This window comes from Balaenoptera acutorostrata, chromosome 14 (assembly GCF_949987535.1).
Source record: "Balaenoptera acutorostrata chromosome 14, mBalAcu1.1, whole genome shotgun sequence".
Taxonomy (NCBI): Eukaryota; Metazoa; Chordata; class Mammalia; order Artiodactyla; family Balaenopteridae; genus Balaenoptera; species Balaenoptera acutorostrata.
In genome coordinates, this window is record NC_080077.1 from 16,268,451 (window position 1) to 16,472,491 (window position 204,041).

Below are 204,041 nucleotides of genomic sequence, written 5' to 3' on the forward strand. Positions count from 1 at the left end.
AATATAAATGTTTCAGACATTACAGGAAACTTCTAAAAATCTTATATGTTCTGGTATAAGGTTATAAGTAATAATCCTAGTTATTACTTTAAAATGTATATCTCAGAAATAACTAATTTTCTTGTCAACTGCATTATTATGAACTTTCATCAAATCTTTAACCATGGTCATTTTTAAGTCTTCTGTCATTTACAGACAGTTCTGGGTGTACTCTGATGATTTTGCAAGTATGTTCCTATAAAAGGGTTTCATCTTCAAGAAATTCATGGAAAAGACTCTGACAAGTACAGGTTTCTGGTAACTGACTGTACTGCTGAACTGAATGAATAAGCATTTTCAGAACTCTAATGAAAAACTGATGAACTCATAAAAGTGCTAACAAAAGATCAAGATGAAAAAAAAAAAATTAATTACATGGGACTGAGTGAACTGATGAGGATGAGTATAATTTTTGTGACTTTCTGTCTGAATTAAAAAAAAAAAATCCCACAAGGACTCAGAGGCAAAGAATATACAAATCAATTTTCACTGCAAAGTAAAGGAGCTGTTACAGTGGAGGATTACTGGACTGAATGTCAATATTATGACATAGTATGAGTGTGTTTCATGTTTGGTAATTGCAATCATTGTTGCTTTTGTTGTGGTCATCCATGTACAATGCTTGGTGTCAGTCTATTTATCTCTTGTAAAAATAAAATACAGTGTGTGTGTGTGGAAAAAAAAAAAAAACAAAAAAAAAAAAGGAAAAAAACAGAAATCAATGAAATTGAAAAAAATAAAAAAAAAAAAAAAAAAAAAAAGACACGTGCACCCGAATGTTCATTGCAGCACTATTTACAATAGCCAGGTCATGGAAGCAACCTAAATGCCCATCAACAGACGAATGGATAAAGAAGTTGTGGTACATATATACAATGGAATATTACTCAGCCATAAAAAGGAACAAAATTGAGTCATTTGTTGAGAAGTGGATGGATCTAGAGACTGTCATACAGAGTGAAGTAAGTCAGAAAGAGAAAAACAAATATCGTATATTAATGCATGTATGTGGAACCTAGAAAAATGGTACAGATGAGCCAGTTTGCAGGGCAGAAGTTGAGACACAGATGTAGAGAATGGACATATGGACACCAAGGGGGGAAAACTGCGATGAGGTGGGGATGGTGGTGTGCTGAATTGGGCGATTGGGATTGACATGTATACACTGATGTGTATAAAACTGATGCCTAATAAGAACCTGCAGTATAAAAAAACAAACAAAACAACTAATACTAAACTTTCATTGGGTTATTTGTATGGAAATATATTAATATAAATGTTTCAGACATTACATGAAATTTCTAAAAATCTTATATTTGTATTTGTATGGAAATATGTATGGAAATATGTTAATATAAATGTTTCAGACATTACATGAAATTTCTAAAAATCTTATATTTGTATTTGTATGGAAATATGTATGGAAATATGTTAATATAAATGTTTCAGACATTACATGAAATTTCTAAAAATCTTATATTTGTATTTGTATGGAAATATGTATGGAAATATGTTAATATAAATGTTTCAGACATTACATGAAATTTCTAAAAATCTTATATTTGTATTTGTATGGAATTATGTATGGAAATATGTTAATATAAATGTTTCAGACATTACAGGAAACGTCTAAAAATCTTATATGTTCTGGTATAATGTTATAAGTAATAATCCTAGTTATTACTTTAAAATGTATATCTCAGAAATAACTAATTTTCTTGTCAACTGCATTATTATGAACTTTCATCAAATCTTTAACCATGGTCATTTTAAAGTCTTTTGTCATTTACAGACAGTTCTGGGTGTACTCTGATGATTTTGCAAATATGTTCCTATAAAAGGGTTTCATCTTCAAGAAATTCATGGAAAAGACTCTGACAAGTACAGGTTTCTGGTAACTGACTGTACTGCTGAACTGAATGAATAAGCATTTTCAGAACTCTAATGAAAAACTGATGAACTCATAAAAGTGCTAACAAAAGATCAAGATGAAAAAAAAGAAATTAATTACATGGGACTGAGTGAACTGATGAGGATGAGTATAATTTTTGTGACTTTCTGTCTGAATTAAAAAAAAAAAAAATCCCACAAGGACTCAGAGGCAAAGAATATACAAATCAATTTTCACTGCAAAGTAAAGGAGCTGTTACAGTGGAGGATTACTGGACTGAATGTCAATATTATGACATAGTATAAGTGTGTTTCATGTTTGGTAATTGCAATCATTGTTGTTTTTGTTGTGGTCATCCATGTACAATGCTTGGTGTCAGTCTATTTATCTCTTGTAAAAATAAAATACAGTGTGTGTGTGTGGAAAAAAAAAAAAAAAAGAATCCACCTGCCAATGCAGGGGACACGGGATAGAGCCCTGGTCCGGGAAGATCCCACATGCCGCAGAGCAACTAAGCCCATGCGCCACAACTGCTGAGCCTGCGCTCTAGAGCCCACATGCCACAACTACTGAGCCCGCGTGCCACAGCTACTGAATCCCGCATGCCTAGAGCCCGTGCTCTGCAACAAGAGAAGCCACTGCAATGAGAAGCCTGCGCACCGCTACAAAGAGTAGCCCCCGCTCGCTGCAACTAGAGAAAGCCTGTGAGCAGCAACGAACACCCAACACAGCCAAAAATAAAATAAATAAAATAAATACATTTAAAAAAAAACACAGCAGCCCAGTAATTTAAAAACAAAACAAAACAAAACTTAGCTTTATACATGGAATCACTTTCAGAGCATGAAGAAGCCTTGCTCCATCCCCTCATTTCATATCCAGATGAGCAAACTTGACTTGTAGAGGTCAAGTGACTTGTCCAAGGTCCGCCAGCAATAGTGATCAAGAGAGAAAAGGAAACAACCCACCTCTTCTGACACTGTTGTGCTTTCACTGCCCCACCTGTATATAGCAGGAATTAATTTGTTACCACCCAACTTGCTACATGGAAGGTGGAATACATAAGAGGCACTATATCAGGGCAAACAAAGCCTACCTAATAAAAAGAACATCAGGAATTTGGCAGGAAGAGAGTCATTTCAGGTGGTGACAGGTTTTAATCTAATTTGTTTTGGAGCTAGAAATGTGTATCGATTCATCCTTTCTCTCAACCCAGTCAGGCCACTAGCTTTTCATCGTCAGACATACCCATTTATTAAATGTTCTTGCCAACCATACATTTTGTTTATAAATATTTCATCAAGGGACTTCCCTGGTGGGACAGTGGCTAAGACTCTGCACTCCCAATGTAGGGGGCCCGGGTTCAATCCCTGGTTGGGGAACTAGATCCCACATGCATGCCACAACTAAGAGTTCACATGCCACAACTAAGGAGCCCATGAGCTTCAACAAAGGAGCACGCTTGCTGCAAATAAGATCTGGTGCAACCAAATAAATAAATAAATAAATGGGTTGTTTACTTTAAAAAAAATATTTCATCAAGATTTAAAATTTTGATTTGAATCCAAAATCATTATCATTATTATTACAACCTCAGCTTACAGACAGGTTGCATTCAAAAGTCCATTTGCATGTCATTTTAGAGCCTGGAACTTGCTTTCGATGAGAAACAATTCCACCAATGGGAATTTGGTCCCCAGCTGGTTCTTCCCAGGGTTGTAATTCATAACACCCGTAAAGCAGCTCAACAAACATGCAGGATTCTGGGATAGGAGGCCCTTTCTTCCTTATTCCTCCATCACTCCTACAGAAAGCAAACTATTCCATTCCTTTCCCTCTCCCAACCCCCACTAAAAAAAAAAAAAAAATTGAAATTTAAACACTCTACAAGTAAAAAACAGAGCCAGCTCTGCAATTTTTTTTCATTTAGATTTCTCATGCTGCTGCGCGAGAAAAACCACAGACCCTCCTTCTGCGCAGACCAATGGGTTGTAGGCCTTTTGCATTAGAAATTTAGGAAAATTTTGCTTTATAAATCTAGCTGACATTGAAAGTTCCTGAAAGTTCTACCACTTTTCTCCTAATTCAAAAATACTTAGTGAAACAGACTAATGCATGCCTCAGTGTACACAGGTATATATACATGTACACATGCTTTGGAGTCAGACCAAACACGAGTTGAAATCCCTGCCCTACCACTGCCTAGAGGGCCGCCTATGGAAGATATTTCACCTTTGGAAACTTTTAGATGTGGTATTCCGTGCTCCCCAAGTATGGCCTTGATCTCCTTTTCCAAGTTCACCTTCCATCACTTTCCTGCAGCAGCTGTTACAAGCCCTTCCCCAGACACCCCGTGCCGGCTGGTATCGTGTCTTCACTCTGGCAGGAACCCCTGTCCCATCACATCTCTTATCCTCCAATTCCCACTTCACCTCTCCCTCCCCCGTGCAGCATTTCTGTCCCTCAGATGTGATTTCAACAAGATTCTCACTGCACTCTAGTTGTTGATGTTACCTGTGTTATTTACTTACTAAAAACAAGCTCCTTGAAGGCAGAGCCTGTGGCTCACGCATCTTGTACTTTCTGCTGTGGCTTCCACACGGCATCTTTAATGCCAAGGATGTTCACTAAATATTTGTTGAATGAATCGTGATTCCTAACTTAGACCAGCTGGTAAGCGCCCTGTCACCCATAAATTCACTCCAATCAGAAAGTAGAGGAAGGTAAAGTAAGAAATACCAACGAAACGAAGAGCAGTCTTTCAAAGGTTTCTTCTAAGTCTCAACTGTTCACAGTACCGTGGGGCAGAGAGAAGCGGGTGGTGACTCTTTCCTAGGAACACGGAGCAGGAATGCAGCAAACATTAAGCACCTAAGGTGTGCTAGCCACTGTGCTGAGTGCTGGAAATACAGTGCTGAGCAGGACAGACATGGTCCCTACCCCCACGGAGTCCACGTCTAGTACAAGGTAATGGTGTAGAGGCTTGTAACTGGGAGATTCAACCGTGTGCCGGGAATCAGAGCGGGCGTCCCTAAGGAAGCCATGTTTTACAGTGTTTCCTCCCCATCTATTGCCCTTGCCTGTCATATCTGTAATCACAGAGGTTTGGAACTAGGGGCCCCATCTACCTGTATGCGTTAAAGATAGGGATGCATGTCAATAACATCCTGACCTCAAAGCCTGGCACACGGCAGGATCCAGACAGTGAAATGAGTGAACCAGTCCTGTGTCCCAGTCCTGATTCGGGGAGTGGACAATGGTCGCTTGGCAAGGACAAACATCAGCACATCGTATATCCCAAACAACTCAAAGAGATGCCGGGGGGCAAGCTCTTTGGGGGACACTTAGAAATGGCTCTGTGTGACCTTCTAACAGACCTAGGTGAACTTGTATTCCATTTATTTAGCTGTCAGGTCATCAGCCTCTTGTCCTGACAGAGGTGCAGCCATGACATGGGTGATAAAATAACACTTTCACGTAGAATGGTCCAAGTTTGAGATCAGAAGGAGCCCATAACTGAAAAGCATTAAAGTGGGACTTCCCTGGTGGCTCAGTGGTTAAGAATTCACTTGCCAATGCAGGGGACGCGGGTTCGAGCCCTGGTCCGGGAAGATCCCACATACCGCGGAGCAGCTAAGCCCGTGTGTGCACCGCAACTACTGAGCCTGCACTCTAGAGCCCGTGAGCCACAACTACTGAGCCTGTGTGCCACAACTACTGAAGCCCGTGCACCTAGAACCCTTGCTCCGCAACAAGAGAAGCCACCACAGTGAGAAGCCCGCGCACCGCAACGAAGAGCAGCCCCCTGCTCGCAGCAACTAGAGAAAACCCGCGCGCAGCAACAGAGACCCAACGCAGCCAAAAATAAATAAATAAAATAAATAAATTTATATATATATTAAAAAAAGCATGTCCCTGTCTCTTCCGCAGCATGTCCCCTCCTGGTCACTGCTAACAGGTAAGGTCTCAGGGGCATAGCTGTGGTCATCTCTCCCTGGCCTGACTGCAGCCAGTGAGGGGTCACTTTACTGCCCTAACGGACCTTGCAAACCAAGTCCTGTGTGTAAGGATGTTTATCAGCCTTTCTAGAAGAGGTTCCGTTCCAGCCACAGTTATTTTATCCAGCACAAGGAGAGAACTCTTGGGGGCCATCAAAATCTTCTCTGAGACCAGCATGACCTGCAGAGCATTCACTGTCTCTCTAAAAAGCACAGAGAGTTAATTAGTATGAAATTAATTATGGTAAAAGGAAAGACAATTGCCAACAGATAAGCTGCTTTAAACTGGCCTATTCCTACACAAACCGTGTGTTTCTTCACAAGACCCTGCTCCATCAAGGAGCTACAAGGTTGAGCAACAACTTCAAAAGGGTTGATTGGGTTGGAGCCAGCAGGGTCAAAACAAGTTTCTAAATATTATCTCGGTGATAGTTGAACCCCTGCCAGCTGGGACGGGGCCAAGGCTGTTAATAGCTGTGAAGAGGGAAACTGGATAAGAAATTCCAGGGACACATAAGCCAGAATGAAGTTCTCATCTGGGGACTTAGTATCTTAAAATACTATTTATTCATTCATACACTGATTCACTCATTTATTCACAGATTTCACGAGTCACATATGCACAGCTCCTAATCTCTCAATCCGTCTCAGGAGTCAGAGGCACAAATACTGGGGAGGAAAGAGAGAAAACCACATGTGCCACATCATAGGAGAACCAGGAGGGGTACCTAAACTTCAGGGCTCCTGGAGAAGGTGACACAGAGCTGGGCGGTAAGGGAGGGGCGGGAGTTCACTAGCCAGAAGTGGGGGGAGGCATTGCAGATTGAAGGACACACAAATAAGACACTTAACTTCTGTACTCCTCAATGTCTTTATAAAATGAGAGAAGGCACAGCCGAACCTAATGAAATTTCTGAGAGGATTAAGAGCAAGGCAGAGCACGGGGCCTGACAGCATCCCACACTCCCAGGGCTTACACGCCAGCAGATCTGGGTTCCCAGCAGTGGGGGGAAGGATTGACGGAGATTCCGTCTTGCTCTTACTCTTCCTAGGGGCCTGGGTGTGAATTTCTAGCTTCTATGGACCAGAATTAGGAGAAAGTCCGTAACCAAGGAACAAAACAAAACTTGGCAGTGGAGGCAAATTGATGAGTCACGAACCACAGACCTTGCAGACAAAACAGCATTCAAGTACACTCGCCTGAAATTAGAATGGCTCATGGTAAGCCCACTTTCAACCCTTTTTTTTTTTTTGAATTTTATTTTATTTATTTTTTTATACAGCAGGTTCTTATGAGTCATCAATTTTATACACATCAGTGCATACATGTCAATCCCAATCTCCCAATTCATCACACCACCCCCCCACCCCCCCACCGCTTTCCCCCCTTGGTGTCCATATGTTTGTTCTCTACATCTGTGTCTCAACTTCTGCCCTGCAAACCGGTTCATCTGTACCATTTTTCTAGGTTCCACATATATGCTTTAATATACAATATTTGTTTTTCTCTTTCTGACTTACTTCACTCTGTATGACAGTCTCTAGATCCATCCACGTCTCAACAAATGACTCAATTTCATTTCTTTTTATGGCTGAGTAATATTCCGTTGTATATATGTACCACATCTTCTTTATCCATTCGTCTGTCGATGGGCATTTAGGTTGCTTCCATGACCTGGCTATTGTAAATAGTGCTGCAATGAACATTGGGGTGCATGTGTCTTTTTGAATTATGGTTTTCTCTGGATATATGCCCAGTAGTGGGATTGCTGGGTTGTATGGTAGTCCTATTTTTAGTTTTTTAAGGAACTTCCATACTGTTCTCCATAGTGGCTTATCAATTTACATTCCCACCAACAGTGCAAGAGGGTCCCCTTTTCTCCACACCCTCTCCAGCATTTGTTGTTTGTAGATTTTCTGATGATGCCCCTTCTAACTGGTGTGAGGTGATACCTCATTGTAGTTTTGATTTGCATTTCTCTAATAATTAGTGATGTTGAGCAGCTTTTCCTGTGCTTCTTGGCCATCTGTATGTCTTCTTTGGAGAAATGTCTATTTAGGTCTTCTGCCCATTTTTGGATTGGGGTGTTTGTTTCTTTAACATTGAGCTGCATGAACTGTTTGTATATTTTGGAGATTAATCCTTTGTCCGTTGATTCGTTTGCAAATATTTTCTCCCATTCTGAGGGTTGTCTTTTCGTCTTGTTTGTGGTTTCCTTTGCTGTGCAAAAGCTTTTAAGTTTCATTAGGTCCCATTTGTTTATTTTTGTTTTTATTTCCATTACTCTAGGAGGTGGGCCAAAAAAGATCTTGCTGTGATTTATGTCAAAGAGTGTTCTTCCTATGTTTTCCTCTAAGAGTTTTATAGTGTCTGGTCTTACATTTAGGTCTCGAATCCATTTTGAGTTTATTTTTGTGTATGGTGTTACGGAGTATTCTAATTCTTTTTACATGTTACTGTCAATTTCCTCTTTTACAGCTGTTAGCATTTGCCTTATGTATTGAGGTGCACCTATTTGGGTGCATATATATTTATAATTGTTATATCTTACTCTTGGATTGATCCCTTGATCATTATGTAGTGTCCTTGCTTGTCTCTTGTAACATTCTTTATTTTAAAGTCTATTTTATCTGATATAAGTATTGTTACTCCAGCCTTCTTTTAATTTCCATTTGCATGGAATATCTTTTTCCATCCCCACTTTCAGTCTGTATGTGTCCCTAGGTCTGAAGTGGGTCTCCTGTAGACAGCATATATATGGGTCTTGTTTTTGTATCCATTCAGCGAGCCTGTGTCTTTTGGTTGGAACATTTAATCCATTCACATTTAAGGTAATTATCAATATGTATGTTCCCTATTACCATTTTCTTAATTGTTTTGGGTTTGTTTTTGTAGGTCCTTTTCTTCTCTTGTGTTTCCCACTTAGAGAAGTTCCTTTAGTGTTTGTTGTAGAGCTGGTTTGGTGGTGCTGAATTCTCTTAGCTTTTGCTTGTCTGTAAAGCTTTTGATTTCTCCATTGAATCTGAATGAGATCCTTGCTGGGTAGAGTAATCTTGGTTGTAGGTTTTTCCCTTTCATCACTTTAAATATATCATGCCGCTCCCTTCTGGCTTGTAGAGTTTCTGCTGAGAAATCAGCTGTTGACCCTAGGGGAGTTCTCTTGTATGTTTTTTGTCATTTTTCCCTTGTTGCTTTTAATAATTTGTCTTTAATTTTTATCAGTTTGATTACTATGTGTCTCAGCGTGTTTCTCCTTGGGTTTATCCTGCCTGGGACTCTCTGCGCTTCCTGGACTTGGGTGGCTATTTCCTTTCCCATGTTAGGGAAGTTTTTGACTATAATCTCTTCAAATATTTTCTTGGGTCCTTTTTCTCTCTCTTCTCCTTCTGGGACCCCTATAATGCAAATGTTGTTGCGTTTAATGGTGTCCCAGAGGTCTCTTAGGCTGTCTTCATTTCGTTTCATTCTTTTTTCTTTATTCTGTTCCATGGCAGTGAATTCCACCATTCTTTCAGGTCGCTTATCTGTTCTTCTGCCTCAGTTATTCTGCTATTGATTCCTTCTAGTGTATTTTTCATTTCAGTTATTGTATTGTTCCTCTCTGTTTGTTCTTTCATTCTTCTAGGTCTTTGTTAAACATTTCTTGCATCTTCTTGATCTTTGCCTCCATTCTTTTTCCAAGGTCTTGGATCATCTTCACTATCGTTATTCTGAATTCTTTTTCTGGAAGGTTGCCTATCTCCACTTCATTTAGTTGCTTTTCTGGGGTTTTATCTTGTTCCTTCATCTGATACATAGTCCTCTGACTTTTCATTTTGTCTATCTTTCTGTGAATATGGTTTTCATTCCACAGGCTGCAGGATTGTAGTTCTTCTTGCTTCTGCTGTCTGCCCTCTGGTGTGAGTCTATCTACGAAGTGTTTCGTCTTTGTTACTTGTTTTTGTTTTATTACTGTGACCCTTTAAGCTTTATATCAACAATCCAGTTGAGGGTAAAAAAACTACACAACCACTCTCCCACGTCATGCACATCCAGAGCCGAAGATGAAATTAAATAACATTTTTCACTTGGTTTTCATGGAAGACTAACATCCTACTACTTTCACCACAGGCATCTTGCTCTCACTTTTTTCTCACCCCCTAAAAAGACTGTCAGTATTTAGCTTTGCTTTCTTCCACCTCACTCTTTAACTCAAGTGCCCTCTGGTGTTATTCTTGATTTTAGCAACTAAAGTCATTGGCCTCCAAGTCCTGTTTAAATGTGCTTCATGGTGGTAGTTTTATCATCATGTTTCTCTTAAGTAGCATCTAGCACTAAACTGTAATTGTAAGACTTTGTGGGGAAAAAAAAGAAAGTAAAAATTAGAATGTCTAGGTGCCAAATTCTGCAACCTACTTGATTAGTATGCCAAGTAATAACTTTTTTCAGTGCCTCACTTTCTCCAGTCATGGACTTGGAGATTGTTAGCTCAGAAACTCACCTTACAGAGCATGTAAGACAACGTCATCATCTGAAAGACAAAGAAATCAAGACTCAGAGAAATTAAGAGACTTGCCAAGGTGACATAATGAGGGTTAGCCCCTAGATCTTTCACCACCATATGATGAAAAGTGTTAAAATTTTCTAAGTACTTATCATGAGGTCTATTACAGGCTTTATCTTATGAGCCCCACAGCATTGTTTGGAAGTAGATACTATCGGTATACCTATTTTACAGACAGAGAAATAGAAGTTTGAGAGAGAGAGTGTGGAAATGGGTGTACCCCATGTCACACAAATACAGGTTTTTAAACCAGGCAGCACGATTCCAGAAACCATGCTTGAAGTCACAACTGATCTTACTGCCTTTATAGAAATTGTATACATAGTTGCAGATACAGAGGTATATAGATGGATATGTGTGTACTTATGTACATATGATATATCAATAAGCAAAATACAGAATTATTTTGAATATCTTAAAATTTTAAATAAATAGCATCATATTTTAGAATGAAAAAAAGAGAGAGAGAAACAAGTGAAGGGGAAACCTATGAATTGAAATGGATTTGGAAGACATAGTTTGTTTTTTTTTAACGAGTGACTCTAAACTATAGTGTCTAAGAACATTTGCACTTGGGTGCCAACAAGGTGGTGGTTACTTTGTGGGGAAGGAGATGGTTACTTTGGGATGGGACACTGATGGAGCTGTTGGGGTGGCCACAAAATTCTGCTTCTTAAGCTGGACGGTGGATACATGGGTCTTTGCCTTATAACAGCTCATTGAACTCATTAAGCAATACCAAAAAAAAAAAACCATCATAAATTTATCTACCTGGGGTGTATAGAGGAAAGAGGCACCTAACATTCATTCCATCCTCTTTCAAGTGTACCTTTCTGTACTAAGGAGACATAGAAACTAAAAACTGCATTTCTCAGACTCCTTCCCAGCCAGAGTCCTGGATGTGATTTAGCTTCTGTCAATCCAATGCGGCAGGATTGGAGTACAATGCCTGGCTTCTGCTGCTCCCACTGGCAAGCCCAGTTGCGAAGACATTCGGTTTTTCTACAGCAGCATTAGCAGAGGTTCTGGGCTCTGTTCACTGGCCTTGAAGCGTTGAGAGCAGGGCCTGTGGCATGTGGCATCCATTTGCGTGGACCACAGCCTGCGCAGTGTGGTTCTAAGAGCCCACAGTAGCAGCTGTAGCTTCTGATTGCGGTGACTTCCTGAGTATGGTCGTTTCCTGTTCTTGGTGGCTTTCAAATTGTGGCTGTAGTGATATGATAATAGAATCAGCAGCTTTTTGATGCTAGAAGCAACCTTTCTGTCTTGGTGCCTTATGCAGGCTTTGGACAACTTCATGGGGCGAAGCAAACACATACTGAAGTCCAGGGCCTGCGAAGGGTGGGGTCCTGGTAAGCTCCCTGCTCTTTGGGTAGAGGTCCTGAGGGGCTGCACCCTAGGGGCAAAGGTCAGTGGCAGGTAACCAGTCCTCAAACAGACTGCAGGCCCCCTTCAAAGCTTCTGCACGGCCAAAAGTATCTAACTCCTGCAGTGTAACGAAAGTGATTCTTGATTGTTACCAAGTGCCTGATACAAGCAAATGAAAGTTATTTCTGGAGGAAAGAATTATCATCTTAGACTTCTAATTCTTTCAACAGCAATTTTAAAAATGCAATACCCAGCACACAGACAAACAAAGCAAGCATATGAGATTAGACAGCAAGAATGAGAAATAATACAGTAGAAGCAGAAAAGCACAGAGAAGGTCTAGACCAGTGCTCTAGAAGAACTATAATAGAACCCACAAATGTGAGTCACATTTTTTTTAATTTATTTATTTATGTATTTTATTTTTGGCTGCATTGGATCTTCGTTGCCGCATGCAGGCTTTCTCTAGTTGCGGTGAGCGGGGACTACTCTTCGTTGAGGTGCACGGGCTTCTCATTGCGGTGGCTTCTCTTATTGCGGAGCACAGGCTCTAGGCGCGTGGGCTTCAGTAGTTGTGGAATGCGGGCTCAGTTGTGTCTCCCGGGCTCCAGAGCACAGGCTCAGTAGTTGTGGCACACGGGCTTAGTTGTTCCGTGGCATGTGGGATCTTCCCGGACCAGGGCTCGAATCCGTGTCCCCTGTATTGGGAGGCGGATTCTTAACCACTGCACCAGCAGGGAAGTCCCGTGAGTCACATTTTAATTTTTAAATTTTCTAGTAACCACAGTGAAAAAGTAAAAAGAAACATGTGAAACTAATTTTTTTAATATTTTAACTCAGAATATTTTAATTCAAGTTTTTATTTAACCTAAATTATTATTTCAATATGTAATCAATATAAAATTCATAATGGGATATTTGACATTTTTTATGCTAAATCTTCTAATCTGGTGTGCATATTACACCTGCAGTGCATCTCAGTTCAGACTAGGCATATTTCAAGTGCTCAAGGAGACAAATGTGGCTAGTAACTCCCAAATGAGATCTTACAGCTTTAGATTTTAGAATTATCAGGCAGGAATTTTAAATTAACTATACTTAGTATGTTTAAGGAGCTAAAAAAAAGATGGAAAATTTCAATAGAGAACTAGAAATTATACTTGCTATGTGGAATAATACTTGGATACTTGATGTGTGGAATAATCTATAAATGTAAAATTGAATAACTAAAATTAAGAATTCAATAGATGTGTCTAATAGCAGGTCACACATGTCTGAAGAGAGAATTGGTCAACTAGAAGGTAAATCAGAAGAAATTATCTGGAATCAGGTACAGAAAGTCCAAAAGGTGGAAAAATACAGAAGAAAGAGTAGGAGACAAAGCAGACACAGTGAGGTTTACCCCACATTTCACTTGAATCCTAAAGGGAGAGGTAAAAGAAAACAGAGAGGTCATATTTGAAGACATAATGGCTGATCATTTTTCAAAACTGACTCGAAGTCTGTTGTCAATTTGATTGTCTTTTCATTAAAGATAATCTATATTTTATCAATAGTTGCTTTTAAATTTTTTCTCCTGTAAGTTTTTCTCTTTTAAGATCTTGAAGATATTTTGCAATTTCACTACAATGTGCCTAATAATGAATTTATTTTTATATATCCTACTTGGGATTTGTTGTTTCCAGAAACTGAGAACTAAGGTCTTTCATAAAATCTGGAAAATTCTTAACCATTAGCTCCTTGAAAATTCCCTCTCATTTTCTTTCTCCTCGGCTTTTGGAAGCCCTATTAGATGTGGGTTGAACCTTCCCATTGTTTATGCATATCGTTATACCTTTCTCTCCGTTTCAGAATGAAACTCTCTGCTGAATTTTGATTGATTTCTTCAGCTCAATCATTCAGTTCAGTGAATCTCTATCCTGCTTTGTCTAATATGCTGGTTCATCAGTGTGTTGAGTTTTTAATTTTAGCAAAAATATTTTTCATTGCTAGATGTTCTGTTTGGTTCTATCGAAAGATAACTGGTTATTTTGATAGTGTCTCATTATTTGCAATGATTTTTATTCTTTCCTGTATGCCTTTATGATTTAAATATATATATTCCAGTTTTATTGATAGTTCTAATATCTGTAGCTCCTACTGTGTTGGATTGGTTTGTTTCACTTATTGTGGTTTGACTCTTGATGTGTTCTGTAAGTTTAAACCATGAGATTTTCTCTGGCCAGGCTTTATCTATGGGAAATGTCAACAGCCTACCTGAGACTGTGCTCTTCTGGAGGAGTACTACGTTTGATTCTGCTAGACACAGATGGATCTCTACTAGCAGGAATTATTTTTATGTTAACTTTGTGGCTTGGAGATCCCTGAATGGGTCAGGCAGAGTAACTTCTAACCTTAAAGCCAGTCAAGGACAGCCTACAGTTATTAATTATCAGGGGAGAGTTTCTTATCTTTGTTTTTACGCAGAGCACCCAGGCCAAGACAGAGAAGTGTGCCTGCTGTCTCTTTTTATTGTTGTCTGTCTGTGCCCCTGAATTTTTGTTTTTTCTAATTCACCTTTTCACTCTATCTCAGCTTTATATGGTGTCTCAGTTCCAACTCCTCACCTTGATAGGGCCCATAGGCTGGTCTCTGGTCCCTGAATAGGAGTAGAATCTAAAGCCCTAGCATCCTGAGGCCAGCAACCTCCACCTGCCTTCCCTGCCTTTCCACAGTGTTCCCCCTTGGCTTACCACTCTGCCTTTCAATTCTCTTTTCAGGTTTGGCCCTCATAAGTTTCCCTCTCGTGTAAACTCAGCTGTGCTTTAAGAAAGGAGTTACATGTCCCTCTTGCTTTGGAGACTCAGAGCCCAAACTCAAAACCTAAAATATCCCATCTCTCAGTTAAAGATGGATAATTCATCATGAATCTTACCCAGTTAGAACACATAGGAAGGCAGCAGTGAATGGTTCTCATGTGTTCTTATCCAGCTTAAACTTCAAGAGAATAAAATCTAATCTGACCTGTGTCCGCTGAGTGGACTTTAATGAGGCAACATAAACATTAGATGTTTCTCTATATGTTTCCATCTTCCCTTCTCCCCATCTGGGCAGGTAGCTTTCTGGGTTCTTTCCCTCCTGGGAAATTCACAGCAAAGTAGAAAATAGAAAAGACTCCTTTCCACCCCCACTCCCCCACCAAATCCTAAGCTCTGAGAGAAAGTCTTAGACAATGTCTTCAAGAAATATCAAGGGAAGATTCCCCCCACACTGGAGAGAGCCCATGGAGATGGCATTAAACCACTCAAAGAACTCCTGGGCAAGTGTTCTTCACATGAGTAACAGCAGTGCACCACCTAAAACCTGTTTATGACTTATAGGATTCTATTTCAGGCTTCCTCCTCTTCTTTCATCTTTCTTCTCCTTCTCCTCTTCTGTTCCAGGGCATGTCTTGATTGTTCACGCTGCAACCCAATCCATTCTCTTTCCCACCAATGGCTACGGAACAAATGAGTAAACCTGGTTTTGTGAGAAAATGAGCATTACTTGCAGTAAACTCAGCCATGAAGGGCCAGTGACCAGCTTAATGTTTTCCAGGAGGGGATGCAGAGAAGCTAAGCATTATAATCGCAAAGATGAATCTTATGGCTCAGAATGAAGACCAGGACCCAGCCCTCACCAAAAGAGAGAGAGGTAAGGGAGAATTCAAGTTACCTTTGGTAAAAGGAATCTTTCGAAGGAGTCTTTGAGAAATCAAGCACATTCCTTTGAGATAAGGTTTATTTTTATGAAGAGTTAAGAAATATTTTGATAGTAATTTAAATGGATGGCATTCTCTGACAGGAGCAAATTTTTTAAGCACTCAATATTGTGGGAAAAAATAAGAGAAAATGTCTTGTAATATACACGAAAAAAACTCAGAAAAAAATGGAAAACAAAATTATTATCTGATTAGTTAAATACAAGGGTAATTAAATGCTTAGCACATGGGGCTTCCCTGGTGGCACAGTGGTTAAGAATTCACCTGCCAGTGCAGGAGACACGGGTTCAAGCCCTAGTCTGGGAAGATCCCACATGCCGTGGAGCAACTAAGCCCGTGTGCCACAACTACTGAGCCTGCGCTCTAGATCCCAAGAGCCACAACTACTGAGACTGTGCACCACAACTACTGAGCCCGTGAGCCACAACTACTGGAGCCCGTGCTCTGCAACAAAGAGAAGCCCCCACTCGCCGCAACTAGAGGAAGCCCGCGTGTAGCAACAAAGACCCAATGCTGTCAAAAATAAATTAATTAATTAAAAAAAATGTTTAGCACATGCCTGCTAATAAAACAAAACATTTTCATGAAAAGTGTGTATTACTAGCTTTCCATTTTACGGCCATACACCTTTTTCTTCCCAGATAAATATTACTTCTTTCTGTTGACAATTTTCATCCATTATTGCAGAAATCAGAGGTTTAAATGTTGTTCGTCTTTGGTGCTATTCCTTGTTTGTTCCTTGTTCCTTGTTTGTTAGTTCATTGGCGGGAGGAGGGGCTTTAACCAAAATGTTTCACCAAAGAAGATTTGAAATCATTTGATTTCTAGCAGAAAAAAATTGTGATTTTCTTGCTCTGCTGTTACTGTGTCATGTGGTATCTGCCCACTAGAGCTGACAGTCAATTATGCAGCTTCTAGGCAGAAGAATGCTCATATTGCAAGGAAATGTCTAAGCATCCCATGAGGTAACTCTGGTAATACGTATTTGCATTGCTTATTTGTACTCTTAAAGGTACACTTCTCCTGACTTAACATGTTTTCCTATGGTGCAACTCTGTATGTTAAATCCAAAATTAATGATTTCTCCTCAAAGGCAAAGTGTTACTATAATTCACTGTTCAGATATACTCGAAAAATGTATTTTGAACTATTTTAAATTATTCATTAAGCTTCTGTGAGAGTCCTACAACTATCTAGTAATATCTGATTAATTCAGCTGAGTTCAGTTTTTAGAGGATGCTGTTTTCTACAATGTGGCTATTTTTTATTTAATTATCAATATTTTTTTAATGAGTTAACCTCTTTATTTTTTCTTCCAGTTTTATTGAGATATAACTGACATACAGCAATGTGTAAGTTTAAGGTGTACAGCATAATGCTTTGACTTACAATACCATAAAATGATGACCACAATAAGTTTAGTGAAAACTCATCATCTCATTTAGATACAAAAGAAAAAAAGGAAAATATATTTTTTACTTGTGATGGGAATTCTCAGGATTTACTCTCTTAACAACTTTCTGTTTTAAATAAATTTATTGGCTGCGTTGGGTCTTTGTTGCTGTGCAGGGGCTTTCTCTAGTTGCAGTGAGCAGGGGCTACTCTTCATTGCAGTGCGTGGGCTTCTCATTGCAGTGGTTTCTCTTGTTGCAGAGCACAGGCTCTAGGCACGTGGGCTTCAGTAGTTATGGCTCTTGGGCTCTAGAGTGCAGGCTCAGTAGGTGTGGCGCACTGGCTTAGTTGCTCTGCAGCATGTGGGATCTTCCTGGACCAGGGCTCAAACCCGTGTCCCCTGCATTGGCAGGCGGATTCTTAACCACTGAGCCACCAGGGAAGTCCAACAACTTTAACATATAACATATGGTGGTGTTAATTATATTTATCATGTTGTACATTACATCCCTGGTACTTACTTATAACTGGAAGTTTGTACCTTTTGGCTAACTTCATCCAATTCCCCCTCTCCTTTCCCCTCCCCATTTTCCCATCCCCTTCCTCTTGTAACCGCAAATCTGATCTCTTTTTTTATGAGTTTGTTATTTTGTTTGTTTTTCAAATATAACTGACCTACAACACTATGTTTGTTCCTGGTGCACAACATAGTAATTGAACATTTCTATATATTTCAAAATGATCATCACCATAAGTCGTTAAGTCGTTACCATCTGTCGCCATACAAAGATGTTACAATACTACTGACTATATTCCCCACACTGTACTTTTCATACCCTTGACTCATTTGTTTTGTAACTGCAGGTTTGTACCTCTTAATCTCCCTCCCCTACTTCTTTCATGCTTCCACCCCCTGTGGCAACCATATGTTTGTTCTTTGTATCTATGACTCTGTTTCTGTTATGTTTGTTTTGTTTTTTCAATTCCACATGTAAATGAAATCATACAATATTTGTCTTTGTCTGACTTATTTCACTTAGCATAATACCATCTAGGTCCATCCATGTTGTCACCAGTGGCTGTGGCTATTTATTTTTTAAAGTATAGAATTAATATGTGTTTCCAATAACTAAAAGGGATTGGGTATTTCATTTAAAATATCTATCATACTTGTAATAAATCTAGTATTATGTGGGCTAACTTTATGAAATTCATAAACTATAAAAATGATAGTAAGTAGAGGTGACTTCACCTAGTTTTGGCATTCACTTTGTTTAAAAGCTCAAGCATATTCACTGAGAAAAATCACTAGCTTTTTCACTTCTGCAAACCTGAAAATAGTACTGCTTGGAAATATGATTCTCTATAGAATTTATAGGTGGGTAAGATGATTCATGGCTGAAGTAGTATCATTCATCTGCTTTTACTTCCATAGTCTGGGAACACGCCTTACAATTTTGCCAAATGCCTACATGTTTCTAATATACTCCCAAAGATAAAGGACTTTAAGCTACCTGTATTCAAAAAGAAGGGGAGTACTGTCTGTAAATTATATCTCAATAATTGATTTACATAAAAGATGGAAAGAGAGAAGACTAACAATAGCTGAACAAAAGAAGAACAATGAACTTGTCACACCTATGAGTGCATCTATTGATCTATTGGTTGAAAAAGGTTTTAAAACCTTCCCCCACCCCCACAAGACTAGATGGCAGCCTAGTACAGCACAAAATCACTGGTCAGAGCTGGCAGTGAGCACAGCCTTCCAGCTCCCTCCCCCAAATGAACCCCGAGAAACCGCAGAAGTAAGAAGGAAACAGATAGGCAGCAGTCTCAACAGCAATCCTGGAGGACCAAGGAGCTTTATCTCCAAAGTATTGAAGGAAAAGAGCTTTGGGCCTAGCGTTTTCTATCCAGACAAATTTTCATTTAAGTGGGAAGGTGTGTGTATTAGTTCTCTATTTCCGCCATAACACATCATCACAAACTCAACTGCTTAAATCAACACACACTTACTTTCACACACTTCTTATCTGTAGGACAGAAGCCTGAGCTGGCTCCTTCGTTTCTCTGCTCTGGTCCTCACAAGACTGAAATCAAGTGTGGAAGAGCTGGGCTCGTGCCAGAGGCCTTGGGAGGAATCAGCTTCCCACCTCATGTAGATCACTGAGAGAATCCAGTTCCTTAGAGTGTCAGGACTGGGAATGCATTACGACCCAGGACTGGGATGGTGGTGCACCCCGCCTGCGTGGGTTTGGGAACCCTTCTTGCAGAGTGGTTTCCCCACCCCCTACTCATTCCCCTCCTTAGGGTCTTCCTCCTCGGAAAATTCTCAGGGGCTGGTTGTCACCCTCTGGTCAAGGCCAAGGCCAGATAAGAGAAATCTGGCAAAAAATGATGTGTGGAGGAGGGGATGTGGAGCGGGGAGAAGAGGGGAAGAGGGTGTGGCAGGAAATACTGCTGCAGCCCCCCAGGCCCCAGCCTGCCCCTCGGGAAGTGGGAGCCCCTGAACCGTGCAGGGAACGACAAGGCAGTCCCACCCCACGGTTCCCAGAAACACCCTGAAAAGCATACACACACCCCCACCTGATCTGCTCACACAAGACCTTCTCCACACCATTGCTTCTGCCCTTGAACTTTACCAGTGGGAAACCACAGGTGCAGCCCCGGAGCTCACTTCCCCAAACGCTGGCATCTTATCCCCTTGCCTGAAGACACATTCAGTTCCTAAACTGAAAAGTAAAGCCCACAGTTCCTAAAGTAGGTGTGATGGGGAAGCAGAGTTTCCCGAAGTATGACACAGGGAATGAGGGTGAGGAAGGGCACCCCGCCGCTTCTACCTTTTGGTCCCAGACCCATATATTCCCCTGCTGGGGACACAAACATCATAACGGTTATTGATTTAGAAAAGACTCTGCAAACTTTTCCTGTAAACAGAAGATAATGAATATGTTCACCTTTGCAGACCCTTTGGTATCTGTCTCTGTACCCACCTCCATCTTCGTAATGCAAAAGCAGCCAAAGACAACACGCAAACAAATGGGGGGCCAGATGTACCACTGTCCTAGTTTGCCAACCCCAGATTTAGGGTATATAGTTTCCCAGATGTGGGTGCCACGCCGCCAGTGAACCCGCTGAGGAGGTCCTCAGCCTGGGTTTGAAGAGCCTTATCCTGGCTGTAGTGAATGTGCTAAGGGCGTGGGAGTGCTGTAGAGTGCCTTCCTGGTCCAAGGTGCCAGGAGAGACAATTCATGACCAAAGGTGTGACCAGAGGGTGAGTGGTAGTGCAGCATTTCTGGTATGGGGTCTGGACCACCTGCTGGTGCAGCTTATTTTTTCCCTGGAGCCCCGCTCATAGCAATTGGGATGAATCATTTCTATCTTATGACCACTCAGCCCATCTGACCTAATGAGTAGTGGGCTGAGGAGCCCAGATCACAATGGGCACCTCTGGGTTGCAAGGTCACTTGACATCCTATGACCAGAGGCCTCATCTCTACCAGGCCCCAGAACCATACCAGGAGCCACTTTTAAATGTTGTGGTTTTCCCCACTGCAAGTGGCATGGCCGTGCTTCAGGGCACAAGGGGTCTGTGTTGTGGGCATCCAAATGGAAATGCCATATACTGCATGTGGCACTTTTCCTACCACAGACACCTCTAATGTCATAGGTTCCGCTGGGTTATCTGCCCAAGAAGCAGGTCCAGCCACACCCATCATTCACCAATTGTCTGTGACTGCTTTTGCGCTAGCACAGCAGTTGCAACAGAGACCTATGGTCTGCAAAGCCTGAAATATTTCATATGTACCATTCCAGAAAATCTATGGGTCACACTGGCAATTAAATGGAGATAGAATGGGGACCACATCCCTACAGCCTCAGAGAGGTTGTAGGTTGGTTCTCATCTCTGTCATTTCCTCCAGGATATGATATTGTTTTACACATACTGTTTGGGGAATGAGGAGGCAGTGTCAGAAGTTTGAACTTGGAAATCACTACTATGGTAGCCCTCACCCCACGGTAATTTACTGACTACAAAGATTTTCCATTCTTGTTGCAAATCCAATGCATATGAAATGAGCACTGTGTTGGATCTGTAGACCCAGTGACACCCCTGTAAGCAGGACCTGGGAGAGATGTCTATTCTTTACCTGGCCCTCATGCATCACTTCAACAACAGGGGGGGCCATGATGATGCTTCAGATCCGGGGCACGATGTTGGTCACAAACTAGGCCCATATGAACGTGGCGGGAGCCTCTGCTTCCCAGGGTCCACTTACCTGAGTCAATGGCCATGTGGCTTCCAAAGACGGGGAAGGCCAGAAGGACTTCTGCACTTGCTGTGGTGATGAAAGGGCCCTCCTTCTGGAACTTGGCAAGTCTCTCTCTCTCTCTCTCTCTCTCTAGTAATGGATTCTGGGTCTGACAACCAGCTCAGTTCTGGAAACTGGGCAAGGATCGGATGTTTCGTTGGGATGGCTGCTTTCAGCCTTCTGATCATCCAGCCTTGTGTTTGTCTCTCTCTGTTTCATTTCTTTCAGTCAAGCAGTTGGTATCCGGGTTGGCCGCCCATCTGTTTGCCTCTAGGATTGCTCTGTGCTATTAGCCAGCATCACACTCTCTGCAGTCAGGCCCTGGCTGGCATTGGAACCCTTTAATCTCTTTGACCATTGCACCTGCTTTGCTCTTGACTCAGAACACCCTCACCTGGCATCTGCTATTTCCACATTTTCCATCTCTAGTACAACTGGAAGCTGATTGGGAACACCATCTTCTGCCCCCATTCCTGACCTTCAGCAAGAGCCATCCTTGAGCTGTTGGAGATGCTTCTCATCCATGCTTTCCTCACAGGCTCGACAGAGTCCTTCAGGCTTTCCCACCGAGCGGGGTGGACTGGACACTTTTCTGCCCTTTCCTACCACGTCCGCCCTGGCAGCTTCACCTCCCTGAGCCTTTTGATCCCCTCCTCTACTACACTCCTTGGAAGTTCTAGATTTTCTCTTTCATGCAATGTGGGCCAGGTAGCAGATCAGCAGCATCTCTCCAGGCCTTGCTGACTCCTGTGCCCCGTAATTGTAAACTCCCTTCTCCAGCTTTGGGTTCTGTGCTTATCCACCCCCGCTGCGATCCTGCTTCCTCGGGAGCAGCCCCACACATTCCCCATCTCCCCGCAGGACACTGAGCGAGATTCTGACAATCCTCTGCCTCTAGGCTTTTCCCGCATAGCAGCCTGGCACGTCTCTGGAAAGGTTACGTGTTGACTGATGCCGGGTACTGACCTGGTGGACAAGGGGACATATCCAGGACGTGTGATTTCTGCCAGGCGGGGGCCTCCTCCTTCTCCTCAAGGAAGGGAGGGGCACTGCCTATATGGTGAGGGGGAGGAACCAGCGGGGCAGTCCTTGCTCTGCCAGCCCAGGCCCACAGATTTACTTTGCTGTCCCATAACTGCGGTAAAGGGGGTATATGGGTCCTTCTCTCCCACCCCCAACCTCACCTGTGTTTTGCCTTCACAGACGTTCACTCTCTTTGCTACAACTTCACCGTCCATCCTAAGCCCAGACCTGGACAACCATGGTGTGTGGTTCAAGGCCAGGTGGATGGAAAGGTTTTTCTCTCCTATGATTGTGGTGGCGCTAAGATCCAATCCATGAGTCCCCTGGGTGAAGAGGTGAAAGCCACAAAGGCCTGAACAAGGGCAGATGGAAACACTCAAAGATGTCGGAGACTGGCTCAAGGAGCAGCTGCCTGATGTTACCCCGGAGAAACACATGGCCAGGGGTGAGTTAGAAAGTCCAAGTGCAGGAGGAGCAGACTGGGGACTTCGCTGCATTCATTGTTTGGGGGTAAAAAATAAAATAAAGTTGGATATTGGTCCTTCCCTAGTAGACCAGTGGAAAGGGCAGGCGTTGGAGGAGAGAACAGGGCCAGCTTAGCTGGGCCCAGGGGAGGCAGACACAGGTGGGGGCAAAGAATTTGTCAGGCCCAGGGACTGAGCTCCTTCCCACATTGGGGGCAGACCCTGTCACCCCGCAGGGCAGGATGACATGTGGTGTGAAGACGATGGACGCACCAGTGGATCCTGGCAGTCTGGCTTCAACGGACGGATGTCGCTCCTCTTTGATTCAGAGAATGGACAGTGGACAGTGGTTCCTTCTGGAAGCAGACGGATGAAAGAGAAGCGGGAGAGTGACAGAGCTGTGACCGAGTTCTTCAAGAAGACCTCCATGGGAGACTGTAGGGCCTAGCTTCAGGATTTCTTGATGCACTGGGAGAAAATGTTGAAGACAAGGGGTAAGTGAGAAGAGGAGGAGGAAGTGGCAGTCCTCTCAAGGGGACATGGACCCACCCCTGTGTGTGTGTGTGTGTTTGTGTTTGGGAAAGTGATCCATCCGAGGTGGGTTCTTCCTGGGAGAACAATGGCCCCAGGCATGTTCTACCATCCTCCCTTCCTCTTCCCACCTCCTGACACCTGCCTCAGTGCACAGGTCTTGGGACCACTTAACATGGATTCTTGCTGACCCCAAACATGAGGGCATCATTCTGATTTCAGAGATTTATTTCGTACTGTTCCCTCTTTCCAGAATCTTTTTTTAAATCTCACCTATTCCATTTCTGGAAATCTGTCAATAGCACCTCAAACGTCAGCTCGTGAGAGGACTTCTCTGTTCCCATCCTCATGTGTCACCTCCTCTTCTGTCACAGCAGGAGTGAGTGGCTATATTGGAACCCTTGCTCCCCCATTAGCTGTCTGAGTCCCGTGGGGACATGGCTCATCCCCTCCCCCCATGTCCCCTCAGGACCTGTCACGGGGGCCGCCACGTGGTGAAAGAGAACTGTGTGCATAGTAGGGGAACCTGGGCCGGGGGGCTAAGGAGGGATCTCCTCAGTTTGGGGTCTGGACAAGGGCTTTCACTCTTCCTGTCCTTGCAGCATCACCCACCACGGTCCCCCCCCCGCTAAAGCCCAGACCAGGGCCACAGCCATCAAGCCCATCACTTGGATCCTCCCCGTGGTCCTCTCCTGGTCCATCACAACTAGCATCCTGGGTGGAGTCCGCTACAAGAACAGGTACTGAGGGAGGAATTCAGAGGGAAGGAAGGGGCGCCTGGCCTGGTGTGAGGATGGGGGAAGGTGAATCCCAGCCCAACCCCTGCCCCTCACTGAACCTCCTCACGCTGGAAATGAAGCCAGGTGAATAAGACCTCATATCACTCGAGAGCAATCACTCGGACGAGCTCAGCCCTGAGTTCCGATAGCTCCTCACTGTCAGATGACAGTGGGAAGGGGGAGAGGCCCCCACGAAGGCTGAGGGCCTGTTGATGATAAAAGAGTTTAGCAAAGTCTGCCTGACTCAACACAGACACCGGTTTGGCAGGGCCCAGTGGTAGGTGGTGAGGGGACAGCAGGCACACACAGTGTGGGCAGGACTCACATTGGGTTAGAGCAGCATGGCGGCTCCACGTGATGCGTCAAAGCAAAGGGGATGCATCCAGGGGGCTAAGAGGAGAGGGGCCGGGGTCTCAGCCCAGGAGGAAGGGGCGGGAAGGCCTTTGCAGACCCAACTCCGAAGGCCTGTTCTCACAGGAAGTCGCTTGGGTCACAGCAGGCAAGACACAAGGCCAACAGTAGAGACCGTGCAGGACAGAACTAGGAGGGGCCGGTGCCCCGCGGAGTGGCGGGAGTTCTGGCTCAGCCCATTGCACACACGTGGCCCCAGCCTCCTGCGGACCCCAGAGCCCCAGTCACTGAGCGGCCCCTGCCTAGAGTAGAGGTGACTCGGGAGATGGGTGGGACTGAGCTGGGGTGGACGCTCCCAGGAAGAGATGGAGTGCAGCCGGGACCCTGATACTGAGAGCTGGGTGTGCTGCTGGCTAAGAGGCCTGGAGAGGAGGGAAAAGAAGGAGGTTTGCCTGCAGCCCTCCCCAAGGCCATGAGGATGCAAGGCCCCTCTTCCACAGGAACTGCCACTGGGTCCTTTAGGCCCTCCTTCAGGGAGGATCAGGACCTGAGTAAAGGGAGCAGATTGAGTCCTTACTGGCTTCAGTCTTGAGCCTAAGTGGGTGGTAGCAGGGCCTGGGGCTGACTCTGTGATGCAGGAAAGGAAAGAGGAGGTGAGAACAAGCTGCCCGACCCAGGGTGGAGGTGGGGGACGGAGGACATACATGCCCCTCAGTGAGGGCGGGGCTGGAGGTGGGGAGGGACTGGGGAAGGGCAGCCCCAGGAAGGTGACGGTATTGCCTCCGCCCTGTGGACCAACACCTCTTTCTTTTCTGAAGGCTGACGGTGCTCCCATGAAGCCTTCAGACAGGTGCTCTGTCTCCCTCAGGGACTTGGCCTTTGCTTGGCCGCCTCTGATGTCCTGCTGTTCCTGCCTTAGACCCCAGGAGATCAGACCCTATGAATCCCGAGTCTGCCGTCCCATCCCGATGACACAGTAGAAGCACCATCTCGTGGCCTTTATCACATCTGGTGAACATCTTACTCAGCATCTTTTTTTTTTCAAACATATTTTGCCACTTTCTCTTGGTGCTAAGTGATGGAATCCCTGCACTGAAACGTTCAACTGCTTGAACAAGATATCTCCACAAACAGGACACTTTCCATCTTCTTCTAGTTTGTGCAAAATCAGACTCTTCTCTGCATCGTGACCTCGTTCTTGCAAATGATGATATTGCAAGAAAAATATCATCTGCTATTACAGGACTTCAGGGATTCTTTCTATGTCCAGAGAAACAACCTCAGTGTATTATCAGCAGAGTGAAGTAAGTCAGAAAGAGAAAAATAAATGTCGTATATTAACGCATATATGTGGAATCTAGAAAAATGGTACAGATGAACCTATTTGCAGGGCAGGAATAGAAATGCAGAGGTAGAGAACAGACGTGCGGACACAGGGGGGAAGGGGAGGGTGGGATGAATCGGGAGATTGGGATTGGCATCCACGACCATGTGTAAAATAGATAGCTAGTGGGAACCTGCTTTATAGTACAGGGAGATCAGCTTGGTGCTCTGTGATGACCTAGAGGGGTGGGATGGCGGGGAGGCGGCGGGGAGGGGAGGTCCAGGAGGGAAGGGACATATGTATACATATAGCTTATTCACTTCATTGTACAGCACAAACTAACACAGCATTGTAAAGCAATTATACTCGAATTAAAAAAAAAGAACAAAATTTTATTTATGACTGTTTCCCTTAGTAATTTATTACACTATACTGATATTTAAATCAATATCTCTATATTGCAAAAAACTTAATTACTTCAGATTTCTGTTTTATAATCCAGGAGAGAATTCATGGCATTTCACCATTCTCCGTGTTATAGGATTAAATATAACCGGTGATTCTGCTACATTTCTTGTGGAAACAGAGAATGCAAGGATTGCTCTTAAAGTAACATGCAGTCCAGCTGTCTGTCTCAGACATTATCCACATACCCTGGATGCAAATATATATTCTGGAATTTAAACAATGAGATTTCTTTCGATTGTGCCCAGATCCCCGTCCCCCTCACCGGTGACTCTCCTGTGATTCCTCCGCCTTGACCTCCCTTTCTCCAGGGAGAAGTCAGTCTTCACAGCACAAACACGTCTACTTCGAAAAGTTGTTTTATTTCCCCATGGGTAGAGGATCATATTCAGAATAAATAATGAACTCCTACAAATAAATAAGAATAAGTTAAACTCTCCTAAGTTTTGGGCAAATGCTTGAGTAGTTCACAGATGGTGAGTAAGCTTGTGAAGAGACTGAACATATCCCAAATAACCAACATGTCAAAAAAAAAACACTGGGATACCCTTACACATTCATATAATTGACAGCATTTTATTTATTTATTTATTTATTTTAACATCTTTATCGGAGTATAATTGCTTTACAATGGTGTGTTAGTTTCTGCTGTATCACAAAGTGAATCAGCTATACGTACACATATATCCCCATATCCCCTCCCTCTTGCGTCTCCCTCCCACCCTCCCTATCCCACCCCTCTAGGGGGCCACAAAGCACCGAGCTGACCTCCCTGTGCTATGCGGCTGCTTCCCACTAGCTACTATTTTACATTTGGTAGTGTACATATGTCCATGCCACTCTCTCACTTCGTCCAAGCTTACCCTTCCCCCTCCTCGTGTCCTCAAGTCCATTCTCTACGTCTGCAAATTGACATCAGTCCTTGCTGCTTCACTTTGCACTTTTATGTGATGGAGAGGGCTTCGTTCCTTCAACCTCATGAACCAACCTCTGCCAGCTTCACACTTTTCTTCTGCAGCTTCTTCACCTCCCTCAGCCTTCATAGAATTGAGGAGAGTCAGGGCTTTGTTCTGGATTAGACTTTGGCTTAAGGCAATGTTGTGGCTCGTTTGATCTTCTATTCAGACCAGTAAAACTTTTTTCGCACCAGCAGTAAGGCTGTTTTGCTTTCTTATCATTTGTGTGTTCACTGGAGTAGCACTTTTGATTTGCTTTAAGAACTTTTCCTTTGCAGTCACAACTTGGCTGACTGGCACAAGAGGCCTTGCTGCTGGCCTGCCTTGGCTTTTGACATGCCTTCTTCAAAAGCTTAACCATTTCTACCTTTGGATTTAAAGTGAGAGATGCATGATTCTCCCTTTCACTTGGACACTGAGAGCCTACTGTAAGGTTATTAATTGGCCTAATTTCAATATTGTTGTGTCTCAGGGACTCAGGAGGTCCGAGGTGAGGGAAGGGAAGGTCAGTGGAGCAGTCAGAACACACCCAACATATATCGCTTAAGTTTGCCATCTGATATGGGCACAGTTCCTGGCTCCCCAAAACAACTACAGTGGTAACATCAAAGATCATCAATCACACAAAAGCAAGATCAAGATGGCCGAATAGGAAGCCCTGAGCTCCCTTTTCCCATGAACACACCTCAAGTACAACGACATACAGAACAACTCTCTCTCTCTGTGAAGATTCTAATGCTAATGTCTTCCAGAAACACCCTCACAGACAAACCCAGAAATCATGTTTTACCAGCTCTAAGGGTATCCCTTAGCTTAGTCAAGTTGACATATAAAATTAACCAGGACAAAGGTTTCATACTGCTTGAACACAGTTACTTTGGCAAGCTCAGCTTTGAGTTCTGATAACTCCTCAAAACCGTCAAAAGCCTGTGGGAAAGGACAGAAGCCCACACCAAGGTTTATGGCCTGTTGATGCTTAAAGGGATTTTGCAAAATCAGGCCTGAGGCAAGCCAGCTTCTCCCTTTGGGAGGGGCCCTTGTTGGGGTGGTGTGGAGACAGCGGAACACAAGGCATGAGCAACAGGCAAATTTGGGTGAGAGCCGCACTACTTACAGCAGCCTAGTGTCCACTGATGGATGAATGGTGAACGAAAGTGATATATATATTCACATAACAGAATAGTATTCCTCCATAACAGAGAAGGAAATCTTGTCATTTGTGACAACATGGAAGGATCTTGAGGGCATTAGGCCAAGTGAAAGAAACCAGAAAGAGAAAGACAAATATCGTATTATCGTGATTGTGGAACCAAAAAAGAATTTTTTAAAAAAACTCATAGATAGAACATAGTGGTGGTGATTGTCAGTGGTGGGGATTGGGGAGGATGGGAGAAAGGGGTGAAGACAGTAAAAAGTACAAACTTCCAGCTATAAAATAAATAAGTCCTGTGGATGTAATGTACAGCATGGTGAGTATAGTTAATCAGACTGTACAGTTGACCCCTGAACAACACAGGTTTGAACTTTGTGAGACCACTTTAACTCGGATTGTTTTCAATAAATACAGTACTACTCGATCTGCCGTTGGTTTAGTCCGGGGTTGGTTGAATCCTCCAATGAGGAATCGTGGATACGGAGGGCTGTCTATGGGACCTGAGCACCAGAGGATTTTGGTATCCCAGGTGGGTCCTGGAACCAATCCCCAGTGGATACCGAGGGACAACTGGATTGTATCAATATATTTGAAAAGTGCTAAGAGAGTAGATCTCAGCAGTTTTCACCAAAAGGAAAAAATTTTAACTACGTGTGGTGATGGTTGTTACCTAAACGGTTATGGTTTTCATTTCACAATATATACAAATATCAAAACATTACATAACATGGAGGAAGAGTGAAAGCAGAACCACTGATTCTGCTAGATTTCTCATGGAAACAGACAATTTAAGGAAAAGCTAGATTAGCAAAGGGTAGCTTTTGCCCGGGCTGGAACTCTGGGATACTCCTCGCGAATTCTCGGTATTTACAGTCGAACTGTCCCTTTGCCATGGTGGCTTCTCCACATGTTCTCATGACAAGTCACCAGCGGAGCCCCACGGCAGATGAGCTAAAAAGTGCTGATGAACCACAGCCGGTGAGACGACACTCTGACGTATCTTACATCATTCTTGCATCAAACCAATACACAGCGGCAGTGTGAAGTGAGGGGTGCATGTGTGCTGGGGAAGACCCGTGTGCCTGGGACCCTGGAGGTTCAAGATGAATGTGGGGACCACTGTGGATGACGAGCAGGGAGGGAATGTTGCTAGAGAGAGTGGGTGGTGCCCTGCCCCCTCTGACTTGTCCTGGCCTTGACCACAGACGACCTAGAAGGGCGGTGAGATTCATGGAACCGAAAGCGGGGAGGGGCAGTCGGAAGAATAAATTAGATGTCCGGTGCCATGCACTTTTATTTATTTATTGTATCTATTTATTTAGTTGGACTTACAATGAACGCCACCCAAGAACGACTGCCCTGTGGCCGCTGCCAGGTGGGTGGGGAGGAACGTCCGATTAGGAAGCGTGGGGGGCGGGGCCGGAGTTCTAGGAAATAGGGCGGAGCCGACCCGGAAGTCAGCTGGCCTCCGTGGGAAACGCGCAGTGAGGTTGTAACCTTTTCTCCCTGAGCTGCTTGTGGAGAGTAATTGGCGAGAAGTAGCTCTCGGTCTCCAGTCCCGGGTCCCCAAATCCCGCCCAGGTTGGCAAGAGGAAGGAAGCTCGTGGTCGCCCTGCGTCCCCGTCCCTTCTCGGCGCAGACACCTCGCTCACCCGGCTCCGCGGCCCGGCTCCTCCCACGTCGCCCAGAGGCTGTTTGTTCCCGGCCCCGCGAGCCTCCCCGGAGCGCGGGACCTCGGCCCGGGCTCCTCTTTGTAGCCGCGGCGGGTCCCGCTCCCCCTCGACGCCGCTCGGGACGCAGCCGGCCGAGCTCCGGCCGAGCCGGGGCGGCGGGACGTCGGGGAGACAGACATTCGAGAGAAGATTGAGGGATTCAAACTGAAAACCCCGAGGAGAGAGTTTTCGGAACTTCTCTTGTGCTTGCAAACAGCGACAGCCTCAAGCTGGGAAAGCAGCGTTGGGTGGACCGGGCAGGCGAGGACCGCGCCCCACCGATCGCAGGCGCTCGGCCCCGGAGACGGGTGAGAAGGGAAGGAGTGCGCGGCGAGTGGACCCCACGGCGGGTCCCCCAAGGGTTCAGTCCTATCCCGCCATCCCCAAGCCACCACCCCTGAGACCGCTGTGTTTAGCCAACCGCGCGGGGGATGGCCGGAGCGAAGAGGGTGGGGTGAGGGGAGAGATGCGGAGGACGAGGGGAACTGCCAGGCGGGAGAGGTTGGGGGCTGCTGGTTGATAAGAAAGGAATGAAATTCCTACACCCTTGCTCTGAGCTTGCTCCTCCAGTGGCCTTGGAGGAGTTTGCAACGTGCAAAGAACAGAAGCTAGTGATAACGTCCCAGCTTTTCTCGAGTCTGGGCTCCAACAGGACGGTTGGACTCTATTGCGCACCCGCCTTCGGTGATAGACCAGGTGCGCTCTGCCTGCAGCTAGCTTGATTAACACTGGGGTGCACTTGGTGAGAGTGAATCTTAATCGTTAAAGAGAAAGTTGGAGAGGTTAGGATGGAGACTGGAGGTGGGAGAAAATGTGGGACGAGGAAGGGAGAGATGGGAAAGGGAGGCAAAAGAGGCAGCGGGGAGAAGGGGAGAGGAAGTTCGTTGGAAGGTTAGAGGAGGAAGTGGTTGGTGGAATGAGGGAAGAGGAGATCATAACCCCCAGCAGTTTTGCTCACGCCACAAAACGGGGTTTTTCTGGGGGGGTGAAGGGGGGTAGGTCATTTAAAGTGAATTTTTTAAAAATTTATTTATTTATTTAGTTTTGGCTGCGTTGGGTCTTCGTTGCTGCGCACGGGCTTTCTCTAGTTGTGGCGAGCGGGGGCTACTCTTCGTTGAGGTTCGCGGGCTTCTCATTGTGGTGGCTTCTCTTGTTGCGGAGCACGGGCTCTAGGCGCACGGGCTTCAGTAGTTGTGGCGCATGGGCTTCAGCAGTTGTGGCACACAGGCTTCAGCAGTTGTGGCACACAGGCTTAGTTGCTCCGTGGCATGTGGGATCTTCCCAGACCAGAGCTCGAACCCGTGTCCCCTGCATTGGCAGGTGGATTCTTAACCACTGCGCCACCAGGGAAGTCCTAAAGTGAGTTGTTTTTTTTTTAAATATCATCACTTTAAAAAAAAAAAAAGGAAGAATTAGATTTCGAATACTTGCAAAATGCTCTCTTGATGTAGTTGTTCTTTGCATTGTTTTTCAATAGGGCTTCCTCAGTCTTGGACTGAAGACTTTGGGTGGTGCTCAGAGATGGAGGTACAGATACACGCCAGGCTACCTTTTGCGGGTTACTCTCCTAAAACTGCCGGGAGGAATGCCTCTGGCTCACACTACAGGTCTTCTTTTGCTGATACTGCTGCTGATAGAACCCAGGTAGACTCTGGGCAGTGAGTGTCCTGGGATCTGGAGACCTGGCTGGGGAGGGGCAGGATGGGAGGCGGGCAGGAATGGAAAGGGCTCCACAGTGGTAGGCACCTGTTCACAGTGCTCTTAGGATGGTGAGGGTGTGGTTTAGCTGGACTGGCTGCCCCGGAGGTGTGGGGACCCCAGCCTAAGGCAGGGTGCCTGACCTGTGCTCATGTGGCAGCTCTCCCTCTCCTGCCAAGTCCCACCTCCTACTCCGGGAAGCCTTTCCTGATGACCCGGGACCCATCATCAATGTGGCATGTGTCGTCCTATGGTGTCTTTTTTCCCTTTTTTTGAAAGTCCTGTCTGTTCAGGTAGATTTTAAGTCCCTGGAGTACAGACACTGTCTTGTATTTTTGGTATCTCAACAGTTGGTACATGACGCTAAAAAGATTTGTCAGATAAATCCTCCTATGTGCACCCAAGGGGTCCATGGTGGCATCAAAGTGTTTAAACCTCAGACAGTTAAAGGTGAGGCAGGACTAAGGATGCAGCAGATGGAGGGGGTCTGGGATGGAGGCCCCTCCCTCTGCAGCCAGGCCCCTCGTGGGGAGTCTCCGGGGACACACCTGTGTTTTTCTCTCGTGGATGCTCCCTCGCTCTGCCTCGACCTCACTGTCAGATCTCAGTCCAGACCTGGGCAGCCCTGGTGTGAAGTCCAGAGCTCAGTGGACACAAAGCCTTTCCTCCAGTATGACAGTGACAGAAGCAAGGTCAAACCTTTGGGTCTCCTGGGGGAGGAGGTAAATGCCACCAAAGCATAGACAGAATTGAGCCAAATGCTGGGAGAAGTGGGGCGAGAGCTCAGGATGGTCCTGCCTGTCATCACACTGGACAAAAGGGAGACCAGGGGTAAGTACGGGAAGGGGGTGGGTAGCTGGAGACAGTCAGCAAGAGAGGGGAAGGAGCAGAGCACGTGCAGGGAAGGAGCTTCGTGTGAAAGAACGGAACACGGTCCAACCTGAGAGACCTGGTGGACCTGATGGGCAGGAGAGGGCAAGTCACGGACAGAAGCGCACAGGCCTCTAGATGTGCAGAGACACACTTGAGCTACGGGGGGAGGACGGGCTGTGGACAGTCCAGGATGCTTCTTTGTGAGGGGACACAGATCCGCCCACCCTGCAGGTCAAGCTGTGTTGTCAGCGCGAAGCAGAGCGATGCACTGGTGCATCCTTGGACTTCAGCATCAACAGACACACAGCCCTCCTTGACGCGATGAACGTGAACTGGACAGTCATCAATCCTGAGCCACAGTGGTCAAGGAGGAGTGGGAGAACCAGGAAGTGGCAGAGTGTTTTAGGAAGATCTCAACAGGAGACTGCAGTCACTGGTTTAGACAATTCCTAGTACACTGGGAGAGCATGCTGGAACCAGAACCCACGGGTAACTGAGCTGGGTGTGGAGGAGATGGTAGCTCTCTTCAAAGGTCTAGTGCCTTCCCTGTGTGGATGTGAGCACATATGTGTGTGCGATTGAAAATATGATGGATGGATGGAGTGATTGATCTCTTGGTGGACTTCCTGTCTGGAGAATCAGTGACAGGCATAGCATAGGATTTCCCAGCATCCTCCTCTCCTAGCCCACCTCCCTCAGCACAGGAAGGAGCCCCCTTCCCCGTTAACCAATGACCCAGTCCCCCGGCACTGCTAGATGGTCCCCAGATCTGTATACATATTGTGCTTCCAGGCCTTCTCTCCTTCCTGTTGTAGTGATCCTTTAACCAGCTCAGATGTCACTTAATGAAGCCCTCACACCTCCCCAGACAGAATTCAGCACCCCCAGATGTGTCCTCCTCAAAAAGAACTCCCCACAGTAAACAGGGCCACCTGCATGATAATCAGATGGACACGTGCTGTCTCCCTCAGCAGTAATATGAGCTCCGTGAGGACAGGGCACAACCCCTGTTCATCTTCCTACCCCAGTAGTTTCACATAATGGGTCAGTAACTTTGTGGGGGGGGACATGTGCTGTCTGGGGACAGTAGCTGCTGAGGAAGGTGTATTCTTAGGTTTCACACGGCTTTTGCTTTATTGTTTGTTTTAGAACCACCATTAAATGCCCCAGATAATGACCAGTCTGAATCCATCCAATTAATTGAATGGATCATCCCATTGATTTTCACCTGCTTCGTCCTAATTGGCTTCGTCATCATGAAACTTACGAAGAAATCAGGGACCACAGCAGGTGAGAATCAGGCTGGCCTCTGGCTCCTGGGCCTGTCATGTTCTGCTAAGGACTTGGGAGAGGTGAGCCACGGGTCTCACCCAAGCGCCTGCCCACTGACCCATCTCTACCTAGAAATGCTGCACTTTCTCAGTCTTGGGCCCCCGCACTTCCCAGTAGGGCTGGGGATTACTCGGCTGTTGGGGTAGAAGAGGCTGGTATGGGCAGCAGGACAGTGCAGTGAGGGGAGGGGAAACCAGGCATCCACTCCTGTGGGGGGGAGGGGGCGGGCAGGGTCTAAGATCTCAAAATGTTGGGGGGGGTGTTGTCTTGCTGAGGTGGTACCCAGGGTTCCCCCGTCTTCTGATGAAAACATTTTTTATTCTCTGATGATAGAGTGATTTAGTTCAACAATTTACCTGATGTTCTAACAGCCATTCCATCATCTGATGTTTCTTCCCTGGACCAGGAGAAGGTGGAAATGTTAGACCAACCCTTGGTGGAAAAAACTGACCCTTGATGACAGTCTGGCTGCTGATCTAGTATATTATCTTCTACTCAGAGGTGGGTTTACCAAGAAGGTAAAGAACCCCTTGCTTTCCACGGCTGTTGATGAGCTCTTACTGCAGCAGTTAAGTGGAAAGGAAACGTGTCCAACCACCTTCCTGTACCTTTGGGAGGAGCCTCTCCACTGTGTCTCATAGGCCTTCCCATCAAAGGGAGGATCAGCACCTGAAATAAAAGAGAGCTCTGTGTGCCCAGTTGTATTAGACCGTTACCTAACACAGTACACAAAAATTCATTCAGAATGCACAAAAGACTTAAATATAAGACCTAATAAAACTATAAAATCTTAGAAGAAAACATAGGACAAAAGCTTCACGACATTCGATTTGGCTATGATTTCTTGGACATGACACCAAAGACGCAGGCAACAAAAGAAGAAAATAGACAAATTGAACTTCATGAAATTTAAAAATTTTGCACATGGAAAGACAGTATCGAAAGAGTAAAAAGGCAACCCACTGAAAGGGAGGAAATGTTTGTGAATCATATATCTGATAAGGGATTAATATCCAGAATATATAGAAAACTCCTAAAACTCAACAACAAAAACACAAACAAGCTGATTGAAAAATGGGCAAAAGACTTGAACAGACATTTCTCCAAAGAAGATATACCATAGGCACATGAAAATTGCTCAACATCACTAATCATTAGGGAAATAGAAATCAAAACTGCAGTGAGATTCCCCCTCACACCCATTAGGATGGCTTCCATTAAAAAAAGAGAAAATAGCAAAGAACATAACGAGGTTGTGGAGAAATTGGAAACTTTGTGCATTTTTTGATGGGGATGTAAAATGATATAGCTGCTATGGAAAACAATATGGCAGTTCTTCAAAAAATTAAAACTAGAATTGCCATATGATCCAGCGATTCCACTTCTGGGTATGTACCCAAAAGAATTGAAAGCAGGGTCTCAAAGAGATATCTGTACACCTATGTTCATAGCAGCATTATTCACAATAGGTAAAATGTGGCAGCAACCCAAGTGTCCACTGATGGATGAATGAATAAGAATAATGTGTTATGTAGATACAATGGAATATTTTTCAGCCCTAAAAAGAAAAAGATTCTAAAAAAAAAGAAAAGAAGAAGAAAATTCTGACATGCTACAACAGGGATGAACCTTGAGGACATTCTGCTAAGTGAAATAAGCCAGTCATAAAAAGACAAATACCGTATGATTCCACTTATATGAGATACTTAGAGTAGACAAAATCATAAAATAGATTTTATGAAAATAGAAAGGTTGTTGCCAGGGGTTAAGGGGAGGGGGAAATGGGAGTTAATGTTTAATGGGTACAGAGTTACAGTTTTACAGTGATAAGATCTATGGAGAAGGATGGGGGTAATGATTGCACAGTAATGTGAATGTATTTAATATCACTGAACTGTATACTTAAAAATAGCTAAGATGGTAAATTCTGTTATGCATATTTTATCACACACACAAAAATGTTAAGGGTGTCCACAGTTCCTGGCTCATCCCTGGTGCTGCATTCCTGGCAGCAAGCCTCTTTCCTGACCCCTCCTACAGGGCTCTGAGTGAACCAGTTACAGCAGGACTGGCTCCAGAGAGAGGTGACGCTAAGATGATGATGAAGTGGTGTCCACGGCTGAGCTGGGTTGGTAGGGTAGGGAAGGGTGGGGACAGCTCAAGAGTGCCTACAACAGGGAACTGAAAATGTGAGCCTGGGACCTTACCTAAAGCTGGAAGATCCCTGTTCCTGGTGTGGGTTCCCCAACAGGTCTCCCTGGTCTTCAGAGCCTGAGAAAGGGGAGGAGATTGTGTGACTGCTACTTTGCCTGAACTCCCAAAACTTTTGGCAGCGGGGACTTCCATGGTGGTCCAGTGGTTAAGACTCTGCTCTGCCAATTAAGGGGGCCCAGGTTCGATCCCTGGTCAGGGAACTAGGTCCCGCATGCTGCAACTAAGAGCCCGCACGCAGCAAAAAAGATCCCATGGGCCGCAACTAAGACCCAGCGCAGCCAAATAAATAAATAAATAAATAGTATATATATATTTTTTAAATTTTATTTTATTTATTTATTTATTTTTGGCTGTGTTGGGTCTTCGTTTCTGTGCGAGGGCTTTCTCCAGCTGCGGCAAGTGGGGGCCACTCTTCATTGCGGTGCGCGGGCCTCTCACTATCACGGCCTCTCTTGCTGCGGAGCACAGGCTCCAGACGCGCAGGCTCAGCAGTTGTGGCTCACGGGCCCAGTCGCTCCGCGGCGTGTGGGATCTTCCCAGACCAGGGCTCGAACCCGTGTCCCCTGCATTGGCAGGCAGACTCTCAACCACTGCGCCACCAGGGAAGCCCCAGTAAATAATATTTAAAAAAAAAAAAAAAACTTTTGGCAGGGACTGGAATTAACTCCTGGTGGAATGGAAGAGAAAGATGGTACAAGTCAGTGAACAGAGAGGTGATGGGAAAACAAAAGAAGTGACTCTCTCCCTGAAGAGGTGAAGAGCCCGGCTCTGGGCTGAAAACCTCTGTGGTCTCTCTGGCCGGCCTCACAGCCTCACGTGGAGAGCTGCCCTCCCCACCCCAGACTGGTGACAGCCGGGCACTGCAGTCTCTCTCAGGGCCCATGCCAGTCATGCTCTTCGAATATTCACACTCCCAGCCCCAGAGCCCTCCTTCCTAGGTCTTATTTTCTCAGGCCCTGGGCCAAGGTTCTCTTCTGGTGCTTCTGCTGAGGCCTCCTTAAATGAAGAGGACGGAGAAACCTTGAAGACCCTTGTCCCCCCTCTGACTCAGACCCAGGTCTCTCTCCTCCAAGTCCTTCCCCTGCCTCCACCTCAGGGTCCATAAAGCTGCTGGAGCCTTTTACTCTGGTCTCTGAACAGTGAGGCGACCCTACACAGGCCATTCCATTGGGGAAAATGGAATAGGGGAGTTGGCACTGCCTCTGGGTTCAGACTCTGGCTGTGCTCTCACAGTAAATAATCAAAGGCTTAACTCTTTCATTTTAGGCTTGTCGCTTTAATCAGCTGGAACGTCTCCCAGCTCAGCTGAGCTCCTTACAAGGAGCTGTGGGGTGTGGTCTGAGATGTGGAGAGACTTGGAACGGGCCAACCATGTCATGATCTGACCCAGGTTGCCTCAGCTTTGAGACACCAACAGGAAGCAACACACAACTGGTGTGAGTCACTTGTGCCCCTAATAGCTGAGAGCCTTGGCTTCTAGCCACTGCTGTCTCCCCTAAGACCAAGAGGAGCTGCGTACCCCAAGCCAGTGTCAGAGGGCGCCATTGGCCAGGCGAGCTGGGCGCAGTCAGGCTGCGGCTTGACCTGTCACAGCTGCTCCACTGGGCCCATCCGGAGCTTCCAGGGTGTCCAGAGAGATTTCTCCCTGAATCATCCCCAACTTCACTCTCTCTGCTGGTGCTCATCCGCAACAGTGACTTCACTTCCTACCCACATTACATGTCATACTGTCTTCCAGAGCTGCAAAGTAAAAAACCATTTTACTGAAATAAAAACCGAGCCACAGTCAGAGGTGCCCATCCCTCCCCTCACCACTCCTTTCTGATTGTGACCTGGGTAAGTTGGCAGCCTCCCTTAACCTCAGTTTCCTCGTCAGTCGCTCAGGGAGAGAAGCAAGACACTCTCACTAAGCAGTGAGGAAAAAGTGAGATCACATTTGCAAAGCGCTTGGTACCCAGAAGATGCTCAACAAATATCAGTTCTCTTCATTGATTGGGGAAGGCTTCAGTTACTTTTAAAATCTCCATGAACCCCCAGAGAGAAGCCCTCTACTCCCTCTTCTGACTAGAGAACCCCAAATCTCTCCCTTTACAGAAATTCTGATTTCCTTTCCTTCACTATTTTTTTTTCTTTATTCACCTTGGTGCTTTTTCTTCTTGGTGGACTTGAAATACATTATTATAAATATCATATTTTAAAATACTAAATATGCACATGGTAACACAATGCACTGTTTCTTTGTGCTAATAGTAGCTTATATTTTATTTTATTTTTTTAATTAAAAATTTTATTGAAGTATAGTTGATTTACAATGTTTTGTTAGTTTTAGGTGAATCACTGAATAAGTGATTCAGTTATGTATTATATATATATGTATATATACCATATACCAATCTATATACCATATAGATTATATATATATATACCATATACCAATCTATATACCATATAGATTATTACAAAATATTGAGTAGAGTTCCCTGTGCTGTACAGTAGGTCCTTGTTGTTTATCTATTTTATATATAGTAGCATGTATATGTAATAACTTACATTTTAAATGGAAACTCTGAGCTCAACATAAAAGAGACATAGGAATTTTTTTTTTTTATTGGTTGTGCCACGTGGCTTGTGGGATCTCAGTTACTGACCAGGGTTTGTACACGGGCCACGGCAGTGAAAGCACGGGTTACTAACCACTAGGCCACCAGGGAACTCTGGAAATTTTTTTTAATTAATTAATTTATTTATTTATGGCTGTGTTGGGTCTTCCTTTCTGTGCGAGGGCTTTCTCTAGTTGTGGCGAGCGGGGGCCACTCTTCATCGCGGCGTGCGGGCCTCTCACTATCGCGGCCTCTCTTGTTGCGGAGCACAGGCTCCAGACACGCAGGCTCAGTAATTGTGGCTCACGGGCCTAGTTGCTCCGTGGCATGTGGGATCTTCCCAGACCAGGGCTCGAACCCGTGTCCCCTGCATTGGCAGGCAGATTCTCAACCACTGCACCACGAGGGAAGCCCTGGAAATATTTTTTTTAATTGAAGTAGAGTTGATTTACAATATTGTATTAGTTTCAGATGTACAGCAAAGTGATTCAGTTAAGTATATATATATTTATATAACATACAATAACCTATAATGGAAAATAATCTGAAAAGCTATATATACATTATATATATATAATGTATATATAGTTATATATAATGTATATATATTTATATTTAGTTTTTTATATATATGGTTTTTCAGATTACTTTCCATTATAGGTTATTACAAGATATTGAATATAGTTCCCTGTGCTATAGAGTAAATTCCTGTTGCTTATTTATTTTATATATATATATAGTAGTTTGTATCTGTTAATCCCATACTTCTAATTTACCCCTCCCCTGGAAATGTTTTTCTGGTCACCTTTTCTCTCATCCCTAAGCTAGATTGGATAAAAATTTTAATATCTTTTAAAAATTAGCAATTAAATAACACTTAAAATTTCTTTAGTTGTTAAACACAATCGGTTGTATTTTACATTCTCCATTACCTTACTATACTGTCCATCTTTGCCAGAACTCTTTTCACTGTTTCCTTTGCAATCCCTGTTTGCATATGTATAATAGTTTCTAAAATAGGGGTACCTGCAAATCAGTCTTTCCTTCCATTGTGGTTTTCAAACATATGTATTTCCCACCATAAATAGAAAAACAAACTTAATATAGGTTATAGAAATGCAATTTTCCCTTAAAAAAAGGAAGGAGAGTATATATTTTTAACAAATGGGATTCCACTGTGCATACATTGCTGCCTCTTCCGTGTGTCACTTAATGATGTATCTGGGAGATACACAATGCAAAGTATTCCACAGCATGATTATACCAAAATTTATTTAACCAGCTCTCACTTGTGTAGATTCAGGGTGTTTCCAGCTATTGCTTTTGCAAAAAAAGCAATACCCACCCAGAAATTTTAAAGTTTCACCCACAGAAACTTTAAAATTTCTCCTTTTCGTGGAATGGCAAGAAATACTAGATTATTTTTTTTTTCTATTTTTACTTTCTAATTTCACCTCCTACTCTGTTCTGGACCTGAAAACAATGGGTTCCTAAACGTCATCTGTGAAAATAAAAGGTACAGGAGAGACTGCCATTTTCCAATCCAGTTATTTATTCTTACCCTCCTACAAATTACAGACATTTTTAAATGTAAAATTCACAATGTTCAAGTTTCTAAAAAAAAAAAAAAAATTCTGGATGTGCTAAAAATAAGGAAATGTGATTCATAATCGTGAGAAAAACGAATCAATAGAAGCAGACCCAGAAATAAACAAGATGCAGAAGCTGCTCACGGGTAGCTAGAACTCTCAGGTGCAGCCTTCCCTGGATTGGACGTTTTCGTATACCTTATTAAGTCACGTAAAACACGATTCCTCTAGATCTTACAAGACCTCAGCTGAAGGCCTCTGCTCACGCTGTAGAGTGAACTCATCAGGTCCCCATAAGCGACTGTGTTCAGATTTCTAGTTAAGTTTGTGGAAAACTGAGTGAATGGGACTACTAGTTGTGTATTTTCCCACAGCACTGCCCGCCTTCTGTTACCCAAGTGCATTTTGGGGACCTAAGATGGAAACAATCAGGGGCGCCGGAGGTGAAGGATGAACATGGTGCCTGGTGGTTCCTCACTTGAGCATGTCCCTTCGCTAGAGCCGGCCCTGAGGTCACACGGATTTGTGGAGACCCCTCCTCCCCTTCTCCCCAGGTGTCCGTATCCCTTGGAGCTGACAACTGAGCAGGTCCGGCTGGTTAATAAAGCCTGGCGCGCTTAGACACGAGCCCCGCGCAGATGCGGAGGGCCCCGGGCGCACAGCCCAGCTCAGGGACCGCTACCCCACTACCAGGATACTTTCCGGGTCTGCAAAACAGGCGGGTGTGGGCGGGGTCCCTGCGAGCGAAGGGGGGGCCGGGCGGGGCGGGCCTGGGCGGGGCTTGACGCGCCCCGCCCCCGCGGCCGCTTTTCATCCCCGGCTGGTGATCCTCGTCCAGGCCGCCTCATCCTCGCGGAGCTCGCGGCGGCTCGGGGCAGAGAGTAGCCGGGGCGCCCAGAAGCCCCGGGAGAGGACGAGGAGCGGGGCCGGGCCGGCAATGCCTCCAGCTGCTGCGGCGCCTGTCGGCGACCGAGCGCCCGCGGCCTCGGGGGCGCAGCTGGGCCCCGGGGAGGCCAGGCTTTGAGGCGCTGGGGCCTAGCTCCCCCGCCTCCCTCGCTCTCTGCGGCCCCGCTTTGGCTCGCTTCCTCCGCCGCCGACCACCATGGCCTCCGCCGCCCGGGAGAGCGCGGGCTCCGGGCTCAGGCCGCCGCCACGGCTCCCGGCGCTGCGCGGGCTGCTGCTGCTGTGCTTGTGGCTGCCCAGCGGCCGCGCGGTGGGGTCGCCCTCCGCGCCGCTGTCCGAGCTGCACGCGCAGCTCTCGGGAGTGGAGCAGCTGCTGGAGGAGTTCCGCCGGCAGCTGCAGCAGGAACGGCCGCAGGAGGCGCTGGAGCTGGAACTGCGCGCGGGCGGCGGCCCCCAGGAAGGCTGCCCAGGTGGCGGCGGCGGCTACAGCGCCATGCCGGACGCCATCATCCGCACCAAGGACTCCATCGCGGCCGGCGCCAGCTTCCTGAGCGCGCCGGCTGCCGTGCGGGACTGGCGGCAGTGCCTGGAGGCCTGCTGCCTCGAGCCGCGCTGCTCCGTGGCCGTGGTGGAGCTGCCCCGCCGGCCCGCGCCCCGGGCCGCCGCGCTCGGCTGCTACCTCTTCAACTGCACCGCGCGCGGCCGCAGCGTCTGCAAGTTCGCACTGCACCGCGGCTACAGCAGCTACAGCCTCAGCCGCGCCCGAGAGGGCGAGCAGGAAGGCCTGGAAGCTGGCGCCCCGGCCATCGCCCGGGCCTCGCCGCGGCCGGGTAAGCACGCCCCTGGAGGCCGGGGCCGGGCCGCTTGGGTCCTGCTGTCGCTGCCCTTGCACCTGTTGGTGGCTGCATCTGGGAGACCCGCCTAGGCAGGGCCGCTGGGCCCTTCTCAGTCAAGTCAGAAATGAAACACCCTCGATCCAAATTAATGTAACTTAGTTGCGGGCATCCAGAAGAGTGGCTTTGATTTCCCAGTCCTAAGGATGGTTTCTGAGAAACCCCAGTAGATTGATCAGAAGCGGGCACGATGGGCTGCTTGTGGAATTTTTCTAAGCTTAGGGAGGAATGCTTATCTGAAAAGATTCACAGAAATTCGATTTAATGGAGGAGAAAAGTTCAGGGGGAAAAAAGTCTATTTTAATCTCAGAGGTTCTTATAAGGAAGGCATGGTTTGTGTCAGGTAATTACAAGAGCAAAATCTAATTAGCTGCCGGATTGCTCATAGCGCACCCTTATTTCCTAGCTTGGCTCTCAGGATTCATGATTCCACCTAAAGTTGCTTTCATCAGATAAAAATAGGAAGGGAAATGTGTCAGGTTATTTTGAAGTGGGTCCAACTGATTCCCATGAACTATGGTTCTCTTTTTTAAAGAGGGAAAAGAAGGGACTTGATTTGTTGAAAACAAAGTTTAAGGCACCTCTCTTTTGAAAAGGAGCTAAAAGTGATGCTTTTCATTTGATGGTTTTACTTTCTGGGGATGCTCAGAATGAGAAGACCCAAACGGGGTGGGGGGGGGAATTGTAGCAGTTGGAGATTAAGGTCCCTGAGGGAATAAAACCTTGATTGGGCCTGCCTGTGGTCGGCTCAGTGTGTTTGATTGCACTCTGTTGCTGTTTGCTTTATGATAACACAAGAGTGAAACCATAGCAAGATTAGAGGGGCATAGCCTCTGGAGTCTTCATGACCTTCAGGTCCAAAGAGAAGGGTCAGGAAATCTGTGTCCACAATGGCCCACCTCCCTTACCACCTCCAGGGGAATAAACATCAAAGTTCACCCTGCAACTGCTCAGCCTTGAGGCAGACACTGGGAAGGACCCCAAAGTTTTCTCCCTGAAGTGGAGGCAGGAGGCACTTTCACCTGGACCCTCACCAGCATCTCAGAGCCCGCCCGTGGGTGTTACACACACATCCGTCCTCTGCCCAAGCAGGGACTCAAAGATCCCAGCACCAAAGAAACAAAATCCCTTTCCCTTTTTCTCACTGCACATCTGGAAGAAACCAACATTGCCAAGGAGAGCTTTCTTATAAGCCAGGGGAAACCAAAAGGACATTAAAAAAGGAAAGAATATGCCCATGGGGGAAAGAAACTTTAGTTTACTGTAGAAGTTTCTGAATCATTTTTTCTTCTACTTCGTTTTTTTGGCCTTCCCTTCCCTGGGGCAAGTTCGTCTAGGAATTCAGTTTTGTAGATGTTCAGAGGTACACACAGATGACCACTGGGCTTGGTCCTTATTCTGGAAAAGAACTGCCTTGCTCACAGTTCTTTGGATCTCCAGTAGTATGGACACATGGAAGGGTGCTTCTTAGCCCAGTGCACCAAGAAGCTGTCTGCAGGTAGGGCAAACGTTACCCTACCCAAATGTCCTGTGTTTTCCCTGCCCAGATTCTTAACCTCCTGAAGTTCTCTGTGCTTCTGAGACTAAGTTTTTCCTTCTTGAGTGTTTTTTGTGTTTCTGAATCTTGTGAGCATGTGTAGTTTAAGGCTAAAGGAGCATGAAAATGGTTTAGAGAAGCTCTCGCAGAGAATTTGTTAGGGGTGCGTTTGAGGTGAATAAGAAGAGCATGAAGAAATGGTGGAGGGCCGGGTGGGATGGGACAGCACACATTTATAGCGGACCCCATCAGCCCTGTTTGTTGCTGATGTTTATTGTTTGATGGGAAGCACTATTAACAAGCTCCTTAGACAAGTGAACTCACTCTGTCCTCACAGCACCCCAAATCTAGGTTCTTTCATAATCCCCAGCGTACTGGAAGGCTTGGTGAGAGAAAGTAACCTGCCGGAGGGTCTCATAGCACCTAAGTTGTGGAGCTGTGCGTTATGAGCTGTGTTCTGGGTCAGCTGGCATGTTTTTCTCCAGCAGCATCGGGCCACCTGGAAGCAGAGATGCCCTTGGTTGGGTTTCCAGGGTGGGACTGACGAGGTGGCTGCAGGGGATCATGGAAGAATGCGAAGGAGTGGAGGACGCTTAGAGAGGTGTGTTGAAATGACAGAATCTGCCTGCAGTTGCATGCAAAGGTCAGGGCTGGGGACTTGAGGTCCTGAAACCTGGGTTTGAGAGCCAGCTCTTCTACCTGAGGGTCCCTGCTCATCCTCTTAGGACTTGAGTGCTTGCCTTGCCTTCCAGCCGGGCTGTCATGACGATCAAGGATGGACATGCTTTGTGAATTATAAAGGTGGCAGTTTTTTAGGAAAATGATCCATGCTAAAGAAAAAGTATGAGCAAAAAAGTTTATTATAGCATTATTTATGATGGTGAAAAAAATTGGTAACAAAATAAAATGTCCAGTAGTAGAGGTTAGGGAATCAAAATGACAATTGTGAAGTTTATGTAGTGACACAGACAATGGTAGGATATATGAATAAATGTCAAAAATAGAAAATAAATTAGTAGGTTAAATTCAGGATGTAACTTTATATTTACTGTAACCAGAATACACATCCAGTGCCCCCAAAGTATAGTGGGAAGGATAGAGCCTTTCAGTTTGACAGATCTGGGCTGACATCTGAACTGACAAATTTATCACTTGTGTGGTCTTAGGCAACTAAGTTAGCCAATCTGACCCTGGTTTCCTCTTGAGTATGACGCAGATGACAACACTACCTCAGAGACTTGTGAAAGTTGAGTGACTTTACGGCTCGAAACACTAAGCATGGTGCCTGGTACAAAGAAATCACCCAAGAAATGGTAACTATTAGTTATTATTATCAGCAGCTCAGATGGAGAAAGACAAAGAGTACACACCAGAAATGATGATAATCATATTGGGGTTGTGAATCATTTTTTCCTAACGTGTTGCAATTAAGAAAAACACACAATGGAAGAGAAAAAGACCACAAAAGCCAACAGAAAACTCAAGATGGATTTTGACCTGTAGTATCTAAGCCTCTTCCCTTAGTCTGGCCCTATTTCCATATCCTCAGCCTCGGCTGTATCATTTGCACCCACGCAGCAAGACCCAGATGCCAGACCTCTTCCTTGTTAAGGCGTTGGTCAGAGCAGCGTGTTGTAAATCAGCGTAGCTAACGGTATACTTCTCTGTATAAAATGCTGCCTTGATATGCTCCATTAAAATTGGTATGAGTTTTATTTCGCCTCTGTGGATCTTACCAAGGGTGCTTAGTCTTCAAAAGAAATCAGTGTTTCCATAGTACTTAACATTGGCTTGTTACATTTTTATAACAAAAATTCCAAGTTACATTTAATCTTGTTCTTCATCAGCAAGTCAAATTTTTTGAATGATAGCGTACTCCTTTCCTCTTCTCGTCATTTGTTTATTTTTAAGACCTCTTTCTGGCTTAAGCCAGCTTTGCCTGGACTTGAACTGAGGAGGAAATATAGCTCTATTATTTCAAATACAATGACCAATTTAGAGGATATGAGGATTTCACTGTGTTCATAAATCATATCTTTTAAGCTTACCTAAAGAAAAGTATCAATAAATGACTAACGCGATTATTTTTTTCTTCCAGGAGGGCCAGGATTAATTAGTTTTATAGTATATGGGATATTTCAGAGCTTACCTGATTTTTCCATCTTAAATCTTTCTTGGTTAAATCTTTGAGGGCCTAGGACTTCACTGGCGGTCCAGTGGTCAGGATTCCGCACTCCCACTGCAGGGGCACAGGTTCAATCCCTGATCGGGGAACTAAGATCCTGCATGCTGCACGGCGCAGCCAAAAAAATTTTTTTTAATTAAAAAATTTAAAAAAGAGAAGAGAGTGTGAAACCTTAGTGGAAGGTCAAAAAAAAAAAAATTAAAAGCAACGTTTAAAAAAAATCTTTGAGGGCCTAAAAATATATTATTAGTATCACTGCTGTTTATATCAGATAGGTGTATTTTAGTTTGTTTACTTAAAATGGTATTTTAACATAAATTTTAAAGCAAATAGCTGCTAATTATAATGTATTACTGCTGAATTATAGGATTCCAGAATTATGGGACTTCTCTGGTTGTCCAGTGGTTAAGACTCTGCTTTTGCTGCAGAGGGCATGGGTTCAATCCCTGGTCAGGGAACTAAGATCCACCAGCTGCACAGCGCAGCCAGAAAAAAAAAAAAAGGTTCCAGAATTATAAAGTGGTAAAACATTGTGTGGAAAGTGATGAACCTTCCAGAAGCAAAGGAAATACTCAATAAAAAAGGGCCTATTATTAATGCAGTTGTCATCGCTCTCCTTACCTGGGAGGAGCAGAATAAAGTCAACAGGCACTGGATCTTTGCTCAGGTGGAAAAAAGCAGATCAAATGTCTTCTAAGACAGGCGTTGCTTATGTGGCTTATTTAATTCAGTTACTAGTCCTCATTGTTTTAAATGACTAAAAGTGGGACTCATCTTCTCAGTGGACACATGTACCCTTTGGCAATAGTAAGTGTGCTTATTCCTTGTAAACTAGCTCATGAAAAAAAAAGTCATCTCTCTTGGAGGCTCCCAGAAGCATTCTCATTCAGAAAAGCCACAGCTCTGGGCTTCCCTGGTGGCGCAGTGGTTGAGACTCTGCCTGCCAATGCAGGGGACACGGGTTTGAGCCCTGGTCTGGGAGGATCCCATATGCCGCTGAGCAACTGGGCCCGTGCGCCACAGCTACTGAGCCTGCGCGTCTGGAGCCTGTGCTCCGCAATAGGAGAGGCCGCCATAGTGAGAGGCCCACGCACTGCGATGAAGAGTGGCCCCTGCTTGCGGCAACTGGAGGAAGCCCTCGCACAGAAACGAAGACCCAACACAGCTGTAAATAAATAAATAAATAAATAAATATTAAAAAAAAAAAAAAAGCCACAGCTCTAAGACCTGCAAGCCCCTCATGTCCTCTGTTGCTGGGCGTTGAGAGGAACGATAGATGAGAAGATAGAGCTACACAGGTAGGTCAGGTAGGTCTCCGAACATCCTCTGAAGCAAGGAAATGACCAAATCAGGTTAGCATTCCGGAAGAGTCCTTCCAGCTGCAGTAACCACACTTTGTTGCCTAATGAGAAGCTAATAGGATTGCTGCTAGCCCCAAACCTCAGGCACTGGACGTCTGGATTGGCCCTTAGAAGTTTACTTGGGAGGCAACTTCGGCTGCGCAGAAAAGAGAGCAATGTCTTAGCAACGTCATTCAGAATAAGCTAAGGAAGTCCAGGCCAGAATTCGGACCAAGTTTTGGAGCTGGAGGAGGGAGGAAATAGTGGATGCCAAACAAGATGTATTACAAAAACCTACAGGGTTTTTTTCCCAGCTAAATTACTAAGTTTCTTTAAAATATATGTGCATTTGTGTAAGTTTACTAATAAGATGCTTAAATCCATTAAAATATTCACAGTTCTGCTCTTAGAAATATTTTCTATATCTAATGGCTTCTATCAGTCACCACTGGAGCAGCTGTCAGTCATGTATTAATATTTAGTGAACACAGTGAGCCTTAAATTTAGTACCATGAAGAACAAAAGGTAAATACGTACTCGTTCGCTATTTTAGGATATCTCAAACTCTGTGCTAGCCTCTCTTGTAAAAACTAGTTAGAAGCTGTGAACCTCTTGTGTTTTGCTAGATGAAAAATTGGATTCCAGAAAATTTCTATGTGAGTTTTATGTGAATCCAAGAACTTGCCTTAACGTTCCAAATTTAATTTATTACATTACAATGAAAATAAGAAAATAACTTCTTGCTATACATCCTCTTGGCAGTTCTTTGCTGGACTATATCTATTCTAGCAAACAAGTTACCTCTCTTAATAAGTTAGAAACAAAAATAGGGAACATACGTCTTGTGAATTATTTATTTTCTTTCACAGAAAAGGACGAGCCTCCACTTAGCAAGGCCGGGCGAGATGTTGTTTTGCACCTGCCCACAGATGGAGTGATTCTGGATGGCCGTGAGAGCACAGATGACCACGCCATCGTCCAGTATGCGTGGACACTGCTGCAGGGTGACCCATCAGTGGACATGAAGGTAATCCATGTCGTAATTGTAATGAAAACTAATGTTTCAGTGCAGTGGTCTTTCTACTTATGTTACCCAACTGTCTGTGAGTTGGCAGAAGTGTAAAATGGAGAAAGCATAAGAATGATAGTTGAAAAAAATGTTACTATATGAATTTACTTTTCTACTGAGTAAACAGTGATCCTGACCATGTGTTTTATTTTTATTTATTTATTTATTTTTTGGCTGAGCCTCGTGGCTTGTGGGATCTTAGTTCCCCAACCAGGGATCGAACCTGGGCCCTCGGCAGTGAGTGCATGGAGTCCTAACCACTGGACCGCCAAGGAATTCCCTGACCATATGGTTTGAAGCTTACCCTCGTTCTTGCTGCTTTTTTGTTGACTTCTCCAGAACACAAAAATGCTTCAAGGAAAAAGACTCATGCTTTGTTTTGTTGACTCAGATTACTTTAAAAAATTTTTTTCTGTCTTCTTTTTTGAGTTAAAATCCAAGTAGAAAATTTGAAAAATACAAAGGAACATAAAGAGGAAAATAACAATAGAATGAACTTACTCTTCACATGATCCAGAAAGCAACCATCTTACCTCGCGTTAGGCCTGCCTGAGATAGTTGAGTTAATTAAGTGAGGTGGGGTTTGGAGTCAAGGGCTCCTATTCAAGCGCTCCTCACTGATTTTCATCAGGCTTATCTGGGCTGGAATTGCTGCCGATGGGAATGTGCCACTTACCCAGTGGCTGCCTGTACACAATTAAGATACAATTGACATGTAACATTATGTGAGTTTCAGGTGTACAGCACAGTGACTTGATATATGTACATATGGTGACGTGATCACCAGAGTAAGTCTAGTCCACATCTGTCACCACACAGAGTTAGTTTTTTTTCTTGTGATGAGAACTGTTAAGATCTACTCTCTTAGCAACTTTCAGATATACAAAACAGTGTTATTAACTGTACTCACCATGCTGTACATCATATCCCATGACTTATTTATTTTATAACTGGAAATTTGTAACTTTTGACCTCTTTCACCTGTCCCTTACCCCATGCCTCTGACAACCACCAATCTGTCCTCTGTATCTATGAGCTCGGTTTTTTGGGTATTTTTGTTTTCTTAGATTCCATAATAAGCATAAGATCATACAGTATTTGTCTTTCTCCGTCTGGCTTATTTCACTTAGCATAATGCCCTCATGGTCCGTCCATGCTGTTGCAAATAGCAAGATTTCCTTCTCTTTACACACCATATTTTCTTTATCCATTTATCCGTTGATAGACATTTAGGTTGTTGCCATATCTTGGCTATTGTAAATAAGGCTGCATTGAATATGGGAGTGCATATATCTTTTCGAATTAGTGTTTTTGTTTCCTTTAGATAAATACCTGGAAGTGGAATTGCTGTATCAACACAGGGAGTCTTGAGTCGTGAGGAAAGTGGCTTTTTATTAACCCTTCCAGGACCCTTTGTAGTATTTCCTGGCTTAGGCAGATAAACTTCATCCAAATCACTTCAGTCAGAGGAGGTGGGGAAAATCTGTGTTGGTTTGCCAGGGCTGCCATAACAAAGTACCACAGACTGGGTGGCTTAAACAACAGAAATTTCTCACAGTTCTGGAGGCTAGAAGTCCAAGATCAAGGTGGCAGCAGGGTTGGTTTCTTCTAAGGCCTCCCTCCTTGGCTTGTAGTTGGCTGTCTTCTCCTGCCTGTGTCTTCACAGGCTCTTCCCTCTGTGGGGAAGCACTGACTTCTGTTTTCTTGGGACAAAGACAAGAACGATAATCAGCTAGTCCCTCAAGACTAATTTAAACACACTGACTTACCCAATGATTAGACAGTCTTAGAACTGGACCAGACCCTCAATCAGCATCTTACCCAGCCTCCTATCCATACAAGAGCTCCTGCTTTCACATCCCTTCCAGTGGTCATCCAGTCTCTGCCTGGTATTTCCAGAGATGAAAGCTCGTTATTTCACATCACGTCGCATGACATCTTTAATCAGCTCTAACTGTTGGGCCAGTGGGGTGTTACTTCTATGCATTGGTGTTGAATCTTCTTTTTGGAAAAGCACTGAACACATCTTTTTTTCTGTGTATCAGCCGTTAAAGGTTTTTGTTTTTTTTTTTTAAATGAATGTCACCACTTGGGATGGTCTTCTCAGAACTAAACACTCTCATTTCTTTCAGATGTTCCTCATATGAATTGATTTTTAGACTGTCCACCATCCAGCCTTTTTTGGATTTTCTCAGATTCATCCATGCCCTTCTTAAAATCTGACACCCCTAATTGAAACCCACGCATAAACCGTGGTTCTTCCTGACACAGAGTGTTATATCCTGTGATCCAGACATTGTCTCACTTCTATTAATGAAGATTCATTTACATAAACTATTTTAGTAGCTGCTTCACACCATAGGTTCATGCTGAGTTTTCCATTAGCAGGATCACCTAAAACCTGCTTCATCTTTCTACATGAACTGCTGTCCTGATGGCCTCCCCCATCCTGTGTTTGTATAATTGATTTACTGAACCTGAGTGCAAGACTTTGTTTACCCTTTTTATATCTCAGTGTTTGGGTTTTCAGCTACAACAGAAATAATTTTGAACTTTGAGTGTCATCCATCATATTTATTATTCTTCTGTGCATTGTGTCAGCTGCAGAATTAGTGTATCTTTACTGAAGTCTCTGAGAACCAAGATTGATCAGGAAAGGTGCATGGGCAAGCCATTGATCAGCCTGCTATGAGAGTTCCCTTGAGATGACACTGACAATTAATTGGCACTCGTGGGATATATTTGTTCAGGCAGCTGCAAATCTGTCTCTATTATCATCTAGCTTTTCATAGTTGCTACTAAAGGCTTTACTCTGTAAACAATGAATTATGTATATAAACACTGAATAAAAATAATGCTGATGATTCAGTATTTATTTTATTGAAGATATTTATAAAGAAGTAACAAGATTAGGCATTTCTTATAGACTTTTAGGGCTGACTATGATGCCATCAAGAGGAAAATGTGTGGGACTTCCCTGGTGGTCCAGTGGTTAAGACTCCACACTTCCACTTCAGGGGGCACGAGTTCGATCCTTGGTCGGAGGAACTAAGATCCTGCATGCCGACCGGCGGGGCCGAGGGGAAAAAAAAAAAAAAGGAGGAAAGTGTGGACTAATTCCCCAGCAAAGTGTATAACGGCGATGGCAGATAGACCTAAAGCTATAAAGCCAACATCTAAGTGACAAAGTCTGCAATAGAGGAGTCATTTGCTATCAAACTGCAACTGTCTTATAATGGTGTACATTCATGAATGCCCCCAAAGTTAACTCAACTCTCATTGGTCAGGCTTTCCGCTGATTGCCTATCCCAACCCCTTCTTGAGCCCTCCCCTCTCCTCTCCCCTTTTCTCCACTGTCTGCAGGGTCCTCACCCCCTCCTCTCATCTTTGGTGGTAGAATAGTCAGCCCTCCCTTTGTTTTGGGATACTTTAAGACCAGGTTGTAGGACTATCCTTTCACATCCAAATGACCCATCAGGTATTCAAAAAACAAAAATCAATGAGGTTCTCACCCTAAGAGGAATTACGCTGCCAGCTTAATTATGATAAAAAATTGCTAACCTTCTTTAGCATCTAGTGTGTGTCCAGTACTGTACTAAGCACTTTTTTTTTTTAATTTTTTGGCCGCGTGGCATGTGGGATCTTAGTTCCCAGACCAGGGATCTAACCTGCACCCCCTGCATTGGCAGCGCAGAGCCTTAACCACTAGACCGCCAGGGAAGTCCCAGTACCAAGCACTTTAAATCGACTAAACATATGGGAAAGCTCATGTTCTGACTTGGTTTCCTCATTTATGAAGAAAATGAATAAGAGAGATGATTGGTCAGAAGCAAGAGGTTCTGATTTTTTTTTTTTTTTTTTGGCCACACCCAGCAGCTTGCTCTGTCTTAGCTCGCCAACCAGAGATTGAACCCGGGCCTCTGAGTGAAAGCGCCGAGTCCTAACTACTAGACCACCAGGGAATTCCCAAGAGGTTCTGATTTTAAAGTCATATATTTTCTGCCCTCTAACAGGATATTCTACATCTATTTAACTGGGTATTAATCTATAATACATTCTTAAATGTAAGAAGACACATTTTTCAGGTAGTCCATTAGATGTCACTGAGTTTCATAACATAATACATTTAAATCTGAAGTCAGAATGTAAAATATGACATTTAGGAACGTGATAACAGAGTATGAGGACATTCAGGGAGATTTGAAATTCATAAATCTGTCGATTGATTTCCATTCATCAGATGTGGAAAATTTAACTAAACTGTTTTAGAATACCATGTGTAATGGAAGCTTACTAAAGGATGGATATTGTTTACACCAATAACTTCATTATTAACTTAAAACCAGTTGCACATTGGTGTGCCTGCTGTACACACTTAATTTTTAAAAACAGATAGGTGTATTATCATCCACACTGAAACATGTTTGGGAGTGAGAGGAGGTGGTATTAATAATTACACCAGAACCACAGAGATAAACTGAGACTGTCTTGAGCAAACAGAAACATGAGTCCTTGATAAAACCCAAGTTCCACGAGACTGGATGGTCTATATTTCGTCTCCCCATTAGTCTCATTTTTAGACCACCCTCAACGCATTAACATAGTATATTAAAACTGAGCCTTAGAGAAAAGGTTTTCTGGGCAAGGAACATAAATAGAAAGAAGAATATTGGCTTTTTGTCATAGGGAAAGAGAACGCAAAACCAATGTTGAATTTCAAACTGCCTTCTGTCTTACGTAGGAGATATTTTGTCATTTACTCCTCCTCAGTCAGTTTCCCTGGATATAATTTGGGTCAATACTGAAAATGCCTACAAAATGAAAGAATCATATACGTTAAGGAGATGATTAAAAAACGCATTGAAAGACTTTATAAAAATTTAGTAAGCAGGATTTTCAAGGCAGCCAGGTTATTTAACCAATACACAAAGTACCTACAGTGATCTTTGAAGATTAAAGGCTAACTGCATCTGTCTCCTGTTTTTCACCTGTGTTTGTTGATAACAGGTCAAAGATACATGTAAAATTTATAATATCACAAAAGAATTTATAAGGATTATGAAGGATTTCTTTAGAATTATTTTCAGCGGGGGACTGAGTGATGGGTGGAAAAGGGATTTCAGTTGTCTGGGATGATGTCAGGATTTCTCCCCCCGATCCCCGCCGCCTCTTTCCCTCCTCTCGCGCCTCACTTCCTTCTCCCATTCCTCTCTTCCTTCTTTCCTTCCTCCTCCCTCTCTTCTTTCTTTCTTCCTCTCTTGATATTTTTTCCCTTTCTCTCCTAAAGCCTAGAACTGTACTTTGTACTCACTAGGATTCTAATAATACTTGTTAAATTGATTGGTTCCTTTTTTAAAAAAGTGATTGACTATTTTGCTAACCTTTCAAAAAGTGCCCTTCTAAGCCTCAAATTTTTATCATCCTTCCTAGCAACGTGGGCAGGACAACATTTTTCCGCACTCTGGCCTTATACTGATGTTAGGAAGAGCTGCAAAGTGTTGTCTAACAATGACTTTGCATCTCATCAAGGGAGATCCTAGACACATATCACCTATTATTTTTTCTTGGCTATTGGACAATATCTAGTCTTCATGAAAACAAAATGTAAATTCCTTCAATAAAATTTATCCTAGATATTTGAGGCCATGGGGTGGGGTGGAGGAGGGAGGGTGTAGACTGTTTGTAAATTTTAAAAAGGAAGAAAAATGATAAATAAGTGAGAAAGCTTCATATCACATTTCAACTATTTCCTTCCTCCCTCAGTGAGTCAGTTTAACAGTGAATGAGAGATCAAATAGGTAATTCTTCCAGCACAGCTTCTACTTTGCTTTGGTTTTTGAATCCTCGCTTCACCACCTCCTCTGTGCAAGATGGGAATAACCAAAGCCCTCCTCTCAGGGTGTTATTACTGGGATAAAAGGAGGTAATGCAAATAAGACCCCTGGAACAGTGAGCAGCACATAGTAAACAGTAAAAAAGTACGTTATCATTCAATTTATTCTGAGATCATCTTTCCTTTGATGGTGTCCATGCGGTCCCTGGTAGCCTTGTCTTGCACCCAGGCAGGCTATGTTGGTGCCTGGGTAATGTTCTCTTAAAGATTCTCCCAAGGAACCCCAAACCCCAAATACTTATCCATGTGCTCCCCAGTGCCCAGAAGGCCTTTAATAGGGAAAAAACCCTCACTCCTCCAGTGCCTACAGAGGAAACCCTTCAGAGTCTGGTCTGAGTCAAAAAAAGGACTTTTTAAAAAAATGTATTTTTTTGACACTGAAAAACCAGAGGGTCTAGTTGTTTCCCGGAGGTGAGAGCAGAAGGAGATCAGGAGAAGCAAAAAAACACCATACCCCAGGGCACCAAAACAAATCTGAACCTCTGCAAAATTTCACCTGCATCACTGCCTGTCGGTTATTTTATTCACCTGAAGCTTTGAATAAAGGACAAGAAAGTTATGGCAGCCCACAGAACATTTTTGAGACACAGATTATCAAGGCTGCAAATTTCCTGAGTAATATCTGGGGATAAGTTGGTGCATATGGGGCTTCCTTGGTGGCGCAGTGGTTAAGAATCTGCCTGCCAATGCAGGGGACGTGGGTTCGAGCCCTGGTCCGGGAAGATGCCACATGCCACGGAGCAACTAAGCCCGTGCGCCACAACTACTGAAGCCAGCGCACCTAGAGACCGTGCTCCGAAACAAGAGAAGCCACCGCAATGAGAAGCCCACACGCCGCAACGAAGACCGTGACTAGAGAAAGCCCGCACGCAGCAACGAAGACCCAATGCAGCCAAAAATAAATAAAATTTATTTTGGAAAAAAAAAAAAAAGTTGGTGCATACGAATGAATATTCCATTGTGGCCTTAAGTATTTCTTTGTATCTTGCTTCAAGAGTGAAGGGTGTGGACTTCCCTGGTGGTGCCGTGGTTAAGAATCCGCCTACCAGTGCAGGGGATGCGGGTTCGAGCCCTGGTCCGGGAAGATCCCACATGCTGCGGAGCAACTAAGGCCGTGTGCCGCAACTACTGAGCCTGCACTCTAGAGCCCGCAAGCCACAACTACTGAGCCCACGCGCCTAGAGCCCATGCTCCTCAACAAGAGAAGCCACCACAATGAGAAGCCCGCGCACCGCAATGAAGACCCAACACAGCCAAATAAATAAATAAAAATAATTTTTTTAAAAAAAGTATAAAAAAAAAAGAATGAAGGGTGTTATTAGTCAGGAAAAAAAAAAAAACAACAGCAAATCCTAGGACTTACTGCTCCAATTAAGCAGGAAGACACATGAGAGCATAATAGATGAATAATTCATACCAGTTGTGTTTCAGAATTAACCGTGAGCCTTGATGTAGACTGCCCTTTAAGCATGAATTCCTTTTACGCAATAGCTCAGGGCCTTGAATGTTTAACTGCATTTTTTTCTTTAAGAAAACTACTTATAAGGAAATAATGAAAGATAATCTCCCTGGGAAAATAAAGTACGTACCTCATGAAAAATAAATCTGGGTAAATTGAGTTGTGAAAGCTCTATTCCAATAGCAACAGAAGCTTTGAAGTCTTTTTCCTGTTCAGAAACACTCAGCTTCCCAGACAATAAATTTATAGCACAATAGGCTTCCAGCATCACAGGAATCCGCAGTCAATCTGGGCTTCCAGGTCCCCTTGGGTTTAAACCTGACTTCCTGTCACTGTCCCTTCAAAGGTCCTGGCACTTGTATTTGGGGGTGGGTAATGGGGTGGGGATGTGGGTGGGAGAAGCGCTTTTAGAGGTTTTGAAGGACTTTGTGTGTGTATGAGGAAGTATCTTGCTTTTTCAGACCACAACAGCTAGCTGGTTTGTGTATAAGCTGTGACTCAGTGCTTTCTAGGAAATGATTCTTGGAATAAGGACCTGGAAGGCCTAGAGCTCTGCTAACTCGGAGGTAGAATTCTACAGTGGCTATGAGCATGGAATTTGGAATCATATGGCCTGGGTTCAAACCCAGTTTTGCCAATTCCCTCATGGGGTGAACTTGGGAAAATTACTTCATTCTTTAAGCCTCAGCTTCCTCAATTGTAAAGAAAATAATACTACCTGAGAGTGTTCCACTGGGGGTTAAAATGGGAAAATGCAAGCAAAGTGCTTAGCACATTGCACAGCACAGAATGAGCACTCGTGGAGAGGTAACTGTTGTAGCTAATTCTAAACATCTTGGGATGTAAACTATTTGTGGGGTCTCGTTGACCAATAGTTTAACTGAACTACTGTCGGAATAAATTTACTCACTTATATATAAACAAACAAACAAAAATTATGAGAGCCTTCTACTGGCAAGGAGCCAGGGAGTAAGGCCCTATGAAGCATTTGTAGGGTATTTTGCCCTCAGGGAGCTGCCTCCCATTGAGGAGATTAGACGTGCCCCTAATTAACGATGATACCAAATAGAAGGTGGCAAGGCCAAAAGCGAATGTAGATAAAGTGCCCCTGGAATTCAGAGGGAGGGAGAGATGATAATCTAGCTGAGGGACATCAGAGAAGACTTTGCAGATGCGAGCCCTGTGGTACATGTCTCTGTACTCTTAATATTTTGACAATAGGACTCATAATTATATTGACGTGAAAATTTCGGATTGAAAAGATCCACATTCTATAGTGCAAAAATTTTGAACATGTGTGAGGGCTTTCAAGTTCAATGTATATCCTCTGATTATAGTAACCTAGGACCATGAAAGTCAGTATCCTTTTAAAATGAGAATTGGGTATGGCTTTCCCTGGAGGACAGTTGCCCATTTGCCCAGTGGTCTGTGCAATAACTTACTTCTACAAACTTCCTTGGTTTGGAAAGAAGGGAAGGGCAGTAGGAGAAGAAGCAAGAGGGCAGCAGTGCTGATCTTTTGTCTGTAGAAACTGCATATGGCCAGGTGCAAGAAGATTGGCTCACGCTCTCAGGGAATGTCCTGCTCTTGGTGGGAAGGATGGGAACTTTAGTGTTACTCTCTTTCTCTGCTCTTGTTCCAGCTCTCTCTCATCTTCTTTTATGTTATTTGCCATTCTGTTCACTCTTCGTTCATTCATTCATCAAATATTCACTAAGTTTCTAGTCTTAGAACTTAGGTTCTAAGACTGCTGGAGGTAAGAAGAGGAATAGGACTTCCCTGGTGGCACAGTGGTTAAGAATCCACTTGCCAATGCAGGGGACCCGGGTTCAAGCCCTGGTCCGGGAAGATCCCACATGCCGCAGAGCAATGAAGCCCGTGCGCCACAACTACTGAAGACCGTGAGCCACAACTACTGAAGCCTGCATGCCTAGAGCCCATGCTCCACAACAAGAGAAGCCACCGCAATGAGAAGCCCATGCACCGCAACAAAGAATAGCCCCTGCTCGCTGCAACTAGAGAAAGCCCGTACACAGCAACGAAGACTCAACTCAGCCAAAAATAATAAATAAATAAAATAAATTTATAAAAAAAAGAAATGCATAATAAAAAAGAAAAAAAATGAATAACACAGAGGTAAAATTGGGTTGTAACAGGAAGAATAAGTTCCTTTTTCCTCTCTGTACTCTAGTTTAAGAGGCTTCTAATCATGGCTAGTTTTATAAGTGGAGCACGATTTACATAACACATTTTGAGAGAATTTGAAAAGTAGGAGAAAAGCCCCAGTCCAAAAATATTTCTCCCTTTGATTCCTGAAACCTCAAGATAACCAATGTAATTCTGTCTTAATTACTGCCTTTTTGGTTCTGTTCTTTTGAGAATGATCCTCCTCTGGTGAGGATAAGAGAAATCCCCAACTCTTGAGGAAACGCTCTTAAAATCACCTTCCTGCACAATTGGGAAAGATGGGCACATCAGAGTTTTTTGTGACTATGATCTAACTCCATTCATTTGAGCATATATAACTAAGAAAGTACAGACAGTTGAACTCATTTTGCTTCTTTTTTATGGAACTTTGGGTCATAGTCATGATGAAAAGTAAATAGAAAAAGGAACATATAACTGAAGAACAGAACCTAAGCATGTTCACCTGAAGTTTCTAGACAGTTTTGTGGTACCAGTTTATGTTCTGGCCTCTGCTGATCAGGACAGCTGCCCCGTGTGTCTCCTTCACTCTGTATGTGTGCAGGGAGATGGCGTTGGATTATAACAAGAATCGTAATGGCCTTCAAATCACTATAGAGCTCTCATCCGGTTTTGCAAGTTGGATTAGTTGACACGAGGCAGAAGGCTAGAATGCGTTTGGGTTCATTGGTTCAATGGAGTTTCTTACTGAAATATTTTGTACCACGTTATCTTGTCACTACTTTGTAACTGACATATGCCCAATGCCTTATATACTTTAGAAGCAACCGTGTGGGTAGGGGAATAGACAAGCAGTACTCATTTTGTAACTCAGTATATATAATAATCATGTATGTATGTGTGTGTGTGGTATATAAATAAACCCAAACGTGTATTCCTCACCACTAAATTACTATTTTAGGGAGGTGCAGTTGAGCCAGAATAGCAGAGTGAGTTATACATTGATTTAGCCAGAGACCAGCCATCAAAGGCTCTGCTACTGCTGAATAGGAGATCTTGGGCAGAGATTAGAAGCTCTTTGTTTTATTAAAGGTAATATCTCTCTCCAAGTTACAAATTGGTTATGTTGCATATACATTTATGTGTGTGTGTGTGTGTGTGTGTGTGTGTGTGTATTTTTTATCCTGACACTTGGGAAATGTTTGTAAAATACTTTAAATCCTTTCCAGTGTCATATAAATGTGAGGAGATGTTCAAAAAGATGATCTGGGTGCTTGAAGGGAAAACGTCCATTTTACAGTTCTATATATTCTAGTATCTGATTTTGAGGAAAGATAGCCTTTGTTAGCCAAATAACTAAACTAAAAAGGGCCAGGGAATTAAAAGTACAAATTACTATGTTTGAAATAAATAAGCTACAAGGATATATGGTACAGCACAGGGAATATACCCAACATTTTATAATAACTATAAATGGAGTATAACCTTTAAAAATTATTTGAGTCACTATGTTGTACACCTGAAACTTAACCTGAAATTGTAAATCAACTATACCTCAATTTAAAAAAAAAAAAAAGGACATGCCAAGATGTGTTATGAAAGGGATTAAAAAATCAAATCAGATTAATGTTTTATCTCTTATGGCTTCAAAACCTTAAAGAGTTTTCTGCATCCAGGAAGTAAAAACACAGAGGGGAAAAAAATATCTTGAAATGACGAAATCCAAAAATCAAAGTGTTTACTTCCTTTTCTCACTGGCTCTGGGAGACTTAAGGTGAAACAGCAAAAGCTTTAAACAAATTACTGCAGAAGAAGGGGAGGGGAGCTTTTGTAGAAGAAATTTCACAGGCGATTAATAGGATCTTATTGACTTTCTCAGTTACCAAAATAAGCCTCAAACAAAGACCTTGGTATTAAGTTACTGTACTTAGTTTCTGCTCCTAGAGGCAAGGCCTGCAGATGTGGCGGTGCCGAACGCAAAGCCCTCTTCGGAGGCCCTTTGGGCAAGATCCATTCTCTGTCAGCAGTTGTCAGCATCTCCCTTTTCTGTTGGTGTCCAAATCCAGCAGCTCTCAAAGCTTTCCCATCGAGACAGTTGATCGTCATTACACCCATGGATAGCTGAGCCGCAAAATCTGACAGAGCTCTCCTTCCCCTATAAGCAGATTTTTCAAACTCTATTTATCTTAAAAAGTTTTTGAGACAAACTTCTACACACCTCGGCTATACTTGTTAGAGTGCTTTTGCCCCACGAGGGCCAGGTGGAAATTTGGCTCATTGGAAACCATATTAATTCTGCCAAGTGGATAAGGATGATCAGAGTGGCCATTTAATAAAGATCATCAACCAACTCCCAAAAAAAAAAAAAAGGCGCCAGGGAGGTGATATTTAATTTGAAAAGACCTAAATTTGAGTGCACCCAAGATGTTGAAGGTGATTACCATGGTCTGGATCTGGATACGGTGTTTCCTGCATCAGAGAAGAGGTACCTAGGAAGGCTAGAGGGAGGCATCCAAAGCCCAGGTGGAGGGACTGGCCCCTTAGTCGAGGGATGCTCCGTCCTTCCAGCCCCAGCGTTGGAAAGAGGCTTCCCAGGGAAGGCCCAGCCCGCAGAGGTTTAGTTTGACACTGGCAAGCTGAGTGTCGACACCGGCATGCTGCGTGTCGACACCCAGGAGCCCAGTACCTCACTCGCCTTCCCAGAGATATGACCGGGGCCTGGGTGAGGATGTGTCTTGTGTGGATGGCCCCCCCAGCCTCCAGCCTCAAGGCTTCCCTGGTCTCTTAAAATCTCCATTAACTTCATCTCAGCCTCACTCCTATGGCCACACTCAGCATCCCCCTGTCGCACCCACCTTAAATCCCTACTCTGACTCAACCCTACAATCTACCCTCTCCTCTCATACACCCAGGGCAGCAAACCCCAAGGCCGCTGGCCTTCGGCAGTCTTAGGTCTATGTTCTGGCAGACCAGCTGGGACAGAGGACAGAGCTGCGCTCTCACACCACCCTGCTCAAGGCTGCAGGGCTTCACGTCAGCACGCTCCAGTGTGGTCACCATCTGCTCCCATGTTCCCAGGCATTCCTGTCTTAAGTCCCAAGAAGCGATAAAACAGTGGTGTCACCTGTCGCATAGCTGCCACCTCTCACAGCCTGCCTGATTCTGAGCCAGAGGTGGAGAAAGTGGGAGCCCGCCCTGCCACCTCCACTTAGGCAGGTCCATGCTCTAGCACCTGCACGGCCACCGGCTCCCCTCAGCTTAGCCTGGCACCCCCGTGGCCATAGGAGTGGTCATAACTGACCCTTCCAACGCAACCATGTGGATGGGCGTGAGAGGGGAAGTTTCCAGGAGAAAGGGGGTGTCAGGCCCCAGTCCCACCGGAGCTCAAGTCTTCTGACCAATCTGCCAGAATTGTGTGTGATTAGTATTCTGCAACCTTGGACCAGGAGTGGAGAAGTGGGTCATGGGACTGCTCCAAGGATGACACTGATTTCCAGTTCAGGATGATGCTGGACTCTGTGCCTCAGGTTCTTAACTAAATATGATGTTTCCTGTTTGGGTATCAGGTGCCTCAGTCCGGAACCCTGAAGCTGTCCCACCTACAGGAAGGGACATACACCTTTCAGCTGACGGTGATGGACACTGCTGGGCAGAGGAGCTCTGACAACGTCTCGGTGACCGTGCTTCCCGTGGTCTTCTCCACAGGAGGTGAGAAGAAAGTCCTTCCCTCACATTCACAGTGGCCAACAGAAACCGGGTTATCGATGGAAGGATGGTACTAAATTGGCATTTTATATTCTGACTGCATTACAGGGGCCCTTTCATTTTATTTTGGCTGTTGTTGAATGGGGAAATCTTTACTAAAAATATGATTGCAAAAATAGGCTGCATTATATTTTGGGCTAAGTGAGACTGCTGAACTGGGGTGGGGTAGCACTCCACACCCCAGGGGTTGAGAGTAGGCTGTGTGAGCCACGGGACCCGAGAGATGCTCCATCTTTCCGTGACTCAGTTTCGTAAAAGACATCTGGCTTTTCCAGGAGAGGATCTTGTTTAAAGGAGGGTGGTCTATTTGATATGTATGTTCAAAGAATGCAGCCAAGGAGTACATTTAAAACAAGTTAAAATATATGCAGTGCATGTGTCAATTTAAAAGGACTGTTTAAAAACTTTCATGGACACTTTACACAGATGCACAGATATGTTAATAACATAGCTCGACATATATATAATGCTTCTCACCTTCTGTTGCCCAATGTAAACTCATTTCTCTCATTTACCTGTTTCTTACTTTCCCAAACATCTACATTTCTAAGATTAGCTCATCAAGTTAAAAAAAAAACGTATATGGAACTCAGCCTCACTAAAGATACAGGGGTATGGAAGAGGGAACCCACCCCCAATTCACTCTGGAGAAGTGCTGAGATAGTGTATGTGTGAGGGTCCTGTCACTCGGTCAGCGGATGCCTTCCCAGCATCTGCAGTGAACGGGAACTGTGTGCAAGGCAGTGGGCGTGGGTACTGCGCTCCACAGACCTGATCCCCGGCCATGTGTGGGGACCCTTCACTAGCCGTGGCTCTGGCAGACTTGTAGCCTGTCTCCTACATCCTTGATTCCTCAGTATTTGGATGGTAATCAAGCCAGCAGTCAGGAGAGTAAGAATAAAAAGATTGGATTTACTTGTACTTTGACTGATCTTCCATCAAAGACATGGGTCAGCGTGCATATTGGACATGAGGAAGGAGACTTCAGAATCCTAAGAACTCCGCCACCTTGATAATTTGCCTTCCACAAGGGTACAGCGCATTAGGAACATTCACAATTAGGTTGGCTGACCATGAGGAAGGAGGGGTGACCGCCAGTGGGCAGGCCAGACCCCGAACTCCAGTCCACTCACCGCAGCAGCGTGAGTCAGCCACGGGGAGTGAGCCAGCCCTGCAGCACAGCCCACATTCAGGCAGTCCCTGCTTGCTGATTCATTGCAGCTGCACAGAAGAGCCAGTTGCCCAGAACATACCTTGGAAAGCTGACCATGTGCCAGGGCCGCTGCAAACAGCTGAAATCATCAGCAGTGGAAAACTCCTGGGCCCCAAGGGCTGTGCTCCCGGGAACAGGGCTCCCTGGGCAAGGACCAAGTCAGCTGCTGGTTCTGGGAGAAAAGTGCTCCTGGGAAGCTGTCACCCCTGCAGAAATTAGAAAAGGGTTGTTTTTGTACAACTGAGGTGCATCGGAGGGAGAAACGGCCTGAGCTAATGGAGGCAAAGGGCTGACACCTCACCAGCTGCCTGTTGCTCTGGTTTACTTACTCAGGCCAGTTTTCTGGGGCTCCCAAGGCCAGTTGCCAGTTGTACATTTCCGGCCTTTCTCAAGATGACGATATAGTGTATTTGAAGATGCAGAGAGTGAGTGATGTGATTCACCTTTGGTTACTGAAAGGCCAGTTGGGTATAGGTCTTACGTATGTAACTTTACAGAAAATAAAAAGAATGCTATTGTATTAACTGCTGTCTGGAATCACTCACTGGTTAGACTGGAATAACCAACTATGAATTAAAGTTAATAAGATACTACATCGACACATGGAAAACAAGAGGTGGGGATTAAGAGGGTTTCTGTTCCCTCTATTATATATACGGATCTTGTAGTTAATGACTAGCTTTCATGATAACCAAGGGTGACACTTTCTGGGGTAAACAGACAAGCACATACCCCTGCTTCTGTGATAAGTTGGTTCAGTTTTGGATATAGAGGCTGCATGTTTTCCAGCTTTGCAAAAAATAACCTATTCACAGAACAAGCCAACAAACACCTCTAAGATGATCCAGATGTGTGGTCTCCATAGAGAATCCCAAACAGACAGTCAAGACATTTTTAAGACAGAAAAGAAAATACCAGAACTTATATATTTTAATTAATTAATTATTTATTTTTGGCTGCGTTGGGTCTTCGTTGCTGCGCATGGCCTTCTCTAGTTGCGGTGAGCGGGGGCTACTCTTCGTTGCAGTGCATGGGCTTCTCAATGCAGTGGCTTCTCGTTGCGGAGCACGGGCTTTAGGCGTGCAGGCTTCAGTAGTTGCGGCACGTGGGCTCAGTAGTTGTGGCTCGCGGGCTCTGGAGCACAGGCTCAGTAGTTGTGATGCACGGGCTTAGTTGCTCGGCGGCATGTGGGATCTTCCCGGACCAGGGCTCGAACCTGTGTCCCCTGCATTGGCAGGCGGATTCTTAACCACTGCGCCACCAGGGAAGCCCCAGAACTTACATTTTTATTAATTTTTAATCTTCTTTAAATTTTCAATCTACTTTATAAGATGTATAATATGTTAATATGGTGGCACATGCATATGATTTATAGATTGGAGATAAGTGTAGTCAAAAAGGTTTGGAGACCACTAATCTAGAAATAGATGGGTAAATTACTAATATGGATCTAGCTCCAAAACTACCAAGGAGTAAGGAAAGCCTCGAGATAGGTAGGATTTTCATGTCATGAGTTTAAGAAATGTAATCAGAGGCTGTATCCTGCTTGGTGTCCACAGAGTTTCCCTTTACTTTTCCTCCCAACCCCTTCCCTGTGTCCGAAGCAGATTCTCCTTTCTAGGCCCAAGTTCTCAGCCATAACTGCTGGTTTCCTGCATCTTCTTCTTTCTGCCACCATTTCTTTTCTTTACCTCTTCTTCCTCCATAATCAAGGTATCTTCGAATTGCCTTCCACCCAGATGGACTCCTCTCCCAGCATTTTAATTGAACTTCTTTCCAGTAGAACGTTTCCAAGACTCTCTTGGGCGTGTATACTGTGCTCAGCCATTTGTCTCAGAAATATCATCAGGTACCACTCTCCCATGAGCTGAGACAATTGTCTAGTCCATCTGTCCCTGGAGAATTACAGAATCCTTAAGACCTACTTTTAGCCTGATACCTTTAGTCTACATCACTAGTGTCAGCAGTTGTTATGTAGCTAACAACTGTAAAGTAAAGTTGGCTTAATCTGGAGTTGGGGGGTGCAGGGAATGCCTTTCAAGAAAATACATGTAGCTCTGAGGGTTAAAAACTCTTAAGAGCTCCAAAATGAAGGGAATTTCATTACTTGTAGAAAATAAATTCTCACCAGCTAGTAGCTAAAGATTCTGTTTATTCTTTACAGCACCATGGATCTATGATGGCCAGCAAACAGGGTTCAATAGTAGAAAGTGGATCTCAGTAAAAATTATTACTTAGGAAACGTGAATGCAAGAATAGCGTGTAGAAAGTGATGTCTCTGATAAAACACAGTCAGCCAGCCAAGTACTGTGCAAGGGGTGAACCGGTGTTAGGTGGCCTGCTGAGGAGCTGATGGACGAACGAATGAATGCAGAGTGGGTCACCTGAGGGAGGAAACTCAGGGCTGGATGGGGAAGACCAGAGCTGCTGCTTCTCTGTTCTCACCTCTTAAGTATCATTGGCTTAGAGAAGGGCCCTAAGACGAAGAGCCGGGGAGGGGGAAGGGTGAGCTGGGATGAAGTGAGAGAGTGGCATGGACATATATACACTATCAAATGTAAAATAGATAGCTAGTGGGAAGCAGCCACATAGCACAGGGAGATCAGCTTGGTGCTTTGTGACCACCTAGAGGGGTGGGATAGGGAGGGTGGGAGGGAGACGCAGGAGGGAGGAGATATGGGGATGTATGTATACGTATAGCTGATTCACTTTGTTATAAAGCAGAAACTAACCATTGTAAAGCAATTATACTCCAATAAAGATGTTTAAAAATAGTAGTAATAAATAAATAAATAAGCTGGGAAAAAAGAAAAAAGACGAAGAGTCCATGGTGATTCCTAAGAATTAAGTCAGGAAGGTCAAGAAGAAACCCCCTAACCTTCCCAGAACCTATTGCTCCAGCACAGACTGTTAGGTGTTCCCTCATTATCTGCATCTCTTTATCCAAATGCATTTCATTATATGTGTAGTCTCTGTTAATCTTGACACGGTGGAAGTCTTTCTTTCCTGCACTCCTGTGACTTGAGACTTGTTTACGAACAGGATGCTCGAATGTTTGCTCACGCTACCACTTCTTTTGTGATGACGGCTGTTGCATTGACATCACGCTGGCTTGCGATGGAGTGGAGCAGTGTCCTGATGGGTCTGATGAAGCTTTCTGTCAAAATCGTGAGTTGACTGCATCACATTTTGGGGTAGAAGGGATGTCTATATTGTCACAATAAATGCAAACTCAGTAGTGCTCTTTTTCTGCCTTGTTTCAGGTATAACTTCATGTGAATGAGCTATGCCTTAAATTAAATGAGCATTTACTATGTCTTTAATGCGAGTTACAAATGTCAAATTTTGATATTACTTACGTTTTTAAGAGATTCTTTTCAATTTTCTAAAAGATTCTTCCCCATCCTAAAAATGCTGTTTAACATATGCTTTTTTAAAAACTGAAATGAGGGACTTCCCTGGTGGTCCAGTGGTTAGGATGCGGTGCTTCCCATGCAGGGGGTGTGGGTTCAAACCCTGGTCAGGGAACTAAGATCTCACATGCTGCACGGCCAAAACAAAACAAAACGAAAAAAAAAAAAAAAAAAAAACTGAAATGAGCTAACGTTTTCTTTTGATAAATTTTTTAGAAAATTTATGACATGAGGGTGTGGTTAGTCAGAGCTGTAAATCAGTCTTATAATGCCGTGTATATAAACGAAAGAAGAGAGAAGAGCAAGAAACGAAGAAGAGCTGTGGAAAGTTTAATAAAGTACTGGTTTGAGCAAGGATGACGAATCTCAAAACCTTAGGTTTAAGTTGTGTCTTTGTCTCTTTATGTGAACTTTCAGAAAGCTAATGATTAGAAGAGACCTGATTACTCATTTGAAAACAAGAACAAATAGTTTTTTATGGGGCTCTGATATATCGTAGATGAATAGGTTATCATTCCCAAATGTCCATGACTTTAAATCTACTGCAAATTTAGTGGTTTAGCTAAAGTTTAGCTAAAGTTCAGAAAAGAAACCCAACAACTGATAGTAGCTCTTTCACCCTCAGTGAGCCTTGACCGCAAGACAGTGACCCACATGGCTGTGGCGCAGCCTAGACCCACCGGACCAAGCAAAGATGCAGGCAGGGGCTCCTTGCGGGACAAGTCCCAGAAAGCCACCGCCCCAAAACAGCCACCTGCGTCATCAACCACGGAAAAGAGGAATCATTCCGCCTCTTGGGGACCAGAGAGTCTCATTGATCCTGGGATACCAGGTAAGGACTTGAGGCAGATTTTCACAAAGAGTCTCATTTTCTATAATGACACTTGGCTCAAAATAAGGTTCTATTTGAAGAGTGTTAAGGAGATATCTTAAAAGAAAGGACGGAGTTAAAATGAAGAATTTGGCCAGAAAGAAAAAAAACTTGACATTTTCTCCGATTATTTATAGTAAGGAACACCTACCAAATACGTTCATACATACGTACATATATACATACTCCAGAGGTATCAATACATTTATTTGTAAATAAGTTAGAGTTTAAAAGTTTTGGGCTTCCCTGGTGGCGCAGTGGTTGGGAATCTGCCTGCCAGTGCAGGGCACACGGGTTCGAGCCCTGGTCTGGGAAGATCCCACATGCCGCGGAGCAACTAGGCCCATGAGCCACAATTGCTGAGCCTGCGCGTCTGGAGCCTGTGCTCCGCAACAACAGAGGCCGCGATAGTGAGAGGCCCGCGCACCGCGATGAAGAGTGGCCCCCACTCGCCGCAACTGGAGAAAGCCCTCGCACAGAAACGAAGACCCAACACAGCCATAAATAAATAAATAATTAAAAAAAAAAAAAAGTTTCAACACCTATGTTAAGGAAACTAACGCCCTAAGTGTTAAATTTTAGGTTATTTTGAGGCGAAGCAGCATAACCCCTACCTATTTATGTAAATCCTCTTCACACCAAGCAAGTAAATGTGAAGAAAATATTGTATTATGTTGAAATGGTTGCATGTGCTAGTATCTCAGTATTATGCCTCCAATTTAACTAAATCTATCATCTTTTGCTTTTTTTAAAACTATGGCTAATAATATTTTAAAATACATGCATACTCCTAAAGCATTACAGGATTCTATTGTTTAAAAATTTTTTACACATTTATATTTGCATGACTGTATGACATAGGAGACAGAATATAGATTATCACATTTCTGTATGCTTTTGTGAATGTCTTTCAGTACTCAAACTCTGCATACATTTTACTGACATAATCTGTCACTATTTCAATAACTACTTTATGAAACTTTTTTGTTCATTATAGAAGATACAGAGTTTGCAAATAATTAAAAAGGAAATGGCTTAAAATAACACCCCTTTATTGATAACAACTTTTAATATTTTGGTATATTTCCTGACAATCTTTTGTTTATCTACTTTGTAGATTTTTTTTTAATTTTTAAATTTTTTTTCACACTTTACAAAGAGCATCCTTTATTGTGCATAAAAGTCACTGAGAAAAATAAGAATCAGAGTCACTGGGATTTTCAAAGAGATGAAATGCACATAAACATAAAAAGGAAGAAAAGCCATCAGATATGGTCTGATATTTCTGTTCTTTAGGAACTATTCTGTTTCTGTCCAAATCAGGAAGGATACTCTAAAAACACTCAAGTAGTAGACATTTTCATTCCTATATATATTATGTTCTCAAGGCATTTTGTCTTGTTTGATTTAAATTACATATCATGATGTGGTCAAAAACAGACATATTTCTATTTTGAATTTTGAAAGTCAGAAAGGTCAAATAATTTTCAAAAAGAAACAGGTCAATACCAGAGTCAGGACTCATCATTAACATTACTAATTCTCTATCTCAAAATTTGACCATGAATGTTATCCATTATAAAATTTGAAAAAAATACAATTGCCTTAGGTTGTCCTATTTAAAAGTTAGATCACAAAAATGACTTGTAAAAATTGAGCATTGAGGATGAAATGTAAGATAATTTTATTTCTTCACATTTCTGCTCTTATAAGAGTCATCTAAAGTGAGTATTTCTACAAGTCTCCATTCTGACCAGGGCATGTATTCTGGATAATATCTCTATACATATATCCACTATATGGTTGTATAACTTACTATTGATTTAGCATTTATTTAAATGTAAGCAATAAAGTACTTTAAATTGTTATAGACAAAAGAAAATCAATAAGTAATCACCAAAGAAGAATATCTGTTCTACTCCCTGAAACAATATATTATCTATAAAATGTATTTATGTTAGAAATTGAAAACTTGAGACGCTCTGTCTCTTCAAAGCTTCCTGTAAAATAAATGTATTAAATTCTTACTTATATTTCCCAACACATGCGCATGCTCACATACAGATGCACATACAACATACAGATGCACATACAAACATTCAATAAGTAAAGGGAAAAATCACCTAAATAATCACATAAGAAAGATCTTTTTAAAGCCCTCAGAATGTGTACTATCACTATACAGGTTTGTGATTTGTTAAAAATAGATCTAAATTCACCAAGTAAGCAAGATAACTTCATGATCAGTCTTCAGAATAGTTCTTAAAATTTAAAAATTTCCTATAAATAAAATGACTTACAGATCTCTTTGTTACTCACATCACTCTGTTATTGGTCAAATCAGTCATACAATCAACTGGGTCATTCCATCATTGGATGACTTGAATAATTTTTTTTTTTTTAATACAGCAGGTTCTTATTAGTCATCAATTTTATACACATCAGTGTATACATGTCAATCCCAATCACCCAATTCATCACACCACCACCACCACACCCCCGGACTTTGTAGATTTTAAAGTGCTTCGATACAAATATGTCTACAAAATATCCTACAAAAGGCTTTTCTTTCAGACAGTTTAGTTTAAGTGCCCTTCGGATGCCTGCTTTTGTTTATTCCTTGCTGGTACTGCCACCTAATGGGAGAATTTTGCCACTCCTTCCAAACCTTGGGATATGTTTGAATCCATTTTCTCCATATGGAATGTTTGTATGGAGAAGACAGTCACCTAAGAAACAGAGTAAGGGGAGACCAGGTGTTTTGGGCAGCAGGGATGAAGTTGACAGAGAGAACTGAGTTCTTGGAGGCCACAATGGGTGAACTCTTGCTCCGTCACTGTGGACGAGAGGCACACATGAACTTGAATGAATTAGCTGAAGGCAGAGTGGAGACCAAAGGCCAGTCTCCTTTGTTAGGTTCTAGTCATGGCTCTGCCTTTAGAACCCTGAGTAGTTGCTTCATGTCTCTGGACCTCAGTTTCCTCATCAGTTAATAAAAGCTTCAACCAGATGACCCCTAAGGCCCTTCTAACCTGGTATCTGTTTTGGGGAATATGAAAAGCCTGACACTCACGCATGCCTCCATTAGCCCTTGTCCGTGCTAGATATTGCTCTGTGATCCCAGCTTTATCTCCTGGGGGTTGAGGACTCAGCCTCAGAACCCTTTTGCAAATAATGCTCCAGGCTGCCACCACCAGTTAATGATAGTTGACACCCAATCTGAAATATTTTTGCATCTCTATTTTTTTAAAAATTTTTTGGCCTTGCCACATGGTGCAGCAGCATGCGGGATCTTAGTTACCCGACCAGAGATCAAACCCGTGCCCCCTGCAGTGGAAGTGCGAAGTCCTAACCACTGGACCGCCAGGGAAGTCCCTGCATCTCTATTTTTGTTCTTTTTGATAATAAGCCTTTGACTTGGGCTATGAAGATGTAAAGAATGGAGTTTCACAGATGCAGAGAGATTAATATCCAGTTATTATTTATACTATGTATTATTTTTCCTAATCACTAAAGTAATATGTATTTACTGTAGAAAATTTGGAAAATATAGAAAACTATAAAGAAGAAAATTTAAATCATCTAGCAAAACTCACCATTAACATTTTGTTGCATTTTCTTCCAGTTACTTTTACTTATATACATACACACATACATTTATTCACTTTTAACAAAATTAGGATATTATTTTTACAAAACTTTTATTTTTCTCACTTATATTTTTATACGTTATTAAATGTCCATCAAAAACACAAATTTTGAAAGTCCAGGGTGGGAATTCCCTGGCGGTCCAGTGATTAGGACTCTGCACTTCCACTGCAGGGGGCACGGGTTTTATCCCTGTTTGGGGAACTAAGATCCCTCATGCTGCGCAGCACAGCTAAAATATTACATAAAAAAAAAAAAAAAGTCCAGGGTAAAGAAAGTGGGAAGGAAAGAATAGGACCTTGAAAGTGTTAGAAAGGGCTCCCACAACACGTGGTTTCTGTTTGGACAGCATCCCCCTTCTCCCTCCTCTTCTGTTATCCCTGAGACCACCAGACTGGAATCCCCAGCCTCCAATTTCATGTGATTTGAAATTACGTTATATTCAGCATAACATAGTAGACTTAAAAATGCATTATTGTTTGTGACCTATGCCTGAGTTTTACAAGGATCATCAGTAAATATGAACAAGTTAATTTTTCTGCTGCCTCCTTCCCCCGCAGACTTGTGAGGATAAATAACACTTAACTCATTGAAGAGACGCTAAAGAGATACTAAGATTAATACTAATAATGTGTACAGAAAGTAATGAGATGCAGTTTTTCATGTATCACATTGGCAAAGGCGAAAACATAATAATAATGCTTATAAGAGTACAGAGAGGGAGATACTGGTGGTCCAGTGGTTAAGAATCCATCTTGCAATGCAGGGGATGCCGGTTTGATCCCTGGTCAGAGAACTAAGATCCCACATGCTACGGGGCCACTGAGCCCACGAGCCACAACTAGAGAGAAGCCCGCGCACTGCAATGAAGAGCCCATGCGCTGCAATAAAAGATACCATGTGTGCAACTAAGACCGGATGCAGCCAATAAATATTTTTTAAAAAAGGGAAGAGTACGGGACTTCCCTGATGGCGCAGTGGTTAAGAATCTGCCTGCCAATGCAGGGGACACGGGTTCGAGCCCTGGTCCGGGAGGATCCCACACGCTGTGGAGCAACTGGGCCCGTGTGCCACAACTGCTGAGCCCGTGCGCCACAGCTACTGAGGCCCGCACGTCTAGAGCCCGTGCTGTGCAACAAGAGAAGCCACCACAATGAGAGGCCCACCCACTGCAGTGAAGAGTGGACCCCGCTCACCGCAACTAGAGAAGGCCCACGCGCAGCAACGAAGACCCAACGCAGCCATAAATAAATAAATAAGACTTGACCTTTAAAAAAAAGTCTTTAAAGAAAAGAGTACAGAGAAACAAGTCTCACATACTTTTGGTGGGATTCAAATTAGTATAGTCTTCCAGAGGGCAGTTTCTGAAGCTTTGTATGTATGCCTTGACCCATTTATCCTGCCCTTGGGAATTTATCCCAAGCATGTTACTAAGGATGAAGTTAAGGGTGTGTGCGAATATTCAGTTCCACCAGTGAACACACACTCCGGCCTCTTAGAATCGTCGGAGCGGATCACAGCGTCGCAGCGGGGCTTGCGCTTGCTTGGGATGCAATAGCACAGCGGCTGTGCTGTTGAAGATGGTTGCAGTTGCAGGGCCTGTTGCCTGCATGGCCCAAGTCATCTATTCAAAGGCTGTCTGTCCCCTTGTATCTGACCTAGCCGAAGGAAAGAAATCTGGTTTCCAGCTCTGCAGAGTGCTAGAAAAGTGGCAGTGTATCCACATTCACACTGAATCTGCTTTTTTGTTTGTTTGTTTGTTTTTGTTTTCGAAATGAGAATTCATGTTCAGCCCAGCAGGTTAGCCAAATTCTTTAAGGATCCAGATTAAGGCATGGACTTAGTAGAACGCACAACGTTCTGTATAGAGGTGAGGGTTTCTGCCTGCACTTTCTCGGATTCCCATGCGAAATATGCCAAAGCCTCGCTGTTTGCCTTATCTCTGGAGGTAATGAGCGAGCAACTTCTACCTTTGCGTTACTATGGAAAGTATTTTATTCAGAGAGGACATTCTCACAAAGGATATTTAAAGGAATTTTTTCACATGCCCCGTATTTCATATTTTCATTCCGTTGAACTATCTTTATTCTAATTGAGAAACCATTTTGAAACTATATAGCAACACTTCTGGGAAGGTGGTTTGAATGTGAAGTCTATTAAGCAGCACAGCTGAATAGTCTATTATGTTCCAACATGGTGGCAGGAATCAACTGGATTCTCAAATGAATGGAAATCCAGTTAAAGGAAATGTACTTATCACAAATGAAGATAATCAGATGGTTATTTCCACAAACTTATTTTGAAGGGAGTCGTCCTCTTTCGTTGACCTACTCACTTCTTTGGACAATGTCATCTAATGAGCTATAATCAGCAGATGCCTTTAAGCATACCCAAGTATTCTGGGGCACTGAGAGAAACATTGGTCTTGGAAAAGGCACCTCCTACCTTCTACGAGGTATCAGTCTAAAAGCTTTGGTCACTGTAGTGGGGACTACATAATTTTATTATTTGAAATCTATAGATGGTTTATACAGTAAATTCTATTTTGTGACATCTGACCCACTTGGGTCAGTCCCAAGGAACCACTTGGTTTTAAACAAAATGACACAGTTTATTTTATCTAGAACTTAGTTGAATACCTGCAGCATTCTGCTAGGATTAAAATATTACCCTCCAGCCAAATACAAATATGTTCGTAAACACTGATAGTTTTCTTAGCCTGCCTCCAAGAATGAACTTGGAACTCCTTTAAACTAATCTTTGGCAAGCTGTAGAGGCTTTTTCAAGGCTGCCTAGTACAAACAATATGAAAACGAGCAAAGAGAATGCCAATGAGTTTTATGACTATAATGAGGCCTAAATAACATTTCCAGTATGAGCAGACCAGCTGTCACTGGTTAGCTGTGATCTCATCCTAGGACAATCCAGAGCATTTCCTGAAGAGAGCTTCCTCTTACCTGTTTTGCACACATGCAGTGTGGTCTACCAGTGAATAGTGAGAAAGGACAATTCTGTGGTCTGTGTTAGTTGGCAGGGGTCACAGGAAGCTATAGAACATTCTGGAAGGCAGGCCCATATGGTAGCCACTTTCCCTGTTGGTTTTCCAACTTCCCTCTGGAACATGCCTGCCTGTTCTACGGTGACTGAAAATGAAATTAAAATAACTTCCATCCAGCTTCCAGCTCTCTCTGTGAATGCGTAGCTATGCATGATAAACATGACACAATAGATCATTCAGAAGAGGGGAAAAATAATTTCCTAACCCTTCTAAAAGGATCATTACCAAAATGGATTATTTGCATAAGTAAATGATGGAATTTTCTTGTTTTGTTCTGACTGCTGCGTTGGTTAGAGCCTATGATAGGATGTATGGAGGTGAGGCATTTTTCTGTGCCATTCCATATGCTGATGTCTAGGAAGAGTGAATCAGGCAGTCTGGGAAATTATGGTCAGTTCCTTCAAAAATGTACAAAACAGAAACTCACATTTCAAATACCAAGAGGGCGGGGAAAATCCCCTAGGAAATTCTAGAGTCCATGACGGTTGTGTCTTCTGAAGTCTCCTGTGTGCACTGCCCTCTCCCTAATGCCTGATCTCTCCCAGATCCTGTATCACTGGCTTTCTCTCCCCAGGGAATGAAGGCATTTAAGAAAATACTTTTCAAATGTGACAACTGAAGATTCAAAATGAACTTGTAGAGTTTTATAAATGAACCCATCTCCAAGGCAAGGTCTCCTTTCCAAGAACAATTAACCTATTTCTCTACTGCATCCCTAGTAGAGCCTTGTCCCAGACCTTCCTAAGGAAACGTAAATTTGTGATTTTGCCTAGATTTGAGTATTAGTTTGCTAAGATATGAGTAAATAAATATGGTATCGACTATCAGTTCTCAGAGCTGTGACTTTGAGAGCAGTATGGTTCAGTGGAAAAGCTCCTGCTTTGGATCAGTCCTGGGTTCTAATTCTAGTACCACTGAATTAGCAACCAGGTAATTAACATCACTGAACTTCATTTCCTTACCTGTAAGAGGATAATATCTTCTCACAGTGTTGCTACAAAGATTGCATGAGATATTATGTGTAAATATAATTTATGCCTCTCAGTAACTGCTAGCGCTATATGAATTTTTGCTAGAACATTCAAGTCCAGTGGCAAGAGAACTACAAGCCTATAAGACCGTTAATTCAAATCAAAAATGGAAACAGTGTAAGGGTGGTCCCAGTCCTGAGTTCCTCTCCAGAATTAAGATGAACGATCTCTCATCTCCATTGGAAAGAGACAGAGGGGGGAAATTGTGAATGCAGTTATAGGCATACCTCGTTTTGTTGCACTTTGCAGATACAGCATTTTGTACAAATTGATGGTTCATGGCAACTTTGCGTTGAGTAACTTTATTGGTGCCATTTTTCCAAGCATTTGCTTACTTGGTGTCTCTGTGTCACGTTCTGGTAACTCTTGCAATATTTCAAACTTTTTTTGTCATTATTATTATATTTATGGTGATCTGTGACCAGTGATCCTTTGTTTTTAGTTGAAGTACAGTTGATTTACAATGTTGTGTTAACTTCTGCTATACAGCAAAGTGACTCAGTTATGCATATAAATACATTCTTTTTTTTAATATTCTTTTCCATTATGGTTTATCATAGGATATTGAATATTGTTCTCTGTGCTATACAGTAGGACCTTGTTTATCCATTCTATCAATATATATAAGAGCTTACATGTGCTCACCCCAACCTCCCACTCCATCCCTCCCCCAACCCCTCCCCCTCGGCAACCACCAGTCTTTTCTCTATGTCCGTGATTCTCTTTCTGTTTCGTAGACAGGTTCATTTGTGTCATATTTTAGATTCTACATATAACTAATATCATATGGTATTTGTCTTTCTCTTTCTGACTTACTTCACTTAGTGTGATAATCTCTAGTTGCATCCGTGTTGCTGCAAATGACATTATTTTGTTCTTTTTTATGGCTGAGTAGTATTCCATTGTATATATGTACTACATCTTCTTTATCCATTCATCTGTCGATGGACATATACGTTGCTTCCATGTCTTGGCTACTGTGAATAGTGCTGCTATGAACATAGGGGTGCATGTATCTTTTTGAATTGTAGTTTTGTCCAGATATATGCCCAGGAGTGGGATTGCTGGATCATATGGTAATTCTATTTTTAGTTTTCTGAGGAACCTCCAGAGTGTTTTCCATAGTGGCTGCACCAACTTACATTCCTACCAACAGTGTAGGAGGGTTCCCTTTTCTCCACACCCTCTCCAGCATTTGTTATTTGTTGGCTATTCTGACTGGTGTGAGTTGGTACCTCATTGTAGTTTTGATTTGCATTTCTCTAATAATTAACGATGTTGAGCATCTTTTCATGTGCCTCTTGGCCATCTGTATATACGGCCAGTGATCTTGATGTTACTATCACAAAAAGATTTCGACTCACTGAAGGCTCAGGTGATGGTTAGCATTTTTTAGCAATAAAGTATTTTTTATTAAGGTATGTACATTGATTTTTTAGACATGTGCTTTCGTACACTTAATAGACTACAGTATAGTGTAAAAACAACTTTTATATGCACTAGGAAACCAAAAAATTCATGTGACTCAGTTTATTGCAGTAGTATGGAACTGAACCCATAATATATTCGGGGTATGATTATATTTTATATTTTTCCATTGGATGAAAGACAAGCCAGTTAATCTTCTGAAAAGAATTGGAGACTGGTACATTTTGGTGTTTTTATTTCTGGCTCATTATTTTTAAAAAATTAGACATGAGTTCTCAGCCATGTGATCTTTCCACTTCCAAATTTATCACTGGTGACAGTACTCACTGAGTGCCTGTCACTGTGCACTCCTGTGGTCTTTACAGCAACCTAGTGATGTGTTCAGATCGTTATCCACATCTTTAGATGAAGACAGTGAGGCACAGAGGGTTTCAGACCTCAGACAAGGTCACACAGCTAGTAAATGATGAAGCCAGGATTTAACTTAACAGTCTAATACCAGCCCCAGCGGGAGGACGGCTTGTGCAGCAAGCCTTGCTGTGTGCTCGAGGACCTTCTCTCTTAGCTACAGAGCCAGGAAGCAGCTACAGCTCCATTGAGCCCTGCTTGTATGTTCTTTCTGTTAGGGCATTAGAAACACAGAAGAAAGAGATCCATGAGCACTGGAGTAGTTGGGTTGGCTACTTGTAGAGCTGTACTATGACTTTCTGGGCCCTAGGCACTTCATGGGCCCCTTCCTCCATTTAAAAAAAAAAAAAAAAAATATATATATATATATATATATATATATATAAACACACACACATATACGTATATGTATGTGTGTGTGTGTGTGTAAAATTACTGTGTTGGTATAGAGATGAATATGACACCGGCTGGATTCACTATTATATATTTATTATTATTATATTCCTGTTTTTTGTGATTTTCTTTTTTTTTTTTGGCTGCACTGCCCTTGGCAGTGAAAGTGCAGAGTCCTAACCACTGGACTACCAGGGACTTTCCTGGTTTTTGTGATTTTAAAAGAAATTAAAGGGAATTCCCTGGCAATCCAATGGTTAGAACTCGGCACTTTCACTGCCGTGGCCTGGCTTCAGTACCTGGTCAGGGAACTAAGATCCTGCAAGCCTCGCATCGTGGCCAAAAAAAAAAAAAAGGAAAGAAAAGAAATTAAAACCTTTTTGTGGGCCCCTAAAAGTAAAAGTACCATGGGCTCTGAGCTCTGTGCCCATTGTGCCTAGGGGACAGGTCAGCCCTGGCTTTGTGATGGTTGTAGGCATTCAGTCATGCTCCAAGGTATGGGTAGAAAGAACCTGAATAAGTGGAAAGCCAAGGTTTCAATTAATGGCATGAGCACATGGAATTGGGAATGAAAATTGCTTAAGCAGGGTACCCCAGCTGCCCAAACTGATGAGTGCTTGTTGGGAAGAGAAGGCAACATGGAGAGCCTTGACGATTTGACCAAGGGTTCTTGCACAGGCTGAGTCAAAAAGGATAATAACAGAATTTAGCGACTTCAGTACCCAAAGCTAGTTGAGAAGGAACAGTACCATCCATGATAAAGCTTTCATCCACCCATGACAAAATGAGAAAAGTAAGCACAATGTAATGAGTTTTTTATAAGGCTAAATTTATTCAGTTTTAAGAACTATCCTTTTTATGTATTAAATCCTTCATGATTTGGGCTTTTAGACGTATCCTTACTTTACAATGAAGTGAAGGTGATAGCCTTAGTAAATGGTCATTTCTTTTAATGTCTTTACTTGGCAAAATTAAAAATTGACAACCCTAAATTGGCCCCCAAAATTACTTTGAATTTTCATTGGTCCACAAAATCCGAAGGTGTTGAAAACACCTTGCCATGTGGACAAGAGCCTAACTTTACTATGGCCCCAGTGCTACAGCAGCCCTGTCATTTAGATTCAATATTCCCTGTCCCCATCTTACTGGGACACAGGTATCCACAGCCTCAGGTGACAATCACTTTCCTTCATGGACTGAGAAGCCCAGCCACTAATAGCAGTTACCTGGCTGTCTCTTTCCCCTTTGGTTCCTCGATGGTCACCGTCTTCTTTTACAGTCTCACCCTGGATGTTCCTCTTCTTTTTCCTCCCCTCCCTGTTTGGGAGGGAGTGGGGTTTCCACCACGACAGTAAAGTAGACAAGGGTAGAATTCAATTTGAAAGATACATCTGGTTCTCTAGCATACAGGAAATTGCTTATGCCTTACTCATCTCTCTCCTCGTTGGGCTCGAGTTTACGAAGGAAGCCCAAATTATCGGCTATATTTAGGCTGGCACGCATGGTCTTTTAGAGGCACGGTAGAATGCAGTGAACTTTCTGTGGCCTTGGCCGAGAGAGGCAAACATGGGCTGATCTAACTGCACTGATGCTGAGTGAGTGGGATGAGTAGCCTTTGCAGACACACTCCAGTAGGAATGTCTGAAAGCAGAAAGGCCAGGGAGGAGGCTCTGGCAGTTCCCGAGGCATAGGTGGTGGAGACCTAAGGCTGCGTGCGGCCCAGAGGCGGAGAAGAGGTTTGCTTGCTGTGGTGACTGATAGCATGAAGGGCTGAGTGAAAAGGAGCATTAAGGATGCCTTAATGAAATAAAGGTATTGACAGCCCCTTGTGTTTAACGGCATTAACACGTGACTACAATGATCATTTTAAATCATTGCTTTTTCTGGCTCTAGTAGGTGTCTGGAATAACTTCGCAGTTTTCCATTTTGCAGTTGATTTTGTGATCCTTAGTGAATTCATGTATACTTCTTATTACAAATTACCAAGGAATTTTAGGTACTACTTTTGAAGAGTCTTATTTTAGTTGCAGGTGTTACGAACATTTCTGTTGATGCCAAGTGAGTAAAGAAGCTTTAATTTTTTTGTTTGTTTCTTCATAAAATTCCTCATGTCAGCAGATCACTTCCAGTTCATTTCCATTAAGCAACATATTTTGCAAAAATCTCACTTGAAATTAAACTACAGCCTGAGGGTAACTCCTTAATTACCATACTGTCAATATAATAAGCACACAAATGCTATGAATTCCTAGATGGCAAATAGTAGAATGACACAGCCATGGCTCATCAGAACCTGAGATAAAAATCCTGAGATTTGATCTTTCTTTATATTTGCTCTCAGTAGTATAACTGAATAGAACAGTTAAACAATTAACAGCCTGTCATTAAATCAGAAGTGCTGGTTTCCACCAACAAGCAGTTAGACACACCTGAGTTTAAATCTCAGCCCTATGATCCACTGACTACTTGAATGAACCCGGGTAAGTGCTGAACCTCTCTGAGTCTGACCAGAAAAAAATGCAGCTATTAATGCCTGCCAAGCAGCGTTGAGGTGAGAAAGTGAAGTAGCATGTCTGAGTGCCTTGTGTATGCTCACCGTTCATTTTCTAAAGAAAAACGTTTCTGGACTGTTTCTGCATTCCATGGTATAAAGTCCAAGACTACCCTTGACTTCTCTAGCTGAAGTCTTTCCTTCCTTCTCTGGGTCGGGGAGGGAGTTCTGGGACAGTGTGCTTTTTCCCCCATCTCTGTCCAGTGGTTTTAAGTCCATCCTTAAAAAATAAATAAGGATCTATTTTCATGTCTGTTCCCTGAAGTTTCTGATGTACCTTCAATATGTTTTATTTATTTTCCACAGATAGTGGTTCCTCAGGGAAGCACAGAAAAGAGGAAAATTATATTTTTGAGTCAAAGAGCAATCGAGGAGGAGGGGAACACCCAGCCCCAGAAGCAGGTAAACGTTTACCTTGGAAATTCATTGTAGAGTAGAAACATTTACAGAACCACATATCCTGTAGCTGAGGTTATTAGATGAATCTGCAAGAGTTTATGATAAGAACAGGGATCTATAGGTCAGAAGAACTAGTATATTCTCATCTCCTATATCATACTTCATCCTGGGACTCTTGAACTAGTATCTTCACATCTTTGGACCTCAGCTTCCTCTTCTATAAGTTGATTGGACTGGATAATCACTACAGTCCCTTCCAGGTGTAACATTGTGTGGAACGAGTGATACTCAGGACATAGTGGTTAAGAACCAGATGCCAAGGTTCAAATCCTTCGTCCATCACTAACTCGATGACCTTGGGCAGGTTATCTTCTCTCTCTGGATCTCAATTTCCTCATTGGTTGATGAACATAATAACTATACCTGCCTCACAGAGCTGTTAGGGAGAATAAATGGGACAGTCATTATAGAGCATTTAGCATATTGCTTGGCTCATGCAATAAGCCATATAAATGATGGCTATTGTGCTTGTTATTTGTGATCAACAAGGGCAGAGGTCTTAGAGTACCCAATTCTCTCTCCAGGTGCTCCAGTGACAAAGACGGAAGACAACAGGAATGGGGAAAGGGTGTAGGTGGTACAGGGGATATTTAGTAAGTGGAAGAAGAATACTGTAATTTCATAATTTTGGTTATTTTTAACTAGAAAGAAAATACTTTCAAGATAGTCCTGTAGAAAGGTAAGTTTTAATCCTAAATCTCACAAGCTAATTAGTAAAAGAAAATTTAGGAGAACAAAATATGATTATTAAGCTATGGATCTAAACATTGAGAAAACTTTCTTTTTACCCTAGGAGTAGTCTTCTTAAATAATAGATGGCTAAAATAACCCAGGTATCAAGTACCTAGATGCTGGCCTGCTGGACTTAGCCTGTCCCAGGATGTTTGAATAAAAACACCCATCCCCTGTCGACATACAGAGAGAACCGGGCCTGCCCCTTACCCCCATGCCCAGATGTATCCAGAGAGCCTCAGTTCTGATTGCCCGGTGCCTGTCCTAATTGTTACATATTTGAGTGTCACTCCCAGTTTTAGGAACAGAATGCCAAATTCATCCCCTTAGCTGGTTTCTAAGAAAACTATCGTGATGTGTTTTAGAAGGGGTTGGGAAATTTTAAATCTCAAATTACCTAAACTAAAAACACTGAAGAAACTATGCCAACTGAGTATTTAAAAGTCAAGAATAATTTTCAGTATCCTAGCAAGTACTTTATGGGAGACTTCATCTTCTTTGTCATCAAAGCATTAATCAGGAATCAGATTTGACAGTTCAGCAACCTCATATCTGACTTTGGCAAACAGAAAATTCCCCTAGATTGTATGCGGTTTTATTGTTGCCATAGCTACCTCTGAGCCCCAGACTTGGGACTGGGGTCTTCAGCCACAGCTCTCTTCCCCTGCAGCCGAAATGCTGGTGTTTTTAACAAGTTGCGCGCACTTAGAAGGGCAGCCTCTAATCATTTTCCTACCCTGAACAAGCAGAACTGGGGCTGGGTATTGGGTTCCAGTTGGTAAGAAATGGTTTGGGGTTCCCAGGGTTTCTTTGGGGGTTGACCAGAGTCTCTTTTTTTGCCCAATTCCTTTGTAACATATCCATCTTCTGTGGCTAGTACAGGAAGATGCAGGGGGAACTGGCACCCTCGGGTCCAAACTTAGCCCTTTCAAAACTTCTTTCCTCAAGGTCGCCATTAGGAAACTGGAATGTATGTGCCAGCTCTAGAATCGAATTATAGACTGTTGGCTTATCACAGATTTTTATCTTTCATAATTCTCTATGGGAATACTGGCCTCACCCAAAAGGCTGTCTTGTACCAAGAGTCACTAATGCAACTTCCTCATCCCACCCTCCTGAACCCAGACTGAACTCTCAGACTGTTCCTGAGAATCTTCTTCAGGAGTTTTACCTAGGATTCCACAAATAAACCAGAGGTTGAAATGCCATTAGTATGTACTCAGCTCCAGGCCCTCTTGTCTTGGAGAGAAGGCCAGCTATACCTGGGACTGGTTTTAAGCTCAGAAAATCAAAGCTATTAGGAGTGAACTTCATCAGTTACTTACCCCCAAATGTAAACACCTGTCGGTACCCACCCTCTCTTCTTTTCCTCCAGCACTTGAAGGAAAAGGTGTCCCCTCTTTCCAAGGTCAGTCTCTCCCCCTGACCTTGATGCAGCTCCTTATCTCCTCGTCTGTTTCTCCATCATTTATTAACTCCCAGTGTTTATAATCTCTACTGGTTCATTCCCCTAGACGCATTCAGATCTCTAAAAACATATAAAAAACAAAACAGCATCCCTCAGCCTTCAATCTCCCTGTAAATGAATTCCCAGTTGCTAAGTGCAGCGGCCTCTCCAGGCTTCACCTCATTTGACCTCTCCTTAGGATTTGATTCCGCTGACCACTTTCCTCTTGAAATAGCCTCGTCCCTCTGCTTCCAGGACTCCCTTCTCTGTTGGTTGCCGACCATTTCTCTGACCTAGCTCTTCCTGTGTGCCTTGGTTCTCCTCCTTGTCCGCCCTCTGAAATGTTGGTGCTCCCTGGGGCCTTGTCCCTGGCCCCCTTCTCCCTTCCTCTCTGGCGGTCTCACCCACTTTCGTCCCTGCAACCATCACCTTAACGCTGAAGGTCCCCACATGTTCAGGCCCAAATCATCGAAGAGCCTAGAGAAAATTCTACCTGGGTTGGCTGTCGGCATCTCAATTTGAAACTGTCGAAAAATAATCTCCCTCACCCACCCCAAGCAAGCTCCATCGTACACCTAAGTCACTCGAGCAAAAATCCTAGGAACGAGATACACGGACCCCTCCTTTTTATATCTGTACTTTGTATATAATTCTACCATAGTAACTGTAATACTTTATTGTATCTTTTCATGTAAATGTCTGTCTACCCAGACTTGAAGTCATTAAAAAACAATCTCATTTAACTTTTGGAGAAGTGGTATACCATAGTAGTTCTGGAACAGTACTGTCTGGGGCCATATCCTGACTCTTCCATACTGAGAGAAATCAAGTCACTTAATTCTCAATGCTTAGTGCCCTCATTTGTAAAATGGGGATAATAAAAGTACGAACTCATATGGTGGTTGTGAGAATTAAATTACTTAATCTATAAAGCGCTCTTTATTATCTTTGATTACCAGTGTCAGGCACATGGCTGTTAATTTATGCAAAATGAATAAGTAAATGAAAGAAAATGTTATGAAATCAGCTTATGCAATGGAGGTTTTTGCTCCTGTAGTTCCACCAGTTGGCAAGACCCCTGTAGCTAAAAATAGTTCCACCATATCATCTCCAAGCCTGGCCTGACTACAGAGCAGATCAGACTAAGAATAGACCCTGCTGAGCTTGATAAGAAAGAAAGACTGATCTGGGGTACACACTGTTCCTTCCAGACTCCTGAAGGAGGAGTAAAAGCTGCTTTTAGTCTAGGTGTCTAGGATCAATCCCACAGGGAAGAAAACCTATGAAGGAGAACTAGAGATTTTTTTTCCTCAAGTTTTCAATAATGGTTCTACTGGCTGAGAGTAGGTTCTCTGGATTTAGGAAACAAAAATTTCTTAAAGCCCTAACCAGAGCAAAAAATCAGGAGTTAGTCCATACTTATTTTAATGGTGAATGATCATGTATGAATCCATAGATGTAAGCTATGACTGCAGTGAAGATATTTCCTATGGTCACAATGTCTTTACAGTTGTCTATTTACAGAATGTCTATTACACTTGGATATAAGGGTAATCTGACTGCAAAGTTTGTACCCGCTGATGGCATATAAATTTTATAGGAACCGGGTACACAATTTGGTTTTAAGGAACTCTTCGTTTGAGACCTAGACCTGCAATTTACAAGCTATGTGCTCTTAGGCCAATTACTTAATCTTTCTGCACCTCAGTTAATCTGCAAAATGGAGGTAATATAAGTACCTACTTGAGTTGTTCAGATTAAATAAAACAGTGCATGCACAGTGCTTATCATATAGTGGATTGTGGCTGTTATTGGTATTAACCACTGACCTACCCTGTTCATTTCCGACCTTTGCACAGGTGCAGTGCTACCCCTGGCCCTGGGTTTGGCTATCACTGCTTTGCTGCTTCTCATGGTTGCTTGTCGACTACGGCTGGTGAAACAGAAACTTAAAAAGGCTCGTCCCATTACATCTGAGGAGTCTGACTACCTCATAAATGGGATGTATCTATAATAAGTGTAATTTAAATAGCTGAGGGCAAGGACATGTTTCACTTATAATTTGTATATATTTTGGGTTCTGATATTTATAACCTCTTCTGTTTTTTGTTTTGTTTTGGTTTTAACCTCTTCTGTTTAACTAAGGAAACTACTGAAAACGCTGAAGACTCTGCAAATACTAAACCTTTGTTTTTATTTATTGATTTTCCTTGGGAAGTGTGTGAAATATTTTGAAATTTAGAGAGGAGTCCATATGATTAAAGACTTTTACAAATCTAATTCTGATTTACATAAGCTGTCCCCAAAAACAGAAATTTGCAATTAGCCAAGGCAGAAAATTCAGAGTCTCTAGAGGTTCCTGAGAAAGGCAGTGTTAACTCTTTACTTTCTAGAAGCCAGCCATTGGCACTTTATACCACCCCACTTCCCTTGTCCTGTGGCCCTCCCATTTCTCACTTTAAGCTTCCAGTGTTCTCCTTTTTCTTCTCCTCTTCAAAACCTATTTCTGAGGATGGAGCTCAAGTGAGTGTACACCTTCAATGAGATGTTATCCACGGCAGGAATATCTAAGTTATAAACCTAATGAACAGGCCAGTAAGGCCTAGGGAAGGTGAATATGAGTTCTTCCCAATGCCTGACATCCTGTCATGTAGATGGCTCCTTCATTCTCCAAAAGGAGAGTGACTCAGACTTTGAATTACAAACAGCTCTAACATGGTCATGGAAGCAGAGAACCTGGCAGGTCAAAAATTTTAACAGAAACCTAGCTGAGGGAAAAATGAGCAAGGAGGATGATTAGTTCTTGTATCTGCTCAACACTGCTCGATGGTCCAGAACACAGCAGCTCATTTATATAAGTCACTGGTTTTCAGCATTAGTAGGTGTTGATGGAAGAAAAAAACTGCATTCAAATTGAAAAACAGAACACTGAATGGATCTCTGGGTACAGCTTTTGTAAAAATGTCACGTGTTTAAGTATCAGCGGTTCTTCCATTCAGTGGAGTGATGCAGTTTTTCCGTTATTTATTTAATGCTCTAAAATGTTATAATGTGCACACAGCTAGTGCCAGGCTTATGTACTCCCAGAGCATAAGGGGGTTTTGCACAAATTCATCTTTACAGAAAACCAGCGTCTAGCTTAGCATCTTTTACCTTTTAATCTGTAGGATTTTAAAGGCATATTATTTCCACCATTGCTTAATGTTGGGACTATGCACATTCTAGAAATTATTCTACTGAGAGGAATGTATAATGTGATGTTCCTATTCACATAATAGGTTTTTTTTTTTTTTACCATAAGTGGCAAATCTTTTAAAATACTTGAAAACCCTCTAGAAAACTATTTTTAGACTGGACCTGATGTAAGCTGTTCCTTTAGCAAAGACTTAATTTGGGTCAGAGATGATATACATTAACAAATGATAGTTAGTTCTAGCAAAACAAAGAAATTGGTTATTTTTATTTCCTAAGAAACTCAAGCATGAATTTTAGAATTGAGCAAAGATTTAAATTTCTCCTTAAGGAGTTTAGAGAAATGACTGTGTGAATGAACTTAAGATGTCTGTACTCTATATGTGATGCTGTGCAGTTTGTTTTTATATAGAAGGATGTCACCTATAGCCATATCCAATAAAATAAAAACTGATGAGGCATGCATCTTTCAGCACATCTTTTATACATGAAGAAACTAAACACAATTTAGTATTGCTATGGTGTTGAAACACTTGATAAAAGATGTCCCATATCTATGTGTACAATATTCTTTAATAAATTTTATTATATTCCTAAGCCTTTTTTACAACTTTTAATATAATCATAGCTGCTAGTACAGATGGTCCCTGACTTATGTTGCTTCGACTTACTTTTTTTTTTTTTACTTCATGATGGTGCAAAAGTCATACATTCAGTAGAAACCATACTTGGAATTTTGAATTTGGATTTTTTCCTGGGCTAGTGATGTACTTACTGTACATCCTCTCTCGTGATGCTGGACAGTGGCAGCATAGGTCTTTTTCCCTAGAAAATATCCTTTTTACTATTGATTTAAAACTGATACAATAGTGTTAACAGGGAAATTCTGCAGGCTCTCTGATCCATAAGGTAATTTCTAGGCAAAATCCTGACAGGATAATCACCTAAAAATTAAAATAAACAAATAATGCTGGCAAAACAAATTACTCAGTGTGATGCAGTCCTTTAAAGGGCACAGTAAAAAGTGTTCAGGGCATGGAATTCAAATATAAACGTCCTCAGCTGCCCTAGGCCCTTGGACCGCTGCCTCTTATGCTCAAGGTGCCCTCAGTATTGCCGTCACCTGCCCTTTGGCCACAGGTGTTATTCTGTGATGCCCATCCTGCTGGCACACTCCACCCAAGTGAGAGTGAGTTCTTGAGACCCAGCAGCCGTAGAACTTCCTCTCACATTAGGAAAGAAAAAGGAAAGGAAAGGAGGGAAAGGGAAGAGAAGAACAGGAAAAGGGAAAGAGAGAATGAGGAAGAGGGGAGGGTTTCACTGGCCCAGCACAGCACTCTGGCACTAAGGCGAGGGAGCACTTCGCAGAGTCCTGGCCCCAGCAACACAAAGTCAGTTAAAAAGATAAAGCCTAAAGTGGGGAACCAACAACTACCGCTGTAGCGATGATATGAGAAGGGTTAAACAAAAGGAAATTATCAGACTTTTTTTCCTTTTTAGTACATTATAATTCATAAACACAAACTTCCTTGGGCCCCATGGGCCAGCCAGTTGTCTTCAAGCAGGATTTTTTAGTGGCACTCTATTTGGACCACCCTTCCAGTACAACAGGGACAAAATATTGTCATCTTCCTGGAAAGTGGTAGGAGAAATTGAGACAGGAAACTGAAAGCTGATTAGAACTTGTTTGTTTTACTGAATATAGTTCTTTAAGAACACAGTAAGCTGTAGGAAATGATTTATACCCTGAAAGAATTTTACTACTTACCTAAGTTATTAGCCTTTTGAACCCATTTAGAACATTTAAAAAATAACCCATATTTGTTATTTCATTTGCAATACTAGTTTTCAATTACCATAGTCATGAGTTATTTTAGTGCTATACCAAACTATTAGAAAATTTGTTAACGTTTAGCTGAAAATCAGAAATGGCTACCTCTCTAACGAAACAAAATTAAAGGACCTTTATTCCTTGCTGACAATCAGATGCCAAGAATACCTTCAAAGAATTCATGAGTATTATTATTTTAAAATGTTATTGTATTTTAAAATACATTGAATTTTTAAGATGCTTTAGTATAAGTAGCTTGTAGTCAATTTAAAAGTGTAATCAACTTTTTTTTTTGAACAACGCAGATTTCAAAAATTAGGGCAATGGTATTTAAAATATTTGTACAATGTTAATGTATACTTTTAACCCAAATGTCATTTTTAAATACTACTTGGGAAAGGGTTGAAGCCCTCGTTAGAAAATAGAATTCTTAATTTAATTCTTAATTGAGAGCTAGATTTGGCTTTAATAAAATCAAATCTGTAAAAATCACCTTGTTTCAATAGGACCTCGCTAGGCTGGAACTTTTAAAAATGTTTTTATTGTTGTCCTTCATATTATGTAAAGAAGTCCTTCTAATAAGGAAAAATGAAATGCTAAAATATTTTAGAAATTATGAATACTAAAGATTAAAGAGACATTTCTTCTCTCTGACCAAAACATATATTAATTCAATTCTTTTCAAGAGAAAAGTTCATAGATAGAATTAAATTCATTATTTCCATCTTTACCCATTTATTGATGCTCCCCTAAAATCCATTCCTCTTTATTCAACATTTAAAAAAAAAATTTTTTTTTTTTTTTTGCCACGCCACGCAGCATGCAGGATCTTAGTTCCCTGACCAGGGGTCAAACCCGGGCCCCCTGCAGTGGAAGCGTGGAGTCTCAACCACTAGACCGCCAGGGAAGTCCCTAAAAATTTTAATTCAAAAAGTTTAAAGTCCAAGAGCCATGCTTGGCATAGCATTTGTCTGTACCAATCAGATGCCACTTAGTTTGTCTTATCAGATTTATAAACTGTCCCCTCAACCAGACTGCAAACTTCTTGAGAGTAAGGGCCTTTTTCTATCCCCAAGACCTAAAAAAGGGACTTACATAGAGTAAAATGTTGATAATGGCTAGGAAGGATACAGACTAGTGAATAAGTTGAAGAATTAATTTAAAGTCCTAAAGAATACTTGATGTTTGAAACTACCGCCCACAAATGACAGAGTCCTGGATCAAAAGGGTTCATGGCCTGAGTCCAGAAGCAACAGTAACAACAGCAAACTGAAGCCAGCAACGAATTCACAAGTTTTGGCCACCAACTAATGCAAGTTTCCTGTACCTAAGACCCTGCCCAAGAAGAGACACTGGTAAAAACATGCATGCATAATTTTTTAAAAGCCATTTTCAAAGAAGTAATATTTAAGACTTAAGATGCGGGGAGAGGTTCCTCATCCCCTCACTAAGGATCTATTTGACAGAATCATACACACTTGCACACAGCAGAGGGAAGGGCTTTGCTGGGAGTGCTAGTTCTGCTAGCTCTAGAGCTTCTATCTCTTCAAGTTCTAGAACCCTTAGAAAAACTAAGATCCTAATATAAAGGTATAAAATCACAACATTTAAGCAAGATCCCAACGTGTTACTGCCTTCTTAGAAACTCATTTTACAGTCGTTATATTAATAAATCTATTTATAGGTAATGGATGGGTTTTGGTAAATTTATCCTCAACCCTGTTCTTTCTTGACATTAAGTCAGTGCATTCATTCATTCTTTCATTCATTCAGCACTTATTGTACATCTACAAGAGGCCCTGTGTTAAGCAAAGAACAATAGTAAATGAGGTGTAGCTCTTGTCCTTGAGAAACACAGTCACATTGCACAAATGTACAGTTAGATTAATGCTCTTAACCTGCTCAGATTTCACAAAATGGAGCATCAGAGAAACCACCTTTTCTCTGTGATCTTGGCATTGTGCACCTGGTGGACACGCAATTCTTCTATGTTCAAACACCGCCAATGCCTTTCACTTTTAACTTTATTTGGCAAAGCAGCACTGCATCAACTGTTCAGTGACTAGGACGCAGCTTACACAGCATGTTAAATCCATGTACATTATGAGCAGCAAATCAGAAACAGGAAAACAATACTGAGCTACAAGTCTCCTAGAATTTTTAAAGAGAGAAAGGAAGAACTATGTCAGTTATGTCCAATCTGAACAGCTGAGTGTTTTAAGGGACATCACCTGTCATCTTCTTAAGTTTTAATATTTACAAATGCTTAGTTTTAAGGTAACAAAGCAGCCGATTGTATCTACAACATGCTATTCTATGACACCACATCAAAAGCTTTAAAAAGGAAGCTCATCTCTATTTTCTTAGTAGCATCTAACATACACCCAAAAACCAAGAATCTTAACTTATGAATGGTGGTGTTACCTGATGCACAAAAGCAATCTGATAAATTAACATCTGAACAGAATTAAGTGTCTAAGAAAAGAAAAACCACTCCTCAAAAATCAATTCACAAACTATGTTTTCCATTTTGCAGAACCCTTTCTTTTAACATTTAAAGTAAAACGTGGGCATGTTAAAGTAATAATACACAAATTTATATTTGCATCTTTCTTCTACCAATTTGGCTTCTGTGCCTCTTTGAAGAATTAGAAACCCCACAAAACCACACATTTTCATGCTGAAAATAGTGTAAGAAAGTCCAAAACAAGCTGTGATGCTGTTGATTTTCAAAAGCTTTGAGGACTGAGATGAGCAATCCACTGTAATATTATATACTGGTCAAGCTGATGTTGCTTTTACAGTTCGTCCCTGGGGGGGGGAAAAGGAGAGAAATATATAAGTAGGAGTTACATATTACAAAACTTGGCTTTCTAATAATTTAGATACAACTAATAAATCAGTAAGAATACACTGATCCCCAAGCATTATTAAAAACAAAAACAAAACCAAAACTGAGCAAATGATCCAAGTCAAAGCAAAAATGGAAATCAGCCATTTCAGACATCCTTCGTGCTACTCCAGAACGAAGAATGAAAACTAAAGGACCTGAATTCTTTATTTTTTAATTCAAAAGTAACTTTCTTCCTTCAAGACCAAATATTCAGAGAAATGATAACTTTTAGATCCAGGATCTTGCTAATACTATTTATTGTAAAATAATAACGAGTATTTAGAGTTCAGATAATTCTTTACAGCTACATTCACAAAATTGGACAAAAATTTAGTCTTTTGTTTAGGGTATCTGTTAGCAATTGTCGAGTGGGTCAATCTCAACCCAAACTCTTTGTTAGAAAACGCATCATCTGTAGGTATAATATACCTGTCAGCTGATTTCATAAGGCAGCTTTATCAGCTCCAAAAGAAACCATTCGCTCAGCCAGGTGCAGCACTGTACCAGCAACTGCCAGTGAGAGGAAGGAAGGAATAAAAATGCAGTCTAAAATAAATTGTATGGTATATAAATTATACCTCAATAAAGCTGTTAAAAGTAAAAAAATAGAGCTACCAGAAAAGCCTAAAAGCTTCTTATTTGAGGGTAATCTGAGTTAAAAAAAAACATTGTTAAAGATTCAAGTACTTTAGGGGTAAAGAAGTATGATGTTTGCAACTAAATCTCAAATGACTTAGGAAAAAATGTTACATGTATGTATATATATAGAGAAAGAGGGAGTGAAAAGGAATGTGGAAAAATGTTAATAATCGATAACTCTGGATGAAGAGATTCAGGAGCTCTTTGTACTATTCTTGCAACTTGTCTATAATAAAATTTTTTAAGTTTTTTAAAAGCTGTTAAAATAAATTTGAAGGGAAGGTAAATAAAGAGCTAAAATTTCCCAGGTAGGTGAATTAAGGGATTATTGGCCAGTACAGTATTTTTTATAAAATATGAATTTATGAATTGTGCAAGAAAATATTTTTAAAATGACTTCTCCCATAAGCTGTGTTTGTCATACAGCACTGGATTATCTGTTAAATGATAAGTTATCAGTTCTTGTTCCTCTTAATATAGTCTTCCAAATAATTTAAGTACTGTAATTCTCACAAAACAGCTTTTACTTAAATTCATGCAAGCATTAAAGTACTTAATCTTCAAAGAGTTCACTTGCAAAGTGCTCTATTCATAAATTAAATTCACTTGTGCTTTTTAAAATATGGATTAAAGATACTATTGTTGTTTTTTAATAATTTTACATTTTATTTACCTGTTGCAAGGCATTAAGGATTTTGTCAATAAATATCCTTATTGCCCAGCAATACAGTACATATCCTCTCCATTTAAAAATTTTTTTGAAAAGGGAAAAGGATAAAAACTCTCAACAACCTGGGTATAGAGGGAACGTACCTCAACATAATAAAGGCCACATATGACAAGCTCACAGCTAACATCATATTCAACGGTGAAAAGCTGAGAGCTTTTCCTCTAAAATCAGGAACAAGACAAGGATGCCCACTCTCGCCACTTTTATTCAACATAGTACTGGAAATCCTAGCCAGAGCAATTAGGCAAGAAAAAGAAATAAAAGGCATCAAAATCGGAAAGAAAGAGGTAAAACTGTCTCTCTTTGCAGACGACAACTAACTAAAATTAGCTGTTTCTATATACTAATAATAAACTATCAAAAGAAAAATTAAGAAAACAATCTTATTTACATTTATATCAAAAAGAATAAAATATCTAGAAATAAATTTAACCAAAGAGGTGAAAGAGTTGTACACTGAAAACTATAGAAAGTTAATGAAAGACACTGAAGATGATACAAATAAGTGTAAATATATTCTGTACTCATGGATTGGAAGAATTAATGTCGTTAAAATATCCATACCACAGAAAGCAATCTACTGATTCAATATAATCCCTATCAAAATTCCAATGACATTTTTCACAGAAATAGAACAATCCTAAAACTTGTATAGCACCACAAGAGACTCCAAATAGCCAAAGAAATCTTTAGAAAGAACAACAAGACTGGAGGCATCACACTTCCTGATTTTCAACTATATTACAAAGCTATGGTAATCAAAACAGTATGGTATTTGGCATAAAAACAGACACAGAGACCAATGGAACAAAGAAATAAACCCATGCATATATGGTCCATTAATTAAGGAGCCAAGAATATATGATGGAGAAACAGTCTCTTCAATAAATGGTGTTGGGAAAACTGGACAGCCACATGAAAAAGAATGAAACTGGACCCCTATCTTACACCACACACAAAAAAATTAACTCAAAATGGATTCAAGACTTGGATGTAAGATCTAAACTTACTGTGGTGATCATTTTGCAATATATACATCTATCAAATCACTATGTTGTACACCTAAAACTAATACAATGCTATATGTCAATTATATCTCAATATAACTGGAAAAGATCATATTGTTAAAAAATGTTTAATGATGTGGGACAATGTTGATGACATTTTATTAAATAAAAAGAGATTACAAAATAATGCTACCATATGATCTCAGGATTACAAAAGAGATTTATACAGATCTATGGATAAAAGAAGAAAAAATCTACAAAATGTTAATAAGAGGTTATCTCTAGATTCTGGGATTATGGGTGACTTTTATTCTTTGTATTTTTTTCCTATTTTTACAATGCATATACATTACTTTGGTAGTCAGGAACAGTATTGTTGAAAACAAATAGAAGACTATTTATAGCACCCCCCTCCAAAAAAAAGGAAAAGAAATCAAGTTTACAGACCTGAGTTTGTAACATTTAGGGTGCCAAGGAAAACCAAAAATTTGCTGCCATGGCAAGTATAAACTTGTCACATCCTAAGACTCCAAAATCCATTAACCTTATTAATTTTTCCTAATATTTAAAATTCTACATAACCATATTTTTCTTTATCTGACTTACATGCATAGATCATTTACAGTAAAAAATAGTACATCCTAACTTTCTAAGAAGGCTCTTTAAAACTGTATATATGTGCTAATATTTCATTAGATTAATAACTGTATATATTTTTTACTTTATTGTATAATAAGTAATTACACATAATTTAATTATTAGGTTAATAACTCTAAGTTACTAACATTTAGTATTATATATTCTTTATCAAGAACAACTGAAAATATGTACTACCAGGAAGTAACAATCAAAATCCATGAACATTTTCTAATTAATGGGTTTCCTGAGGTAATAAAAGCTTTGTACAATTAACTTTGTACAAAGCATTATGAGAGACATAAAAAGAATTCCAAAAGCAACAGAATATATTCCTGCCTTTAAGGATGCAAAATATATCATAATGCTATAACATATGTAAAGAAATTAAAAAGGGACAGTATAGAACAATATGGAACACAGGATCAGCTGGATATCCTAGGACCTAAACTGTCAATCCTAGAAATGCCAGTCAATTCATAACATTTTTTTCATGTGTACATGGCACTTTAAGAAGACATCGATAGACAAAGTACTTATGGAATGAGAACCCTGAAACATTCCTCAGTTTCACAAACCAGAGATGGACTTATTCCTCTGACTCTTGTGGCTATTAAAAACAAAAATAAAATAAAACTTACCAGAAGATTAACAAAATGTTGATTTCTAGATATATAAAATAAATATACTTGTATAAAATAAAATACAAATTTAAAAATCATTAAGTTTACAAAGCAACTAATACAACTATTACATATCCATAGTCTTGAACATAATACCACAGATTCTAAGTCTATAGCCTATCTCTCTGACATTCTCTCCCCTTTTATTAATCCACCAAAATCACAAGGAACATTTTTCCAAGTATAAAGGGACAAAAGTCTACATTCAAGTTTTGGGCTTTATTTGGCACTAGAATTCAGCATGCCCACTAAGTTCGCTTTTTTTTTTCCATCTAGTTTCTATCACACCTTCCAAGAAAAGATTGGATCTCACTCTCACAGAGCACTCCAACTAGCTCTGGATGCCTCAGTTAGAGAAGGATGGAAAGCTGGTGAGAAACAAGAGAATGTTCGTAAGAAAGCACTAGGATGAGTTCTTGAATTAATCCTGAAGAAAATCTGAAAGAACAGAAATCATCTAGCCTGGCAAGAAACTGACTAGGGAGCTTTTTACATAATTCTCATGTGAGCTGAGAAAATGTAAGCAACGCTTTTTAACCACATTCTATCCTTACCACCACTGCCTTAATTCAGGCCACCATCACTGTACCCCTGACTTGCTACGGGTACCTCCTATTTCTGACCCTAGTTTTGTCCCTTTCCAATCTACTCTCTACCCCACTGCCAGAATTATCTTTCTGAAATGGAATTCTGATTGCTTCACTGCCTGGCTTAAACAGTCACTCCCTACCACCCTCAAGGCAGAGTCAACACACCACACTCTAATTGCCTATTTGTCTTGTCTTTGGATTTTTTTTGGATCCTCTACTTGACTGTTAGTTCCATGAGAATGGTCAGTTTCAAATTCACAGCTGTATATTCCTGGCCCTAAAGCAGTGCCTACATAGTGGGCACGCACACACTTGTTGAATTAATGATGTATTAAGAAGGTCCTCACACTGAAAAATATTTAACAAATTTAACAACAGAACAAATTGCCAAAGAAAAGTATTAGATATTGCTTTTCCAAAGGCAATTTAAAATAAAGGCTTTTTTCTTTTTTTTCCTGTCTAGAACAGTTTAAGCATAGATTAGCCTGACGGGGATAGAAATAGGGCACACAAAAACTAGATGTCCTCTCAAATCTATTCCACACCTAAATTTAAAAAGAAGCAGAGGGGGACTTCCCTGGTGGTGCAGTGGTTAAGAATCCGCCTGCCAATGCAGGGGACACAGGTTTTTTTTTTTTTTTTTTTTTTTTTTTTAAAGTATTCTTTTTTTTTTTTTTTTTTAATTAATTTATTTATTTATTTATTTTTGACTGTGTTGGGTCTTCGGTTCGTGCGAGGTCTTTCTCCAGTTGCGGCAAGCGGGGGCCACTCTTCATCGCGGTGCGGGGACCGCTCTTCATCGCGGTGCGCGGGCCTTTCTCTATCGCGCGGCCCCTCCCGTCGCGGGGCACAGGCTCCAGACGCGCAGGCTCAGCAATTGTGGCTCACGGGCCCAGCTGCTCCGTGGCATGTGGGATCTTCCCGGACCAGGGCTCGAACCCGTGTCCCCTGCATTAGCAGGGGACACAGGTTTGATCCCTGGTCCGGGAAGATCCCACATGCCGCAGAACAACTAAGCCCGTGCGCCACAACTACTGAGCCTGCGCTCTAGAGCCCACGAGCCACAACTACTGAGCCCACGTGCCCCAACTACTGAAGCCCTCGTGCCTAGAGCCAGTGCACTGCAACAAGAGAAGCCACCACAATGAGAAGCTCACGCACCGCAATGAAGAGTAGCCCCTGCTCACCGCAACTGGAGAAAGCCAGCACGCAGCAACGAAGACCCAAAGCAGCCAAAAATAAATTAATTAATTAGTTAATTTTAAAAAAATAAAAAGAAGCAGAGGTATTTGCTGCATGGGAGGAAAGGGGAAGGAAAGAGGTGGTGAGAGCTGACTTCAGACTACATCTGGCACAGGGCCTCTTCCTCTCTGACTTCCAGTTAAGTCTGCCCCATACGATGCCCTGGCAGAGAGAAGAGGGCGGGAGGAGAGAAAATTGAGGTGATTCATAGATGTGGGAGTAGCTGCTTCCCTCTATTGCTACAGCTCCTGTCAGTGACCACACCCCACCCCCACTTCTGCTGTCCCTGCTCTCAGTGGGTTCCAGTAAAATTGTTTCCTTACCTTTAGGTCTAGAGTGGTAATAGCTTCCTACTATCACCCTGGGAACCCCTGGTCCCTGGGTATGTCACATTCTTTACTGGTTCCCATAACCTTTCCCATATTTCTTTCAATAGTCTCTTCATTAAAATCACTTCAAAATCCTAGCTGAGCACACGTTCTGTTTCCTGCCTGTGACCTTGACTGATAGTTTATGAACACAAATAGAAATAGCAGATTAATGGTCTCTTAAGATTTTAAGTTAACCGTTGATGTTTTACCCTTGCAAACATCCTATTTTCTAGTAATTTCTTTCAGTACAAATTTATTTTTTAATGTGGCAGTTGTTTTTTTCCAATTTCGTTTCCAGATTTTGTTTTACCTTCATATTCTTTAAACTTCATGATTTACAACTAAGTAACTGATTATCTCTGTAATTAGAACTACATCTTTGGATATAGGAAAACGTGTTTGAACAAACAGAAAATTTGCAATAGAAAAAATTAGAAAGTCCTCCTAGTACAACTAGAGAAAACTCTCCAATGATGCATACATGTAAAATTGCTCAATGTTTTAAAAAGTTGAAGGCCAAAAAGAAAACCAAGTGTATATATATATATTTAAATATTTGGTAAATGATTGAACAATTGTCCATAGATTTAAAAATTATTCTAAATTTAATACAAATAGTTTAGTCTTATCAAGGGTAAAATACAGGTGTGTGGAAGCCTGAAGCTTATATAATTGGGTAAGGGGGGAACCTCTTTATGAAGGAAAAAAAAAGGTAGACTAAAAATAAGACTACGCATATAAAATTTGGTATAAGGCCATGAAGGACCCAAAGCAAGTGAGGGCCCTGAAGCTTAAGTTTCATTAGCTTCAAGCTAAATCCGCCTCTGGTTATAAAAACAAAATTCCTTTTTGTAATTCCTTCATCATTAAATTATGGTACTAATAATGTGTATAAAAGGAGAAATTTTAAACTTATTAATGAAAATCTGAACTCTTACTTGATACCAAATTTCAGTAATTTCAGTGATATGTTTGCCCCTTTTATACTGCAGCAATCATACAATTATGTAGTTATATAACCACAATAGAAGCAAAATGAACTTCGTAACTATATCTGATTCTAATTGACAAGACTGATAGCTTTTTAAAACTTTTTTTTTTTAAAGAAGTGGCAGTGCTCCAGTTAGAATTCAAAGAAAATAGCTATAACTACATTAGGTGAAGAATTAAAATGCAATTCCTAGTAAGGTATTCCAGAAATGGGCAATCAAAATTAGTCAAAAGTAAAACTCAGTTTTGAACAAACTGAGTTAGATTCATTACCACTTTTGCCATTACCATTCATTCAAAAGGTGCCTTTCCTCTTTCCAGAAAACAAAACTGAGAGGTCTATTAAACCTATAATCACCAGTTTACTTATTAAGAAATCATCTTAAAATAAGTACCTCTGTCAAATAAAAGTAGATTCTAAAACAAGGAAGCAGTAAGGCCTTTCTTATTTTGGCATTTAATTTCAAGTAGTCTTGGCTAATGTCACTCTTACTTACTGATCTCACTCCCTCCCACTGGAGAGAGTGGGAAGGGAAAGAAGGAAGAGAGGAAAAAGAGAAATCTTGGCTTCAAACGAAATACCCAGATTATGTTGAGACATAGAGACAAAAGTGGGCGTTAAAATGAGCCATGCTGTACTGAAGATTATGCTGCATGCTGCTGGCCCTTTGGGAAGGTGTGTGAGACCTGGGCACTCACGTACAGAATCCCCTCCCCTCTCCGGGAACTTAGAGTAGATTAAAAATTGGCCAGCCTGTTTTATAAAATGGTGAGTTTCTTCCTTATAGTGGTTCTGAAACAAGAGTGGAATGTAAAACAGGCACAGGTTGTCAGACATCTATGAACCTGATTGAAAGAGAGAAATCAAGCTGAGAGGGAGAATGTCCTCTCTGGGATTCTGACACCTTTGAAAACTGGGACAAGAGTATCTTTTCCCTTCTTTCTCTTTACAACAATGGTATAATAGAGATGAACTGGGGCAGGAAATGATGACCCCTTCTCTTCAGATGACAGCCTTTGTTTCCATGACCGTACAGCAGCTATAAAAACGAGTTGCAAATATAGAAACAGGGTGGCTGATACTAAAATAATTTTAGAAAGTGTGGCTGAAAGCCTCTTTAAAAAGAAAAACACCTTTGTGCCAACCAAGTCTCACCCCCCTTTCCCAAAGATGAGTTAAATCAAAAGAAGGACAGACCATGCAAAATTTTTCTACGTTTTTAATGTAGTGAATTTCTGATGTTAAAATGGAGCAGCAGAAAGGTGACAACCAAAAAAGCGGCTCTTGTAGTCTAATCTCTTAAAATCCACACCCTTTCACCTTGCATGTGTGGAAGAAGAAAGAGCAGAAGATAAAATCACTTCCACCTGGACCACTGCTTTTCTTTATCTGTTAAAGGCACGTATATCACTCCCATCAGAGGTTTCATTTTGACACTGCCATCTTGTAGCTTGTCATACTGCTCCAACATCTGGTTTCCACCTGCAGGACCAACTGGCAATATCAATCTTCCGCCAGGCTTTAACTGGTCTATTAGCTAAAAGAAAAAGAAAAGCACATACACACCAAGCTATAGATTTTATGTTAATAGTCATTTTATATCACTATACACAACTTTCAGTGTCCATGGGCAGAAAGCAGAAATGTACTTTATTTAGAACATACAGACTTCCATGGTTAAACCTGTTACTCAATTACCCACTCACTCATTTACCTACTGACCTTCCCTACTACAGTACAAATGCTCTGACGACAGGGACTGTGTCTTATTCATCTTTGTGCCCTTAGCATCTAACACAGTACCTGGTACAACTGCAGTGCTCAAAATGTTTGAGTTGAACCACATAATGTAGGACTATCCTCTTGGGAAGGTCAAAGGCAAAACAGGAAATTTCAATTCCTGTATGCCTATTTTGAATCTTTATAGTTTGGAGGGGAGGAGGGGAAGTGTAGAAAATCAGCAAGGAATCCCTATCCTATCTAAGAATTTAAGGCATCACTGAACCAAAAATAAGGGAACCTTGGTTTTATGACTGAACTTAGGATTACTGGCACCATGACATGACGAAGGAAGGTAGGGCTGGAGTCTCTGCAGCATTAGAACGAGGACGCCCTGTCAATGAAGAACCAAAACTACTCAGTGAAAGCCCCTCTAGTCAGAAAATTTTTAAGTCGCATGTCACAATTTGAATGTAGCCTGACAGGTGACCACTGATCAAAAATAGTAAGGAAGAAACCTTACTTTGGATAGTATTATCCCAGGGAAGGGTGTCTTTAATTAAAATTTTTGTTGTCAGCAAGTCTACCTTATTTTTTCCCTTTTAATTTTTCTAAATGTCAAGGTTTTTAATGAAAAAAATAGCAGACTTCTTCCCCCTACTCCAATCTTGCTCCCTAAATCCACTCATTTTAAATCCTTTTAGCTGTCTTCTTTTGTAGTGCTTACTTCTAAAGCATGTCTTTTATTTTTTTAACTGAAATATAATTGGCATATAAATATTGTATTAATTTTAGGTGTACAACATAAAGATCTGATATATGTATATAATGTGAAATGATCAACACAATAAGTTTAATTAACATCCATTATCACACATAGTTACAATTTTTTTTCTTGTGATGAGAACTTTTAAGGTTTACTCTCTTAGCAACTTTCAATTATATGGTATAGTATTAGTAACTTTGGTCACCATGCTGTATAATATTTCCTTTTTTATTTCAAATCATATGCTAGATGAGGACTAAGCTCTCATACATAAACAGCTGTCCCTCAGTATCCAAGGGGGATTGGTTCCAGGACCTTACTTCTGATACCAAAATCCGCAGACACTCAAGTTCCTTATATAAAATGGTATAATATTTGCATATAACCTATATATCCCATATACTTTAAATCATCTCTAGATTACTTATTATACCTAATACAATGCTAATACCATGTAAATACCAGGTGTGACAAATTCAAGTTTTGCTTTTTGGAACTTTCTGAAATTTTTTTTTCTGAGTATTTCGATCCATGATTGGTTGAATCCTGGAATGTGGAACCCTCAGATACAGAGGGCCAACTGTATTCTGCTCCTTTCCCCCAATCCAACCAATATCATAATTTTTTATTAAAACCATTTTCAGTTATGACTGTGTAAATGTAATTTGCAGCTGAGCCAAGAGGTACCCAATGATTGTTTCCTTTCTTATATAATAGCTGTTTTCCCTGCAGTTAAAAACTGAAGGTTTTTCTTTTTTCATTCACTTAATTTTCTTTGCAACTGTTTCTAAATCTTGGTACCCTCCCAGCTTCTTAATGAAATTTTCACACAGTCAAATCTATCTAATTAGTGCCTGCCTTCCTTTTTTTTTTTTTTTTTTTAACTGCTCTTTTTTCTTTTTTGGTAGGCTCCCTTCTAGTACCTTCCTCCTCTGCTCTAAATCTGGATGGGTTATTCTCCAGGCCTGCTGCATAGCGTTCATACTGGGACTTCCTTTGCAATAATCCTGGAATCCTGGGAACTCTTACCACCTCTCTCTTGAACAAGATGTCCTACTTTCCTAGATACCATGGCTGCTTCTTTTCGGTTTTTCCTATGTCTCTCTACTCCCTCATTTTTTGATGATATAATTAAAGCAATTCCTCCAGAAGTATTCTGTGAAACAGTATGTGGAATATTTTTAAAGACAGAGATTGAGATGGGCAAATCTAAAATTATCTTTATTCTATGTATTTAGTGATATGTGTGGGTATAGAATTCAAGATTGGAAATCATTTTCAATTCAGAATTGTGATGGTTTGCCTCTGACTTGTTCATTCTAATGTTGCTTTTCTATAGTCTGATGCCTTTCTGATTACTGACCCTTAAATGGATTATCTATTTTGTTTTTCTGGAAACTTTTGGAATATTCTCTTTATCTGTAACATTCTGAAATTTCATGGTGATATTGTGGCTTTTTTTTTTTTTTTTTAATTCATGGTACTAGGCACTCAATAGATCTTTTCAAACTATAGAATCATGTCTTTCAGTTCTCAGAAATTTTCTTAGGGCTTAGGGCTAACTGTTCCTCATAAAGAATTTCAAGTAGCAGCCCCTCTTTTCAGGCCAAAGCGTCATCTCTGGTTTCCAAGGTCCTGATACCTCCAATTTCTAAGCTTTTTCTGAGTTCTGCAGAGCAAACTGCTTCTGCATTGATACCCCTCTCTGCAGTCTCTTTGGTTCAACTTCCTTCACCCTTCCAGGTCAGTTATTACTCTAACTGCTTTCTGTCTTCACACACTGTAGAGTTCAGGATTGAAGGTATAATCTCCTAAATAACTGAATATGGAGTTCGTGTTTCCGTTTCTTGTTTTTCTAGTTGTTTTGGGGTGATATCCAAAGGAGGCATAAACATCTTTATTCTCTTAAAACTGGAAAGCCCCTTCAGCATGCCTATCTTCAAATTTAATCAGATGTAAAGAGCCTCCCCACCCAATAATACTTCCAAGTGCTACTACAAATGTTCAAATTCATTCTGAGCTAAAGCCAGAAATACCCTTCGAGATCATCTTAGGGTCTTAGTGGGGAAGATGAGCCCTGTACCCAAGACCTTTCATTTAAACACAGTTCTGTTTCAGATTTTAGTTGTTCCTACTAGGCTGCCAATATTAAAAAAAAAAAAAAAAAAAAAAAGTTTAAAAAGTTAAAAAATCTACTGATCATGTGTTCATATATGAAAATTCATTACGTTATTCACTTATGACTTGTACACCTTTCTACATCATGTTAATACTTCAATTAAAATATGTTAAAACCACTGGTTTGGTCTTTTTTTCAAACAGATAACAGGGTCAGAGAAACAGTTGATTTTCCTAAGGGCATTCAGCCAATGAATAACAAGTCAGTGACCAGAACAAATCCCCTAACTTTCAGCTTCTCATAACTGTGTAAACACACAAAAAAAACCACTTGCAGGTTGGGGAGTAGATGAGACTGGGCAGAAGAGACAGTGTCACTTTTAGCCCCTTGCCATCTAGTCAAGAACTATGAAAAAATCACATGTAATAGAAACCTAAGCCAAGGAATATTTGGGCTGACATAAGTTTATCAGAGTCTTACTAAAACGAAAACTCAATTTTGTACTTAAATATTTCCTTGACTATGTAATATATACTACTGGAATATCCTTCCCTCTCACTGCAACTATGCAAACCCTACTAGTCTTTAAGATTCAGTCCAAATTCCATTCCTATAAGAAGTCTCCTTGACTATTCTATGCAACATACTCTCCCCCCCTTGAACTCCTACAGTACATGTTTTCTTTTCCCTTCAATGTCTATCATACGCTGACACATGTATGACACAGCTTTTCTAGAACATAAGGTTTGTGAGGATAAATGTATGACAAATACTTCCTGGTCTTACCCATGCACCTAACATAGTCTTGCACATTCTGGTATTTAACAATACACCAAGTGATTATCAGATCATGAACTCCAGAGGGACTGTCCCAATTCTATTGGTGTACTAGTTCTTAGCCGAATCAAATAGTGCTTTAAATAAGACAGCCATGAGCTGGGGCTTAGCAATTTTCATGTCATTTATACAACTGTCTGCATATGAAAAAAAACTTCCTACTAACTGCAACTAAAATGCACAGCGTTTCAATTTTTAAAAAGTTGAGCATAACTATCAACCAAAAAGAAAAAAAAAGCACAACGTAACATAGATGATATTTCGAACATCAACAGAAGTCATTTCCTATAAATTTTTAAGAGCTTTAGTTGAATAAAGCATACAAACACAGAAAAAACCCAACTCACTGCCTGAGGCACAACTGGGGCTGCAGCTCCTACATGAATACCATCATAAGGGGCTTCTTCGGCATATCCCATTCTTCCATCCCCCACTGAAAAAAAAAAAATGCTTTAAAAATCTGTTCAGATAGAACTACCCAGTGTGAAGAATTATAGGAGATTTAAAGCAGGGAAAGGATAGATTTTTAGATAAATGATGCTGGGACAACTGGATATTCAAAGAAAAAATAGATACTTGGACCCCTACCTCACACATACACAAAAATGAACGTCACAAAGATCAAAGGTCTAAATGTGAAAAGTTAAAATGATAGTGCTTCTGAGAACTAATATAAGGACATATCTTCATGATTTCAGAGTACCTTAAACAGGATACAAAAAGCACTAGAAAAAAATTGGTAAGTCTGACTACATTAAAATTAAGAATTTCTATTTATCAAAAAAGTACAGTATGAGAGTGAAAAGGCAGTTCACAGAGTGGGAGAAGAGATTGATAATACGTATAAATAGACACAGGGCTAGTCTATAGAAGTCCTACAAATCAAAGAAAAATATACGTAACTCAATATCTGAATAGGCATTTCACAAAAGAGGAAATCCAAATGGCCAAACATATGAAATAGTGTTCAACCTCACTGATTAATAGGAAAATACAAAATTAAAATCACAGAGATACTGCCATACATTAAGTGGGCAAAAAGAAAAATCTAATAATACCAAGTACTGGTAGAGATGTGAAGCAATAGGAACCCTGATACATTACTGTTGGGAATGTAAGTTGGTTCAGTCACTTCAAAAAACAGTTTTTGAAGTATCTTTGGTCACTCTATGAACTGTAACAACACACCTACAGAAATGAGTGCTTGTATGATGAGTGTATGTAAGCATCTGGACTTACGTACATTGTGAATATATCTCCAAATCAGAAACAACCCAAAATATCCATCTACAGTAGCATTAATAAACAAATTCTGGTAATGTTCCTACAATAGAATGCTATACAGCAATAAAAATGAACTATATGCAAAAAGAAGGATGAATCTTACAGACATAATAATGAATAAAAGAAGTCATTCATCATAGAATATATACTCTATGGTTCCATTTAGCTGAAGTTCAAGATTAAATTAAACATCACTTATGGAAATGCAATTAGGTAGTAAATGCATAAAAGTAATAATACTAGTTACCACTAGGGAAAAGGGAGGTAGTCATGATGAGGAAAAAGCAAGCAGAGAACTTTCCAGGTACTAATAATGTTCCATTTCTTTTTTTTTTTATTTTAATTTATTTATTTATTTATGGCTGTGTTGGGTCTTCGTTTCTGTGCGAGGGCTTTCTCTAGTTGCAGCGAGCGGGGGCCACTCTTCATCGCAGCGCGCGGGCCTCTCACTGTCGTGGCCTCTCTTGTTGTGGAGCACAGGCTCCAGATGCGCAGGCTCAGTAGTTGTGGCTCATGGGCCCAGTTGCTCCGCCGCATGTGGGATCTTCCCAGATCAGGGCTCGAAACCGTGTCCCCTGCATTGGCAGGCGGGTTCTTAACCACTGCGCCACCAGGGAAGCCCAATGTTCCATTTCTTGATCAGTGTGGTGATTAAACAGGTGTTTGTTAAGCTTCACATTTATGTTTTATGCATATTTTGATGTCTGTTATTTTTCACAATATAAAATGCGCTCACATGGAAATGTGTCCATGCATACTGCTGAATGGAAAAAAGCAACCTAAAGGACAATATGTAGAGTATGAGTCAATTTAAAAACCATGTGTGTGTGCAGTTTATTCATATGTACATTTATATGTCTAAAAAACTTCAGGAGGAAAAAGAGGGGCTTTTTTATCTTACACATCTCTGCACTGTTTAAATTTTTTATATTCGACACTTGTTACTTTGATACTACTTCTTAAAAAGCAATGAAGAAAGAACTCAACATGGCATTTTCTGAAATAGTTAAGTCATGTCACCCATGGTCAAGGTAGAACCAGTGTAACATTTTAGAGTAATTGCTTTTTCTTGCTTAGTACTTAAAAGTGAATGTAAAAAAAAATGCAATAATTAGCTCTGAGTATTATTTAGCTTGCATGGGATTTTTCTGAAAATAAAAATTCTCCAGAGAGGAAATTTTAAAAGTTTTCTGATACTTACCAACCAGTTGCACTCTCCCTGAAGACAAAAGCATTGGATCATCCTTTCTGACATTATTTACTGAGTCGTCTACTAGCTCTTTAATGTGGTCAATTCCTATGACTTTTCCACTAGGTCCAACCTGGAAGTGAAAGAATAATTCAATAGTTCACTGGTCTAAGTTTATTTTTCTAAAGCGTCATTAAAGTATTTCTTTGTCCAAAGTCATATTCTGCAATGAGAAATCAGGACAAATAAACAGCTTAAGCCTCCAACTAGATTGTTAAACACTCAGTTTATTATAAATTATTTGGCAAATACAACTTTCTCAACTATAACCCTCAAATGAATAATGATATTTCAGTAATTAAGAAGCTAGAATAAATTACAAAAACTTGTAATACTAAGAAAAATGATAGCTTTCTTCAATTTCTAATTTTTAAATCCAGGATCTTGAAGTGGGACTTAGCTACCAATATTAAATGGTACTTATTAGTGCAACCATTTTTTATTTAAATTCCATTTAAAAGTGTGATTTTGAATATTAAAATGTTACATAAAAATTTTTTTTTATAGGGATTTCTATACCTGATTATACTGCCACATGTGGGAAATATAAAAATACATAAGGCCCCAAGTATAAATATTAATTGTAAAACAAATTTAACACAATAAAGACTCTGAAGTCAGACCACCTGTGTTCACATCTAGGTTTCACCACTTACTTACAACTATATAACCTTGACAAGTTATTCCATCAATCAGGTTCCTCAACTGTAAAATGAGGAGGAAGGGGGTACATACCTCATAAATCATGTGAGGAGTAAATAAGAGAATAACAGGAAAAGCATTGAGAACACAGACTAACACATGGTAAATGTGTGAAAAACACTGATTAGTATCATTTTCAAAAAGATAACTCAGAAATCTAATGATATTTTAAAAAATGTTTATGCCTCTGAAACCATAAACATGTCAAGTATAGAGAACAAGTCATTAATTAAATACCATTTCTAGCATATAGTTACATCCCATTAGTGAGTGTTTAACTTGTACAAAACAAGTCAAACAACTGAAAAGAAATATCTGAATCCTTATTGTGTGCCTGGCACTGTTCTGGATGCTTAGGATACATCAATGAAAAAAAATCAGACAAAATTCCCACCTCTCTGGAGCTTACATTCCAGTAGTCTGCCAATTATATATTCATAGCAAATTAAATGGATTCTAGTCCTAAAGGATCCATAAATCCTAACTCAACTAAACCATACCCTTCCAAGCTGGCCTACAGGTACAAGATTTTTCATAATCAACCTGATGTGATTATCTGAACACAGATAAACCTTGACTTCAAGGTGCCTGAGTGGGCCTCCAGACTTATACCCTGGGTAGTCATTTACCAGATAAGCCTCTGATGATAAAATCTGAAGTATAACAGACAACGCATTTTTATAAGAGCATTTTTCTTAATGTAAAAAAAGCTCTCCTTCAATCCCAATAAACCTGTAGGAGTGTTTGGAAATCAGGCTGTATTTTGTTCTGCCAGAAGAGTACTTGGAAGACTGAAGTTTGGGAGCTACTGGTTGCCACTTTGTGATCACAGAGAAGAGCATATCTGAAAATGAAGCCAACATGTGGAGGAAAGCAAAGTCAAACCAAGAACCAGAGAGAAACCCATTGTCCATAACAACATTTGATCTTCTTCTGAATCCAGCCATACAAGAAGTCAGATATACCTCTAGACTTTTCCATTATATAAACCAAATAAATTCCCTTCAAGTTCTGCCACTTCGAGTGTTCTGTCACTTCAACAACAACAAAAAGAAATCCTAAGTGATACATATTCTAACTGCTATCTTAATAGAATTTAAAAAGGAACATAGAAAACCTTCAAAAACTGCTAGTGAAAACAATACACAGCCAAATCATATAATATGCTTCTGTTGGGGCCAGAATGGTAAATAAAGCTCTTACCATACGTGCAAAACATGCAGTAAGGATTCCACTTCCAGATCCTACATCAAGAGCTTTAGCTCCTTCATGCAATTGATCAAATAGAAGTTCTAGTGCATATGCATGCTGCCAAAAGAAAACAAAGCAAGTATTCATTTTTTTTTCAAGACTCTATAAAGTATATATACCATGGCATACAAATAAAGTTGCTAACTTGTCACCAATTTTTCTACTATTGTCATCTACCAAAACAATGAAAACATATGATATACTTATATCTACACAGGAATTACATATAAGAAAATTCTTGTTTGATTAAAATTCTTGTGTTTTAGATAAAGTGTTCAGTAATTTTAGATCTCCAGTGTGCGAATTTTTTAAATGTAATTAATTCAAAGTCAAAAGCTACAAAAAGATTTACAGTGAAAAGTCTGCATCTCACCCCTATCTCCAAACAGTCTCACTCCCTAAAGGCAACCAATGTTACCAGTTTCTAGTGATTTCTTCCAAACATATTCACTTCATGCATATATAAGCAAATACATATGCATTTATAAATTTATTATACCTTGAAGGAGCTTCCTTATCACTATTTAAAGTGTGTTCACTCTTTTTTAAGGCTGAAGAGTATATTTTTGTATGAATGTACTGTAGTAATAAATATACCTGATGAGAGATATTTAAGTTAGCTTCAATCTTCTATAACAAAAGAGATAAAATAATCTTAAAAGGTGTACCTGTAAGATAATGTAATAACCTTTTTAATAATCTTATGAAGTATATCTATAGGACAAATTCCTACAAGTGGAATTAAGGGGGCCAAACGATATATATTTTTATATTTACGACAAATCAAATAAAATCATGTTGGTTATACTTTGGACCAAACCAAGAAATAAAGCCTTCTCTACTCCATCCTCTTTATAAACTTACATTTTAGTGCTTTTCCAAAATATGAGGTTAGAATTAATAAATGTTATCTCAAAAGCTGTCCTTAAATGCCTGGTATATTCATTATTAAAAATCATCAGATCCAGTAGCAATAAGCACATTCACTATCAGATCTTGGTTGATAAAAATACATATCCATGAATCCATAGTGACAGTAAGTAAATACATCCTTCCATACATACATAAATGGAGAATAAGGAGAAACTGTTCTCAACTGTTTTTTTTTTTTTTAAGTTAGGGGTTTTTTTTGTTTTTTTTGTTTTTTTAATTAATTAATTAATTCATTTATTTTTGGCTGTGTTGGGTCTTCGTTTCTGTGCGAGGGCTTTCTCCAGTTGCGGCAAGCGGGGGCCACTCCTCATCGCAGTGCGCGGGCTTCTCACTATCGCGGCCTCTCTTGTTGCGGAGCACAGGCTCCAGACGTGCAGGCTCAGTAATTGTGGCTCACGGGCCCAGTTGCTCCGCGGCATGTGGGATCTTCCCAAACCAGGGCTCGAACCCGTGTCCCCTGCATTGGCAGGCAGACTCTCAACCACTGTGCCCCCAGGGAAGCCCTCAACTGTTATTAAATATAGATGAAATGATGAACTTAGAAAACTGCCATTTGGCAACCATTTCAGTAATAACTGTTTGAGGCAAAAAATCACAAATGGATGCTAAAACTAGTGTATTATCATTTGAAGAGTAACAAGATACTTACATACTCTCAAAGTGTTTGCCCCAGACACTTATTAATTACAAAAGGGAAAAGCAGTAACTTTACAATGGAGTTCAGAAGTTTCTTGGTGGAGAAACCTGATTGACACGACCTCAGTCAGATGATTAAAGTTAATATCACCAATAATGGGACACTCTGACATCACATGACATCTGCTAAAATACATCACTTCTGGGATATTCCAGGCAAAAATGCATAACTCATATCTAATCAAGAGAAACATTAGACAAACCTAAATTGAGAGGCATTCTATAAAATAACTGGCCTATAACATTCATAAACATTTTCAAGACCATAAAAGAAAAGACTGAGGGATTGTTCCAGATTAAAAAGACAAGGCAGTTGAATGAAACTCCTGATCTGCAACTTTCTTTTCCTATAAAAGACATTATTAGAACAACTGATGAAATCTAAGGTCTGTAAATTGGCTAAGTGTTTAATCAATGTTAATTTCCTGATTTGGACAACTGCACTGTGGTTATTTAAGTGAATGTCCTATTTTTAAAGGTAAAGAGCATTCTGCCTGCAAATTACTCCTAAAGAGTTCATGAAAAAGGAAATATATATATATATATATATATATATATATATATATATATATATATATATATATATATGGGGGAAGGGAGAGAGGAAGGAGAGAGAAAGAATAAATGATAAAGCAAATGAAGTAAAATGATAACATTTGGGGAATATGGGTAAAAAGTATACGGGAATCATTTGTACTATTCTTAGAACATTTCTGTAAGTCTGAAATTATGCCAAAATTTAAAAAAAATTTTTTTTTAATCATCAGAAACAGCTAACATTCAAAATGGAGGATAGAATGGAAACTCCCTATTCTGGAAAACTAACTTAGGTGATAAAAGCTAGAATACTGGTTACCTTGAGGATAGAGGTTGGCTAAGAAAAGAGGCCTTTCTGACTGAGGGAGCCTTTTGGGGTGCAGGAAATGGTCTGTATCTTGATCTGGGTAGTGGTTACATATACATACACACGTAAACATTCATCAAGCTGTACACTTAAGATGCGTGCACTTTATTGTGTGTATATTATAATTTAATAAAAATTTTTTGAAAATACTATTTATTCCAATCACTAAAAGTGGAGAATCAGACATTTATGTACCTCCTGATGTGATGAACAGAAGAATCATTAAGGAGTTTTCTTGAAAAGAAAAAAAAAGGAACAAGTTAAACACTGCTAGGAAATATTTAACCAAGTTCAGAATATGGGAAATTCTATAGGATAAATGAACAAATTTTGTCAATTAATAAATGGCATTTTAAAAAGGGGGACTGTTAAAATTAAAAGAGACTAAAAAGACTAAAAAAGACTAAAAAGGTGCAATGTAAGGCTCTTGTTTGGATCCTGATTTAAACAAATCAACTGTAAAAGAATTTTCTGAAACACCTGGCAAAGTTTGAACACAGACTAGATATAAGATAATACTAAGGAACATTGCTAGTCATGATATGGTATTGTAGTTGTGCTTTTAAGTCTTTCAGATTTATACTATTTAGGGGTAAAATAATATTAGGTTTGGGATTGCTTTAAAATATTTCAGCAAAAGAGAAACAATTATATAAGACAAGATTAGCAAATTGTTGGTAATTACTGAAGTTGGGTGATGGCTACTTGAGCGTTCATTATATTATTCTATTTGCATGTGTGGTGTTGAAAATTTTCCATATTAAAAAGTTAAAAAGAAAAGACGTTAAGGTTATCTTTTCCCACAATTAACGTAAAAAGGGGAGAAGGCCATTAATAGATGTAGCCTCATATAATCCGAGGATTTTCAGACCATGTTCCAGAAAGTCATTAAGGTTCCACAGAACCCCTTTAGGAGTAACACACAAATGTAGACCAGTGGTTGGTGTGTTTGGGAAAAGGGTAACAGAGAAATAACTAAAATTTTCAATTTTTCATATAGATTCTTTTGCAAAGAGCTTCTTGCCTAATGAGTGGAAACCACTAGTACTATGAAAAAGAATCCTGGATTAAGTGTTCAAAGTACTGGATTCTACTGGTTCTGCATTTATTACCCCTTGACTTTGGAAATTATTTTTAGCTCATTGTTCCTCAGTTTCCACATCATTAAAATGGAGAGAAAAAAGTTGTTCCTATTCTGCCTTCTCCATAGCAGTACCATTGTGAACAAAAGTGATGAAGTATGAAAGCACTTTATAAATTCTAAAGGATTTATGAATAAAAGGTATAGCTTTTTTTTTTTTTTTTTTTTTTTGCTTAGCGACTGACAACAGGCCGGTTGCTCCGAGTAGAAGCACTTGGCCTTCTTCCAAGTTGAAGTGGCCTGGCCTGAGACTGAAGTGAGACCCCAGCCCTAGGCTGGGGTTCTTTCCACATAGAGGCGATGGATTCAGAGGGGCTACAGACCAAGAGCATTGAAAACCAGACATATGATGAGCGTCTAGAGATTAACGACTCTGAAGAGGTTGCGAGTATTTATGCTCCAACCACAGGACACAGAGGACTTCGTCGTTCCACCCATCTTCCTAACAAGGCTATGGCTGACAACAGCAGTGATGAGTACGAAGAGGAGAATAACAAGGAGAAAAAGAAGACCTCGCAGCTCACGCCTCAGCGGGGCTTTAGTGAAAACGACGATGATGACGACGATGATGACTCATCTGAAACTGATTCTGATGATGACGACGATGATGATGAAGAGCACGGGGCCCCTCTGGAAGGGGCTTATGATCCTGCAGATTATGAGCATTTGCCAGTTTCTCCTGAGATTAAGGAACTCTTCCAGTACATCAGTAGGTATACACCTCAGCTGATTGACCTGGACCACAAACTGAAACCTTTCATTCCTGATTTTATCCCAGCTGTCGGGGATATTGATGCATTCTTAAAGGTTCCACGTCCTGATGGAAAGCCTGACAGCCTTGGCCTACTGGTACTGGATGAGGCTTCTACAAAGCAGTCGGACCCTACAGTGCTCTCACTTTGGTTAACAGAGAATTCCAAACAACACAACGTCACACAACATATGAAAGTAAAGAGCCTGGAAGATGCAGAAAAGAATCCCAAAGCCATTGACACATGGATTGAGAGCATCTCTGAATTACACCGTTCCAAGCCCCCTGCGACTGTGCACTACACCAGGCCTATGCCCGATATTGACATGCTGATGCAGGAATGGTCTCCAGAGTTTGAAGAGCTTTTGGGAAAGGTGAGCCTGCCCACAGCAGAGATTGATTGCAGCCTGCAGAGTACATAGACATGATCTGTGCCATCCTAGACATCCTCATCTACAAGAGTCGGATTCAGTCCCTCCATCTGCTCTTTTCCCTCTACTTGGAATTCAAGAACTCACAGCATTTTAAAGCTCTAGCTGAAGGCAAGAAAGCATTCACCCCTCCATCCAACTCCACCTCCCAAGCAGGAGACGCAGAGACATTAACCTTCAGCTGAGACACCTCCCATGTCACTCTGTTTCAAGGCTGAGCTGGCTTCTCTGCCCCATCTGAGAAGGAGGGATCGTTGTCAGCCACTTGGCGGCCTTGCCTGCCTCACAGCTTGATTCGGAGACAGCGCACGTCTTACTGCCCTCTCTGCCAGAAAGCACTGCCCATGGTCATTAAATGGCTAATGCCTGTGTCAGAGTTCCTTCCCATGGAAATTAATTATGCATCTACACCACTGTGGGGATGTGAGTTAGAAGCACTGGAATTCCTGGGATCCCAGGATGCTCAGGTTGGGAGGAAGGCTTAACAGATGTTCTTTTGAGATGACAATAGAATTATTTTCTTTCATTCTTAAAGTTAGTTGGCAAAGATTTTACAAATAAAATGCTCTTATCTTTCAAAAAAAAAAAAGGTATAATATTCACACTAATGAAAATTCAACCATTACAGCTCAATGACCTGATGCTGCTATTCTTTAAGATACTTCAAAGTCATTTGTGAAGGTAAAATTAACAGTTAATTGATCTTTTACTTCCATTTAGTGTATTTTTGGAAAAACTCTCTCTTAGGAAATCTTGCATATAACTGTCAAATAATCAGTGGCTTCCCTCTTTTGCTTGGTTAGAGAACAAAATGACTTGGTTAATCAAAAAATTCTGGTTACTACCTTCCTTTCCCTTTTCTCCTGGTATCCTATCCCTTCCATTCCCTTTCTGAACAAGTCGATCCTAAAGCCATTAAGTTGGGCTGAGTAAGGCAGTTGCCCATACCCAGGTGGCAGAGAGAGTAGCTGCAGTGTCCAGTTAGAAGTGTCAGAGCCCAAGCAGGATGAGGAGGGCATCTGTGTTCACACAGGGAAGCAGATCCAAACAGGAGTCAGAATCCAAGCTAGACGAGGAGGATTTCTGCACAACACAGTGGACCAGTGCCAGGTGTCAGACATAAATGATGGAGGATGGGGTGGTATGAGAAGGGTCGGGGGAGAAAGTGACAGCAACGGGAAATTGGCTATATACAGTCAGATTGATCAAATAAATAAATATATCAAGGAAAAAGGAACCATGTTTTTCACTGTTAGAAGTTAAATATGGAAAGGGAAAAGACAGGAAACCATGCATACTGATATAAATAAATAAACAGGGAACAGACACAGAATCTCAAAGTACCCCCTCACAAAATAATTATTAATTACAAAAGCCAAAAACAGTAACTCTACAGCGGAGAAGGCTGGCAGACACCACCTTAATCAAGTGAACAACATCAGTAATGGGACAAATCAAAATTGTATTGTGATACCATGTAATGAAAACCCAGCATCACTTCTGTGATCTTCCCACCAAAGAGACATAACCTGAATGGAATCATGAGGAAACGCTAGACAACCCAAACTGAAGGACATCAACAAAATAACTGGCCTGACTTCTTCAAAAGAGTCAAGGCCATGAAAGTCAAAGAAAGGCTGAGGATCTGGTTCAGATCGAAGGAGACTAAAAGAGCAGTGGCTCAGCACTGGATCCTTCTGCTATCAAGGACATCATAGGGACAACTGGAAAAACTGAAAAGGAGTCTGAAGATTAGATGGTAGTAATGTGTCAGTGTTCATGTCCTGGTTTTGATGGTTATGTTGTGGTTGTATAGCAGAATGTCCATTGTAGGAAATACACTACACCCTCAAGTATTCAAGAGTGATGGGGCATCATTTCAGCAACTTACTCTCAAAAGGAGTAAAGAAAGGTTCGTGACAGTGTCCTTGCAACTTTCCCATAAGTTTGAGATTGTTTCAACAATTTTAAAAATATCTGACTAACCTTATCTTTCTTTGATGCTTCAAAATGATACAGTGGAATACTATCTCTGAATCATCATTATGAATGAACATCAACCAGTGGAACAAGAAAGTGTTAGTTAATGAGGTTTCTATGAGACACATTGGATTAACTTTTACTGAGGAAACTACTGGGGACATTTTATTTAGTCAAAGCTATTATTCTTAGACAAGAGGCTTAGCCCGAAGAATGGAGTATCTAATAAGAGAGAGTTCGTGAACTTTTTTCAGGAAGAAGCTTTCATTGGATTTTTTAAAATGATCAGTATCCCCTGAAAGTTTAATAATTTCCATTAATAAAATAACAAGTATCATATTTGTATGAAGTAATCAAAGAAGCAAAATAACTCCTGTAACACCTGGGCTTTCCTGAGTCCAAAAAATGAAAGGACTAGAAAGGACTTCTTTAAGGTGCCAATCCCTCATCTATAGGCAGTACTGTCCCAACTTAATTCCAAAAGAAACTCAGGAATGTTTTTTCAGTACTACATTTGCGTAAGATTTGTTTTTTTTAAAGAGGGGTATGCTAAGTTATTATTAAAGTCCCATTCAGATTTAAAATGTCAAGGCCTTCAATCAAAATTATTAGCTTTTTACATGCTTTTATCACTACAGCTAATATTCTTCTGGATAATCCAGGCTCATCTCTAAATCTAAAAATTAAGTTTTTTAAAAGTTCATTTTTATAATTATGAGAAATTTCAAACCCACAGAAAATACAATGAACATCCTTTTCTCCTCATACAGTCACCAACTATTTATACTGTGCTATAGTATGTTACCAAGCCACCTGAACATATGCTGCGGACATCATAATACTACACCCCGAAACCCTTCAGCACGCATCTGCCAAAAAACCACACTAGGACATCCACCTTTGCAACCACATCACCATTACCACACTCAAGAAACTCATTAATTTAGCGTCATCCAACATAAACACCACACTCAAATTTCCTCATTTGTCTCCCAAACCTCCTTTACAGCTGTTCCCCCCACCAATCCATTCAAAGTTCATGCACTGCATGTGCCAATCTAGAATATTCTCCCCCAACTCTGTTCCATCCACCACTTTCCTTTGTCTATCAGAACACTGACTCCCTTTAACAGACCTGTCCAGTTGTCCTACAAAATACCACAAACATTCTAGATGTGTCAATTTCCTCATGGTTAGATTTAGATCAAAGAACTTGAGCAAGAACACCACACAGGGCTTGCAGAGCACCTCCTATTGCATCACATCAGGATGCACATAACACTGGACCATCTCACTACTGGACTGGCCAAGCTCAACCACTCAGTAAATGTGGTAACCACTAGATCACTCTATTTTCAAGGCATATTTTTCTCTTTGTAATTAACAAGTAATACATCGAATAATAATTTGAGACTACATGGATATTTTTGTTCCCCAACAACTTTCCTCTTAATGGTTTTAGATTAATTGATGATCTTTGCCTAATTCAATTATTACACTGATAATTACAAAGAACTGATTTTTAAAATTCTATTATTATTTCCACACTTAATTGGTATTCTTCTGTTTTTCATTTTTTTCCCATCTTGCTATTTTTTTTTAAAATCCCTATGGACTCAGAGATTTTTGTTACTGAATTCACTGTGTTATAATCCATTATCTTCACTATCTACCATTTTTTGATTCTCAAATTGTCCCCAGTTTGGCTTCTGGGAGTCTCTTTAAACCTGCTCCTATGTCCTCCTGACATTACCCCATTAGCCTCTGAGTACTTCTTCACTTTCTGGAATTTAGTCACTTTTCCATGAAGCTCTAGTCTCTTTTAGCAAGAAATGGAATTTGGGGTTCAATATCTGGATGCTAAATATGTTCACTGCTACCAGGACATCATTTCACATTTTTCTGTAAGTAAGACTTTGGAAAATATTCCAGGGTTGTAGGTACTTCCAAACCTGTGACTTTGAGGTTCATTAAATGCAGATATAGAAATGGTCAATAAGCACATGAAAAGATGCTCAACATCATTATCACTGGGGAAATGCAAATCAAAACCACAATGAGATACCACTTCATAGCTACCAGGATGGATAAAATAAATAAAACATACAATAACAAGTGTTGAGAAGGAAGTAGAGAAATTGGAAACCTCATACATTGCTGGCGGGGTTGTACAATGGTGCAGCCACTGTGGAAAACAGTTTGGCGGTTCCTCGGAATGTTAAACACAGAATTACCATATGACCCAGCAGATTCCACTCCCAAGTATATACCCAAGAGAACTGAAAACATATGCACACAAAAACCTGTAAACTAATGTTCATAGTAGCATTATTCATAGTAGCTAGAAAGTGGGAGGAACCCAGATGTCCATCAACTGATGAATGAGTAAACAAAATGTGGTATATCCATACAATGCAATATTATTTGGCAATAAAAAGAAATGAAATACTGAAGCATGCTACAACATAGATAAACCTTGAAAATATTGTGCAGAATATAAAAAGCAGTCATAAAAGGCCACGTATTATATTATTCCATTTATGTGAAATGTCCAGAATGACATAGAAACAAAAAGCAGGTTAGTAGTTGCCAGGACCTGAAGAATGAGGGATGGGAACTGACTGCTAAACAGGTATAGGGGTCCTTTCTGAGGTGATGAAAATGTTTTGAAATGAGATAGTGGTAATGTTTGTACAACTCTGAACAGACTAAAAACCACAGAACTGTATACTAAAAAGGGATAAATTACATCTTAAAAAGCTATTATTTTTGTTTAAAAATGCACCATTTGCTGTGGAGTTAGTGCCATGTCTCATTTGGTGGTGAACTGGACACTCAGCACCACACTTCAGAGAAAAGAAAAATTTCATGCAGTGTTTCCCATTTATCTGAAAAACACCCCTCCAGGCAATTTCCCAAACATGTGGGGTACCAATTCTCTAAAATAACTTTTATGATTAAACGAATACTTCCATATACATTTTTCTTTTTAAGTAGCACTTCAAACTGTATTCAGGGATCTTAAGACTACAATTTTTTTGTTAATCATTAATTTCTTTGACTGGGTAATGCGTACAAAAACCACTCCTCTCCATAACTAAAAGAAAAACTCTAAATACTCTTCTGCACTCTACTTTTATGGTGTTTCTTGAAGATCTTGCCATATTCGTATTTACAGAACTTTATTCATTTCACTTCACAGTATTTCACTGTATGAATCTACTATAATTTATTAACCATCCACTATTAGTGGACTATTAGTGATTACTGTTAATTTTTTTATTATAAATAATGTACCAATAAATATCCTCAGTTATTTTGTACTTGTGCAAATATTTTATGGGATAAATATCTTGAAATAAAACTGGAGAGTCTAAGGTATATTCATCTCACATGTTTTAGCTATTGCCAAATTGCCTTCCAAAAACACTATCAATTTACTTTCCCAACCAAAAAAATAATTTAACTGTCAGTTTCCCTTTTCTAATACAAAGTAATAAACTTTTGATTTCTGATGATAGGAGAAAAATGGTACTTTATTGTAGTGCTAATTTGCAATTTACTAAATATAAGTGAAGATGACATCTTTTCATTTGTTTAAATGCCAATGTCATTTGTATTTCTTTTTCTATGAACTACATTCTTGTACTTTACCCACTTCCTTTTGGGCTTAGTAGTATTTTACTTCTTAATATATAGGATACACACATACACATGTGTATATATGTATTCCATATATGTAAATATACGGAGATTTGCCGTATACTGTCATATGTATTTCAAATATTTCCCTCAGTTTTTCCTCTTTTGATTTTGCTTATATTTTCCATCTACAGAAATCCAAGATTTTAATGTTTCAAAATACTGAATATATCAGGTTTTTTAATGGCTTCTAGGTCTTTTGTTATGTTTAAAAAGTCATTTTTATTAAATATTTATAAATACATTTCCTATTTTTTTCTTTGAATAAAATTATTAGTTCACTGTGAATATACATGTAGAATTTATTTTAGTATAAAGAAGGCTTTAAGTTTAAATAAGAGTTTCTCCAACCCCAAATACCTGCAGAGAATCAGAAAAGCTATTGTTCTTTTCACCAAAAACCAATAGAGTACTGATTCAAATAACTGACATTTAAAACCCAAGAAAATTTGCAACAGATTAAAAGTGCTAAGTAACTTAAAACAGGTCCTTCTCAGAGTTATACAGCTTCATAACTGCTATATGTGACCAGTCCCTAATGAATTATCCAAATAAAATATGAAACATTATTCAACTTGAGATTTCTTTAATATGTCTATTATATTTTTAAAATATTCTCTCCCTTAATTAACTCACCTCTAAGTAAATAACCTTTTTTTTTTTTTTTTTTAAACTTTGGGTTTATTTATTTATTTATTTTTATGGCTGTGTTGGGTCTTCGTTTCTGTGTGAGGGCTTTCTCTAGTTGTGGCAAGTGGGGGCCATTCTTCATTGCAGTGCGCGGGCCTCTCATTATCGTGGCCTCTCTTGTTGCGGAGCACAGGCTCCAGACGCGCAGGCTCAGTAATTGTGGCTCACGGGCCCAGTTGCTCCGTGGCATGTGGGATCTTCCCAGACCAGGGCTCGAACCCGTGTCCTCTGCATTGGCAGGCAGATTCTCAACCACTGCGCCACCAGGGAAGCCTGTAAATAACCTTTTATATCCAATTTTTTTATATACAATTTTTACATGATTAGATACTAATGACAACCACCAAAAACTTTAATGAGTTTCTACCAAAAAGAGTTCCTTCTACACATCTTGTATTAAGAATAAGATTATTCTTATTAATTCATTACCAATGTACATAATTCATAGATGATAAAACTCACATAATTAAAAGTTAAAAATGTTCTTTAAACCGTTTTTACTGAAGAAAGCACTCTTAGAGGAAAAATGTGATCCATTTGTACCCAAATGACCAAAGTTAACTTACCATGTGTGGAGCACTGATTGTTGCTTGGAACCCTGCAAAAGAAGAAGAGAACTACTGATACATTCAGCTGTAAAAACATATGAAATGCTCCATGTAATTCCTTTTCTAACATCCATAAGTTGTTTTTCATAATAATTATTTTCACTTTTATGATCTCAAGAAATAAAACTCTTATTTTGTACTTTACAGTGTTGTCATGCACAGTTAAAATTAGAAAATATAATCATGCCAAAGGCTAGCATGCCCAGTACAACAGTCCCACAATTTCCAAAAATTTCTTCTCCCATATAGTTAGTTAAGGAAGACTTTCATTAAGTTGAGTTGATATTTTATGATGTTTTTTCTTTAGATTTATAAAAAGAAAATAAGCTTCCATATATCATAGAGTATGCAAAATCCTTGCAAAATTAAATGGCTTCATATTTTTGGCACCTTAAAAAAAACTAAAACTGGCAATCAGAGCAGCTTAAGAGACTAAGAAGCTACTTCAATTTACTCTTTACACTATCAACTAATGTTAATTAAAACAATCTTTTCTCCATTTTTAGCTTTTAGTTTTTTCTTCCAGTGTTGCTCTCTCAAAACTTATTTACCTGCTTCTGCGTCTGAAGCAATTTTCACTGAGCGGTGGTAGCAGGTGCCTTCGGGGTTCAGAAGCTCCCCAGGATCTTCTCTGCTGACTGTTAAAGTGCTTCAAAAGAAGGCAGCACGGCAGCTGGCCCACAGAATCCTGAGGCACTTCTAAGCCTCAAAGGCGCCCACTGCCAAGGCTCAGCAGTTCAGCAAAACCTGCTTCAGGAGAAGGAGTTAAATATGGAACTTTCTAAAAACAAGCACAAACCAAAAAATTCAGGGCAAGTGAAGCAGAGAAGTCAGTAATAATTTAGTTACACATTCCCTTTAATACTGATTTTTAAAATTGATGCTAAGGCAAAAACCAACCTTAGTCAACACTGAAGACCCTAAAGAAAAGTCAGCACATAGCTTAAACTGTAAGTTTTCATTTAAAGTATGTTTTAAGAGTATTTTTATAGAATTCTTATATGCATCGTTTAAGAAAATAGAAAAGACACTTCATATATAACATCATTTTATTAAACTGGGTGAGTTTGGGATTATGAAACTTACTAAGGCATAAAACTCAAATTAGCAAGGTACTAGATACACATCTGGGTCCCAGCCTATTTTTACTTACAAAGATTACAGAGTAAATGAGTAAAATTTGTGACGTTTTCAGAAATCCAAAGCTTACCTATTGATTGTGGAGAATCCATATAAGGGTTACATTTTGCATAGTGAGAGCGGTCTGTGGCCAGCATTACTTCAAATACTTTATCTGTCTTGATGATTCCATTTTCTGAAATGAATGAGGCAATATTTTAAGCTGGAAGTGGCATCATCAGACATATTTTAGAATAATTATTCTGGCTACACTGTAGAGACTAGATTGGAAGAGAGCAAAATTGAAAGTTGTTGCAATGGCTCAGGTAATCACAACCTGGTCTTTAATAATGAAAGTAAGGATGAAGAAAAGTAGAAGGATCTGAGTTATATTTAGTAGGTAATGTATACCTGACTGACTACATTTGCAGGTGGGAGGGGGGTAATGGTTGAAATGTTGATGTCATATACTGATTTGCGAAATCCTAGACAAGGATCAGAGCTAAGGAGAAAAAGGACAAGTTATTTATTCAGTTAGGAGCTATGGACCATACACATGGAGATATACAGCGATCAGTTGGACAAATGGATCTGGGGCGCAGGAGAAAAACCTACAACAGAGATATAAATTACTAGTTGTACAGATGGCAACTAAAGCAATGGAAGTGAACTGAAGTGGCCAGGTAAGAATACACAAAAGTGTACATTTAGGAGAAATGCAAAGGAAGTAGAGCCTTCAAAGATTATGACAAGGAGCAGCCACAGAGGTAGATGAAAATCAAGCAGATATACTGTTACAGAGCCCAAGAGAAACAAATTTGTCAAGAAGGAAAGCAAGGTCAATATGGTCTTCCCTCAGTGTCCATAGGGGGTTGGTTCCAGAACCCCAGCAGATACCAAAATTTGTGGATGCTCAAGTATCTTATATAAAATTGCATAGTTTTTGCATATAACCTATGCATCTCCTCCCATATACTTTAAATCATGGTTAGACTACTTATAACACCTAATACAATGTAAACGCTATGTAAATAGTTGCCAAACGTGGCAAATTCAAATTTTGCTTTTTGAAATTTTATGGAAATTTTTTTTTCTTCAAATATTTTCAATACACAGTGGGTTGAATCCATGGAGACAGAATCCATGGGTATAGAAGGCTGACTGTATGTATTTGCTCCCCCAACTATCAATTCTTTAAGATTAAATATAATATGTTAAACTTCAATAACCCTTATTAACCATGCACACAGTAATTATTCAATAAAGGCCTTATTAACTCACTCAATAAGTTTACTGTCTGTCTAATACATACCAGACACCGTGCTACATACTTAGGGTGATAATAAACAAAATAGCACAGTTCTTGTCCTTACAGCTCTAAAATCTGTAAGATTAAATGTATCAACTTGACTTTAACGATCCAGAAATAAATTTTTTTAATCAAAACATGCTTTGCTTAATTTGGCTACACTATGAACAACTTTTTTTTTCAGATTTCTTTTTTTTAAATTGAGATATAATTGACATACAACATTATATTTGTTTCAGGTATACAACATAATGATTCAATATTTGTGTATGTTAGAAAATGATCACCACAATAAGTTAACATCTATTACCATACAGTTACAGAATTTTTTTTCTTGTGCTGAGAATTTTTAAGATGTACTCTCTCAGTAACCTTCACATATGCAACAGAGTATTATTAACTATAGTCACCATACTGTACATTCCCATGACATTTATTTTATAACTAGAAGTTTGTATCTTTTGACCACCTTCACCCATTTTTCACCCCACGTGCCTCTAGCAGCCACTAATCTGTTCTCTGTATCTATGAGCTTGGTTTTTTATTTTTTTAGATTCCACATGTAAGTCAGATCATACAGTATTTGTCTTTCTCTGTCTGACTTATTTCCTTTTGCATAATAGCCTCAAGGTCCATCCATGTTACAAATGACAAGATTTCATTACTTCTTATGGATGAATAATACTCCATTGTATATATACATCACAGCATCAACATCTATTCATCCATGGATGGACATTTAGGTTGTTTCCATAGCTTAGCTATGGTAAATGATACTGCAATGAACATGGGGGTGCATATATCTTTTCAAATCAGTGTTTTTGTTTTCTTTGGATAAATACGCAGAAATGGAATTGCTGGATCATATGGTAGCTGTATTTTTAATTTTTTGAGGAACCTCCATACACAGTTTTCTGTAGTGGCTGCAACAATTTATATTCCCACCAGTAGTGCACCAGGGTTCCCTTTTCTTCATAATCTTGTAAACACTTGTTATTTCTTGTCTTTTTGAGAACAGCCATTTTAACAGGTATGAGCTGACAGTACCTCATTGTGGTTTATGATTTGCATTTCCCTGATGATTAATGATGTTGAGCATCTTTTCATGTACTTGTTGGCATTCTGTATGTCTTCTTTGGAAAAATGTCTATTTAGATCCTCTTCCCATTTGTTTAATGGGATTGTTTGATTTTTTTTGCTATTGAGTTGTATATACTTGGGATATTAACCCTTTATCAAATATATGATTTACAAATATCTTCTCCCATTCAGTAGGTTGCCACAGCTATTTTAAAATGAGACTTAAGCATCATGAGAAGTTTAAAATATTTATGCAAATGAATTTAATGTATTCATCAACTGTGGAGCCTCCAGGTTCTAGAGGGTAATGGTGGCCACCAGAATCTGAATTTCTCCACATAGCCATTCAAAAAACACCTAAACCTAAGATCAAGAAGGGTCATAAACAAAACCACACATGACCCATGCCTTCACATTACTAGGAGATAGAGAATATCCAGACTTCATATTACTTATCAGTAGAAAAATAAACAACACATTCCAACAAAGCTTCTGCTATTGCTGCAAGCCTGTGGGTATAGAAAGCAAAGGTAGGGACTGAAGTTTAAAAGACTAAGTAGAAGGAAGTAGGGAATGCAGATGAAGCACAGACAAAATTATTCCCAGAAAGAGAAAATACAACACTAAGTACTAAAATAGTGAACACAGGTCTGGGACTTAGAAGTTCATTGTACTGGCTACAAGGAAGGAACTTAAACTTCAGTAGGTTAACAAAGGTCCCAATACCATTCAATGGCGAAAGAACAGTCTTTTTCAACAAATGCTGCTGGGACAACTGGATAGCCACATGAAAAGAATAAAGTTCAATCTTTACCTCATATCAAATACAAAAATTAACTCAAAATGGATCAAAGATCTAAACATAGAACTAAAATAATAAAAATCATAGAAGAAAATACTGGGGTAAGTCTTCATGACCTTGGATTTGGCAGTGGGTCCTTAGATATGACACCAAAAGCATGAGCAATAAGAGAAAAAAAATGGATAAATTGGATTTCAGCAAAATTAAACATTTTTGTGCTTCAAAGGACATTATCAAGAAAAAGGTAACTCACAGAACGAGAGAAAAATAATTTGTAAATCATACAACTGAAAAAGGACTTTTACTAGAATATATAAAGAATTCTTATATTTCAATGTAAAAGGACAAATAACTCAATTTTAAAATGTGCAAACGATCTGAACAGACATTTCTCCAAAGAAGATATACAAATAGCCAATAAGCACATAAAAAGATGCTGGACATCATTAGTCATCAGGGAAATGCAAATTAAAACCACAATGAGATACCATTTCATACCCACTAGGACGGCTATAATCAAACTGTCAGATAATAACAAGTGTTGGCAAGAATGTGAAGAAATCAGACCCTTATGCACTGCAAGTAGGAATGTAAAATGGTGCAGCCACTTTGAAAAACAGTCTGGCAGTTCCTCAAATGGTTAAACAGAGAATTACCATAGGACCTAGCAATTCTACTCATATGTGTATACCCAAGAGAAGTGAAAACGTATGTCTATACAAAAACTTGTACACAAATGTTCACAGCAGCATTATTCATAATACCCAAAAAGTGGAAACAACCCAAATGTCCATCAACTGATGAACAGATAAACAAGATGTGGTATATATCCATACAATGGAATATTATTAGGTCATAAAAAAGAATGAAGTACTGATTCATGCATCCTATTAAGTAGATGAACCTTGAAAACATTATGCTAAGTGAAAAAACTCAGTCACAAAAGATCATATATTGTATGATTCTATTTAGTGAAATTTCCAGAATAGGCAAATCTATAGAGAAAGAAAATAGATTAGTGGTTGCTTATGGTTGGGGGAATAGGAGGGCAAAACAGGGTAACTTTTTGAGGTGATGAAAATATTACATGACCATGGTAGCGGTTGCACATATCTGTAAATATATCCAAAACCACCAAATTTTACAATTTAAATTAGTGAATTATATGGTATGGAACTGTACTTTAGTAAAGCTATTTTTAAAAAAAATTTAGTGGGACCAGGGGTGGCAAACACAAGAAGCACTGCTTCTGGGGGAGAGTCATTCAGGCAGGGAAAGGATGGCGCCTCTTGATACGGCAATGAAGGGAAAGAAGGGAGAAAATTAAGGATCCTACAGAAACAGAAGAGCAACAAGATATGCCAACTCCCCCCCTTTTCTCACCACTATTACCAATATCATTATCCATTAAAGAAACTGCCAGTCACTATACTGACAGAAGTGCTCTTGAACTGTGTCCACAAAATGCCTAAAAATAGGAAAAAGAAAAACAAACAAACAAAAACTCCAGTCAAAGCTACTATAAAAAGTGTAAAAAGAAAACAATACGCGGGGCTTCCTGGTGGCACAGTGGTTAGAAATCCACCTGCCAACAGGAATAAAGACACAGATGTAGAGAATGGACTTGAGGACACATCAGGGATGGGAAGGGTAAACTGGGACAAAGTGAGAGAGTAACACTGACATATATACACTACCAAATGTAAAATAGATAGCTAGTGGGAAGCAGCTGCATAGCACAGGGAGATCAGCTCGGTGCTTTGAGACCACCTAGAAGGGTGGGGTAAGGAGGGTGGGAGGGAGACGCAAGAGGGAGGGAATATGGGGATATACGTACGCATATAGCTGATTCACTTTGTTATGCAGCAGAAACTAACACAAAATTGTAAAGCAATTATACTCCAATAAAGATGTTAAAGGAAAAAAGAAAAAAAAACGTGAACTACCTCTGTAGGCTAGAGATTAAAGCAAAATGACCATTTGAAAAAAAAAAAAAAGAATCCACCTGCCAACGCAGGAGACACAGGTTCCAGCCCTGGTCCGGGAAGATCCCACATGCCACAGAGCAACTAAACCTGTGCACCACAACTACTGAGCCTGCGCTTTAGAGCCTGCGAGCCACATCTACTGAAGCCCACAAGCCACAGCTACTGAAGCCTACACGCACCACAACTACCAAAGTCCGCACGCCCTAGAGCCTGTGCTCCGCAACAAGAGAAGCCACCGCGATGAGAAGCCTGCGCACCACAACGAAGAGTAGTCCCTGCTCGCTGCAACTAGAGAAAGCCCGCGCACAGCAACAAAGACCCAACGCAGCCAAAAATAAATTAATTAATTAGTTAATTAATTTTAAAAAAAGAACACTGTGAGAAAGGGAATAAACTTTAAAAAAAAAAAGAAACCAATTTGCAAATCAAAACATTTCAGCTGGGGGGGTCCAGTGGTTAGGACTTGGCACTTTCACTGCAGGGGGCCTGGGTTCGATCCCTGGTCGGGGAACTAAGATCCCACAAGCCGTGAGGCATGGCCAAAAATTAAAAAATAGAAAACTATCAGACTAAAACAAGGGAAAAAATGTCAAGTCTCAAGGCCAAAAATATCAAATTACCTAATAAGAGTTTTAAAAAAAGGCAACCATTAGCTTTCTTAAGAGCAACGGTCAAAGCAAAGCAAGAATGAAGCAGCAGAGTTTTCAAGAAATTCAAGGAAAGAAAGTGCAAGTTAACAATTAAAAAGGAGCAAACTATTGATATACCCAACAACATGAACAAATCTCAAGAGCACTAATCTCAGTGAAAGAAGCCAGGAGATTTTACACTATATGAGTCCATCTAATATTAAATTCCCAAAAAGTCAAAACCATAGTGTCAGAAGGCCAATCTGCAGTTGCTAGGAGTCAGGGGTGAAGGGAGGAGATTAATTGCAAAGGGGCACGAGAAAACTTTGTGGGTGAAAGAAATGCTCTGTATCAGAGATCAGCAAACTTCTGTTAAGATCCAAACAGTAAATATTTTAGGCTTTGCAGGCCGTAGAGTCTCTGTTGCAACTATGAGACTCTGCCATTGAAGTGCAAGAAAAGCCACACACGAGACATAAATGAATGGGTGTGGCTATGTTCAAATAAATCTTCATTTCTAAAAACAGGCAGCAGGCCAGATTTGGCCTGTGGGATGTAGTTTGCTCACCCCTGTTTTACATCATTAGGGTGGTGGTTACACACCTACATTTGTCAAAATTTTCAAATCATACTCCTGAAATTGGTGCGTTTTTACATAAATTATATCTCAATAAAGCTGATTTTTTAAAAGTGTAAGCCAAGGATTTTATACGCAGCCAAAACTGTTCTTCAAATATCAAGGTTATAGGAAAAAAAAGTCTTGAATGTGCAAGAACTCAGGGAATGCTGTACACACAAGCCCTTCCTAAGGAATCTTGTAGAAGCTGTGCTTCATCTAACCAAGAGATTACCAGGGATACATCAGAAAAGGACACATAACCAATTTTAGAGCAAAGACTAAAATTAAAAGGGTGGATTGGTCTGCCTTCAGCAAGAATCCTGTCAAGTTATTTTAGCCAGAATCCCCCATTACCCCTGATGTTTCCTCTTAGTAATTTTCCATCCACTGACGCCCACCCTGCTCCTAGGCTATAAATCCCCACTTGTTCATGCTGTATTGGGAACTGAGCCCAGTTTTATACTGCGGTCTCTTTTCCCCTACTGCAATAGTTTCTGAATAAAATCTGTTCTTAACTCTTTTTAAATTATTTTATACTATTTTTTAATTAGTTAATAGTTTTTTAAACTATTTTTTTAAAAAAACTAGAAGGGTAAAGACATCAGTGGAATAATAATACTTAAACGTTATTTGTTCTGACAAAATAGAAAGAAGGCAACTAAAAACAATGGGAAGAGGAAAAATAGGGGAAAGTAGAATTAGATCATTGAGTCATATAGGTGACAGGAGGAATCAAAGGATACCACTTAATACCGACTGACCAGACAGTAAATAGTTAAGAAAAGGTGGTTTAAGGACACTATAAAAGGTATAAATACAGACTCTCCAAATAACAAAAGAATATTTTAAAAAATCAGCAAACAAGGCATACCAACTAGAGAAACACTTAAATAGTCACAGACTAGGTTATATTAATAAATCATCTGTCCATTTGAAAATATTATAAACTTTGGATTAATTAACCTAAATAGAAAGTACTGTTTCTACACAAATAAACTTAGGCAACCTACCTGTAAAGATCATTAAAATAAAACAGTGAAAGCATTTTTTAAAAAGTTTTAAAAGCAGCATAATAAGAGAGATATCGGACTTCCCTGGTGGCACAGTGGTTAAGAATCCGCCTGCCAATGCAGGGGACACGGGTTCAATCCCTGGTCGAGGAGGATCCCACATGCCGTGGAGCAACTAAGCCCGTGCATCACAGCTACTGAGCCTGAGCGTCTGGAGCCTGTGAGCCACAACTACTGAGCCCGCATGCCACACTTACTGAAGTCCGCGCGCCTAGAACCCGTGCTCCGCAACAAGAGAAGCCAATGCAATGAGAAGCCCTCGCACCTCAACGAAGAGTAGTCCCCGCTCGCCGCAACTAGAGAAAGCTCGTGCGCAGCAACAAAGACCCAATGCAGCCAAAAATAAATAAATAAATAAATTCAAAAAAAAGAGAGATATCATTTACTAAATATTTACCATGTGCCAGACAAAATCCTAAGCACATTACATACACTATCTTTTGAGGTACGAACTTAGGAACTATGAAACAATCTTATGCTGTCTCTAACAATCCTATAAAGTAAGCACTATTATTACTCCATCTTACAGATAAGAAAATTGAGTTCAGAAAGACTAAGCTGTTCCAGATCACAGAGCAAATAAGGGGTAGGGCCATTCAAATTGAGATGTTAGACTCCTGTTGACCAGTTCACTGTACTGCTACTACCATATTCAAATAGCTTAGTGACTTCTACTAATTCATTTCCCAAAATACTTCTTGAGTGGTTCATTTGCCCTGAATTCAATTCAAATTCCAGAGGGGTGATTCATAGACTCTCAAGGTCAGAAGGGTCATCAAGTCTAACTTCTTCATAAATTGGTACCATGATCTCTACTTGAAGAGTTGCACTGATGTGGAACAGCCCTTTGCACATTCAGACCATACTAATTATCAGAACACTTCCCTGTATTAAGAGGAAATCTCCCTCTTTATAACTCACTTATATAAACCCTTAGTGCTACGCTCTGCAGTCACAAAGAATATACTGAATTTTCTATCCAACCAACACTTTTTACACACCTGAACATATCATGACCATTTCAAGCCTTATCTTTTTCAGGTTAAGCAGCCTCACTCAATACATCCAATTACCATCATATTCACTTACTCATTCTTCTCTAGTTGAATATTTGTGACATCTAAAATCAAACATATTGCTATAGGCACATTCTAAAAATAAAGTAAATTAAAGAGATTACTTCCCTTAAGCTAGATAATATACATCTACCAAACTCATGTGAGTTTCTTTGGCTGATTTCTTACTCTACAGAGGGACACAGAATTTACTAAAAAAACCCTAAATAGTTTTAAAAGCATGTCACCAGTCATTTATTAAGAAGCTGAACACATAAAGCTCAGGATAAAGCTTCCTTAGACCATTACTGGGTGGTTTCCAAAATTTTCACTACAAGGTTCTTATTATTTGCTTTTTCCCAGGATTCCATATTTTGAAAGATGCCTAAAGCAAGCTACATTTACTAAGTTATTAAATCATTTTCCCATTTTTGACAATCTGACATATACAATTGCCAGTGCCCTGAAATATTTCTAGCAAGCAGCAAAGTAATTTACCATTTCACTTTGCGTGTATAGCCTAATTATGAGTAAACATGCAATTACCGTTAGGCTTTCTGAATTAGTGAACAGTTTTAAAACTACTCATGCCCAATTTTCCTGCACCCTAGGGACCAAGGACCCTAATTAAATAATTATAATAATGGCTAATGTTGATCCAAATATGCAATGGATCCAAATGAGAAGTTAGCAGAATTCAAAAAGGAGAATGCAATAGAATCCAAGCTATAAACCAAATAATGAAGAAAACTTGAAAAAATTAGAGCCACGTTAAGAAGGTATCTGTTTCTCTTCTCAACCTGAGGAGTGGGAAGGGTGAAGAGGGAGATAAATTCCAGGAAAAAGACAAAAATACTATATAAGAGTCATGATTTAGATAAGAAGAATACTAAACTGTGACATGATTTCAAGCAACTGATGAAGTGTAAAAAAAGGAAAAACAAGGAATTCCCTGGTGGTCCAGTGGTTAGGACTTGATGCTTTTCCCTGCTTTCAATCCCTGGTCAGGGAACCAAGATTCACAAGCCACGCGGCCAAAAAAAAAAAAAAAAAAAGGAGAAACATTTGACTATTCCTCCTCAATACTAGAGGAGACTGTGATATTAGAAACAAAGAGCAGGGAATAAACTCTTGCATGCTACATAGCTCAGCAAAGTGTTGACCCAGTCATTAATGTTTGTGATGATGGTTATTAATTTTGAACACAAAAATCAACAAAGTGCAGAAGATTTATTTACTGCTCAGAACAAAATGAAATGCTATCAACTCTGACAATATAAAAGAGCCCCTAATAAGTTGGAAAATGAGTATCCTTTCTTACAAAGTGGAAGGGTTAAGGGATAGTGTCAGTTTATAAATTATGGAACAAAAAATTGAGGTTAAAGTATATTACTCAAAGTTACAAAGGTAACCACAAAAGAGGAAGGAAAAATTACGGTATAACTATATGTGGGGAAGGGAGTAAGTTTAGAGGGTGTAAATACTCATGCATCTTGGCAGGAAGTCAGTAGATGATGTCTAAAGTTGATAAAGAAATAGCAGTTTAAGCATATGCTTTAGAGACTGAAGACAATCACCAGAAGACCCAAATATGTAGTTAAAAGTATTCACTCGAGGCAGTCTGGGAGCGGGGAGGAGCAGGGCAAGCAATTGTTATTTTTCATTATAAACCCTTCTGTATTATTTTATCTTTTAAACATGTACACATGGTTACTCGACTAAAAATTAATCTTAATTCTCCTAACCTTGTTATCACAGAGGGATAGTACCTAAAGAGATGTATATACAATGTGTATTTGCTCTAGTGAGCAAGATGTAAGATGTGGCAGGGACTCCTTTTCTTTTCTTTTAATTTATTTATTTTATTTACTTATTTTTGGCTGCATTGGGTCTTTGTTGCTGCGTGCAGGATTTCTCTAGTTGCGGGGAGCAGGGACTACTCTTTGTTGCAGTGCACGGGCTTCTCATCGCGGTGGCTTCTCTGTTGCGGAGCACGGGCTGTAGACGCGTGGGCTTCAGTAGTTGTGGCTCGCAGGCTCTAGAGTGCAGGCTCAGTAGTTGTGGCGCACAGGCTTAGTTGCTCTGTGGCATGTGGGATCTTCCCGGACCTGGGCTCGAACCCGTGTCCCCTGCATTAGCAGGCAGATTCTTAACCACTGCACCACCAGGGAAGCCCCAGGGACTCCTTTTCTTTCACAGTGGTAGAACTGGGTGCATTATCTAGCCTCTCTGTAGTTATGTGTAGCCTTATGGTTAAGTTCTTGTCAATGAGAACACAGGCGGAAATTATGCATGCTACTTCAGATAATGCCCATAAAAGGAATGCGCGTTTTCTCCTTTCCCCATTTTTCTCCCCACCAGCTGGAATATGGAAATGATGGAGGTAAACTATCTTCAACTTTGTAGATGAGGGAAAGACTTTAGGAAGCACAACAAGAAAGAAGGAGCCCAGGTCCTCAAGACCACGGAACCACCATATTAGTTCTGAACTGCTTATACTTGGATTGTTACAGGAAACAGAAACTTTCATTTTGTTTAAGCCATTGTTATTTTGGTCTTTATTAGAGCAGACGAACAGGTACCCTAAAACACAAGGTATCTGAGGAGTAAAATGAGATCAGTCTGAAGAACAGGATTGGAGTTGGAGTATGGCAACAGGTTGTAGAAGACCCTTAAAAGGCCTGAAACCTAAGCGAGAGGTGTTTACAATTGATACAGTAAGCAACAGAAGTCTAGGCAGAAAAGAGACATAACAGAAAGCAGTACACTAGGACAATCAGTATAATGTGTAGAATGAACCTGAGGGGAGAGAAATTGAAAGTGTGATGACCAATCAGACACTTGAAGGCATATCACTCCAAGTGACAACTAAGAACCTAGGCTAGGATAGCATCAATGAAAATACAGTGAAAGGCATGACTATGAAAGGTATTTGTAATAACTGTTGAGTTAATTTGGGGACAGTCTGAAAGAATCAATAACTATTCCAAGACTTTTGATCTGGGAGAATAGAAGACTAGAAGCAATCCTGGCAGAGATGGAGAAAGAAGAGATCCTGTGCTGGTATGAAGCACTGAAAACACAGGTAAGAAAATAAGCTGCAGATGGATTTCAAGTCATGTGGAAACATTCTCTAAATTTCTGTAAGTAACTTGTTACAAAGTTACATCTCAATAAAAGAAATATTACATAATTATATAGTTTTATGACTTGAACGGTTGTTAATCATCTACTCTCTATTTCTCCTCCACTAACAAAATGCCAGGGAAAACAGTAAGAAATGAACAAAATGGTCCCCTTTTATTTCCCATCTAGAATGATTAGGCGTGATAAGGGGTAAGTGGAGCCTGAGACACTCTCCATACAGAAAATCTGAAAGGGATTAGTTTTAAATTCACACTATAATCAAAGAAGAATTTTAAGTGATATCAAGTTATGATAAAGCATATCATCTAAGACCAGAGATTATTCAAAAATACATCTTTCTCGGGGGGGGTGGTGGTGGTGATGAATTGGGAGATTGGGATTGACATATATACACTATTGATACTATGTATAAAATAGATAACTATGGGCTTCCCTGGTGGCTCAGTGGTTAAGAATCCGCCTGCCAATGCAGGCGACACGGGTTCGAGCCCTGGTCCAGGAAGATAGCACATGCTGCAGAGCAACTAAGCCTGTGCGACACAACTACTGAGCCTGTGCTCTAGAGTCCGCGAGCCATAACTACTGAAGCCCGTGAGCCACAACTACTGAAGCCCGCACACCTAGAGCCCGTGCTCCGCAACAAGAGAAGCCACTGCAATGAGAAGCCCACGCACCGCAACGAAGAGTAGTCCCCGCTCACCGCATCTAGAGAAAGCCCACGCGCAGCAATGAAGACCCAACACAGCCAAAACTAATATATAAATAAAATAAAATAAAATAGATAACTAATGAGAACCTACTGTATAGATCAGGGAACTCTACTCAATACTCTGTGGTGACCTAAATAGGAAGGAAATCCAAAAAAGAGGGGATATATGTATACATATAGCCAATTCACTCTGCTGTACAGTAGAAACTAACACAACATTGGTAAAGCAACTATACTCCAATAAAAATTAATTTAAAAAAATACATCTTTCTCTAAACCATTACCAGTCTTAATAAATACATGTAATTAACTATCTTGACACTTTCTCAAAAGAGGATGTTCCTTGCACTCCTCACATCTCTGACAAACTAAAATGTTATGCAAAACTCTAAAATATAGGTAACCAAATGTTAACTTCTGTGGCTCTCTCCTAAAACACACACACCCACCCACCACCAACATACATACCCCACAGGTGATTTCATGCAAACCATGATGTGATTAAATTGACAGAATCTTGGATATGGAAGGGTCCTGAGAGGTCTAGTATACAGTGAAAGCAGATGACAAATCTCTTCCACAATATCCCTTACAGTGAAATGGTCAACCATTCTTTGCTTCAACATATCCAGTGACAGAAAACACTACTTTTCAAAGCCAAATCTTTGACTGTTAGGATAGCTTTGTGAATACTTCCTTATAATGAGCCAAAATGTGCCTCCCATTTGTCCTGGTTTTACCGTCTACTACATGATTTCCTTCAAGTATTTAAACACTACTGCTCTCCGTAACTCTCTCATTGCTAAATCAAACAACCTCTATCTCATCAAATCATCATATAAAATGCTGATGCTCTTGTCATCTTGACCACTCTTGTCTGATAATCTTCGGTTTTTCACTGCTACGCTTAAAGCATGTTGGCCAGAACTAAATGCAACACTAATAAAAATATGTGGAACAGCACAATGGAACTAAGATCACATTGAATAGAATGTAATACAACTTATTATGTAGATTTAGTGCTGCCCAATAGAACTTCTTATGATAAAGGAAATGTTCTACATCTGCACTGTCCAGCAGGTTAGCCACTAGCCTCGTGTGGCTACTGAGCTCTTGAAATGTGGTTGGTATGACTGAGGAACTGAATTTTTAATTTTAGTTAAATTTAAGTAGACACATTGATATTAAAATTCTCCCTCAAAATCTTACCTATTAAATCTTATTCAATGCACTGTAAGTTTACTTACTAGTATATACCCATAAGACTGACTTGATATAAGTTAAAATGAGGAAGTATTTTCTGGATTCTAAATGAAGCCCAAATTTCTGAAAAAAAGTCACTTAGGATTTTATTACCTGGCTATATTTGGCCCATGAATGCACATGATAAAACTAATAGAATATTCTCTGTTTCACTATTTATGCTACTAGTTGATAAGAACTGACACTCTAAATAGAATAAGAATAATTTCAATTTATTTGCAGAGATAAATAAGGATACAAAAGCTATAAATTATCATAATTCTTACAAATTTAAGTGCCTGCTGAAGGTCTCCACTTTAATGTCTTATAAGCAACTCAAACCAAACATCTCCCCAAATAAACCCCTGCTCTCCCACACTTCCTTGCATCTCCCCACCCCCGCAAAATCCCTGCTGCTCACTCACTTATTTCCAACTCAGAAAATGGCAAATCATTCCCATTGTCCAGGTCTAAAACCTTAGTGTCATATCCTCGACTGCAGTCTTTCTCCTACACCGCAAGTCCAAATCTAGCACGTTCTATTTTCTCTGTCTAGAATGCCTGTTCCCCAGCTCTACCTGCATGGCTTGAATTTCTTCCCCTTCACCAAATCTTAACTCAAATGACACCTTAGTGAGGTCTTCTTGCCTACAACTGCCAATCTACTACGCCATACTCCCTATCCTCCTTCCTTACTTTGCCACTTATCATGTGACATATATTTTATTTGTCTGCTCCCACAAGAAGTAAGCTACAAGAGAAAATAGATGTTTGTTTCTCATTGCTGTATCCCCAGTGTCCTGCATATAGAAGATAGTCAAATATCAGTAGATTGATTTGACAAACTCTATATACATTATACATGCAAAATGACACAATCAAGGATGCAAAGGAAATATAAGTAGAAATAACTGATGGATTAGGGTAGTGGACTGAATTTTTTTTTACAAAAATAAAATAGGTAAAAGAACAACTGTTAGCTTTGTTTTAAGTGGCCAGTGCAGCATTTGAAGTCTGTTAAGAGTTAACCTTCCACAAACACTCTGGTTTGAACATCCCTGCTCTAGGAGACCACCTCTCTCAAGCTCATCCACTCCTGCCCCCTTCTTTTCCTTTTACCATGGTGTGAAATTATCCCAACAAAAGTAGAAAATAAACTCTAATATAAACATTACTTGAATTGTCCCATTCCCTGGACTAAATAGGCTCACAGTTGTTTTGAATTAAGTTAATATGTTTCATGAGTACCTTATCAGCCTATAATTATAAAATAATACTTTTCATTTCTAAACACCTGTAATGTCCAACATGTGGCTAGTGGTTAAAGTTAATTTAAATAACACAAAAATCCAGTTCCTCAGTTGTGCTAACCACATTTCAAATGCTCAATGCCCCATGTAGCTGGTGGCTATGGTATTGAACAGCACAGATACAGACATTACACGCAGCTCTGTTGGGCAGGGCTGCTACAGACTTTTTTCCTAAAATTTTATTTTAAAGCATAAAACTGATTCAGCTGAAACACTGGCAGGGTTTAATCTTGTAATTTTCAGTTCTCTATGTCAGTGATTCTCAAGTGTGGTCCCCAGACCAGCAGGAGCATATTACTTAGGAACTTGTTAGAAATACAAATTATCAAGAGCCCCAGCAATCTGTCTTAATTTGTTTTAACAAGCTCTCCAGATGATCCAGGAGATTTTGAAGCATGCTCAAGTTTTAGACCACTGTTCTCAGTCACTTAGGAGCATTTATCATCACAACATAAGCTATGAGATATTATGAGATGTACCATTAGAGTCTAAAGCAATCTGTAAATGATATCTCAAGTATGAAATCATAAACAATCATATTTCTATTACATCTTAGAAAAACCTCAGTAGGTATTTTCAATAAAATTATTATAGTAATATTAAAATGAAACCAATCGTGAACTTTATTTCGTTAAAAAAACCCATTAAAACTGTAATTTGCTTCCTCTTCCAATTTGCAGACCCTTTTTCACTTCAATATCAGCATAATCACATTTTAATCTTTTTCTAAAGATTTAGTTAGAAGTCTTTAAGTTAGGAAGAATACACAAGGGTGGAATAACCTGTAAAGAGTGAGAAATTTTCAATTTGTGCCAACTGAAATTTTCCCATGAGCAAACATTACTGTTGTAACAAACTAATAAAAATGAAATCTATTGGCTACAATCAATTCAGCAAGAAGTTGAAACTAAAGTTGCACAAGTGTTACAAAAGAGGCTAAACAATTTGAGCACTCATTTCCTCTTACCAATCACAGATCTAGTATAAAATGAAATATCCACAATATCAACATCCATGTATGTTAAATATTTCTCATTAAATTTTCTGATAGGAAAACATCCTTAGAAATTTCAACTAAGAATAGTAATGCAATACATTAAAGTAACTATAAAACCACTGGGAAAAGATCTAGTTTTGGCTGACTACAAATTTGGCCCAGAAAGGAGAGACTTTAAGAGCCTGATTGATTACAGTTTCTGCCACAGCCAAGTGTCTACTGCGATAACCTACCGGTGGAAAATTACTTAATCACAATTCAAGTACAGAATGTTTCAGGTGTGTATCCTGTACTAGCAGGCACTAGATCATTTTAAGAAATTTTATTAAAATATTTACAACATATTGAGCTTCAGCTCGATCCGTGGGAACCTAAATCACACTTAATATTGTCTCAGCACATAAATTTCCACTTCCAATCAAATATCCTTCCATAAAGTGAATACTGGCAATGCTTGACAGGATTTTTAAATCTAAACATTCATTACTAAACGCTAAGGAAACAAGTTTTAAATACTGTTTAAAAAAAACAGTCAAATGACTAATATTAGGTATTAATACTAACCATGTGCCAGCCAATGTTATTTATTTCTCTCACTAATCTAGTATTCCTAGTATAGATCCAAGCATATAATATATATTTAATTGGCATTTATGAAAAAAGGAATGATTATTAAGTTGAGAGGATTCAAAGATACTAAAAAAAAAAAAAGCCCCAGCCCTCAAGGAGGTTACAAATCGAATTAGGAAACATGACAAACACGTGAAAAGCTAAATCATCCTTAACAATTAAAAATATCACGTAGGGCTTCCCTGGTGGCGCAGTGGTTGAGAGTCTGCCTGCCAATGCAGGGAACACGGGTTCGAGCTCTGGTCTGGGAAGATCCCACGTGCCGCGGAGCAACTGGGCCCGTGAGCCACCACTACTGAGCCTGCGCGTCTGGAGTCTGTGCCCCCAAACAAGAGAGGCCGCGATGGTGAGAGGCCCGCGCACCGCGATGAAGAGTGGCCCCCGCTTGCCGCAACTGGAGAAAGCCCTCGCACAGAAACGGAGACCCAACACAGCCAAAAATTAAAAAAAAAAAAAAAAAATCACGTGGCAGGATTGTGATTATTTGCAAAGTCAGTGGCACAGAAGAGTGCTATAAATTCTGACCAGAGTGAAAGTATGATGGACTGCGGTCCTTCTGGTCTCCCGACCAGACGGCGACACTACATTTCGATTTAAAACAAGAAAGTGACACAGCACTCGTCCCACCCTAAAATTATCATCGGAGGCAGGAATACAATAACTAAAGATAATGGTGTAAAGAAACTTCCATACAAGGCTTTTAAAGCATATGGTAGCCCTGAAAAAAGTTAGAACATTCCACACACACAATCGTTTGCTGGATCCCAGGACCTCTAAAGGCTCCTGAAATACGCTGTCCCTCAGGAAGAGCATCCCCTAGTTATCTCTTCCTCCGCCCCCCACGAAGCTTTCCACTGGACAGCCGCCCCAGAAATTTCTCCCAGCATCCGCAATGACATTACTCTCATCTCCCTCTCCCTCCCCTCGCCAGTATCAGACGGTGGCATCTCCCGCCAGAGGAAAAAACGAAGGGCGGGGGAGGCAGAACAGAGGAGAAAGCTTGCAGCTAGGTCGACTGATATGACAGAGGAGGAAGTGAGAAGACGCGGGGGTCGAAGGGGGGGTCCCCTCAGTTCCAGCCCAGTCTCTACGAGCCCTGGCCAACATCCCACTCCCCAAGGCACGCCCCTCGCCCGCCGGACCCGGACAGGGAGGTGGCGGACTCGAGTGACAGCCCCACCACCTGTGCCGCGCCCCCTTCCCCAGGCCCGCGGGGAGACGCCTGCCCCTGCCCCACTAGCAGCGGCCCCTGGCTCTTTCTCTCTGGTTCCTGTGCACGTTGCCGATGAGTGACAGGTCCCGGGGGAGGCAATCGCCAGCGCTTGCCGTTCCGGACCGCTGGTGCAACCGTGCGCCGAAGCCCTCCAGCAGGCACGGGGGTAGACGGAACGTTCCGAAAGGCCCAGGAGATCCGATCCAGGCCTGGCCTTCCCTAGTTGCCCCACACCGGGCGGGGGTGGCACTTACTGCGGAGGTTGTGGATTAGCTCCGAGTGGCTGGCGCCGCCGGATTTCCAGGCCATCGCTAAGCACACCCGGAGCAGGTACAGAACTACCTTCAGCGCGGCGACAGTGCCCAGCAGCTTCCCCAAGAGTGAGACCACCTCCCACACGGTCACCGCCCCGCTCGCGTCCCCGCTGTAGCTGCCGCTGCTACTGCCGTCGCCGCCGCTGCCGCCACTGCGCGCTCCCGGCATCCCCCGCGGCACGCGTGCGCTTTATGACGCCGCGCGGACTCGGGTGCGGCCGGGTGGGGCAGGAGGCGGGGGTGGCCTCACGCCCTGCAGCCCGCGCGAGGGGCCGCTGCGGCCGCCCGGGACTGGCGGGTTGGTCCCGCTGAGTCAGCGCCACCGCCACCGCCACCTCTGAGTGGCCTTTCTGAGGCCTCGGGCTGCGCAACGCCTCCTTGCTGAGTTTGTCCTGCGGTCAGGCGGGGTGGGCCCTGGCGCGGTCGGTGGCGAGCCTCGCTGCGGCTCTGGTCACCGAGCGCGGTGGCGGGATGGCAGGGCGGATCTCGTTCCGCTGCTGCCGGTGGCTTCGCAGTCGCAGCTAGATTAGCTGTTGAGAGCGACGGGTCTGCTCCTATAACTGTTCAGATTGTTAGACGGTGGGCTTCCTTCGTCCTGCCTCACCCAGCCCAATGAATGACTAATATTTAGGTCGGTTGGAGACAGAGCTCCCTATGGTAGAGCCTCAATAATCTTAATAGAACTGGAGGGCAAAGGTCTTCTCTAACCCGAGTACTCCAGCCTCTGGCTTGTGACAAGTACGTTAGTGTTTCGTTAGCAGAGACTTTGGGACCCTGATTTGTTCTCAACTCTAAAGCACAAATTCAGAGAGTGGAAGAATACCGAGACCTGGGGTGGGGGGGTGGAGCGTGGGGAATCCTTTGCTCCTTAGGACAGCGCACTTGGTTAAAAATACTACAGTATCCTATGGCGAATGTGTTATTCGCCCAACACAAGTGTGCGTTTTCAGCTATTTAAGCCTCACAAATTCCACCGTTAGACTGGACACCAGGTTTGTTGCTATTAGCTGTGCAAGACATTGAGTGAGAAGCTGACAAGGAACATTGCCTGTAGCATCCAACTTGCTGACTCCTGATCAGAACTGAGACTGGAAGAATCCATTCACATTTAGTCCAATAAACTTTTAAGGAAGGAAACAAAGCTATGTCAAGACATCGATGCTACTGCGTCAGCAACAATTTTCATATTCTAACCACACCTTAGCAAATGTGGTATCTAGTCTACTTCCAATCCTAAATATACTTATATATTAACTATTTCCCTGTGTTCTGCGATAATAAATGAAACAGTATTCTTTACTTCAATATTGGGAATAAAATTGTCAGTTTGAGACTAATAATTTTCTATTTCATCTCTCTGCAGTTTCCTAATAGTCTTCCGGTTAAAAACAAAACAAAACGACACCAGTCAATTTTCAATTAAGAACCTGATAACTCTCTCTAAAGTTGACCTAGATGGACTGCATTTCCATGAGGTGCTTCCATTAGCTGTGGCTAGGAAGTAGGACTGCCAATATCAGTTAGAAACAAAATCATGGCCCCTTTTAAAGAAACAACCAACACAGTTATGAATATAGTATAAAGGAGTTTTTTTTTTAAGATGAATAAGTCATACCTCCTGTATGTAATAAGATTTACATTCAAAGTGGGGAGATTTGCATCAAAAGAAAATTAGCAACAGGGGGCAAAATATAAGTGCTATTAGTGGTCTAGATATTAAGGGACATGTTTATTTAGATCATCATGGGCTGGAGTAATAGGAAAAGATAGAGGAAAGAACTGGTCCTTGAAGGATGGACAGGATTCTGAGAGACAGGAATTTTTTTAAAAGGGGGGGAGGGTGTATCATAGGTCTAATCAAAAACACGAAGGAACCTAAGGCTCTGATTCCTGAGCTGTCGACGTTACAATTAAAAATCATTCTTAATTACATACATAAATGAATTGAGGATGGTCACACAGGCAATGGGAGTCCAAATTAGAACTGGGGTCCTCAGAATTGCAACTCCAGTTTCTGACAGTGTGTATTAACAACGTTGAAGAAAAGAATTTGTTTGGGGGACGGGGAGGGAGAGGTTTTGAATAACAAATTGGTACGTTGATGGACGTACTTCCAGGAGAATTTAAGAATTTTGAATATTTTCTACGCGCGGTGAAATGCAAGACAATGCTTAGGTGTGGCTACTAGGTCGTTTCTCTTGCATTGATTTTGTTTTGGTTTTGCTCTTAAATTTGTCTTACATTGCAAAGTTATTGCACAAATGTATTGTCTCGGTGTTCCTATACCGATTTTGCAGATTAGGAGCAGGTCCTACAGCACAAGAACAGGCAACACCCTTGCCTGGGTTCAGAGCCTCCTGGGTGGGGCAGGGCGTCCCAACTTCCTCCCACTCGAGGGTTGGTGGTTCGTTCCCGCACTGCCGACAGAGGAGAATTGGCTCTCTGCAGCCACCGTCCCTCGTACGGTCTGTTCCAATCAGGGCTCAGCAGGAAGGGGCGGGACTGAGTGGCGCGCGCTGTGTTTCTTGCTGCCCCTGGCGTGGTTGCTTTCGGCATGGAAGAAATTTATGCTAAGTTTGTGTCACAGAAAATCAGCAAGACCCGCTGGCGACCGGTACCTCCGGGGAGCCTGCAGACCACGGAGACTTTCGCCACGGGCTCTTGGGACAATGAGGTACCCCCGCTTCCGGCCCGGGAAGCCCCTGCCTTCTCCTTCCCTCCTGGAACCGCGACCCCGGCCGCCGGCGCGCGAACCCTCTTGCCTTCTGGCTCCTCTCGCCCTTCTCTGTCCCCCGAATGCACGTCTCAGGCTCGGTTGCCTTGTACCTCAGAGCCATCGATGGCCCCGTATCTCCTGTTTTTTAATGATTATCATTCCATTTGCCTGGGATGCTTTTAAAGCAAGGTTGATTGAAGGCAGTGCAAATTTTAATTTCGGAGAGTTTGACATATATTTCATCTCAAGATAACATTTTCTGCTTTACAGGAAAATTATGTTTCACTGTGGTCTATTGGAGATTTTGGGAACTTGGACTCTGATGGAGGATTTGAAGGAGACCATCAGTTATTGTGTGATATCAGACACCATGGTGATGTAATGGATTTACAAGTAAGTCTGTGTAATATCCAAAAACTAACTTTAAAAAAACAGAGTAAAAAAAAAAAAAAAACAGAGTGATCTTTACATTTAGAGATGTAAAGGACCTTAAAGTTTGTCTAGTCTCACCCCAGGTTTACAAGAAACTGAGTTCCCTATAGGTTATGATTTGCCAACATTATATAGCTGCTTAATGGCAGAATCAGGACTGGGGAAGGGGATGTGGAATTAATCCTAGCTTGTTTGTTTGCCTAATTGATCATCTACTATGTGCCAAGCACCGTTTACATAAGTTAATTTCATTCTCATCGCATGCTTGTTGAATCAAGTACTGTTATCTCTGTCTTAATGAGAACACTGAGACTAAGATCTTTGGAGCATGTACTATGTGACAAATACTGTGCAAGGCACTTTACATGTTTTTGCTTTTTGAGTTCTCATAACAGCCTAGCAGGGATTAGTTATCTGTTTTGCAAGTTTACCAAGCCTTAGAGAACTTAACTTGGCCAGGGTCTCAAAGCTGGTAGTTAAGTGGTGGGAATGGAATTTTGACTCTCACATTTTATTTGCTTAGCATTTATAGGCTTTTTGCATTTTAAAATTGTTATACTACTAATTGAGTCAAACATGGCTTCCTCCCTGCTAATATTTATGAATCTATAACAAGCAAGAATCTTCTACTTAGTTTTTTGACCAGGAAAGAATTGTAGCTGCTTCATCAACAGGATGTGTAACAGTGTTCCTTCACCATCCGAATAACCAGGTAAAGAACTTTTGTTTGAAATCTCAATTTGCATTTTAATTGTTTTTAGGAAGGTTTAAAGAAGACTGTATTTAATAATGACACAAATAATAAAGCTTTTATAGTCTTAAAACATGGAGGGGAAAAATCATTGTATTACCCATCTTTTAGTAGATTAATTCTAGAACCACGTTTGTGTGAACCTTCATTCAAATTGGGTATCTCTTATATTCTCTTAGGTTAGATCTAACAATATGGTATTCTGGCAAGTACTTTTCCTGTAATTCTCTTTTAAGATCCTAGTCTGGTCTTTTGAAGAAAGAAAGAGCACTTTCTAACTCAAGCATCATGAGAGAGAACAGGAACAGCTACTTTGCTTTAGATAGAACCTAAGTTTCAATTGAAAGAGAGGATATACTATATGAAGGCTTGACATTTTTTACAACGCCATTCTTGTGTGTGCCAAAGCCTGACTGCTGATCTTCAGAGCATAGTGGTAAGGGCAGTCCTTTAAAATAGCCCCACTTGAAGTAAAAGTTTTAAGTTGCTAGAGGAGAATGCTTATTTAGGTTTGGGGATTAATAAAGGTCATCTTACTAATAGGCATGCCTAGTAAATACAAGAGCCAGATCTAGTTACATATTTTTCTTTTTTTTTTACTGTTTATTTCATCAATGCTTTTATTTTTTATTTATTTCCTTTTTTGGCAGCGTTGGGTCTTTGTTGCTGCGTGCGGGCTTTCTCTAGTTGCGGCGAGCGGGGGCTACTCTTTCATTGTGGTGTGCAGGCTTCTCATTGTGGTGGCTTCTCTTGTTGCGGAGCACGGGCTCCAGTAGTTGCAGCACGTGGGTTCAGTAGTTGTGGCTCTCGGGCTCTAGAGCGCAGGCTCAGTATTTGTGGCACATGGGCTTAGTAGCTCTGCGGCATGTGGGATCTTCCCGGACCAGGGCTTGAACCCGTGTCCTCTGCATTGGCAGGTGGATTCTTAACCACTGTGCCACCAGGGAAGTCCTATTTTTCTTTTTTCTTTTTTTTAATAAATTTATTTATTTATTTATTTTTGGCTGAGTTGGGTGTTCGTTTCTGTGCAAGGGCTTTCTCCAGTTGCGGCAAGTGGGGGCCACTCTTCATCGCGGTGCGCGGGCCTCTCACTATTGCGGCCTCTCTTGTTGCGGAGCACAGGCTCCAGACGCACAGGCTCAGTAGTTGTGGCTCACGGGCCCAGTTGCTTCGCGGCATGTGGGATCCTGCCAGACCAGGGCTCGAACCCGTGTCCCCTGCATCGGCAGGCAGACTCTCAACCACTGCGCCACCAGGGAAGCCCCTATTTTTCTTAATGGAGTCATTTGGAAAGCACTACAGAGATTTTCTCTTAAATGTAGGCCAGTTCCCTTAAGAATTTAGAGTTGCCTTTGAACACATAATTACCTGATACCTAAAAACCATTTCTTTAGTTTGAGATAAGTTTGGGATGTTATTAAAAAGTGTTTCTTTTGAATCTAATCCGGTATATACAGAGCTTTAATAAAAGTAGTTTCTAGACCTTAATGCTTGGAAATACAAAGGGAAAAGAGTTACTATGTTTCTAGAAAGGTGTGAGACACAGTTTTAGTTGGGGAAAGCTGTAGTGTTTTGGAGCTTTGCTTTGATTAATCGTAGCCTCATCTGTGACACGTAGACTCTGTCAGTCAGCCAGCAGTGGACAGCAGCTCATCACCACACGGGTCCGGGCAGTCCTTCCTGCAGCAGTGCGCCATGCACGGGTATTGTGTGCAGCAACCCAGAAATTGTCACAGTTGGAGAAGATGGTCGAATAAATCTCTTCCGAGCTGATCACAAGGAAGCTATAAGAACTATAGGTAAGAAAAATCCTATTTCTTTGGTCTATTGCATAGTAATTGAGCAGCTATCATGTGCTAAGTAAATGCAATGCTAGGTGTTTGAGGGATTTAAAAATAAACAAAGCAGGATCCCTTTATCAAGACAGTATGTTGATAAGGCCTGTATGAAGGAGTGACTAGAAGAAAAAGAAATTTGTGGAGAGGAGAGCCAGAGGGGATTATCAGATAAAGAATTGAGGGGCAGGTGGCAATCCATTTAATCTAGGTTCCAAACCATAAATAATACTAAAAGGTGGCACACCAGATAAAGGGAACAGCATGGAGGCAGGGTAAGGCCATTCAGAGAATGACAGAAAGTGTAGTTTGACCTGACTTTAGATATTTGTATAGGAGAAGTAAGAAATGAAACAAGAAAGGTAAATTGCGGTCAGGTTGTGAAGAATCTAATGCACAGCCGTAGAGGTTACGTTTTGTTAGGTGGGCAACTGTGGAGCCATTGAAAGTTTTTGAGCAAAGGGGTGATGTACCGCCAGTCATGCTTTAGAAGAATTATTCTAGTGTAGTAGTTCTCAAACATACTTTGCACAGACTTGCCTGAGGAGATTTTTAACAGCCCATCACCATAGACCTCCTAAATCAGAACGTCTGGATTGAGCCCATGAATCATTTTCTTGTGTTGTTATGATGTTTAGTTCTGAGGAACACTATTTGTTTAGCTTTTAGGGACCACTGCCTGGTGGCAGTTTGGAGGAGGGTCACAAAACAATTTAAGTGTATAGTAAATTAAGTGGTATAAGTTTAAACACACTATGAAAAGGAAAAGGACAGGTAAAGCAACCAGGAAGGACTTCATGGAGGAGGAGGGGGCTGATGAGGATAAAGATGAATAGATTTGAGATAAGTCAGCGGAATAATATAGGTCAGAATGAGCTCTGTAGGAAGCAATGGCGTTTGGCTCAATAGAATGGAGGTTCTGGATTAAGCAGTAGAGGGAAATAAAATTGGATATAAAGGAACCTGAACAGCTGTCTCAGAAATGGAGGGTAACAACCTAAAGTGGAAATAGAGAAATAAGTGAAAACTTAGCCCTCTGTTTGGAACACAGTTCAGATGTCCTGTGAGTGATATAATTTTTCTATTAAAGGAGAATCCATTTTAACATGTATATTACTGCATTTTTCTATAGAAATTAAACTGTGACTTATTTAAAATTTCATTTGTAATATTTCAGTCAATGGAGGGAATGCAATGTAAAATTTTCATGGAAAAGGGGGACCTGTTAACACACAATGCTGTCTTCTTCATTTGTAGACAATGCAGATAGCAGTACACTCCATGCTGTAACCTTCCTTCGAACTCCTGAGATTCTTACAGTAAATTCAATTGGACAGTTAAAAATATGGGATTTTAGACAACAAGGAAATGAGCCCTCTCAGATATTATCACTGTAAGTTTGATTTGTAATTTCAATAGTGTGAAGCAAATTTGCTTGACTGTTTATAGCAACTGACTTTAAACCATATTATATTTTAATTGCATGTTAAGAGAATAATCTCTGACTAAATTTGATAAAGCAAATACAGTTGACCCTTGAATAATGTGGGGGTAAGAGTCACTGACCCTCTGTATACCTGAAAAATCCCTGTATAACTTACAGTCAGCCCTCCATATACATGGAATCCTCTGTATCAGAGGTTCCACATCCCCAGATTCAACCAACCTCGGATCATGTAGCACTGTATATTTACTATGGAAAAGTATTCATATGTAAGTGGACCCATGTTGTTCAAGGGTCAGCTGTATAATTGGATGGGCTTGATAGTACCATGCTGCGTTTGGTAAATATTTGTTGTATTGATTCAGAAGTTTATATTAATCTCTTTGAAGTTTGTTATTTAATGGGGAATTTCTTTTTGCTCATCCAATGATTCTATTAATAGTGGGAATATTCTATTAATATATTAATAGAATATTCTCTTCTACTAATTATATACTCTAGATGTGATTGGGAGAAAAATACAATCCAAGATATTTTTTCTGAGCAGAAATCCCCTTTCTATGTGTGCAATCTTCTCTTCTCTGATTAGAAAACAGCATGTGTCAAGCTGGAAAAAAGGTTATATAAACTAAGCATTAAATAAGGTAGAGTAGAAGTAAGGAATATGCTGTTTAGTTGATATATAATGTTTTTAAAAAGCCAAGAAATGGAAATGTTTTGCATATCTTTTTTTTTTTTTTTTTTTTTTAGAATTTCACATTTATTTATTTATTATTTATTTATTTATTTTTGGCTGTGTTGGGTCTTCGTTTCTGTGCGAGGGCTTTCTCCAGTTGCGGAGAGCGGGGGCCACTCTTCATCGCGGTGCGCGGGCCTCTCACTGTCGCGGCCTCTCTCGTTGCGGAGCACAGGCTCCAGACGCGCAGGCTCAGTAGTTGTGGCTCACGGGCTTAGTTGCTCCGCGGCATGTGGGATCTTCCCAGACCAGGGCTCGAACCCGTGTGCCCTGCATTGGCAGGCGGATTCTCAACCACTGCGCCACCAGGGAAGCACCTGTTTTGCATATCTTACCATCAAATTATCTTGCTCCTTATGTGTCCAAATTGAAGAGAGAATGAATAACTCTGGCCTTTAATTCCCCCGCAAAATTTTAATATTTAGAGATATATTTAATGTCAGTTTTTTGACATGATTTAAATTTAGCCAGTAGCTCCAGCCACAAAATTATCGTTTAGTTACTGGAAAGAAACAGGTTTCATAGGTTATTCAAAGATAAATTATACTTTACAACTGTGTGAAGTCATTGTATCTCCCATTCAAGGACTGGTGACCGAGTGCCACTCCACTGTGTTGATAGACATCCCAGCCAGCAGCATGTTGTAGCTACCGGTGGTCAGGATGGAATGTTAAGTATTTGGGATGTTAGACAAGGTACAATGCCCGTGTCTCTACTGAAGGCTCATGAAGCTGAAAGTAAGTATTGTGGTGATACATAAGTTTTTGGTGGGTGAGCTATACAATGTATTATAAGCAGCTGTCCATAATGATACCTGTGGGTCATTCTACACCAGAGTTTTTGACTGAATTGTATAAATTTATAATAATTAACTAATCCCTTTTTATTTGAAATTTACGTTCTTTAACATGTTTGATTATTATACACAAAACCATAGTGATTATCCTTACATATTCATCTTTATGTGCTTCTTTTCTTAGCATAGTTTTTTAGAAATAGAATTGATGAGTCCAAAAGTTTGCATAATTTTAAAGCTGTGATTCATGTTGTCAAATTGTTCTATGTAAAAATAATACGAGTTTATATTGCCACACCCAGTATGTGAGAATGCACTTTTCCCATGCAAATGCAGGCTTTTATTTTTTATATTTGCTAATCTGTGTGTTCTTCAGTTTATTATTGTACCTTTTTCTTTTTTTCTTTTAACAAGAACAAAAGATATAGGCTCTTGCCTTGCTTTTAATGTTTGTCATTTGATTTTGGTGGAGATTTTTTGGCTGAACAGAAATTTTTCATTTTATCACCACATGTCAGGGTGGATTATAGTTTTAAATTCTGACTTAAGAGAAGTTGGTATTAATGCTTCAATAAAACTATAAAAGAGCAAACATTATACCAGTATTGCAACTTCTAAGTTTGTTTCACATTATTAATACTTTGGAAAGATAAATGATTTTTAAGATTATATTTAAGAAGCAAATAGAAACTTTTTCCCTCTTCCAGGTATGGCTATGTCCAGGAAAAAAGAATAAAAAGGAATAGGTGTGCCCTTAGAGTCTGTTGTTGCTAACCTAGTGGTAGTTAGAATTACAAACTTTCAGATCTCTTCTCACCAGCCCATTTTTAAACGCCAGCCTGTATTGTTCAGCAAAACGCAAAAGCGTAGTGGCTTGTAGTGTATTTTGAATTCATCTTGACTCTTGGCTAGAAATAAGATGTTTTATAGAGGTTTGTTTTCTAATTTGAAAGTATATAAATACATAAGAATCTAGATTTGGGCAGTCTGCTAATGGCTCTATAGGCTGTTTTGTTTTACTTTGTTTTAATGAAACAGTATGAATGTACTTTACACAGGGACTCACCCAGCATACATTCCTTTCTGGAGGAAGGTGACCTTTTTGTTTTGCGGCATGTTGAATTGTGGTAACTGTCAGAATGAAAATGCCAGCTTGCAAACATGTGCCTTGCACTTTTTATGCTACACTCTGAGCACTTTCTATGCTGCCTCTCTAAGGTTACCTAACCCAGAATCACGAAACCCTTGTTCACAGACTACTGTTTTACCTTCACGCTGCAGCTGTCTTCCTAAGGAGTCCTGGGCAGTCCTTGGCTCCCAGATATCTATTGGCACACAAAGTTCCCTTAAAGTTTAGAGCTTGAGGAGTCCCCAGTCCCAAGCTGGCTTCTTAAAAGTCTTTCATCTAAAACCGGATCCAGATTTTTGGAGCATTTCCAGGTTTTGGTTTGCTGGGAGCTAGTTGCTATTTCTGTGATACAGGCCAGAAGTATCCAGAGTCTTGGCATGAGCCAAAATTGGACTATGTCTCTTAGAAATTCATTTGTATTCTTTTATGGTCTTCTCTCTCTTTCCAATAATATAACCTTCGTGTGGTAATGACACAGGATTTGAAAAATAAGAGAACTTAACAATTTTCAAAAAATCTTTTCAGAATTATTCCATTGTCATACTTTTCCATAAAAAAATTGTAATAGGTCAAATGACTAGCATTTATTTTCATTCATTTGCTGGCCCAATACACAAGTAGATTTACTTGACTTCTTTATCTTATCTACATGTTTTAGCCATTTGGAGAGTTATGTCTTTTCTTTGATCCTGAAGCCTTTGATTTTTATCACAGGCTTGGAGTTTGAAGATGTGTGATGGAGGTTAATGGAAGGTGATGCCTAGAGACAGGGTTTTGATGTCTGTTCAACTAATCTACACAAGAATAAGCTTCTTGGTTCTTATCTTTTAGTGTGGGAAGTTCACTTTCACCCATCCAACCCAGATCATCTATTTACTTGTTCTGAAGATGGATCTCTCTGGCATTGGGATGCCTCCACAGATGTACCTGAGAAATCATCACTCTTTTACCAAGGTAAAAAGTTTTAATGAAGATTCTTGTGTGTAATTTTATTACACTTTTAAATACCATATTAGAAATTCTCATATTTTTAACATTAAGGAATGACAAAAATGTTTCCATTCTCTGGCCTCAGGGTAAATTCTAGTATCACAGGGCTTGAAATCTGACTGTCAGCTACTGACCACTATACTGCTGATGACTAGAAATGCTGTTAGCTGGCTAACTGCAGACAGCCAGGGGTCTTGTTTGTGAGTACATTGTTGTGGGCCCTCATGCCATAGGCTAGGCATTGACAGCTCTCTTATACTACATTGTCAAGGGTGTATGGCAAGACAAAAGTTGATCTTTTATGTATTAAGGTACTGGTTTCTCCTCAGACTAAAAGGCCCTGTCTCCTGATCAAAGACAGAGGTAAGTAAAGGTCAGCCAGAAACTATACACTTAAAATCAAGAGGTATTTTTGTTTCTGTTTTTTGCACTTTCTCAGCTTCTTGTTTTTGAGTTTGTCTGTGGTTCAAAAGTTTATTTGTTCATTCATTCAGCAAATGTTTATCAAGTGCCTACCACGTGCTAGGCACTCTTCTAGGTGTTAGAGCCCATGACAGTGAGCAGAAAAGCCTTGAGGCACAGAGAGCAAATATTCCAGTAGACAGTAAGTAAAACAGATAATGTCTCAGTAAAAGTCCAATCAGAAAAACAGAAACTACCCTGGATTTAGAAGGAATCGGTTTCACGTGTGTTAGAAGGGCTAGAAGAACAAAAGGGAATGGGAGGGATGCTGGAAGAGCAAATAGCAAAAAAAGAGGAATGCCCAGAAATCAACAGTTGTTAATACCTCTGCTGTACTGTTGGAAGTGCTGTCCAGGTTGGTCCCGGATCAGCAGAAAAGGTGCCACCTCAGCTGGGGCTGGAATTACTGCCTGTGTTGTTGTTGCCAGGAGCCTGGAGCCTTTTCCTTCCCCGACCCCACCCCGTCTGCCTTCCAGTCACCCACAGGAGTACCTCCCATGGGCAGGGTCTGCCTGGAAGGCAGATGGCAAGGGAGCCTGGAAAAAGGAGTTTGTTCCTGCAATACATAGTAGAGCACAGCAAAGTAGGAAAGGAGACAGCAAGAAGGAAAAGATCTGGACCGAATACCCTGATGCCTATGAAGAAGAGTGAAGAGAATAGGAGGATGAAGAATTAGTGGAGGAGGGGCCGCTTGGCAGGGAGAACATTTGAGCAGAGACCTGAGGAAGCGGAGGTACGAGTCACAGGAACGCATGCCAGGTAGAGGAAACAGCAAATTCCAAGAGCCTGAGACAGAACAGCAAGGAGGCCAGCGTGGCTGCAATTCAGCAGGCCGGGAGTGCGAGGAGGTAGCAGGAGTTGCGGGGCAGGACTTTGCAGACTGGGATAAGGGCTTCAGGTTCTATTCTGAATGTGACAGAAAGCCACTGGGGAATTTTGAGCAGGGGAGTGGGGTGATCTGTCTTACGTTTCCAAAGAATCACTTAGGCGACTGTGTAGAAAATAGACTGGGGAGAGGGATGGAAAAAGCAGAAGCAGGGAGACCAGGGAGGAGACTTAGCACAGTGGTTCTAATGTTAATTTTCACAGTATTCAAGAGTAATATAAAATATAGGAGCAGTAAAAGGTAAACAAAAACTAAGAAGGAAAAATCTAAAACGTCTCCAGAAAAATTCTGGAGAAGTATGGCATGTGTAGAGCATGCGGCACGTCTATGCTAATAACTTCATGTATGGAGAAACTAAGAATTTTATTAGTTTCTAATAAATAATAAGGATTAGCTAAGCACTTGGTTTTTTATTTCTTCTTCCCCTACCCCCACTATCTTGCATTTGAGATTTTACTGTTTGAAGAACCTTGCTTAGACTGGAAAGAGCCATTTACTATATTCTGTGCCTAGTATCATAAGGAACAATATTAGACACGGTGAAAAGGTAAAATAAATATAATCTATACAACCTGCTCTTAAGAAATACTTAATTTAGTTACGGAGAAGGGGGCATGCAAAGTTAAATCATATAAGAAATGTTACAAGGTAGTACCTTATTAGTGGTGCATATAAGTGCTGAGGGTTCCAGGAATGAAAAGAGAAGCATGAACTAGAGTCATCTTCAAAGGCTTCTTAGAGAAGGAAGTTGAGCTGGGCTTTAAGAATTAGCAAGAGGGCTTCCCTGGTGGCGCAGTGGTTGAGAATCTGCCTGCCAATGCAGGGGACACGGGTTCGAGCCCTGGTCTGGGAAGATCCCACATGCCGCGGAGCAACTAGGCCCGTGAGCCACAACTACTGAGCCTGCGCGTCTGGAGCTTGTGCTCTGCAACAAGAGAGGCCGCGACAGTGAGAGGCCCGCGCATCACGATGAAGAGTGGCCCCCACTTGCCGCAACTAGAGAAAGCCCTCACACAGAAACGAAAACCCAACACAGCCAAAAATAAATAATAAATAAATAATAAATAAATTTTTAAAAAAATTAAAAAAAAAAAAAGAATCAGCAAGATTTAAACTCACTAATCTTTAAGCTTCAAGATATAAGGGACTTTGCCTTGTATTCCCAGCACTTAGCACACAGCCTGGCATATAGTAGGTACTCAACCATTTATTGAGTACATGAAATCTATCTTTATTTGATCTGGCAGAAAGTTGAAAAGAAAGAAAATTTCAAATGAAGGCTAAAACTGAAATATACTGCTTCTGCCCCACTTAATCCTGTATTAAATGCAGAGCACTGTCAGACATAAAAGTTTATAATCTGGTAGTGTTCTTAAATTCTACTTTTAAGAACATTTACCTGAAATAAAGGCGAAAAATAAAAGGAGATCTAAAGCAAGTTGATTATATGTTTAGACATATAGAAATAAATATATTTTTAGAAATATTCATCTAGAAATACATCCAGAAATTTTCATTTTTGATTACCTAAGAACTTAGATTTCCATATATTATCTACATTTATTCTACTTGTCTTCTAGGCATTTTGGTACATTTCTGAGACTTTCCATTAAAGAATAAACAGGAAGACAGGGTCAAAATGAACCTTATGCTTTGCTAAAGATTTCAAGTTTGATAGCCATATTATCCCATGGAAATTTGAGTATTTAATATCACTGACTAAGCCTTTAGTCAAAAATGGTGATGTGTTATAATGGAATTATCAGCCAGTTATTCTTGAGAATTAAAACCAATATATATCATCACCTTCTTTAAGTATTAGAATTTCAGATGTTTACTAGGATAAAATTAGTCTTGAAAGAAGTTTTCACCTTTTCTTTTCTTTTCCCAGGAGGAAGAAATAGTACTTTTTTGTCTCATAGCATTAGTAACCAAGCTAATGTTCATCAGTCTCTTATAAGCTCCTGGCTCATCACTGATCCTACCAAAGACCGTATTGAAATCACAAGCTTGCTTCCCAACAGGACTTTGTCTGTGAACAGTTTGGATGTTTTAGGTCCTTGTCTTGTTTGTGGAACCGATGCAGAAGCAATTTATGTTACTAGACAACTTTTTTCATGAAGATACTAAAAGATTTCATGTAAAACAGTTACAGCCTTTCAAATTCCAGCTTCTCTATTCAAATTTTTATTATTGGAAAATGTGAAATTTGCAGGGGAAGCATCCATAAATTATTGTTAATTTTGATGCCCAGTTTCAGCTTTTGTTAGCTGAATATTCTTCTGTTAGTAGCTAGAGTCTGATGAATGACTGATGGCAAAAGAATTGGACCGTGTGGAAGAACATCAGAGGGATCCTTGTGCTGATAAATGCACTGCCTTCAGCACAGTTCTGGACAGCTCATGGAACCAACTCTTCATTTTCGATGTTGTAGGGCTCGAAAATGTCAAACCACCAATGGGTTCCATCCTTTTTATCCACGGTATGTGGAGTATACCCCTCCCTGGTGGCCTTAGCTAGTATTTATTCTTTTTACTACAAGTATTTTCTTCAGTTCTTCCACATTTTATTTCCTTAATAATTTTTGTAAACTTTTTTCAGAAAGAATTGAGAACAAAAATGGCAAAATTTTTGTAGTGTTCAAATTTTTTTAAAGGTGAAAATGTTTTGACAGTTTCCTTTATTAGAATGGGTTTGAACAGAACTGTCAACTCCTTAGACCCAACTTTATTTCTCTTGAAAAAAGGCAAGTACATTTTTCCTAAGGATTTTTGCTTTTATTTAGTTTTACAACGTAGTTGAAAATTGCTGAATTGGACATTGTGCAATAAAATAGGATTTGACACTGATAATGAGCTGACTTACAAACTAAAATTTGATAGGTAACATGCAGAGACTAGTATGATGATGTGGTAGGAGAATAGAGTTTTGCCATCTTTATTTTTAATGTTAATGATGACCTAACATGCAGTGTTTTAAGACAATTTTATGATATTGTCTTTCTTAAGTTTGTTAAATTAAATGCATTATTGAACTGTTAAGACCTTAATGACAAATCACTCCTATTACACAACTGAAGTGTATGTTTATTTACAATTCCAACAATAATTACTATGAAGTTTTGTCTTTCCGTCCCAATAAATATTTGCAATTTTTTTATGCCGCCTTACCTCAGGGTTTTTTGGATTTTGTTTTTTTGTTCACATTTAAAAATGGAATACATATATGCATCTGCTGTTTTATATATATTTGGCTCAAAAATATTTGACTGAATGGACTTTCCTCGCGGTCCAGTGGTTAATGCAGGGGGCACAGGTTCGATCCCTGGTCAGGGAACTAAGATCCCACATGCTGCACAGCACAGCCTAAAAAAAAAAAAAAGTCAACTGAAGATAATTAGTAACTTTGAATTCCAAAGAATCAGAGAAGGAAAGAAAATGTTGCTGATAGGAGTTCTTAATCTGTTTATAGTTTTATTGCTGGGGCTAATTTTTAAAACTTTCTGTTATTACAAAAGTCATTCACTGTAGAAAAGACAGTCAAAAGAAAATTTTAAGTACTTAATCTCAAAGAGAGAATTCTTTTCATACTGTCTTCTATCCATCAATGTATATAGTTTTTCTGTAAAAATGAAGTATACATGTTATATTTGTAGATGCACATTCTCTAGCAGTCAACACATGAATTCAATAATAAAAATATAGCTAAGAATTTTCTTCTGACTTTATATTTCCCTTTGTATGAATGTCTTGCTGCAGCCTAAGCTACAGTGTCCCTCTCTTCACCCGGTACAGGCATCCTCCCATTCTACTCGGCAGGCTAACATCTTTGCTTTGAGTGGTCCAGAGTTGGTCTCATCCCTGGAAGACCCTAGCTCCCAGGTGACACATTTTCCGTGTACAGTGAATGGCAAACTTGTGCCTCTGCTTCGATCTGTATTATCTGCTGCTGAAAAGTTTGAAGGTTACATGTACGTTGTTAGCACCCTTCTCAGTTTCCAGCAGCAATGTATACAATTTCCCTTGATCATTACAGTAAATAATTGGTAGAGGGAGGGAACCAGACATACAGGCTTAGCATACTAGCTTGGAATGGAAATAAGTTTGAAGCTTTGATTTGATTTAAGGGTATTTGTAACCATAAGTAGAAGGAAGTACATTTGAATAGTGTTACATTTTCTATCAATTGAAGAGTTCTGCCAGACTTAATAAGAAACATAAGATTTAGGTGGTATAAATAAAACCCTAATTTATGAATTTGTTAATTCTCACTGCTTTTTTTCATGAAACTATCAAATAGAATTTCTTTTGAGGGCTGTAGGATCTCAGAGGTGAAAGATATCTTGGAGGGCATCTCCAACCTAAATTTAATCAACACTTCCACAGCATTCCCAACAAATTGTCATCCAACCTCTACTTGAAAATATACCATGATAACAGTGTCCCATTTCCCAATATAGCCTCCTTGTTTGGACAGCTGTAATTGATATTGCATTATGGCAGGGTTTTAGTGTGTGAGTGGGATCCAAAACAATCCTATAAAAAAAGGTAGAATCATATTATTGTGGGTTAATGAAATGATCATGTGAACCTATGAGATGGAACCAAACACCAATCATTTTATCGAATTTGCATTCCTTTGGGGTGCTTTACTATAAGGTTCAACTAAATAAATGAATTTTCACATACTGAACTGAAATTTGCTTCCATTTGTCTTCTTAGGAGCCACAAAAAACAAATTTAATTCTTTTCATCATATATTCAAATATTCAGAACTACATATTGTAGCTTCTTTGGGGTAAACTTTTAAAATCCCTTCAATGGTTTCTTGTGGGCAAGGTTCCCTTCCCCACCTTTCTTGCCCTTCTTGGCTAAATCCTCCGTACCTTTCCGGACTCCTCTTAGGTGTCATTTTCTCAAGAAAGCTCTCCCTGGCCTCTGACAATCTGGGCTAAATTGTACTGTGCATCAAAAGCCCATTGGGCTTCCCTGGTGGCGCAGTGGTTGAGAATCTGCCTGCTAATGCAGGGGACACGGGTTCGAGCCCTGGTCTGGGAAGATCCCACATGCCACGGAGCAGCTGGGCCCGTGAGCCACAATTGCTGAGCCTGCGCGTCTGGAGCCTGTGCCCCGCAACGGGAGGGGCCGCGATGGAGAAAGGCCCGCGCACCGCGATGAAGAGCGGTCCCCGCACCGCGATGAAGAGTGGCCCCCGCTTGCCGCAACTGGAGAAAGCCCTCGCACGAACCGAAGACCCAACACAGCCAAAAATAAATAAATAAATAAATAAATAAATAAAATCAAGTAAAACTTTAAAAAAAAAAAAAAAAAAAAAAAAAAAAGCCCATTGTGCAGAGCTTATATTGTGCTTACAGCCATTTGCTAAGCAGCCTGTCTCCCTCTACTGGACCACAAGTTCAAGAACAAGGCCCATGTCTGAGTGTTGTATTAACAATGTTTAACACAGTATCTGATACATAGTAAGCCCTGAATTAGCCTGAATTGAACTAAACTCACAATTTTGTTTTCCCTTTAAAAAATAAAAAGGCCATCATTAAAGTGTGACTTCCAAAATGAATACTTTTCCAGTGGTGTCTGCTTTGCTGAGAGTATGACAGAAATCTACCATCCTGGTTCTGGGTACGATATTCCTTTTTAATGCTGTCTCAGGTTATTTTACCTATTCTGATATTTGTTCAATTGACTGCTGACTAGTTTAACTTAAACCCTTAACTTTCACACCTGATACTCCCTAAACCATACCTCCCTATTCTTGAGTTAATGCCGATGATTTTGATTCTTACTATAGGTCCACCCTTCCTGTTTAAGAAGACAAATTTTGTTTCACTTTAGGAAAGAGCTAACAATCACCTTTGAATCTTTTCTGCAGAAGCTGATCGTTTTCAGAATTGCCCAGCGTGCTCTCTACACCCTCATCCCATTGGTAAGGAGATAGGTTAAATGGACTTAGGCCCACTTCCCAATTATCAGTGACATACGAATCATTGGTATTTGGCTACAGTTGTTGAAATATTTATAAACCAACCTAACTTACTGACATTCTGCCACATTTATCTTGTTCATAAGGCTATTGTGAGAAAACACCTGTGCTACAGCTATCATCCTATCAAAATTTTGGCATAATTGAAAAATTCCTTGTCCTTTGTGAATAATACTTCTATTTCACAGTATTGTGGAAACATCCTTTTAATAGTCCATTTTAGAATCTTGTCTAAGAAGCATACTAAGTTCATTAGTGTATAGTTTATATCAAGCCTTCATTTAAACTTATGGTATCTATGATATCTAGCTCAGACTAATTAGATGGTCTGAAGCACTAGCGGTGCCCTTGTTTTACAGATAATATAACCTGGGGAGAGCCAAACTATGATATGCAACTATTTAAACTATTTCATTGGTATCATTCTGAACCACAATTAATGTTAAGTGGCAACACAGAATAATTAAATAACAGCCTAGACTACAGTCATCTTAGCATCAAAACAACTACAACATTTCACTATATTAGTAGAGGGAGAAAACCACAAAGGGGGTGGGGGTGAGAGGGGAGAAGTAGAATGACCAGAATCTAGCTGATCAGGTAATAAACTTTAATTAATTAAAAATAAACTGATGGTCAATTCCAAACTGTCATGACTAACTGGACTTTGGGGGAACAGTAGCTGACAGACCAGCCTAACATAGCCATCAGACATGCATCAACTGTCAAAACAATTTTTGTACAGACCATGGTTGTAAGAAGCTAAACTGTAATTAATACTAGACTGTAAAATACTAGCTGCAACAAATCAAAACACAGATATTACTCCTGCATAGTATGGAATCAACTTATTAGCCAGAGAGACCCTACAAGCAAGGATTCCCCAGTAGCAATGAGCACACCAAGAACCCAGATTTGGTTTCTAATACCATTCTCCAGTGAAAGGAACCAAGGCTCCTTGGAGGGGCAGGAAATAAACCAGATAGTTTGGAGCATTTTGTAGTCCCAGAAAGGAAGAAAGTTAAAAAAAAAAAAAAAAAAAAACAATGATGGGTGTATGTTATAGGGACACAGAAGCTAACTGGAAGAGCTCCAATAGCCAAAGCTGGAACAATTTGCTCAAAAACAAGAAATACACAAACTATTAAATAAATATCCATGAGTCCACACTGACAAGAATAAATGTTTGAAAAACATGGATGAGAGACAAATCTGCTCAGAATTCCAAATAATTTATGTAGATTCTCCACTCTCAAGGAGGTGGAACACAATTCACTCCAAAGTGTGGGCTGCTCATAGTTTAGAGCCTTCCCCTAAGATAGTATGAATTCCTGGGAGAGCCTGTGTTCTCAGGACCACAGTGCTCTCCAAACTTTTTCCATGTGTGCTGCCTCTGTTTCTACAGTCATCCAAGCATGAGACTTGCCCCTTACATCTGTTGATAAAAACAAAATGAGACAACCTACTATACATAAAATAGATAAGCAACAAGGATTTGCGGTACAGCACATGGAACTACATTCAGTATCTTGTAGTAACCTATAATGGAAAATAATATGAAAAATATATATATTTAGAACTGAATCACTTTGCTGTATCCCTGAAGCTAACACAATATTGTAACTCAACTATACTTACAAAACAGAAACCACACAACTACAACAAAATCAAAATACCCCTCTTCCATGAAGCACTGAAGAGTTGAATAGGCTGAAGCTAGACCAATGGTTTTCCATCACAGCAACACAAAGACCTTCAAACACAATGGCAGGTATTGCCATTCTTAGACATCAGCACGCTTAGTAGGCATTTTCCTGGTCTTTCACCTCCACCCACTCCCAGTCTCAGCCACGTTTTATCTTGTTGGTTGGTTCTTCTATCCTGAACATTCCTTCTCTCCTTTCCCTGCTCTTTTCTCCCCCTACTTCACAGGAGTAAACCTCTTAATATATAGAGCAATTCACTGAGGTCCTTGAATTATCTAGGAATTCTCCTGAAGACAGTAGTTTTTGGAGATACCCATCTTTAGGTTTAGAGAGATGAAGAGCTTAAGTAAAGAAGCTCTGAGGGTTGGTGACAGAGGTGACAAGGTTTAGGCGGCAGTCTGCTCTTCCTGATACATAATCCATCTAGAAAAGACAAGCAGGCCTGTGAACATATTAGATTCATATCATGCATATTAATTTTGAGGCTGAAAGATACCCTGCAGGTTACTTAGCTCTCCAGCTGAAGAAAGTTAAGACCTAGAGCTATTAAGTCAGCCGCTTTGGGCCATGTCTTCTACAGACTCTGTGATTGTGGAATACAGATTTTCAACCAAGTGGTCGTGGAATGTAATCTTTTAACAGGTTTTCACATTTGAACTTCTGGATACAGTAGCCAGCAACTAATTCAACATCAGAAAAAAGTCTTAAAAACAACAGTCTCTAGTAAAAAATGATGAGATATTTGAAAATACTAAGTGTATATATTTTCTAGAGGCAGAATTGGCAAAGGCGCTCTTTACAGTGGGTGGGCGGGACCTTTAAACATCATACAACCACTGATCCCGTCCCAAACTTCTAATTCAATCTAACAAAAAATAAAGCCTCTTTTCGCAGTCACCGTTATCCCAATTACGGCAATAAGGACTTCCTCTTCTACCGATTCGGCTGACAGATTAAAAATCTCTAAACTCCCTAATCTGTCCTGGTTCGAGAATATATTAATCTGGCTGATTCAGAAAATACTTACGGATTTACTCGGGGAATGAGTGCTAAGCAAAAATCAATTTATTTCAAAGCCTCTAGAAATCCCGAATCCCGATGTCCACAGCGAGGTTCTGAGAATTAAACTCCTCCAGATGCGCATCTTTTATTCTATATTCGTCCATAGAAAGAGTTCAATTGAAAAGAGAGAGACAATGAAATAAAGGAGTGGGCTTGGGAGGGGGGGAACCTGACGCCACCAGCCGGGGGCGAGTCACCTGAGCAGCGCAAGGCAGGGTCGACGCGGGGCGACGCTCGCAGACACGCAGAGAAGCGGGCGACTGCGGAAAGCGGGAGGCCGCAGGCGGCGCGCTCGCTCCCCGTCGCCGGGCGGGCCGAAGCCCCCAGTCCTCGGCCCCCGCGCAAGCGACGCCGGGAAATGCCCACATCCGGGAAACCTGCAGCGGAGTGCGGCGGCGGCGACACCGAGTGGAAGGCAAAATGGCGGCGGCGGCGGCGGCGGCCTGGTGCTAAGGGGAGAGCCAGGTCCCCGCGACCCCCGCGACGGGCCGCGCTGGCCCGCGGCAGTCCCCCGGCGTCTCTGCCCGCCCTGCCCCACCGGGGATACTTGGAGTCCCCGGGACGGGCTCCGGCCGCCTCGGCGCCCGCCCTCGGGCCCGTGGCCGCTGTCCAGGAGCCCCGCTCTCCCCTGCAGGTAGGTCCGAGGCTGGCGTAGCGGGTGGGGCGCACTCTCTCCTCCCGAGCCGGAGTTGGCGGGGCGGTGGCCGCCGGGGCCCACGCCCATCCCCGCTGGCGGGGGTCCAGGGGCTGCTACGGACGGGCGGGCCGGGCCGGCCCGGTGCGGGCCCGATTTGGCTGGTTGCACGGACCTGAGCGGAGCCCTGCCCTGGGGAAGCGAGGGTTGGCCGCGTCCGGGGCTGGAGGAAGAGACCCGGGCTTTGCGGCCTTGGAGGTTCAGGTTGGGCTAGGAAGAGCCGGTGTCGCCGGAGGCCCTGCGCGGTCTCCCTTGCACCTCCACCCTTATCCCCAACACGCACGGGTCAGCGGTGCTCAGGAAGGAGGGAAAAGCGAAAGGTGGTTCTGAAGGAAATTCGCAGTAACAGAGCCGCAGTTCTTTCATCCCAGAGGGACCCGATGCTGGATATACCTTGAAGAAATTCTGGGAATTTCTACTTACAGTCCACTGTACATAGGGTACTGTTCATAGCTGGAAGGGGTAGGAGAGATGGAGGGATCTCTGTGGAGTAGGCGTGTGTACGTAAATACAGAAAAGGAAGGAAAGGAAATTAAGGAGACATTGTTTATTATAACTTCAAAAAGAATTTGTATCACAAAGAATGACTCTCAGGTGACTTGATTTAACCCCATTCTCTCCAACTGAAAGTTCTTTAAGGGAAGAAAATTTAATGTCTGTTGACCCATGTGTTAATATTACTCAAAATATATCGTCATGTAGAAGTTATTCATAAATCTAGTGAGAAATAAGTATAATCTCGCACAAATAATATTGTTTCGCTCCGGTTAGGGAAATGAATTTGAATCGTGAAGCTTGTCCGGCCTTTATGGATTATATATTGAGGATTAAGAATTTTTTATCAAATTTCCTCCATGTGGAAGAAACGGTAGGACATTATAATTGGAATGAATGTTCTCTGCTAAGGTGTGTACGTTTGTGATTTAACTCAGGTTATTTCTTAAATAAGTTGACAGACAGGTAAAATGAGCTAGTTGATTCCCTAAGGCAGTGGAGGAATTTGACTGATTTAACAGTAAAAGAAGTAGCATTGTGTTCCTCTGATCGGCTGCTCCTGCAAGAAACTAGATCATGGTACACGCCAGGGAAGGCGCATTTTTTTCTATGCCTGAATATTTATTGACTATGACTTGCCACTCTTCAAAAGCAAATAATAAAATACTTCTGCTACATATTTTTGATATCATGTGTGGATATCCTTCTATAGGTTGAGTTTTTGTTTTTAATGCTTCTCCTTGTTACTCTACGTAAATGTAGTCTTGGAACAGTTTCAGCTCTGGTTAGTTTTTGTTCTAGTTGTTATATTTAGATTAGTGGGGGATTTTTGTAGACCGCAAAAGTTATTTAATCATTGATCAACATTTTTATCAAGTAGAAATGTCAGTCATTTTTCAGCATGAAGATAAAATACAGTGATTGTTTTCACTTTTGATAAGTTAATTCTTAGAAACTGAATTGGAGAAGATGTCATCAGTATGCAGAGATTCTTGAATATTGCTGTATGAACAACTAAGACTATGGTGCTAAGACAGTACATATTACTGTTGCTATTCTCATGACTGATTTAGTCAAAGCTTTGAGACAGGCCATCTTTCTTATAAACCTAATTCAACCTAAGGTAACACTTTGAAATTTTCTATTGTAATGGGATCTGTTTTTCTTCTAAGCTGGACAAGATATCAGTGATATTTGTTTGGACTCACATTTGCACATTTGATGAAGGTCTGAACTTTCTAAGAAATGGAGGTTTTGTCTTTTCAGTCTAACCAGTTTAAGTATCTCTTCAAAGAATGTGAGTAGCTATAATCCCTTAGGAAAACTCAAGATGTAGGTATGATAAAAAGAGCCCTGGGCTGGTTCAGGATGTGTTGAGTCCATTCCTAGCGTGATGTTGAGATGGCTAAATGATCTTAGGCAGGCCACATGACCTCTCTGGATCCATTTTCTCATCTGAAATTATATATATATATAGGTAGATATACATATATATAGATAGATAGATATACATATCTATCTATCTATATCTATATATATCCCCAAGACACCTATGCTCTGTCAATCTGTGATCTAGTAGGAAAAATAAGTTTTATTTGACTTTGCAAAGTGCATTTGGAGTTCAGAGGAGGATAACAACTACCAGTTCAATGGAAACTTCAGGAAGGAAGCATTTGAATGGGACCTTAAAGTTGGGTATAATTTCTACAAGAAGAAATACGGCAGGGGCTCTTCCAAGAGTAGTGAACAGGAAGAGTAAGAACATGAAAGCAGAGAAGCACAAAGTACATTAGCTGAGAGCAAGTAATTTGGCTTGGTTAGAATCTGGGTAAGATAGTGGAAAGAGTAAGAAGATAATAACTAACATTTATTGAGTCAGGCACTTATTCTAAACATTTGACATGTATTAAACTTATTTAATGCTTAAAATAACGCTATTTAAAAAGGACTGTTATTGCCCACATTTGAAGATGAAGGAACTGAGGCACAGCTTGCCGAGATCACAAAGCTATTGTAGTTACTGGTAGAACTGGCATTTGTACCCTGCTCTTTGACCCAGATCTCTGACTTTAACGACTAAGTTAAAGGAATCATTGAGGGTTCTGGAGTAGGGAGGTAACATGATCAGAACTGTGTATTAGGAAGACTCATCTGGCACCAGTGTAGCATGGGTTAAAGAGGTAAGCTGTTTAGTGTTGAAGAGTTCTTCTAAAAATTCTCTTTGCTTATTAGTTTTCACATACCAGTTTCACATTTGTTAATGCCAGTGTCAACCATACCTTGTTGGAGGGATTGTAAATTAGTATACCTTTCTCGAAGACAACCTGACAATAAGTATCAGAATTTTAAATATGCATTCTCTTCGACCCAGCAATTCCACTTCTCGGAATTTATCTTAAGGGAAATGCTCAATAATGGGTGCACAAGAATTTTTTTTTTAATGGATTGTTTAAATGGTTACAACTCTGTAAATATACTAAAAACCATTGAATTATACACTTTATTATTTAGTTAGTTATTTATTTTTGGCTATACCACCGTGCAGTATGCGGGATCTTAGTTCCCTGACCAGGGATTGAACCCGTGCCGCCTGTAGTGGAAGTCCCAGCACAAGAATTTTTATTGCCACAGTTTTTATTAACTAATTTTTATATGTACAAGGAATACGTGTATACATGTAAGCTATGAAGCATAGTAAAATGAACATCCATGAACTTACCACCTATCCTCAGAACTAGAATATTACCAATACAATTGAAGTTATCAGTGTTTAGAACATTATTTATAATAGCAAAAATTGGAAATAACCTAAAGGACCATCAGTAGGGGATAGATAAGTTATGATACATCTACATGATGTAATTCAATGTACAGTTATTTTAAAAAGATGAGGTTGAATTGTCATATTTCCTCAGTTCCAAGACACCATTAAGTCTAAAACAAGCAATCTATTTAGTAACAATTTTTCAGGGGAAAGAAAATAAACATGGTTTTTAACTAACCTTCAATAGAATACATTTATCCATTCAATTGTATACCATTCAATTTTTTTGAGTCTCGGTTATTCACATTCAGAATCTAGAATTCTTCTGATTTACTTTGGACTTTGGTTAGTTAACACATAGCATCATGGTGACGTGCTGCTTTTCATAACCCCAGCTAATTATCTTGAACCTCTTTATTGTCTTTTTGATTGAGTATATAATTTTGAGGCATATCGAAGAATACTGGAGTTTTGTCTTCCTTTCCTTTTGCTTAAACTCTTAGTTTTGTTTTTTTTTCCTGAGTTGAGTGAGTTATTGTTAGAAATTAAACAGCTTCTTCTGAAGGTAACTCAAAAGGTTTGACAGGTATTTGAGTGCTTGTACGTCATAAAAGATTCTTACCTTTGAAAATTCTGTGATCTCACCTAAATTTGGCAATTGTTTATGCCTTTAATTGCATTGTCTTTTTTTTTTGGCTGCGTTGGGTCTTTGTTGCTGAGCGCAAGCTTTCTCTAGTTGTGGCAAGCGGGAGTTACTCTTCGTTGTGGTGTGCAGGCTTCTCATTGCGGTGGCTTCTCTTGTTGTGGAGCATGGGCTCTAGGCACGCGGCCTCAGGAGTTGTGGCTTGCGGGCTTAGTTGCTCCGCGGCATGTGGGATCCTCCTGGACCAGGGATCGAACCCGCGTCCCCTGCACTGGGAGGCGGATTCCTAACCACTGTGCCACCAGGGAAGTCCTGCATTGTCTATTATATGACAGTTTCTGAGTACATAATGCTACATCATAGTGGACTCTTTTTGAAGACACTTTGAACATTAATCAAGGGTCTAGATTCAACCACGTGGTGCTGCCAGTGCAAATAATACAATTGAAGTGACAAGGAAATTTGGCCTTTTATTTATGGTCAAGTTAGCTATGTGTGTTGTCTGCTATTTCAGAACTCCACTTTGGAGCTGGCAAATTCCTTTTAATACTGATTTTAAGATATACTCAGTTTCAGAAATGTTAAAATATGGAAAAGCATGTATCTGAGAATCAAGAAAACACTATACTTTCTGTCCTAGGAAGACATTCATAGTATTATGTTATTCTTTTGCTAGCATGTTGGGCCCTAAGCAGCAGTAGCTAGATTCACAGGTCCTGTGGTCCATATGTCCAGTACTCTCTTCATCAGGTCCGGATATAGCTCCTCTTGGCCCAAAGACCTGTGAAGTTATCTTCGCTGTCTGTCTCCCTCTCACTCACCACATTACACAATAGTAAAACAGGGACAGGAGGGCATAATAAGCACTACTGTTAGAAAAGGAGAAGAATGGGAAATAGCAATTGCTGATAAAATAATTTTTAAACCACCATAGGCAGATGTTGTGAAAGCAACCAGCGCTGGAGGAAGGGGAGATTCCTTGACTGGACCTTGATTCAGTTATCTGGGAGGAACTCCCTCATCCATTGTTTTTTGTTAACTGTTGGCCATTGCTCTCCAAGAACCTCCTGGGAGTCCTTTTTCCTTTATCATCCTTGGTCACCTATGAAGTGTCAGCTTTGGGGGAATAGTCCCTCTTTGGAAGGTGCAAATCTTTCTTGACTAAGTTACTGCTCATAGAAGTTGAGAGCCCAAGGGTTTTAAATTTTGAATAGTTGAAGGGTTTTTTAGTTTGAGCTTGAGTGGTTTTTCAAAAAAAAATTTTTTTTGACAGACAGTTTCCTCCATTTAGAAAGCTTCTGACGTGTATAATTCCAGTCAGTTGCATGTGTCAGTAACCATAACCAAAGTTCACGTGTTAGTAACCTCATCCAAAGATTTGAGAACTCCCATTTCGCTTCTCAGTTGGTTATTTGAGGGAAGGCCATACCCTTAATGTTGGTTTTTGTTGTTGTTTTAAACCACTGAGGTACTTTAATCAGCCAAGAGGTTTCAGTGGGCACCTGGGCTCAGAATCTTTTAATCCTATCTCTTCATGTTGGGGTCTAAAAGCAAGCTGCTTTTCCAGTTCTGCAAGACTTTAAATTTCTGAACCCTTTCTGTCCCTTTCTATTTTTGTTTGCAAATAAGCTGCTTTTTTTCATGACCTTGTCATTTATTTATATTGCTTTGCCAAATAGCCAATAGCAGCCAGCATACACTTCTAAGATTCTCTTTCCTAAACTCTTGTCATAGAACTACAAGTTCAGTGGGCTCTTTGTTACCTTGTAAGTTATAACAGGCAAACCACTTTATCAAATATTTTGCCACTGTGATACATGGTTCTCCATTTTTCCAGCCTCCAGTATCAGTTGCCTTGAAGCCCTCAACCTGACCACTTGGCCAGTACCATATTAGGTTTATGTTATAGCGGCACCTCACTTCTAGGTACCAATTTCTGTATTAGGGTAATGAGAGACTACATATACACGTAGACAATGGCTAGATCATATATGAAAGTAGAACTCTGACCCACAGTCTTAGTAGCAATAGTCCCAAACAATCACGTCTTGGTCAGTAGATGCCAGCTTCTCTCAGGACCAACCAGAGGAAACCAAATATGCTTCCCAAAGCAATCACATAGGATGTCCCACTTCTAGTTAGCTGGCCTCCAGCTTCCTCATGGCAGCAGCCTACAATTAGAGCATACCTGAAGTCTTTTTCCGCTTCCCTGCCTGCCTTTGAGTCCCTGCTAAACACGAATGACGGTGGCCAACTCCCTTCCAATAGCAAGCTCTGAATAAATAGACTCTGCTTGTTTTGACGGTCTTTATTGCCACAATAATATTAGGCTGTTTTGTGGTAACAAATCCCAAAATATCAATGACTTAACACAACAAAGATTTCCTATCTTGCTCACGCACAACCCAATGGGGGTCGTTAGTAAGCCATCCAGTGGCTTAGGGACCCACAGTCCCCTATAATGTGAAGCTACCATCTCAAAATGTGACCTGGATTGTCATTGAAGCAGGAAAGTGACAGATGGAGAAGCGCAGTGGCTTTTAACTGCCTTGTCCCAGAATGGACACACATTACAGATACCTACTAGCGGGGCTTTGGCAACTAGCTGGGAAATAGAGGGCAGTATGTTAGTGTAGTCTCTGCCACAGGTATTAATCAAAAGCAATTGGATAAAGACATGCCACATTTCCTCCATTTCACCATTTCTAAAATCAGGTGATGCAGATCATATTACAATTGAAATGAACATTTAAGCATAATGTTTCTGTTATTTCCCTTGAAAAGCTAATGTTGAAACAATATTGTTACATAGAAGTAATGGTTTCTTTAAAGAAATCCTGTGTGTTTTAGTGTACTTTGTATTTGAATAAGAATAATTTGTAAGGTGGGGAGAGGAAGCTGGGACAAAGTAAGAGAGTAGCACTGACATATATACACTACCAAATGTAAAATAGGTAGCTAGTGGGAAGCAGCTGCATAGCACAGGGAGATCAGCTCGGTGCTTTGTATCCCCCTGGAGGGGTGGGATAGGGAGGGTGGGAGGGAGGCTCAAGAGGGAGGGGATATGGAGATATATGTATACATACAGCTGATTCACTTTGTTATACAGCAGAAACTAACACAACATTGTAAAGCAATTATATTCCAATAAAGATGTAAAAATAAATAAATAAATAATTTGTAGCAGAACCATTCCAAGATACAGAGCGCTATAGTCATTTCCTTTTCTTTATTTTTTCGCTTTTGGTTTTGGAAAACTCAAGCATACACAGAAGTAAAGGGAATAGTACAGTGAACTCTCATGTACCCATCACCCGGCTACAACAATCATCAGTTTATCACTTTTGTCTCATCCAAATCTCCAGCCACTTCATCACAAAACCAAATTATTTTGAAATACCAGGCATCATATATTATTCACAGGTATTTCTACGTGTATGTGAAAGAGCTAAGTGTAAACTAATCATTTATTTAAACCTAAAACACATTATTACACGTATCCCAGAACTCAGTCATTTCTGTGCCCATTGTGCACTCACTTGGATGTTAGGAATGTTAGTCAAAGTACAGAGTTATAGAATATAGGACTAGAGTGAATCTCGCTGGTCCAGCATTCTCTAAAGTATATTACATAGAGCATGAATCTCATAAAATGCTCTGGGGGAGAAAGTTCTTTGGTCAGATAAGTTTCGTCAACACGACATTCTCTTCTTGTAAAGTCACATGATAATGTAAAAGAATGACATCATATTTTGTGTGTTATGATCCCATTTTGATTAAGAGTAATATATGTTAGAATATGCAGTATTAATAGTGATTGTATTAGTTTTCTGTGCCTTATGTAACAAATTACTACAAAATTGAAGGCTTAAAACAACATAAATGTATTCTCATACAGTTCTGGAGGCTAGAATTCTAAAATCAGTATCACTGGCCCAAAATCGTTGTTGGCGAGGCCACTCACTCTCCCTTAGGAGGTTCTAGGAGAAAGGCAGTTCCTTGCCATTTCCATCTTTCTTTTGGCTGCCAGCATTCCTTAGCTTCTGGCTGCACCCTCTAGTCTCTGCCTCCATGGTCACATTGCCTCCTCCTATTCTGTGTATGAAATCTCCCCCGCCTCTCATGCATGTACTGCTCAACTGGATTAATTGTTGATAATCTCCCCATTTCAAATTCCTTAATGACATTTGCAAAGTCCCTTTTTCCAAATAAGATAACATTTTCAGATTCCAGGGATTTGGAAGTGGTTATCTTTTGGGATGTCATTATTCATCCTACTACAGTGATTCTCTCTCTGTTGAAGGAGGGACTTATGAGGGACTTCTACTTTACATAATTACATAATATTTGAATTTTTCAGTAAGGTCCATCTTTTTATAATTAGAAAAAAACCAAGATTATATTTTCTTAAGAGTAAGAAGAAGGAATAAATCACCTACATTTATTAGTTTAACAGATATTTTTGCACTGCCTGCTGTTTACCAGTTTCTGTTTTAGGGGGATGGAAAACAAACGTAGTATCTTGACAGAGAGAAGCAAAACTATGCTTACTTTGGTTTTTCTTCTCTATCAAGGAGAATGATCTTGGAAGTGGTAAAATAATATAATAATAAAATGATGGCTAGGGGGCTTCCCTGGTGGCGCAGTGGTCAGGAATCCGCCTGCCAATGCAGGGGACACAGGTTCGAGCCCTGGTCCGGGAAGATCCCACGTGCCGCGGAGCAACTAAGCCCGTGCACCACAACTACTGAGCCTGCACTCTAGAGCCCGCAAGCCACAACTACTGAAGCCCTCGTGCCACAACTACTGAAGCCCGTGCGCCTAGAGCCCGTGTTCCACAACAAGAGAAGCCACCACAATGAGAAGCACGTGCACTGCAACGAAGAGTAGCCCCTGCTCACTGCAACTAGAGAGAGCCTGCACGCAGCAACGAAGACCCAAAGCAGCCAAAAATAAATAAATAAATAAACAAATAAATTTTTTAAAAATTTAAAAATTAAAAGAAAAATAAATAAAATGATGGCTAGGCACTTCCCTGGTGGTCCAGTGGCTAAGACTCTGCACTTCCACTGCAGGGGGCGCAGGTTCGATCGGGGGACTAAGATCCCTTATGCCACACTACCCGGCCCCCCCAAAAAAAATGATGGCTAACTTGGAGTTGAAACCCAAAATAAGTGAGATATTAAAGGATTGCCTAGATGCTATAAATTAAATGCAAACCAGATACTGAGAGAACTGCAATGTGACATTGCACAACCACTGTTGTTAATCCTTGATGATGGAGAAATGATAGGTTCTAGAACTGGAAGCGGAAAGTATCTTCCCTTTTAGAAAGGGTAGAGAGTTGATTCTGCAACTTTAGACTGGTGAGCTAAGTGTTAAACCTAGAAAAGTTCATTAGTAAGCTATTAATATTCTGGGAAGGCTTAGGGGAAAAAATGCTTATCATTAGAGACCAGCTTTCTTCATAAAAGCACAAGATGTATCAGTCCGAATTTCATTTATGAAATAATTATCAGTAGATTGGGTCATGTTGTAGACAGACATAACAGTGACAAAGTTCATTATTTTTGTTTTTACAAAATGGAGAAATGTGGGCTGCTTGTCAAGTAGAATTTGATTGATTCATAACTAATTTAGCAATTGTACCACAAAAGTACTGATTATTGAGGTGAAGTCATCAGGAAACTGTGCCTCTAGTGGTCTGCTTCAGGACTTCATCCTGTCTCAGGCGTTCTGCAAATATTCATGTATGTGTATATATGTAATTAATATCCATAAAAATAATTTTTAAAAATAAAAAAGGTTTATTTTTAACAGCTGTATGATACAATTTATATACCATAAAGTTTGCTCATTTAAAGTGCGTAATTCAGTGGTTTTTTTTGTTTTTGTTTTTTGTATGTGTACAGAGCTGTACAACCATCATGATAATCTTTTTTTGAAACTGACCTGGCTCTTATCCTGGGCTGCATTGCCTTTGGGGCGGATGCAGCCCTCCTGTTCTTTTTCTTTTTTTAAAAATTTTTATTGGAGTATAGTTGCTTCACAACGTTTGTGTTAGTTTCTGTACAGCCAAGTGAATCAGTCATACATATACACATATCCACTCTTTTTTAGATTTCCTTTACATTTAGGTCACCACAGAGCATTGAGTAGAGTTCCCTTTGCTATATATTAGGTTCTCCATCACAGTAATCTAATTTTAGAATAGAAATTGGCTTTTATTTTATACAAAGTGTTTTGAAATTTGCCTTTTTTGCTTAAGAATATTAAAGAATATTATGGGTATCTGTTCATGAACTGCATCAGTCTTTTTAACATCTGCTTCATCACGTTATATAGATGTACTATAAATACACAATTACTGATGAGCATCTAGATTGATGACGTCTATATTTGCTCTTATAGATGGTATTGCCAGGAGCATTCTACATTTTTAAACATTTGTGTGTATATTCCTTTAGTTGTATTGTGTTGTTCCTCTTAATCCTTGTTCAAGCCATAAGGTAAACCTTCTTACTCTAACCATTTTATGCCTCAGGAGGCAATTTTTGAGAGAATTAAATGCCCAAGTTCACATTGCTAATAATTAACAGAACAAATACTTGAATATTTTTTGTTTGTTTTTTCATTACAAGTGCTGTGCTTTTCTAGCACCAGTAGGATTTTTACAAACTAGAGTGTGTCCAGAAGAGCATGACAAGAATGACAAGAATTGGAGAACAGTTAAAGGAACTGGGATGTTTAGGAGACCTGTTTATTTCATTTGTTTAACATGTATATTTATCGAGCACTCAGTATGTGCCAGGCTCTGATATAGGCGGTAGACAGTGTTTATGAGACAAATAAGGTCCTGTACTTTTATGGAGCTTTTATTTCAGTGAGGGGAGGTTGACAACAAGTAAACAAGTAAGATAATTTTAGATAGTGGTAAGTATTAACAAGAAAATAAAACAGAATAATTAGGTAACCAGGGAAAGGGTTTTTGAGGAGGTAACACAGGTTTATCGTCTCTACTTTGTAGCTGAGAAAACTGAGGTTCAGAGAGTGGGTGAAACAGTTTGTAACTGGAACCATGGGGATAGGAAACATTGCTAATTATCACCTATTTCTAGTCTCATTAAGTGTAATCACCACTCACATTACATGATGGTTGGTAAGAATGCAGACAAAGTTGTTTAGCACCAGCCTAACAGGCTCTGAGTATGCACTGAGTGAGATTTCATGGTGTTCCACATAGAACATTTCTAACAGTTGTTGCAGATCACAAATGGAATGGCTTTCTTGAGTTAGTGATTTCCCTGTCAGTGGGGATATTTAAGTAGATTTTAGGTGACTGTTGCTCCAGTGCATTGTAGAAGCCATTCATGCATTAAGTAACGAATTAGACAAGTCCTTAGAGGTGCTTTCCTCACCCTGTTGTTAATAAGCTTACTGTCTCTAGAGTCCCAGTCCACAGTTTGGGAAATAAATCCAAGCATCTGTTTTTGAAGCGTAAAGGTATCTTCTGGACTAGTGATTTTAAAACCTTTTTAAAGTGGCAGTTCCCTTTCTTTTAAAGCAATCGTATACTTGAAGTCTGGTAGTAAAACCTAAAATTGTAGCCACTAGATGAAGATAATAATGAGAGGTTGCCCATTGTATTGTTCACTAGAAATCTCTTACATTTGTATATACGGTTGACCCTTGAACATTGCGGGTTTGAACTGTGCGGGTCCATTTATACGTGGATTTTTGAATAGTAAATACTACTGTACTACAGGATCCACAGACTTGGAACTGAGGGTACAGAGGACCGATTATAAGTTACACCCAGATTTTCCACTGTGTGGTGGGTCGGTGCCCCAAACCCCCGTGTTGTTCAAGGGTCAGCTGTACTTTATATGCTTACTAAAGCACTCTTAAAATTATTTTTTATCGTCATAACCAGTACTTGAGGTAATTTTGTAGATTAGGAAATAGGCACAACTAGCATGTCCTGACTATACAGTAATCCTTAATGGAGCCAGAACTATAACCCTAAGTCTTTTAACTTATAAATCAGTGGAGTTTTTTCCCCCTAATACAGTAGTCTTCCCTTATCCGTGGTTTTGCCTTCCAAGGTTTCAGTTACCCATGGTTACTTGTGGTCTGAAAATATTAAATGGAAAATTCCAGAAATAATTCACAAGTTTTAAGTTGTGTATCGTTCTGAGTAGCATGGATGAAATCTTATGCCATCTGGCTCCATCCCACCGAGGAAGTAAGTCATCCCTTTGTCCAGTGTATCCCTCTCATTAGTCACTCAGCAGCCGCCTGGGTTATCAGATTGACTGTCATGATATTGCAGTGCTTGTGTTCAAGCAGCTCATGTTTTACTTAATAATGGCCCCGAGGTGCAAGAGTAGTGATGCTGGCAATTCGGATATGCCAAAGAGAGGCCGTAAAGTGCTTCCTTAAAGTGAAAGGGTGAAGGTTCTTGATTTAATAAGAAAAAAAAATAGTGTGCCAAGGTTTTAAGATCTACGGTAAGAACGAATCTTCTATACATGAAATTGTGTAGAAGGAAAAAGAAATTTGTGCTAGTTTTGCTGTCACACCTCAAACTGTAAAAGTTATGGCCACAGTATATGATAAGTGCTTAATTAAGATGGAAAAAGCATTACATTTATACAGTAAGATATTTTGAGAGAGAAATTATGTTCACATAACTTTTATTACAGTATGTGGTTATAATTGTTCTTTTTTTCTTTTTCTTTTGGCCGCAAGGCTTGTGGGATCTTAGTTCCCTGACCAGGGATTGAACTCGGGGCCCTTGGCAGTGAGAGTATGGAGTTCTAACCACTGGACTGCCAGCGAATTCCCATAATTGTTCTATTTTATTATTAGTTAGTTGCTAATCTTTTACTGTGCCTAATTAATAAACTTTGTCATAAATATGTATGTAAAGGAAAAAACATAGTACAGTTGACCCTAGAACAATTTGGGGGTTGGAGTGCCAGCCCTCTGTGCAGTCGAAAGCTGGCGGAGATAACTTTACAGTCAGCCTTCCGTTCTGCATCCTTGGGTTCAACCAACCTCCAGGTCGCGTTGTACTGTTTTTTCAACTATTTGTTGAAAAAAATCCACATATAAATAGACCCATGCAGTTCAAACCCATGTTGTTCATGGGTCTACTGTATATATAGGGTTGGGTACTATCCGAGGTTTCAGGCATCCACTGGTGGTCTTAGAAGGTATACCCCGCGATTAAGGGGGTGCCTGACTACTATACATGGTACTGTTTTATCAGTCACTTTATAGCTTTGTTTATTTTTTCTTTTATTTAGATCGTAAAAATTTTAACATTCCTGGGGACTTCTACAAAGGATCTTTTTCAGTTTTGCTCAAGGGAAAGCTCTGAATCTATCAAGTAGCTCTTAAAGAAGTCTTTTGTGTGAGTTATATATATAGATGTTTTCATGAAGAGGAGTGAAAAGCCAGAAGGATATAGACAAATGAGGCCTAAGACCTTTCCTGCCAGTAACTACACTGGCAGCAGCCGACAAATGCTGCAAGAAATTCGGGAATCCCTTAGGAATTTATCCAAACCCTCCGATGCTGCTAAGGCCGAGCATAACCTGAGTAAAACGTCAGCTGAAGATCCGCGACAAGTCAGGAATCCACCCAAGTTCGGGATGCACCATAAAGCCTTGCTGGAAATCCGAAACTCTCTACAACCATTTGCAAATGAAACAAGTCGGAGTACTTCAGAAGTTAATCCACAAATGCTTCAAGACTTGCAAGCTGCTGGATTTGATGAGGTAAGAATTTTTAAAAACAAAAGAAAGGATTTTTCTTACCTTACGCTACATAGCACTTTTTAGGTGACCTCCCGCCCAGATGTTTCCTTTGAGAGAATTTAACTATGTATAGAAATTTGTATATTCTATCAGCAAAGAATGTTGTTTACAATTTCATTAGTTATTAAAACAAAATAATTATTATTTCTTTAGCTTTCTTTCTCTGTGGTTCTGAGATTTAAAAAGTCAAGTCATGAAGTCAGAGTGGAAGTGCAGGTGAGGGAAGCCACAAGTGAGGGCAGGGCAAGGACATCTGTCTGTGTGCGGTAGTTTCCCTGGTGAGCCGAGTGGCTGTTGTAGAAATAAGGGCCCTAAGGGGATGAAGTTTAAGCTTATACTACAGAGAAGGAAGAGGGCCAGAGACATCATTCAGCACTTGCGCTCACAGACCTCTCAGACTCAAAGCTTAACTTCACAAAAACTAAAAATTTACTTGTTGATCAGTCTCCAAGAATTTCAAGTTTTTTTGGTGAAATTTCAGTTCATGTCAATTATGCTAAGTCTTTAATATTTACTTTTAGAACTCATTTTGAAGGTTTTCATAGTCTGTTTATTATTTAATCATATCCATTTTGCTTAGGTTACTAATAAAATTTATTTTCCATGATTACATAGTTTAGATGAATATTTTAGATAGCAGAAATCATTTTAGGTAAAAATTGGCCATGGAAATTGTAACTAAATGTGAATAATCAAGCATTAATTACATTTTCTTTCAAAATGATAGTAACTTTTTTCCTTATTATAAAAGTAATATCTATTCCCAGTTAAAAATTAAACCGTGTAAGGAAGAAACTAAAAATTAGCTCCACTACACAAAAATAACTACCCTTAAAATTCCTTCACCTTGTTAATATTTTAGTGACCATGTTTTCAGATATCTCTGTATTTAATTTTAAAAATGAGAACCGAAGTATGCATTATAGTAATGGATTTGAAAAGGGAAATTTATAACTAAACTAGGAAGAAAAAAAATTATTCTTTCTGGCCTATTCTCTTCACTTGATTAATATTATTTCTTATTAATTTTATATTTAAGTGTTCTAAATATATTGGATTTGCACCAGAAAATATACGGGGGTGGGGGAGGAGGAGAGATCCTGGGATGTTTTCCTGGTTAGTAGTTGGAGGATTAAGGAAATGGCTTGAATGGAGAGTCTCTTAGAGTACTTTCTTCCTAATCCTTTAGCCAAAAGGCAAAGAATAAAGAGAAGGCTGAATCATTGGTCTTATTCTTTCCTCTTACATACTGCTAGGGAAAGGGAGTTTAGAAAATCACATGGCTGTAAAGGCCCTTAAGTGGTAATGTGTATGTCAGATAAATCACATCAGTAAATATGTATTTATGGAGCTCTTACTGTGTGTGAACCCGTCAGTCAGGATAGGGAATCATACCAAAGATGGTCTATACCTTTAAGGAACTTAAAAATTTTTTCTAATGTAAACAGTTTTAAGAAGTGTAAGACATTGGTCAGTGCCCTGTTCTTTATCTGTTGGCAATAATAACAATAATTGCTTTTCATTACAAAGATATGTTAGCTTTAGTGCAATCACACATTTCAAAATTGTTTACCTTATGACATTAATAGCCCCTTAAGCAAGGTTGCTTTACTAAAAGCATTTAGACATTTATCAATCCTCATTTATCCAAATAACGAAGGAATGGTATTATTTATACTCACGGTGATATAAAGAATATGGCAATTTACTTCTTCTACCTCCTGAATCACTCATTCTGGTAGCTTCCCATTATGTTGCAGAATTTGTTTAGGATCCTAACTTGGTACTTCAAAATTCTTATCTAGTTTTTGCTTTTTTTTTTTTTTTTTTTTTTTTTGCCACACCACACAGCTTATGGGATTTTAGTTTCCTGACCAGGGATTGAACCCGGGTCCTCGGCAGTGGAAGCACACAGTCCTAACCACTGGACCACCAGGGAATTCCTTTCACTTCATTGTTTTTATCATTTCATAAACTCTAATCTATTCCTTTAAGTATGCCAAGTTCACGGCAGTTGCAATTTTTTGAGAATGTTTCTGGTACTCTATAAAATTAAAACCTTAAATATTTCAAGATTAATTTCCTCGTAGGACTAAATGTTAAAAATTAAGGATTGATGCATTCTTGGGGCACATAAAGCTATAATCACTGGAGTGTATTTTTGTTTCTAAGCATGAAGAACAAAAGCATGGTAATGTGGACATAATGTTTTCTTAGCACATAAGACTTCTATTCCAAAGTTACTGATTTAAGGGTGCTCTTTTTCACACTGGCGCTAAGACCCCCACTTAAGGAACACTTGGTTGATATTGTTACCGGTGTAAAAAATATTTTAACATATAGCAATAAAATTAAAAAATAAAAGCCAGCATAATCACCACCAAAATCACAGGCTGAACTTCTAGTGCATTTAACGATATGGTTCCTACAGTGTTGAAAAGGAACGGTGGGTGTCAGTTTTCTTCCCAGCTGAGATAACACTGCCGTGTGGTAGTAGCGTAAGTGCAGTACAGTTCACTTGCTTTAACCGCTTTTAAAGTTAAGCGCTCCCTGGTGAATTGTAATTTGGATGATTTGTATTATTTTAAATTTGCACATAAAGTGAGACTTACTAACCCTTTGTATCTCACTACAAATTTGCAAAGTCTGATTGGCATAAAATGTGACCACACTGTACCTTTTTATCAGTTAAGGATTGAGTTTGGTTGCTTTTAATGAAAATCCAAATAATCATGCTTTAAACAAAATAGTGACTCAGTTTATATAGCTAGCATCGGTTCAGTCTCTTAAAAATATCAAACTACAACTCTTAACGAATCTCTTGAATTTTCCTTCTTGATGGCAACATGCTCTAGCATAGGTGTCATATCTATTGTCTAGGAAACAGGGTACAGGAGGGACCAGCACCTAAATCAGGGATAGCAACATTCTTCCAGAAATCCTTGGTTTTTGTCTCATTGGTCAGAATTTTCATGTGGCCGCTGTAGCTATAAGGAAAACTTCTTTCAAAAAAATCCTAGTAACTTTTTCTAAAAAAAGGAGACTAGGTCTTGAGTAGGCAACAAGTCTCTGCCGCAGCCTTTTTTTGCTTGGCCTCAGTCATCTCCAGTCATTTTGAGTAAGAGGATCATCTATCAATAGCCTGGTCACCCATTAGTCTTATTAAGCCATTTCTCATTTAAAAATATTGTTTGAAATACTAAATCCTCTAGGGCAAGTAAGAAGCTGCCTCCCTCTTGAAAAATGTGTGTCAGTATACTTTTTGCATGTTAGTGTATAATTTATGTTTACATATAAGATAAAGGACACGGAACAGAGCAGGAGGACAACCCGTATCTGAGCTCCAGGCACCGTGCTTTTACATGTTTCCTTGTTTAATCCTCACATCGACTCTGAGTGTATTACAGATGAAGAAACTGAGCTCTGAAATGTTAAATAAGTTACCAGAGTTCACACAGTTCTAAAGTGGGGCACATAAATCTCCAATCACTGGAGTGTATTTTTGCTTCTAAGCATGACAGACAAAGCATAGTAATGCAGGGCTGCCGGAACTCAACCTCTTTGGTTCCATTCGATTCCAAACTCCGTGTTTTCTCTATCATACCATGTAGCCTCCTAAAGTCTTCGTCAAATAATCATATAAAGTCTGAGTGTTTTTCCTCTACCATTTGTCCTATATTTGTGTCCTCATAAATAAAATTCTCTGAAAATGTAAACTCTAAGAAGGTAGGAACCAGAACTCCATAGCTCTTTTACTAGTAAACACAATGATAAAGATGCTTAATAAAATACTTTAACAGTACGAAAGAGTGGTTTTCAGTATGTTGATTGATACCTTTTTAACAATCTGATAGTCTCTGTTTGTTTATATAAGAATGAAATTAAGAATGAGAAATTTAGAAACATGTTGTTACGACTGTATCTGGGAAAAAACCCTAGAAGAAAACAGTAATACATTACATAAAGGTGAAAATATTAAAGAAACATTTGAAGGATTTGAGGGTTTGTTTTCTTTAGTAATTTGAGATTATATGGATTTTTATTGTTTTACTGTGCTGTACAGTATATCCTTGTAGCTTATTTATTTTATACATAGTAGTTTGTACCTCTTAATCCCCTACCCTTATTTTGCCCCTCCCCCCAAAGTAGTTTTACAAACAGGACATTAATATTTTGGCTTGGGGCCTTGTTCTTCAAAATTATGAATTTCTCCAATGGAAGTTATAGTGTTGTTTCCTTCTTACTAATTATAAGATTTAAATTTTATTTCTGTTTTTAAAACTTCATACCAGGATATGGTTATACAAGCTCTTCAGAAAACTAATAACAGAAGTATAGAAGCTGCAATTGAATTCATTAGTAAAATGAGTTACCAAGATCCTCGACGGGAACAGATGGCTGCAGCAGCTGCCAGACCTATTAATGCCAACTTAAAGCCAGGTGATTAATCAAATTTTTTCTAGTCTCTTATTTTATTTAAATATTTTAAAAATATTTAAGTATATAAAATGTTTTGTCTTAGAAATTGTTAAAAGTATCACGGTAAGTGAAAGCCTCAAGCTAGAAAAATAACATTATAGTGTTACACCAAAATGAATTTGCAGATGGGGCCCTAAAGTTCCATAGGTAATTCTGATAAACAGCAGTCTAGGTTGAGAACTGCTTGATTGCTTATAATGCAACTGAAATATTTTTCTTTTTAACCATAAATATAATTCAGACTATTCCTTTTTTATGTATATAATCTAATTGTAAAACATGTTCATCATAGTATATTTAGAAAGTAAATAAGCGAAAAGAAAACACCGCTATTAATATCCACAAGATTTTGGTATGTTTTGTTTCTCAGTCAAAAACTGGAGTGGGTTTATATGTGCGTATTTAGATTCTTATTGATTAAGCAAAAAATGGGGTCATACTAAAACCTACTTTATTCACTTAGTATACCATGTATAACTTTCCTTGTTATTAAATGGCCTACAGAATACTTAGCTACAGTAAGGTAGACTTATCACATATGTTATTTAACCAGTCTCATTTTTTGACATTTGCCTTGTTTCCTTTTTTTTTCTTTTCTTTTTTTGCCATTATAGACAGCACTGCAGTAAATTCCCTTGTACCTAAATCTTTGTACATTCCTGATGACTTGGTAAAAGTAAATTTTCAAAGACTTGCAAAAAGTTTTTCTCATAGGCATACCTCGTATTATTGTGCTTCACTTTATTGCACTTCGCAGATATTTCAGTTCTTACAAACGGAAGGTTCGTGGCAATCCTGCATCAAGCAAGTCTGTCGGTGCCATTTTTCAAACAGCATTTGCTCACTTTGTGTCTCTGTGTCACATTTTGATAATTATCAAAATATTTCAAACCCTCCACCAGTAAAGATTATGACTTACTGAAGGCTCAGATGATGGTTAGCATTGTTTTAGCAATAAAGTATTTTTTAATAAGGTATGTACATTGTTTTTTAGATATAATGCTATTGCCCACTTATTAGACTATAGTATATATATGTGCATATATACATATATATATAAAACGTAAACATAACTTTTATCTGCACTGAGAAACCAAAAAATTCACATGACTTACCTTATTGCAATATTCACCTTACCGCACTGGTCTGGAACCCAATCCACAACCATCTCCATCCGAGGTATGCCTGTATTGCTGACCAGAAAGGTGTTACCAACTTATTTTGTCCCAATCAGTTTAATATGAGAATGCCTGTATTTGTAAATCCTAGGTATTATCCTTTTTGTATATTTAATGGTTGTGAAAATACTATAATTTTACATTCACATTTCTTTGATCACTGGTGAGCTTAAACATTTGTTTATTGATTATTTTTAAATTGACATTTTAATTCGTTCTTAATCTTGTATTTGTCTTTTTCAATTGATTTGTAAGAGGCCTAATTTTTTCATTCTTTCATTCAGCACATTTTTCTTGATCAACCACTATTTCAGGCCCTTTGCTTGGCATTGGATATAAAGTTCTTGCCCTTTTGTGGAGTTGAGATTCTAGTAAGGGAGCTCAAATACACAAATACATGTAGAATTACAACTATGTAAGTGTGAATGAAGAGGGGACAGTTATGTGGTACTATGGACTTATATAATAGAGGGATTTTTGACCTGATCAAGGAGATCAGAGAAAACCTTCCTGTGAAACTGATACTAGAGCTGATATCTGAAGAAAGACAAGGGTTAATGGGGATGGGTTTCATGAGGAAGCGTGTTCCTGTGCATGGCTTGTTTGGCAGGTTTTGATGTCACATTCGAAGAAATGAAAGTGGCTAGAACGCTGAAAACAAGAGTATAAGATATGAATGGAGAAGTGCATAGGGGCCTGACTATGCAGGACTGTCTATTGATTTTATCCTAAGAGCAGGAGGAAGTTATGGAAACATTTCAAGCAGGGTAATGACATGATTAACTTTGTGTTTCAGAAAGATAGCTGCAATGGATGAGAACGGATTAGAGAGAGCAAAGGAGGGTGTCTGGATAGACTTGATAAGAAATACAATTCACAGGAAATGAAGGTAATTTGGACTAGGGAGATGGTGGTGGAGAAAATTGAATGAAATAAGAAAGAGATAGGAGGAGTAAAATTGACAAGGACATGGCAGTAGATTGCATATGGTGGGTGATAATGGAGTGGGATGACTCTTAGGCTTTTGGTGTATAAAAATGGATGGTGATACCTCACATTATGAAAGGGAACACTAAGGGAGGACAGGATTTGGTGGAGAAAGATCATAAGTCTGGTTTTAGACATAAGGTTTAGTTAGGTTCATTGGGTTATCCAAGTGAGGATGTCCCATTATTTTGCAGAACTTGTTCAGGATTCTAACTTGGTACTTCAAAATTCTTATCCAGTTTTTGCTTCTTTTTTTTTTTTTTGCCACACCGCACGGCTTGTGGGATCCTAGTTCCCTGACCAGGCATTGAACCCGGAACCAGGGTGATGGATGGTTTGTCCATGTGGATGTTGAAGTTATAGAATGTTGTCAGGGCTTAGGGTAGAATGCCAAAGTTATGGGTGAATGAGGGCGAGCAAGTAGGTGTTCATTGGGTGACCATTAGAGGAATGAATGTGGCCTCCCACAGATAGCATGAGCTTCCAAAGAACTGGCTTTTTAAAAACAGTTTGCAGAAGTAACAATGATCTAGAAACACAAATGGAGAGCAAAGAAGTGGAGTTCCACCTTTTAGCCCAGTTTATTTTTAAAGAAAACCTTGATTGCAAAGGACTGAAAGGAAAGTAATGTCAGCAGACGATAACCAGCTTTAAGGACGTGGGGGGAAAGCTTGGAGCAGAGGTTAGTGATTGAGAAGCATTTGCTAGTTATAGAACAGAGCATGTCTAGAGGGCAACAGTGAGAGGGTTTAGGAAGTGGAAGAACACAGAGAACTTTATGGGAGGTGCAGAGCAGTAGGGATGGCAGTATACTTGAGGGTTGTAGAGATTTCGTCTTAACTGGTAAAAGCTGGGAGAGTGACTTGGTGCATTTGGCCTCAGCTGACTATCCGAGGAAGGTGAGACTGAGCCTGTGGTCAGAGGACTTGTCTAGCTTGCCCAGAGTGATGACTTTCCCTGAAGTCATAGATCCAAGATGCTGCCCAGCCTAGATGAAATAGAATGTTAAACTGTACATTCTGAATATTTACCAGGTTTTTTTCATGTGTTATTAAATGTATTTTCTCCCAGGATGATGTTGAACTTTCAAATTTGTGGGTGCTTCTTGTTTTGTTTTGAATGGTGCTAAGTGTTTTATGTATTTAAATCTATCAGTCTATTACTGTATGTTCTCTACCTTTGTCATACTTGGGAAGACCTTCCCAGGAGGTATAAAGAGGTATCCCAATATTATCGAATGTTCACTGGTTTTCTCCTAGTACTTGTGTGGTTTCATCTTTAACATTTAAATGTTTAATCCTTCTGGAATGTATTATTTATATGTATCGTATCTTATACGAATGTATTTTATATATTTTTTTTAAATGTATTATACTTTTCTTAGTGACCAGACTATTTTAAATACTTCATTTTTTTTGGTATCATATGTTTTCTTGCCTGTTTAATTTATTTGGAAATTCCATTAAATAGAGACTTTGTAAAATCTCTACCTTATTTAGTGTTCAGCTAGTTATCCCCTACTGCCTTTTCTTGTTTTAAAAGCCATACTGAAATGTATTTAAAATTAGTGCTATATCTATCAAAATTACCAATGGACACATCCTTTGGCTCAATAATGCCATTTCTAATAATTTGTCTACTTAACATATATATGAAATGGTATCTGTACAAAATTCTTCATTGCTTTTTGTGGGGGAGGGGTAAAACAAAAGACTGGAAACAACCTTATCAGCCATCAGTAGGGAAACTGATTAAGTAAATTTGGGTACATCCATACAGTGAAAAACTGTAATAACATTTTTTAAAGGTAAAGAAACACTTTATGTACTACTACAGAATCTTCAATTTTTTTAATGAAAAGACCCAGGCACAATAGCATATATAGGAGGTATACTTTTTTTTTTAATTTAAGTGTAGTTGATTTACAGTGTTAGTTTCTGATGTACAACAAAGTGATACAGTTATGCATATACATATTCTTTTCCATTATGGTTTATTACAGGATATTGAATATAAGTTCCCTGTGCTCTACAGTAGGACCTTGTTTTTTATCCATTCTGTATATAATAGTTTGCGTCTGCTCATCCCAACCTCCCAATCCAAGCCTTCCCCGCCTCCCCCCGCCCACCCACCCTTGGCAACCACAGATCTGTCCTTTATGTCTGAGTCTGTTTCTGTTTTTTAGGTAAGTTCATTTGTGTCATATTTTAGGTTCCACATATAAGTGATATCATATGGTATTTATCTTTCTTTTTCTGACTTACTTCACTTAGTATGATAATCTGTGGTCGCATCCACGTAGCCACAAATGGCATTATTTCATTCTTCTTTATGGCTGAGTAATATTCTATTTGTGTGTGTGTGTGTGTGTGTATTATATATATATATATATATATATATATATATATATATATATAAATATATAAATATATATATACCACATCTTCTTTATCCATTCATCTGTCAGTGGACATTTAGGTTGTTTCCATGTCTTGGCTATTGTAAATAGTGCTGCTGTGAACATAGGGATGCATGTATCTTTTCAAATTATAGTTTTGTCTAGATATATGCCCAGGAGTGGGATTGCTGGATCATATGGCAACTCTGTTTTTAGTTTTTTTGATGAACCTCCATACTGTTCTCCACAGTGGCTGCACCAATTTACATTCCCACCAACAGTGTAGGAGGGTTCCCTTTCCCTTTTCTAGTACTATTTACCTGTGTATTCCTAAAGTATCTTACTGATGACATTGGTTACCTTCAGTGACATTGGTTGCCTAAGGGACGGGGTGGGTGTCCTTTTGTACCGCTTGAATTTTGAGCTATGAGAATGTGTTACCTAGTCAAAAATAAATAAAATTTTAAAAGGTAAAATAAAAGCACATACTCAAATTTGATTTTTGTGATTCTTGAAAGAGAATTATCGTTTAGTAGTGTTAGAATTCCAAGCTAAATTTTTCGAAAGTAAGAGGTTAAAAAAACATGTTTTTTTTTTGTTTGTTTTTGTTTTATTCCCATAGGGAGTGTGCAACAATCAGTTAACCGCAAACAAAGCTGGAAAGGTTCTAAAGAATCCTTAGTTCCTCAGAGACATGGCCCACCACTAGGAGAAAGTGTGGCCTATCGTTCTGAAAGTCCCAACTCACAGACAGATGTAGGAAGACCTTTGTCAGGATCTGGTATAACAGCATTTACTCAAGCTCACCCTAGCAACGGACAGAGAGTGAACCCCCCCCCACCTCCTCAAGTCAGGAGTGTCACTCCTCCACCACCTCCAAGAGGCCAGACTCCCCCGCCAAGAGGTACAACTCCACCTCCCCCATCATGGGAACCAAACTCTCAAACAAAGCGCTATTCTGGGAACATGGAATACGTAATCTCCCGCATCTCTCCTGTTCCACCTGGAGCCTGGCCGGAGGGCTATCCTCCACCACCTCTTAACACGTCCCCAATGAATCCTCCTAATCAGGGACAGAGAGGCATTAATTCTGTTCCTGTTGGCAGGCAACCAATCATCATGCAGAGTGCTAACAAATTTAACTTTCCACCAGGGAGACCTGGAATTCAGAATGGTAGTGGCCAGACTGATTTTATGATACACCAAAATGTCCCTGCTGGCGCTGTGAATCGGCAGCCACCCCCTCCATATCCTCTGACCCCAGCTAACGGACAAAGCCCTTCTGCTTTACAAACAGGAGGACCTGCTGCTCCTTCATCATACCCAAATGGGAATATTCCTCAGTCTATGATGGTGCCAAACAGAAATAGTCATAACATGGAACTTCATAACATTAATGTACCTGGACTGCAAACAACTTGGCCTCAGTCATCTTCTGCTCCTGCCCAGTCATCCCCGAGCAGTGGACATGAAATCCCTACATGGCAACCTAACATACCAGTGAGGTCAAATTCTTTTAATAACCCATTAGGAAATAGAACAAGTCATTCTGCTAATTCTCAGCCTTCGGCTACAACAGTCACTGCTATTACACCAGCTCCCATTCAACAGCCTGTGAAAAGTATACGTGTATTGAAACCAGAGCTGCAGACTGCTTTAGCACCTACACACCCTTCTTGGATACCACAGCCAATTCAAACTGTTCAACCTGGTCCTTTTTCTGAGGGTACCACTTCAAATATGACCGTTATGCCGCCTGTTGCTGAAGCTCCAACCTATCAAGGTCCACCACCACCTTATCCCAAACATCTGCTACACCAAAACCCATCTGTTCCTCCATATGAATCAATCAATAAATCTAGCAAAGAGGAACAGCCGAGCTTGCCCAAGGAAGATGAGAGTGAGAAAAGTTATGAAAATGTTGATAATGGAGATAAAGAAAAGAAACAGATTACCACTTCACCTATCACCGTTAGGAAAAACAAGAAAGATGAAGAGCGAAGGGAATCTCGTATCCAAAGTTATTCTCCTCAGGCATTTAAATTCTTTATGGAGCAACATGTAGAAAATGTACTCAAATCTCATCAGCAGCGTCTACATCGTAAAAAACAATTAGAGAACGAAATGATGCGGGTAAAACCTCTTTTTAAAAATTTTTTATTTTTATTGGAGTATAGTTGATTTACAATGTTGTGTTAGTTTCAGGTGTACAGCAAAGTGAGTCATTTATACATATACATATATCCACTCTTCTTTAGATTCTTTTCCCATATAGGCCATTACAGAATATTGAGTAGAGTTCTGTGCTATACAGTAGGTCCTTATTAGTTATCTATTTAATATATAGTAGTGTGTATATGTCAATCCCAATCTCCTAATTTATCCCTCCCCCCTCCTTACCCCCCTGGTAACCATCAGTTTGTTTTCTACATCTGTGACTCTATTTCTGTTTTGTAAATAAGTCCATTTGTACCATTTTTTTTTTTAGATTCCACATATAAGCAATATCATATGATATTTGTCTTTCTCTGTCTGACTTACTTCACTCAGTGTGACAATCTCTAGGTCTATCCATGTTGCTGCAAATGGCATTATTTCATTCTTTTTTACAGCTGAGTATAAAACCTTTTAAAATGTCCATTTTTATACTTGATTATGTATTTGCTTGTTGTTTATTTTAAAATACTGTGGTCCAGTATTTTTCTTTCTTTTTATCCTAAATATATTATCAATTATTTAAAAGTCAGTAAACATTAAGTATTTTTGATTATACCATTTTATTTTAGCATTTCATGATTTACTCAGAATTTTTTATAATAAAGTTGTAATAAATTAAGAAAAACACAGTTTACAGTGTGTAGTTTAGGTATGCATAATCCCTTTAATGGAAATTGGAGCAAGGGTTTTTTCCTAGAGTTTACACATTATCTTACATTTTAAAATAAGCTAGAAATATCTGGGTCCCATCTCTTGATAAACTTATGAAACATTTTTATTTACAGTAGTTTTTGGGCTTGGGGGCTTATTCATCAGATTGGTCTTATTAGAAAGTGTCAGACACATCTCCTTTCAGATATTTCCCCTTCTAATTTTATTTTTATAATGTACTAGAAAAATATGTTGAAATTATTAAATCAAACTACTAAAAAGGAGATCAGAATAATTAAACACTTTAGATTAATGTCTGTTGTTGATTCCATGTAGATCTCTTCACTAGATATTATGGTGGTACTCTCATTATTATTTTTATCCTATGTTTACAGTTCAAAGGTTTGGCTCCTAATCTTACATCTAGTGCTCAGAAGCCAAGAGGCTTAAATTTGTGTTAAACTTCCTTATGAAACTTGAGAGAGCCATTCTTTTAAAATGATTTTTCTAAATCTGATTTCACAGTATAGTTACTCCTGCTATAAATTGAATTTTGTGAGGTGAGAAATACCATGATAACCTGTATGACTTATCCATATTTAGCTCTTAGGATTTCTTACTAAAGTCTGTCTGTATGTATTTTCTTAGTTTATTTTTCCTTTTTCCTCTTCACTTTCACTAATAGCTGATTTAAACTTTTATGGTGTTGGAAGCTTTGCTGACTTCTGTAGCCTCCATTACTGTGTAGGCAAGTAAGATTTTTAGAGAAATAGTTCTGTACTAAGTCTGGCATGCCACCCTTAAAAGATTTTGCATGCAAACGCGCATCCTAACAGAAGCATGAGGTTGCTATATTTTAATTAGTCTTGCATTTCTAGAATTATGCTCTACTTTTCAAATCAAATTCCTTTTCTATTTAAATTCTTAAGTTAATTCTTCATTAACTAGTCAAAAATGAACTATTCATTCCTTCTGAATCCAGGTATTCCATGTCTACTTAGACGTTGGTTTTTGTTTTTATCTGTTTTTTTGGTATCTTCATAAGTCACACTGACTATTCTTTGAAACATTCCAAAATATCTAAAAGATACCTTGTAATCAAAAAAGTTGTCCCTTTTAAATAAGGTAGGACATACCCTTTGCATTTTGCGTTAATGGTGGCTGTGAGTCCTACCCTTACTCTAATGCCCTGAGAAAGATAAAAGGAAAGACTGACTATTAATGAGTGGTTAGGTTAGGAAAGACATTCTTTTGTTCTTAATACATCAGTTTTTTAGAATAAATGAACCTGGAGTGGAAGAATTTCTTTTCATGAAGGATAAAATGAGAAGAAGACTATTTGAGGCATAGGCATTCCACAAAGAGATGCATATAATGAAAGCAATCTGATTACATAGTTTGGGATGAATATGCATGGAGAGATAGATGAGGGTGCATGTTAACATGTTTGGCTACTGCACACTGGGAACATGTTTTTTGAGTGCATTAGAGAAGAGTAGAAAGCTGACCATTGATATCATCTTCTCCTTGCTCTCTACAGCAGACTCTGCATATACACTCACCTTGTGTATCCTGTTAACTATTTCTTATGCTGCACTTTTGATAATTAATTTTCTCTGAAGTATATTCTAGATTTCTAACATGCTTTATTAAAAATTAATATGCATTTAACCTTTAAATATATGCCTGAATTTTTTCCAAGCGATTTCTTAATATTCAGTATAGAAGATAATTCCTCATTTAATATTTAGTTTATTTGCCTAGGTTGGATTATCTCAAGATGCCCAAGATCAAATGAGAAAGATGCTTTGCCAAAAAGAGTCTAATTACATCCGTCTTAAGAGGGCTAAAATGGACAAGTCTATGTTTGTGAAGATAAAGACATTAGGAATAGGAGCATTTGGTGAAGTCTGCCTAGCAAGAAAAGTAGATACTAAGGCTTTGTATGCAACAAAAACTCTTCGAAAGAAAGATGTTCTGCTTCGAAATCAAGTTGCTCATGTTAAAGCTGAGAGAGATATCCTGGCCGAAGCTGACAACGAATGGGTAGTTCGTCTTTATTATTCATTCCAAGACAAGGACAATTTATACTTTGTAATGGACTATATTCCTGGGGGTGATATGATGAGCCTATTAATTAGAATGGGCATCTTTCCAGAAAATCTGGCACGATTCTACATAGCAGAACTTACCTGTGCGGTCGAAAGTGTTCATAAAATGGGTTTTATTCATAGAGATATTAAACCTGATAACATTTTGATTGATCGTGATGGTCATATTAAATTGACTGACTTCGGCCTCTGCACTGGCTTCAGATGGACGCATGATTCTAAGTACTATCAGAGTGGTGAGTAAAATCATAAAATTTGTTTGGACATATTCATATGATTTATAATGCAATAAAATATAAGATGGTATTATCCCTGGATGGGAGCCAGAAGTCCTGGGTCAGGTCTTGACGCCACTGGATAAATGTGGGTGAATCCTTTAGACACTTAGATTTATAAAATGAAAGAGTGTGCTAGAATTAATTATTTCTAAATATCATTAACATTTTTGAGTTAATCTCTTTACATTTTATTAATTTGAAATATGTCAGACAAATAACAATTTGAAAATAATTTTTAAATGAAGCCCCATACCCACCATTCAGCTTAAGAACTAGATTATTAGTACTTTTGAAGACCCTAAACAACCACTTCCTTTTCTTTCTTCCATAGGAGTATTTCAGAACTCTATAATCAGTTCTTTACTTTTCTCTACACTCTTATCACATATGTATATATCCCTAAATAATTTATTATTTCATTTTGCCTACTCTTGAACCTTTATTTAAATGTAATCATTCTATATGTAGTCTTCTGTGTTGACTTCCTTTATTTGTTTGAGGTTCATCTGTGTTCCTGCATATAACATTTATTTTCACGACTGTTTAGGCTTCTGTTGTATGACTGTTATACAACTTGTTTAACCTTAAACACTTTATGTACATGATTCTGTTTAATCTTCACAACGTCATTGTGAGGCAGAGTGAAGAAACTGAGGCTAAGTTAGAATAAGAAACTTGTCCATGGTCAGACAGAAAATAAGTGTAAGGGCTAGGCTTTGAACTCAGGTTTGTCTGCTTACAGGGCCCATGTTATTTCTTCTATACCACACTGCCTCACCAAGATCCCTCCAAGCACTAACGGAAGTGTAAGTCAATCTAACATTCGTTGAATACTTACTATGACTAGGTGCTTTACGTATTTTCTGATCTAATGCTTACAGCAATCCTCTGAGGTGAGTATAACTGGCCTCCAGTGCTTCTTGTGGACACAAGTAGATTGACATTAAATGGATAGAACTGAGATACTACGAGGAGTAGATCCTGAACCTACTTTAATATTCAGCTTAACATAATTTAATGTCTCCCCAGATTCACCTGAATTACTTGGGGTTCATCTTACAAATTTGATTCTTAGGCTCTATTCCAGTCTTCTGATTGAAAATCTCCACTGAGGGTAGAAATTGTATTTTAATCAAACATCCTAGATGATTATTACAGTCAGGTTAATTTCAAATATTTTTTTTCCTAGATGATTTCATCCAGTCATGGCTTTAATTACTAGCTCTACATCAATGACTTGTAAATTTCTCTCTTCAGAAACAGCCTCTCCCTTTCACAAGGATTCCTAATAGACCTTTCAAACTTAACATTGCCAATAAACAACTCTTAATTTCTCCCCCTCCATATTTGTTCCCCCTCCCTTTTAGTAAATTGTACTACCACCACCCATCCTTGATTCTTTTTCCATACCCTCCACATCTAATCCCTCAGTAAGTCCTGCTTACTCCACCTCTAAATATATCTAAATATACCTTCAATCTGTTCACTTTTCTCCATGTGCACTATTACCATTACATATTACAGTCCAAACTTAACTGTAATAGCCTCTTACCTGATCTCTTTTTCACCCTTGTCCTCCCTATAATCTGTTCTCTATACAGCAGTTAAAGTTTTCTTTTTTAAACATTTATCAGACCTTTTCATTCTCTTGCTTCAAACTCTCCAGTGTCTTCCCACTGTACTTCGAGGAAAAAGCAGACCATTTCTTTTGCTTGCAACACCCTTGTGCACTGGCTCCTGCTCCATTCCCCTTACTAACCACACTGGTCTTCTCTCTGGTACTGTTGTGATTGTGTAGTATGCCTTGTGCTGGTTTTCAAATGTTTGAGTTCCTCTTATTTTTTTTACAAATGTCACCTCAGTTGGTCTTCCCAAGCCACCCTAGAAATTTGCCGTATCACCACCCCATGTTGATTCTCTGTATGGAATGCATCACTGTTTGTTATATATGTATTTGTTTGTTGTATTTCTCCCCTACAGAGAAGCTGCCTGAGAGAAGAATAGTGTCTTTATTATTATCGTTGTCATTTGCTGAATGAATGAAACACAAATCTAATTTGTTTGAAACTTTGTCCAGAGTAGTATTGCAGAGCAGTCTGAGTACCAAATTCTCAATACTACCTACTTAGTGATTTTTACTGTCATCACTTGAGTAAATTACTGCTTCTTAGGCTTATCTTTCTTAGTGTAAAACTTGTCCTATTGATATTTCAAGAGTGCAGGCTCTAATTATTAATAAACACCATCAGTGATTTGCCATACATTGCATCTCAGCTTGTCAACAAGGGGAAGCGTTGTTAACTCTAAACTATGACGTCAAAAGGTTAAACAGACTAGGTTTACTCTTGTTCTTGTTGCTTTTGTTTATTTATTTTTTTACTATACAGGTGACCATCCACGGCAAGATAGCATGGATTTCAGTAATGAATGGGGTGACCCCTCTAACTGTCGATGTGGAGATAGACTGAAGCCACTAGAGCGGAGAGCTGCACGCCAGCACCAGCGATGTCTTGCACATTCTTTGGTTGGGACTCCCAATTATATTGCGCCTGAAGTGTTGTTACGAACAGGTAAAATGTTTGTTTCATAAATCTCAGTATGCCTTTAGACCAGCTGAAACTTACATTAGAATATGGCTCGTTTCAGGCTTATAATAAAAGTATTAACTTTACAGTATAAATTGGTGATTTAATATTAATTTTGATTGTATTAATTCTGAGCACTTTTTAAAAAGTGCTTGTGAATAACCATAACTTTGGTATCTTATTTTAGGCTATACACAGTTATGTGACTGGTGGAGTGTTGGTGTCATTCTTTTTGAAATGTTGGTGGGACAACCTCCTTTCTTGGCACAAACACCATTTGAAACACAAGTGAAGGTAAGGTATAGAATCTATACCAAAAGAATTGTTATGAAGTCCCAATACCATACACCTTTATCAGTCCTTTACTTTGAGCATCTTAATCTAGAATTAAAGAAAGAACTTGTAAGGATACAGGAACCCACTAAAATTCCATGAGTGAACTCTTATCTCCATCATATCACTGTTACCATACTCATATCCTTCCTCACTCATACACTACATTCAATATTTCATTCTCATAGAAGTTTTTAGTACCTTTTGAAGATGTATTCCAGTTTACTCTTACTACTGGCTGCTGGCTTTGTTTCCTTTCATGCACATTCTAGCCCCAAACTACTAACAAATGTCTGTATCTCCCTGGCACTTAAATGAAAAGCTGCTCACAATTTTGACCATAAATTGTCCCATTAAAAACCTCTTTAGTGGCCTTGTCTGTGGGTTAAAGTCCAAATTTGTCCTCAGTTCCTTTGTTCATACCATTCCCTCTGTCTGGAATGTCCTTCTTTCTCTCCCATGTTTCACAACCTTCCCCCCTTTCTGGTTCACTCCTGGTCATTTTAAATTCTCTGAGAATGTCTTAAGATATCCTCTTTTCTATGATGCTCTCCTCAAGTTACAACTTCTGTCATCGCATTTAATACATTATATTTAAAACTTCTTTTAGAATTTCGTTTATTACAGGTCTACTGGTAATGCATTCTCTCAGGTTTGTGTCAGATTTGTTTAAAAGTGTCTTTATTTTTCCTTCATTTTAATATATATATATATATATGTAAGTATATGCATATGTATAAATACATACATATTTGTGTGGGTGCTGTGTGTGTAAAAAATTGGATGCTTTCTCCCTAATTTCAAGAACAAGGCAAGGATGTCTATTCTAATGAGTCTTATTCAACAAAGTTCTGGAAGTCTTAGCCAGCATAATACAGCAACAAAAAAAATTAAAGGCATAAAGATTAGAAAAAAATAAAAACTTGCTTTATTCACAGATGACATAATTTTCTATACTGAAAATCCCAGGGAATCTGTGAAAAACTCCGAAGAACTAATAAGTGAGTTTAGCAAGGTTGTAGGATATAAGGGTACGATGTAAAAATCAATTGTATTTCTATAGTCAAGCAATGAACAAATGGAAACTGAAATTTTAAAACAATACCATTTACAGTAGCTTCCCCAAAATGAAATACTTAGGTATAATATTGGGTCATATTATACCTATAATTCTATTAGGTATAAATCTAATAGAACATGAACAAGATCTGAATGCTAAAAGTTACAGACTCTGATGGAAAAAACCAAGATCTTAATAAATGGAGAATCATACCGTGTTGATGGATTGGAAGACTCAACATAGTAAAGCTATCAGTTCCCCCAAAACTAATCTACAGATTTCACTAAAATCCAATAAAAATTCCCAGCAGGAATTTTTGTAGGTATAGGTGAGCCAATTCTAAAATTCATATGGGTAGACAAAGAAACTGATAACAAAACAGGTTTTTTAAAATAAATTTATTATTTATTTATTTATTTTTGGCTGTGTTGGGTCTTTGTTGTGGTGCGTGGGCATCTCATTGTGGTGGCTTCTCTTGTTGCGGAGCACAGGCTCTAGGCGCGTGGGCTTCAGTAGCTGTGGCTCACGGGCTCTAGAGCGCAGGCTCAGTAGTTGTGGCGCACAGGGCTTAGTTGCTCCGCGGCATTTGGGATCTTCCCATGTCCCCTGCATTGGCAGGCGGATTCTTAACTACTGCGCCACCAGGGAAGTCCCACAAAAACAGTTTTTTAAAAGAAGGACAAAGTTTGAGGAAACAACTACTTGATTTTAAGACTTACTATGAAGTTACAGTAGTCCAGACGGTATGATATTGGCAAGAGGATACACACACAGATAATGGAACAGGATAGTGAATGGGGAAATAGGACCACACAAATATGGCCATTTGTTCTTTGACAAAGGTACAAATGGAGAAAGGATAGTATTTCAACAAATGGTGATGGAAAGATTGGTCAGCCATATACAAAAAATACTGACTCAACATAAACCTCACACCTTACACAAAGATTACCTCAAAATAAGTCATAGATCTAGATAAAATATAAAGGCTATACTTTTAAAAGAAAATGTAGGAGAAAATCTCTATGGCCTGGGCTTAGGTGAAGAGTTCTTAGAAATGACATCAAAATCATGGTTCATTAAAGAAAAGGTTGAGAATTTGGACTTCATCAAAAATTAAAAACTCTCCGTCTGCCAAAGACATAGTCAAACAATGAAAAGACAAGCTACAGTTTGGGAGAAAATACTTGCAGGTCACATACCCAACAGCAGGCTTATCTCTAGACTATTTAAGAAGTCTCAAAACTTAAAGAAAAACAGCCTAATCCAGTGACTTGATAGAGATTTCCTTAAATGTCTGTACCAGAAAAGAAAAGCATGTCTCTCTCTTTAAGTATTCCTGAGAGGGTCAAAAGAAAGGCAGGCCTCTGGGCTGGTCCCTCAGGGAATCACCAAGACCAAGCAAAATGCACAACCTCAAATTTTTGGAAGGCGAAGTCCTTACTGCCTACCTTGGCACCATACAGCCGTTCCAGGAAAATGGGCTGCCCTCTCCATAACCACAGTGGGGCTGAGGATGGTGAATGGTAGTTGGTTCATGCGCACTGCTGTCTTACCAAGTTGTAGCAGCTTTTCCCTTCGTGAAGCACTCCCCTCGTTGCTCTTAGGGTCTAGTCAGATTCCAGAGTACCAAAATGGTTGATTATGATGAGAGTTGAATTTTTTTTTCCCTCAGTTTAATGATTGTTTTTGCGGAGGGACTGACCACTGAGGCTTCCTATTTGCCATTTTCCATGAGATCTCACTCTACTGTGTTTTTGACTATTATCTCTTTATATAGTTCTGTTAGAGGTTGCTCTAGTGATTACAAGATGCATACTAAATTTTCATTGTCTACTTAGAATCAGTATCTTACCACTAAACGTTCAGTGTAGAACCTTACTACCATATAGGCCCCTTCATTCTCTACCCTTTGTGTCTTAGTTTTTTATACATCACATCTACATACATTTAAAACCTCATCCAGGACTTCCCTGGTGGTCCAGTGTTTAAGACTTCACCTTCCAAAGCATGGGCAGCTAAGATCCCACATGCCTCCTGGCCAAAATAAAAACCAAAACGTGAAACAGAAGCAATATTGTAACAAATTCAATAAAGACTTTAAAAATGGTCCACATCAAAAAAAAAAAAAGCCTCATCCAACGTTACAGTTTTTGTTTTCAACCATCAACTTATTTTAAAGAACTAAAGATGAGAATAGTCATTTGTATTTACCCAGATAGCATTTTCCTTGCTTTCCTGCATTCCTGATGTTTTACGATTCTTTCTATATCAATCCCTTCTGTCTGAAGAACTTCGTTTAGCAAATATTTTAGAGCAGGTTTGCTTACAGCAGATTATTTTAGTTTTCCTTCATCTAAGAATGTCTTTATTTCACCTTCCTTAGGATATTATCACTTGGTAATAGAAGTCTGGGTTTCAGTTCTTGCAGCACTTTAAAATGTATCCACTTCCTTCTGTCCTCCATAGTTTTCTGATGAGAAATCTACAGTAATTCAAATCATTGTTCCCTCAAGTAATGTATCATTTTTCACTGGCTACTTACAAGAAATTTTCTTTAGCTTTCAGTGTTGTAATTATGATTTGTCTGGGCATGGATTTCTTAGGGCTTATCCTGCTTGGTGTCTCTTGACATCAAACAGCATCTTGAATTTACAAGTTTGTCGTTTATCAGATTTGGAGAATTTTCAGCCATCATTTCTTCAAATATTTTTTCTGTACCACATATTTTTTCCTTTTGGAACTCTGACACCAACGTTAGACCTTTTGGTATAGTCCCACAGGTTACTGAGGTTCTCATATTTTCAAACTCGTTTTTTCTCTCTGTTGTTCAGATTGTATCATTTCTATCGAGTTTTCTTTAAGTTCACTGATTCTTTCCTCTGACATCTCCATTCTGCTGTTGAGCCCATCCATTGAGTTTTTGGTTTTGTTTTTTGTTTGTTTAAGTTTTTAAAGTCATGTTTATTCACGTTGAGTTTACATTCAGTAAAACTCACTCCGAAATTTAACAAATGCAATCACCACCATAATCAAAGTGTAGAACAGTTCTTCAACACCTGCCCCCCGCCCGAAACCCTATGCGCAAACTCCTCCCTGACCCTTAGGAATCCACTGGTCCATCTTCTGTCAAAGGGGTCAAATTTAATCATCAAAATAATCTATTATAGAAAAAATTGTAAGCACAAAAAAACAAGTTTTTTTTTTTTTTTAAAGGCAATCCCTGTGGGAGTGCTGTTTTGTTCTGTTTTTTAAATTTATTTATTTATTTTTGGCTGTGTTGGGTCTTTGTTTCTGTGCAAGGGCTTTCTCTAGTTGCGGCGAGCGGGGGCCACTCTTCATCGCGGTGCGTGGGCCTCTCACTATCGCGGCCTCTCTTGTTGCGGAGCACAGGCTCCAGACGCGCGGGCTCAGTAGTTGTGGCTCATGGGCCCAGTTGCTCCGCAGCATGTGGGATCTTCCCAGACCAGGGCTCGAACCCGTGTCCCCTGCATTGGCAGGTGGATTCTCAACTGCTGCACCACCAGGGAAGCCCAAAACAAGTTTTTAAAAGGATACTTTGAAACATACAATATTTAGAATAGTCAAAAGAATGGGATTTAGAACTAACCTTTGTAAATTAAAGCAGCTGACAAAGTTGTCTTAAGATAGTTGTATTGCTAGGATAGCTAGTGTAGTTACTATGTTGAGCTTCAGGCTGGGGCTGCTTGGCAGAAAAATGATTTTAAATAGTTTAAATGGAATTGAATTCTACAGAAATTCTCTATGGGGCAGATATATGTTCTTGCAGATATTTGGCACCTTTTCAGAAGTTCTCCCCTGCTACCACCATGAAAGGGACAGTAAGCAAAAACCTCTACTCTGTATATATCAATCATAACATGTTCAAATACATGTGATCTCCTCAAAAAGCTTTCAAGCACCAGCCCTGTTTGTCAGCATCTCGAACTGGACTGAGCCGAGTCACACGCCGAGGCCAAAAGGGTCCATTGAGTTTTTACTTTGGTTATTGAAGAGGGGGTTTAATTTTCTTCCCTACACAGCACTGATAAGCTCATATATGAATAAGGAAGAATGAAGTTCATTTATTCATTTATTTAACAAATATTTATGAAGACCTACCCCTTCCTTCTCTCCCTCCCTTCCTTCCTCCCTCCCTCCCTCATTCCAGTTTATTCAAAACAAGAATAAGTGTTTATTGAATATCTATTAATTATGTGCCAGGCAATTTGCCAAACACTGGGAAATGCAAAGACAAAACATGGTCTATAGCCTTATGAAATTTTATACTGTAGTAGGACACAAACATAAATAGATACCACAAAGTATTAGAGAGATTATGCTACAAGGAAATATATAGAACTGGGGAGGCACAGTAGAAAGTCATCTCTACCATAGGCTGAAGGTCTTAACAGGGGAGCTAAAACTTACAGTGAGTCATGTAATATGAGTATAAGTTGCCTGGAGAGGAGGGAATGGAAAGAAAGGTTATTTCCCACTGATTCATTATTAAAGGTGAGGAAGGTGAGGGAATTCCCTGGCGATCCAGTGGTTAGGACTCACACTTCCACTGCCAAGGGCCTGGGTTCGATCCCTGATGGGGGAATCTAAGATCCCACGAGCTGTGCAGCACGGCCAAAAAAATAAAGTAAAATAAAGAGGTACGGAAGGTGAAGTACCATGCAATTTATTTTAAGAAAACACTAATAGTCCAGTAAGATTTTTTCATTTGAAACTTGGAGGAAATTTTTGTTTTTCTTATTTATTTCTTTCCTTCTAATTTTTAAAAATCTTCCTTAAAGGTTATCAACTGGCAAACATCTCTTCATATCCCACCGCAAGCTAAACTGAGTCCTGAAGCCTCTGATCTTATTATTAAACTCTGCAGAGGACCAGAAGATCGCTTAGGCAAGAATGGTGCTGATGAAATAAAAGCTCATCCGTTTTTTAAAACAATTGATTTTTCCAGTGACCTGAGACAGCAGTCTGCTTCATACATTCCTAAAATCACACACCCAACAGATACATCAAATTTTGATCCTGTTGATCCTGATAAGTTACGGAGTGATGATAATGAAGAAGAAAATGTAAATGACACTCTGAACGGATGGTATAAAAATGGAAAGCACCCTGAACATGCTTTCTATGAATTTACCTTTCGGAGGTTTTTTGATGACAATGGCTACCCATATAATTATCCAAAGCCTATTGAATATGAATATATTAATTCACAAGGCTCAGAGCAACAGTCAGATGAAGATGATCAGCACACAGGCTCAGAGATCAAAAATCGTGACCTAGTGTATGTTTAACACACTAGGAAAGAATTGTAATGAGGCTTTGCAAAAAGGCCTAAAACGCAGGGGTTTTTGAAGCTCTGAGAGTAAAATTATGCAAATGTAACAGAGCTATGTATGTGTGCTCTGTATACAATTTTTTATGTTCCTAAATTATGGGAAATCCTTTTGAAATGTTAATTTATTCCAGCCTTTTTAATCAGTAATTTAGAAAAAAAATTGTTATAAAGTAAATTATGAGCTGAATATTATAGTCAGTTCTTGGTACTTAAAGTACTTAAAATAAAAAATAGTGCTTTGTTTAAAAGGAGAAGCCTGATATCTATTTGTACATATGCTAAATAATTTTTTAAAAAACAAGAATTTTTGAAAATTTTTTGAAAGACAGTTTTAGTTTTATCTTGCTTTAACCAAATATGAAATATACCCCACATTTACGGAGGTGTTTTTTTTTCTTCCCCCATAATTTGTTTTTGGAAAAAAATAAGCTATAGAAATGAAGCCATCATGGTGGTGAGTGTTCCCGGGCTAACGATAATCTGTATAATTCACATTTTGTAACTAAGAAATACAAGGTTGAAACAGTATGCTCAGCCAAATGAAAAACAGTGCAGTTTATCTTCTTTTCCCATCTGTGGGATATTTAATTTTCTAACATATCTCAGAAAATTACTGGCTTTGAAAGAAGCAAAGCACTACCATTTTTCTTTTGGTATTTTTAATGCTGCTTTCAGTTTTTAAAGGGAACAAAGCTGCCATAAATTAAAATTTTCAATACTAAAAGCTAATAAGATCTGTCATATTTTTACTTTGAAATTTTAAAAAAAGTTCCACATCCTAAGCAGAGAGATTATTTTCAGCTTCATATGAAACTTTAATTAGAAATTATTTGTGGGTACTTACTAGGAAAGTACTTTTTCTATATAGTGACAGTTTTGATTATGTCATCAGTAATGTTATAGTTTTCCTCTTTCAGAACAGAGATGCATACACAGATTGTTACTGGCAAAAGAAAACGTGGCTATTTGGCAATATTTTACCCATGGGCAGAGATTAATTGGTGAAAAAAATTATTATTTAACTCCTAATTAAGGTGGCCATTAGTAATTAGGAAAAAATACATAGTGGTCTTAGTAGAAAATTCAAAACCTCCTAACTTATTAAGGTTAAACAGTATGTTTTTCAGCATTACTATTATATATAATACTTAGGTATAAGGACAACTTGTGGTTTCATACCAAAATACATTTAGCTTAACTTTTAGGAAGGGGGAAAGGGCTCTATTCTCACATTAGTAAAATTTGTATTTTATTTCCTGAAGCTCCACTGATAGGGAATTGTTTTATCAAAACAATATTTGTGGAGAAGAAGCAGAATTTTAGTGATTTTTCAGACTTAACAGCTTTCTTCAAATAAAAGCTAATGGAATCATGTATGCAAGTAAAATTAAAGGCCAAGTTGTTCTGGTTGAATTGGGGAGAGCAAAAAAGATATACTAGCTCACACTTCCCTCCTTTCTATAGGTGGCCTTTCTATAGTTGGCCTTCTCAGCTTGTAAACCAGTGCATTACCCACTATGTAATGGTAGGTCTTTGGGAGTCATTGGTCCTTCCGAGAATCTGATGAAAGCTGTGGCCTCTCTTCCCAGAAAAATGCACATCAACACATACGCATAAAATGTTGCATGCAGTTTAGGGATTTTGGATGTGTTGAAACCTGTCACAAACTCTTGGTTAGGGACCTCTGTCCTGCAAGAACACTGATATATTAAACTAGGAACTTTGCTGTAAGTTTACTAATTAGTACTCAGATTAGCACATCTTGTATAAACACTGATAATTTATGGTGTGAAAGGTCTGTACCATGTGATAAGATATCCTTAGGACCGCCTCTCTTGCTGGTACAGCACCAAGACATTTTAAACACACCCTTTTGAGGGCACTGAAATACATTTTTGGCTTGTTACAAGCTTAATAAAGAAATATTTCTGAAGGACTTCTACTCAGAGGATTGTAGGAAAATGCACTATATAAGATGGCAGTCTTCACTTCATGGAACGTTTGATTAGTCCTGTAAAATTCTATGCAAAACAAATTAGTTCAAGAACTTTCTAGCTCAGTACTCAAATTTTTAAGTTATCCCCCTTGTTCTTCAGGCTTTCTCAGTCAGATTTATTGAAATTTCCATTTAGTTGTTTTATTTCTGGACTATGGTGCAATACAGAACAAAACCAACTTTGTTACATTTACATTGTAGGAAAACTAAGGTGCTGTCTTCTTCCCCTCCCTCCCCCCAAAATCTGTGTTGCCCTTATTCCTCAAATGTAACAGACACTACAAATTTTGTATTCTTTTAAATTTCCTCTGACGGTATAAGCTTTTTGTGTTTATCTGAAGCAGTGTACAAGCCTTTAGTATCTGCATTTTTAGCAGTTTGGATCTACTTATTAGCTGTCTTATTCCCAAACTATATCCAGATCTTCCAGTATAGAATCTGGTGCTTCCTGACCAAAAAGATGAGAACGATGTCAAAAATCTATATGCTGTCAATTGAAATGGAGTGAAAACATTGATCATTCATGTTTTCTTTTTAAAATAATTTTCCCACTCATTAAAAAAAAAAACTTGCTGTCTTTCTTATACTCACCCCTTTTATGCATATCAGTGGTATTTATGAAATGTGTTCTATAATTATGTAATTGTAGATACAGTTATGTATTGTCCAGTGACGTCCTAAGGCAGGCCCTGTTGCTGTATCTTTTCTACCTTATTTGTAATAGAAACTATAGAATGTATGACTAAGAAGTCACTTTGAGATTGACTTTTTTAAAAAGTTATTACCTTCTGCTGTTGCAAAGTGCAAAACTGTGAGTGGAAATGTTTTCTTCTGACTTAATAATATGTTGAAATTAGAGGATACAGTGGGAGGATTTTTAGATATTGCTGCTGCTGTTACCTAAGGTACTTTAGAAATTTTTCTTTAATAAACAAAAATAAACAAAAATCCCTTTGGTATTTAAAGTGAAACATGTAGCCTGTTTGTTTTAATCTAAAACAAAAAGTAATTTGGGTCAACATAATGGTGTATTTGTAAAGCGCCTTAATAGATCCCTTTGTGAAGGCACTATACCACAGTTTACTTTTATATTGTATTATGTATATAAGTATTTTGTATTAAAATTGAATCAATACAACACTACAGTTTTATAAAATAATGCTTTGTTAGGAAAAGGAGTTACAGCATTGCAATATAACTAAATTGTTTTGCATACTTCTGAATGTAGTAGATATGAATAATCAGCCTGTGTTCTTAATGAATCTATTTGTATTTCCCCAATCATTTTCTCTAGTGTAACATTTGCTGGGATCATAATAAAAAAAAAAGCAAAATTCAAATCTTTAAATTATGTGTGGAAAGCTGACTTTTAGGCTGCTTAGTTAAGTAAGTTGATTTTTTAATTCAAAAATTTAATCTTTTTATTCTCAGAGAAAATTTATGATTAAAAATTTGAGGACTTCCCTGGTGGCACAGTGGTTAAGAATCTGCTTGCCAATGCATGGGACACAGGTTCCATCCCTGGTCCGGGAAGATCCCACATGCTGCAGAGCAACTAAGCCCATGAACCACAACTACTGAAGCCCACGCACCACAACTACTGAAGCCCACACGCCCTAGAGCCTGCGCACCTCAACTACTGAAGCCCGTGCATGCTAGGGCCTGCGTGCCGCAACTACTGAGCCCACATGCTGCAACTACTGAAGCCCGCGTGCCTAGAGCCCATGCTCCGCAACAAGAGAAGCCACCGCAATGAGAGGCCCGTGCACCACAACGAAGAGTAGCCCCCGCTCACCGCAACTAGAAGAAAGCCCGCGCGCAGCAACAAAGACCCAACGCAGCCAAAGATAAAAAATAAAAAAGTACTAAAGTTCTTTAAAAAAAAAAAGTGATGCTTTGAAACTAAAGCATATATAGCTAATGATAATCCCTACTTAAATTAAGGCAAACTGAGTAGAGTTAGTGTAGCCCAGTAAAATGTTTTCGTTTTGTCCAGTATAAGTACAATAAATATTTCATGTTAAAGGCTCCCTTTAGATCACAGATTTAAACCTTTTTTAATTATTAAACTCTGCATTTAGTATCATTTGAGCCCAGTTAGTAATATTTTAAAATGTGAAGTTATTAGCTAATCTCTTTTTATTTACAATCTTTTTACTTTATCACATGAACTGCCTACCAAATAAAGTATATATGTTGATGTTACATCTTAAATCAACTTTACAAAGATGAACAAATATTTAGGGTTTTTTCTCACCCTTTTTCAAGCATTACCATCCTTTTTTTTAAAAATTTATTTATTTTTGGCTGCGTTGGGTCTTCGTTGCTGCGCCTGGGCTTTCTCTAGTTGCAGCGAGCAGGGGCTACTCTTCATTGCGGTGCGCATGCTTCTCATTGTAGTGGCTTCTCTTGTTGCGGAGCACGGGCTCTAGGTGCAAGGGCTTCAGTAGTTGTGGCGCATGGGCTCAGCAGTTGTGGCGCACGGGCTTAGTTGCTCCGGAGCATGTGAGATCTTCCCGGACCAGGGCTCAAACCCGTGTCCCCTGCATTGGCAGGCAAATTCTTAACCACTGTGCCCCCAGGGAAGTCCCTAACATCATTCTTAGGTCTCCTTTTATCCTCTTGTTTGCACTCACTTGTAAAAAAATTTTTTTTAATATTTATTTATTTGGCTGCGCTGGCTCTTAGTTGTGGCATGCGGGATCTAGTTCCCTGACCAGGGCTCGAACCCAGGCCCCCTGCGTTGGGAGTGTGGAGTCTTAACCACTGGACCAACAGGGAAGTGCCACTTGTAAAATTATGTTTGGTCTACATGAGGTTGTTGTATAGCTGATGCAAACTGCATTATGCTTATGATTCATTTTACTGCATTTTTTTAAGATTTCCAATTAATGTACTTATTAGTCCTTTTAGTTAGCATATTTTTGGTGGGTGAGAAGTGATAAGGACTCCATGGAATCCAAGTTCCCTTTTAATTCTGTAGCTCTGATGATAGGTTCCCAGAGAAAATGTCTCCAATACAGTGTGTTTGCCTTCATATGTCATCATCATCATCCAGGAGCTCTCAGCCAGGTTAGCTGTGGTTTCAGCAGACCTGCATCACAATTTAATTTCTTTCTTTGCCCAAGCTACTTTTCCGTGACTTCCACACCATCTTCTAGCAGACAATTGAATGGTGGACATACACTGCTGGTCCTGGAGAGCCTCCTGTTGAGGTGGGAGGCAGCTGCGGCTCACCCTGGGAACACAGACACTGGTGGCAGCCATTCTTTGGAGCTTGTTCTACTGCGTGGACCCTGGTGCTGACGGGTCCCATTGTGGAACCCTCTGTCTAGCTCATTAGCTCTCTCATTTTACTGCATTTTGGATCCATGTTTGGCATGCTTAAAATTGTGACCATACCTTGTTATGCCAAAGGCAAATACGCAGAAAATGTATCTGCTTTTGTGTGAAGGCTAAAGGGAGGATGTCAAATTTATGTTTGAAACATAGGCAGTTATTGTCCTCCCAAGTATCCAGTCTTTCCTTCTCCCTTCCATAAAGTCACCCAGAGATCCTGGACATTTTGGTGGATTCACAATCTGGGTGGGACTTTGAGTTGTTTTCCCTGGAGGAGGGTTAAATTTGTTCTGTAGTGAAAAGGGGGAGTCTCAAGAGTTCCTAGCTCCCAGAGGGGCTGATTAATGACACAGGTTGCTCTTGTTCTCCAGCTTCCATTCTCTCAGTTTTCCTTTTACTAATAGAGCCCCCATCCCTGTTCATGTTTCAACTGTCCCACTAGAGCCCATGTTTCTCACATTGCCTTGTAATTAGTTGTGGCCACATGACTAGGTTTTGGCCACTGGGATATGAACAGATGTGATATATGCAAATTCTACTTCATACACTAAAAGTTGATATTGCTTGCCCTTCACTTGCTCCTTCCCTCTTCCCACAGGATGGAACACAGAATCATGACTTTATGTTGACCCATAAAATCTAGGAAAATACCCTAGTGATGGTGGATTAACAAAATGAATAAAACCTGGCTACCTGAAAGATGGCTTGAAGCAGGGCTGTCTGTCCAACTGCAGAATACTAAAAGGAAAAAAAATTCATATATATATATACCATTTGTTACTGTTGCTGAACTTGTACCCCAACTAACGTGTACTTTGTGTTAGTGTATAATCTGATTTGCAAAACAATTTGAGGTCATTTTATACTTTGTCTATCTCCCATGCAATGATTCATGAAATTCGGTTATTTACCTAGTGCATTTTTCTCTAATTCATCATCTTCATCCCCACTGTTTGGTTAAACTAATTTGGTTAAGGCCCTCATCAACACTTTTTTTTTAAACATCTTTATTGGGAGTATAATTACTTTACAATGGTGTGTTGGTTTCTGCTGTATAACAAAGTGAATCAGCTATATGTATACATATATCCCCATATCCCCTCCCTCTTGTGTCTCCCTCCCACCCTCCCTATCCCACCCCTCTAGGGGGACACAAAGCACCGAGCTGATCTCCCTGTGCTGTGCAGCTGCTTCCCACTAGCTCTCTATTTTACATTTGGTAGTGTATATATGTCCATGACACTCTCACTTCGTCCCAGCTTACCCTTCCCCCTCCCTGTGTCCTCAAGTCCATCCCCTACATCTGCGTCTTTATTCCTGTCCTGCCCCTAGATTCTTCAGAGCCTTTTTTTTTTTTTTTTAGATTCCATATATATGTGTTAGCATATGGTATTTGTTTTTCTCTTTCTGACTTACTTCACTCTGTATGACAGTCTCTAGGTCCATCCACCTCACTGCAAATAACTCAATTTCGTTTCTTTTTATGGCTGAGTAATATTCCATTGTATATATGTGCCACATCTTCTTTATCCATTCATCTGTCGATGGACACTTAGTTTGCTTCCATGACCTGGCTATTGTAAATAGAGCTGCAGTGAACATTGTGGTACATGACTCTTTTTGAATTATGGTTTTCTCAGGGTATATGCCCAGTAGTGGGATTGCTGGGTGGTATGGTAGTTCTATTTTTAGCTTTTTAAGGAACCTCCATACTGTTC

General features: G+C 40.0%; 7 protein-coding genes across 12 annotated transcripts; 6 read left to right on the plus strand and 1 right to left on the minus strand.

Moving 5' to 3' along the window:
* The first annotated feature begins 15,454 nt into the window (after positions 1-15,454).
* Positions 15,455-30,354, plus strand: LOC103010770 (UL16-binding protein 2). The gene is given in 10 exon segments (XM_057528190.1): positions 15,455-15,512; positions 22,488-22,657; positions 22,659-22,752; positions 22,991-23,020; positions 23,023-23,265; positions 23,905-23,927; positions 23,930-24,042; positions 28,694-28,859; positions 29,204-29,308; positions 30,088-30,354. Coding segments are annotated over 10 exon segments (1,269 nt in total).
* Positions 30,355-30,364: 10 nt separating this feature from the next.
* LOC103018930 (uncharacterized) lies at positions 30,365-34,639 on the plus strand. Its single transcript, XM_007198451.2, is given in 6 exon segments — positions 30,365-30,738; positions 31,520-31,686; positions 32,845-32,965; positions 32,968-33,102; positions 33,763-33,903; positions 34,317-34,639. Coding segments are annotated over 6 exon segments (816 nt in total). The 5' UTR covers positions 30,365-30,572; the 3' UTR covers positions 34,403-34,639.
* A 6,520-nt stretch (positions 34,640-41,159) lies between these two features.
* On the plus strand, positions 41,160-100,599 carry LRP11 (LDL receptor related protein 11). 3 transcript variants are annotated; one of them, XM_057527965.1, is made up of 8 exons: positions 41,160-42,081; positions 48,076-48,233; positions 61,339-61,480; positions 65,793-65,918; positions 66,789-66,995; positions 79,858-79,953; positions 80,535-80,603; positions 84,049-84,188. In XM_057527965.1, exons 1-7 carry the CDS (start codon positions 41,451-41,453, stop codon positions 80,582-80,584), a joined length of 1,410 nt encoding a protein of 469 aa, XP_057383948.1. In that variant the 5' UTR covers positions 41,160-41,450; the 3' UTR covers positions 80,585-80,603; positions 84,049-84,188. The 3 variants fall into 3 exon arrangements, with proteins under 3 accessions (XP_057383948.1, XP_057383947.1, XP_007196992.2); XM_057527964.1 differs by lacking the exons at positions 80,535-80,603; positions 84,049-84,188 and adding an exon at positions 100,388-100,599; XM_007196930.2 differs by lacking the exon at positions 80,535-80,603 and having other exon boundaries at positions 84,049-85,846.
* PCMT1 (protein-L-isoaspartate (D-aspartate) O-methyltransferase) lies at positions 89,219-138,178 on the minus strand. 3 transcript variants are annotated; one of them, XR_009005210.1, is made up of 9 exons: positions 137,931-138,178; positions 119,968-120,072; positions 118,716-118,747; positions 106,874-106,978; positions 104,921-105,041; positions 102,783-102,868; positions 98,362-98,531; positions 90,535-91,701; positions 89,219-90,023 (listed from the first exon to the last, which is right to left on the minus strand). XR_009005210.1 is itself a non-coding variant. In XM_007196887.3 (8 exons), the coding sequence occupies exons 1-8, from the start codon at positions 138,157-138,159 to the stop codon at positions 90,011-90,013; spliced, it is 861 nt and encodes a 286-aa protein (XP_007196949.2). In that variant the 5' UTR covers positions 138,160-138,174; the 3' UTR covers positions 89,219-90,010. The 3 variants fall into 3 exon arrangements, 2 of the variants coding, with proteins under 2 accessions (XP_007196949.2, XP_007196951.2); XM_007196887.3 differs by lacking the exon at positions 90,535-91,701 and having other exon boundaries at positions 137,931-138,174; XM_007196889.2 differs by lacking the exon at positions 90,535-91,701 and having other exon boundaries at positions 98,315-98,531; positions 137,931-138,174.
* On the plus strand, positions 110,779-112,366 carry LOC103001655 (intraflagellar transport protein 46 homolog). The gene is given in 2 exon segments (XM_057527966.1): positions 110,779-111,751; positions 111,754-112,366. Coding segments are annotated over 2 exon segments (1,065 nt in total). The 5' UTR covers positions 110,779-110,895; the 3' UTR covers positions 111,963-112,366.
* A 2,314-nt stretch (positions 138,179-140,492) lies between the features above and the next one.
* Positions 140,493-154,834, plus strand: NUP43 (nucleoporin 43). Of its 2 annotated transcripts, none has more exons than XM_007196890.3 (8): positions 140,493-140,664; positions 140,977-141,099; positions 141,773-141,850; positions 143,508-143,688; positions 144,982-145,117; positions 146,490-146,641; positions 148,661-148,783; positions 152,059-154,834. In XM_007196890.3, exons 1-8 carry the CDS (start codon positions 140,545-140,547, stop codon positions 152,286-152,288), a joined length of 1,143 nt encoding a protein of 380 aa, XP_007196952.2. In that variant the 5' UTR covers positions 140,493-140,544; the 3' UTR covers positions 152,289-154,834. The 2 variants fall into 2 exon arrangements, with proteins under 2 accessions (XP_007196952.2, XP_057383534.1); XM_057527551.1 differs by lacking the exon at positions 152,059-154,834 and adding an exon at positions 149,149-152,051.
* Positions 154,835-159,432: 4,598 nt separating this feature from the next.
* LATS1 (large tumor suppressor kinase 1) lies at positions 159,433-200,326 on the plus strand. The gene is made up of 8 exons (XM_057527550.1): positions 159,433-159,569; positions 172,843-173,316; positions 177,648-177,795; positions 183,020-184,530; positions 187,030-187,612; positions 190,042-190,224; positions 190,427-190,533; positions 196,435-200,326. The coding sequence occupies exons 2-8, from the start codon at positions 172,975-172,977 to the stop codon at positions 196,942-196,944; spliced, it is 3,384 nt and encodes a 1,127-aa protein (XP_057383533.1). The 5' UTR covers positions 159,433-159,569; positions 172,843-172,974; the 3' UTR covers positions 196,945-200,326.
* The last annotated feature ends 3,715 nt before the right edge of the window (positions 200,327-204,041 follow it).

Excerpts from the sequence above, each read along its gene's own strand:
- NUP43 (XM_007196890.3), top strand. The coding sequence starts at position 140,545 with ATGGAAGAAATTTATGCTAAGTTTGTGTCACAGAAAATCAGCAAGACC. Across the intron at positions 140,665-140,976 it reads CGGGCTCTTGGGACAATGAG|GAAAATTATGTTTCACTGTG; the intron begins GTACCCCCGCTT and ends TCTGCTTTACAG. Across the intron at positions 148,784-152,058 it reads ATCATCACTCTTTTACCAAG|GAGGAAGAAATAGTACTTTT; the intron begins GTAAAAAGTTTT and ends TTCTTTTCCCAG.
- LRP11 (XM_007196930.2), top strand. The coding sequence starts at position 41,451 with ATGGCCTCCGCCGCCCGGGAGAGCGCGGGCTCCGGGCTCAGGCCGCCG. Across the intron at positions 65,919-66,788 it reads TGAAGCTTTCTGTCAAAATC|TGAGCCTTGACCGCAAGACA; the intron begins GTGAGTTGACTG and ends TTTCACCCTCAG. Across the intron at positions 79,954-84,048 it reads ACACCCAGCCCCAGAAGCAG|GTGCAGTGCTACCCCTGGCC; the intron begins GTAAACGTTTAC and ends ACCTTTGCACAG.
- LATS1 (XM_057527550.1), top strand. The coding sequence starts at position 172,975 with ATGAAGAGGAGTGAAAAGCCAGAAGGATATAGACAAATGAGGCCTAAG. Across the intron at positions 187,613-190,041 it reads TTCTAAGTACTATCAGAGTG|GTGACCATCCACGGCAAGAT; the intron begins GTGAGTAAAATC and ends TTTACTATACAG. Across the intron at positions 190,225-190,426 it reads TGAAGTGTTGTTACGAACAG|GCTATACACAGTTATGTGAC; the intron begins GTAAAATGTTTG and ends ATCTTATTTTAG.
- PCMT1 (XM_007196887.3), bottom strand. The coding sequence starts at position 138,159 with ATGCCGGGAGCGCGCAGTGGCGGCAGCGGCGGCGACGGCAGTAGCAGC. Across the intron at positions 105,042-106,873 it reads CTGCATGTTTTGCACGTATG|GTTGGACCTAGTGGAAAAGT; the intron begins GTAAGAGCTTTA and ends TTTCACTTCCAG. Across the intron at positions 98,532-102,782 it reads CCCCAGTTGTGCCTCAGGCA|CTAATAGACCAGTTAAAGCC; the intron begins GTGAGTTGGGTT and ends TTTTTCTTTTAG.